A 243,793-nucleotide genomic window follows, 5' to 3' on the forward strand; every position below is an offset into this window, starting at 1 on the left:
CACACCTAGTTAAAAGTTGTCACATTTCTCCCCTAGAAACTTACATAGTGCCTTCTGGTCTATGAAATCTAGCCAGTGGGGTGTGAAAGGAACACCCTGGTCTGTATTAATTTGATTTCACCATGTCCTATGAGCAAAGTATATGATGTCTTTTGTAATAGGGTCTTCCCATCAAATTTGGGTGGACAACCCAAGAGTAGTATAGTAATAGCCTGCGTTGTTTGAGGGAATTTCTGGGACACCTGGCCAATGTATGGCTTCTCGGAAGAACATTAGCCTGTATAGGGTAATTTCAATAAAACTGTTAAGTGTGTGTGTGTGTGTGTGTGTGTGTGTGTGTGTGTGTGTGTGTGTGTGTGTGTGTGTGTATGTTCTAAGCAGCCTTAGTGGCTGACACAGCATCACAGAAAAAGAGGTGGAACTGAAGAGCCAAAGGTAAGAGAGGTCCCAGCATTAGTCTAAACGTGACAGGACAGCAGTACTCATGACAGTTAGCTGACAGTAACCCAACTTGACTGCACAAGACCTGCATAAGATGAAAGCAGTCAGCTTCGCAGGATGGAGATGGGAGGGCCTCATGGGCTTCTGTCTCTAGCTGAGAAGCAGTTAACAGTTGATAACTTCTAAAAGAAGAGATTGGGTTTTCCTTAAGGATGTAGGCCTTGGTAGATTAATCACATTCCAATGGATAAATGAGCCCACACCCATGAGTTTATAAGCAGCACAAATTGGACTCAGAAGTTATAAAAACACACACACAGACAGATAAGACACAGAATTAGCACATGACATTGGAAAGGCTGGGAAAGTGGAGGTGGATCTGAGAGATGCTAGTGGTAAATATGATCCAAATATATTATATGCATGTATGAAAATTCTCAAAAAAACCCAAATCTTTTAAAAGACAAGAGCTGTCGTGCTTATCCCAAACACTCCCAATTCCATTGAAAAAATACAAAATTGCATTATTAGAATTTTATGTTTACTCAGTTATTACAAAATAGTTGATTGAGTTGTGAAAATGATTCCTATTATTCCATAGAGAAATCAGCCTAGGGCAAACATGGGGATAACATGTAGCGCCATCCCAAGTGTCAGGAGGAGAAATGTGTGGTGGAGATTGCAATGGCATCGGAAGAAGGAGCAGCCTGTTTTATAGAAAGTGGCAAAGATGCTCAGAAATGTCAAACCTCTGATTGTTGCAGGAGCTTGCAATGCCTGTATGCGAAAGACCCCACCAAAAAGCCACTCTTTGTAGAAAGATGTAGGAACAATTTTCTCCACACTTTGAGTGGAAGGTAAATTAGAAGGAAGACTATGGAAAGAACCTTCCAGAAATCAGCTACTACGGGATCAGAACAAATGTACAAATAAAGGAGGTTTCTATTCCAGTTGTACCAGTGGACTCTTTCTTGCCTAGTTCTGAACTGAGCTACAGTAGAATGAAATGGAGACAAGGACATTGCCATTGGTTACCTACACAATAAGAAGCAAGAACATTTCATTTTTAGAGGAACATTTACAACTAGCAGTACACAAGAAACAGAGAAGAGACCAGGCCCATGTGCACAAGGAGATAGATACAGAAATATCCATTAAAGCATTGTCTATTATAACTCAAAGCTGGAAACAAACTAAATGTCCATCAACCCGCTGAGTACGCTGCATGAATATTCAATAGAACATGATATGGGAGTCGAAATAAATAAAGTTGAGCCATGTGTCTCAAACTCATAATATTGAGAAGAGGGAAAATACAGTTATAGAATTGAGCTTCATAAAATGTCACTTGAGGAAAATGGCAATATTTTAATTCAAGAGTATTTATGAGATGTTGCCTATCTTTGGAGGGCCAGCGAGGTGTCAGCGAATAGAGAAATGGATGGATGGTCAGGTGACAAAGCTTGTGTTTTCAGTGTTTCTTTCCTTTGAAATAACTGAAGTGAGTTTGGGAAGGTGTAATGGTTTGATTGAACTCGGTAAGCGAGTACTCATGGTGACTTCTGATAGTGCTCTGCGTATTTGAGATATGGTATAAAAGCATAAGAAAACTGCACGTTAGGGGATTGGCAAGAGGACACGGAAGACAGCAACACTTAAAAAAAATGAAGAAGAAGATTTGTGATGCTCAGAGACTGGGTTTAGCAATTATATCTAGTAGAAAGGATCTTTCACAGAGAAAAAGATTGGAAAAATTAAAGTGTCATAATAAATGGCCACAATGTTTTTAGTATGATATTTTAAAGAACATTATGACATAAGGAGACAGTGACTAACCAAAAATATGTCATAAATAGAGTCCTTTTAGTAGAGCAATAAGGCTGGGGAGATACATAAGTTAGCTGTTCTAGGGCAGACTAATCAGAGAGGAAATTTAGACTAGACAGGAAAACATGAGAGAATTATTATTAATATGAGCCTAGTGAACTATGGAAGCCTTGACTTTCTGCACCAAAAAAGAAGGAAGGAGGGAAGGAAGGAAGGAAGGAAGGGAGGGAGGGAGGGAGGGAGGGAGGAAGGAAGGAAGGAAGGGGGAGGAGGTGGAGAGATACAGACAGACAGACAGACAGACAGACAGAAAGACAGACCAACCAACAGAGTTTAGGAAGGTGAGAAACCTCAGGTTCCAGCTCTCCTTAAAGGCGTTTTGCAGCCTGCCTGCATCCCTCCTGTTGGCCTTGGCTGGGCTTCTGTTTTTCCATGCTGTTTTACAAAAAGGCAGAAAAGAACAGTCATAATTCTTTCAGAGGTGGAAGCCCTTGCTCACCATGGCTGCACCTGGCAGGGCAGTTGGACAAGCCCTTGGCAACCACATGTGATGAAACAGCGGGTCAAGCAGAGGACAAATGAGAACGATGTCCAGGCTGGGGATGCAGCTTGGCCCGCTGTGCCTCCAGTCCCATTCCTGTGAAGAACTCAACCTGGACGACTGTGATTCAAGCTCCCGGTGTCTCATGACACAGCAATGTAAATGTAAACCAGCCACTGGCAAGAAGTGAAAATCCAGAGGAGAGAAGGTGTCAACATCAGCCTTCCCACAAGATCCCACCCCACAGCATCCAAACAGACACAGACTCTCACAGACTGGGAGGAGCAGCCTGGAGAGAAAATCTGTTCACTTCCTCATCTTCCAAGGAAATGGGTTCCTCTTCTACCCACTGGATCCTTATTGCTTTTCCCTAAATGGCAAAGGGCAGCCATTTATCTCTTCCCATCAATTCCCTTGTGCATCTCAGGCCCAAGAAAGTTGAGGGACTTGATCAAATGCCACAGGAGTTCACGGCGGCTCTCTTGTTAGACTTCCCATTTACATAGCCCTACCTATAAAAACAACATGGCTCTATTTCTAGCACAAATTGGTACATAACTTATTGTCTCCTTCTTAAGTTAATTTGGCTAATTAAACAAAACAGAATTACAGGTTGTTGTTTGCCTGCCTGGCTCCCCTGTTTATTAAATTGGCAATGAGTCTTTATAGGCTTTATATTCTTGCTCTGGTAAATTGTGTGAAACAGGGGGGAAAAAATCAAAGGAATTTTTCGAGACTATAAATTTTGTATCAAATGTATTTCGAAGATTGTAAACGCCTCCTTTAAAATGGTCAGAATGCTGTAATTGCATTCAGTCTGCGAAGCCCATATGTTATTGCACAAGGAAGAGCAGACTGGCACTGAACGAGACACTGCCTTTAACAGAAGATCCGTCCACACCGAGAGACCTTAAAAGAATAGAAGCTGTTAGGTGCCACTCTGCTCTATCATTTATTTACCAGTCCTTCTCAGTGCTGGCTATACACACAAAGCAGCCAAAGAGCTTTTAAATGTTCTGATGTCGGGGTACCACCTTCAACCAATTAGAGTGGTCTCTCTGGGGGTAGAAACTAGGCGTTGGAAATTTTTTTTAAGTCTCCCTGGTGATTCTAATACACAGTCAAGGCTGAAAATCACTGATTTAGACATTGCTGTCCCAATTAATATTTAAATAGTCAGAGCCTGTTGGCTCCACTAATCCAGCTGCATTACCCCGGCTATATAAAAGATTATTTTTTAAATACCATATGAAAAGGAAGATCAATGAGCTCGTGAAGTACAAGTTACTTTGTAATCCTTCTGATGAACTGTCCATTCTGGTAGCCCCTCTGTTCCAATCTGTTGGCTGGGCCCTTGTAGAACCGAAAGCGTTAATCCCTTTTCAGAGACTCCCAGTGCAAACTCTGATATTGAATAATCCACTAAGTTGTGTGTTTAAGATCTTTGCTTCATTAAGTCACCAGATATTCCTGGCAGCCAGAAGAGTGGCAAGATGTCAACCTGAGCTTTGCTGAGCCAAAAGAATTAGCTTTTACCGTATTTCTAAAGATGAATGTGCTCTTAGAGAATGTCCATTAGCCCCACTGCTCTAATGAATGTATGGCTTGACAGACACAATAATTGGCATAGTTCAGAGAGTAAGCGTATCAATTTGATGAATCGGAATAAGGTCAAGTGAAAGAAGAAACAAGGATTGAGTTTGCACATACTTCTAACTATAGCAACAAGAAAGATGAAACACTGAAAACAAGATTAGGTGGACTTTGATAATCCATCAGGGTGGGCCCCTCTCATCTCATTAACACTAATCAATTGAGAGGCTCCTGCACAATAAAACAGTGACACTCAAGTTCCACTGGTGTCCCAGTGTATCCTAGCAATGCCTTTTCTTCACCAAGTCTGGGAATCTTATCTGGTGTAGCTAATCTCTGGAATTTCTAACTTTATCTCTCCAATGCTGCCCAGAGAGATACCTAGTGAGTGAAATGCTTTAAGAGGTGTAGGATTTCATTTCCCCATGGGTTGACCATCTTTTTTTTTTTTTTCCTCTCTCTCTCTTAAAACACCAGCCCTGACCTTAAATGTACCAGGGCTTTCTCTGTGGGGTCTGGAAACATTCATTGTGTTCAGACATAATTCTGATTGAAATATGTTTTGCTTGCCGTCTCCAGAGGAGCAATAAAGGTAGATTGCAGAGCAAGCCCTTTCTTTCTTCCTTGGGAGGACCTGCTGTGAAACACAAAGGAGAATACAAAAGTAAATCGCCTCACAACTCACAGGAGACTCGCTTGCTCCTGCTGGGTCCTAGGTACTAACAGATTCTCCCCCTTCCTGGCAATAGAGAGTCTAATTTTTAACCAAGCTTGACACGCATCTGAGACAAGACTTTAGTCATGCTTGGGTTCCTCTTCTCAGGAATCTCTTGTTTAATTTTAACTCAGTGACTTGGGAATGTGAAGGAGGAGCTGATCTTAAATCTGAGGGAGATAAAAGGAATCTAAACAGAAACCTAAAACCAAGTCTGCTGCCCTCTTTGGTATGGACCTTCCCATAATGAAGACAAACAAATCAAGCTGGGTTAGAGTGTGATCTCTTTCTCTGATAGAATCACAGACTTGAGGGATGAAAAAGTAGATTGATATTCGGTTAACTGTCTCAGGCCCCTTTTTTTTTTTTCATAAGTTTAAAACAGAATTCTATTAAAAACACAGGCAGGAATGAAGGGGTGGGGAAAGTCTGGGACACAAGATGCCAACAGATAAAAGAGTACAGTCTTGCTTGATATTCTTTAATTTTTTTGAATCAGCATATTAACAAAGAAAATGTTTTAGAAGAGTGCTGTGTGCTCAGAATTATGAAATACTGCAAAGAATTATATACCACTCTACCTCAAGAGACTTAACCTCTGAAAGATCAAGAGGACACCCCCACCCACAAAAAAAATTCACAAATTATCAATGGGCAAAGAACATGATGCTTCACTGTGGAAGACGACACCTACACACAGGCAACTCATTGAACATAGAGAAATAGAGCTGGGGCTTGCATTTAACCTTCATGCGTACCACCTTCACCCCTACATTCTACACACTACCAAAAGAGAAATGTAATCACCAAGCTATCCACAAACCCTTGGATCTACAAGGGCTTCCCACCTGAAAGATATGCTAGAGCAAATGGGATTAACCTTGTGGGACTAACCATCCAATATCTGATTTGATGTAAGGCCCATGCCACGGGATGGAGCTTATATCAAATGCTGCTTGGATGACCAAGAACCAAAGACTAGACAGCTCAGGGAAACTAAACACTACCAGTCTGAAAAGAAGAACAACAACCTGGTGATAAAATGACTCCTAGTGGTATTCTGCCACGTTCATAGATCAGGGCTGCCTTGCTCAGGCAAATCCCTCCCCCTGGGGCCCGGGGAACACCAAGGAAGAGCCATAGAAAAGAGTCTATAAGCCGCAGAGGATAGAAGGCACCAAGCGAACAAGGTTCTACAAATCAGCATGATCAACGCTCATATGAACCCAGAGACTGAGGATATTCACAGGGCCTGAGCAGGTCTCTCTAGATACTATGGCTTTCCAGTTTAGTGTTTTGATGGGATTCCTCAATGTGAGAATAAGTAAGTCTCTCTGACGTTTGTGATTTCTGTTGGGCTCTTTTCCTTCTGTTTGTTTGCCTTGCCCAACTTAAATGTGATAGTTTTTATTTTATATTATATGTAATATAAATAATGTAATATATATGTATCATCCCTTAGAAATCTGGGGTTTTTTTTATTATGAGATACAGAAAGGAAATGAATCCAGATGGGAAGGGGTGGGGGAGGTACTGGGAGGAGTAGAGGGAGGAGAAACCATAATCAGGATATATTATGTGAGAAAAGAATGTATTTTTAATAGAGGAGAAGAGTGTGGGATTTCAGGAAATTTTGAACTTGGAATCTAACACTTTTATTATTATTTCATTAGTTTGCTATGCTACTTTATTATTAATTGAGAGATAATAAGTATACATACTTACAGGCTTGCAATATGATACTTTGGATAGACATTTACAGCATAAAATGAATGACTGACTCCAACTAACATATTAAAGTCTTTAGATTTTAGATTTGTATCTTTATAACTGTGTGTATTCATGTGAATGTGTATACATGTGCATGAATTTGCATGTGTGTGTGCATATGCGTACTGCAAACACTTAAAGTCTACTCTGTGGTCTCAAAATACACAAGGAATTATGATTTGTTAGAATCACCATTCCATGTAACAGTTTACTAAGAATGATTTTTGAGCTAATTAATGCATCGTGCCCTTTTGTCCATGCCTCTCCTACCTCATCTGTCCATCTCCTAGTAATTTCTAATTTGTAAGAGTTCAGGAACAATCCAAACTGCTCCTATTTGGGGACTGATCTTTCGACTCTTGGAGAAAAAAAGTCTTCTGTGAATTTTTTTTCTTCATGTCAGATAAACAAACCCAAGACTGTCCAATATTGTGGCTTTCACAGAATCTTGACCCCACTTACAGTAAGAAATGTATTTAACATCATAACACCAAACATACTACCATCATACGACTGAGGGGAAATTGCAATGAAATTGTTTAAGTTTTCCAATGTGTGTAGTATCCTCTGATACTCTCTACTTGATTCAATTCTATTATATTAAAAAAAAACAGATCACGGCCCACTGAATTGATTTTGTGACTCACTAATGGGTCATTCTGTTATAGTTTGAAAAATATTACCTTGGAATCTAGAACTATACTCTAATAAACTGTGTAAAATGAGTCATGGCTTTAAGGACTGCACACCCCTGAAATAAATTACAACTGGTTTTCCAGAGGGGACTTTGGATTAGTCACCTTTTATTGCTGTGAGAAAATGCTTGACAAAAAACACCTTGCAATGTAAAAGCTTTCTTTCAGATAACAGTTTCTACCAGGGAAGATGTGAGGGAGTGAGAAGCTCATATTATGGTAATGAGAAAGCAGAAAGGGCACGAGGTAGGAAATAAGACTAAGATCTAGCCCCTAAGAACATGCTTCGAATGCCCACTTCCTTCACATAGACCTCACCTCCCAAGTACCCAGCACCTCCAAAAATAGCATACCTACTTGAGGGTAACACTCCTGACACATGAGCCTGAAGGGAAAACATTGAAACTCACGTCCTAACTTTCTGTTCCTGGCTCCCAAAGTTCATAATGCAGATGTATTTCATCTCCCACCAAGAACAGTCAAAGACTAATGGCTCCTGAGTTGCCCAAACACTCAAGTCCAGAATATCCTCAAAGACTCCAGACAGGAAGCACTTAGCTGTGAACCCCAGTAAAATTCAAAACACAAGATACATACTTCCAGGATCCTATGGGCAAAGTACAACATACATATTCCTAATGCAAAATGAAGGAATGGGGGCAAAGAAAGGAAAGATGGGACCAAAGCAAGACCAACGTGGAAGGGGCAAATGTGAAATTCTTCAGTTCCATGTCTGATATCCGTGGCAAGTGATGAGTCCTCCTGTGAGTTCCAAAGGGTTTAGGCAGTCCCACCCCTATGGTCTTGCCAGGGGCAAATCCCATGTCCTTTCTCTTGCTGCCCACAACATTCCTTGAGAGCTATTCCACGTTGCTGGCAGCCTAACTTCCTTACGTCTCCACTGCAGTTTAGAACTCCCTGTCAAGCTTCACTTGTTGCCTGTCATGATCCCAACCTTTCTACAGATTGCCTGGCCTCCCCAGTATTCATTTGAAATCTGTACCGAAGTTCCCCTGTCGCTATAGTCATTGTGATCCACGTGCCTATGAGGTTGGCTTTGTGTGGCTATCTCTAAGGTCTGCTGCCAGCTCAAGTCACAGCTAGACTCTCTTGGACCATGAGACATTTGGACTCAAGGGAATGCTTTCCTGGGCACCTATGCAAGTGAGGTACCAGGGAAGTATTTGTCTCAAGGGAAAGTCTTTCAAAGGAGCTTATTTTCACACCCGTGCATCTGCATGGACGAATATACCACTTCCTGGGGTGCCTACAAGGCATTGTTCTTATTGTCTCATTACAACACACTGAGTTTCTTCTTAACTATGGCAATACCCCAGCAGCCATGTTGTCCTTGATGCCAACTTTAAACACAGTTCTTTTCTGGTAAGTTTCCTTTCTAGCCAAACTGAAAGCTTTTTGTTGTTTTTTGTTTTGCTTTGTTTTGTTGTTTTCTGAGTCAGGGTTGCTCTGTGTAGTCTTAGCATCCTGGAACTCACTCTGTAGACCAGGCTGGACTCGAACTCAGAAATCCACTTGCCTCTGTCTTTAATTCCTAGTACTGATATTAAAGGAGCACACCACTCCCACCCTGTTCTGAAAGTCTTTAAAAACAAAACAAAGCAAAACAAAAACAAAACAAAACAAAAACCCTTTGGTTCTCCCTTTCCTTATGACTGACTCTCATTATGAATCTATCTAAATGTAATAACCAATATTATCCAACAACTTGAATGGTGAACTGCCTTGGTATTTCTTCCAACATTAATTCATCACTTTTAAATTTAATCTCACACAGAATCTCAGGTCATTGATAAAATGCAGACAAGTTCTTTTTCAGAACGCATCATCCTGACCTCTAGTCCAGTTTCCAAGAGATTATGCATTCCCGCTGAGCCTTCATGGATGTAATCCTATTGTTCACATTCCTATGCACAGCCAGATCTGACATTCCACCACAGTGACCAATTCATCTCTGCTTGTGGAATTCTAGTGCTTCTCCAAACCTTTCCAAATTCTACCCACAAGCCAGTTCCAAAGGCTTCAAAACTGTGGCAAAGACAGCTCCTACACCAGTGTTCTGTGTTCATCAGGCATTTCATTACAATGACAAGACACCTGTCAGACACAAGAGAGAAACTTATTTGAGCTCCCAGTTTCAGAGATTTCAATCCACCATGGTAGAAAGGTTATGGAGTAGCAGAGTAGCACACATATATCATGATGAGTTAGAAGCAGAGACAGAAGCAGTGGGCAGGGAACAAGGCACAGCTGCCAAGAATACATCCGTCAGCCTCCAGCAAGACTTCACCTGGTAGTTTCCAGAACTTCCTAAGACAGTACCACCAGCTAAGATCAAAGCCCTCAACACATACAGTAATACAAGCTATAAAACACGAGTGACCTTCTCCAGCACACAAGGGTACGGGTCACGGATAAGGCCTTGATGCGGTCTGCATTTCCCATGTACTTCCAAGTTGTCAATCAGAAGTTTGTTTTGTGAACTTCCCAGCTTCTGAGAACTACTTTCAATGTCTAGTATTAAAACGGAAGCTTTATTAAACAAAATCATCTTCCTGTTGTTTCTTAAGGTCAGGGGAAAGAAACTGCCCGTGGGCATGAACAATGTACTGGCTTCCTTACCAGACATCGCAAACTCACAAGCAGGTTCTTCAGTGCGCTTATTAGAGGAAAGAGAGCTTTAAGATGCCTGGCCTTGTGAATCTAAAGTTGCAGCTGTATCTGATTAAAACTAAAAACTTCGAGGTAGAACGGAAGCATGGAGGGATCTATTTTGATGCTAATAAATAAATAGGATATTTCAATTAAATACATACATGCACAATGAAAAATATCAAATTACTTTGAATTCAAGAATGGCGAAACTCATGGTTTAAATAATGGAAGTACATTAGAGGTATTCTATATAATTACAGCAATAATATATTTTCTCTCACTATTTTTTTTAACTTTAAACAGAGTTTTATTCCACAAAGGTTGCCACACCATTGGACACTTCGTACTTTGTATATAATCATTCCTATCCGCCACAGAAAGGCTGCTTCTGAACTTCTCATGTGGTGACACAGTGCTGCAGTCCTGATGCTAACCGAAAAGTAGAGATGCCTCAGTGATTTAAGTTGAAAGCAGGACACTAGTATATGGCTCTTGCACCCAGCGTCAGGAATGTACAAATGTCTTTATTCAAAAGTACAAAATAAATTATCTTAGGCATGGACAATGACAGCAGTAAACCATTATATATTATATCAAAGGAAAACAGTAACTGACGGTTACAGTGGTCAGGTAGCCGTCTCTTCAGCCATTTTCTTCAGGTGTCATCTCTGAAGTTATCAGTGAGGAACCTGCCTTGAGCTTCCCGCCACAGTTCATTGATAAGGGCAAAGCACTATTCTAGGAGTTAGAACATGCCACCTCCCACAGCCCCTCCCCTCCCATTCCACTCATTGCACCCATTCCAGGGTCCTACTCTTCTTTAGGAATTTCTGTCACAACAGCTCCTGATGTGGTTAGCAAGGAGGCCACCCCAGTAGCATCCAGTGAAGCAGTTCTTACAACCTTTTGTGGATCAATGATTCCCTTTTCCACCACGTTCACAAAATCTCCAAGCATGGCCTCATAACCATCCTCGGAGGAACTCTGAAGAATCAACTATCAAAGATCTTTCAGCACACGCAAAAATCTGTAGCATCTATTGTATGTGGGTTGATTCCTCCTTATTGACCTGGACGTTTGGCTTGTCCTGGAGCGGTTGATACACCCAGGGTCACTCTATTGGAGCAAACTGATTTTCCATCTCTCAGCAAGTATAAAGGAGAGTTCAATTGTTAGCCTTATCCTAGAGGCTACGTTTTCATCCATTTTTTTATATACAAAAGAATAAAATATAATAGGATAAAACAAAAACTATCTCATCAAAGTTAAACAAGACAAAGAAACAGAAGGAAAAGAGCCCAAAAGGTACAAAAATCAGAGACCTACTCATTCTCACACTGAGAAAACCCATTAAAAAAAACACTAAATTGGAAGCCATAGTATAGACACAGAAGACCTGGTACCGGCTCATTCAGGCCCTGTGCCTGCTGCTTCAATCTCTTTGAGTTCATATGAGCTTTATTCATGTTGATTTAGAAGGCTTTGTGTTCTTGGTGTCCTCCATAACCTCTGTCTCTTACACTCTTTCTGCCTCCTCTTCTTCGGGGTGCCCTGAGTTCTGAGGAGAGGGATTTGTGAAGGTGTCCCATTCAGAGCTGAGTGTTTCAAGGTATCTCACTCTGTGTACTGCCTGGCTATGGATGGATCTCTCTGATTGTTCCCATCGCTGCGGGAAGAGCCTTCTCTGATGATAGCTGAATAAGGCACTGAACTATGAACTCTGCAAAGTATCATTAGGAGTCATTTTATTGTTTTTTAATACTAGTATTACTTAGATTTACTTAGCCTAGGTGCCTGGGCTTCGTGGTCACTAAACCATCATGGGGTACAGGTTCCAGTTCATAGGGTAAGCCTTGCATCAAATCAGATATTGGGTGGTTACTCCCACAAGTTCTGTGCCACCATTACCCTAGCATATTTTGCAGGCATGATGACTCTGTAAATCAAAGAGATTGTAGATGGCTTGGTGTTGAGAGAGTGCAGAGTATGTTACTCTACCAAAGAACATAGGGATGAAGGCTCTAAGTAGGCCCTGGCTCAACATCTCCATTTTCAAAGGCTTACGTAGGCGTCTTCAGCAATGGGACTTTTGCTGTCAGTCTGTAAAGAGCAACCTATAGTTTTGGTAATAACCTAGGTTTTATTTCTTTTGTGGATTCCCATGGGGCCCCTTTGGCCAACAAGGCAGCACAAAGAGAATGAATAGATGACCACTGCATCATTGTCAATAACATTGGATTTAAAAATCACCCAGAAGATTTGGGACTTACATCTCTGGTTGTATCTGTGAGGATATTTTCAGAAAGACTTAATGGGGAGTTTGTAAGACCCATTCTGAATATAGGTGACACCATTTCATGGGTTAGAGGTGAGGATGAAATGAAAGAGTTAAAGAGGGGTCCAGTAAAGACTGGTATCCCCTTCTCTGTTTTTTTTTGGAAGAGACATAAACAGCTGTGCTTTGCCATGCTTTCTCAGCCACAAGGGGCTGAATCCTCTGACATGGAAGTTAAAACAAAACGTCGTCTGTTAAGTTATATCTCAGGCATTTGATCACAGTGATACTGAAGTATTTAATACAACAAGAGGCTTTTGGGAAATACTGGAGGTATCCATCCAGCTGTATGACATCAGTGAGTTGTCATAGGATGGGTAGAGAGAAGAGTACTTATTTTCCATCAAGACATGATACAGGAACACACAGAAAGCTGCTAGCTCGTCTTGGGGTGTGATAAGGGTTAAAGGAACATTATGAGGTGAGAGGTCCGGGGTGGATAAACATGTATGAATTTTAAATACTATAGAAGGCCCTTGTAATATTTCAGACAAATCTATCTAAATGCTTTTTAAAAAGACTATTTTAATCACTGCTTGAGTTGTGACTTGCAGGGAGAAGGCAGTAGCAGGGGACCCATCAGAATACTGTTTTGTTAGTCATCAGAAAGTTGATGTTGGCTCAGAAGAGGGTGGTACTGGTGATAGCTTTATTGCCTGGTGATAATAGATGTTGCAGACAGACTGAAGGTAAAATGATGTCACATAAAACGTGATATGTGCAGTGTATCCTTGTGTAAATGCCTCTGGAAACAGGCAGACCACAAACACAGGCAATAGGGAAGATGTCACCTCTCATTCCTACATACAATTTCAGGTTGGAAACATTGAAAAGCAATCCTGTCTTTATAATGAAAAGTTCAGACACCACCATTGTTCTCTGAATCCCTGTTCAAATGGGATTTCATGCATGACATGACCCAGAAAGGATAAAAGGGATGAGCCTCCTTCATGAAAGATACTCAAGTCTATAAATGAATAAATAAACAATAAATAAATAAACAAACAAATAAATCCCCTCACCCATACAAATGTATACATACATATGCACACAACACACACTCATGCGCTCTCTCTTTCTCTCTCTCTCTCTCTCTCTCTCTCTCTCTCTCTCTCTCTCTCTCTCTCTCTCTCTCTCTCTCTTTTCTCCAAACAGGGAACAGCAGCATTAATGTATGGCATCTACAAAGTAGGATGGTATTTTTAAAGCCCCTCAAAACAATCCGGACTTCGAAAAAAGTAAAAGAAAAAAGTAGAAGAATTGAAGTGATTTAAATTAAAATAAACTTTACAGTAAAAAGTGTTTGTGTTTGTCTCATTAAGATAAGTTTTAGTGGTAATATCAAGTTCATAGTAACCACAAAAATGTAAAGAATTAAAATAATCCATTTTCAAAAGTACCTGTGAGCATTGCCTGCCATCCACCTCTAAGGATGTATGCTCTAGAAATATTGTCTATGGTTTTCTTTTGTTGGTCAGTATATGAGGTTACACTTTCTTGTTCTAAATTAAAATTCATTGAGTTAAATTTCTACAGTGATTGGAGAGCTCTACACCATAGGTTACTATAGTGACCATTACTTAGATTAGCTTTTAGCTTCCCTACAAAGTTAAATAAATCATCCCCACTCCCTCTCCTTTCAGACTCAGCTTGGTCTTCTAAAAGCACTCTTCCCTGACATATATTCTTAGTTGCCCCTATTTTGGCTCACTGCCTTTTACCTTCATGATAACGTGAATTAATCAGAATTTTGCCTGTGTGAGTTTCTGTAACATCAGTGTGGTAGTAATAGGTTTCTTTTATTCCAAAAGGAATTTAGTTAGGGATCCTTATGCCACATGTACATAATTTCCTTAAAAGATGCTTTTATAAAAGCATGTCCCCCTCACACTTTTTTTAAAAATAATTTTTAAAAATTTAGGGATGTAGTGCCATGGCTATCTACTCAATGACCAATGTCATCTAGTTCATGGATAGTAGGCTATTATTTTTACACTTGACTATAGTAGTCAAAACACAAATGAAGAGATTTTCTCCTTTTTTAGCCAAGTAATGTAAAAACAAATAAAATCTAAAAATTAAAACATCGACTTTCGATGAGCAACTGATTCCAAAGTTATAGCTCATAAAAGGGAAAATAATATGTCTTTAGAAAAAGAAAAGCTTAAATAGACTCTCTCCCCTCTAGGGGAAGTTAACAAATCCTATCAGAGGAGAGATGATGTGCAGAGAGAAGTTGGTAAGAACCATATACGTGGCCTCCAAGAGTCTAAATATACAGATCCAGGTTTCGGGAAGTCCAAAATGCTCCACTTAATAGAAGAGGTCAGTTGGAAGAGGTGATGGGTTCAGGAGAGTGAGAGAGAAGCAAATTGTGTTAGAGAATTGCAAACCTCAGTTTCTCAATGAATTTAGAAATTATAGTAATCTGCCTAATGATCGCAACACTTCAAACTGTCAATAAAGTCCAATATACAATTGGACTTTTACACAGGGAAATGAGAAGATGAAAGACCTATTTGGGGCACTGAGGCACACACTAGGAGAGCACACTGGGCATAGGGACCCAACAGTGAAGTCAAGGCTACATACAGTCAATGCTACGGATAGAAGCCTGAGAAACAGGGATGGAGATACACAGTGTGAAGTTCACCAGGGCAAAGTCACTTTAGCCCATAGATAAGACGGAAATGAAGAAGGAAGGGAGAGGGAAAGAGAAAAAGAGAAGTCTCACAAAATTAGGGCTTTTGTCCAAAGGATAAAGCTGTCCCCTGTTTAAAAAAATATCAACCTCCTGGCACAACCATATGACTGGTTTAATCATCTAGGCTTTCAAAATTGACCTCACTTTGATGAGGATTATTTAGACTAGTATTATAACTATGTCTTCTAAGCCATTTTCTATATACATTACCCTATATATTACTTGTTTTGTCCAAAGATTCGTTGATCTCATAAACTGTAATTCCCCTCATTTAGTTTTTCTCACTCACTAGAAAAGCGTTCTACTGTGCTTTAAAACTATGTTGAATGGTAAGACACTCTCTTCATTCAGCCTATGGTTGTAATAATACACTGAAATAACCAAAATGTTTAATGTAGAAATATTCCTTCTAAGCCTACACAGAGGGTTGTGGGATGTGAGAGTCATAAAGGTGAATGCAGACTATAGAATAGGGTGTGGAGTATAGAATAAGGTGTTTCCTCCCCACGTGACTTCTTGCTTGCAGCTTTGAATTGGCTGCTCCTTTCCAGGTTCCTGTGCAGTGATCCTTCCAGGAATAACAAGGATGGCTGGGTTACAGTAACTGCCCCACTTCCATGACTCCCTCAGACCCAGGATAAAGTCAGGTAGTTCTTGTGGAGAAAATTTAGCATTCCTTGTCTCCATCTTCCAATGGAAATATGCCCTTTTCTTCCAGAAGCCCTGACTGAAATGATAAAACATCCAAAGCCTGTGCCCAGGACTCCAGCTCCATGTCAGTGACCAGGACATGACCTTGAATGAGATGCTTTGCTTCTTTAACCCTTCTCTTAAAGAGAAAGAACTCACCATCTGCAAAGAGATGCTAAGGAGACAAGTCAGGATGCTTCTTGCAAAAGGGCTAAACACGAAGTCCAGCCTCAGAATTCTCTCAATTAGTGGCATGAATAGCAACCATACAACTGAATTTCTATCATAGCCGCACATTTAAAGAAATGCTCAGGCACTAAGTAGAAAATGCACCAAAATGTTAGTATTGTTTTTAGTAAGGTCAAGTCTGCTGACATTTTTCCCTCCAAGCATTTCATTTCAAATGACCACATTATAGCAGTGATTCTCAAAGTATACCAATCTCTTCCTGTCCTGTCACCCAGGGGACCTGCTCAACATCTGGAAGTATTTAAATTGAGGTTGGGTGGTAGGGAGGATGTGCTTCAGGCACCTGTGTAACTGCATGCTTTTCCCAGATCCTGAATAACAAATCAGAGGGTAATTTTTATTTCTAATGCATGTGGCCTTATGCTAAGCTTGTTCCAAGATTAGCTAATAACTTATTTAACCCATGTAAACAATTCTATGTCTACCACAAGGATAGCTACTCTCCTCAGTTTTATACTTCCAGGTTCCTCAGACTCCAGGGCTAATCGTCCCACCTCTGACTATCTCCCAGAGCTCCTATCTCTCTGCTAGGATTCCCACTCCCATTTCCTGCCTTTTGGGTATAGGCCACCAGCTTTTTATTGACATATGATGCTTCCATACAGTACCTGAGAGGTTGTCCCTCCCATGGTGTGTAAATCCCACAGATGCCTCCAAACATCAGGGAGTGCACAAGACAGTCCTCTGAAAGCAAAGAATTTCTGATTCAAAGTATTGAAAGCGTCAACATTAGAGGATATTTCTAAACATATTTTGGAGGTGACTCAGGAAAATAAGGAATCCAACCAATCTTATACTCTACACACTTTTAAATTCCTAATAAATATTTTCGCTCTTTGTGGGAAGAATACGTTCCTATTATTCCAATACATGCAGGAAGGATTGGTCATAAGCAATCAAATCTCTAAGAATAATATCTGCTTTAAAATGTTGGACAGATAAAGTGTCTTTTCAAGAGTATTTTTTATCCATTAGTTGGGCTTGAGGTTATATGCCCCACCCTGACATTCAAGATATGGAAGCAGGAGATTTTGGAGCTTACGGAGAGCCTAAGCTAAGAAGTAAGTCCCTGTTTCAAAACTCCAAAAAACAAATGTGGATGGTACGTGCCTGCAATGCTAGCACTCGGAAGACAGTCCTGGAGATCACCACAAGTTGAGGGCTAGCCAATTCTACATTCACGTTGCAGGTCAGCCAGGACTTATACTGAGACTATGCCTCAAAACACAAAATAAAATGGAAAAAAATCACAAAATAAACAAAACCCAAAGAAAATCAATCTATCACCCATTACATATTAAAGTGAGTCCATTTTAAACTTATTAAGCCATCACCTATTTTAACGGTAAGCTGGACAAAAGCAACCACACTTAGTCCTAGGAAAAATCCTCATGTCACAGGTGGACCTCGGTTATTCATTCTGTGGTTTTCAGATCCTCCTCCTGTTCAGTGCCTGCTTCTCCTCCCAGTCAGTGATGCATTTTTCACATGCTCCAGGTGCCCAAACCCTTCACCTGTCAATCAAAGCAAGACTATTTTATTGATTTAGGAGTGGTGCTGGATTTGTATGTGGTTTTCAGGGGAGCAGGAAGTTACTTACTTCTTGAAGAGTGGACAGATAGATGTTCCTTTTAGCACTTTCCATGTTATGTCTGTTAGCATCACCACCCACGCAGTGTGAGAGAGAATCCCTAGTCAGTCCTCTCCTTTAGTTTTTATTATTTATTTCCTTCATGCTTACCCCCTACACACACACACACACACACACACACACACACACACACACACACACACACACCTTTCAAAACTCAGAATTCACTGGAAGTAGTTCACAGACAGAAGATTGTGAGACAGTAGCTAGGCTGGGAGACAATCACTTGCAAGTAACAAGACCCTATAGTGGTCAAAAAAATAAATCTGTTTATTTCTGAGGGTTAAGTCCTTCTGAAAGAGTCAAGCTTGCTTGCTTTCCTCTGCCTCTCCTAGGAAGGTATTCTTTGCTAGAAAATCTCCTGCCTCTGTCCTTTTTCCACAGTCAGTGTGCAATACCTTGTGTGCAGTGACTTTAGACAAAGCCAGACCTGTCTGTACTCAAGGTACGATATGTGACTGAAGCATGACTCACCCTGTAACAATATCCTTGTATATTTACTCTTCATGTCATCACAACCAATAACTTTCATGTCGCCTGACTTGATAAAATTAGTTACTAGAGCAAAAATTGATTTTACTTTTTTGAAGTTACATTTTAATTCTAATTTTGGTTTGAAGATCCAAATCTTTAAGTTTGATTTAAATTTACCCTAGCATAGAAATCACCCAAGTGAACAGTTCAATGGACACTATAGAGTACACTATAGAAAGTCAAGAACTTGCATGTTTCTCCAGGTAACTGTTTTCATGGGAGCTGATATTTATTATGCAACTTTAGGGGAAATACAATAAAGCCTTATTATGACTTGCTTTCCTTATACCACTAATCCAATTATGCTGTGACACAAAATTGTATTTCTATGTTGAGATGAAATATACTTTATTTCTTCCTCTATGATATAGAAAGTATATAGAGTTATTTTCCTTGGTAAAAGTGACTTTATGGTGATGAATCACACTTGACTACCTTAAAATTAATTCCTGATATATTGCATTATTTTTAAATATATGGAATAAAAATATGTGGGAAAACTCTAGTTTTCATATTGAGAAAGTCCTATTTCCTATAACTGGGTTAATGTGCAGAGCAAGGGCAGTTCATGTATTATAATTACATCTTTTTCTCTCTAGATTCAGCAGAGGATATGCTAAATTTTAGAAGCTCAAATAGAAAGATTTTTGAATAGGTTTAGAACTGCACAGATGAAATGCAGGAACGAATATATAAAGGAGTAATACTCCAGGTCGTCCTTGGGCTTTGTCTCCTGAGAGTCACTTCCAATGGCACCAGAGAGGGTGTGTATGAAGCAGCACGCTGCACACAACAGCAGGGTGGCTGCCTATGATCATGAAATCTTGGAGATAGTATGCCTCAAAGTACAAAGAATACAGAAAGAATTATACAATGGCCTATATTCTAACAATGAATCTGTGTGGAAAGAGAAGTGTTTTACTGAGTCTATGAGCATGTCAAATACATAGTAAACTAAGGCTCTGCCCTTCTCGGGGTCAGCTAATGTGATTCCAAACCTATTCTGTTCCAAACCCATTCTGTTCAGTTCAACATACATGAATAAGTTATATTTTGTATAAGTGCACTCCCCAATTTGAGAGTTCTCTCAAGGAGATATCTTATTGAATAGCTTTTTCAACTTCACATGTTCTCGTTCTTGAAAGACTAATGGATCCTTCATTAGAGAGATCACAGCTTTTCAGGTGTCATGCTCCAAGACACAGAATGAATTGGCCATTAAGGAGATTCAGTCACGCAGAAAGGACAGGAGAACAACTGGTCTACCCTTCCAATGACTCAGGCAGTGTTGGCAGAACAGCTTTTATTTGCAGCCTGGTTTATAGTTTCGGGACAAGCATTAATTTCTCAGACATAACAAATAGATGAAAGAATTCATCATGTCAGGATCAAGTGTCCATCTTCCAGGAAAACAATTATAAGTTGGTGTTTCCAGTCAGAGCATAGATACGAACTCTGTTTCTTTGGGAGACATACAAATAATATGTGTTTTAAACACAGCTAAAGTAAACTTACTTAGGTAAAGAATTGCTTTCTCATTAAATCAGATGCATTCAAGACAGCACACCTCCATGATTATTATAATACGTTGAAATAGAAATGCGTGTTGTGCTCCCTTAATTGCTTCGTGTGGATTTGTTTACCCTAGGCTGAATCAGCTTTGATTTCCTAACTCATAATGAAAGACACTTTACTTGTGCATTGTGTTCCATTAATCATGCCTTACAATGAAACTCTCAGGAAAGTGTCCATCTGTATTCCTTTAGCTGATACTGTCTACATATTTAAACTCAAGATTTTTCAATGCCTTGGTTAAAAAGGAACAAAAATTAAGAAGGAAACACTGGCAATAATCTTAAAGGCATCCTCTGACCTTTCACCATCATTGTGGGAAGCAAGATTCTGATGGTGGCTGTTCTCTGAGGGAGAAACTGACAATTTGCCAAGCCTGTGTGAGTGCATTCTACTAACTTGATTAATTTTAAGATTTTTCATTCACCTTGTAGGGCGTCAAGGCCAAATGAGCCTTCAAGAAGGTCACAGGAATGTAGGAACATAGGAAATGCCATAATGGGTCAAATTAATGAGCCGTTTAGCCTACTACGCCTTTTCTGAGAGTGGCATCAAGGTACACTCTGTGCATATCATCAACATCAAAATGTTTGAGGCTATAAACTAGAATGTTTCCTACATCAAGTATCTATTTTAAATTTCCATGACTTCTTTCATTAAGGTATAACACTTCTTTACCCAAAAATTCATTTAAGCCTATATAATATTAAATCATGTGCTGGTTTTATATCAAGTTTTAAAAATCTACTACCTCTAATTTTATCTATATTTCCTGTTTCACAGTCAGGGTTTCCTGAAGTAGTCTAGGAACCAACAAACTATTAACAGTGGTTATATATGCCTTTTCCAATTAAGTCCTGGGTATTAGGATTAAATGTTTAAATTCTCAAAGAGGTGATTACATATTGTCCACCTACAACTCCTGGCTTTTTATCATTATGCCATGGATCAATAAGTTCAGCCTCACCGTCTACTCAAATTCTTTCCATTCATTACTGTCAGTTTGCTTAGGATGTTGTAATAAAATACAATAGGCTAAGTAATTTAAACATTATACATTTTGTTTACACAGTTCTAGAAGCTAGAGAGACCAAGATCAAAGAGACAATTCATTTGGCTGCCAGTGTGGCAGGTTCAAATCCTGGTTAGGATATAGATGTCTTTTCATTGTATTCTCACAGGGAAGGGAAAAGGAAGGGAAGAGAGAAGAAACAAAGGGAAGAAAAGAGGAAGGAGGGAGAGGAGGGGGGAAGGGAGAGAGGGAGGGAGGGAGGAGGGGACAAGGAAGGAAGGAAAAGACAGAAAGAGAGATTGGAGAGATAGATAACACATAAGAATGCCACTCTGGTCTCTATTCCTTTTTTGATAAAGATATTAATTCCCCATGGTAGAGACTCCGTACCCATGATGTAAACAAAATTGACTTCCTTATGGTCTTTTCATAAGTACCATCAAATTTGGGGTTAGAGGCACAGCAAATGAAATTAGGAAGGCTATAAACATCTAGTTTCTTTAAAGCCTGTTTCCTTCTTTTTACAGAAAGGAGCAAATGATCAAGGTTGTTCTTCGCAAATAGGTAAATAAGTAAATAGAGATTTTCAAGGCTTAACAACAGAATCAGGGTGTATAGCAAATGTTGGTCTCTGAGCAGGTGTGCCGTGGAGATGTATTTTTGATTGAAAACAATGAAAGCAGGAATTCAAAGTCACACTGAAGGCAAGGATAAGGAAGAAAACTCTGTATTGCCTACTTTCATCTACAACAACAAAATGGCTTTGGTACAAGATCTGGGTTGCATGTTTCCCATGAATGAAAATCCAAGAAAACTAAATGATATCTGACCAGACCAGTTTGAATGGAAGTAATTGATACACAAAAGGAGGAAAGAAGCATGGAATGCTGGAGATATAAAGTCCTCTTGATGATTTCCCATGACTCCGCTAAAGCACCTTGTTTCTTGTCCCATTGCCATAATCATGGCCTTCCCAAAGTCCAGAGGTTTGTTTTTTCCCAAAGTAGGTCTCAACTGTAAGCATGCTGCCACCCGGTAGTCATGGGTCACAGCTGCCTTCCCCTTCCATAGGTACAGAAATGGTCTGGTCCTCATTATATCACAAAAGGTCAGTATCTGAATAGCATCTTCTTTTCAATAAAACTTTGTCTTCTTCTAAACTCATACAGCATAAGCACTTATTTAGTGAGTAATTAAAAAGAAAAAGACAAAACAAATACACCTAAATCCTACCTTCATTTCTCAATCTACTGAGTAATCCAGCAAATTATTTACTTTCGGATTACTGGGGTTAAACAGCATTCACTGCATACTTTATGAGATGTCTTTGATTTCAAGCTTGTTTTAAATAAATAGCTCTATCAGAATAGAATGGCCTTAACTTTCAGCCCTGGGAATAAACAAATAGTTTCAATCAATGATGCTGAGACAACCATTTAACATTTTTCAAGGGGCTAAGAAAAGAAATATTTCATGCCTACAACATTAAGTCAGAAATAGCCTTTGGCACACAGTTAGCTTAGTCTTTTCAAAGGTTGTGGGAAAATATGAAGGAAAAAATATAAGCAAAATTAGCAAGGCTACCATGACAACAGCAACTACTCAGAGGCAGAGTTAAAGTTCTAGAAATCTCAAAGGGAAGGAGAGGAGGGTCCCTAGGACAGTTCATCAAGGAAGAGTTATCAAGCATAAAGAGAATTATTGCTAAATGGACAGATACTGGAACAGATATTTATTGTAATGGATTTCCTGTGGTGTAAAATTTTATCAAAAGGGCACTGTTACTGGGGAGAGAGCATTTGCTTGAAATTATAAGTGTTTTTTGCTGAATTGAACTCAGTGTGGAAATATATGTTCCACATTTTTATTTCTGTGGGTTGTCATTTGTTTGGGCTTAATGGACATGAAGCTGCATGTTTGAGAGTTAGGGGAAAATATGGCCGACAAATCTCTTAACTAAGTTTGCCTACAGGAGCATATGAGGATTCAGCAGCAGATAGCCACTAAGACTCAGAGCTTGGCACTGGTATTTTATTTAAATGGTTAAGTGTTAAATAGTTGGGATTATTTCATTTTATCACAAAATATTTATAGGTGATTGTCATGTATTTATCTTTCAGAGCTACTGAGAACACAAGTAAACAGTAAGAGAGTATGCATCATATCCAAGTTTAGGAGAAAAAACAAGTAATGCTATAAAACATAAATAAGAAAACATTAAGACAGAAGGACCTTCAAAAACAAAGACCTTGAGTCAAGAGGAAGGTATTGCAATTCAAGGCAATATCTGGGATAAAGGAAGTATCAGATCATTGGTTGGATGCAGGGCCAAGCTTCCATTCTCACCTTGAAACATGGAATTTTTATATGCCTAGCAGTATGATATAAAAATCTTCCTTTGGTTGTTGTAGAAATTGTAATAAATGTTGAAGATAAATCTGACAGGACATGATGCTGGCTTGGAAGTAGAACATAAGAGGAAAGGGGGCACCAGCAGACCCCCAGATTGTCAAGTCAAGGCAGTGACTGCCATTTACAAAGATGAGCAAGACAAAAAATAAAGGTGAGAGAAAACTTCCTGAAAGATGCATTAGCCTGAGTGTTAACTCAACACCCACACTATGATCAGGTCCCAGACATATTACCCTATAGGCAACATAAAACGATGTGTCCAGATGAGCTCTCCTGATGGGCCTAGGAAAGAACAGAGTTCAGAGTATAGCCTTGTACCCATTTGATGTTTAAGAAGCCCAGATGTGCTGGAGGAGCCTTACTGGACCCCTGCCTACCCATGGAAACGTTTTGGGGACCCAAAGCTAACCAGCTTAGAACCCTGCCCAACCACCCATCCGTGTTGCATTTGCCCACCATAGCAGCTAGTCAGCCTGGAACAGCCAGCAGAAGAGTTGGTCCGATCCACCACTCCATCTAGGTCTGACTGGGATACAACCTGCAGAGTAAAGTCTTCCCAGGACACAGCCCACAGAGTGGGGTCTGCCTGAGGCACAGCCAGCAGAATAAAGGAGCCTGTTCTCTATTGTCTGGCCCCACAGCTTACCACACCTTCTCAAGAAGTCTTGCTGCCATCGGGATTATTAAGCTAACACCATGTGCTTAAAAGACAACATAAGAATACAATTGACAAGACTGAAGGCAATGTGGCACCATCTGAGACTAGCTATCCTACAACAAACAATGGATTTCCTAATGAAACATGTACAAGAAGAGGTTCTTAAATACAATCTTATAGAAATGATAGAGGCCTTTAAAGAGGACATGAATAAGTCCCTTAAGGAAATACAGGAAAATACATTCAAAAATATAAGCAAATAAATATAAAGAAATATAGGAAAATACAATTAAACAAGTGAAGGACATACATAAAACTGTTTAAGACTGAAAAAGAAAATTGAAGCAATAAAGAAAACACAAACTGAGGAAATCCTGGAGCTGGAAAACCTAGGAGAAAACAGGAACTACAAATGAAAACACCACCAACAGAATACAGGAGATACAAGAGAGAATCTCACTTGCAGAAGATACAATAGAAAAAAATCAATATATTAGTCAAAGAAAATGCAAAATACAAAAAGTCTATAACACAAAAATCCAGGAAATCTGGGACATTTTGAAATGACCAAACCTAAGAATAATGGTCTTCTAAGAAGAAGAACATTCCCAGTTCAAAGGCCCAGAAAACATTTTCAACAAAATCATAGAAGAAAATTTTCCTAACCTAAAGAAAGAGATGCCTATAAAGGTACAAGAAGATTACAGAACACCAAACAGATTGAACCAGAAAAAGAAAATCCTCCCATCACACAATTATCAAAACGGCAGATCTATCAGAATTACACCTGATTTCTCAGGGGAGACTCTAGAAGTTAGAAGATCCTGGACAGATATCTGCAGACTCTAAGAGACCACAGATGTCAGCCCACACTACTATATCCAGCAAAACTTTCAATCAACATAGACAGAGAAATCAAGATATTCCATAGCAAAGCCAAATCAAACAATACCTATCCACTAACCTAGCCCTACAGAGGATAGTAGAAGGAAAATTCCAACCCAACGAGATACCTATACTCATGAAAATACAAGAAATATATACTTTCAACAATTAAAACAAGTAAATGAGAAACACACACTCTCTCTCAACCACACCACCCACATCAAAATAACAGGAAGCAACAATCATTGGTCAGTAACATCTTTCAACATCAATGGACTCAATTCCTCCCGCCCCCCAGAAGACATAGACTAACAGAAAGCAAAATCTATCATTCTGTTGTGTGCAAGAAAACCATCTCAACAACAAAAATAGTCATTATCTCAGTATAGAGTTCTGAATAAAAGGGTTTCCAAGCAAATGAACTCAAGAAACAAGCTGAAATAGCCATTCTAATATGGAACAAAATAGACTTCCTACCAAAAGTTATCAAATGAAATAGGAAAGGACACTTCATAATCATCAGAGGAAAAATCCACCAAAGGAACATCTCAATTCTGATCATCTATGCCCCAAATGCAAGGGCACCCACATTTGTAAAAGGAACATCACTTAAAATCACACATCAAACCCCACACATTTCCGCAATGAGCAGATCATCAAGACAGAAACTAAACAGAGAAGCAATGAAACTAACAGATTTTTAATCAAATGGATTTAACATATATCTATAGAATAGTTCACCCAATCACAAAAGCATATACCTTCCTCTCAGAACCTCACAGAACCTTTTCCCAAATTGACAACATAAGCAGTCACAAAGTAAACCTCTACAGACACAAGAAAATTGAAATAAATCTTATACATCTTATCAAATCCCCATGATTAAAGATGAACTTCAACAACAGAAACAACAAAAAGCCTACATATTCATGGAAACTGAACAACTCTGTACTCAGTGATCATTGGGTCGGGGAAGAAATAAAGGAATTAAAGACTTTCTAGAATTCAATGATAATTAGAGCACAACACTCAAGTTTATGGGACACTATTAAAACAGCGCTGAGAGGAACGTTCATAGCACTAAGTGCCTTGATAAAGAAATTGGAGAGTTCTCCTACTAATGAAATAAAAGTACACCTGATGGCTCTAGAAAAATAAAAGAAACAAATATGCCCAGAAGGAGTGGACGGCAGGAAATAATCAAACTCGGGGCTGAGATTAATCAATTAGAAACAAAGAGAACAGTACAAAGAATCAACACAACCAAGAGCTGATTCTTTGAGAAAAACAAGATAGACAAACTCTTAGCCAAACTAAAAGGCAGAGAGGCAGTACCCAAATTAGCAAAATCAGAAATAAAAAGGGAGACATAACAATGGACACTGAGGAAATTCAAAGAGTCATTAGGTTTACTTCAAAAGCCTGTACACCATAAAATTGGAAAATCTAAATGAAATGGATGATTTTCTAGACAGATACCAATTACCAAAGCTAAGTCGAAATCAAGTAAACCATCCGAATAGCCATGTAACCCCTAAGGAAGTAGAACCAGTCATGAAAAATCTCACAACCAAAAAATAGGTGGTTTTAATGCAGAATTCTACCAGATTAAAAAAAGAAAAAGGTAATACCAACTCTCCTCAAACTATTCCACAAATAGACTTTTGAAAGTCTCTTTCTTTCTTGAGTCTTTGCATAGTTTACATATCAGGGTAACTGTGGCTCTGATAGGATGAACTTGGCAGTGTTCCTTCTGTTTCTATTACTCTTGTTAACTAATGTTCGTTCTTTTTCCCTTTTAGTAAGAACAATCATGTTCCTTTTAAGCCTTACCTGAGAAAAGCAATAACGTAAGACAGAAAGCCTTAATGAAATGAAACTGTGCCCAACATAGCTTCCCTCTCCTCTGCCTCCCCCTCCTCCTGTCCTTTGTCCCCTTGGTGCCAGTGCTCAGAGAAGGTGCTGCATGTAACTTGCAGGAAACACTGCAGGCCTCTCAGATGGTCACACTGTACACTGACTTAAACAGTGGGTGATCAAACATGTCATTTTGTCTTCTCCAGCAAGAGTATTTAAACCCACCTCCATCTCACCCCATCTGTGTGGGATCCCATAGAACTCCATGGGAGGTTCTTGTTGGGAAAGATCAGTTTGAGAAGCAGCCACAGCAGCTGTTCCCATAGCCTCTTCTTCCTGGGAAGAAGTGTACAGTTGGTACAGTCCACCACATGACGTGGTGACAGTCATGTATATTTATAAAACATAGTCATCTTTAGGACAACTGAACAAAAGCCAGAAAAAGAAAGAAAACAAGCAGACTTGAACACTGAAGCAGCCTCAAATATCTCCTTATTTTGATGATATATTTTTGTAAGGAAAGTAAATATTCGTGTGATCGGGAATGTATATAACTAAATAAAATCAAGAAAAATAACAATGTGCATTTTAAAAGAATAATGAAATTATCGGTGCTTGGAATGGGGTTAAGGGAAGTGCTGAAATATAACAAAAAAATGTAGAAAATAATGTAGATTGTCCCACTATAAATGTTCACAAGCGGCTATGTTTTACATAAACAGGATTATTACAGGTGAATGTACAAAGGTCAGAGCCTTCCCTCCGTATCTGCACCATGAGTATGGAAAGAGATCCAGCAGGCATGGTTACTAGTCAGCAGACCCCAAAACTCACACGTTTGATGAGTTGTGTTTTAAAAGTAGGCCTTGTTTTTCAGCTTTCTTTGCAGGTCTATGTGAAGATTGGTAAATCAGTTTTTACTGGGTTTATTAATAAAACTTAATTTGGATGTCCTAATTTCATGGTTTTCTGATTTAGCTGGGTAAACTATCTTTATAACAGATAAGCTATTTATAGAAATTAAAAAAACTTATATTCTAAAATAAAAAAGAAAGAGGATTTCAGACAAATTTCCCTTATGAACATTGATGCAAAAATAGTTCATAATACACTTGCAAACCAAATCCAAGAATATAACAAAGACATCATCTACCATGACCAAGTAGGATTCATTCCAGGGATGCAGGGGTGTTTCAATACATGAAAATCCGACAACCTAATCTACCACATAAACAAACTGAAAGAAAATAAAACCACATGATCACCACACAAGATGCCAAAAAAGCATTTGATAAAATCCAACACCCATTCATGATAAAAAGTTTTGGAGACAGCAGGGATACTGAGGACATACCTAGACGTAACAAAGGCAATACCTAAACGCATCAAGCCAATACCCAGCATCAAATTAAATGGAAAGAAACTTAAAGCATTTCCACTAAAATTAGGAACAAGGCAAGGCTGCCCAGTCTCCCCAAATCTCTTCAACATAGTACTTGAAGTTCTGGCTAGAGCAATAAGAATACAAAGGGAGGGAAATCAAGGGGATACAATTGCAAAAGAAGTCAATGTATCACTATTCACACCCGATATGATATTATACATAAGTGGCCCAAAAAAATTCTACCAGAGAACTCCTACCACTGAAAAACACCTTCAGAAAAGTAGCTGGATACAAAAATTAACTCAAAGAAATCAGTAGTTATCTTCTACACAAGTCATGAACAGGAGAAGAAAAAAGGTAAAGAAACAACAGTTCCCTTCATAATAGCCACAGATAACATAAAATACATTGCTGTAATTGTAACCAAGCAAGTAAAAGACCTATATGACAAGGATTTCAATCCATGAAGAATAAAATTGAGGAAGATAACAGAAGAGGGTTAATCTCTCTAGGTAGGATTAACCTAGTGAAAATGACCATCTTACCAAAAGCCATCTACAAATTCAAAGCAATCCCCATCAAAATTCAACACAATTCTTCACAGATCTTAAAAGAAAAATTCTTAACTTCATATGGATAAATGAAAAATACAAGATAGCCAAAATAATCCTGAACAGTAAAAGAATGTCTGGAAGAATCATTACCCCTGGCCTAAAGTTATACTACCAAGCAATGGTAATAAAACCTGCATGGTATTGGTATAGAAACAGACAGGTGGATCAGTGGGATCTAATCAAAGCCCAGAATAAACCCACACACCTATGAACACTTGATTTTTGACAAAGAAACCAAAACCATACAATGGAACGGAGAGCGCATCTTCAACAAATAATAATGGTTTAACTAGAAGTCGTCATGTAGAAGGATGCAAATAGAATCATATTTATCATCCCACACAAAACTCAAGCCCAAATGGATCAAAGACCTCAACAGAAAATGAAACACATTGAATCTAAAAGAAGAGAAAGTGGGAAACAGCCTTGAACACATTGATACAGGACAAAATTTCATGTACATAAATCCAATGGCTCAGGCACTAAGATTGAGAACTAATAAATGGGACCTCGTGAAACAGAAGAGCTTCTGCAAGGAAAAAGACACTGTCAATAGGACAAAATTGGGAAAAGAACTTCACTAACTCTTCATCTGACAGAGAGTTAATATCCAAAATATGTAAAGAACTCAAGAAGTTAGACTCCAAAAAAAAAAAATCCAGATAATACAATCAAAAGTGGGGAACAGTACTAAATAGAGAATTCTTTGCAAAATTCTTGAATGACTGAGAAGCACGTAAAGAGATGCTCATCATTCTTAGTGATCAGGGAAATGCAAATCAAAATGACCCTGAGATTCCACCTTACACCAATCAGAAAGGCTAAGATCGAAAACTCATGCAACAGCACATACTGGCAAGGATGTGGAAAAAGTTTTCCATTGCTGGTGGGATTGCAAACTAGTACAACCACTCTGGAAATCAATCTGGTGATTTCTCAGGAAAAAAAATGGAAATAGTTCTTCCTGAAGATCCAGCTATACTGTTCCTGGGCATATACCCAAAAGACTCTACCATACCACAAGGACAAAGTGCTTCACTATGTTACAGCAGCTTTATTCATATTAGCCAGAAACTGGAAGCAATCCAGATGTCCCTCAACTAAAGAATGAATACAGAAAATGTGGTACATTTATACAATGGGATACTATTCAGTTATTAAAACCAAGTACATGATAAATTTTTCAGGCAAATGAACTAGAAAATACCATCCTGAGTGAGATAGCCCAGTCTCAAAAGGACATGCATGATATATACTCACTGAAAAGTGGAAATTAGCCAAAAAGTTAAGAATATCCACGATATACTCCATGGACCCAAAGAAGTTAAACAAGAAGGAAGGTCCAAGTAATCTCATTTAGAAGGTAAACAAAATAATCGTGGGAGGCAGAGAAAGGGAGGAACCTGTGTGGGTGAGGGGAGAAGTAGAAAAATGGGGGCAGGGGACCAGGATCAGGCATGAGGAGAGACAGGATTATCTAGGAAGTCCCAGAGACCAGGGATGAAGGAGATTCCCGGGAGTCAATGCAGATGTCCTTAATAGAAATATGGACCTGTAGAGAACATCTCCAGTAGCCAGACAAGACCCCCAGTCGAGGGAGGGGGACACCAACCTCCATATAAAACTTTAACCTAAAATTGGTCCTGTCTAAAAGAAATGCAGGGAAAAAGATGAAGCAGGCTGAAGGACGGCTGGCCTGACTGGTTCATTTTGAGACCCATCCCACGGGCAGGCATCAATCCCTCATACTATTAATTATGACACCATGTTGTACTTGCAGACAGGAGACTAGCATAGCAGCCCTCTGAGAAGCTCTACCTAGCAGCTGACTGAGACAAATACATATGCTCACAGACAAACATAGGATGGAGGTCAGGGACCCCTGTGGAAGAGTTAGGGGAATAATTAAAGGCCTTCAAGAAGATGGCAACCCCACAGGAAGACCAACGATGTCAACTAGTCAGAAACCCTGGACGCTCCCAGAGTCTGAGCCACCAACCAAAGAGCATACACAGGCTGGTCGGAGACCCCCAACTCATGTGTGGCAGAGGGCTGCCTTGTCCAGACTCACTGGAAGAGTTTGGCCTAATCCTACAAAGACAAAGACTTAATGCACCAGTGCGGGAGAATACAGGGTTGGGGGAAGGAGGAACTCTGCCAAGGGCAACTAGGAAAAGAGACATCTGAGATGTAGGGAGGTAGGGAGATAGGTGGGTGGATGGATGGATAGATAGATAGATAGATAGATAGATAGATAGATAGATAGATAATAGATAGATAGATAGATAGATAGATAGATAGATAGATAGATAGATAGATAGATAGATAAAAGTAAGCTCAGATGTAGAAGTATCAACAGGAGTCTGAGAAAAGGACTCAAAAAGAAATTAAGGGCTAGAGGGAATCTAGCACTTATAAAAGGATACAGCCACACAAAGTACTGTAGAAATATCTAAGAAGGACATAAAAAGAAGTGTGCTGGTTTTGGTGGCAAGACTGTCACTGAGGATATGTAAAAGCCAGTTTTCAGGAAGCAACAGGGATGATCATAGACTTGAGGGGAATAGAGGACATGTTTGTGTGGATGAAAAACAGTTGAGTATAGGTCACTCCCTGTTCAGTATGGAAACAGAGTCTCACTGTACAAGCAAACAACAACAACTAAAACAACAACAACGAAAGATTGAGCATCCATTGGAAGAAAATAGAGGCAAGATGTAAAATCCAAAACTGTTAAGATGATTTTAAAAAGATGCAGGGTAGGACAATGTGCCTCCTCCCCTTTTCATGCAGAGACTTTGTCTAACTGGAGCAGGTTTTATGCATGCTGAACAACCACTGTGGATTCATATATGTAACTGTTCCACTCTGTTTGCAAAACACTGTTTTCTCATACTCATGAACCACCAGTGGCTCTTACGAGCTTCCTACCTCATCTCCCATACGGAGCTGTTGATAATTGACAGCTTTGGGAGAGGAAGTGTGGATTTTAATTAAGAGTGTAACCCCTGGTAGGTCAACCATGCTTCTGTGGATGGTCACAGACTGAACAGTATATAGGCAGCACTAATTGGATTAGTTGGGATTTTAAAGTAATAAATGAGGAAACACAGTTGGGTGAGTATGGAAGGAAGGTTGGATCTGGAAAAATACTAGAAGGGGGGGTAAATATAGTCAAAAACAATGCATAAAATTCACAAGGAATTAATAAAAAATTAAGACACAGGATATAATGTGGTGACAATTTTGGACTTTTGATTTCTTTTTAAAAAACATAGAAATATTATAACTGTGTTTGTGTTTTAATCCCAGGTATACGACGTGGGGCTGCTTCAGATTGTCCACAGCAGCTGACTACAATTTGCCTTGTGCTCTAGGAGGGGAATGATTTTGCCAACTGCAGATAGTTTCTGCGATTGTGTGACGCTTGGAATTCTGGGGATTTTTCAGAGGGTATATAAATGCTAGAGCCCCATAGGTTAGTTGGTGGGTTGCTGTTGGTTGCTTTTGGTTACTGTTGGTTACTGTTGGTCATGGTTTGTTAGGTGATTGTGTGCAAAGAAGAAACAGAAGTTGGATACCCTGACAGTGAAGATCAAACTTGCCCCAAAGACCTTGAATCCCCTAATCAGCAAGAGGTGATCTAATGATAACATTGCCCCCTTTCTGACCCCTGACTTTATTCAGGGATCTCTTTCCTTTTTTCTCTACCCTTCTCTCTCTCTCTCTCTCTCTCTCTCTCTCTCTCTCTCTCTCTCTCTCTTTCTCTCTCTCTCATTTAACATTAGGGGATTGAAAGAGTGGAAGAAAATGGGTGGAGAATGGATTGAGAAAGAAGAGTTCAAAAGTAGAAAAAAAATCCAGCTACGATATATAACCATGGCCAGACTTATTTCTGCATCTAGACCTTTCTCTGGGATTGCTTTCCTCTTCCCCTGGCCAGAAACTTGCAGACTTTGTACTACAATTGCAAACTTCTGCAGTGAGCTGAAGTCACACAATGTGATGAGAGTAGCTTGAAGGCTACAGCGTCCATTTAGGAATCAATGTTCCGATTTTATTAAAGGTCTTATGCATAAATTATTGTTTCGTTTAAAAATGCATACAGAGGTCAAAACTTAGATCCAGTAACATTCATAGAAGTGGCCCTCCTAAACTCTGTGTGATTCAGAAATGTTCAAAATCACAGTGAGTACATTCTCTTTAAGTTCCAATCCTCTCCCATGACAAGTGGTTCATTTCTACCAAATCTGTAGTTAGCAGGAAGAGGACCACATCAGCAGGAGCTGAGGAGAATCGGGAGTGTGGGAAGCAGTGGCAGTATCAGTACTTTGTAAGCTGGCTCTGTGTTCTTCAGCTTGGTGGATGCTAACATTTGATATGGTGGTTTCTTCATGAGTCTTTCAGAGACCCACAACAGTTGTCTGGTAGCTTTTTCCTCTGCCCCCACTCCTACCCCTAGATAAATGACTATGCTGTGTCCTAATAGTTCCTCAGTGCCTCCTAAAGCCAACCTCAGCTTCTGTCCCAAATCCTTTCAATCTGTTAGTGATGAACTTGTTAAGTTTAATCAACAGTGATGCCCACCCCGACCCCCAATGGCCTTTTCTCACCTCCTTGATATACCAAGAAGAAACATCCATGCATTCTTTGCCCAACAAGCTACTGGGAATACACTTAGGCCTTAGACAGGATCAATATTGCTGCATTTTGCTTTTCACAACCACTCAGTCTGTGCCTCTTGAGCGTTCCAATAACAGGTTACAGAGCTGAATTCATTAGTTGTCATCATCTCTCAAGTTGGATCCTGAAAAACTCTCATATCTGTGAGATGAGAGGCAGGGGCGAAAGGAAGGACACTCCCCTCCAGCGGCTGCAATGTTCAAAAAGAATCTTCTCCAAATGCTGGTTTTTAAGCTGACCCTCTTCTACCGACAGAATGTGTAGAGCATTCAGAAGTTGTAGTCTCAGCTATTCCAAAATTATTTTAAAAATTCTATGTGTGATTTCTCACCTACTCTGGAATGCAGCATGTTTTTATAATGGAACGCATCTAGCATTGTCCATTTAAGTCTTATTTCAGATTTAACAATCGTGTGTGTGTGTGTGTGTGTGTGTGTGTGTGTGTGTGTGTGTGTGTCCTCATGCGTGCTCACCACAGCAAACTTGTAGATGCCGACAGACAGACAATCTGTGGAGTCCTTCTCCCCTCCACTCTAGGTGTTCCAGGCATGGAACGCAAGTCCTCAGTCATGCCCCTCCCCACTGAGCTGTCCTTTAGATCCTTATTTCACTTTTGTTTTTTTAACATGATGATTTATCCCAACACCATAATTTGATGTAAATGGTCAAGAAGAGGAAACTGATGGCCCAAGATCAGAGTAGCTTCAGAAGGGCCATTTCTAGGATACAACCAAGAAGTGTAATTAAGGGAACTGAGAGATAGAGATAATTATGTATATTTCAAGTACCCAGCTGCTCATAGTTTCTAATGATATTTTTCAAAACTGGAATAAGTAACTTCATCTTATTCTTTTAACTGTAAAACAAAGGCAGATTCTTGTATATAATAAACTCATTATTAGTAATATTTATTGTCTTTATGCCAACACTGTAATGACAGAGTGATTCTAAATTTTTTTAAAGATTTTACAAAAGATTGAATATTTTAACACTTTAAAATAACAATACTATGCTTCCCTTTAATGATGCATATTTTGTTGCCTAGTGTATGCAAGTTCAAAACCAAGCCCTACAAATAGAAAAATAAACAACTGTTTTAAAATGTCACAGATTTACCAAGTTATGACAGAAAAGCAAAATTAGTACAGACTAATAATACCTTATCAAAAATTCCAAACTTTAAAAATGCTCTAAAATGACTAACGTTTCTCAAAAACTGTGCTGACAGAACCTGGCTTGAACATTGGGTGGATATTTGTGGCCTCTGTTCTCCTTATTGGAGGTGGTGAGACATTTGCTGGTAAACTGCTAAATGCCGGTTCCCAGTTCTTGGCCTAGACATTGCTGACAGGATTGTATCATCTAAACACATTCTCGTTCTTTTAAAGTCTAAGGAAAAGAAAATCTGATTTCTTAGAGCTTTTGGCCACCAAGTTTTAGAACTATTTTAAACCTCTCATGAAAACTGAAAGGTAACAACATTTTTGTAACCTAGGATTATTAAGGCATTTGAGGAAATAATGTGTGGAATCTGATATCAAACAGGGACTGCGTTGGTACAGTTGGAGAAAGGCCTTTGCACAACCCTGCCTTCCCTACATCACCAACTGCATGCAAAGACTCTGAGGAGTAACTTAAAGTGGGCTACAGAGCAGTGTCTCTGATGAGAACTGGGTTTTCCGGCCAGCTTCCTTATTTCATCTGGCTTACAACATTAAGTATGTTAATAACCAGAACATTCTTTGAAGTCATTTGACCAAGCCAGTGTCAGATCCCTGGAGTTCATGCAGTACTGCACAGTAAATCTGTTGTAGCAATTTGGAATATGTATTACAAACACAAAGGGAATCTGCACCTAATCTAACTCTAAAATCGTGTCTTAAAATCACTGGAAAGGATTAGATAGTTTACTGTGCATAACCATGGAATTCCTCATGGAATTATAGCTACTGTGGAGATTCCTTGGTTTCACAAATCTCTCTTACTCTGTAAGACGTGCTGCAGCAGACAGAAAAGGCTTCCGAGAGCACTGGTGTTCAAACGTGTGCTGTCAACTATTGTATGGACTCCTGCGATCACGCCCCGGACTCTCACCGAAGGAAACCAGAGTCATGACCACACCGTTGTCTCACTCCTAGGATGTCAGTCTGACTCACATTCAAATTTAAGTGTAAACACAGACAGAGTAAATATTAGGCAATATTTCACAAACTGAGTTTTGGGAAACATTTTTTTTTAAAACAAATCATGAAAAATAACTATCAAAAGAGGTTTCTAAACATCACAGCTGGACACCCCTCTGAAAGCTTGGCTATGTGCAAACAGAGTATGAAAAAAAGATACAAAAAAAAAGACCTGAACAAATAAACAAACAAAAACCTTTTTTTAAAAAATTGCAATTTTCGTTAGACATTGGCTTTCTTTAATTTCTAAATTTTAGTGGGACCTATATCTCGCTGTCCCATGTACAGTGATCAGTGTGACACCTCAAATATTTTAAGTTCCAAGAGCGTTTTCTGACACATGCTGGTAGTCATCCACCCTGAGACGATGCCTCTGGTGGCTATATCCCTACACTGTCCCCAAACAGCAGCTCCTATGGAGATGGCTAATATTGGGGTTACTTCTCAGATGCCTTTTCTGCTCCAATTTCTGACGATCATCATTCCGGAGAATAGAGAAGGAAAGATAAACAGTGCGGGGATCTCTCAGACTCTGATCAGCTGACGAGCGCTAATGATTGACTTATCCTGAGGTACGGAGCATCCTTCGTTTGTCTCCTTCAGTTCACATCCAGTTTTCCTTTGTGAGGCTGTTGTTCGCTGTACATTTTGATTTTACTTTAGATCCTGCACCTTCCCGGGGGTGAGCACAGCATTCTGGCTTGGCTTGGTTTCTTTCAATTCCAAGACTCAGAACAAATGAAAGCAAACATTCGAGAAGCCAATGACTTTTTCTAAACACCCTCTCCCCCAAATCGGTAAGAGCACTCTGGAGTTTATCAAATGAGAGGATATGAAGTCGTTAGGTTGGGTTTCCAACCTCTCAGCTCTGATGGATGCCTCTCAGAAGGATAAAGCACCGCGTGTTGCGGCAACACGGAGTCCGATAGAATGGCATTTGCAAGTACTTTTTTGTTCTGTTTTGTTTTGTTTCTTTTCTGGTCAATGAAACTGGCCATTTTTGCCTTCCTTCCTATTGTTATAATAAAATAAATTGATTTAAGGACATAAAATCTCCACCCCAATTGTACTGAGGGGTTCCCGTGTCCCAGCGTTGCGTGGAGTTGCCCTGGTTTGCACTGGGCACTGTAAAGGACAGTGCCTCTGAGATCAGACCTACTATTGTGGGTTATTTGCCAGACTTCCAAGTGGGAAATGTGTGTTTCAGTCAAGGTCACTAACTCTGACTTTCCCGTCCACTCTACTTTCATAACTGAAAAAAAAATTTTTAAGAAAAATGTAAAAAGGCAGAACCAATAGAAATAACAGGCACTATTATTGAGTGGACAGTCCCAGGTCCCATTAACACAAGGGACAAGAAAACTAGAGCTGGGTTAGACGCTCCCCTCCTGTAAGTGTATCTCAGGTCCCAGATGGAAAGAAAGCAACCTCTCTCACTGTCTCCTTTCTCTCAGACAACAGTGTCACCCCAGCCTATTTAGGAGCGTGTCTAATTCATTTTTCCAGTTAGCAAAGGTTGCCCTGACTCATTTCCTCTTTCCCTCTTGCTATAAGCAGAGACACATCTCTATAGATGTGTCATTTCAGTCATTGTGTCTTGGGACAGAGCTCACTGAGGCCCAGCCCTGATCTGTCAGGAGGATGTCTGCTCTGCCCGGAACTGGCCCTCACACAGTGCTGATGGGGGAGCGTCTTCATGCTCTGGAAGGTTCAACGTTTCTGAAAAGAAAGGGCAGCAGTTAAACCACACCGGTTAAAACTCCTTCCGAAGCTGCTTGATGACATTCATAGAACAGAAGGGTCACCTCATTTATGTCACTCCCAGTCCAATGTACAAAAATTTACTGTCGAAATTAAAAGAATTGGTGAATACAGGCCTTTTTCTTAAGAAAACAATTAAGAGTACACCCTCTGTGTGATGTTAATGCTCATGGTGTTTCCATTAAGAACAGTACTTTCTGGGTGGCGTGTTGGTCACTTGAATGCCAAACCTCTATTCACAAGGAATGGTGCTTTGTGAATTTTATTTATCTACCTATTTACTTTTGTTTCTTTGATGCTGGGAATCAGACTCAGGCCCTCATACATGCTAGATAAACTCTACCACAGAGCTATTCCCCCAGTTGTAGCCCATGGTATCTAAGGGGTTTTTTAAAGTTTTTATTGGTTCTTTGTGACTTTCATATCATGCACCCCAATCCCACTCATCTCCTCTTCCCCTTGTACCTGCCCTCCACCCTTGCAACCTCCCCGTCAACAGGAAGAGAATCTCATTATGGAAGCTCTAGTCCTTCAGAATGTGTCCCACAGAACACACTTCTGCCCACTCTTCTTTGCTTGCACATGTTCGCTGCAATGGCTTGTTGGTCTGATACGAGGCAATTGACACTAAGTGAAAATTATTTAAAATTATTTTTGGCTCACATTCCCTTAAACTAAACCAGGAGCTAGGTTTTGAGGCTACCTAGTAGTTTGAGACTATGCGCTACACAATTGGGGGTCATTCCGATCCCCAGTCTCATTTAATGCAACCATTTGAATATCGGGGTTTCTGCTTCTCATCCCTCCTTCTCCTCTTGACCATCTTCCTTCTCCTCTTGGCCACCCTCCCCCCCTCTTTCCCACTCCCTCTTTTTCCTCCTACTTCTTCTATCCCACGTCTCTCTCTCCCTCTACTTCAAAATCATGTCAGTGGAATACAGATTGACTAATTAAAAAAATGTGAAAGTTTTGGCGAATTATTAAAATCACGTTTAGTTTCACTGTTGTTTCTTTTCGATGTACCTTTGGTTCCGGTGAAGGAAGTTTTATTTTATTAGTTTATTTTCCTGTGGGATGTTGCTGCTGCTGCTGCTGCTGCTGCTGATGATGATGATGATGATGATGATGATGATGATGATGATGATGATGGTGATGGTGATGATGATGATGATGATGATGATGATGATGATGATGACAATGATGTTGTTTGTGGTCCTATATATTCAATACAAGACCTTGGACATGTTAGACAAGCATTCTACCAGTGCTACAGCAAGGGGGAGTTTTACTTGTTCTATTTATTTTAAATTGTGTTTGTGTATGGTTATGTGCATGTGAGTGCAGGAGCCCTTGGAGAGCAGAGGGGTTGGGTCCCCTGAAACTAGAGTCACATGGAATGATAACCCACCCAAAATGAGGCCTAGCAAACAAAATGGGTCCTCTGGAAGAGCCGAGTGCACTCTTAACCACTGTACTATTTGTCCCTCGACCTTTGGTTTAATGAGGCAGTTTCGCCTATGTAGTTTAGGCTGATCTTGTTGATATACCCCTGGGATTATAGGTGTGCATCACTGTGCCCAGAGATAACTTTCTCTCTTCCTTCCCCTCTTTCTTTCTTTCTTTTTACTTTTTCTTTTCATTTCTTTCTTTTTTTTTTTTTCATTTTTTTGAGACAGGATTTCTATGTGTAGTCCTGGATGTCCTAGAACGCTATACATAAGGCTGTCCTGGAACTCAGAGATCCACCTGCCTCTGCCTCCTGAGTCCTGGGATTAAAGCTGTGTAGCAGCTAACTAATACAGACTTTCTTAAAAGTAGTCAAGAGACTTTACAGGGGAGCTGTGGGCCATTTATTAAAACAAGCCAGATATAATGATATTTGTAAGGGGAAAATGTTCTCTTAAATTTGTCACAAGTAAGTGAAATCTCCTCCTGCATACAATGGTTCATTTATAGTTTTATCCACTGAGTTTGCGGTGTTAGGACAAAGACAGCTTGTCATAAATGGAGCTTTACTCTTACTCACTCTGTCAATCACAGTTAAAACACACACACACACACACACACACACACACACACACATCACATCACATCACATCACATCACAGAAACAAAGGAGCAAGTGGTGTCTATGTGTTGTAAACACAGCTTCAAGGAGAAGATTCTAACCAAGCCAATCATCACGCACAAAGGAGACAAAGATCTTAGTGCTTAGGCTCGGGAGAGTGGAGCACATCCTGTCATTTCACGTAGCATCATTTACTGTGGCCAGTGAAAGAGAAAGACAGGGAAACACATTGTTTCTCGGGATTTTTATTCTATACGCTCTCATCTCTGGGTTCACAGTGAACCGGTGAACATAAGCACATCATCACAAGGAAGAGCTTCTGTGCTATCGATACACGGATTTTCCAATTTGCTTTGCTTTGTTCCTGTTTTATAATGTTCATTAATTCTTTGAGAAAGTCTCATATTGTATTCTGACCATGTTCACATTCCTCCCCCGAATCCTCACAGATTCAGTCTGAATCTGTTTAACTGCAGCCCTGTTTAGCCCACCCTAAGACACCGTCTCCTATGGAAACGGGAGAGCTACTACAAGAGACAGCAAAAGTTAGCAAACATTGTACTACCTTCGTTCAAAAGAGCATAAGTAGATTACCACTAAAATCTACATTTAAATAAAAGGCTAGTTCTTCAATTTTAAAATATGAGGCTCAATTACTTTCTATTAAAATGATTTTTAATTATGGAGATGTTTTCAACAGTCCAGAGTTAAAATAATATCTAAAGATAAAAACAACATCCGAATATCCTGAAATGCTTTTAAAGGTGCGCTAACATCTCTGTTACTAAGGGAATTGTGTCTAGAGGGCCATGTGTGTCCTGAAGAAAAAGAAGTGACAATTCCCATCTGTCACCAGCTGAAATGCAGTTTGAAAAGTAATAAATGAGGAAATGAAAATATTATGCTTGTGTTTAAGAGAAGATTAAATACTATTTCGGCTGAAGAGAGTAAATGGTTGACTTTAGATGCTCACATGCATTCTCTAAGGGGGAAATCAACTCTCTGAGGGGCTACCTGACAAAAAGATCCTAGAACTGCCCCTAAGAAATCATGTGGAAGTTAGACTCATTCACTCAAGGTCTCAGAGCGTGTTCACACAAGATGACTGGGTTGTACATCTTTGCCAAATGGCATAGCTTCACAAGCCTCCGAGGAAACTCAATCACAAAGTCACTAATTGCTATCACCTATAAAGCAGTAGCTGTGACAGTGACTTAAAGTGACTGATCCTTCTACAAAGCCTGAGAAACAACACATCTCAGAATACAGAGAATTCTGAACTCAGGCAATATAATTAACAGAGCAATGTGTGAACCCGAGGAAATAATAAGACATAGGGTCACGTAATACTATTTGAAAACTTGAAGGAGAAAAGAATTGAATACAGTGGTGACAAATATTAGCCCTCTGAAACTGTGGAGCCTGTATATGTTTACATATATGTGCTTGAGTGTGCATGTATATGTGCAAGTGTTTGCACGTATTTGAATGTATATGAGTGTGTGCATGCATATGTGACTGTGTGAACATTCATGTGTATGAATGTATGTGAGGGTACACATATGAATGTGTGTGTGCCCACGTATTTGTATGTGTGTGCTCTACACAGCAGTAATGGGCCATTACGTGTCCTCAGTAGAAAAAAACATTTCTGAACTTCACAACACAGATAGTATTAGAGGTGGAGAAACAACGTCACACAGGCTCGAAAACTTTATAGCCAAATCCACAGGTAAGTATAGTGCCCAGGCATTGTAGAACACATTCAGACAGGAGCCCTTTGTAACATGGTCCACAACGACTTGAATAAGTATCGATAAAACAGTGGTTGGCAACCTCTTCAACTTATGTCACTATGAATGCATGAAAACTTCATCTTCTAGAAACATGTCCATCTTCCCTTGAGAAATTCACAAAACCCCTTGTAAAGTGGTTCCTCTTATCATGACAAATTTATTTTAGAAATATTGTGGTGATTTTCCAATTGTGCCATTGCCATTTAACATATCCAACCAATTCCTTATATAATAATAATTAAAAACAAAACAGTTGACTTACTAGGGATTGCTCTAGTTTGCTTCCTGTTGCTCTGATAAAACACCCTGACTAAAAACCAACTTGGGAAGGAAAAAGTTTTTTAGACTTATACTTCTAAGTCACAGACTACAACAAAGGGACGTCGGGATGGAACCCAAGCAGTAACTTGAGAAATAGAGCCATGGAGGAGTGCTGCCTGCTGGCTCCCCACAGATGAGGCTTAGCTAGCTTTCTTAAATAGCCCAGAATATCTGCCTAGGGATGGCACCACCCACAGTGGGCTGGGCCCTCCTACAGCAATCGATAATCAAGACATTATTAATTTTATTAATATTATAGACATAATAATATTTTAATAATCAAGGCATGCCCAAAGATCAGTCTGATAATAACAATTACTCAGCTAAGACTTCTTATATTTCTGGTGACTCTAGGCTGTGTCAGTTTGACAGTTAATGCTAACTAGAAAAGGATGAAGGCATCAAAGACATAATGATTTTAAGTAAAAAGTATGAACTAAAATATCCTATATGGCTTTATGTCAAATCATGCTCATTTTCTTGTTAGTTGAAAACAACGATGACAAATATTTAGCAGTTTCACATTTAATGTATACAGTCTTTATATACTTAGACAGACAAGGAAGTCATGCCTGCCAGGAAGTTGCCATAAACATACACAGTGTGTATATGTGCATATTTATGTTTTTTCCTCACTTATTCCTAACAAACATACATATAAAAAATAAAGCACGCTATCCAGGTATTTCTAGTTACAAATAATTATGAAACAAAACTTACTCAAACAGGCATAAAAATTTATCTCAAAGGTCAAGAAAGCTTTAGTGATTAATTTGATTTCTTATCGTGTCCTTATGAACCTCACCTCTGTATTGCCACATAGTTTCAGAGACCGCTTCTTTGTCTGCTGTTCCATGTAGGAGCAGAGTCTTTCTGGACAACAGAGGAGGGAGGTCTCTACTGGATGTCTTTTCTCAGCAATATGATAGCAAGGACTGGAGAGATGGCTCTGTGGTTAAAAGTACTGACTGCTCTTCCAGGTGGCCTGGGTTCAATCCCAGCACCCACCCGGCCACTCAAAACTGTCTGTAACTCCAGTTCCAGAGGATTTGACACCCTCACACAGACATACATACAAGTAAACCACCAATGCACATGAAATAAAAATAAATAAATTTCTAAAAATGTCCCTCCCAGGACTTTTTTTTAAAAAGCCATTGTTGTCAGTGTACACCTTTAATGCCAGCACTGGAAAGGCAGAGGCAGGTGGATGTTCTGGTTTACAGAGCTAGTTCCAGAACATCCAGGGCTACGCGAAGAAATCATAAAACCAAAACGAGAATAAAAAGTGATAAGATAGAAATCTCTTCCTCTCCTTCTCCTCCCTTCCCCTAACTAGACAGAAACACACACCCATCTGGTCCTTTGACTAGAAAAGAAGGAAGAGGTCTCATGAGTGATTTAAGTGTTTGTACAGTCTCAGGAGTCCACTGCTTTCCCTCTGAACTCATGGTTATCCATTAACAGTGGATCCGATTCCTTCAAACTCAGAGCTTGGCCAACAAAGTAGACAAGGTGACAGAAAATCAAAAATGTCTGCTGTAGACATTCCTTTTCATTTTGTCAGTCTTATTATTAATAGAGTCTAGATTTTTCAAGTTTACGTAACTGCTGAAAGTTATGCTAAACCTCGGGATGAATACCATAATTTCCAGTCACTCAGACAACGTAGGTAATGAAAAGCCTGAGTCACCCAGCATGCCCACCTTTGTTCTCAACTGAAGGTGAACCAGGGAACTCGAGCTCCCTTCTCCTGTATCTCACGCTAGGCAGTGTTTCACAGTGCGTTTAGGGCCATCTTTGTAAAATAGTTGTGCTGTTTTTGTGGGATTTTACCTTTTATATCATTCTATTTGACATGCTGAAATACAATCTCGTGTCTTTAAGTACAAGAAGGCTGTGATGAGGTGCCTGGGGACCATGTGTATATTAACTAAGCCACATCTGAACAGTGCTGTTGACCCCAAGTTCAACCGTAAAGAATCCAGGGTGCGTTCGTCAGGCGCTTTTCAGCAGAAGCACCACACACACAGCATATGTATTCTTCTGTTGACAAAGTACTGTGGTGGGAGGCTCACAGAAACCTGCTTCCTTGAGGAGTAATGGCTTGGTACCCACTAAGACAGCATGCACGAGAACTTTACAGACCATAACTGCAGCAAATGATGAGAGTCAGAGGTGTAATGAAACTGAAATGTGGCTAAGTCGAGTCGCACAGCCGTAAATTGATGCCAGACCACAAATCCAGATTCAATGACCTTGTTTGGGACTCAGGAATTCATTCTGAGAGCAAAGAGAAGACAACGAAACTGCTCTAAGGAAGAAGAAATAGGAACAGACCTGCCTTTCTGGAACATCGTTCAGGGTGACATTTGGAGAATAAGTCGAGATAAAGAAAGAATGAAATTAGCGAGAAGAAGCCAAGAAGGGATTACACTCCAGACAAAAGGCGATGTGGTGTAAAAGAAGCTATGGACCTGGGCTTCAAATTATCTTCCTCTTTGACAACAGGAAACAGAGCTCTGCAAAGATGTAGGTGCTGGCTATCAGGAAAGGGTGTAAGAGGGACACAAAGTGAAAGGGCGGCCAAGTGTAGGATAAGAGTCATGTACAGAGATGAAAAGAGGAAAAGGGGCGCAATTTCAAAACAGTGCCAAGCAACCAGCCAAGTCTGTCCAATTTTCAGATCCTCTTCTGAAAAATCTTGGCAAGGACCTAGTTCACAGCCTCTATTAATATTAGAACATTAAATTTTAATAAGTGGAAAAATGGAATTCATAAGGTTTCTCAGTTGCACCCAGTGGGGAATTGGCCAGTCATTTGTGATTTTGCACATCTCCTGGCTGAAAGAGACTTACAAATACAGATCTGAGCACTGGAATACATCATGTAAATATGTCACTCTCCCTTGAGGACCTTCTGTCCCCCAAGTAATGATTGAATTACAATTGACTTATAAATATGATATTCCCACCTGTGATCAACACCACAGTCTTCTTGATATAGTATCGAAAGTATAAATATATCCTAAGCTCCACACAGACGACTTCAGAGCCGTTTCCCATTTGGACGCAGGTAAGTAAAGTGAGAATTAGGATTCTTAATTATTTTCACTATCGTGTCACATTTCAGTTGGCACATTTCAGGGTTTGAGGTTTCCTCACTTCCCCCATGGAATTGTGTGAGAGAAAGAGGAAGGAGAGGGCAAAAACTGTCTGGCTTAAAGGATCACAAACTACAAAATGGTGGGACACAAAATCTCCAGCAAGGGAAGTCCAGTACATTGTTATTCCTCATTCTGTGTGAGCAGTTCTGATCACCTTAGGATGAGACTATTATAATACACTGCACACTAGCTATAAAACACATGCCAGTACACAGCCACATGCAGTCCTTTCAGTATCCTTCCTTTCACTCATGTTCCGTGTTACAGAAGCACACACATGGGTGACCAGCTACACTGCAATGTTCTCAAGTAAATGGCTCTGTGAAACACTCAAACTTTTAGTAGATTAAAAACAAAATCCTTCGCGATCTCTCTCTCTCTCACACACACACACACACACACACACCACACACACACACACACACACACACACACCCAAGGAAATCAGAAATAAGGGAACAATTTCTGAGTGTATTTCATGTATTGGCATTTGTTGGTGGCACCTGGTGAAGTGTGCCTTCACCTTGATTCCTGAGTTGACACTTCATGATGTCCAGGCTGAGTAATGCAAAACTAGAGAATGTAATTTATTTATTTACTTACTTACTCACTTCTATTTGTTAGGTTGTATTTATCACAATAAAGTTTAGCTATTCTAACACTTAGGGTCCAACTTTACTACTGCTTTTCACATCTGAATCAATGACTACTGTCTGAATTACATGGTTCTGCTTAATCACACAGACTTCATCTTCTTTCTCAAAGTTCTCTTCATTCATCTGGTGGATGGTAGAAGAAACCACAGCCAGGGCCCACTGGTTTCTTATTGACACTGGTCAATTGTCTTCATCTTCCATATATGGGAATAAGTCATATAACCTAACCTAAGGGCAGCAATAGAAGCAGAGACAGTCTTTTGCTGGATAGTCATTAACACCCCAAAAAAGTGTCCCTTCATTGGATGGGTCCCACAAGTGTCTTTCCTCCTTCATTATTTGAATCTCTATTTAGTAACTTTTGCTTTTAAAGAGCTAAAGCTGTTACAGAGAGAGTCAAGTCACTGCACACAATCCATACGCAATTAGCCTTTTCTGTAACAGGACAGAAAAATCTGTTGTGCCTTCTCCACAATGCTAGACTAAATCACTGTATAAATCTCTATATAGAGCAGTGCTGCTATTACAAACACTACTACTAATAGGAATTTAGGGTAAAAGCCTAACAATTTCGCTATTTATGAAGAAGAGCCTTTCTTTCCAATTCCATTCTTCCCTCTTCTTAAATTTCTTAAGTTCATGATAAAAATATATCACCCTGTTTTTAAACAGCTATACAAAAATATTAGGTAGCACTGAAAAAGACCTTCAGACTGTCAGCTAACACTTTAGTGACCATGGTCCAATCTTTCTAATCTAGATTTTCTCATGTCGCAGCGGACAGCTCGTCAACATGCACCTTAGCTTGCCAGGCCTCACTAATCAAAATAACACCATTCACTGGGAATATGACTTTAAGGAGTTGTATGTACTGAGACTGGTGAAACTGATACGTTAGAGATCATGCCCTTGAACTGGAAAGAAAATTAAAATGTACTGAACTACAGCTATAGAATCAAAAAGAAAAGGATAATGCAAAAGAGTGGTGGTCATACTGGTGTTAATGATGTTCTTGCTCTGGAAGGGCAACTTAATTAACATTACAATACTTAGAATATTTTTATTATTTTCTATTCTGCTGGAGGGGGACTCATATGCACCATACACGTGCAGAAGCCTATGGAGGCCCAGAAGAAAGCCTCGGGTCTCAGGAACTGGAGTTACAGACAGTTGTAGCCACCAGAAGTAGGTGTTGGGAACTAAACCTCAGTCCTCTGCAAAAATATCAAGGGCTCTTAACTGCTGAGCCTTGCTCTAACCCTTACTGTTTCTTCTGAAAGGATAGTCATGAGGCAATAAAGTAAGGGAGGTTTGTTGTGAGTTTAATGTCACATCACCTTAAAGTGATACAAACCTCAACTAGAAAACCAAAGCCAAGAAGCCATCTTAAAATAAAGAGAGTCCTCCTGCCTGATCCTCTCCTTCGCCATCATGAACGTCTACCTCACTGGCTCCCAATTACTGTTCACCATGAACTGAACAGAATGCTCTCAGATTTTAAAAAAAAAATGGTATTTATTGATTGTCAAGATAACCCTCTCTCTAACACCTCAATTTGGCATGCATTTGCTTCTAATTTAAATTATATAAAATTTAATTTCATCTTATGGTCTTCGTGTCTCTTTCTGAGATGGCTGGAAATACTCTAGAGGGTGATGATACTGAAGGTGGGGATCCCAGGGTTGGTATTTGCAGAGAAAGAGGCAATTTCCATAATTTTAAAGTAATTTCATTAGCTGGTACGTTTGTGGTTTGTATTTTCAAATCTAAGGAGCATATGTTCCCTCTACTCTGAACGAAACCGTGGCAAATTGCCATCATCAAACACAGGCAGAGCTTGTCTAGCAACAGGAATTAGGAGGATGAACACACGGGTATCTCCTTTGCATATTACTTAAAATAAATGTGAGGCACAGTGTTTTCTTTCCCAAAAGCTATAACCAATGTCCCTGGGATGTTACCAATGGGCCAGCCAGGACCCGACCCTGAAGGCAATAGTTGAAAAGGAAAATTGCACTGTAAAGTAGACACTCCAGTCTCCTGGAGTGGCCTCACTCTGCTGCAGCAGCGTGACCTGGGATTTCCTTCTGTTCTGTGGCTGGTTTGTAGGACCTCAGGATCCAATGGTTGCAATGTTTACTGGGCACTAGATACACTCCATAGGTTCAAATTAACAGCCAAGTTTTACAGATTTCTCAAGAAATGTCTGTCTGTCTCTGTGTGTGTGTGTCTGTGTGTGTGTGTGTGTGTGTGTGTGTGTGTGTGTGTATACATAGCACTGTCAAAATGCAACACATATTGTTGAATCATGTGTTAAAAAATGAGATCCAGAAGTCATGGGGAGGGGATTAAACTGTAATTGTGCAATGGAAATATTGTTTCTTTAAAAACACATTGTTTTCCAAAACAAAATATGTTTTCTATTTAGCATCTTGGTATTAAGATATTTTAAAGGCATGCTTATGTGGAATTCAGGAAACCCAAAGCAGGTTTCACACCTGATCTGAGAGCTCACGGCATCCCTGGAAGATAAGAAAGGTAAAAATCATATTCTTTTTACTATTTTATAAAGAAAGAGTCAGGGAGCAGATAGATTATGTGGCCTCTCCAAAGACCAAAAAAAAAAAAAAAAAAAAAAAAAAAAAAGGCAGACCCAGAAACAAAGCCTATGACGGCCAATTCAGACCTTGAAAGGGTCTGTCACACGAGTATGTGGTCTAGTGTCCTCTTTTGCCTTTTAACATATAGGTAGCCCAGGGGAGGAAAAAAAAAACCCTAATTCATTCTTAAATTTTCTAGGTAATAAACCTAAAATGAATTAAAAGGCGTATCATGCCATGGCCTTGGGAAAAAACATCCTCTCTCATTGCCATTACAGAGAGAGACGAAATCATATCAAAGTAAGCCAGACAGTTAAAAGGGAATAGGAAATAAAAAGGAAGTGGCCAAGCAGAGCTGGTGGCAGCTGTCTGAAAGGGAACATCAGCCGGATCAAATAACAGAGCTTTCTTAGTTGATTCTTGAAAGCATAAACTGAAAAGAAAGAGAGAGAGAGAAAGAGAGAAAGAGAGAGACATGCACACTATTATACAGAATCTAAATACACATCCGTACACGCAGTTTTGTTTGAGAAGGTGTAATGCCGAGCCTCTCACAGGCGGACCAGATTAAGCACCCAAACAGACGTCTTTGAAGTTGTCCTAGACAGGCGTTCCATGGCCTAGTTTGAGCTGAGCGGAGAGCCCCTGTCTCCTCACACCTAGCATGGGGCCTGAAAGCCCCTCCAGTGAAGATGTTTCTGAAGGTTCAGGCTCAAATGTAAATGTGGGACATGGATCGAGTCGTTTTTAATCCTGAGACTTTTCTACTATTACACCAGTTTGTCAAGAAGCCTGGGAATAACGGCAGCATTTTAAAAAGTAAAGAAGAGAATATTAAAGAGGGGTCTGGAGGAATTTGCGTAGCCTCGGAGGGGGAGCCCTACTGTTAGGGAACTCTGAAACGGCTTCAACAAACTAGTTTAAGAACTGTCACTTCACAGTCCTGGAAAGCAGATTCAATGCAGTCGGTGTGGTAATGAGGTCCAGGATCTCAATGGGCTCCGACGCATCTCGGTAAGAGTTTGGTCTGTGTGCACTTGAGAACCTGGCTGTCAGTGCCCCACGCTCCCATCTCTGTGCGCCCCTTGGCCCTCACTTCCACGGTCACGGGCATTTTCCATCTGGACCCTGCCGACCTGATGGACGGTCTGTATCTCATGTCTTTCTTCCCTGTGTGTATCCACCACACATACCCCACATTTCCAACATGGACTCTTACAAATCCGCCATCTTTTCTTGTCTCTGAGAACGCCTGCATAGTTCTTTTTGTATGTTTGCTTGCTTGTTTGCTTCTTTGTGTTGTGTTTGCTTTGTTTCTCTCAGACGGGGCTTCTCTGTGAACTCTGTAGACCAGGCTAGCCTTGAACTCAGAGAGATCCGTCTGCCTCTGCTTTCAGAGGACTGGAATTAAAGAGGTGCACCACGCATTTTTTTTTCCTGCCTGGATAAATACATGGGCAACAGAACAAACATATTTTAAGTTTTTTATACTAATTGTTCCAGCTACAACCCAAGTCATTCTTCCAACACGTTATGTCCACAGTAAATAAAGCATCTCTTTTATATGTTTCAGGGGCACAGTGTACAGACAGTCCTGGGTTAAAGCCCTTGTTGTGGGAGCACGTCAGAAAACTTGATAGAACAACAGTCGACCGGCAGCTCTTCACCTAACCACCGAAACTCAGCGAGCACAGATGGCGCCCAGAGGGCTTCAGAGCAGCATTCCTTAACTCACAGAGCCAAGGGAACAGAGTTCGCCCTTATAAAGAGAACCTGGTGGAGGGAACTCCTGATGCCCCATCCCTAGTGGAGGACAGGAGAGGAGAGAACTTTTCCTTGGGGCGGATGCAGGGGAGAGATCAATGATAGGTTGACAAGATCCCAGTGAGTGTCCCCATACTGAGCAGCACCAACTGGACCCAAGTTAAGAAAACACGACAGAGAGAATGTAGAGTTGAGAGGGAGATGTGACGCTAGGGAGATGTGACCCTAGGGAGAGGTGACACACAGGAGATCAGCGGTAGAGTTGGAAGGAAAGAGATAGGGATAGACATGACCAAGATACAATATCGTGGAATTTTCAAAAATTAACGTCTTCAAAAGCCATACCACAAAGAATGAGAACTATTTCACTTCCAAATAACCAAACGAGCAGGGCTATCGTAATCGCCTGTCCTCCAGAAATTGTAGCTTTAATTCACTAAATGATCATTGGAGGTGAGCGATTCTTGTTTGTTTTTGTTTTTGTTTTTTTTTTATTCATTTATTATATATAAGTACACTGTAGCTGTCTTCAGATACACCAGAAGAGGGCATCAGATCTCTTTACAGATGGTTGTGAGCCACCATGTGGTTGCTGGGAATAGAACTCAGGACCTCTGGAAGAGCAGTCGGGTGCTCTTAACCGCTGAGCCATCTCTCCAGCCCATTTTGTTTTTGTTTTTACTTGAAATTTTTAACATCCGTGAGGGAGCCTGGACTTGTACATTCCGTGGAGTGCTTGGGGTGCAGAGGGAGAGGTCAGTACCGGGATACTGAGAACCGGTTCGTTACAGTTGACTCTGATTCCAGAGGACCGTGGGGTGACAAAGGGCAGCAGTGCAGTGACCAGCCTCATTTCCACTCTGAACCTGACTGCGCACGGTTATTTGAGTGAGGGGGAAATCTGATTTGTTAAGGTCTTGAATATGGAATGGGCAGATCATAAACTGAGCTGAAATAACTCAAACACTGAGATAGAATTGGGTCAGGTAAAGACATCAGAAGATTCATTACTGGTGGTCCCAACGTTTTGAAATACACGCGTAAGCTCTGTCTATTTTATAAGGACCTACGTGTTCTTCTATCAAACGAGCATCTTATCCCCGCCCCATCTGATAGCAGAAGAAACCACTAATGAATCCAGTCAGAGTATCCACAACCTGAAATTTCGGACTTCAAAATCCTCCAGTAGCTATGTGTCTGAGTGGCAGCACGATGTCACAAGTAGAAACTTTCACACCTGACCAATTGTGACAAGTCACAGTCAAAACACAGGGACACTAAAAATATTGTATGAAATCACCACTGGGTTATGTATACAAGGCATACACGAAACAAATAAATTCAGTATTTAGACTTGGCTCTCATTTCCCCTAAGGTATCTTATATTTATGCAAACATTCCAAAATCCAAAAATACCCAAACTTCAAAACTCTTCATGTCTCAGGCACTTAGGATAAGAGATATTCAACCAGTGTGTAAAGAAAACATCTCTCAAATTTTTGTTATAATGCCAGAGAGGGAAGCTATTGGCAGGATGACCTTCACGAGTCGGGAACTCTGAATATCTCTGCTTTTCCTATGGTTTTCTGTATGTACAGACACCATCCAAGCTGGAATTAATAGCCTGGACGTAGGCACATTTAATCAAAACGTCTCCCATGCCTACTCCAGCATTGCAACTTAAGAATTGAAATCCAGTGTCTGCATTTTCAAAATCAAATCTATTCTCTGTGGGGTTTTTTTTTCCCTTTCTTTTTACAAAACATCTTGGCACCTGCACTGCTGAAAATAGAACCAATCCTACTTAAGAAAAAGTAACAGTGAATTGGGGATTTGAACAATGGCAATAAAATGCAGTTAAGTGTAGTAGTGCCAGGTTTTAGCCTAGAGACGGGAGTTTTTATGGTGCATTATAAACTCCCCGATCGGGAGGTTAGGGGAAGATCACTTCTATAACGGTGTGGTTCTAGCAGGCTCGGCTCCGGTGCACCTTTTATTCTCCTGCTGGGAGATCGGTCTTCCGAGGTATGGGAACATCCATCAGCCACTTTTTGGCTGTTGAGGCACTTCATTTGTCCAAGCTTTCTCTTCATCTTATTCCCTTGCTCCTGCCCCTGAGGACCTGGGAGATCTACGGTCCTCTCCGGCCTCCTAACCGCCATAATGGATCACCACCTGAAGCATCATCACACCGCACTTCTTGCCAGGAAATTATTCTCTCCTGCTTCATTCCCCCCGTCCCCCCCCCTTCCTCTTGGTGTTCCTTACTTTCCTATCATTCTTGCTGTGTAGTTGCCTAAACGCAAAGTGATGCAAGTTGGTGGGGAAAAAGACTGGCTTGTTTCTGAAGCTATCTCTTCAACAGCTGGCCTTTCCGTGTTTCTGACAGTAGATATATTGTATATTGAAAGTGAAACTTTTGAGAAAGGGTCAATGTCATCACAATGCATCTGGTTGTGTGGGTGCGTGTCCCTCATGGATGACTGTTCAATTATTTGGATGCTAATATCTATTATTAAACAGTAGAGTCCTCCCAGGTGGGAAGACTCTTTCCTAAAGACAATTTTCCACTTTAAATAAAAAGAAAGGTAAGTTTTATGAGCGACTGAGGAAAACATGAAGTACCAAAAATCTACAAGAAAGGAGGAAAGAATATCCCAAGGCTGGGAAGACGGACAGTGGATAAAATACTTGTCGTGAAAGTATAAGGTCAAGAGTTAGGACATTCAGAATCTATGTAATATCGGAGTGTGATAACCCACCTTTGATCCCAGTGCTTTAGAGCAAGAATCAGGGCTTCCCGGAGCAGAACAGATAACTAGACCCAAATGTATGAGGCCCCTGCTCAGCCTACATACCTCAGTGAATACAGGGAAGAGCATGGTGGGAGATACCTGAGGTCAACCTCTGTCTCCCACGTACCTACATACCTACACACATCCCTGAACGTAAGAGCACACACACACACACACACACACACAGAATCACAAGTATATACACACATGTACACCACACACTAGTGCGTGAAACAAAAGATCAAGACACAACCTCAAATTCATCATGCTGTACTGGTGGCCAAATCTGGCTAGCACTATTTTTATGTGTAAATTAATGACAACCTGTCTGATTTTATACCCCCAAGAATAACTAAACTGAGCTTGTAGAAGTGTAGCTGAATTGGCGGCTGGAAGACCTGGACTCCACACTCAAATACAAGCTGAAGGAAGAACGGCTTTGAGGAAGTCAGTTGAGTGCTTGCGCCTGATTTCCTCATTTGTATTAAGATGAGCGAGGAGCAGGGTCACTGTAGTGACCTAAGGCTAACAGTAGAGAACGAAAGTTAAGCCAGTTTCTCCTCTCCCTAACACCTAGTTCTCTGTACTTTTTCTCAATGATTTTGGTCATAGTGGTGGTGGTGACTGTTTTCAATACACATTCTTCCTTTTTCCCTTTAGCTCTTTTTATTTCTTGTCTGTTAAGCTACTGTCCTGCTCATTTCTCTTCACAACCCATCCATCATAGGGCATGCTCCTTGTTGATTCATCTTCTAAAAAGCCCTAAAGAAGAAATCCTTAGTGCTCAGTATGGCGGCCCTCTTGACTCCCACAGAGGAGTCTCCTTAGGAACAAAAATTAACCTGGCCTACAGATCAGTCCCAGAAAATTAAGAAATACCTGGACTAATTCGTTTTCATTCCGGGCACCTTATCATACTATGAGAGATGCTGCACCCATGAAATCTCAACAATATGGTAGCCTAAGTGAGACATGCATGATGATCACACAAGTGTACATGCCTAAGAGGGCAGGGAAAATTCCACCCCTAGATGAAAACCTATGGACAATAAATGACTGCTGGGAGGCAGAGAACCTGTTTCTCCAGGAACGAGACCCATGATAGGTTATCAAGTCTCAAGGGGTCAGGCCTAAACCTGTGTGCATATTAGCCATACTAAACATTCAGTAGGCTGTCTGCGTGTGTGTGTGTGTGTGTGTGTGTGTGTGTGTCTGTCTGTCTGTATGTATGTGCATGCATGTGTGCATATCTGTGTGTGTCTGTGTGTGTGTCTGTGTGTGTTTGTCTGTGTGTCTGTGTGTGTCTGTGTATCTGTGTGTGTGTCTGTGTCTGTGTGTGTCTGTGTGTGTGTCTGTGTTTGTCTGTGTGTCTGTGTGTGTCTATGTGTATCTGTGTGTGTGTGTCTGTGTCTGTGTGTGTCTGTGTGTGTGTCTGTGTTTGTCTGTGTGTCTGTGTGTGTCTGTGTGTGTCTGTGTGTGTCTGTGTGTGTCTGTGTGTGGGTCTGTGTGTGTGTGTTTGTGTGTGTGTGTAACATTAATAGTTATAGGAGTGGTCATGATTTTAGGAGAGAGTTGGGGAAGAAGTTGAAGGAGAAAGAGAAGAAATGGTATAAATATAGTATGCTAAAGTATGAAATTCTCAAAAAAAAATAACAAAATTAAAATCCCAACTAGACCATGCCACACCTCAAGCCTCGACACTGTTTAGTGCTAGGCAATGGAGAAAATAAGGGAAGAAGCAGTGAGCCAATTCCTACCATTCACATGGGGCTCAGTAACCTCTAGAAGAGGTCTCCTTCTTTGGAAAAGTCTCCTGAAGATCTTCTTTCATTCAAAGATGACCTCACCACCTCCTGCACCAAAATAAAGAGAACAAATGACCTTTGAGGTAGTATTTTGTGATCCTGCCCCCTGAAATAGATGGAGGAAAAGTTACATAAGGTAGCTTAGGGAGAAGAAATTTTTTACTGCCAATCCACTTTTAAGAAATACCTAGACCTCATATGGAACACGTAAGGAACCATCCACTGCAGTGTCCCCAGTTTCTGCTGTTATATAGAGCAAATATATGCTGCCTGTAGTAGAATTATATTGGGACTATTTTGTTTTATATTTTATTTTTGCCTTTTCAAAACAGGGTTTCTCTGTGTAGCCCTGACTGTCCTGGAACTCACTCTGTAGACAAGGCTGATCTTGAACTCAGAGATCCACCTGCATCCCAAATGCTGAGACGGAAGGCGTGGGCCACCATACTCTGCCTGTTGAGAGTATTTTTGGCAGAAAAGGAAGATGGTGTCCATGTGGGGAAGAGTAGCAAAGGGATCCCGGGATCCAAGCATGAGAGAACAAGTGGTATCGGAGTGGCAGGGACCTGTGGATCTTCACTCTCCTCGGCACAGTCAGCCTAGCCACAGCCTGCACACACTGGGTGGCTTCCTGGTCCCTGTGAACCCACCACTGGTTCCAGTGACGCTTTGAAAATTAAACCAAGTGCATTTCCTGAACCCTGAGGGCAAGAACTCTTTCACGTGACTCTGCCTTCTCAATGGCCTTTCCCCAGGGCCTCATTTTTTATCTATATCAGTCTATTGATCTGTTCAAAATTGAATTGATCTCCTGAGTATAACTGTTCAAGCCTGTGACCAGGGAGAACGTTGTCTAGCTATGGCTGGTATCTGCTACTCTGCCAGTTCTTGTGTCTTCCTTGTAGACTACAGGGAAAAAGAACAAGCGACTACAGGTGAGCTGGGTTCTTCTGGATCAGACACCTACAAATCCGGGCATAGGATGTGGACATGCTCCCAGGGCAAAACAGAATCAGGTGACACTTGCTCCCTCTGCAGCTACCAAACACAAGTTAGGCTGAGTGGCTACACTCCTTTCTCTTCTGCTTGCTGCGGCTTTTTGCTGTCATGTCCACACAAACGCAAACACACACAGTTGCTTATCCTAAAAACCTAGTCTTCATGTGCTGTGCAGTGATGAATTACATACTCTATTTCATTTCTCCAAATAGACGTCAGTGTTTTTCCTTATTGTTGCACAGCATAAACACCATAAATTACAGAGAGAGATAGGTAAAATGTAAAGGTCTTTCAAAATACGGCTAGTCACAGAACAAGCATGGTTTGTGTTTTAGTCCATCATCTTGAGAGTTTGTTCTAAATATGTTGCCTTTAGTAAAATAACTGCTTTAATATAAATAATAATATAAAATTATAAAATATAAATAATAAAAGCATGCCTTGTCACTGAAACCATATTATGATAACAATAGGTATACATGCCACCATCTGGCTAAGTCATAGTCCCCTTTATAAATGTACATAAATTATTTAGCGATCCTTGGGCTATGAATAGTTAGCCATACTTTGTCAATATTTCCTATTATGAATAACACTGCAGTGTTTGTCTTTATGTGATCTATGTGTTTATTATACCCTGAAAAGAACTTCCTAAAAGTTAAAGGTTGGTATATAATACCAAATAATGCTACAGAAAAAAATGAAATTTTGACGATGACTAGAAGAATATGAAATAAAGATTAACCCCATATCCTCTTTGCCTTCCTTGATATTGTTAGTTGAGAAATGTCTTCAAACTTTAAATTTATTTGCTCACTAATAAGAATTAGATCAGACAGTCTTTTATGTATTAGTTATTTTTACCTCTTCCGGGTATGTGTTCTCATACTAAAAATATCAATTCATTTATTCTATGTGTTTTGAAATATTTTTTCCTGGTGATTAATTGTCTATTAATTGTCACAAAAAGCTTCCTTCATCTTTACATGCTTCTTGATATTTCTGCCTTTAACATGAAACGTGCTTATAAATGTTATACATTGATCAAACTTATAAAAATATTCTATATTTTCTGCTATTCTTTTCGGTTCCCTTGTAACATTTAGTGTATTGAAATTTAAATAGTCTATGATGTAATTTTCCATCTATTATTAAAATATGCCCACTGGTAAAATGACATAGCTCACATGTATGCAGATCAACTGCAGGAAGTCCTAATCCACAGTGTTAATCTGTGTATACCTCTACAATTTCAACTACTACAGCGTCCTATTATGCTTTAATGCCGGAGAGCATTTCTCTCACTCTTTTCTCTTCTTTTTTTTTCTTTTTTATAGTTTTCTCATACATTTCTTCATCCAAGTCGATTTTTAGAATCATTTACAACTTTTTTTTTTAAAAAATCCAATGGTTTCAGGATAAAAAGAAGCCAGTAAAGTAGAAATCAGATTGAATTGTCTGAAAGAAAAGAGACAGATTTTGACAGAATTGAAAGAACCAAAACCTGCACTTGAGGGCTGATTCCCTGCTAAGGCTGTAAATTTGGCAAGGTTTTAAGCAGCTCTGAACCTCAAATCCTTGTCTGAAAATGGAGCTAATAAAACCCACATGGAGTAGGTATCTCCGTGCCCTTTGTCCAACTACTGCTGGGACGACATCCCTAAATGTGGACAGTTCTTCATCTAAAATTCTTCTAAGAGGCACTGCTCTATGTGGAGAGCTCATGAGACCAGGATCTTAATACTTCTTCCCTTTGCAGTGACCAGGGGAGTCCTAGATTCTGCCAGCCACAGGAAAAGGACAGGCACAGGACAGGTCACATGACTTTGAGTGAGCAGGCAGGAAAACATGGAGAGGGATTCTTCCAGAAGGAAATGGGAAAGCAATCCCTCTTGAAGTTGCTTGAAGTTGAGGGGCATCGTATTTGCATTGTAAAACCTTTAGAACCCTGAACCTCCATATCTTCTCTCAATGCCTGTGATACCTCAGTATTGTGTGACAGTATTCCTGGAGATATGTGAGGAAATATCTACTCACCTCAGATAAGAAATTAAAAAGACTACGGTAAGGAGACCTGGGTTAATCAGGTATTATTTACATAGTGTGGGTTAGTGGTCATAAGAACAGATATGAGTCAAAGAATTGCTACATCAGCAAAAGCCCACACTAGTAAGAATGGCCAATCACAAAAGCTTAAACAATGAGGCTCACATTGTACAACTTGCAGGGAGTTCAACAGGTCAGGGAGCATCTCTTCCTGGTAGCTCAGTTGGGCTTCGTCTTTTCAAAGCAACTCAACAGATCTCTGCTTCTTTCAGGAAGTTCTGCTGTTCTCTGTCTTCCAGAAAACTTAGTTTGTCTATTTTTCAAGAATTTCAGCTGATTTGCTTCTTCTAGGCAGCTTGGTTGGTCTTTTCCTCTCTAGGCAGCTCAGCATATTCGAGAATATTTTTCAGAAGTCCTTACTGCTTGTATAAATTTGGGCAAGGAGAAGCCTAGTACACCTTGTCAGTTTCAGGAACTCCCTAAAGCTTCTAAGTTGATCACCTCCTGAATCTTAGCGAGTCACCCTCTTGACCATCCTGAGACTTAACTATTCCCTCCTAGATGGAATGTTTTATCTCAGTGGAAATTGTTACACAACACTCAGTGGTCCCATAAGGACATCAACAAGCCTTCACTTAACCTAACCAGCCATACATAGTTCATTCTATGGTTGCAGCTATAAAGCTTGCCGTATAATGTGTACAGAGGGCTCCTCGGGGAGAAATGAGATAAAGAATGCATTCTTACACCTCTTTTTTTTTAACATAATTCCTTATTTTCTGCCCTGATCCTTCCACTCAAAAGTTGATGTACATTGGACTGGGCTAAGGAGCTTGCCTTCCTCCAGCTTCTAGTTCCATTCAGCCTATAGAAATCTACCACAGAGTGTGTCATACAGGAAGGAGATGTGTGGGAAAGCATGGTTCCTTTGAAGGGGCACTGTTCACTGACGGGTTTCCATTCAGTTCAAGTTTCTCACAGCCAACATCTCCCTCTGAGTTCCATTTGCCCTGAAGACCTAGAAGACAGGAATAAGAACCTCTCCCACAAACTCTGGAGAAAAACATAATCTGTGTGGCTGTTTCAGCACATGACCTTTGCCTCTTTAATGATCTTATTTTTCTATTGTTCCCAAATTTTCTATCTTTTATGTGCTTTCTGGTTCTTATTGGATCTCAGCAGGTAGGTGGAAACTTTTGTCTGCTGCCTGGCTTATCAGAGAGCTTGAAAACACATTTACAGGTAGAAGATATGGAATATGCTTTTGTTTTCCATATCCCGATGATGTAGTGATACAAGAGAGTCATAAAAGAGATACGAAAGGGAGACAGAAGGATCAGGAGCTCAAATCATCCTGGGCCACATAACATGATCCAGGCCATCTCAGGCTACACAAGACACTGTGTAAGGGTTAATAAACATTGTAAGGGTTAATTTTTTTTATACTTGTAGCCATTTTCCAAACAAATACATCTGGAATGTTCTTTCTGAGACTTGGAGAAGACATTTTAGGAGGATTGTCCTGATACACAAATTTGCACAGTTGAGCATTTCCAGTGAACTCTCACACTAACGTTTCTGGAATCTTTGTTCCTCTCTATTTAGGTATACCCCAGGTGTGACACTCTCTGTCTCTCTGTCTCTCTGTCTCTCTGTCTCTCTGTCTCTGTCTCTCTCTCTCTCTCTCTCTCTCTCTCTCTCTCTCTCTCTCTCACACACACACACACAGAGACAGACAGAGAGAGAGAGAGAGAGAGAGAGAGATTCTAGCACCACTTTCATATGACCACTGTTCCTCTGCTCCATTTAACCCTCAAATTTAATAGACACTGTTCTTAAGGCGCCAAGATCCCTACCCCTGTTCCATTCACCCGTGCTAAAGTCTAGTTTTGAATGGATCACAGCATTCTATCAAACTGTGTGCAAATTGTTGCAGACTCTTTAGAACAGCAAAACTTTCCTTCAAGTGTTCTCTCTACATTCATATTATAAATGATCATTGATGCTTCTCAACTGTCCGGTTTTTGTATCAATATATGAGTGCGAAGTGCAATTAGCTATTAAAATAAAATTGGTAATGAATGCTAATTACTTCCTTCTATGGGCTTGGGGGTAATGTATTCCAAGTCTTCTCTCATTACTTTGAGAAATTGAGAGGTGGCTCTATAGCGATCCTACAGATATTCTGAAAAGTACTTAAAAGCGTCAGACATTAGCTGGAGTTCTGTATAATTGGATCTGCTCTGCACCCCTTGCATATAAGTTTTCTTGATGTGGAGCCCTGAATGCATAAAGAAGAGAGAATGTGCGGAGAGGAGCAGCTTCAATCCGCTCCGCTGTCATTTGGATCTTTTGAGTTCTGAATTCTTTTGGCAGCTCTAATATAACAGAAGAGCTTTTCCTTCGGTGACTATAAAACCCCCATTTGGAATGTTTTTCTCACACTTTTATGTGAACATTGCCAATGGCTACTTTTCTCAAAATTAATTCTCACCCTCAATAATGATTTACAGAAGTTTGCTGACTTGCTGATAGTAAATACGAAGGACTGTAAAATGGATCTTTGGTTTTTCTCTGTGTACTCAAGTGTTCAAAGCTCATACAGGAATGGTTTCATGAGACACTAAAATCAATTTGAAGAAATGGAAAATGGCACGCCTTGTAATATACTCCAGTGGAATACATGGAAAAACAACTGTGTTGTTATTCGAATCATCATAATAAGAGCAAAATCAAATGATTCTGTAAAGACGGAACGATCCTGATAGAGGAAGGTGTTTTTCACTGGAAAATTACTTTGAAAACAGAACAATATTATCCTATGAGACATCTTCCACTCTTGAAGTAAAGTCCTGCCATGAGCCGATCGGTCCCACACAAGTCTCCTGGATTCTACTTACCTCCCTGGTCTGGAAAATGAATGCTAATTTAACTTATCTCAAAGGACTCTCCTAGCAGTATGAACTCTTGTTTGCTTTGTGTTTTCCCAAAACCATCCAGAAAACTTCACCAGGGCAGAATCCTACTAGGTGAAATTTAATCCTTCTTCCTCTTTAGCAGTGTGAACTTGAAAAATGTACTTGACTTGAGGATTTAAGAACTTTGAAGGTAATAATAACAAGGATTATATTTTAAACTCTTCATCAGAAATTGAAGTTTGCACCAATTCATGATTCACTTCTACTACACCTGAGGCATCGCTTGTAGAATGAACAGTGCGGAGGCGTTTCTCACAGGATAGTAACCCTCCCTGCTATGTACAATCTCCAGCAGGGATAGCCTAGAAAAAGCTCATGGGTTTTTTTTTTTTTACATCCTCCTCTGATTCTAGGATATTAAAGATAGATTCTCATCCTCTCCATTGGAGACTATAAAATTCTCATGGTTCTTTACTGACCATAAAGTGGAAGAAGGCATGATTCCAACACCCTCACCAGGGCCCTCTTCTCCTTATTAGAATGTTCTAGAATACTCCAGGCTTATGGATAAGAGAGAGAATGTAACATATGCCCAGACTGCAGTCTGTAACACCCACACTCAGCCATTTGCTCAGGTCTTCAGGATTGCCAGACCATGAATATGGACTTGGATTCTGTTCTATTCTTGTCCACTTATTTCTGACAATCTTGGGAACAAGTGGGTTGAATACATAAAGGTCAGCCAACACCATGATGGGGTGAGAGAGACGAGAGAACCAGACTTTCAGCTCCCAGAACTAACAGGGCTAAATAAAACCCAAAGAGATGGGAAACGGTTTACAATGAATGGTCACCCACTACACACTAATATATAGATGTTTTCTTTTCTTTCTTTTCCCACTACTGCTATAGATAGAATACTTTGAATGAACCCATCAGTTCATTAATTTGCCTTTTCTGGAGCCAAAACATAAAATGTCCATTTATTCATATTCTCTCTCTCTCTCTCTCTCTCTCTCTCTCTCTCTCTCTCTCTCTCTCTCTCTCTCTCTCTCTCCCTCCACCCACTTCCCTTGGTCCCTTGAAAACAGACAATGTTGCCAATGTTGCTGGCAACAGCAACAAAAGAAAGGCAAGGGAAATCCAGTCCAGAATAAATTGATTGTACTGAAACATTTGTAATTAAGCATGATAACCAATTACAGAAATACCTGGGGTAGTTCAGTGATTCACTCTCCCACATCACAGGTCTCCTAATCAATTTGAAATAACCAGACGCCCGCTACAGAAAATAAGCAAGATCACAGCATTTGCTAATGAGTCTCAAAAAACGGATTTCACTGCATGAAAATGTTCATTGTCAGGACAAAGACTGTTTTCACAATCTTGTGGGTCATTTGCATTTGCATTTGATTGGAGAAAAGCCTTTTGTTCTTTTCTCCCTTCTCACATCCCTTACAACACTACTGATTCTTTTTTTCTGATGATTTAGTACTTTTACATCACTGTATTGTATCAAGTGCTAAAAATACACCAAAATAAAACCTTTTGTGCTGAAGTAGCTAGTATCCGCTTCAATTATTACTTAATTTCACTGTGTTGAATGGGTTTCCTGGAATTTAAATGTACAGGTGTATGACACGGAGAGAAATGGCTTGACAGAAGCTGCAGTCGTGGATCCTGGAACGCAGTGTGAAAGCCAGTGCTTCGTGTTCAATGCCATTTCAACATTCCTGAGCCTTGAAGCCCAGCAACAATCTCCACAGAGATGTGAGCTACGGTGGGCAAGCATTTTGAGGTCTACCAGTTGGTGAAAAAAAAAAAAAAAAAGACCAAGTTCTTCCGAAATAAGCAATAGCACATCACAAGCCTGCTGCGTTCCTGCCAGTCTTCATAAAAGGGACATGGGAGAAGAGCCATGTACTTGGACAAGAAGACAGCGTGACACTGTTTTCTGAAAGTCACATTAAGGAAGACATCTGTAGCTTTGTGTTGGCATCACTAGATCGTGTGACACAGTGACTCTCTTACACAAACCATCACAAACCTATTATTACAGTCTCTTAAATTTGTAGCTTAAATATTCTTTCCAAAACTGTATCACAAGAGACTCCATCTGCCCTCCCTTCTAGTGTGCCCCGTCTCTTCTAGTATAGCACACTCAGCTAGCCCTCTCTTCTCTCACCCTCAGCCTGTTCTCTCACTTTCCTTTGCTCTTAGCTGTTCTAGCCCTCTCCATTAAGCTTGCAAAATCATCATGACTGGACCTGTGTTTATCCCTTCACATCCCCCTTGGGACTGAGAAGACAGGCACACCAACATGCACATGGCCAGGCTGTTTGCACAGCACACTTCACCAAGCCTTTCTGCTGTCTCTCTTAACAAAAGAACTGTGGCTTTTCTAAATAAAAGCTTCACTCAGTGGCTTGTGTATTAACCTCCTGAGTGTTCTGTTGTTCTGTTTTTGAATGCAAGAAATTTCTGTAGTACTCAAACTTTACTAAGTGAGTTGGGAAACTACTTTCCAGATCCATTGCAAGAAGAAAGAAAAAAGATCTAGTTTCTTTTTTTTTTTTTTTTTTTTTTTTTTTTTGGCCAATACGAAAACCCATGTCTTTTCTAAGAATTCTTTGCAGATTTCTTGGACCCAAGCCTTAGAATGATTTTGGTTCTTATATAGACAGTGCCTGACTTACGATAGCACAACTGATGATTCTCGCAACTTATGATCGTACAAGTGTGATACGCATTCAATAGCAACCGTATTTCAAACATCAAATTTGAGCCTTTTCCAAGGCTGGTGATATGTGGTAGAGTCCTTATTGAAGATAGTTGGGAACAGAAGTGAGCCCAGCTATACCAGGGTGATCAAGTCAGAGGACAGTCACACTACAGTATTGTGCTGCTAACTAGAATGTTCGGTGGTTGTGTAAATACATTATCAACTTATGAAAAGAGCTTGTATGGACACAGTCTCGGGCTAAGTCAAGGAGTATCTGTAATTACCTAGATTTCCTCTTTTGTTTTGTAAGAATCACTGTGCTCTCGTCCGCATTACTTTCCAGGACAAATCAGTGCACTTGCACACACACAAGCAAAAGGAGTAAACTGAATAACAACAGTTAACTGTAAAAATGCCACCTATTCTTATAATCTGACTACTTTAGCTCTTCTTTGCATCAATTTCTTTCCATCCTTCATATGCCCATACAATTGTCTCTCTGACCATGCTGGGTAGTTTTCCTCCCTTTATTTTGCTCTGCTTTCCAGTTATTTATTTATTTATTTAGTTATTTCTATATATGAGCATATGAATTATATCCCCACACGTGAGTGCACTGACCTGCACATGCGTGTGGAGGCCAGATGCCATTCCATAGCGCTCCAGCTTGTTCCCTTAAGACAAAGTCTCTAACTGAACCTAGAGTCAGGCTGGTGCTACACAAGCCCCCACCCATCTTCTTAGCTCCATCTCCCAAAGCACTGGAGATGCAAGTACATACCAACCATATTCATTTTTTAAGTGAGTTCTTGCCCTTTGTACTCATGTCCTCATGCCTGAATAGTAAACAAACACTCTCATCCTCTAAGTTGCCTCTACCAAATGCTTTATATTCTTAATAGTGCTCCTGATTGTATGTAAAATAATCTTATTTATTTATTTGCATGTCTGTGAATTTACTATAGATAGATAACACATAGGTAGGTAGATAGATAGATAGATAGATAGATAGATAGATAGATAGATAGATAGCACATATGTGAGTAAGTATGTAGGTATACATAAGCATTTATACTCTAGCACATATACAAATGGGTGTCTGTGTGTGTGTGTGTTTTGTGTGTGTGTGTGTGTGTGTTGTGTGTGTGTCATCTTAGAAGGTTATCTCCTCAGTAGAGATAGGGAAGTTAAAAGCAGACAGGACCCCCTCATGCCTTTGAATCTGCTGTCCACACCACAGGCCTATAGCTACAGCAACTAAGGAAGCATTCATTCTCCATCATGAAAGCTTTATGTTCGTGTAGCCTTGTGCTCCAACCTGCAAAGTCCCCTCAGAGACATGCAGCTACTGTCTATGATGTCCCACTGTTCTTTGGAGTTAATGCTCAGCACTTCTCTAGTGATGTGGAAGTCAGTCTTTGCCTTATTGAAGCTTTTCTTCCTCTGGAATAAACCTGGCCTGCTCAATGTTTTCTCCAGGAGCCTACAGCTTAAGTAGGAGACAGCCATTCAAACTTTTTCCCTTAGAGTTAGTCAAAGTCGTTGTCCTTAAAATTTCTCAGATCTAATGTCAGTTTATGTAAGGTTGAGACAGTGTAGTACCAGACCTTTGATGTACTACCTCCTTTCCTTTTGATAATGTGTTCTCTAAAAAAAAAAAAAGTAATAATAAATAATTAAATAAAGAATGTATTTCCTCTAAGCTGTCTCTTAGAAGAGAAAATTATTCTATGCATAAATTTAAATAGAACCTAGACTCTATGTGGACTTTGGGTGGGATTGGCAAATACCAAGGGGGAGACTTTTGCCTTCTTCTTTACATTCCCCAAATAAATTTGAGATTGTGTGGCTGCAGTAACATGGCAGCCTTTGCTGAGGACTGTCTCCACTCAGTTTCCAGGCAGGAAAAAGTTTGGTTTTTGTTTTAAGGTTTTACATTCATCCCTATTAAATTTCATCGTGTTCAAGGCAACTTGTCAAAACGCTTCCAGATTCTGATCCTGCCATCCAATAATTTGTTCTCCATTCCAGCCTCAGGTCATCCACAAATCTAATAAATATATATTCTACACATGCATACACATCATTGATACATGAATTTCACAAGACGTGCCAAAAGCTGCGCTCAGCATCAACTGTGAGAATTACCTTCCAGCTGACACCTTCCTGTTAATCAGCATCCATCAAGCAGACTGTGCAAGGCACCATGGGAGACACTGTAGGGATATAAATTGGCCCATTGTACACCTTCCTAATGGGTAGATTGCAAAGGGTCCCAAGCAAAGATATAGCAAATATATGTGTACATTTCTGATAACATGCCTGACTATGACATCCACTAAGAACTGAAGTAGAAGAACCTTGGAACATTATCATAACAGTACAGGTGAAGAAAATCTGTATTTAAGATAGTAAATTATTCATAGAGAAAGAGGAAGACATTATATCGGTTTATCTTAACCCTATTAAGTTTTCAGATAAGATTAGGATTGACTTTTCTTCAACTCAACTCACAAAGGATAATGCACTTTCTTTGTGTCAAGTGTGTTTCCAGGCAATTGATAACCAAAGGTAAATGTAGATTTCCTCTTCCTGTCTGTCAAAGCCAGATGTACACTTAACATATGTGAAGGGACTCTGGCCAGCTCGAGCATGGCGGGCATGGCTCTGGCAAGTCTGGTCCGTCTCTCCCAATCCATCTGCCTTGATAAAAACCATTGGATTGCATTCCTAAAGCTAGCCACCAAGGTCTATTCCCTTATTTAATTCCTTCTGAGGCTGACCAGCAAGGTCCAGCTATCAAAGTACTGAAGTCCAGTGATCAAAAACACTCTTATGACTACCCTAGCTAACATGTCCAATCAAAATTAAACACCACCTCATCCTAACATGGGGTTTCCCCTTGTACCTTTATAAACTGCCATTTTTCTATGTGCCAAATCTGTCTTCTCTCTATCTAGAGGCAGTCCCTGTCCTCCAGCACAAATACACCTCCTCTCCCTTGTTCTCTTGTTCCTCCTGCCCCCTTCTCTCTCATCCTCTGTCTCCAGTCTTTGTCTCTTATTCCTTAACCTTTGACCCTTGAGGCAAATAAACATCCTTTGTACTAAGAACTTGGGTCTTGGTAGTCCTGAGTCAACACATTTCCTTATAATATACACTGTCAACCATAGTATATGTAGCCTGTGATCCCAATAACGTGTCTGCAGTTGAAAAGCTCTTCCCTTAAAAAGACTACTGAATCAGAAACAGGATAGACCATTATTTGCTTAAAGAAGTTGAGATTTTTTTTCACACTTTGGATACTTTAATCAAGGACAATTTGGAGGAACTATAACATCTGAAATTTGCTCTTAATTTTAGATAAAAATCTGAAGCAGACACATTGATATTGTTTCTTATGATGTGTTAAGGGATCTTTGGCCATAAAATAGAGAATGCTTAAAACCTTTAGAAAATAGTCAGAAGAACTTTTACACACACACACACACACACACACACACACACACACACACACACACACACACTAAAATAAAGCAGTCATTATCATTCTTTGGGGGAATTAAATGTGAAAATGAATAAAGTTGGGCTACAAATAGAAACCTAAATAGCATGAGGCAGTATGCCCTTTCCTGTGCTAAGTGTCCTTCTTGGAATCCCATCCTTTCAAAGATTTGCCCTAGGCTAATTTGTCTGGAGCAAAGTTCACTTAAGATGCTCACAAAAGAACAAAAGATGTGATCACCACCAGGCAGGAAGCTTCTGAATACATCCCCTGTGTCCATAAAGTAAAAGGCTTTGGAATGTCTGTTGAGGCAAATTGTAACTTTCACTTCCTGGGGCTTGCATTCAAAAGACAGAAGGAAAAAAAAAAAAAACAAAGGAAGGTGAGCCATAGAGACTCGAAATAAGGCAGTAACTCAACTTAAAAACTAGCAGGAAAGCATGCCATCCAGTCACCAAGGATTCAGAGACACTTCCTCATTACCCACGCCAGTCCGCCTTTCTCAGCTTGTGACCAGCCCCTTTCATCTGCTTCTGTCTTTATAGAATTAGCGGGCAGAGCTTCTGCAAATATAAGCACTTAATCTAGAATATCAGGGTGTTGGCTACTCTGCCACCTGAATTCGTATCTGAACAAAGCTTAAGGAAACATAATGCTTTTAAGAGTGTTTGACTCTTGTTCTCTAGTTTTGCTGTCATTACTCATCCCAAGGCAGCTCTTGGAAGTTTAGCCTGATTTTTTAATGAAATAATTTGATAAGCATCATTAAGACCAAAAAATGTAATATAATCCAATCAAATAATTCTATAGATAGCTATTAATGTCAAAACATTGCTAAATAGTTTAATACTGTTGGAGGGGGGCAAACACAAGGAACATACATTAATCTCCTAAACTCTTATTGAATTTTTCTGAAGTAATACACAACTATTGTATTTTGAAGAAATATGTACTATTTATCCCCAAACCTATTGTTTCCTCTACATATAAGTAATCAATAATCATTTCCTTTCAACTAGATTCTGTGGGGTTTTTTTTTTTTACAAAATTCACAGTTCATTTTAATAGTATTACCATAGCCATATTTCACTATTGAGTTCTAGTTAAAAAAAAAATTAAAGCATTTACAGCCCTCAATATTCTTTAGGTCTTTACAGACCTTAGTATGCAGAGTACCCACAGGGGCCTACAAAGCCAAAAGTTAAAATTCCTCGATTTAATAACCTATCGTTCATTTGGGAAAATAAGCGTAGACTATTCAGTATGAAAAATAGAATACTGGAATAAAATAATTGCATTATATCATGATCAGGATAATTTTAGTAGATTTCTTAAAGGACTATGTTGACATTCCAAAGTCTAGCCTGGTTCTTCTTAAACTGGATATGTAAGGCTGGACGTGAGTCTTAACTACCGGGAGACCGCCCAAGTGAGACAGAAGAACTGAGTTCAGTGCAAACACAAAAGGTTTATTTTCCAGGCGCGTCGGGGTCAATCCTCAATCGGCCCCTCATAGAGAGTGACTAGAAGGCGACCCCGAATAGCTATAACGAGCAGATTTTATACTTTTTAGGGGTACAGGTTACATCAACAAGGTTACAGTTTAAACTTATTGGCTAAGCATATTGACCTTTGAATCTATTGGCTAGAAAGCATATGGCATGCATTCGAACTCTATCTGGGACCAGAGGTCAGGTGACTGTCAGTCAGTACACTCTGGTTTATCAAGAATGTTCCTGCTCCTCCAGAGAACTGTGAGTGGAGAATGGAACTTGGCCTAGCCTTGACCCAAGGCAGGAAGTTGGTGCTTGGCATAGTCTTGACCTGAGGCAGTAGGTGTATGGCTGACGAAACCCCTCGGGTCCTTCAGATACATCTTCCCCTTTCCTGACTCTAGGTCAGCCTGGTTCCTAGGCTCTCTGGGTGACATATGAGATGATTCAATTCAATTCTAGCTCAGCTGCCTGAGTTCTCTTGTTCTATTGTTATGGCCTTACACCACAAAGACAATGACCATTGTAGGTTAATGATCTTAGACCATAAGAATACTGACCCTACAGGGATTCAGTGGGCTAAGGCTGGGACAATAGCAATGTTCTTTCCTCTTTCCTGCTTACAACTACATTTCTAGAAAAAGGGTTTAAAACTATATAGGAAGACTGAAGTAAAGTTATCACTGTTTGAACAAAAACAAAACAGTACAAGTTCATAAAATTGAGGGAGAACAATCAAGGCACTAGAAAGAAGACATCTTACAACCTGGAAGGTTCAAAAGAAGAATGAGCCTAACACTAGACCCTCCTCTCAAAGGGAAACACCTCCAGTGCAGTGCTCCCCAGCAGCTACAAGCCCCTCAACCTACACAATCTGTTATCACTTGCTAGATGGCTCTGTACACCATTACTTTTTCAAGAAACCCAAGTGTGTGCGTGTGTGTGTGTGTGTGTGTGTGTGTGTGTGTGTGTGTGTGTGTGTGTAGGGTGTGTGTGTGTTGTTGTTGTTGTTGTTGTTGCTGCTGCTGCTGCTGTTAGGTATTGACTCATATTCACACACCGAGGCTCATGAATCCTATAACTTGCCATTTGCAAATGGGAGAACTAGGTGCAGTTCAAAGATCTGCTAGAGAGCCAGCGATGATGAGAGCAGATGAGAGCAGCCAATGAGGCAGATTCTGGTCCAGGCCTAAAGGCCTGAGAACTAGGAACACCATGTGCAGATGAGCAGTCTCTTAACTCACACCGATAATGACTCAATACCCCTCTGCCTCTCTGTTCGGTTCCCACCTTTGGCAAGGGCATGATGAGCCATCACACTGAGGAGCACTGTTTGCTTTACTCAGTTCTCCACATCCTCAGACACAACCCCAAGACAATATTTAACCAGATATGCAGGCATCCTGTTACACGGTCAAGTTGAAGCACATAGTTAGCCACTGAAGCGTAGCCATGGGAAGACTGGTCAGAATCGAAACAGTATAGAAACAAGATGTAGATTTTTCTTGTGTGTATGAGAAAAATGTTCTGGGGTCTGTCATGTTTCTGCATGAGTCATGTGCAGAGGGAAAGACACTTTTTTTCTTTATCATCTTTTAAATGATGTTTCTAGCCGTGGAGAACAACAATAATGTGTCTCTGTACAGCAGATGTTTCATTTGCTATCCAACACACTGTGCTCTAAATACTTATATTCCTACAAAGGCTATGTCGGAGTCCTAACTACCAAGATGATGGCAATAGAGGGTGACATTTTTAGGAGCTAGATGGGTCATGAGAAAGAGTCCTCATGAATAGGGTGATAGCTCTCATAAAAGTAGGCCAAGGAAGGTCATTTGTTCTGCTCTCCATATAAGGGCAGAGTGGATACAGCTGCCTCTGGACAGGTAAATGGACACTAGCCAGACACCAGCTTGATTGTAGCCTCCCAGATGTATAATAATAAATACATTATACACATAATAAATATGATATCATAATATCTGTTTCTGTTTTGTAAGGCATCTAGACCATGAAATTGTATAACTGCAAATGAACTAAAACATGGTATTACAAAGGTAATGTTTCCCTTGGAGAAACTTAGCTATTAAAAACAAGGACTTCATGAAATTCTTAGACAAATAGATAGAACTAGAAAATATCATCCTGAGTGAGGTAACCCAGTCACAAAAGAACACACATGGTATGCACTCACTGATAAGTGGATATTAGCCCAAAAGCTCAGAATATCCAAGATATAATTCACAGACCATATGAAGCTCAAGAAAAAAAAGACCAAAGTGTGGATGCTTCAGTCCTTCTTAGAAGGGGGAACAAAATACTCACCAGAGGTAGAGGGTGGGAGGAACTTGGGAGAAACAGAGGTGGGAGGGGAAAAGGGGGCAGGACCAGGTATGAGAGGTGACTAGATGATATACAGAGGGTCAAGAATTTAAACAGAGGTGTGTAGCAATGGGGGATGGGGAACTGGGGAGTAGCCACCAGCAAGTCCCAGATGCCAAGAAAACAAGAAGCTCCCAAGACACAACAGGGATGACATTAGCTGAAATACCCAATAAAAGTGGGGAGAACCTATAGAGACCATATCCAGAGGTTAGGCAAGATTCCCAGTTGGGGGATGGGGCCACCCACCCTTCTCAAAATTTTAACCCAGAATTGCTCCTGTCTTAAGGAAATACAGGCACAAAGAGTAGAGCAGAGACTGAAGGAAAGGCTGTCTGGAGACTGCCTCACCTGGGGATCCTTCACATATGCAGTCACCAAACCCAGTCACTATTGCTGATGCCAAGAAGTGCTTGCTGACAGGAGCCTGATATAGCTGTCCCCTGAAAGGCTTTGCCAGAGACTTGTGGATTCAGATGCAGATGCTTGCAGCTAACCATGGAACTGAGCACAGTGACTGCAACAGAGGAGTTAGGGAAAGGACTGAAGGAACTGAAGGGGTTTGCAACCCATAGGAAAAACAATATCAACCAACCAGACCCCTCCAGAGTTCCCAGGGACTAAACCACCAACCAAAGAGGTATACATGGAGTGATCCATGGCTCCAGCAGCATATGTGGCAGAAAGTGGTATTATTGGGCATCAATATGAGCAGAAGCCCTTGGTCTTGTGAAGGCTCAATTCCCCAGAGTAGGGGAATGCCAGGATGGTGAGGTGGGAGTGGATGAGTGGGAGAAAGAACATCCTCATAGAAGCAGTGGAAGGGGGGATGGGAGAGGGGAGAACTGGGGAAATGGGAATGGGAGAGGGGGGAACTGGGGAAGGGGATAACATTTGAAATGTAAATATATAAAATATCCAATATTTTAAAAAAGAAAGAGTTGAATAAAACATTAATATAAAAATGCAAAAAAAAAAAAAAGTAGATGAATGTGTTGCTTATCCTGTAGGTTAGGGTTTTTGAGTACTGGGTCCCTCTCCTGCAATGCAAAACATTGTAAGTTCCAGGCAGAGTGTCATTTTATACACATCATGCCGTGGGAATTGTTATTTGGGAAGAGGATATGAGAAAGTTACAATATACTGGCTACAGAATCATAAAGTGTCTCTTATTTCTGATACAGAAGTCTCATATCTTCTTTGAACATCCCTGACATTGAAGGACCCTAACTTGTTACTTCTTAAGTGGGGAACAACAGCAGGCCGTTCACAGTTCTTGGTAAGGGGCAGTTTTCATCCTAGAAGCACTGGTGGAAACAGGTATTAGAGCAGGACAACTCAGTCGGCAGAAAGCTCTATTAAGAAGCTTCTCTAACGTAACTGCCTTATATACATAAATTTGCTTAATCTGTCTAAAACAAACCTAAGAGGTTGTAACTACCACTCTCCTGCTCATTCAATAATTAATGATTCTGAGAAACATAACTTAACTTGCTCAAAGTCTTGTAACTACTGAGTAACAGAGACAGGGTACAGGGGCCTTTTGCTCAGAGCTCCAAGGCTCCTACCTCCCACACTACCAAACCTTACCTTTGTTCACTGACTCATGATGCCTTTGCCAGTCCCCTGGCCTCTGTCGGGCACTGCTCAGGGGCAGGGGGTGGGGAGGGGCTGAAAATCCAAATGTAGGACAAGTACTCACTTGTGATCTCTGGAGCTTATGCTCTGGTGCTAGGTGTTAATGAAAAGAGTGACCAACTCGTTCTCTAACTGTAAATTCAGTACAGTCGTGTGCAGGGGAGGAACACAGTGACAGAGGAAAATGGTAAGGGCTGGAGTCTGCACTGGATCTGGAAGAACTCTTTGGTGAGGTAGCACTGAAATAAACATTTTTAAAATGATATTTAATGATTTAAGATCCTATTCATATACGAGCACTGTTACATCAGTCATAACAACCTGCTTCTTATGAATAAGTATTAGGAAAGTCTATTTAGCAATGTTATTTTCAAAATCATTTCAAAAATTGCCACTGACTACCCATGCCACACAGAAGGAGAAATCGTCCACATTCTAACTTCCTCCTCGTCCTCTTTCTCTCTTTCCTTTGCAATGACAAGCATCCGTGAAGATGTTCATACACTGTCTTTCCTACCGCACAGAGAGCACAGACCAACCACTCACTCACTCACTCCTCCCCTACCCAGTGACACATCCCTTGTTACCGAATGTAAATATTGTATATTATTGTCCCCCAAAGAACAAAAGGGAAGCTTTGCATAAAGCCACCACCCACAAAAGACTTTTGATCTCCTTCCCAGCCACAAAAAAATTGATTTGTAAATATATGAAAACAAGTCCCAAATAATCTTTTATTTTATGATACTCATTTACCGGAGGTTTAAAGGGGGTCTAATGTGCTTGATTCTTTTGTCAAAACATGGAGGAGATGGTGAGTTTTTAATGAATCTTAGTTCAGTGATCCTTAAAACAAAAATATGGGGATGGGGGGATAGTGTTACGTGCTTGTGCTTGCTTCCACATGCGTACCTGTTGTGTGTACAGACACACATATACTTACACATGCTTACAATTGTGCACATTATGTGCAAGTGTGTATTGCTTTGTCTTATACATCATTCTGTGATGATGTAGTGAAAACCAGGCAAAGAATGGTGAATGGAAGTTTTTCTTATTTCTGCTCTATTTATCGTTACAAAAAAATTGTTTCTCATTGTCTTAGCAGACTTGAGAGAACACTGTTGTATTCAGTGCCCGTAACTTTGTTGTAAAGGGAGGTGCTGGGGAGACACCACAAGCATGAGGGTGGTAGTGGTTTACTTAGAAAATGGCTTCGATATAATTACACATATGCATTAGTATAAAATATATATAAAAGATATGAAATTATATGATATATCTAATACATCCATACAGCTGTGTTATATACACATATACAGGCAGTCTCCAACTTACAATGATTCAAGTTATAAGTGTTCAACTTCACCATGGCATATAGGAGCGATGCACACTGGTGAGAATCCATGCATCACAATTTGACTTTTGCTCTCTTCCTGGATTAGCGATATGTGGCTCAGTGCCCTTGCTGCTGAGTGGTGAAAACAAAGCATAAGTACCGGTCAGCCAAAGGATTACCTGCCAGGGCAAATCAAATGCTTTGCAGTGTGCTGTGGTTAACCTATGGTGCCTCATAGGCTGCATGGGTCTAATGCAGTGACACTTGTGACATCTTCCACTTATGATCAGCTTATAAGGACACAGCTCTGTTTAAGCCTGGGAGCATCGGCAGGCCCATACAGCAACACGCTGCAAAGTGACAGGGATATGTTCTGAGAAATGCAGCTAGTTAATTTCACTGCTGCCCCAACACCATTGAGTATACTTAACAAAACAGTCTGACTGGGACTTCACTAGGTGACATACTTTTAGGGGTCCTGTCTCATGTACAGCTCATCATTGATGGAGACGTCACCAGGAAGCACATGACTGTTCAGGTGACAATTGAAGAAGCACACAGTGCAGCTTCCGTTTTTCCGTGGAGTGGCGTAAGATCATTGCCCATACTGGCCAAAAGTTTCTACTGAAAGGCTTAACTGCAAAGAGTGATTTTTTTAAGTAATATACTATGGTTGGGACAATCAATGGGGTTCAGGACATGCTACCCTAATATGGCATCTTAGCATTTGAAAATACATCAGAAACAGCAAGGTCCCCTGGCTGTCTTCTACTCTTTTCCCCCTGAAACAGGGCAGAAGTAGAATCTCAGCGCTGCTTCTAAAGTTAGACTGAGACCCTCATTTTAGAGGTAGGCATCTGTCACATGCACACAGGAAAGCCTTACTACACACTTTCCAGAAGCAGTCTGTACAAACAGGACTAATAGTGTTCCTAACAGCTTCATAGCATCGGGACCACCCTTTGTCCTCTAATCACACTTCTGGGTGACTGACCATAGGAATATAGCTTTTCCTGTTCCTTTGGGTCCTTGATTCCAGAATCTTCTGTGTTATAAAACTTAGGTTAAATAAACCCGCATGCTTATTAACCTGCCTATTATTGCAGGATTCTCTATGGTGATTACTATCACAGTGATACCGAGTAGCTCACTGTCCTAAATCCCTTGTGCTGGTTTGAATATGCTTGCCCCAAGGAGTGGCACTATTTGGAGGTAGGGCATTATTGGAATAGGTGTGTCACTGTGTGTGTGGGCTTTAAGACCCTCATCCTAGCTGCCTGGAAGCCATTCCTCTCCCAGCAGCCTTCAGATGAAGATGTAGAACTCTCAGCTCCTCCTGCACCATGCCTGCCTGGATGCTGCCATGCTCCTGCCTTGATGATGATAGACTGAACCTCTGAACCTGTAAGCCAGCCCCAATGAAATGCTGTCCTTAGAAGAGTTGCCTTTGACTCGGTGTCTATTCACAGCAGTAAAACCCTAACTAAGGCACCTTGCATTCGGTCTTCCATCTTGCTCTACTGCCTTCCAGCCTCTGGATGCTACTGACACATTTCTCTCTCTACACTCAAGCCTTTTTCAGTACGGCACCCAGGTGGAGTCACATAGCACTGTCATGGTTGGTTTTCATGTCAACTTGCCATAAAATTAGAATCATAAATTAGAATCACCACAGTAAGGAAACTCAACTGAAGAATCATCCTGGTTCCCTAACTGATATGGGAAGACCCTCTACAAGTATTGCAGGCACCTTCTGGTAGCAAGTCAGATGAGCGGGGGCGGAGCAGAAGAAAGATGGCTTTCTGCTCATCTGGCCTTCCCTCCGGCCAGCTAGACACTAGGTCCAAGTGGATTTAACCTGTTGATGCTGGTGTTGATTCCTTTGCTTCCATCAACCTGAACAACTCTCCAGTCCTTGGCCTCTCCAGGATGAGACAGTCACTGTCGGTCCCTACCCTGACTACAAGGGTACCAGCCTAAAGAACTAAATAACTACCAGGATCTCAGATATGAGAAAACTGGTTTTACTACTTTAATGAAAGTTGAATAAATTATATGATAATAATATATGACTTATTACATATTAATATAGAATTTATTGTGTTATATATAATTTATTAAATTGACTTCGGTCTGATTCTCTGGAGAATAAAAGCTGTTGGCCTTTCAGACTGACTGCTTTCACACAGCAACATGCACTTCAGATTCCTCTAAGTATTTTCCTGGCTTGATAGCTCAATTCTATCACTAAGTAATATTCACGGTGAGGGCCTACCGAATCCATCCATTCACCTGCTGTAGAACATCACAGCTGCTTACAAATTGTAGACATTATGAATAATGCTTCACAAGAGAGATTGTTAAAAGTCTATCTCTACATCTTCCTTTTAAAGAAGCCTAATTTTCCAGGAAAAAAAAATACCTTACCTAAAAATCTGAACCATCAGAAGGAAAAGAGAAAAACCAGACCATTTATCAGTGACTTTCAGCACACACATTCAAGAAATTGTCTGGGGTCAGTATCTGCCCCCATGTCCATGTGCTAGACTACCTCTAGCTCAAGAACCACTGTTGCCAGGTGAGTTTCTGGTTTCTACCCATGCCCATGTTTTCTCCACACTTGCAGGCCATTGCAAAAACCCAGGTCAAAATGGAGAAAAGAATTGACTATGCTATGCCCAGTCCCAGGTGATGCTTGCGACTGTATCACAATCCGTTCACCTAAGCCTCAGGGAACAGTGGAGAAGAAGAAGGGGAGGAACAGAAGGAGATGGAGCAAGAGGAGGAGGAGGGGGGAGGGGGGAGAAGGAGGAAGACAAGGAGGAGGAAGGGGAGGAGGGAGAGGAAGAGGAGGAGGAGGAAGAAGAGGAGGAGGAGGAGGGAGAGAGAGAGAGAGAGAGAGAGAGAGAGAGAGAGAGAGAGAGAGAGAATTGTTAGAGCCTGAGAACCTGAAAGTCTGTCGCAAAATAGTATCACCTATACAATGACAATACCCATTGCCCTGCCAACATGGATGGGGAAAATCTCACAAGGCCCTAGATAAAGATCAGCAGGACAAGTAATAACATCTTAAAAGAGACTCAGATTTCCTCAGGAATAAACTCCCTGATAGATTACCCAACCCCAAATGGTCAGCTGCACACACATGTTACATGACCTCAGCAGATTGTGTTTATAAATTGTGGAATAAGAATAATTAAAGGATAAGAGACTATGAACTTGAGAAGAAGTGAAGGATTCTGGAGGAAGTTAAAAGGAGGAAGAAATCATAAACATGTAATGTACAAAATTCTCGAAAATTAAAAATGTTTTAATTTTGAAAATGTTGACTAGAAACACACTTATATTTAAATATTATCACATTGCCCCAGGAACTTAATTTTTCTTTTTTGTCCCATGAAATTTATAGTGATGTCCCATAAAATCTAAAGACGTTCTGTATTTATACATGTGTTCATGTTAAATGTATGTAATTTTACTATAAATGCAAAGTTTTCTGTTTGTAAAAACAGAAAGGTATTTTTCTGTACCATCCTCTCGATTTTTTTAGGGAGGTAGTAATTAAATGTACTTGATTTCACACAAATTGCCATTTTTTTCACAGCTTACATCAATCCCTAAAATTGGAATTGAAGCTAACAACTCTATGTAATTAAAGTTTCACTTACACCTATTGATGGCCTCCATTTCTTGTAGCTCAAAGAAGTTCAAACTAAGGTCTCATGATCTATTATTGATAGCTGTCAATAAGATAACATAATTTTATCTTGTAAGTCTGATATTGATTTTTTGACCCGGTATCAGCTGCATTCTAAACAAAAGCTCTAAGTGAAGCTGACAGATCGTGTCCTCCCCAATAAACACAGAAATAAAGCAAGAGAAACATACACAGGGACGTGGCTGGCATACATGGGCTTGCCATTGGACTACAGCAGGCACTGGAATGCCTCTCTGGTTCCAACTGGGTGCCTCATTGAGCAGCTAAAGTCTTCCTCTGTGTTGTGCAAACCCAGGTCACAGGTTAGCCCTGTGGACCACTGAGCATTCTCCAGGCTCCCACAATAACTAGTTGCTGGCCTCTGCTTGCACACGTCATCGTGCTGTTCTGAGCATATATCCCCTGAGCACAGATCTAAATGCCTCCAGAAGCTTTATATCACAGTGCTTCTTCCTCAAAGCCTGGGTAACTTTATTAATAAATCACCTAGAAATCATAATTGTCCCAAGCCCACCCAGTGGTATCCCTTGAATATTATTCCAATAATTCTGTGCTTTTGCCCCCTCTTGATTTCAAGCGAAACCCAGGAATCTGTCACTGTCCTACACCCACAGCTGGTACAGAGGACTTTCCTGCGTAGAGTCTGAAGGATTGATTCTAACCGCATGAACTTATTCCGGACTGTGCCTTTAAAGTTGATTCCTTTTTATTCCTATGTATAAAATTCTTGCAAGCATCCATTGTGGTCATGTCTTTTGAAATAGGCACTGTTTTTTTTTTTTAACTTTAGAATTTTTATTTTCAATCTGTATATTCCATCCACCCTACAAAATTTAATTCTCTCTCTCTCTCTCTCTCTCTCTCTCTCTCTCTCTCTCTCTCTGTGTGTGTGTGTGTGTGTGTGTGTGTGTGTGTGTGTGTGTGTGTTGTCACGTAACAGCCAGTAGACTCTTACAGGACTTAGTTTGCCCCTTTCACAGTATGAGCTCCAGAGACCAAACTCAGGCCTTTAGGCCTGCAAACAAGTTCCTTTGCTTGGTGAGTCACGGTGCTAGTCCTTTGTGAATATTTTTTTGAAGACTGTTTTTTAAATGTGTGTGCGTGTATAGGTACCCACAGAGTGACAGGCAGTTGTGAGTCACTTGATGTGGGTACGGATATTGAACCCTGGACCACTGTGAGAGCAATGAGTACCCCTAACCTCTGAGTCACACCTCAAGCTCTGCCCCTGGGTAGCGTTTTATGCTGCTTGTCTCTTCCTAAAGGAAATATCAAATCTATTACTGTCATGGGAATAATTTCCCTGGTGATGTCTCCTTAGACAATAAATGTGATTTTTAAAAACCTGTCTTGGCACCGGAGGATGTTGTCTCTTACCAGTCTCTACCCTTTTGGGGTACACAGCAAAGTTACCAGAGTTAGAGAAGGACAGTGCAATGTTTCATTTTGTTTTATGGAGCTCAGGAGGTACCAAGGAATTAAAACATTCAATAACATTGAGTAACAGATTGGCGCGTCAAAAGCAATGCTCGGAGAAATGGATTTTCATAATTTCTTCTCTCTGAAGTTTTATTACAAGCTTAGTCTTGGGTAAACACTATGTTCACGCGCCATCGCTAATCCCTTAAATTAAGATTTTACTTAGGATTTTTTTCTCATACACGAACAAAAGTATTTCTCAGAAGAAATGACAACAGAAAACTGTGATATTAACAAAAGAGAAATTCACACACTCTGCCAAGGAAGCATCTCCTATGTGAAAGACACGTTGATGTCATAACTATAGATTAAGCTGCCAGTTGTGCTACAAATATTGTTGAAATATGAAAGCGTGATAAGCAAGTTTGTGTATCGGCGCAAAAACAGGGAGCAAACCCATTCCGGAAACCTACGACTAAGAAGATGTTATTGGGAAACAGAAGGAAGAACCGGAGTGTTTGGAGGAAATGAGTTCCAGTGTTCCATTGCGGTTTCATACTTTGGAAATGAACCCCTTACTCAGGAAATCAGAAGACAGATGCCCATTCTGAATCATAAAAACAGTAAATGGGAAGAAGTTTTGCGTCTTGGTGATTGAATTTTTTTCCCCACATGTCTTCATATTGCTGCTTCTGGGTGGGGAGCAGAAAGTCTGTCCTTGATTCAAATTCTGGTTTACGACATAAATTAAAAACATCATTTACAGAAGAAATTTGAATATATACATACACACATACACATACACACACACACACATATTTAAGAAAAAGGAAAAAGGATATTCTTTGTATCTAAAGCCTTGACGAATTATTAACACACTGAATACTAAAATCCTACAGTTTTTCAGTCCATAATTACTCACAGAATTGGCATCTACTGAGTTATTTTATGGTCAGTACTACGTGTTAACAAGAGAAGGAGTCAAAGCAAACTTCTCTTAAATTAGACATAAGCAACAGGAAGGCAGAAATGGTCCCAGGAGACACTGAATGATCACAATCTCCTCAAACATGCCTCTCAATACGGGGCCTCCTGCACAGTGTCACGGTGCTAGAAGACTCTTGACACTTAGATCTGAACTGTTCTTCAGCAAGCAGCCTGTGAGTAAGTAGTCAGACATTCCTCCCTCAGCCTTATCAGACAAAGAGAAAACTATCCACAGCCCTATCCCTTCCAATGGTGTCATTTTAAAAAGGGAGAGCTTTGCCCTTTGGCTAGTTTCAACTTCCAGCTACTTTTAGCCAACTGTGTTAAGATTTTTCTGAATGTAAGTAAACAGACACACACACAAATATGAAAGGCTTACAGCACACTACACCTTTTCCCATTCCACAATATGGTCCTGATGCCTACGCACATAATTACGCATGACTCCAAGTCCTGGTTTGCTTCTCCGTTGCTATGGTAAACACAAGACCAAAAGCAATTTAGGCAAGGAAAAGAAATGGGAAGGTCATTTCCCCGCCACAGACTATAGCCCAAGCACGGGATGCTTTCAATTTTCTTTCTTTTGTCCCAGTCTGGTAGTCAAAAGAGAGTTCTTTTCATATCTCAATTCCTTTAATTAATGTTTAGACCAAGCAATGCTTTCTGGGTATCAGTCATTTGAAACTTGTTAGCTAACGTATCTATTTGTATTACTTGTTTACTCTAAGAGATTAAAGAATTTAGTGTATTAGAGAAGCTTAAAATATAACAACTACATGTTAACAAGCATGATATGTGATAGGAGTATTTTCACATTAGCTGTTTGTGTTTAACATTGTATCTGTGGTCTTCCACAGAATTTAGAACTGTAATCTGTTCATTCTGCCTATGGGTCTTTCCATATGGGTCCTGTCTGATCTTTCTTAGGAATACCACAGCAAGCTTAAGTAGACTTTCATCAAATATTTTATAAATTTTATATTTAGAATTGTGTGTGTGTGTGAAAAATGTGTGTGTGTAGAATGTTTGCATGGTTGAAAATGTGTGTGTGCATGTGTGTGAAATATGTGCATTGTGAAAAATGTGTGTGTGTGAAAAATAGGTATGTGTATGAAGAATGCATTGTATTTTCATGTATGGATAAAAAGTAGATATGTGTGTGGATTACAAATATCTGTGCATTTTGTGTTGTGAATGAAGACTCTGTGTGTGTGTTTCTGTGTTGTGAATGAAGAGTGTGTGTGTTTTGTGTTGTGAATGAAGACTCTGTGTGTTTGTGTGTGTGTGTGTGTGTGTGTGTGTGTGTGTATGAGTATGCGTACACATGTGTGTCTTGGGAATGTGTTTGAATCCAGGGCCTCTTGTTTCCACAGTAAGTGTTCATATATGCAGCCCTTGATTTAGCCTAGAAGTTTTATCTTTAACTACTTCTAGATATAGTGTGAAGGAATAATCTAATTTCATGTTCTGCTTTTAAAAACCCAATTGTCCAAATACCACAAGGACTTGAAATATGCAACTCAAAAAATGCCAAGTGCCTTATATTGAGATGCACTTTGTCTAGTTAATTACGTAGGTTTCATCCAGCCCATTATTTTTTTATTCCTTTTTTATTTTTTATTGGATATATTTCTTTATTTGCATTTCAAATGTTATTCCCTTTCCCGGTTTCCTATCCATAAGCCCCCTATTCCCTCCCCCTCAAGGGTGTTCCTCCCCCCCATCCACACCCCCTTAAGGCCTCCCCCGCAATATTCCCCTGCACTGGGGATCCAACCTTGGAAGAACCAAGGGCTTCCCCTTGCACTAGTGCCCCAACAAGGCTATTCTCTGCTACATATGCGTTTGGAGCCCTGGGTCAGTCCATGTATAGTCTTCTGGTAGTGGTTTAGTCCCTAGAAGCTCTGGTTGGTTGGCATTATTGTTCTTATGGGGTTGCAAGCTCCTTAAGCTCTTTCAATCCTTCCTCCAAAGGGGGTCCCTTCTTAGTTCAGTGGTTTGTTGCTAGCATTTACATCTGTATTGGACATGCTCTGGTTGTGTCTCTCAGGAGTGATCTATATCCGGTCCCTTTCAGCATGCACTTCTTAGCTTCATCAATCTTTTGATGAAGTTTGGTGGCTGTATATGTATGGGCCACATGTGGGGCAGGCTCTGAATGGTCATTCCTTCAGTCTCTGCTCTAAACTTTGCCTCCATATCCCCTCCTATGGATATTTTTGTTCCCCCTTTTAAGAAGGAATGGAAGCATCCACATTTTGCTCATCCTTCTTGAGTTCCCTGTGGTCTGTGGATTGCACCTTGGGTAATTCGAGCTTTTGGGCTAATATCCACTTATCAGTGAGTGCATACCATCTTTGTTTTTCTGTGATTGAGTTACCTCACTCAGGATGATATTTTCTAGTTCACTCCATTTGCCTATGAATTTCATGAAGTCATTGTTTTTGATAGCTGAGTAGTACTCCATTGTGTAGATGTACCACATTTTTTAATCCATTCCTCTGTTGAAGCACATCTGAGTTCTTTCCAGCTTCTGCCAGCCCATTATTCTTAATACAACAAATCTTCTATCTCTTTCACTATGGATGTGTATACTTACTAATAAATAAATAATAATTAATATTTACAATACCTGTTTTAATATAACCTTTCTGAACATTGGTTAGTATTGAATTATATTTCTCTATTCAGTAAAGAAGAGCATCTTCATATATGAGTTCTGCCCAATTCATTCTGTCAAAATTTTCTCTACATAATCTCTACAAAGAACAAAAATATTTGCTGTAGGTGGAGAGGTGTGGGGGTAGGGGTGAGGGTGTGTGCTTCTGGTTCCCATGTACATTTGTACATAGGTCACAGGACAATATTGAGTTTCCTTCCTGAATAGGGGTGTATGTTTGTGTGTGTGTGTGTGTGTGTGTGTGTATGCATGTGTGTTTGCTTGTGTGTGTATGGCCCTCATGCATGTGTATATGGGTGTGTATATTTGTGTGTATGGTATGTGTGTGTGTCTGTATGTCTGTGCATGTGTGTGTACTTGTGTATATGTGTGCATGTTATGTGCATCCATGTGCATGTGTGTGTATAGCACACATGCATGAGTGTGTGTCCCACATGCATGTGTATATGTGTGTATGTGTGTGTATGTGTGTATATGTGTGCATGTTATGTGCATCCATGTGCATGTGTGTGTATAGCACATATGCATGAGTGTGTATTCCACATGCATGTGTATGTGTGTCTATCTGTGCATGTGTGTGTGTTCATGTGTGTACGTGTCTGTATGTGTGTGCATGCATGTGTGTATGGCCCACATGCATGTGTATATGTGTGTGTATGTGTGTCTATGTTTGCATGTGTGTGTGTTTGTGTGTGTATGTGTCTGTATGTGTATGCATGCATGTGTGTATGGCCCACATGTATGCATGGATGTGTGTGTGTATGTGTATATGTATATGCATATATGTGTACATGCATGTGCATATGTGCAAGTGTGTATGTATGCATGTTATGTGTTTGTGTGGTGTGTGTGTATGTGTTTGTATGTGTGCATGTGTGTGTGTTTGTATGTGTATGGTCCACATGCATGTGTGTATGTGTGGTGTGTGTGTGTGTGTGTGTATGTGCTGTATGTGTGTGCATGTATGCATGTGTTTGTGTGTGTATGTGTATGTGTGTGTGCATGCATGTGCATGTGTGTATAGCCCACATGCATGTGTGTATGTGTATGTTTGTGTGTGTGTGTGCATGTGTGTGTGTGTGTGTGTGGCCTACATGCACGTGTATATAAGTCATAGAACAATCTCGAGTCTCCTTCCCGAGGCACCTTCCACCTTTTGTTTGAGAGAATTTTAGAAATCTGCCTGTTTCTGCCTCCCATCTCACCATTGTTGGGGTTACATGCACAAACCACCACACCAACATTTTATATGGCTTCCTCAGGTTGAACTTGGATACTTATGCTTCCGTAGTAAATTCTTTACCAACTAAGCCACCTTCCCAGCCCAAGGACGAAAGTGTTTTGTTTTTTAAGCTTTCATATAAATCCTAAGAGCATGCACACTGATTAAAGCCACTTTGAAGTTAACTCTTGCACACAGCAGAACATAATTATAACAAACATTGGCACTGGCCCCACAAGTCTTTCAACTCCAGACTTTGCTCTAATGAGGAAATGCCTGTACCCTCTTCAGGACTAGTTTTTTTTTTAATGCTACTCTTACTTTTGTCCCCCAAGGGTGAAAGTGCTATACTAAATTCTATATGAATCAAGAAACGGTCATAGAAGCAATCAAGAGAATTGAAGACTTGACAGTTAAGACGGGCTCGTTTTAACGTGGGTCACTGAGAGAAATAGTTTCCTCCTCTCTGCCTAGTTGATGAGGTGACCTGTACAATAAGCTCAACGAATGAACAACAGTACAAAAAAGACAGAGCATTTTGCCCCGTTTTGTTTGACCTCTTCAACCTTGTTTCTGAGACTATCAGCCAGGGAGACAATTAGTACCAGTTGCATTCTAGTCTTGGGATGTGGACAACTACTCACGAGGAAAGAGACCAATACATCTCATCCAGGCCACTGAGCAATCACTGGATCATAAAGACTTTTAGTCACTGCCAAAGTGAACTCCATTTGAACCACCAGACCTGATCGTGTGAGTCCATCTGTCACTGCCAGGCCAAGCGGTCACCCATGCAGACATTCCGCTACTTGCAGTGGCCCCAGAGATGATTTATATGTTCCATTCCAAACACAGATCTCTGTCTTGGATATGGAGAACACATTACAGAAAAGGGAGGTGTAGATATTTTTTATGTCTCCTACCTCTTCGTTCTAATTTGTCTTATTAAGTGTATCATTAGTTACTGGGTGCAGTTATTAAGCTGAAGTCACAGATAATTTTTATTTCTCTCCTATCTCAATTTTTCTTAGACTTTATACCAGATTTTACTTCACATAAATAGAAGATAGTGGGAGGAAAACGAATTCAGAGCTTAAACAGTAGGTCCTCAGTGTCACCTAAAAGACAAAAGACGGAGGTTTGGCCTATCCGAAGGCTCTAGTTACAAAGACTTCTACAATTGGTCTGTTTTATCTTCTTCAGGCCTAGACAAAAAGATCAGTGAATAGTACCCATCTAATGCAGACAACAGACACCTAAACCTGAAGTCTCAGATGCTATGCAGGCTTGGCAGAGGGGTATAGGCTGGATATTGGCCATGCTTCTAAATAAGAGATGAGATCCAAATGGAATAAATTTTTCAATCCATTCCTGAGATTTATCTGTCAGTGTTTCATCTTCATGGGCACTGGCTTTTATTGGCCAAGCAACACAAATGAAACTAAACTAGGCCTCTGGGCATAGGAAGGAAAATTTGGTGTTCTGTTTTGTTTTGTTTTGTTGTTAGCCAGTAATCTCAGAAAACAATCTCTGTAGTTGGGTATAAATGCTTATCATGAATCTTTATCAGCACCCCCTCAAAATAATTTTATTTTTAAGATGAAAATTAATTTTAAGGGAGGAGACATGGCTCAGAAGTTAAGAGAATTTGCTGTTTTTGCAGAGGAAAAGGAATTCAATTCCCAGCACCCCCATCTGGCAGTTCTTTTTTTAAGAGAGAGAGAGAGAGAGAGAGAGAGAGAGAGTGTGTGTGTGTGTGTGTGTGTGTGTGTGTGTTGTGGCCTCATATTTTTTTCTTTTATTGGATAATTTTCATTTACATTTCAAATGTTATTCCCTTTCCCAGTTTCCCTTCCAGAAACCCACTATCTCCCCCTGCTTCTATGAGGGTGCTCACCCACTCACCCACCACTCCCTCCTACCTCTCCACCCTGATATTTCCCTACACTGGGGCATCTAGCCTTGACAGGACCAGAGGCCTCTCCTCCCATTGATGCCTGACAAGGCCATCCTCGACTACATTATGCAGATGGAGTCATAAGTCCATCCCTGTGTATTCTTGGGATAGTGGTTTAATCCCTGGGTGCTTTGGGGGTCTGTTTGGTCGATATTGTTGTCCTTCTTATGGGGTTGCAAACCCCTTCAGCTCTTTCAGTCTTTCTCTAACTCCTCTACTGGGGACCCTATTCTCAGTTCAATGGTTGGCAGAGCCTCTCAGGAGACAGCTCCATCATCTATGTCAACATGCACTTCTTGCCACCCACAATGTTGTCTGGGTTTGGTAGCTGTTCTAACTCCAGCTTCAGGGAATGCACCACCTCTGGCCACTGGGACACTGCACCCTCATACTTGCACATGCATGCACGCACACACGCACACACCCACACACACACAGAGAGAGAGAGAGAGACAGAGACAGAGACAGAGACAGAGAGACAGAGATTTTGAAGATTTTAGATCGGGAATTACAAGAGACCCCTGTCCTTGGTGAAAGCACCAAGAGAATTCCCACTTGGTTTTCTGACAGCCCTCTATGGATGGATGGATGGATGCTCCAGGAGGAACAAACAAGGACCCTGTGTATCAGATGACAGTGCGTCCTCAAAAAAGCCAAAGGATGCATGAAAAGATGCTGCTTTCAAAGTCTCCTCCTTAGCATGCAGAACTATAACAATTAAAGCACATAAAGGAGCAGAGCAGGGTCTCTCGGCTCCCCCAGCCAGAAGCCCTGTGATGAATCCAGTGTGTAGCCAGAGATGATCACCCGAGACCTCATTTCCTCCGATAGATTCTCTCAGTTCTATAACAAATCACCCATTTATTATGTTTATTTTTTCATTAGCTCATCTCAATGGACTCCTCTGAGATAACTGTTATAACCCAATTCATCTCCCAGGAGAAAAATAAATAAATAGTCAGTCAGCCACAAGAAAGCCTAAATTTGAGATTAGACTCATGAAATCCAACCCAGCCGTGCTGTATTTAAAAAAAAAAGAAGAAGAAGAAAAAATAGGTTCGAAGACACTGCTACAAGTTTCCCTGTGTGAGGAGTGCATTTTTAAAGACGGCACAAATAAACAGCACCGAGGCTCCCAAAGTTTTAAAATACCGCCCGGCACTGCAGCTGTGAAAGGCACGAGCGAGTTAGCAGGAAGCAAGCCTGTGGTTGCATATCAGGACCGCATTACGGTGGGGAGTGAAACATAAGTCTTTCGTAACCATCGCTCAGATCACGAAGCAGCACCTACTGAAAAAAGCCCAGGATTTATATTATAAATAAAATGCAAGGCCTCAGATACAAAGCTTTGAGAGCCTCGGAATCATTTTACCTGTTTAATGGGAAGAATACGCAGGTCGTTTATAGTTTTTACTCTTCCTTCCTCTCCACAGAATATATTGCGAGAGCTTGTGTTCCTGCCCTAAGAGAGGGAGAGATGACCATCCTCTCTGTGCCTCCTCAGACAGTTTTCCCCCTCTGTGGTGTAAGAGTAAATGCATAATGGACTTGAATAGGACACACGTGCGGTTGAGAGGGATGATTTGTAACAGCCAGGCAAAAGAGCAAAACCATGCTGATATGCCAAATTAACTTCGCACCCCACATCAGGTGCCTCGGTTTCAGGATCTAGGTTTTCAAATAAAAATTAAAGAGGTTTGAGAAATTACAACTAACCCCAGGAATTGAAAACAGCATCTGAAAATTAATTTCAGTTATAAAAATAGTGTATAGGGTCAGGACAAGACGCAAATTGTGGATTAAAACAAGCTTTTTGTCAGGCAAGAATAAACTAAAGTGGAACTTATTAGATGTTTATTAACACCAAGGGAAGGTCATGGGACTTCATTATGAAGGTTCATAAGATGGGGGCCAGGACAAGAGGACAAAGTTGGCATGCTCAGAACACACACGAAGGAAGGCTTCGGTCGTCTTCCTTTACAAACCCCAATGATATTGATATTCAGCTATGATGTCCTCAGAACACACTAATGTCTTATTTCTCAGAAGTTCTGAGAAATCTGAAACAATGTTCTCTTGGCCCGTTTTCCCCCAGCACAAACCTGGATTCACTCAGTAAAGGCTGGCTTTATCAAATGCTAATGAAGTGAGCAGAGTCTTGATACACTTGAAGAATCAAGGCGTGTGACATTTCAAGTGTTAAAAGTGGACCAGCAGGAGTTTGAGCCACCTCAGTGCAGGACACAATTTCTTTTCAGCTGTAGAGGACATGACACACTATGTCCAGTGTTAAACAGAGTCTATAAGGACAGCCTACCCTCGAGAAACAGAACAATGTGAGGCACATTTTATTTTTCTTAGCTCTAAAGGGACACTGCTGCTTTAAGACCCAGTGACAGTCCTCAGCGGAACACTTAGGTTTTGTCCAGAATTGTCCTATTGGATGTGGGTCACTCTCTCGGCACTTTTGTTTTCTTTGGCCCAGGGGAGAATTGGGAATTCAAGCCAGTTAGTTGACAATCGATGTTGTGCTATAAAGAAATACTGCTGGTGTTATGTGGCCGCATTGCTGTGGGTCCTGTCAGCTAAGTCCTTCCTGCCTCAGCAAATGTTGCCCTATACCACAGATAGCTGTAGGGAGAGGCTCATGCCGGAAGCCAGCATCCAATGTTTGCTGAGAGAGCTGCTGAATTAACTGCATGCTCAAAAATGTTCCTTCAGACTTTCTGATCTCCTTGCATTGGCTGATCCAAGCACTCCTTAAATCTGCTCTACTGGGTGGACACTGTCATTCTCTCATGTTTATGATGAAAGAAGTTAGGCAAAGAGTCGTTAAGGAATTTTCTGGAGGGAGTGCAGGAGATGGGGAGGGATGACCAAGAGGTATGAGGTTACTGTTAGCAGAGAGAAGTCCATTTTGTTTAGCTCTGTTCCAACCTACAGGATGGCTAGCATAGTAAATAACTGTATGCAATACATTGCACGAAGGTAAAGAGGAGGCTACGTCTGGGGACACAAATTTGTTTATGACGATGGAGATACTGCATGTCACATGTGTTGGAATGTCACGTAGTTGCCTGGTGCCGTGTCAGCATCTACAATTTCTACGCTTTGTGTACTTCTTTAAAAATAAATTAAAGGAGAGGAAACACACACACAAACAATGAGGGGTGGCACATTGAGAGTACAATATAAGCGAGTGTCTACCCACCCATGCTACTTCTGGCATCAGAGATGGCTGTCGCTGCATGACTGGTGCTCCTGACCTCCCTCCTGGCTCTGAGGACCTCTGGTCTCTCAGCTAGCCAGCTGTTCTCATGCCTGCTAGACAGTATCAGAGGTGCTCAAGACTATACCCCTTGTGTCTTAATCTTTCTGTTGCCAAGGATACAGTTCTACAGACTGGGTAATTCTTAAAGTAAGGGACCTCATTCTGGCTCATAGTTCTGAAGGGCTCAGATCAAAGGCCACATCTGGTGACGGCCTTCTTCCTGGCAGAGTCTCAAGGCAGCACAGGTTATCACAAGGTAAGGGACAAAAAAGCTAGATGTGTATGTATTGCTCTGTCTCTCTGTCTCTCTCTCTCTCCCTCTCTTCTTCTTTCCCTCTCTCTCTCCCTTTCTCCCTCCCTAGTATTCATGGGAGTTATTCCCTAATGGTTTTATCTAACTCCAGTCACCTCCCTCATCACTTCATAATGGAGTTTGAACTCCAATTTGAGCTTGTGAGAAAAATAAGCCATATTCAAAACCTAGAACCCAATTCCACTCTCCTCATCTACAGTCCTTTTTCTCACATCATCCCATACCCACGGGTCCATTTTACAACAACCTCCACTAGCAGATTGTTTCTATGCCCCACGGAATCCCCTGTTTAATCTTCCAAGATTTCCTCAGGGACACTTTCATGGGAAGAAAAAAATGAAGGAGAGTCCAGACAAAGAAAGCACTAGGCAGATGTCAAAACTGCAGGAAGGTTTCGTGTGGTAAGGCAAACACAATATTCCGAAACTTCTTAATTGCCTTCATCCAGAGTGGCATAGCTGTATACTAACACATTCCAAGGTCTGCTGGAAAGAGGATGCCAACGTTACACAGAGCAGTGCAAAGAAAATAAGTAACTCGGGATTTTTAACAGCGGAAACAACATAAAAGCAGGTCTGTGTGGGTGCTGAGGGACAAGCATTTATGTGTTTGATGTTGCTGAGGGTATGTCCCTGGTATAGGGTCTATTACCCCCAAAAGAAACTTTCGAAAATTCTAAAAGTGCTTTCTAGACTCATTCATAAAGATTATAAAATTTTTACTGTCCACTGAAGTCGGTGTCAACGTCCACCGAAGGATAAATAAATTCTTCCTAATGATCTCCCAGGCTAATGACGTTGGATGGGCTGCCAGGGGAGGAACTGTACTAGGGGTAGACATAGAGGCTGACACTTTGGGGATATTCACATTTCTCCAGATAGATCTTTGGACTTTACTTTCCTCTTTCCTGTTCCTGGCCGATGCTCCTTGCGGTACGAAGTCGGCCATGGAGCTTTGCTTATTCCTACATTTCTCATCTGAAATGTTAGTCATTGTCTCGTTATTGTCAGTTCCACAGCAAGCACGGATGCTCCGTAAAAGGCAAAGGCGGGAGGGGAGAGGGTTGAAGTCGCTGTGGGGCTTCATGTCATTTCCTTACTAGGTAGGAAACCAGACTCACAACTGCCAAGCATGCCTCCATTGTTTTACGCGTAAGAAGACAAGCAGGTATAAAAAAAAAGTTATCTGTGAAAGATCAGATCCAGTGTGGACTTGATATTCTTCTCTCCTGTTTCAGGCAAACTGAGCAGGATGTCTATATATTTACTTATTTTCTAAGCCAGAGCAAGTTTGACGGTAAAGACTTTACTGATAATTAAGTCAGTGTAGTCAATATGTACTGAAACTATCCCAGAAACGCCGGGTGAGTGGATGGTCTAAAATAAAACAGAGTTTCTAAAATGTTTTCCCATCTAGGATCGAGGTAGAATTACTGTGAACATTCTCCAAACAGAGATAGCCAACTGCCCATTGTCTCACTTGATTTGTACCCCAGGGACAACCCCAGGGACAACCCCAGTGTCCCCTTCCACCTGACTCCAGCTTCCATTCCGTCTCTTATTACCCCTCCTCAGAAGCGTGGTTGCCAGGAAAGGCATAAACCAGCTGAAATTAAACATATTTATCATTTTCCCTGATGAATTCAGGCAACACTGCCAATCACCCTTTGAGTTCTCTGGGCAGGAAACTAAAAGCTGTTTAACTGCACAGGTTACTTTGCAATTGTAGAGTCATTAACTCAGCAAGTGTGTCGTATGGCCAAAAGAGTGACCAACCAATTAATCAGTGACAACAAGCTCTATGAAGGGAAGTTTCTGGGGCACCAAGCTTGAGAGTATTTCTATTCCCCAGAGAGGTAAAAAGTTGGGTGACTTAAAGAACTGAAGCAAGCTAGGTTATTTTTGCCCTCTTTAACCTCCTGCCTAGCCTCCAAAGCACAGAGATGATTACACTTTAAGAAATGAACGTGAGTACATCCTGTATTGATGTCTCACAGTGTCTAGTCACTAGAACAATCTGGCGAATGTATACCCACAGATTACCGGGGTGTTGGGTAGCAGTTTCCTCTGAGATTAAAACCGTCCATCTTGGAGGGAAATTTTTTATGACTTTCTTAAGACAAAAGGGTGTGTGTGTGTGTGTGTGTAATGACAACATTCCAAGCCTAGACATTTACAGGGAAGTGAAATAAAATGGTCGAAGAGGAGGTAAAAACAGACCATCCTACAGGGGCGCTAGTTAAGACAGGAAGTACACAACTCAAAATAGCTTCAAGAAGTCCCTGGCCAGATTCACTAGACACGGCCCTCCCCCAAGACTGTATAGACAGTTAAGGTTACTGAGAGTCACTCTCAGATAAGCCAAGCCACCTAGAGGAAACAAAGAGCAAGGGAACTCAGAAGAAACAAAAACAACTGAGCGACCTGCAAGAGACACTCTGCAGCCCAGTGTACTAGCTGCCTGCAGACTGTACCATATGATTCAGGTTTCCAGTATTTGTGACCTGTCACCCATGCTAGGGTTGGCTTCGGTGATGCAGCTGTTTGAGTTATGCCTGCCCCTATAAGTGATATCTCACTCATATTCCTATAAGCAACCCCAAGAAATCTCATTGGTTCACCAAGTTAGACTTTCGTAGTATTCTTATTTCTGTCTGTCACTGGGTTCCTGTCTAGGGTAAGCAGACATTTGCTCACATCTCCATAGGAATACTGTCACACAACATCAGCATATCATTATTTCACCAATAGGGTTTTTTGTTTTTTAATTTTCAATAGTCCAAAGGAATGGTCCTGCAAAAGTATAGTTTCGGATATTTCAACCACTCGAGTAGTCGTGGGTCATTCTTCCTCAAAGGAAGATGGAAAGCTAAATTAGATATAACCCAGCTGACAATACAATGTCATCAAATCATTGAACCACCGAGAACCAACTACTCCACACACCACACACACACACACAAAGGTATAAATTATCAAAGCATGCCTAGCATAAGATTAAGCTTATTATCAAATCCTTCCCCAGCTTCCTATTGAAATTATGACAGCCTGGGAACCTCTAGTCTGAAAAATCCAAAGTCTAGGGGACACTGCATAAGGGTTACAGTCAAAATGTAAGTAAAAATATTCTGTAAAATTACCTTTAGAGTGTGAGTATAATTGTATCTGAAGCATAAAGCTATTCTAGGTTGAGAGTTAGGTCCTCTTCCCCAAGATCTCTTGTTTGACATATGAGAATATGAAAAAAATCCAAAATCTTTCTGATCACAAACATTTTGGGTGACAGACCCAACTTGCCAGGTTTCTGAAGGGAAGTGGCCATATCTTGCCTTTTCTCTAACTTGAGAGTTATCGCTGAGGAGTCATCATGGTGGTATTGCTGTAACACCTTCCGTACCTGCCTCTTCTGTCTTGACTCTTGTTCCCTTTCCATTCAAGGTCAACAGTCACTTCGGTTGTCATTAAACTTCCATCTAACGTCATGTGTCACCTCTTGTCCTTCTAATTTATTGCCGCAAAACCACAAAGTGGTCAAAAAGTGGATGTCGAAAATAATTAAGAGATGCTTTACTGAGGAGCAGTTGCTTGGATACCAAACCCTTGTTTGTCCTGATTTAGATTCACAATGAAATGACAAGAGTTCACAACGAACCTTCCAAGGAACAGGGGACTTCGAGTCCTTTGCTGTATGCTTCTGCTAGCCCTTCCTGTCAGAGACGAGGGGTTTTTCCCCTTTCTCTTACTCATTTGCCATTTTAGGATTGTCTTCTCTCTTATTGGTTGGCTCGATCTAACATACAGCTGGTTTCCCTCTCATAAAATATACATTTCAAAAATTTCACAGAAGTAAGAAGTCTACACACCAACCAAGAAAACCATTGAGCCATTTTCTTTTCTTTCTTTTTTTTTAAATTTTATTTAATCTTTTTTTTCACACTCCAGATTATATTCGCCTCCTGGTCCACCCTCTGACTGTTTGGAATCCTATACCTCTTCCACTCGCTAGCCTCAACAAGGATGTCCCCACCCTCCAACCACCCGCCCCACCAGACCTTTCCACTCCCTGGGACCTCTAATCTCTTGAGGGTTAGGTGCATCTTCTCTGACTGAACCCAGACCTAGCAGTTCTTGGTTGTATATGTGTTGGGGGCCTCATATCAGCTGGTGTGTGCTGCCTGGTTGGTGAGCCAGTGTCTGAGAGATCTCAGGGGTCCAGGTTAGTTGAGGCTGCTGGTTCTCCTACAGGGTCGCCCTCCTCCTCAGCTTCCTCCAGCTTTTCCCCAATTCAACCAGAGGGGTCGGCAGCTTCTGTACATTGGTTGGGTGTAAATATCTGCATCTCTTTCAGCTGCTTCCAACCAGCCATTTTCAAACTTGGATCCTCTCAAAATAACAACAATGAAACAAAACGAAAACTGGAGATCACACATCATGACCGCTCGTATCGGACTTGGAGAACGAAAGAGGAACGGGCCATCGATGGTGCCGGGGACTGCCATCATACCCCTTGCGATACGAATTTTAGACTACTTATGCTCGAAACAAAGTCATCTCAGTTCCCTAATATCTCACATTGGGCATTCCTGAATTATCCTTCCCTGTGAATTATCGTGAAAATGGCATCAACTGAAAGTCCAGAACACTGACCAAAACAAAATACTGATTGGCACTTCTCCTGGCTGAATTACACAGATCACAGGATTCATCCAGATAAACTTGCCTGTTGCAGTCATTTCTCCCAACCTCCACAGACCTCAATGTCATCAGCAAAACAAAACAGAGCGCAGAAGTAATTACCTGGCTAATTCAAACAGAAATAAATGTCTCTGGTTTGGGCTACATTATTGGAAGAATCCAGGCGGAAGTCTCTGCTACCTGGAGTAGCTAAGCAATTACCTCAAACTTCCACTCCATTCCGAACCCTGTCAGAGCACATCCCCTCGTCAAATTTATAAACAATAGTATCTCTAAGCAAATTACTGAGGTAACATTTAAATCCAGCTGCCAACCCCTCCAAGGAGAAATTCATAGCATTTTATTCTACGGCTAGCTATGCAGAGAAAGCAAATGGCTGAGAGAAACACTAAAATCCCAAGCACAAATTTGCTATAGAATTAATATCACAATTTGTCACTGATAATGAAAGTGTATAAAACAGGTCCTGACAGCATGTTATTTCTGTAGCAGATCATTCTTTATAAAAATCCAAGTGAGGGCTTTTTTTTTTTCCCTTGCAACTGTGGAAATTATTTTCCCTAAATTCATAAAGCAAAATAATATTAATATTGTGGTTAGTAGCCATCTGCTTCATGAGGATTCTGTGCAATCATTAGTCTAAACTGATGGCATGGTGGCAAGCTGCCACGTCCCAAGACGCCAGTCTCTGAAACCCGTTGACATCTTTGAATCAGTCTCCTGTCCAACAGGGTGAACCACAAAATAGGAGATCACATTGGGAAACTGTTTATGGATATTGAACCCCCAAAACTCTATCCTACCCTAGCCTACAGCCAACGCCATGCGTCTGACAGGCAGTCAGATGGAATTGCCAGGCAGCAAAGAATAAACATTTAGGTAGCCCGCCAGGTCCAACAGAGCAACCAGCAACCTGTGTTCCACTCAACCACAGTAGTTTTTCACTACAAAGTCAGGAAAGGATCAAGCTGTGAGGAGTTGGACTTATCACAAAATCTCACTGAAGTCACTGTAACTTTTTAAAGGAGGAGGAAAAAAAAAAAAAGGCCACAGATGCAGCCTCATGCAGAGGGATCCAAAGGAGGTGTGAGCTAAGTAATATTTCTCATGCCGTTCTCAACATAAAACCTTGCACTAACATTTTCTGGATTTAAGCGCCTCAAATCTGATAAGCTATGAACTCTGTTGCCATTTTTAATAGGCTGTTCTAATGATGTTCATTTAGAAATGCAAAAGAGTGCTGCATTTTTAATGTCTAATCAGTCCTCGAGAACGCTATTTGTAATCATGGCCCATATATATATATACATATACATATACATATACATATATATATATATATGCGCAGAATAAGGTACATGCCCAGAAATGACTTAGCAAGATCCACACTATTTCACTCTAGCATATTATCATCACATCATAAGTTCCCTTTGGGGGTACCTAGATGCTCCAGGCAGGGAATTGAAAGACTTGGAAGAAAAAGTAAAGGACAGAAGATCGGGGTCAAAGGTAGACCTGGAGTCCTCGTTCACATCACGGACGTTCCAGTAATCATTTTTGCTTCCCTGAAAACTGTATGGGAAACTTGGCAGGAGAACAGCGTATGATAGGTTTGTGCTCCACACGTACACAGGAGAGAAGTCACACTTCTAAATACCTACCAGTTTTCAGTGAAAAAAAAAGAAGGTGCTTTTTAAAATAAGTTAGGTGATGGGTGCATACATTTGTAAACAAATGCAGAAATAAACATTACAACTTAAACTACTATATTTAAGCGCACAGTGAGACTTAGGTGCCCTCATCCAAACGTTCACAAATTTAAAAAAAAAAAAAAATGGACAGAAAAGAACAAAAGGCAGCGGAGGCCACTCATCGCTTGGGCTAATGTTATTGTGCACGTCATCGGTTATTTAAAATGATACCCAGAAAAAGAGAGTCGCCGGTTTCATTCTGAGCCGCCGTGTACTCTTGTGAGCCGCCATGTGCTCTCTTCTCTGTTCCGTGGTATCTCAGAGACACTGACGGAGACAGAGAAGAGCCGATAGGCTTCGGGTTTCCTCCTCGGTGCTGAAGAAATATTATATTGTAATGAGAAGGAAGGAGAGCAAAAACTGAGAAAAGCTAAACTCCCAGGGTCAGGCAGGAGACGAGAATATTCCACCTCCACCGCTGTGAGGAAGCGACTCCCGAACTGAACAGCTGCGTCTTCTCCTCTCTGGTCAGTGGGGCCAATCTTTTGAGCCCCATTTTATTCTACCACAGGAGAGCCACGCGCTTATTCTTGACCGCAGAAACATCATATTTTACAAAAGGAACAGCAGGACAGAAGAAACTTACCCGCCTTTTTATTGGCCCTGATTTCTCACCTCCACATCAAGCCACAGGGCCCCCTGCCTGCCCAGCTGAAGTTTGGTTCTTACACATATGTAAGAATAGAACTTGTCATCGCAACCATTTCAAAACAATGTGACACCCTGAGCCTCATTAAATTCAAGCTTTACTTAAGATCTGACTTGTCTCTGGCCAATTACTGACTGTGTGACTTTGAAGATGTAATTGAATCTCCCCCGAGGTGCAACTCCTCATCAATAAAATGAGATGCGTGTTGACCTTAGAATGTTGTTGCGGGGATGGAGCAAGGCAGCTTACAACAGGCTGATGATGGCTCTGAGTCTGTAGCAGGTACCTAATAAACAGGCTTTGCTGTCATTCAAAACCTTGAAGTTACAACTTTTGATATTTTAATGTTGCAGGCTACCAGACCTCCTATTTGAAAAGGCCTGGTGAGACTTTCAAAAACAAGAAGTCAATTTGGAGAAACTTTTACCCCCATCTCCAGATTTCTCTGTTTTGACCTCTTGGTTTTGAAAAGTAAGATATTAATACTTCTGGGACTATTCTGTCTAATTCCAGACTGCACTTGATCTTAGCCGACAGGTCAAGACGTGACATCCAGCTTCCTCTTGTGGAATGGGCTCTACATTCAAATGCAGTTGGTTACCCCGAAGACTCTCGTTCTACTCTTGAACCAATAAGCATATTTTCTAGTTCTTTACAGTAGTCCAGAGAATTCTCAGCACACTAATAGTCTTTCTCCTCCTCCACAGCAGCCTCTGGTACTAACCAGAAGTGAGGAACCTTCCCAGTCAGTATGAGCTTCATTTTTCTGGGTCCTGTGAGGAATGTATGTGGTGTCTTCAGCAAAAGGTTTCTACCATCAATTTCTGGTGCTCTTGGTCAACCAAGAGCAATGCCAACAACGTCTGTTGTTTGTGCGGGGTGCCTCTAGGATACTGATGACCAGCAATGTGAATGGAAGTACACCATTTCTGACACTGATTTTTTTTTTTAATTAGGCAATCTATGGCTTCTGAAAGAAGCCTTCTGAATCCCTGATTTATCTCCATTCTTAAAGCACTGTGGTTTGTGATATCTTTTAAAGAATCCTGCTGACCCATATTCTTAGTGGCTTATTGGACTCTCTCCCCCTCAGCAATTCTCTTGGAGACATAAGATTGTGCTTTCCAAAGACTTTACTACTCACAAAGATAATAATAATCACTTTCCTCAAATTCTCAAATTTTACAAAGGTGCCAGGTCATATCAGAGTTTAATGCCGGTTAATAAAAAGCCACTTAAAATATTCACTATCTCATTAAGAAAAATCGGCTTTCCCTGCAGATGTTCTTTGACACAATCATTCTGAATCAGTAATGGGCTCCAACAACCTAAGTGGAAGGAACGTGCCTTTGTCCCCCTAGTGGCCACATGAAAAATAGCAAGCCCAGATAAGATTGAACAAATGACCACTAGGATGAAAACTTATTCCACGGCATTACAGGTAAAGAGATTGGACCAAAACATGAAGGTTTGGACAATATAACACAGTTTATTAGAAAGTCACTACATTCCATTCTCGGCATTATCTGGATAAGTACTAAGAATTGGACATAAGACTTTTATAACTAACTTGGACATAAGACTTTTATAACTAACACTCAAATGTATTTCTATTTTCTTCTTACTTCTAGAGGGATCTTCTTTTTAACAGTTTCTTCTGAATTGAAACATTCCCTCCAGGAAAGGACCAGGAAGACTCATAAGAATCAGAGAGTAAACAAAATTCACATGTCTGGGGAAAGCCGGCCCTCCAAAGATTCATGGTGGGTCCACACCAAACTCGTTTAAGCCGTGAACAGGCTGGTCTGGGAGGCTCTGAGCAGTCCACTTGCCCACAGGAGCTCTCCAGGCTCATTCCACTGGCAGCAAGTCATGCAGTGAACTCCAGGGTTCCAGCTTTGGTGAGCTGTCGCTCGTGCTGTCTTTGAATCATTTCTTCTCCTGTAAGTAAGTTGTCACCACTACTCCTGTAAGTAACTAAAAAAAGATGAACCTTGGTGGCACTCATACTTTGCTCTGTAGTAGGCTTTCTATCTGGGATGATAGGTGTATGTGTCATGCTTCCCCGGGGGGGCGGGAAGAAGTAGATTTCCGAGGAGCATAGAGAGGACCTCAGCTGTGACTCAGAACTCTAATTGAACCCTCCAGGAGGGGTTCCTTTCTGAGGAATCAAGACTGACCCTGAAAGTCAAGAAGTTCTCAAAGGCAGCTCTGGAGAAAAGCAAGTGAAAGTCAACACACCTTTGTAGATGTCAAACACACACAGTCAAAAGGAAGTGGGGTTCAAGACGAGATTCTAATTCAATTTAAAAAGAAATGAGCTGCCTATTGGCTTTTCTCAGTTTTAGGGTGCCCTTAGACGGGAAGCATTGGGAGCAGGTGCTTTATATCAAACATAAAATAAAGATGAATTTTCTTGCTTTGAAAGAAAAAAATCATTGCACTTATTTACTGGCCCCTAAATTTAGCTAAAATATGACTCGGACGTTTTTGTTTTTTTTTTTTTTTTTTGGTCAGCGGAAATTTGCTTTGGAAATAAATCCGTTAGAGCACGGAGACCATTATCCAGATATTTTTGCAGTGAATGATATAGAAGATAGTCATGTAACGTTCAAAATATGTTTACCTTAGAGTCAGAAATCTCAGGCTTCGGCAGGTTATAATTTTCACACCATGGCACATATGCTCCGCGGTAAGCCCTGTGGGCCTGAAAGCAACTGCGGGCGCTCCCTTCGAGGTATGTGCTTTTCTCTCAGCTGCAGCTCTTCCTAGCGTGTGTGACCTCGAGCAAACTGCCTCCCATCCCTCGCTTCCCTGATCTGAAAATGAGGATCTTGTGCAGAGACTGTCAAGAAGACTAAATAAGATCCTCTGCATAAAGAACCGGAGCCTGGTGGGCTGGACAGGCGGCTCTGCAGATGAGAGCACTCACTGCTCTCTTGTAAAGGACCTGAGTTCCGTTCCTAGCACCCACCTTGGTTGACATGCACCGCAACTCCAGTTTCTGGGCATTTGATGATCTCTTCCGGACCTCCCTGTGCGTTTGCATACACATGTGCACATGCAACACACATGTAAATATTAAAAATAAAAAGAGCAGGCTCCTGACTCATCCTATGAATCCACTGCAAGTTATTGAGCTTATTGAAATATTGGAGTGCCCATTCTCTGTGCTTTAAGCCTAAACTGGAATCGAGAATAAACAGCGAGTGAAAGCAGTTCAAGACTGAGAAATGGGAGTCATTCGTCTCCAGTCCCCCTAACTCTAGCAAAATATTGCACTGGATTTGACCCGGGTGATCCTTGTATTCGTATACGGAGAGAAAGGGGGGAGGTTGGATCTTCATTCATTGACATCATGTTTGATATAAATGTGTGAGATCATTCATGACAAGGGGTCATCTAGAATGTGATGAAATGTCTTCAGGGGTAGGACTCATCTCTACTTAAAGTCACTGGCATCTCTCATTATGAACCACTCAGAATCTGAAAGTCCTTCTTCTTCATGTTGAGCTAAAATCAACCAAGCACTTTCATCACTTGACCGGTTCTAAGCTACCAATGGTAAGACTCCATATCGTTATTTTATGTGTCACTGAAAAAAGAAAGGACCAGCCAATGATACTGCGATGCCATGTTTTCTTATCTCGTTAATTACCACAGTTCTCCAAGGACAAGAAGCCTTTTTTTTTTCAGTCTTATTACCATCGTATAAGCATGACTATAAGCCACGAACTATCTCTACTTTCCACCCACCGAATCTACTCCCATTCATCTAAATTTCTCCTCATTCATTCCTACAAACACCAGGCATTTTCTCTAGTGTCAGAAATTTAAAAAAAAAATTATAACTAAAACAAACAAACGCTGTGACTTTAATACTTCAGAGTAAATACAAGTAGCAGAGGAAACGAGTAAGTGAACGGTGAAGCCTAGGCAGAGCATGAGGGGCATCTTCTGTGTGCAGAAGTAAGTTAGAAACCCGGACCAAAAGGGATTCTAAGTAGGGGACCCAGAGAGGTACGAACGGCCAAGGTGAAGGTGGGTCCGCTCCACACAGAGCATTTACACTTACAGATAAAATGCCTTCTCCACCCTCTCATCTTCACCTCTGTCTTCTTTTTGACAGCCGTGATACTCTGTGAAATCTGATGTTCTCACTATCTATAAAATCCCAAAATATTTTTGAACATATGCTATTATATTGTCTTCCCCCACTTCAGCCTGTCATTCTTGCTATCGGGTGTTTCTAAAATTGGGAGGTGGGTTGGTGTGAGAGGAGAATTATTTTTTAAAAAAATGTGGGATTTTGTGTTTATTTTGGTAAGTCTACTTATTTAAAAGAGCACACCAAGTTGGGCAGTGGCGGCACACACTTTTCATGATAGCACTTGGGAGGCAAAGGCGAGTGGATCTCTGAGTTTGAGCCTAGCCTGGTCTACAGAATGTGAAGAAAGCCAGGGGCAGAGCTCCTGCCTAGCACTAGCAAAGGCATGAGTTTTTCCCCAAACACTGCAAACAATATTAAAGTAAGAGGACATACTGTCACGTTAAATTTCTTCCCACTAGTCTGTCCTAAACAGAAGACTATCCTTTCATTATAATAGCACAATTTTGGTTACCGGTCTGCCAAACTTGGGTTGTGCATATAAAAACAGGCAAATACATATTCTACAACAGGGCAGTGAATAAAAAGTAAAAAGAAGAGAAAAGAAGTCAAACAAGAAATATATCCATTTTATCTACCCTGAAACGTTCTTAATATTAAAAATATCTTGTGTAGGTCAATGACATTACTGCTCTACAGCTGTCTCTTTTGTAAGTCTCCTGGCTTACTGTAATCTACCGATAGTAATGAGTCAAATATAATGATCAAGAGGGAACTATCTTAATGCAACGGGATCTAACTTTAGCTACAGTGTTGGAAGCTCTCCCAGGGCTGGGGATCTATAGAAGCACATGCGGTTTGGGTGAATCTGTTTGACCTCCTATTGAGATGTCTATGGCGCTTCCAAAAAAAAAAAAAAGGGAGGGGGAGAATTCCATGGAGAGGTCCTGTCTCTTTTGTTTTGCTGCGATAGTACTTAGAAGTCACTAAAGTCCCCACTCACCCTTTAATCATGTTCCCAGCTTTTAATGACACATGTGAGTGTGTGTGCACTCAAACATAGAAAGCAGATGTGGGAGAGGAATATGTGGGCCTCAATGAACTCTCCCCAGTAGTGTCTACCATAATGATGACATCGCAAGCAAAGCAAACATGCTTTTCCTAACAGTAGCACATTTAGGATACGTTTTATACCAAAGGGGCAGCTCTCCTCTGCAACTACAATTACAGACGGTTGTAAGCTAACACATGCGGCGCTGAGAATCAAACCTGCAAGACCCTGGGAGTACTCAGTGCTCCTCGAAACCACTGCGCCATCTGTTCAGCCCTTGTGGTTATTTGTTGACACATATCCGCATTACAAGGATGACATAGCCTGTTAGTCATCTGAAGACAGACTTAAGAGAAAGTGGATCGTTCTTCATCACAATTAACATCCTGGGCTGAAGAGATCAGTCAGGTCAGCAGGTAAAGTACTTGATGCAGAAGCACAGGGACCTGAGTTCGGATTCTTAGAATCTGAGTAAAAGCTGACTCTTGAGGCATACAAGTAATCTCCATGCTGAGGGGCATAGACAGGCAGATCTGGGGATATCCCTGGCCAGCCAGACTACCCAAACCGTGAGCTTCACGTTCAGTAGGGGCTACTGTCAAAACTAAGTGGAGAGCAATAGAGGAAGATACTAGACATTCACCTCTGGCTACAGACACATAAGGACACACACACACACACACACACACACACACACACACACACACATACACACACACACACTCATCTCTGAAGGAGGTTTGGGTTTTTTCCGTTTGGTTTTTTTTTTTTTTTTTTTTTTTTTTTTTGTTGTTTTTTTTTTTTTTTTTTGTTGTTGTTGTTTGTTTGGGTATTTTGCTGTTGTTTTTTATGAACCGACTAAAATAAGATGGGATGTAATATCAGCTCAGTATATAAAATAATGTTATGCCCTGGCACTGATAAACTACTTCAAGGTCACCAACCTACTAAAGAAAACACAGGGACCGGGAAATGCAAGCTTTTGTATCCAAGGACACTCCCTAAGTGTGCCTATTCACTTGGGTCCTAGAATAGCCAGGATGGCTCTATGAGGGTGCTAGCTACTCCTTTCCCAGCCCCAGCTTCTTAGCCCACCCCTTGGAGGAATCTGACCAATCAAAACTGTTCTCAAGCAATTATATGGGGAGGGGAGACAAAATGGGAAATGGGAAACATGCCAAGTCTTTCCAACTGGCAAACTTCCGTGGGCGGTGCTGTTTGCCTTGTGGACTTATAGGTGGGGGTGGGGTGGGGTGGGGGTGGGGAGCAGGTGTGAAGAGAGGCAAAGCAACTGCAGAAGTGAGGGAGAGAATATCTAAAAGCGAGATACCCATGCCTTCTCAGCACCTGCTTCTAGATCCTTCCAGAAGCCCTGCAGAATCTCACTCTCGTTACAAAAACACTATGCTGATGAGGACTGCCACCTTTGTTCAGCTCCCTCAGACTAGCTTCTATGACTTGCCAAGGGGTTCCGGTGTGCCAGAGATCAACTTACGACAGGACTTAGCACTAAGGAGCAATGCTCAGTTCCCTAGCTCTGAAAGAAGGTGAAATACTCCTGGATATTTTTTATCGATATCATAATTGAACATGAATAGTCATTGTGGTAAATGTCAGTAGGGAGCCTCAGAGAATCACATCAAGTCTTTTAGAATAATATCCTGGGGTTGCAGACACCTTCATGTCACTTACTGCTGCCGCGTGAAACTGCTCTGGAGCGAGCTGATTGTCCACTCTTAATAAAATGAGGTTGTTTAACCACCTTTGATGTGTCGCTTAATGGAGTTTGAAGGGTAATACATTACAAACAATTTAGAGATTTCCTTTGTGAGTTATTAACTGGTTCGATGGATAGAAAATCTACTTCACTATCAGTCTTCATATAGCATAAAATCCGTTAATTTATACATCTGTCTGCTAGAGGCAATCTTACAAAATGTGTTTTTGTTAACATACTCGCACACATTCCTTTATTAATTTATCATCACGCATGTCAGTAAATTATATCTGCATATGTAGTTCGTGGATACCCCAATTGGCATATACACATCTGGGGGTTTCACCTCGTGTTCCTTCCTAGTTTTATTACCTCAGACACAGTCCTTAACCTTCACTGTGCCTCTATCAATCTATTTCCTCTGCCCTTTTTTGGCAAAAAAAAAAAAAAAAAATCATATTGGCAGAAGAATCCCATCAAATGGTCTATAAGAATACTTTGTGAGCTGTAAAGGACTATACAGACACACCAAGGTAATCTTTCAAATCATGCAGTCTATAACCTGAGGAATGAGTGAATGTGAAGCAACTGTCCACTCCCCCATCCCTCCTCCACTGCAGTGCAAATGTCCACATGAAGAGAGCACGTTCAGCCTCCTTTCTGCAAGCTATCTCCTCATCTCAAGGATGCCTTTTCAAATCTTGCCACCATCCCATGTGTAGAACATCTGTGCTAAGACTGCTCCACATACAGTTCTTTGAAGCACCGGCTGCCTGGAAGAAATACTTTGATTTGGGCTTCATTAAAATGCCTGAACTTCTATTAGGGACACAAAGGATGTTCTAGTAAGAGCTCTCTTGGGAAGAAGACCAACCTCTAGCTAGTTAAGTCACTCAGAAGCCAAGTGGCTGGAATGTCATTAGAGCACCATGCCATGGAAATCTTGCTGCGAGCTGGTAACATGCAGAAACAGCTGGCTTGGGTCTGTGAGTGACCCCGGGTGAAACCATTGTGGTAATTAGATTTAATTTTCTTAACCCAACAGTGCTTGACTGAATGCAACGCGTCTGCATCTCCTATGCAGAAAAACCGTGATTCTCCTTTAACAATGCTTTGACGTATTTAAGACTTCGGCAGCTTAGCCCCTTCATGGAAGTCACTTCTTGTCAAGTCTAAGGACACCCATCCAGACAGCTATGTGTGTCAAGGAGTTTAACATAGATGTCATCTTGCTTCAGTAACTCCCCAGAAAGATCTCAAAACATTAAATACGTCTTAAATATCAATATACACCCTAATCTGCTAGTTCAGGGTATCCTGGTATCAGCTCTTTTAGACAGAAGGATCAGCCACGAAGACATTGACGGGCCTGGGGCATTTGGATTTGAACTGCTTCTACACTCTCGGGGCGTATGGCTTCATGCTACAGCACTCTGGGGTTACCCACTCTGCAACAGCGCCAGAGCTCCTGAAGCTACAAGGGGAAAAAAGTGTTCTTGAAATGAGAGAAGCAAAGACAGACATTCATGAATCTGTCTGCTCGCGTCTGTTCATGTTATACAGAACAGCCGTCGGTATTGTTACCTCAGAAGACCGGGGTTATTTTATCCGAGTGCAGGTCGTGCGTTCTGTCTCCCCCAAACTGGCTCACAGCGCCACGCGGCACCGTGTCGTGTCCCCAGGAATCTTAATTGCCTGGGCTATTAGAAAAGAACATCCGACCGTTGCTGGTAATTGAACACGGTGCATTTTGATAGCTTAAAAAGAAAGATCAGATAGAGTCACACAAGTTCTCAGTATGTCTTAAGCCGTCCCCCCTAAAAATATATAAGAAAAAAAGAGGAAGGGAAAGCCTGGGGCTGCGGGAGTGTTCCAGAGAGCGAACTGCTCCGGACTTCAAACACTGGGAGTCATTCTGTCAAGGGGAGGGGGCGGGCGGGGGCAGGCACTGGGCCTCTGTAACAAAGTCCTCCTCTCTTTGCTCCCTCCCACTTCATTCACTTGCAAATCAGTGTGTGCCCACAAGAGCCAGCTCTCTGGAGCCGTAACCTTCCCATCCCGAGAGCTGCAGTTCCAGGCACAGCAGCAAGAAGCACAGAGCCGGCGACCGTGGCGGAGGCAGGAGCATCCTGGGCGAGTGGCAGGGTGTCCCCAGGAGCCGGAAGGCAAACAGAGGTGGGTTCGGTCTCTGTTGCCAATGCGGGAGCTTGTGCGTGCGTTTCCTCTCTTCCTTTCCTTCTCTTTCCTCTTTATACATGTATATTATTTTAATTCCGTAGCGTTGATGGAAGCCAATCAGAGAAAGAGAGCGGTCCTCCGCGCCGGGTGTGTGCGGTGCACGGAGTTGGGAGGGATGCTCAGCCGCGAGCTGGGGTGCGGGCGGGCGCGCGGGTCCGGTTGCATTGGTGGCGCTGCTGCCCCTGCCCAGGACCGGCGCCGCTTCCCGGGGAGCCTGGGCGCCGCTCCTCCGCCGCCTGGTAAGACCGAGCCGCCTAGGGGTCTGCAGGGGGTGGCAGGGAACGGTGCGGACCGGGGAAAGCTGCCTGCCGACGTCCTCTCCGTGGGGCTGCCGGAGGCGGCCAGTGAAGCTCTCGCTTTGCAAAGTTGGCTGGTCAATTACCAAGGGCGCTAGTGAGATTGATTTCCACCTGCCCAACAAGACAAGGGTCCGTGTGGTGACTGCTTGGGCTGAGTTACGGATTTTTTTTTGGCTTTGAGAGTAACGCAGAAATTAATTCAGGTTGTCGGAAAACTCTGGAATGCTCCCAATAAGGAAAACTTACAGAGATGGTTTGGCTGAGAGAAGGAGCTAAAGAAAACTGTTAGCCCGCATGTTCCTAGCAATGCCTTGAGGCTTCTAGGGAGCAGAAATGCTTAGGTTGCAAGGCAAGTCCGACACTGGACTTCGAAAATGGAGCACACTGTCCAGGGAAAAGTCATGTGGAAGACGTAGCTCGCTGGTGCTCTTCCAAGGCGACACACACACACACACACACACACACACACACACACACACACATCTGAGGGAGAATGCCTTCCTCCCTGACAGCAGGACTGGTGCGTCTGATGTGGTGTCAGATGCTAGAGTCCCAAGGCGTTCGTGGGGAATTTAATGAAGGTGGGTTGTTGCAGCGTCCTGTAGTGCTGCAGAACTAGGGTCACTTCCTTGGCGTAGTTATTCGCCTGCCAAGAGTTACGGTCCATCTCGAGATGGGAGATGCTGGCGAGGTCAATGTGGTACTGAGGAATGTCGCCGCTACAATAAAAATCCATATTTTATGGGAAGTTACGTGAGGGTCTTGGTGTGTGCAAGGGACTGGTTGCCTAACTTCACTATTACTGGGAACATTGAGGAACCAAGAAGTTCAATCACGTGGAACATTCACACATTTCTCTCTCACACTCATTTTTTTTCCTATAAAGACACTTTAAAAAAAAATAATAGTCCTACAAGCTCTATCGGTCTGTGTCTCTTCACTTTCATTTTTTGAAGTCACACAGTACGAACCGGAAAAGATATTTCCTTTAACAGTGTGTCTGGGGTGTACTTCTGTGTGTGGAAGGGGATGCTAATTGTGAGCTTTCCCGATGGTTAATTATGGGGTGGGGGGACGGCGTGGGGGTGCAAACTCCTCCCTGTGATTCTAACAGAGTCAGAGATGTGGCTGGTTAATGCACAACTCCTCAGAGAATGAGTAACAGCCATGTGAATGCGGGCCAAAGCTGGCTTATTTTCTTTCTGTTCTTGCTGATAGTTTTACCTGAAAGGGGAAAATCCTCCAGATTCTTTCTGCTTGGGGGGAGAGTGGGGGCAGAGGAGTGTTTGTCCCCCACTCCTCCCAATTTAGCTTGAGCACAGTCCTTTGTGTAAGAGCACTTGCGTGACTCTGTGTTTGGTGTTTTGGAGAATCTGAAAACCAGTTGTGCCCAGGAAGGCAATATGCTAAAGTAGATAGCTTCATGACGTCATGAAGAGGGCAAAGTGCACAGCAGAGGCCATATTTTTAATACAAAGCTCAGAAACTTAAAAGAAATCCAACAGAGAGCAACTGTGTCTCACCCCTCTCCCTTTCCTCTTGCCTGTATTTTTATTAACAAAGTGAAATAAAAGGTGAACCCCTTCTTACCTGGCTTTATGGTTTGTGCCTTACTTTAGAAGCAGAGGAAGTAATCCCTTTCTTCAGAAAGATACAAGGTAACAGTACATTGCTGAGAGAAAAATGCATCGCAATGCCGTGACTCTACTATATTTGTCCACAGTTATCTTTTGCTGCCATTAGGAGGAAGTGACAGGCTGCTGTCTCCAGGGGGACTTCCAGTCTTTCTACTAGTTGGCTTTTACACCAGTTTATCGAAATTACATTTCTCAGTGCTAAATCTGCAAGGACAATACATGGAACAAAAGCATTTTCTATCAGGTGGTCTACTATAAAAAAAAAATCTGTGTCTCCTGTCCTCCACCCACCACTGCTACCAGTTTTGCAAGGAAAAACTTGCCGTGAAGCGTCCTCTTCTCTCAGGAACAAGACTGCCGTGCACAGAATGTCTGAGACACTTGCAAACAGCTGACATTTCTAGAAAGCACATTGGGAGGGATCACATGCCCCTTCTTTACTGCAGCAACAAGTTAGAACAATGACTTCTGAATGTCTAATTAGTGGTAATTGGGTGAGTGCCCCATCCCAGGATCAAAACAGAGATAAACTGTGGCAAGCATCCTCCTCCCTTGGGAAGTCTTGTGTGGGCTTCTTTTATGGTTCTACCTGCTTTGTATTTGCAGGTGACAATATATTATTAAGACTGCGTCTTTCCCGCTGCCTCGCTTTTCCTGTTAGTGTGGAGGGGCCTGTAGTGGACCACTCCAGACCTCTGTCGTGAAGTTCAATTAGAACCCAGATTTTGCCATGATGATAAGGGCCCGTCTGCTTTTTCTTCATGGACAAGTTAGCACTAGCCAAGCAGAACCTTAATATGTGTAGCAGATCAAAGCCATTGGCTGCCATTTCTACAGTTCCTCTCATTTAAGGGACATCTGAGGTATTTTCATAATTTTCTAAGTATGTAGACTGTTGGTTATTCAAAAAAGTCTACATACAGTCCCAAGTCAAAGCCAGTTCATCATGAATCTACCATTATCAAAATTATACAATGTTTTCCTATATATTTTCCTAGAACCTTACTAGGGCTCTACTTCCTACCTGATTTTACCAACTAATCTCTCATTTATCTTAAACTTACCAACTAATAAGAATGAGCTTACAGTTACGACTCCAACCACTAGAGAATTCTTACCACCAAAGAAATGTTTGGAGAGAAGAAATATCAATAACTCTTTCAGGGATCATAAACATGCAGGCCCTGTGTTGAAAATAGAGAAGTCTCACAGTAGCAAGTTCCCATTCAAGTAAGTGTAAGTCCAAAAGCAACTAAGATATACATGGTGCCCTTGTTCTGATCTTATGAATTGTAATTTTTCTCTATGATGCATAACAACACCTTTTGGGTGACCTTTTCTGGAAAAGTATCTATTGCATTTTTTTCTTTTATTTGTGGCTATGTGTGTGCTTGTGTATACATGTGTTGTGAGTGTGTGTCCACACGTGTATCTGTGTGTTACATCTGTGCTATGTGTGTGTGTACAGGTGTACATGCCATGGCACCTGTGTGGAGCTCAGACCACTTGCAGGAAGGAGTAGGTTCTCTACTTTGCCTTGTGTCAAACACGTGTCCTTAGACCTCTCAGAAAGTGCCTTTACCAACCGAGCCATCTCACCGGCCCTAGATAACCTCCATCTTTAAAAGCTCCTCCTGGAAGTTGGAGCAAGATAAGTTCCGGAAGGTGAATCAGCCTTTTCTGCTGCCAATCTTCAGCTCGCAACTTCCAATTTGAAAATCCGTTCTGAAGTTTGAAATGTGTTGCAAATGAGATAACACCCTGCTGAAGCCAGTGGCCTTGTCCTTGCTTAGTCACAACGGACATTCATGGGGTCCATAGGAATTAGGGTCTCATTTGTGAAAGTAACAAGCAAAGAGTCCATTAGAATTGCATTTTTCATCCTGTCAGAGCCTAACCAGCGTCTACTGAGCCTACCTCATTTGCTTCACAGAAAGGTGAGAACGTAGAAAATCAAATGTTCTGTGGCTTCACTTCACTGAATAATGTTTCTTTAATACAAAGACTCAAGAACATTATGGAAATAAGAGAACTGTAGACAAAAAGAAAGTTAAATGTATGCACACAAGGCGAGGGGAAGAACACGCTTATTTGTGAAAATGTTCTACAAAACTAAGGAAAAATCTAGGAATCCAGAAATGTTGAGTTGATCTTGTTTTATTTTATCTTCATATTCCCATTGGTATTTCCATTTTAATTTTAAGATAAATGAGAGATTTTTTTGGCACATTCTTGGGTATCAACAGTAATGGTTTGACCTTGTGCTTATAAAAAAAAATTCATTTGCCTGTAGTTTTAAAATTCCTCTCTAGGGCAATTCTCCAATTTTCAAAGCAGTCATTTAAGAAACCTTGGGTTTTCCCTAACTGAATACAGCCTTTAGAACACCATCAACCACAAAGCAGGAACAACAGAAACATGGGAGAAAGTGCAAGTGATCCTTCGAAAGGGTCCTCCCTTTTCTAGATGGGAAACAGTCACATTGCTTAAGCCAAAACCATTTGGCCCAAGGGAAGCCACTTCAGCCAGTAGTCTAGCTGTTCAAGACTAGACTATTAAGGGAAGTTCCAAGACTTCCAGTAAAAACACCTGGTATATGATAATTATCATCAGAGCATCTTTGTAATGATTAGTGGATGTGTGTGCAGTGGGTCCCTTCTCCCATCCTCATGGATTTCTAGAAATCATTCCACTTTGTTTCTTCAATATCTTGACATGACCCCTGCTGAGTGACAAACTTCTCTAGCAGTCACACCACCTTACTGAGAGGTATGAGGAGAGTTTAATCAAAGTTAGGATGTTACTATTAAAAGTTGATTTGTGGTATTTGGCAGCATAGGTCAAATGCTTCTCCTAGCAGATAGGTAGTGTTTTTGTGGAAGAGAACAATTTTTGAAGATGAAGACCACAATGATAGCATGCTGTGAGGTCTAATTTATCTTCACAGCTCATCACTTGAGAGTGCAGTGTCTTTCTATAATTCCCTAAGTCAGTAGGTCCGACTAAAGATTTTCAATATAACTAATAAGTTACAGAAACGAAAAATGGCAATAAAAAAAAGTTAAGCTGAGTGGATGGCCCAGACAGTGACATACACAGAGATAAATTTTATGTACAAAGCAACCCAAGCATCAGAACAGAACACAACATGCTTTCCACATAGGATCTATTTCTTCTTCATAAGCCTTGTACTTTAAGTACAATGGAGCACTGAGCGTGTTCACGGACACTGCTGGCCTTCACTGTGGAATGCAAACTTGAAAATCAACTAAAAAAAATTACCACCTAAAGGAGATAACCAAGACTTAGTTATAAATTAACCCAGTGAGTATTTTAATGTGGTCAGAAATTCATCGGAATCTTGGAAGTGTTTTCTTAGCACTTTAAAGACTAGCAACTCTGTCCTTCTCTTCTCTTTATTATCCTAAAAGCCAAACAGATGATTCTGTACTCTTTGGAGGCCTGCAGCCCAAGTATAAAATTAGTGATTCAGACAAAACATCTTACTCATCACCCATCGTACGGGGTAAAGTGAATAAAAGACCCACCTACTAAAGTAGCACCCCACAATACCTCCACACATGGTACAGAGACCTTTTACACCTATAGTATTATTATTTATAGAGAGAGAGCTTGGGGTTTAAACACACACATACACATGAGAGAGAGAGGGAGAGAGAGGGGGAGAGGGAGAGAGAGAGACTCAGAATATTTATTTTATGTATCTGAATGTTTTTGCCTGTATGTATGCATGTGTAACACAAACATTCCTGCTGCATACAGAGGTCAAATAAAGGCATTGGAACTTCTGGAACTGGAGTTAGAGATGGTCGTGAGCTGCCGTGGAGTCTGAGCTTGGGTTCTCTGCCACAGCGTTGAGTGCTCTCAACTGTTGAGCCATCTCTTCAGTCATTAAGTTCAGGATTTGTATACATCCAAATAACAGTGCTAATGAATTAAGCTTTAATGGACTTTTCTATAACGTTATGCCATGTCCCAACCATTTTTACTTTGGTTTTGTTTGTTTGGCTACTTGGTCTTTGTGAGACGGGGTGTCACTCTGTAGCCCAGGCTATACTGGAACGCCTAATAAAGCCCAGGATGGCCTCTCATTTACAGCAACCCTGCAAACTCGTCCTATCTCGTAGTAGGATTACAAGCAGGAGCCAGTGTGCCTTGCTAAAGTATCAGTTGAGGTGTCTTTTGGTATTGTATGTTTAAACCTTAAGTCTTATCTACCAGGCTGGTCTACTGCTGAGATGTCTCCCAAGCGTCTGTGCATTGCATCATAAAAACCCCCAGGTAAATCAAGAAGGGACTCTAATACTGTTTTCCTTTTTAAAAAGGCTTTACTCAGCCCTTTTTTAGTTTGATTTCCAGGGAATTTCCCTTTGAGCCAAGCACTTAATGAATGTACTGTTAGCAAATACTTGTGATGTCTTAAAGTTAAAGTGTGACTCTCTCTGAGAAATACTGAACAGCAGAGGGCATGGGAATGGTTTGATTATTTTGACCAGAGCAAGGCAAGATATAAGGCTAAGGAAAATGTTTCTAGGTTACTCAATTTTTAGATTGCATTTGTAACCACTCATTAGAGATTATAAACGGTAGAAAAAAAGAAGCATATGTGGACTATTTGTCTGAACATAATTATCTCCTCCTGCCATCAGAGACAGCATCACTGATGGAGGAAGCACACTGAGAAAGTAGCTAAACTTGCAAACCATTCATTTCACTGATGGGAACCAACTACCCAGCCTCCTAGCACCTAACCACATCAATAACATCCCAAGGCAATGGGGATGCTGACTAGAGCTGAGTAAGAGAAATTCTATCAGGATTGGGATAATCTGTTGGTCAAGAAAGTGCTTGCTGTGTGCCCTTGGGGGCTTCAGTTCAATCTCTGGTGTCCTGTAAACAGCTGTGCGTGGTCTGCACTGCGGTCCCAACATCAGGGAGCAAACACGTAGATCCTGATACCTCACTGGCCAGCCAACCAAGTGTAGTCAGAGAGCTGAGGTCCCAGCATAAGGACACAGCATCTGGAAAAACAAGATGGGTGATGTCTGAGGGATTGACCTCTACCTGCAACATGTACACACCCTAAAACAATGTATTTCAATCTTTCCCTTTGTATTAAGTTCTTTGCTTCTTTTATAACCAGGATTTTGTTATTTTGTAACCATCACGATATAGTATTTTCTCTCAATGACTTAAGAAAAACAAACAAAAAAGCAAAGTCTTCTTTAGCCCAGGCTGGACTTAAAATCCTCATATCTGAGGATTGCCTTGACTCCTTCTCACCTGTCCCTACCTCCCAAGTGATGGGATTACAGAAGGCATGTGCCCCAGCGTCTATCTTGGAACAGATTCCTTTAGAAGTAACATTTCCTACGCATACACATAGTGCACAAATAGCAAAGAAAGAGGAACGTGGTGAGAGTGGGAGGAGGAAGCTCCCTTAACAACATGGCCGTTGTATGTGACTGACATGGAAGGGACACCATTATTCTCTGTTCTCCCGAATTCCACTTTTAAAAAGTCATGTAGTACATCCAGCCTCTGAAACCAGCTGGGTAATTAGATATATAATTAGATGGTGTGAGGCATGAGAAGGAGCTTAAAGGCTTCATCCCATACAGGCCATTTACATCAGAGATAACTGATAACCAGGGAGTGGGAGGGGCTTATCTGCTGATGGACCACATTCATTTTGTTCTTCAGTCTGGCCCTTCATAGCTTGATTTCTAGACACTGGGTATCATTTCTCTTTGCCATTTCTACTTAATTCTGGCATAGAGAGAGAGAGAAACACATCTATTGCTGTTTGTGTTCTGCAGAGGTACAGGCATGACAACTTAATGATAAAAAATAAGATTCTTGTGTTCCTACCTTTTTTCAAACTCCCATTACCAAGAAAAAAATTTTAATATCTCCTTCAGAGTTTGGTTCTGTGTTTCGGTGACTTGCTTGAGACTTGGTTTATTTGAAGCAATGTGATGGCAGTTTTGAATGATCCTTATCCAGATAAATGACTCTTCCAGATATTCAAAATCAAGTGTTCATCTTTCAAAAGTAAATTTACGGCTTATGATCAGATATGAAAAATAATGGCAACCTTTTCCGTATTTCATAAACCTCCATTTATTCTATTTTAAAAACTCATACAGTGGCCTTCCTTTGAAGTTAAAATGTCAGTTCTGTCATGAAAGTGTATGTATGGATAAATTATGCTAGGTTTTGCCTTGGCAAGATTAAAATCTGGCAAGCAACTCAATGTCAACTCTTCCCCCTTTTTAAAAAAATAAAACTGTTAATGTCCCATGAAATCCAAAAGCCTTATGACCAATGGGTTGTATAATGGGTGTCTTCACATTGAAAAATGAAGCCGCATTCACTTCCTTCTTATGCGAATGAGCAAAATATAAAAGCAACTTGTAATTATAGGTGAGACGAGGACGAACTGAACAAAGCCATTCAACTAACAGGTATCCTCCGGTCCTGGAATCGCAGCACACGGAGCTGCAGCTCAGAGCTAGCGGTCTTGCCTAGCATGAACAGAACCCTACGTTCAGTCTCTAGTACTGAAAAACAACCCTATTATTAAAAAACCCTAATATTAATTCTAATATTTGGAACCAAAGTGATCTTTGGCTATATTAACGTGTCCTCTAAAAATATGATTTTCCAAGCTGATGGCTAGGATGTGTCACAAACAATTAATTTTCCCACTTGATTGTATAATGGATTATTCAGCAAGTAATGACAAGTTTTAAATTTATGTCTAATCTGATACGCAAGAGCAAACACAGCTCATCTTAACCAAATGCATAATAAAAGAGATGTCTTGTTTTTTCCACGAAAATAAGCTTCAGATACTCGTGGACAAACAAACAAACAAACAAAAAAATCAATCTCCCAAGTGTTGAGTTGCATTTCAATGTATGCATTTTTTACTTTAAAAACTGATGGCCCTCCAGGGTATAATATAGCTTTCATCCAAGAAAGCAAGTGTATCATGCTTTTAACCACAAGACTGAAAAAGAATTTTATTAATCTATCATCCATCTTGTAAAATGTTTGGAACTGCTCAATTTCACATTCAAATGAAATGTTCTGAGTTCTCCTTAGCAACATGGACTAATTTAACACCGATCAGGGCAGTGTGTGGTCAGACTAAGAAATCATCAATGCAAAAAGACAGAGCTCACCAGGACTGCTATGTCGTTGATGAACCCTAATATGGACCACATCAGGCTACTGTATCTCCTAGCAATTATCCGCAAATTAGACTACTTGCTTAAAAGTACCTAGTTGGGATTTTGCCAGTGTTTCATAAAGAATTGATTCTACAAGGGAGCCTTCTGATACACCAATGCAGCCAGCTTCACTCGATGACTTCACTCTTTTTATCAAAACAAGAGATGTTTGGAGCTGGTCCCAATTAAACCAGCCGAAATGAAGTAGGATCACTTAGTTACTGCCCTCAAGAGAAAGAGACTCTATTCCATCGCCTGCATAAACCAAAATGCCAGCTGTGCAGCAAGCTTCATAGGAGGCCTACTGACCAACCCGTGAGCTGGTTTTGAAAGGAAACAGAAGCTGCCGGACACACCTCCTGGATCTACATTTTAAAGAAATGTATAGGATACGTCTCCATCATGTTTTCCCTCTCCCAGTTCCTCCTAGATCATCCCCACCTCTCTACTCACCCATCCAGCCTTATCCCTAGGTTCTTTCTCTCTTTCTCTTTAGAAAGCAAACCAAAGACAAAAAGCAAGAAGCACACAAGCCAAGAAACTCTTCAAAGACACAAAACCAAAATTCAAAATAAACAAGCAAAAGACCTATAAAACGAAAAATGCCCAAACAAGGCAAAATAAAACAACAACTTCACAAGAACACCATTGAATCTGTTCTGCGTTGACCAGCTTCTCCCAGAGATGAGTCTTGCCCTCAGGTCTGATTAATATACCCAGGACTGTCTCCAAGACAATCCTTGGAGAAAACTGATTTTTCTTTTGCCAGCGGGTATAACATCGCTGATAGTATACTCCAAAATATTTTTAGATGGAGCACTGTAGTTTATAAAACAAATAAACACACACATACACACCCATTTGGAATTGAATTTAAATGGACACATATTTTATGCCCTGAAAAATAATGAAATCATTCTACAGATGGCCACATGAGAGGACTGGGCAGTGTGTAGCATGGGTGCTGAAGGCCAAGATTACCAGTTTCTCTCCCTAAAGAGCATATTCAATGGGCAGTGGCTTTATTTAACATACATAGTTTAGAAATGCATAGGAAAATAAAGTGCTCTTGAGCAACTAAATTTAATGCAATCTAGTGAAAGAGTTTAATGTGATGGACAGGAAGAGAAGACACTGTTGAGAGGCAGAGGGAGATTAACTGAGCCAAAGGTGGATTTGCACCCTGATGCTCTGAGCACTCATAGATCATATGTTTGCTTCCCTATTTGTCACTAAACTAAAAAGAGATTTTTAAGTAGCTTACATTCTCCTTCTTTCTCTATGGAATGATCTTTCCATCGTGGTTGATTAGGAATAACAGTCACAGAAGACAAGGGGCAAAGTTTCCCTGGTTAATAATTACATGTTCTAACATCCATGGCATTATGAGACTGTACTTTAAAACCAGGAGTGAAATGTTAGACTGTGCTAAACTCAACAATTCAGAGAAGAAACCAGGAGGCTCCCCGTGCTAAGGAGATGCTCTGCTTGTCAAATGCTTTCCAATTTAAGTTTCACCTGATTGACAAGTGTTCCTAAGAATGATATTCAGCTGAGAGGTTTGGGAAAATTCATTATTTGACTCTTTCCACAGCCAAAGCCCTTCTGATACAAATAGGAGATGCTTTATGGAAGAGATAAATCTAGGTTAGGGGGATATGAGAAAATGGTTTTAAAATATCACCTCACAGTCATGGGATCAGAATTTTAGGACCAGGGCAGCACTAGGGACAGAGCACATAAGGGCTCAGGAAATTCTTGCTGGGTGAAATTCTCTCACAAGCTACAAGAAAATTCTGATTTGTTTTCTTTAAAGCTCATCGATACTAGTGAAAATGTCATTTTTCTAGCCTGTGCTAATGACTTAATTTTTAATAACAGACTCCTCTTTAAGAGAGTCTATTTCAAAGGGAACTCTGTCAATGATATCTTGAGAGCCTAAGGTTAACAGACTGCCCTGCCTTCAGAACGAAGCCTCCTGACCCTCTCCTTCCTGTTGGCAGACTTCTTATTAAAGTTGGTATTAAGCGTTGTTGCCCGAAGTCTGATTAACAATTTATGCTTTCCTAAGCAGATTATGGGAGTCTGTCATTCTGATTTTTTTAATTCTTAATTTGTGTTTGGAAACAGAACATATTTCTAAGTTTCTGCTTTAATACATAAGTATGTATTTGAGCAGGCAGAATTAATGTAAGCAGTGCCTTCCTAAGGATATTTACCTTTAGAGTTCTAGTGTCCATGGGTAGACTATTGTTTCTCCCTCTAATAACTAATTCAATTGCTTACTTGGTTAGGACATGACTTTTGGCCTCTCATTGAAATGACCCTCTGTATTGCTTCCTAAGAGAAAGATGATTGGAAGGAAAACAAAAACTAGCACTCAGAGAGCATTAACCCTCTCAAGATCAGTCTAGAAATTAAACTCAAGGCTCTGCTGTAAATACTGTCAGGCTTCCTGGCTTACAAGATGGACCTGGGAAGAAAGCGCTTGTTTGCTTTGCTCCAAAGTCCCACTGCGTACTCACAAGGTAAAAGTTATATCCTGTGCTATTTAACTATCTCACCCATTGTGCTTAATATGCAAGAATACATACATATACATACATACATACATACATACATACATACATACATATCTATATATATGCACACATCTGTGTATATGTATTCAAATAATGAATGGGTGTATAATAAAGTAGATAAATGATTAAATGATAGGTGATAGTGATAAACATAGGCAGGTGAATTTAAATGTGTATATCTCAAATACAAAGGTAAAAGCTATACGTGTTGCACACACACACACAGAGAGAGAGAGAGAGAGAGAGAGAGAACTCAAAATAATAAAATTAATAAATAAATATTTATTCCCCCCCCCTTTCTTTTCATCCCTCAGTCAGTTCATTGGTCTGCTCTCTAGTAAGTTAGGCCAACAAATCATAACACAAATCAACATAGTTCAGCTTCACAAAGGCCCTTTTGCTTTAGGCCCAGCTCTTCAGTTTAATTTGAATCCATCTTTTGATCACTTATTGTTGTTCCCAAGGGAAAGTCGGCAAGAGCATTTGGAAGGTTCCGATTCATTGTTCGTTAGTTAACTCTTTCCATAACATTTACCAAGAGCCTCTCTACTCCATTCTGGAAGGACGAGCAGAGGTTAGACCGCCCACACTGGCCATGTTGGGGAAGTGGGTTTTATCCCTCACTCTCGCTATAAGGTCCACAGTATGTGCTTTCAATAGAAAGCCTCACATGGTATGGATTATATTGTCTGCTCTCTTATGTTTACATCCTACAGAAATACACAACCAGCCTTTCGACTTGAGTAGCATTATGATTAGCACTGCTTCTGTTTGTTTTCAAGTTTGTCTTTTGACATCCTGCCCAGCTTCAAAAATAGCATCATCTCTGTCCTCACCACCAAGAACCCAACATGGTTTTAGGTTTTGGATGGTATGTCTCAGAATATTTTCATGGTCTTTCTCAAATCTCTACCATTTCTCCAATTAATGATTTTTCCGTAAAAAGAGAGAAATACATTTCATTAAGAAGTTATTTTACCCAAAAAACCAGGTGAAACTGGAAATGTATGATGATTGCTTTTTCATTTAATTCAATATCTATTTAATAAACATTTTATTCAAAGGGTGGAGGCACCATATGCTTTGACATTAGGTTGGTTTCAGTAGGTATTCCATATTTAATATGACTTAAGAGACTTTTGGAAATTATGTAGGAAATAAATGGATCACTTTGTCCTTTGGAGTCATGTAATGGGGAGATGGTTTTACTGTGTACAAAGGCTGAACCAGTACTAATATGCAGCCCATGCTAGTCTTGAATTCTTCTTCTTCTTCATCGTCATCGTCGTCGTCGTCGTCGTCATCATCATCATCATCATCATCATCATCATCATCCTGCCTTTGCCTCTTGAGAGCTAGGATCCCAACATGGATCACCACACCTGGCTTGAATTAAGTCTTTTAGTCATGAACTAGATACGGCCGGCCATTGCTAAATGTGGAGGTGAGTATGCTGAGTATGAACCCAGCGAATGTTCACCCAGCATGCACTGGTGCCGATGTTCTTAACTGCTGACGCCCTCGTGCCCTCAGTCATCTTCATTTGGTTGGATTTCTCACCGGGGGAAAGGACGTGTGTCTGTTTCTTCTCAGTGCTTTCATCCCCTCCGCACTCCCATTTCTCTCTGCACGTTCTCTTCATTGTCTATCCTTCCTCTCAGTGCAGCTGTCCCGCCCCCTCTTCAGGAGCCTCTGCAAGCCTGTCTGTCTCACCTACTGCATCTTGAGAATAAGGGCACCAAGTCATATTTCTAGCTCTTAAGATCTAGCAGGGCTTTTGACAAACAGCAAGAACTCATTAAATCTTGGTTGAAAGAACAAATGGGAACTGCTCATTATGCAACTTTGGGCTACATTTATACACTTTTACATTATTCATGTTGGATGTTAGCTTCTTTTCTAGTAATCTGATTTCCTTCAGATGGATTGAGAGGCCAGTCCGTGCCTGTCTCCTGAGCTGTCCACAGAAGCAATCCCCTCCTCTCCCTCTCTCCTTATTCCCCTCTCTCCCTTTCTCTAACCATTCATCCCTCCTTCCCTCCCTCTCTCTCTCTGCCCCCAGCTCTCATTCTCTCTCTTCCCCGATATATTATTGGTGCCTTTGACCAAATATCTGAAAAGCAGTTACAGATCCTAACTGAACCATCTGCTAGCAGAATAATTGAACATCTTATCTGAAAGTTATTTCTTTAGTAAGCCTACCCCAAGGTGTAAAGTTGTTGCGTTCTTTATTTCTGTGCTCCTGTGGGAAACTGGCTATATGGTGTTTTTTTCCTCATAGGCACAGATTAGTCTGATAAACCTTGGTTATCTTTTGGTTTATTATCCACCCACAGTCATACATCAAACCAAATCTTCAAAAGCATCTGTGGAAGACTCTTATGTATGTGCTTTATGAGCACGATCATTTTTCCTTCCAATTCCCACCCGGTAAATAATTCTTGAGTTACTGTAGGAGGTCAAATACCAGATCCTACATGGCTTTGCTGTAACCTTGAATGGAGCTGTGCAAAAGACCCCCAGTCAAACTTGACTGATTATGCAGTCCTGTTTTGTTCCTTAAGTGGTAGTCAGTGCAAAGAATAGGATCCTCACGAATGCTGCTGGGCACTGAATACACAGCTCAGCCCTGGCTGCATCGTGGCCTATCAAACGTTTCATAAGGTTATGAAATGAAATGAATGGGATTTGGGTGGTGTTCCTTTATTCATCCGTTAAATGTGCTATCCATCAACCCGAAGGCAAAGGTACACAAGCAATTTTAAACTTACTAAACATTTAAGGAGAGAAATTAATTTTATTTTGTACCTATAGATTTCCTGGACTAAATTAGGTACTATATTTTCTTCAAGCAATTATTTTGGTTGCATATGACAGTTATGGTAAATTGTAACTTTCAAGAAAAAGGCATAGAAACCTTGGTGCACAGACCTTGGGGCAGGCATTCCTGGTGTTGGTTTTGCCAAGGGTACCTTTCTGTTGAGTGGCACTTTCAATCAGTAATATTAGTCATTAGCACAAGGCATCTAAACTGGCTTAGTGAACTCCCCTCCCGTACCTGACTTCCCAATGTCAGATAAATACAGAAATTAAAGAATGTTTGGAAGTGACTAAGTTAGTGGAAGCAAAGAGGAAACCAGTGTGTGACAGTATTCACAGAGACAGCATCAGAAAACAGGGCTAACTTGTGTCCCAGCCCCTTCATGCTCGGTGCTTTCAATCTGTGTATTAAGATGCTGTGGACCCCGAAAAGAGAAAATCTTGTCTCAAATTTAAGAATAAGTGAAATTATGATTTTTACACAAGAAAGTTCTAGTGAAGTCAGCTTCAAGATGAGTGACAGAAGGAAAAACCCAGGGTCACTCTGTCCACATCCTGCTCTGAACAGCATCAAAGTCATCCATCCAGTGATTTCCTTCAGAGTTTAAAATGTTTGCCGCTGGCAGCTGAAGTTATAAGCTTCCTTATTCCTGTCTAGCTGGAGGGAGTGGGGGAAGAGACACATTTCACAATTAAAGATTAAGGGTAATGCCCCTTGGTTCTATTGAACCAACTCAGGTCACGTGCCGACAACTCTCCAACACAGTAATAATTTCTGGGATTTTCTAGGTGCTATTTGGCTTCGGAACTAAAGATTCTACATTTGGAATCAAGTCCTCCATGAGGTGTGCCTGTGTGTGTGTGTGTGTCCGTGTGTCTGTCTGTATCGAAAGAGCACACTTGAATAAAACTAGTATTCTATTAGCAAGGAAGAAGAGGTGAAAAGGGACTGCTGGGTAGCCACGCTAATCAGCCTGCCACAATTCAGAGTCCATGTTGCCGTGCGTGAAATACAAACATTAGGTAAGTGGGGGGTTCAACGGCATAGGTTTGACAAACCACAGCTTCAGAGGTAAAGAGCCAGCCCACCTACCCTTTTCCACGAGTGACAGTCACCAGCAAAATGGCAATTTATAGCAACACCTCCCCACTTGAGTGATCTCTGCTTCTATCTTTTATTTTAGTCGGTGCCTGAAATGGGTTTTTGCTCTGTTTGTTTTGGGAATAGACTGACTAGAAATACATCACTGTCCAAAAAGAAAACATTTTTTTTTCATCTAGGGATTTGAGGCTTAACTAGCTGGAAGGGAAATATAATTTCGGTTTGTTCTCATAGTCTCATCGAGAAAATAACCTAAAGAGATTCAAAGGACACCCAGCCATGTGAGCGCTTTCTCCTCTCGGAGGCTTGCGCTTTCAGCTTGAGTTTCAGCTTTTTCTAGCATGTTCTGTGGGGTTTTCTTAAGCAATGTTCTTGCCTTGAGCTCAGCCCTGACCACTGAAGCTTTGAGAAACTTTAAAAAGGTGTCCTTTAAAAATAGCACCAGCAAACAGTATTTTTTTTCCTCACACTATAAATATCCCAAATCGGTCTCCAGAAAGCTTTTTTTTTTAACCCTTTGGGGCTTTATTTGAAAGACAAATGGGTTGAAATGTAGAAGTTTGTCTGAATCTAAGTCAAAAACCCTGTGAAAATAATCACAAAAGATAAAACAGAAAGGCGCTGAGTCCTGTCCTTTCTGTACTGGGTCATTCCTGGCACTAGTGGAATTCTTGAGTAGCTTTTAGCAAATGTGTTTGTACGGATGTGATGTGTGCCACACAAAAGGGTGTTCGCGAGATGAGCGAAATCGAAAGGGAAATTCTTGCTCTTGTTTGAATTCCTTAGAGCCTCTGCAACTCCTAAGATTCTGCAACACGGTGAGTTTGCCTCTGTGCAAACATGGTCAAAACAGAATGTTTGGGCTTGGGTTTTCAGCAAATTCTATAGCAGAATGAGAAAACTATGTCCATCAACGGTTCCAAAAGATGAGCTGTCCGCAAAATCTGGAGATGGGGAGGGGGCATCTTTGTCATAGTACTTTGTGTGACAAAGCAAGTCCCAGAGGGACTCTATAGGAACAGTAACTACCCTGTAGATAGGTACTCTATATTGTGCGGGATAACTAAGTTAGTGTCAGGAAGGATTTTAGCTTAACCAACGAAGAAAGCAGGAGGATCTGAGTTCAGAGCCTCAGAAACCATGTAAAAACCCTGCAAACCCCATGCCTCGGAAGGAAAGGCAGGGGGATACCAAGGGCTTGCTGACAAGCCAGTCTAGCCAAATTGGCTAACCCAGATTGATGCCTCCCTCTTTCAAGAATAAGGTGGAGGGCTATTGAGGAGAATACGAAATGAACCCTGACCTGCATGTGCACACACATGGACATGCATGCACACACAAACATGCACATGTGTGTGGGTACACACATGCATGTGCTCGTGTGCACACACACACACACACACACACATACACACACGCATGCACACACACACATGCACACAAGAACTTTGGCATCGTACCTAACATCTAAAAAACACCCCTGACCAAAGTTAGCTTTTTATTTGCTACCACTGTTACCATTAGTTTGTTTTTTGTTTTTTTTTCAAATTTCCAATCAACATGGGGCATTTTTAAATCGTCTTTCAGGCTTTTAAAAGTATTCTACTCACTGGAGTGCTCCACCACTTTTTTTTTTTTTAATGCTACAACTGAAGTGTTCAACTCAAGGGCAAGATGCCCACAATTCTGCTCCCTGAAATGTGTTTGGGCTGACACAGCCACGTGCCAAACACAGCTTAAATTCAGAGATTCCTCAGAGCATCTTCTGCCCTGTTCCCTGGAAATCGACTACGCAAGCTGGGCTTCTCATCTGGACTCGCGGAGGCGTGAACCAACCACAGCCAACATGAAGTAAGAACAGGAGCTGCATTCCGTTGTGGAGTTCGTTATCTTGGCCTGTGGTCGTACTCTGGCCTGTTTCTCAGGCAAGCAGTCACGTGATGGTATCTAAAGTGCATGGCACTCACTGTGAGTAGAACACACACATCATACACACAGGCGCATGTGTGCATACGCGCGCGCACACACACAGACGAGAGAGAGAGAAATAGAGAGAGAGAGAGAGACAGAGAGACAGAGACAGAGACAGAGAGAGAGAGAGAGAGACCAGCTTCACTATCAAAAAATGCCCCCAACAAAGTGAAGCAAGTGCTGTCATTCTAGAGATGACTACTATAACCTAGCCCTGTGCCCCCAGATACCCCTACGCTCCCCATAACTCTAATTTTTCCCATAGCCACTCATTCCTTTATGATTCCTTCCTCCTTAACTCTCGTTTTTAGGTGGTACTTGTTGCTTGCTCACTGTGAGGTAATAAAGATGGATTCGGCAATGAGCCTGAGTTCATTTCCTCCCACAAGAGCTTTATTTCTCCAGGAGAAATTCTCAAAAGGAATAAGCATTCCGAATGCATCGCCCTCAAATCAGAAAACACAGGAGATAATGGCTGAAGGGAAAGGACGTTAGAACACAAACAGCGAAACCGCAGAACGAAGGTTGCGATGAGCCGATCAGAAAATCCCCCCCCCCCCGAGAAGCCCAAGTTGCAAACTTCCAAACATGAGGCAGAGTGCGTTTACTGCAAAGGCCCTTCCGGCCTAAAGTTAAATGTGTGGAGATGTATATATCTCCCCAGTACACACTCCAGGGAACTAGCTGTGGATGTCTCTGTCCTACCTGGAGTTCAGTTAGAAAACATGTCCTGCTCAGCTCAGGGCCTGAGGAGGGCTGTGGGAGAGGGGATGGTGTTGGTACCGATAAGGAAAACCAGCAGACTGTTAAAGAAGCAGTTGGGTGTGTGCACCAATAAATAAATAATAAATAAATATTAAATGCTACTTAAGCTGGTTTACACTGGATACGAGTGTAAGACTCTTCAACAGCCTCTACAAGTCTCAGTTGAAAACCATTTAAGAGGTACTTTCTTTTTTCCTGCTGGACTGTCAGTTGGCAGGTGCCTCTGGAAAAGGGGTCTTCTTTCTAAAACATTCCTAAATAATGTCGGTCAAGAAAAAAATACCTTTAAAATGATTTGCTGAATGGCACCTCGCTCTCTGCACCTCGCCCTCCCCAGCCCTATCTGATTTGCCAATTACTTCCTGCAGGAATCTCCCGAATTCCCTGACACCCGTGCTGACATAACATCCCATCCTGGCAGGCAACTGCCAATTCTCATTGAAAAATGATTACTAAACATTTCAGCACCAGCTCCGGGGAAGAGCTCCCTCCTCTGCCCACAGCCCTACCGAAAATGCCATTGTTTCTCTTCCGGCAAGGACCCAGCCTCTCTGCTTCAAATCTCTGCCCGAGTGGCCGTCGTGGGTTCTGGAACAGTACACAGGAGGGATGGGTATTGTTAAAAATCTATGGCCTTGGGGATCCGAAAGATGCATAGAAAAGAATATTTGCCCAAGGGGCAATGGGGGAGGGAAACCTGGCCAGCAGGCTGGGAAAAAGGCAAACACACAGTACAGCCAATTCAGAATGAGGTCATGGGAGCATGTCAAACAACACAGCCATTCTTGTGTTAAACATTTTTTTTTTCAGGATTCAATTCTGCAGGCTGTTCTCATGCATCCTAAGGAGAACAAAATATTATCTACATATTTTTTTAAAGGCATTAATTAAGTTTAGGCCTGACACTAAAGAGCAACGGTCTCTGACCTTAGCCCCAGCCTCCAACTAGAGAATTCGGATAAAGCTAATGGCTGTCGTACAACCAGATCTGTGTCACATATTGAATATAGGTCAAAGGATGACTGCTCCCTGCAGAAAACAAAAATAACCTTTCGAAGACACCGTTTTATATTAGCATAAGCCCATATGCTTAGGCTCAGAAAGACATTATGCTGTATCTAAGAGGAAATCATATCAGGAGAAAAGCACATTCGGAGCCAAGGTATTCCAGCAGTACAAGTGCACTTCAGTAAGCTTTTATTTACTGATTGGAGATAAATCCTGACCTGAAATTAATGAAAAACCGTGAGCACATCCTGATAAAGTTATGGAAACTCATATGAATTTGAATCATTCTTTTGGCCACTATCAAAATGTTTAGCTTCAAAATGTTTTTAAACACTCTAGTCCCTCCAGGAAATCCAATTGAATTGGTCACAGATCTGAATGGTTAGATTTAATTTCTTTTACCCATTTGATACTGTAGTGCTGCCGTTCAGGAGGTCTCTTACCCCATCTGAGACAAACCAGCAAATCTTTCCCACTGTAATTCTCACTGTGTAGTCTCTAGGATGGTGAGAATCATCAACGTTAATATATTTTCAACCATAATTGCAAGCGAAGTCCTCTTATAACCACCTGTCAGCTGCTCACTGAGGCTGTGTATATCCCTTCTCTCATTGTGAAAATGGCTAATGATTTTTAAATCCTTTAAATACTGTATCACATAGCATCAGATCCTCACTGAAATATAATAAACTTGTATGGTTATAAACTCTCCGTTCAACCAGTGTTCCAGTCTGGTTAAAAGTTGAAGCCTTGAAATAACTCGTAACATTTCCGTCATTGTTTGGAGTAGCCGTGCCTTTAAGGATGCAGTGCAGACTGTCGGTTATGTGGTACCATATCTACTCGGGGAAAATGTTAGCTTAGGTACAATTTAGTTCTAGTAGGTAAGATAAATGCTGATTAGATCACATCAGTGCTTCAACAGAGAGGCCCAATCCATTCAACTTCTGACAAAGTTTCATAAATTGAATCTCTGTATGGTATGCAGAAGACTCTTCACTTCTCCCACAGTGGAGGTCTCAGCGTTTGTATGTATAAACTAAAGGGATGTGTGGTAGGCTCAATGGCAACTAAGTTTTGGAATTGGTGACCTCATCTGCACACTCACTAGCAGCTTAGTTTGATGAAGTCATTCAAATCCTTTCTCTTCAGAGCCCTCCATCTTTAAATTATTTTGAGTGTTAAATGAGATTGGGGCTAAAGCCTTCATATAGTTTATGGCTCATGGCTGACCATCAGTATCTCTTAGCCATTTTGATTATTATTCCCAAACTAAATATATGTACAAGCAAAAATGTGATCCTCCCAGAATACAACATACTATATCATGAATACAAAAAGAGAGAAAAAGGGAGGAGAGAGGGGAATAGGAAGAAGAGGAAGAGGAGACAGAGAAACATAGGAAAATTAACTAGCTTGTTCATAAAATCAAATCTGTTCACCTGGCTCGACCCTGGCTAGAGATGTTCTGTAAGGTGACAGAAAGATCTACAAAGTGTATTTCCTGACAGCAGAGGTATGCTGGAAGACACAGATGTTATTTTAAAGCAGGAAGAGGCCTCTGACTTCTTCAAAGCCTATGCCCTCTTATACCATAAGCAGAAGGAGTCTTTACATGTCTTCAAGTTTCACCAGATAGACTCTTGTGCAGTTTAAATTATTCAGTAATTCTCACATTCAGTATGCTTTTAGAACTTCTAATATATCCAACTTAAAAAAAAACTTGAATTTTTAAAAAGTGATAATTTCTGGGCTTAAGGAATTGGCTTGCAATATTATGTTGGCCTTATCAATTAGGATGTGCAAAAAGATCATGTTATACTTCTTTGGGGAAAATTCTAATATAGAGATCCAAAGTCTATGTCAGTAAAGCCGGATCCAGCTACTACTAATCTTTGTATGACCTGCAAGTTAAGAATGTGTTTTACATCTCTGTGTGTGTTTGTGTGTGCACATGCGTGCATGTACATGAGGAGTTGAGAGGACAACTTCAGGTGTTGGTCCTCAAGAGCTGTCTACCTTTCTTCTGAGGAATGGTCACTCACTAACCTGGAACTCGCTAAGTAGAATAGGTTGGCTAATTAGGAAGTTGCTGGAACTTAGTTCTCTCTGCTTCCTCAACACCATGCCCCACCTTTTTAAAAAAATGAATCTTAGACACCTCGATTCCTCTCTTTATACTTGCACAGCAAGCATTTTCCAATGGAGACATCTCTCGCCCCTGCTTCTTACAATTAATGATTGAGAAAAATAATAAAAATATTACTTAATGATATTATTTAATAAATATTACTTAATGAAGCTACATATATTGTCTCACATGCTACATAAAATGCAAACTTTAGTCCTTATAAATAAAGTTATATTGAAACAAAGCATGTATATATTACAAGATGGAACCAATGGCCAACACTGCTTGAGTAACCAAGAACCAGAGTCTACACAGCCCAGAGACCTAGGATAAAACCAATCACTACTGGTCAAAAGAAGTAATTATAAAACGACTCACAATGATATTCTGCTATACGCATAGATATATAATGAGTATATAGATTATATATCCATATGATACTCATAGATTGGTACCTTGTTGAGCCATCTTCATAAGCAGTTCCCCCTGCAGTAGATGGGAAGAGCGGAGACCCACAGCCATACATTATGTAGAGAAGGAGACCCTGGGACATACAAGGTCTAAATAGGATGTCTCCATCAAATCCCTCCCCACAGGGCTCAGGGAACCCTACAGAAGAGAAGGTGGAAAGAGTATAAGAGCCAGAGGGAATGGTGGGCACCAAGAAAACAAGGCTCACTAAATCAACGCATGCAAAGCTCATACGACCTCACAGAAACTAAAGCATCAAGTGCCATTTCTGCATCGGTCTACACCAGGTCCTCTGCATACATATTATGTTGTCCAGTTTAGTACTTTTATTGAGTGTATTAATGAGTGGATCTCTAATCTGCCTGCCTTTTCTTGGGTTGTTTTCCTTCTGTTTTTTTTTTCCTTGCCCAACTTTGAAGTGATAGGTTTTTGTTTGTTTGCTTTATCATATTATATTTTGTTATATTATTATCTCTTAGAAGCCTGTTCCTTTATAATAAGAGACAAAAGTGGAATAAATCCAGATAATAGGGAAGGTGGAGAGCAATTTGGAGGAATAGATGGAAAGGAAACCATAATCAGGATATAGTATGTGAGAAATTAATCTATTTTCAAAAAAGGAAAAATCAATTAAGTAGCTACATCTCAGATTTTACATGAGTTACGGAGCTTAAGGTCTCTTCTGTCTGGCCCACACAAAAGGAGTCTACTGCTGTGTGATAATATAGAAAACGAGAGAGAGAGCAACATCCAACTTAGAATCAGGTTTTATTCAAAAAGTCAGATATTCATAGAACCCAGATTAATCTTGATCTCTGGGCCAGCCCACAGTCTGTTATGATTTATTGTGATGTGGTAATAAGAGCCTGGAACATAAAGTGCTAGACTTTGAGTGTCCCCACTCGTACTATTATACAAGTAGTAGAAATTCTAGAAAGTGGGCCTAGTGGAAGGATGTTGGGCCACTGGGGACACGCTCTTGGAGAGTTTGGAACACTGGTTTCTTCTTCTTTCTTTTTCCTTCCAGTTTCCATGAGGTAAACAGCTTGGTTGTACCATGGGATCCTGGCCATGATGTTCTACTTCACACAGGCCAAGCAACAGGCCAAGCAACAGGCCAAGCAACATGTATGGAGATCTCTGAAACCATGAGCTAAAATAAAGCTTCCATCATGTCATGTTGATTGAACTCAGGCATTTGTCACGGTGATAGAAAGATGGCAGTTGGTGCATATAAGTTAAAGAAGAGAGAAATGAGTATTTCCAAAACTCTTTCTGGGTAGAACAACTATAGACATGTGTGGAACCTTAGGGCCTTTTCCATAAATAATTGTTTGTTCTTTGAGCAGCAGAAAGCATTTTTGTTTACCTCTCAATACTTAGCCAAGACCTTTGCAAGTACATAACTTAAACTTATGAGAAGTAGCATCTTCTTGGTTCTGGGTTATGTCTGAAATGTTTAGTGTGGCCTCAGTTTTCATATCTCATTATGAGAATTTTTCCAGACATTTAGATTCTTTTTTCAACTAGATAGATAGATAGATAGATAGATAGATAGATAGATAGATAGATAGATAGATAAGATCAGATCAAAGGACCTCCCAGTCACAGAGAAGGAATGTAAGAGTCCAAAAGAAGTCAACAATCAGACCCAGCTACTTTCAGCCTTGGTCAGACAAGCTTCTATTTGCAGGGGGCAACAGTTAGTGCAAAGACTCATACATGGTCAGAGTGCTGCAAATAAGTATTAATAAGTGCTCACCCCAAATAGGACATCATATCAGCCCTTCCAAAGTGCAAGGGACAGCACAGAGAGGAGGTAGAAAGAGTGTAACCAACCAGAGCTTCCAGGGACTAAGCCACTACCCGAAGACTATACATGGACTGACCCTGGGCTCCAACCTCATAGGTAGCAATGAATAGCCTAGTAAGAACACCAGTGGAAGGGGAAGTCCTGGGTCCTGCTAAGACTGAACCCCCAGTGAACGTGATTGTTGGGGGGGGGCGGTAATGGGGGGAGAATGGGGAGGGGAAGCCCGTATAGAAGGGGAGGGAGAGGGGTTAGGGGGATGTTGGCCTGGAAACCGGGAAAGGAAATAACAATCGAAATGTAAATAAGAAATACTCAAGTTAATAAAGATAAAAAAAAAAAAGAGTGTAAGAGCCACAAGAGGATGGGACAATGCTGCAAACCACTGTCTTTTGGACAGGACACGGCTGCTGCACCCATGAACTCACGGCATTAAGACTGGGCTCATCTCCATTCTGTTGTGAATGAGGGAAGGGATCACAAGACCGAACCCTTCCCCAAGGAGCTATAAACAACTAATGGTTGTAGGAATGAAGAGAGTCAAATTCTTCAGTGATGTAACCACTGGTAAATTATCCTTCTTCAAGTAAAGTAACCCCTCACCCATGTCCACGCAAGCCACCCCAATTAAAAGCAACGCAACGGGCCACACAAAACATCTAGGATGGAAGTAGGAGGGAGGTTGGGATAGAAGAAGGGACTGGTAGGAAGGGTGGTGGGAAGACGTCATCAGAGTACACTGTGTGTGTGTTTGTGTGTGGGAGATTGTGAAAGAGAGAAAGCTTAAATAAAAAAAAATTTTTTTAAATTCACAAACTAAGAAAAGAATGTAATTTTAACCTTAAAACCTAGAACAGTAGTTTTTAACTATTTTGAACACAAATTATTCTAAAAGATATACTTTACCTTACCATCTAATGGATATGTCTACAGGTATTTATAACTAAAACAAAATTTTAAGCAAAAAAAGAAAAAGAAAAAAACTGCAAAGCTTTCTCCATGTAAAATTCTCTGTTCTGTTCTGTTGTATCCCACGGAATGATCTCTAAGTTTACATCAGAATTGCTGATTTAGTCACAGACAAAGGGGTCCGCACTTTGAAAAACTGGATGCATAATGTTTCAAGATAAACATCTGTGTACTCACAAGTAAGCTGATCGGGCCAGCTATGTCAGAATTATCAATTGAACAAGTTAGAAAGGCCTGTCTCAGTCCTGATACCAGAGGCTGAGGTGCTGAGAGATTCAAAGGGCCCTCCCTAGGAGCTAAGGGATGAAGGCTTTGGAAGAGAGGTAAGAAAGAGGCAGCCAGTCAAGGCCACTCACTCTGCCTAAGGTGTGCACAGGAAGCAAAACCAAGTTCCAGACGTGGTTTGCTCCCATTTAACTAAGTTTCATTAGCCTTGTGATTAACATAAGACTTCGGGTCTACTATCTGGATCTAACTATCACCCTGCACCACCACCAAAAAAAAAAAAAAAGAAGAAGAAGAAGAAGAAGAAGAAGAAGAAGAAGAAGAAGAAGAAGAAGAAGAAGAAGAAGAAGAAGAAGAAGAAGAAGAAGAAAAAGTGAGTTTTCGAGAGTTTAAAGTACTTTAAGCCATACTCAGCTTAAATGAAAAGATGATTTGAGCCTAAGTATAGTTGAAGCTAGGCGCAAGTATTTAGAAATTTATTTAAGTAGAAAAGGCATTTTCTCATTTTCAACAGTTTACGCTTTAGTTCATTTGATAACTAAATTATGAAATAATAGCATTATTACTATAATATATTTGGAATTGAAGAGCATAAATAACCAGGTAAATACCTGCTTGAAATATACCTGCAATATCTCCTTGCAAACCATTACTATTTTAAACTCAATTATAATATATTATCCAATGAAGCAATTAGACACTTTATAAGCAGAGAAATTCACAAGGACAACACAAAGGGACACAATGCTCAATTGTTGTATTTAAAATTATAGCCAGAAGAAAACTGTGCCTGAACGAGGTTTATCTCACGTGTCTCCAAGATTTATAGTTAATTAAAGTAAAACATGGGTATGTAATTCCAACCGCACTGCAATTTCATCCATTTAACAAAGAACTTATGTTAGCAGTATAAATTACAGATGCGAGAAACCCTGGGGATTTTGCAGGTTTTTGGGTTTTCTTTTTAAGAAATTATACCTATGCCCACTTATTCTCATAGAAAATCCCTACGTGTGTTCTTCCCACTCGCAACTGTCTTTCTTAGCATGAGGAGCACACTCAAGTCCTGTGCTATCAGAACCCAAGGAACCCAGTGGAATCTGCTTCCTAGACAACCCTGCTGTCCCTCCCCTCTCTCCTCTCTCCACTTTCAGACTCAGAACCCAGACCCCAGTCGCCTCTTGCCCATGGTCCCACAGACACCTGGTGGGGCTCCCCGTTTCCCAGGCTCTCTATACGGAAAACATCGGTACAGAGATTTATCTAAATCAGAGCACGTTTCTCAGAAGGATCCCTCAACGCCTCAGCAATGCGTTACCCTCCCTTCTACCAGCCCTCCTCTCCTGGTGTTCTCACAGCTGCGCAGCCTATAGCTAATTTTGCATGTCAGGCCAGTGGTACCAAGGTGCCCAGACACCAGACAAACATTATTTTGAATGTCTCCATGAAGGGGAAATTGTAGATGAGATTAATATCTGATGGATTTTGAGCGAAACAGACTACCTTCTGTTTGGAAGGGCCTCTTCCAAAAGATTGAAGAGATTAATATGAATAGAGCAAGCACACACAAACACACACAAACAGAGAGAGAGAGAGAGAGAGAGAGAGAGAGAGAGAGAGAGAGAGAGAGCGCTAGGAAAATGAACCTTATAAAAGTTTCTTAGGACTTGATCCCGCCTGTACTTTAGTTCTTCAGGCTGTCTTAGTGTCTCTCTGTCTGTCTCTGTCTCTCTCTCTCTCTCTCTCTCTCTCTCTCTCTCTCTCTCTCTCTCTCTCTCTCTCTCTCTCTCTCTCTCTCTCTGACACTAACTCACTCTGCAGCCCACTAACTCCTGCCTCAGCCATGAGCATGCTAAATTACTCTTGAATTCCTTCAGATGTATGTGTAAGGCCATTTCTTACAATTCCTCTCTGTCTCTCTATATTCACATGTATAGGTGCATATGTGTATACATTTATAGACTTATTAAATCTATGTACTTACTCCCAAATTAATATAAAATATCTATTCATTCATAATTATTATATCTCTACATATAAAGAGCCACAGAGAAGGAAGAAGGGAGATACTGTGGCAGACACTGTACAGTGGCAGACACTCCAAACCTCCTCTCCAATAACACCTTGGTGCTCGCTGTCACCTGTTTCTTGAGCCTCCTCCCAGGATCCTCAGAAACGCACCCTCCTTCATGTCCAGGCTTACAGTAGCTCCCTGCAGATTCTTCACACCTCCTTCTCACCCTGAGTGACTCCTCTTCAGTGGCTATCCTTTTGTCCTGATGGGTTACAAGATCTAGTCAGTAAAGATCCAAGGTATCTGAAACAATTCCTAATTAATCATTTTAATAAATGAATTAAAATCATTTTTAAATGTGTTTCCTAAAATTTGGGTGAGTTCCTGTGTGCTGTCCATACATAGTCAGCCTACTTGTTCAGTCTAGTATGCTGTTCCCCATCTTGAATCCACACAAGGAAAAGGCAGTTACATGATTTATGAGGATGGTAACGTCCTCTTCATTCCCCTACACAACCATGGTAATGAAGCCTTAACTGGGAAAATCCGGGTCTATACCAAAAAAAAAAAAAAAAAAAGTCTTCCAAAACTCTTTTCCCCCTTAGTTTATTCTAACCAATCTCTGCAGAGATCAAAGCAAGGGTCTTAGTGTTTCCTAGTAAACTATCATGATTTAAAAACTGTTCTTGATATCTTCCCGGAAGGAATCCTCCTCACCAGGGGACCTCCAAAGGGTCTTGTCAGCATGTGGACCTACATTCAAAGAGTCTTCTTACTAACCAGTTTCTCTTTGAATTAACAAGATGATATTGTCTGTATTGCCAAAATCAAAGCAAAATGCTTTTCTTTTTTAATGTGAGAACTCAGGAAGCGTGACTCACTCCAACAGATATGCTAAATCCATCTACAGGGTGTTTGGAATATTTTTACTTCATATGCACATTATATCACACTGCTTGGATTACCCCATCTTCTTGTTGTTGTTGTTGTTGTTGATGTTGTTGTTGATGTTGTTACTATTATTATTATTAAGAGTGAATGTCAATTATTAAAGTGGGAAGGGGTCAAATTTTCAGTGCATCTGCATACCTACTCATCTGTTCATTTATTTCATTTTAAGACGCTATCAACAGACAGAGGACTGAGCTAAGTGGCAGGTACACACTAGGGGACAGAATAAAGAGGAAGATAAAGGGAGAATAAGCCCACAGTCAACAACTGGGTACACTGTATTGGAGCTAAAAGGAATGATATAAAGAGATGGGCCTGAGTGTAAAAAGGAGGATAAGAGGAAGAGTATTCAGGGAAGTCATGAAAGACCTCTGTGAAGGAATATTTTGTCCCACACTGAAGGATGAAAAAAAGGAAGCCAAGAGAAGGAGTGGATTGGAATGCAGGTCGCAGCACTTGTAACGGCTAAAGGAAGGAAAACATATCACTCAGTCCGTAATGCAAAAGGTCATTCCCCCAAATCTGTCCTCCCTAACATCTGGATTTTGCCTTTCCTTCAGCCGTTGGCTTCAATCTCGCTCTTCTGTTTGAATTCCCACTGTATCCTGGGGAGGGATTTTAATAAAAAACACATATTGAGTTTCCTGAGTAGAATTCAGTTTAATAGCTATACCAGTTAGTTGTTCACTGTGCAAGCTCAACCTAGTGGCACATTGTCAACTGCAGCCACTCCACTATTTCCCATCACTGCTTGATGCCAAGCCTCTAGCTCATGGCTAGAACCCTTAAGAAAGAAAAACACTTCCGATTGGATACATGGGATTGATCATCCGTTGCCTCACATCCCTAAGGTACTGGTTTTGAAAGCCAAAGTCAAAGCTATGTTGGCTTTACACTTAAGCCCATGAATTTAAGGCCCTTCAAGGCTGTTTAATTCTGCCCTCAATATATTAGCACTGCCATCTCTATGCCAGAGAATCTTAGCATTGGGTGGGGGAATGGCTCTCCAGATTTTAAGCATTATTCTTCAATGCTGTTCAGTCAGCATTTTATTGAATATACTTCAAAGAAGACTGTCATCGAGGCTTGATGACTCATGGGGAAGGAACTGGAAGGAATCAGAAAATCTGACTTAAAATCCCAGTAGAGCTTAGTGACTGTGAGCTCGGTGCGAAGGCTCGTGTGATTTGCAATTAATTTCTCTCATTCGTCGTTTGCATGTCATAGTGAAATAATGGAATACTGTCTCTCTAATGAAAGGCATGTGTCAACAGAGTTAGACATGTTACCCAGTTAATCACCACAAACGCTGGCTGAAATATAAATGTTGGGTAAGGTGTTAAAGGGAAAGTTGTCAAAGAAAAAGAGTGCTCAGGGTTTGGTTAGGCAAGCTCGGGTTGTGGAAAGTTATCATTGAAGTTTCTGTAATTTCCAATTTGGCCATTGCTGCTCGTGAACTCCTTGGGTAGCCAGCGCCTCCAGTTCCTTGAAGTTCAGTTTCTCATCTATTAAAACACAGAGAGAAATTCGTAGCTGTGCCTCATAATTAAGGATACGGCTGCTGGGATGAAATCACAGCCAAAAGCAACTTGAGGAGGAAAGGGTTTCTTTGACTTCCAGATCCCTAGTCACAGTTCACTGGAGGAAGCCAAGGCAGGAACTCAAACCAGGCAAGAACCTGGAGGTAGAAGCAGAAGGCATGGAGGGGTGCTGCTTACTGGCTTGCTTCATGTGGCATGCTCAGCCTGCCTTCTTACAGAGCCCACGACCACCAACCCAGGGATGGCGCCACCCACAATGGCAGTGATCTCCCTATTAATCACTAATTAAGAAAATACCCTATAAGCTTGCCTGAAGCCCAATCTTATGGAGGCATTTTTCCCAATTGTAGCTCCCTTTTCTTAAATGACTGTAGCTCGTGTCTAGTTAATATAAAACTAGCCAGGGCTCTGTGTTACACAGCTTATGTGAAAAAAAGCTTGGGTAAAAATCTGAGGGATGCTCTCTCCAGCAGTGGACCTTCCTTCCTAGCCTTTCTCTGACTTGCTAGCAATTTCAATAAAACTATACAGCTACCTTTCTTCCATTGTAGTTTTAAGAATAGAAAAGACTTCCCAAACTGGATTGTCTATAAAACTCCTATCACAGAAATAAATCTTAAAGTGACCCAAGGAACATAACACTCTTCAGATGAAAATCTTCACTACCTCTAGGGGAGTATTTCTATTTGGAATATATAGCTCCTAACACATGATATACAGTAACTGGACTCTGACAATCATGCGAACATTCTTCAGTGCCAATTTTTCTTTACTCTAAGAATCTAATCCTGCCATCTTGTAAAAGTGATTGATACAGATATAAAAGTTAGTCCTGCATATAAATCAGAAAGAATGAGTTACACAGAGCTATGCTAAGTCCCTTATTTTTCTATTTGTTACCCACATCAAAGTTTATGCGTTTTTGCCTGGGATAATGCTACAGAAAGTTTTTAATTAAAAAACAAACTTTCCAAAAGGATATATCAGGTTGAGCTTAAGATAGAAGTGTTTTCTTCTGATGATTCATATACCAGCATAAGAAGTCACATACCGGAAGCTAAGATCAATGCTAAGACTTCAGATCACTTTAGCTCGCTTAAACCTCTCAATATTTGGAACATTTACATGTATAGGTAGGCTCGTTATACAGATGGGACTATTGAGATTCAGAGAAAGAAGAAAATATTCAAGTTGGCAAAAGTCATTGCTAATGATCTTATAACCTAAATCACACAGTGAGAGTAGTGCTGCACGTTCTTGATTCATACATTGCAGAGGGGAAAAAAACAAAAACAAAAACAAAAAAACACAACATAAAACCAATCTAATATAAATTGTATTTATTTGTTGTCTTTATTATTTTGTGCATTATCAATAAATGGTTGTTAGCTTGATATTTTCTTGCAAACTCATTTTATGGATGATAGATTTGTCTGCTTTTACAAAACATACCTCCCCCCCTCCTTCCCTACCCACCCTCTCTCTTTCCCACTCCCTCCCCCCAACCCCAGCACACACAAATACAGGGTTTTATATTTAGCCACAGCTTTTCTACCTCTGCTTATAAAATATCTTTCAATGTCTAACAACATTGCCTCCCAGTTTCTTTCCCAGTTGACTCATCGGCAAGCCTGTTGATGCTGCCTTGATCTTTTGAGCAGTCAAGCTTTGCTTAGAAACTCGTTTGAAAATGAGCCAGATTTTAAGGACGTAGTTTGGTGGTGAAAAATAAGCTTCCCTCTTAATGCTCGCTCAATGGGTTTCCATGTGTCTTTCTTTAACTGCTCTGCTCACATCGCTCTAGCTGAGGATTTATTTTCCCCTCAAAGAATTTGTTGTCTCAAAAATTAATTACCTCGCTGCTAATAAAATTAGGGTTTCAGAAAAACTGAGGCTGGGTAATATTATCCCTCCTTCTGGGAAGTGTACCTGTGCTCTCGAATGTGGGATGTAGGATTTCTATAAACCAACTTCTTTGCTTAAAGAGTTTAATAAGATTCTTAGTTTGTTCTTTTTCGGCAATTATTTGTAGAATATGCGGCTCTCCATGTTTTAATTCTTAAAAAACTAATTAGTGAGCTGATGGGATGATTTGTCTTTTGATGTCTGTGAACATGCACTTGGTTGCGGTGCTGGATGCTGCTGTGGTCTCCCTGTGGGCATCGGTGGATGGACTCCATTTTAACTGGGCCCAATGCAATCACTACTACTGTAGGAAGGTGTTGAAAGGAAGAAAAGAGTGGATATTTTGATGGGCCTGTCACTGGAAAAGGCCTAAGTGTCAAATCCCACACAAGAAAGACAAAACGTTTTTACTCAAATAGTTACCCTTTTAAAGGTGCCTTTTAATGGTGGGAGCTGCCCTGCTACACGGGCTAGGCGAGAGCCCTGGGTGATGACTGTGAAGAACATGAGTTGTGTAGTCAGCAATGAGGAAGAGATTAGTATTTGCTCTGCGTACCCAATACCGTGATGGCATTGTCTCCTTCAGCCTTCAAACTCTACAGGCGTGTGTGGTTTTCATCCCCAAGCTCCTCACAAGGAGAACATTTAAATGTTGTTGGATTAAACAAGTGATTTCAAGTCAAATGACAATAGACAAACTCAAAACGTTCGGAGACAAATGGTTAGCCACTGGCCTCTCATTCTCAGTGTCCAAATATTTATGTCTCTGTCTAAGCTTGTGTGTGTGTGTGTGTGTGTGTGTGTGTGTGTGTGTGTGTGTGTGTGTGTGTTGGGGGTTATTCTTACTGTTATTGCTGTTGTTTTGTTTGTATACCAAAGGGAACTTGAACCCAGGGTGTCATGCATGCTGGGCAAATGCAGTACAATTATGTCAGCAGTCCCTCAAAACAATTTAAGTTATACTTTCAAGAGAGTGACTCTCAACAGGGAAGCATTGCCCCTGCCCAGAAAACATTTGACAATATTTGGAGGTATCAGGAGCTGTTACACATGGTGGGTGCTACTGGCATCTAAGTGGGCAGCGGCCAGACATGCTGTGAGATGCCACATAGTGCAAGGGGAAACAGGATCCAGAGGGCAGCAGGGCTGATGGAAGCCCTGCTTACGTGGCTGTCCAATGAAGGGCTTTTCTGGCAAGCATTCCTTTATATGGCTTTATTTCAATTCTAAGTGCTTTGTTTGGTGCATAAATGACTCCAGGCTTTGTGTCTGTCAAAGAGACTGCACAGAAGGAGAAAGTTAATATCATCCCTCAGAGCCTCTGGGAGTGTAGGTCATGCATCCTTTGGCCATGAAACACGACAAGGAGAGTGGTACACGCCATAAGAAAGCACGTGCTGGACTTACACTATCCATCCATGCCACATATGTGAATATTCGCAACATTGTGTGCAGGGGCTGTTTTCCTCAAATTGTGCGTTACCTGAGGTTAAATGACGTTCCTAAAATTGCATAGGTAATAAATACATTTGATTCCGGCACAGACTCTATTCAACCCACCCTAGATATAATTAGTGAGAGGGAAATATGGAGCCCCAGTTCTACCTTAATCCTTTCCTGAACTAAAATTGGGTTTTTCCTGGTGCAAATGAAGCATTTTTCTGCTTAATTTTTTATTTTAAATCAGCATAGATTTAATTGAGTAGCCCATTTAGGAAGAGATGCTTCCAGCCCACAGAAAAACAGACCCCAGGATCTCACAACGGATGTGTATAAGCAATGATGATGTTGAGTTGGGGGGGGGGTGGATGATAGCTTCTAATTTGCTGCTGTCTTTTCTCGGAAGAGGGAAGCCAGGCACAGAGATGTCGTACAGCTCAGCCATGTTCGCACAGCGAGTTAGGGGATGTCTAAGCAGTGAGGAGCAGTTGCTCCTTCCCCCGGTGCCCACCTCCTCCCGGCTGCCTGGAAGAGGAAAGCAGCTACCTCATCCTTCTCTTGAATGAGACGCTTTTACAAATTATGTACAGAAAATTCATTATCTTTGTTATCCTCAGAAATTGTTTAGGACCGAAAAATACGTTGTGAAAAATTAGGCTTTTGAGGAAGAAGGAAGATGAGCCGATGAAATCCCACAATCCTCATTATTATGCAATCAAATCACTCTGTGAAACTAATTAAGGATGTGGAGGTTTTTTATGCCTTTCAGAATCAAATGGAAAGAAACGTGATCTTACGACTTTCATAAGAAACTGGTGAGGCTGTTCACACTGTGCAGTCTAGTGCCTTGGAGGTGCTCCTCAAAACAGCGACCCCTCCCCAGCACAAAGGCCACTCCCAGGGCCAGCTCCCTGGGAGTAGTTGCAACACGCATTTAACAGTGGGTGACTGAGCTTCAGCTCCCAATGCCAAGAAGGAAGAAAGGAGGGAAGAGATGGAAGGAGGCAAAGACTGACTTCCTGAATTCCAAAGCACAGTGCCCCATTCTTTCCACTTTACCTTGCTCTAGTTTCATTCTTCTTGATCCTGACCAGAATCACTGTAGGAGAGGGAAGGATTTATTTGGCTTCCATCACTGAGGTGAAGTGAATGAAAACAGAACTCAAGCAGATTGTTGTATCACATCCACAGTCGGGAACAGAGAGAAATGAATGAATCCTTCCCCCGTCTTATCTAGTCAGGACCATATGCCTAGGGAATGCTGCCACTCACGGTGGGCTGGGTCTTCCTAAATCAATTAACACTCAAGGCAACCCTCCACAGATCAACATGATCTAGATAATTCCTCATTAAGACTCTCAAGTGATTCTAGCTTGTGGCAAGTTGATAATAAGCAACCAGCACATCTCCCTTTATGGAATTTAATTGGAAAAAATATAATAAGATAGAGGGGCATCACATTTTCCAGAACCTTCCTCACTTTCTTCAGCACTCTGTCATCCCACACATTTGGCAGCACTAGGGTTTGCAGAAGTTTCGTAGACATATTAAGCATTCATGATTTGAAAACCTGAATCCACAATACTCCAAAATCCAAAAACCCTTTCAGTTTCAACACACCACAAGTAGGAAATAGCACACTGTAGAACTGTTTCATATACAGAATTAGAATAACTTCCCATCTCCTACCCTTCCCATTGTATACCTTAGCCACCCTACATATGAGCAAGCAAGACTGGAGGGCCTTAGAAAAGACAAAGATCCATTTGTTTGCTTTTTCCCTCTCTAATCCAAGCTTAGTGACTTAAAATAATACAAGTTTATTCTTATAAACATTTATAGATCAGACTCAGAGGGAGTTGGAGGATTAGAGAGAGGGATGGAAATGACAAAAATATAGTACTCGTACATGAAATTCTTAAAAAGGTAAACTAGAACAAAAAAATTGAAACAAAAGTAAGTCTATGTGACTATAATCTACCTGTCATTCTCTTGTCTTTCCCTGCCACTGTAGGCTATCTGCGTCTCTTGGCTTATGCCCCCTTCAAGAACAATAGCATAACATCTCTCGAACCGTGTCAGGCCCCATCCCCTCAGGAGGACCTTGGTGACTAAGGAGATCCTCCATGTGATTCAGGGCGATCTCCCTTGTCTCAGTCTTGTCCTCAGAGTCCCCTGATACGTGGATGCTGCTGCCACAGGTTCTGGAAACTGAGACTGACTTATTGGAGAAATCATTATTCCTTCAACCACAGATCCCAGAGGCCAAGGCTTGGGAGATGAATCAAACCCTGGGGGATAAAATTAAAGGCTGATCCCAGACACAGACACGGGAGATCTGTTCCAGCTCAGCCAGAAACACAATTATATGATTCTTAGGTATTTGTTTTATTTAATCTTCGCGATGTCATTTCTTCTTCTGTAGCCTCGAGAAATATTGCCTCTCTAGAATGCATTAAGAATGGAAGGCCACCTAGCGTAATTCCTAGCATAAATCCTAGCATCTTTCCCATCCTATGCTCCTCCTCGACCTCACGTGATTCGAACTAGAACTGTGCTAGTTGACCAGCTGCCCCATCGCTTGACCTATGCAGCATCCTAAGGCGCATCTGTCTTCCAAAACACGGAATCTGATCAAGCTAGAGGAATTTAGTAAGCAGTGGGATGGGGTGGGGTAGGTACTGGAAGTTGAGTGTTTCATCTCTAAATGCCAGGCATATTTTGTTCCCTTGAGATCCCTTGTGCGGCTCTGCTTGCCACACTGGCTAGATGTTAACTGTCTGGCCAAAACAGGCTGGTGTGTAGGAAATGGAGCGCACACCACCCTCTATCTTTTGTGAAGTTTGCAGATGAGCAAAACAGGATACGGAGCTGTAGAGTGGGGAAAATATTTTCTCTCTGGAGCTGGGAGGCACTTGTAACAAGTTGTGAAAGCAATTTGGCTGTTGCAACTGCGTGGCTGCTGCCAATTTGGAAGCCCTTACAGGTCTCTAGTTCCCCGGATATCATTGGTGAAACCAATAACTGTGGTTAATTTTTTATGCGAGAAGAATTATAACTCTGAAAGAACGTGTGTGAAACACCTGACTCCCACCTAAGGATTTCTTAGTTAAAGAATTTACTAGGGCGAAGCAGTCCTTTTGTCTGCAACCGCAGCAACTGCATAAACGGTTTCCAGGCCTTAAATCTGCAGAAGATAGGAAGAGGCTTCTTTTGTGTTTCTGTTGTGGGTCCTGATTCAGATTATTAAGGAGCAGCGTAATTATGGCCTGAGGCTTTTGCCCTTGGTGACTGATGTATGGGACCCTGCTATCCATTCTTCTGGCTGGTGATTAGCAGGCCAATGAGCTGGATCCTGGCATGACAATTAAGATTGAGTGGTGTCATCTGTTTCATAATTAAATTCTATCTTCCATATCCTTTGAACACTGTATTGGTGTTTAATTGGCTGATCTGTTTCCTCCGCTTTTACTGCTGGCTCCCACAATGATGTCAAAATAATCACAATCCTACACAGCATAAAATACCCCCATGGAAGAACATTTGCTTTCTCTTTGGCACAGAAAGAGCCCCGAAGTCCTAATTTAGAAGCAGGACTTAAAGCAGCCCGGGGCCTTTCTGCTCCTCCAGGTTCTCGGGATGTTGTTTAGAGTCTAAAATTAAAAGATAAACTCGGCGCATACAGAAAAAAATATAATCCCTGTCCAGGTTATAAGTCCTCCGTAGACAGTGGAACTCACTAAGGTATGGTGGGTACTGTATGAACAGATTGTTCACGAGCTTGTCTGGACGGCATCACAATGTTCTACAAAAGAAAAAAAAAAGAAAGACAGCCAAACAGCCTCTATGATTATATTCAACTTGCACGTTAAATGCCATAAAAGAAGTTTCCAATGTGCTTCTTAGCAGAGACTATTGAAAGCATTGGGCTTCCCCCACTGCTACTGACTCACCCTCCTGCGTTATCTTTAAGCCACTGGCAGCCAGGGATATTAGCTCTGTGGTAAAGTACTTGCCTAGAATGGGCACGGTCTTAGGGTCGATCCTAGCCCAGAAAAAAATGAGGATAGAGAGAAGTCACTCCAGGTGTTTAATCCCACAAGGTGAAGTGCCTTATAAAAATGAAAGGAAGAAATGAATTGGGGAAACAAGAAATATATCCTACGTGAGGAAAATGGAATTTTAGAGGTGGACAGACAGCTAGATAAGTTATGCGAGCATGAGAAACCCACAGAAAGCTGAGCATAGTTCCACCAGTCTGTGGTCCCTGCGCTCCGGCAGCATAATGGGAAGAGAGACAGGAGAGTCGCTGACGGTTGAAGGCCAGCTAACCCAATGTACAGGGCAGCAAACAAAAGTCCCTATCCTGAACAAAAGAGGCCAGGACCTACAGTAATGACTGTTCTCTAATCAGATCTCTACCCACCTACTGTACCATGCACTCATGGGAACTCACCCACACCAGGAGGACACACACAAAGCCTGAACAAGAAAAGAAAGAAGAAATAAATGGATTTTTTTCAAAAAGAAAGAAAATCTGATTTGTTCTATTCACTTGCAGACAAACAGCCTCTGTGATTTTGTATAGAATTCTTCATGTTAAGTACTGTTAGCATGCAGTCCCAACTTGTTCCTTAGCAGAACATCACACACACACACACACACACACACACACACACACACACTCACACACACACACACACACACACACAGTTTTTCAAAAGAAGTAGATTTTTTCCTCAAAAAAAAAAGTAAAAAAATAAAATAGCATTTGCAAGATAATCCTGAGTCTGTTCTCAGTAGAACAACACATCCATTCAGCCTAGTCAAAATCAAAATAATGCTGAAGAGAAACTGGAGATCCATACAAAAGACACATACCAGCACAATTTCTCATCAAAGTATGTAAATTGATAAACAAATACTTGAGAGAGATCTCCTGAGCTAGGAGTTGAAGGACAAGAAAGAATCTTGGGCAAAAACCTAGAAGCTGTGTTAAAATGAAGACCTTAAAATTTAAGAGCTGAGTACATGAAGACTACACAGGAAGCCCAGAACGCACATTTTTAATTTCTCTTACTCATGTGATTGTCTTAATTACAGTTCATTCGTTGATGGCGTCTTCATTTATAGAGCTTCCCTCTCCTGGCCCAAAGCCTCTGTCACCTTATTTCATCTCCAGATGATGCAGTCTGCTGTGATTCGGGGGCCAAATGTTAATTAAACTAAAACGCATTCACAAAATTGATATTTTAATCAAATTGACATGTATCTGCATGTTGACTTGGAAACAGAGAAAGAGTGGCCTACGAGCCCCAGGGCTGTGTCCACTTGGCCCTTGGAATCTTCTTCCCTGTTGGAACCTTCCCTAGACGGTTGCTGGAGGAGGAGGATGTAGAATTCCATCGAACAGTTTGAAATGATTCAAGCTTATTTTGGATATTGAGTGGATTTTCTCTTCAGTGGCTTAGATACTGACATAAAGGGACAAAGGATTTTAATGTCCAGTTCTAGAACTTGTTGGAGGAAAAATGTTCACTTCGGAAGGAGCACAACCCACTTGTCCTTGTCCCACCCCCTCCTATGATGACTGCGACTTGTCCTCTGGTGCACTGGGGTCTCTGTGTCTTCTCAGAGTTGCCCTCCAAGTCAAATGCCTTTTTCACATTTTGCGACTTAGTCATTAGCATTTAACTTCTGTTTCTGCTCAGAAGCTCCTTTGCTTGCAACTCTTTAATTAGAAATGGTTAATTTGACTTCTTGTCTTAAGGCAAGGAGAAAATGAGTCTTAAACAGTATTAAGCTCCCATAAATATTTCACTTCATGCTAATTCCCAAGCTTCCAGCTGAGCTGTTTGAAGTTCTCAGAAAAGTGTTGATGTTCCCCTCGATTAGATACATAACTGGAAAACACTAAAATAATGATCAAATTTGTGGCTCCATACTTTTTCTCCAAAATTTCTATTCTGGACATATTGAACTTTTCTTCCATGGTTGCTGTAATTCAAAACAAGCACCTGGTGCCCATCCCGGAGTTGGGCAGCCACTGAACCAGGGTTTTGAAGAAATCTTAGAGTGCCCTCAAGTGGACAGATGTTTAACTCACCCTTAACCTCTAGAAAGGGATATTGGCTGCCCTGTCAATCCAGAACAGAAACATTTAGTTGGCCCAGTCTACAAGCAGAAAAGTTTTCCCTTTGAGTTAGAAATACTCAAAAACATAATAAAAGTTGTTTAACCAAATGAATTTGTGACCAGTGGGGGTAAATCTGATTATAGTGGTTTTTTCCCTGGAAAATAAGTTACAATAAATAATTATAATATATTATATTAATTTACACAAAAAATACATTTGTATAATGTATTTGTTGAATACATTAGAAAAGCAAGCACATTTAATTATTGAGCTATATGCCACAGTGTTTGAGAGTTTTATTTATATTGATTCATTTCACCCTCACAACATAGGTGTTCTGGGGTTCAGAGAAAGTTATGGAGACACAGGCTTAACCACCTTTTCAAACATCAAAGAGCTAGAACAAGAAAAATCAACCATGCATGGCTGTATCTATACAGGGACACCTCATAACACACACACACACACACACACACACACGTATATTACAAGGACCATGTGATAGTATGTATCATAAGGTACATAGCATATTTAGGGTCTAGAGACATGGCTCAATGGTTGAGAGAACTTGCTGCTCTCCTAGAGCCCCCTTCCATTCCCAACACCCACATGGCAGCTCACAGCCAACTATAACTCCAGTCCCAAGGATGGGATTCCCTCGTGTGGCCTCTGGAGACACTGAACTCACATGGTACACAGACACACAGGCAGGCAAACATTCATGCACATAAAGTAAAAATAAATCTCAACAAAATTAAACATGTTTTTTAAGAAAAAAATTATGGCATAAAAACTATGCCATAAAAGAGAAGAAATGTAAGCTGCAGACACTTTAACCACCAAACTTTCCTAATGATTTGCCTTTCTTATTTACTATTACCCATTATGGTTAGGAGTCGTCTTGCCTTGAAGTCCTAACTGGCTACTCTGTTCTTGCTCTATTCAAATCACTGGAAGCTCATTTTCCTGTGCCTCTTTACTTGCTGTTCCCTCCACTCTACACACCTCCACTAATTGTCCACTCATTGATATGGTCCTAGTGTCTTCACAGACACTTTCTTGACCATTTGTTAAATACCACTTCACTTCCTGCTATCCCAGAATGCCTTTACCTGTCCATTCATTTTGCATGGATCTTATCTGATCCAAACAAGCATGGCTTCCTTGTTCTTCATTTTCCTGTGGTCTCCTTGTTACCTTCTTCATTATTCTGACAAAATACTGTGACAAGAACAACTTGAGGAAGTTGCTTGCTTGACTTACAATTTAAGGTGCAGTCCACCATAATCAAGTCAGTGTAGAGTAAGTTTAAAGCAGTTACCCGCATCTCATTCACCCTCAGAAAGTACAAAGAAAGATGAACAATGTACTCAACTCACTTACTCCTTTTTATATAGTCTGTGGTCCCAGTCTAGGGAATGATGCCACCCATGGTGGGAGGGTGTCACGACCTCAGTTAACCTAGTCAAAATAATCCCCACAGGCATGTTCAAAGGTCCATCCAGGTAGTTCTAGAACTGATCATGTTGACAAGTGAGATTAACCCTTATACTCTTCTTTTAAGAGTATAAACCATAGCAGGCAAGAATTAGTATTCTTGGTAAATGATTTGAATTTTTATACTTTTCATTTTGATGGATTTTGGATGAATTGAGATGGTGTTAAGATCCTAAATTACCTCTCTCCCAATACTATTCACTTTAAAGTATATTCTTAAATATTCTATGTCATATTTATATTTCTGGCACACTAATAAACACATTTCAGAGTCTATTTTTATTCACCATAAGTATGTTATTCTTGCCTTAATTACTAGAGTTCAAGGTACACTAATTTTCAAACACATGTTAAAAAATAGTATGCTACTGTTAAAAGATGTTTTGGGAATTTCTATGGATGAGAGTAGAACTCAAAGGTAATCTTCCTATTGATAGTAATGGACTGATTCCTGATTTTAAAGTCTTATCCTCTAAATGTGTCCCTGGTGATGCAAATCTGTCATAGGTTGGACGTAGGAAAGCAGGCCCGGGAGACTGAAAGAAAGTTGCAAATAACTAGATGGTATTTTCCTAAGGTTTGGCATGCAGACTCCTAGAGATCAGGAAGATAGGGGGATATAGATGGGGAGACCCATTCTGACTGCACTCCTGAGTTCTCATAGAGAGTCCCTGACCACTCATATCTGTTAATATAACACACACACACACACACACACACACACACACATACACACACACACACACACACACACTATACTACACTATGTGTAATGTGTGATGCCCTCCTTCTAGTGCATGTAACTAGAGAGAATATAATTCTGTCTTCTAGGATACAGGTCTTTTTTCCAAAGTCTCTGTCATTATAATAATGGTCAGCTCAAATTATGTACAGACGCAGAATTGTGCGTGCCTGTGTGCGTGTATATAGACATCTATGTATATAACTTTGCATATATGTATTTCCTCTTATGTATCGGAACTTCTTTTAAAAGTTATGAACTTGCTCTTTTAGCCTATCTCAAGCACCTTGAATTCTAGTGTCAATTACCCACAAGTGTGCAGTGTGAGGGCATCAGTCTTTTAGTGTCGACAATGGGAGACTAGACCTGTGGTAGGAAGGTTTCTCTGAGGCCATTGTAAGGCACGTCTGACTGCCACAGTCAGGATGCAACTTCCTCCATTTGATTTCCATTCCTCTCCCTCGTCTGTCTCTGGTGTTTTTTCTATTAGGGTTTCATTTTTACGTACAGCAATGTTTTGCCTGCATGTATGCCTCTGTGAGGATATCAGATCCCCGAGCACTGGAGATGCAAGCAGTTGTGAGCTGTTATGTAAGTGCTGGGAATTGAACCCGGGTCCTCTGGAAAAGCAGCCAGTGCTCTTAGCCACTGAGCCATCTTTCCAGCCCCCATATCTCCAGTGTTTTTAATGACAGTGAAAACCTAACCACTCATCTCATTTCTCTGTAACCAGACTAAGTGGAGCAGGGAGGGAGAGCGAAGTTTATGCATGGCTGGCTGCATAAACCCTTATTTTAGGGACATAAGCCCCAAATGAGTAAGTTATTTATAGCAATGAAACCTAAATGGATAATGTCTTCTTTATAAGAAACAAATGAAAGACAAGCTCATCATCGAATGTGTTGCTTAGGATTTTTTTTTTTTAAACTCAAACGAAAGGTCAAAAGCAGAATATATTTCAATGCATGCAAAAAGCAATACTCTTGTCACATTTCAGAATGTGAATCAAGAAATTATGAAATTCAAATGTATTATAAAGTAACTTTTGCGGCTTTTTGTGTTCTGTTGATCAACAGGGAATTAGAGGCATTTGGAGACATTGGTTGGCTTAGTCATATAATTTATGCCTATTGTTTGTACTAACATGACTGACGTGACTGATATTTGCAATTTTATTTGCTTTTAATTGCTAGGAATTTACCCCTTTTGCCATTATATTTTTTGAGTGTGTGAGTGATGAAAAAAAAAAGACATTTGTCAGCTTTTTTGAATAAGAACCAGATGTCTTCCAGTATGTAACAATTTATTACGAAGTATAAGTTTTTATTAATGGATTGCGTGTAAATAGCAATTTTATACTTTGCCAAGTGACTTTCTTACATCCTCTATATTCAGTTGGCTAAATGTAAGTAATTTTGTTTAATCACGGGAAAATTAATGGGGAAATCTGAAGACTTCCCTAAATAACGAGAGTGCTTCCTCCAATTATCCCCATTGTACTTTCCCGTTTACTAATAAGCACCTCAATCAAGGTGTCTTTCACCGAAACCAATCACTCAACTTTATTTCAGTTGTAGCTTCTAATGACCCATTGAAGTATCATAAAATACTCCCCTAATTAGGAAGTGACAGGACCACAATATGAATGTAGGTAACGTGAAGGAAACAGGAGGCGCATTTCTATGTGATCTACCAGCTTCTCAGAGGGAGACAGCCCTCCCCAGGCGAAACCATGTTGCAAACCCTGACTGTCTTCATTACCACATGTTCCATCCTGCCACATATACTATTAGACACTAGCCTGTCTTCCCTGGTACTCCTGTGTCAATCTAGTGGGACTCTAGAAAGGATAAAAAGAAAGGCTCTGCTTGGAGCCATGATTCTCAACCTGTGGGTCGCGACCCCTTCAGAGGTCGCATATCAGCTATCTTGCACATCATATATTTGCGTTACAACCCATAACAGTGGCAACACTATAGTTATGAAATAGCAGCAAAAAAACCTAATTTTATGGTTGGGAGTCACCACATTGTGAGAAACTGTATTAAAAGTCAGTAGCATTAGGAAGGTGGAGAACCACTAGCTTAGAGGGATCGCTACCTCACACCCCCACCTCCATCTTCCCTCTCCCTGTCTTTTGTCCCCTAGCTGAATCTGAGCGTGCTGGCTCTGAACCAACTTTGATCAGCAATTTAAAAAAAAAAAATATTGGCTCCCTTGTGCAGGAACTTAATGTCAATATGTGTGCCCAACATCTGAGCAGAGAGTGGGTCCCCGCACACTGCTTCTCCTCAGAGTATCTTTCATCCCCGTTAGCGCCTTATTTGATGTGATTTGTGATGTTTGGAGAATACTGTGGAATCATGCTGATAAGATGGCAAAGAGCAAAATTTATCTCCTTTCAGTGGGAAATCCACATAGATTTGTACATTTAAGAATACATTGCATTTAGCTGTCTTACATTTTTTAACGTGCAGGGGGTGAAAAACAGCTTTCGGAAGAGAGTGTGTTTAAGAATGAATGAACCCAGTTTGTTTATTTAAAGCTTTGCCATGTTCCAGGGAGGATTTAAGATAGTTGAACAAGACAGGTTAGCATACGGGATGATGTCTAATAAATGGTTAGCCACCAGAGACAAGTTATCTAGAGAGGGATGTACCAGGCACTGAGTACAAGATTCATGCTATCACAAAGCCTGAATGAGCCCTCTGTGGTCCTTAAAGATGCTGAAGTGCCTGAACTCATCTGTGCCCCCAATGGATGGAGATGTCAGAAGATGATGTGGGCCTCATGATCTCCCACCAGCCATGAGCACACTACATTATAAGGCGTGTACTCTGAACCATGTTCTCCACTGCTATGTATTTACTGTCTAGAGCTATCATGCCTTACATTGGCTTATATCCAGGATGGGGTAGATTTAACGCAAGGAGATTCTAGTCCTTTGTGTCTGAACAAGAGGGGGATAATTCCTTCCAAACAGTAATAAATCCGAGAGCCTCTCCATATTTAATCTCCAACCCTCAAGTCAGCATTTTTGATAGGGTAGCTCCTGGGTAATCTTACCTACATGATTAAAAATTGACTTTTCAGTTTTAACGCAGAGAGAAGAGAATCAAGTTGACCTTATCCCCCACAGGATGCCTTTGTGTGTGAAATTGGTTTCCCATTCGCAATTCTTTGTCTCTCTGCCATGTTCTTCCTCTCAAGTTTTCTTCTGGAAGACCAAACGGGAGACACAGCAGGGCAAACTGAGCTTCTCAGCTGAAGATACGAAATCCATTTCTGACCCTTGTACACTCCTGGGACAGCTTCTTGGAACTGTGGAGTCTTGGTTTCTGCATCAGCCAACAGAAATCACAGTGTTCAACCCCAGACAAGACTATGTGATAGCTTAGCATCCAGAGGTCCCCTGACTGTTCTAAAATTGCCAATGCACAGGCTATGCTGAGTGAATGGTAATCCTTTTTCTTTCTTAGACTCATTGAAAATTTGGATAGAGAAGGGTGTGCAATACGAAGTGAAGGCTTCAGTTCTTGTATTTTTGTATTTGGTTATTTGTGGGTAACAAATTAATTTCTTATATTTTCTGAACTTTACCCAAGGTTTTTGTGTTTGTTTGTTTGTTTGTTTGTTTGTTTGTTTGTTTTGGATATAATTATCAGACAATGGCGGTTGGAAAACCTCCAAATGGGAGAAGTTTTTGAAGCTTGAAAGTAGGGCCCAGTGCTGTGTGGCTGAGAACTGATGTGTGCCTATTGCAAAGTCCTCTTTCAAAGACAGGAAGGGCATGTCTGGGAGGGGCCTTCACTCCCCTCACACTCCAAGCCCAAGTTGAGCTCTTTCTGTTCATCTGTCCCCTTAAAAGTACACAGGATGAACTGTCTTTTAAGTTTGTCTTTTCCTTGTCTATATTTCTGTCATTCCAGACAGCTACAGAAAACAAAGTAGTAAGAAATTGGGACTCAATTTTGGACCGTAAAGACTGTGAGAACCATACATTTAAAAGTAAAATTAGATATAAAGAAGAAGTTTTGAAATATTTGCAAATGACCATGAAGTTTCCATTCACCAATGTTAGGCCTCTGGTTTGCAGAATCAAAAGCATGAGTGGTTGAAAGAAACCATCAGACCCATTCCTTCCTCTTTGCTTTGCTAAATTGTATTCCTTCGGCAGTGTTCTTTTCTAATATTTACATTTTATGCGACAAATGAGCTAGGAATGGTGGCCCAGGCCTATAACCAGCACTTCAGGGGCTGATGCAAGAGAACAGTCACGAGTTCAAGACTAGCCTAGGCCACATAGGAAGTACCAGCTTTACTAGAGGGAAGTAGCAAAGTTTAACCTCAAAAGAGGAAGGAGGGAAGGAAGGAAGGAAGGAAGGAAGGAAGGAAGGAGAAGATGGAAGGATTAATGAGCTTTAATATTTATCTGGAAACTTAATTATTTATACTTGTTCAATATAGAATTTTCATGTTGATTTTATGTAAAAAATAAAATAGGAGCTGAGACCTCGGGATGCTTATCAATCACACAGTCCTATCTGGAGTTGATCATCCTGAGTTTCTATTTTATGGCACACTTGCCTGGCAATTACACACAGAGAGAGAGAGAGAGAGAGAGAGAGAGAGAGAGAGAGAGAGAGAGAGAGAGAGAGAGAGAAATAAAAACTTGGGCCAGAACTTAGACATTACTCACATTGATTGGATTTATTTGGAATAAATTAGAATACAGTGTTAATACCTAACACATCTACTTTCCCTATTTCTATAAACTCCTTTATTATAACAGTACTGCCCTCAAGAAATACAATATTGTAGATGTAATTATACATTTTCCAGCAGCCACGTGTTAGAAAGCAAAAGAAACAACCAATATTAATTTTAATAATATGCTTTATTTAACTCAACATATACAAATTCCTTCCACATGTAATCAGCATTTTTACCACTAGGAATTACTAATGAGATATTTTGGTCTTTTTATATGGTGTGCATTTCACAAACATCTTGATCCATGCTGGCAACTGTTCATGTTCTCGATGGACATATAAAGTCGATGGCTGCTGGACCAGCCAGCACAGCTCTGACAATTTGGCCTCTTCTCTATGTTACATGCATACAACCTTTTTCCTGACCTTGTGCTGAACTGCACTGTAGTACAGGCAGTAGACTAAAGGCCAGTCTGCAGTCTGCGCTGTGTATTTACTTCCTATATAGGTGTGAGGGAGGGAAATGACACACTTAAGTAGCCAAATGCCCAAATACAATTTCGACCAGTAGCTAGAACGATGTTCGCTCATCCTTTAGAAAATAATGGGGGCTGTTAGGTCATCTATTTCCGTGTGCCACAGATGTGCAGTTCGGGGAATCACAGCCATTCCTCTGCAGGGCATCACAATGATAGATATATATTGAAATCTGCTAAATGTGGAAATTGGCGAAGAAACAGAATAAGCGTGGACTTTTATAGCTCGAAAGGCCCCTAGAGCAGATCATCCCAGCCACTTATTTTACAGCTGAAGAAACTGAGGCCTGGAGAGCTAAGGAATCTGCCAAGGGCCACAGAACTTTATTAAGATGCAGAAGGGAGGGAAAGTGGATTGCTCACCTCCAAGTTCAGACTCGTTTCACAAGTCACGGGAAGCGGTTTGGTTATTGCCTGCACACTTCAGCTCGTTACCAAACCCACGTCCCGAGTCTGTGCTATTTCAGTAGTCTGTGTCTTCAGTTATGCTCAGAAGCACTTAAAAAATAAAATTTAGCTTGTTAAAGAAAGGGCTTGATATAAAAATATGAAATAATGTAAAAGATCACTCCTGGGCATACATAGGAGAGCATATTTACAAATGAATGGTAGATTAAAAAACCAACTTTAAAATCTCCGTGAACGGAGGGGTCGCCATGCCCGTTACAGAGTCCGTGACTCGCAGGCCCTTCTGTGAGCCTCGTGGGCAGGTGTCTGGTGGGGCAAGCAAGGAAAAGTGAAGAATGTGCTAAGGCAACTGCACAGTGTTCATTTAAAACCTCCTTGCACCGAGGTTATATATTAGAAGCACCACAGAGGAGCCCACAGCTCTTCGTCGCCAGATGAAATGTGCTTCTGCCCCTTCCGCCTTAGCTTTATCAAGGGTGCTCTGTGGCCTGCATCGCGAGTCCAAGGCGGCAAAGGCACATAATTTTAACAGAGACAATCCTTCAAGCGGCCTTTTAGATGGATGAACAGGATCTCACTGTCTCTGCCTTCTTATTCACACCGATTCATTCTCTGTGAACCTGTCTGCAAATTGGAGGAATGAATTGGGCCAGCAGGTCTCAAAGTGTGAGCTGACAAGCACTCACTCCTCCGGGACAACCGAAGGTAAAAAAAAAGAAAGTCCCTGGACTTAGAAGTGTGGAAAGGTCTGCTCTCTGCATCGCTGTTGTGAGAGCTGCCACAGGCTTTAGCATATTGAAGGCTTGGAGAGTGGAGGTTTAAAAAAAAAAAAAAGATTCTTCTTTTAATACAGATGTATCCACTATTGGACCATAATGGTTTCTGCTCCCACGTTTCACAGCCTCTGTTAGCGCGCACGCGCACGCGCCGCGCACGCGCACACAGACCATGGGGTTGACAGTGAGTCCTGTGGGGTGCAAGGGCGTGCTAACCTTGCATATTTATATCTTCAATTGCTCCTCACCAGATGCATGGGCTCCTGCAGCAGGTGAGGGAGCACCCCCCCCTCACGCTCCGAGCACCTTGAACATCACTTAGAGATGGTACTGTAGCAGTGGTCATTTAGATCCTTCCTAGAGACGGGAGCACGGTGATGAATAAGTGACACTGTCACCTTCTATCCCGAGAGCCATGGGTCACCTTATCAGAAACGTCTTCTCTCTTATGAAATGCTCATCCACTCGGCCCACCAACTGCAAGAAGACAGCAGCGCTCATTTCCTGATATGCACTCACGTTTCCCACAGTCGGGAACACCGTGCCAGACCTCATTCCAGTTACTCCCCGTGCTAATGTGGCAACACAGAACACAAAGGACGCAGAGGGGTGTGCGCTAGCAGCTCTCTGCTGTGTGGGACGGAGTTAAGGGGTAAAGCATGTGCTTCCGAGCTATCTCGAATATTTCCTTCATGCCCTATAAATCACATCTGGAGTAAATTCTTTACCTTTCTGGTTGCTTCATTGTTTTGTAGTCTGGCTCTGAGCAGTTGGACATCCCAATTCACCTCTGGTTCAAGTCTCTTTGGCATCCTTGGCCTTTACGAGCTCAAGGGACATGGATGGGGGGAAGGGTTCTCCCTCCCCTCTCTTTTCTGTGGCCTCTATTCCTAAGACTTCACCAGGTCCAGAGAATAGGGAAATGGACAATGACAGTGTCCCTTGTTCTCAGTGTGGTGACTTCTAAGATACCATCACTGGCCAGAGCTGTGAATCCCATTCACATGTGAACAAAGTGTGAGGTTTCAGGCATGCGAGAGCCACCACTCACACAGCTTCCCAGGATGATAATCCCAGCTCTCTCTCCACCCTATCTTTGTGTATCTTTGTGGTCTCTGGCTATTTGAACATTGAATACATGCATAATGACCGTGGCCAGGTGCTCTTCAGAAATATTCCATCCACCCATAGGAAAATCTTACCTTTACAATGTTTACAGTTAGGGATTACTGGCTTTTAGAGAAATTTGAATTAGAGTGGTTCGATCCACCTCAAGTTTATCTTTAAGAAAAATTCAAAACAATCTGCTTTTGGCCAGATGTGAATGAACTTCAGAACCCAACTCTTCTGTCCTATAGCTTTCTCCTTCTCCGTAGCCTTGAGTTAACCTCTGGCCTCTGAGGAAAAGACTGCAAAGGATAGCATGGGAGAGTTGTGAGGAGATGTCTTAGTCACTGTTCTGTTACTGTCGAGAGACACCATAACCAAGGCAACTCTTATAAAAGAAATTATTTAATTAAGGGCTTGCTTATCGTTTCAGAGGCTTAGTCCATTATCATGGTGGGGCCATGACAGTCCTTCTGGTACTGGAACAGTAGCTGAGAGTTACATCCTGATCCACAAGCAGAGAAAGAGGGAAACAGGGCCTAACATGGGCTTTTGAAACCTCGAAGGTGTCAAAAGTGTGTCTCCAAGGGCACACTTCCTCCAACAAGACCACGCCTACTCAAGCAAGGCCACACCCACTCCTAATGATCTTATCAAAGAGCTCCACTCCCTGCTGACTAAGCATATAAACGTATGAGCCAATGGGGGCCATTCTTACCCAAGCCACCACAGGAGATACCGTAAATGCATCCCTTGAAGCTCATTAACAGACAGTTGTCATGTGGCCACACCTAGCTGCAAAGTCCACTGAGAATTTTAGTTTAGCTAAGCATCCAGACGGTGAAGGCAGTGTAGTCCAGTGATATACTGCAGTCACTGTCATGGGGTGGCTCCACTCCACCACCTTATGTGCAGCATGCAGGGTCATCTTAAAGGTTCCCTCACATCTCCCTTACCCATTTCCCAGTCACCCACTTTATTTCCCCCTTGATGATCATAAATGAACGATCAGTCATCCCACAGCCCATGGCAAATTGACTTGCGATGTGTAATAGTTGCACTCTCAACACGTAATTAAATGGGCCTGGCATTATGTCTCCCTATAGAAACCATTTTCCTTTGCCTGAGGAGATAGTTAAGCCAGCAAAGCCCAAATCTGTGGAACTGAAGAATAAAATCACTTACATATAATACCTGGACATAATGATGAGAGGTGACATTATACCCATGAGCCCTACTTATGGGAAAACTGCACCCCATGTTATTCTCTAGATCAAAACATTGTGTAGGACGAGAACACAGCTTCCCAATTCTGTCTCTCAACTACTCTTACACCTCAGTTCACAACAGGTCAGTGCATTTTTGTTCAGGGACCTGTGCTGTAACAGGATGGATGGTAGATAAAAGATAATCACATGCACATTTGGTAGTGACGCTGGCCATCTAAGCTCAAGCATGTGACACTGTCAGAATCAAGGCATGTGTGGAAGGTGCTATGTCTGTGTCCAGGACTGGTGTCTATTCTGGAAGGAAAGAGTTGATAGAAATGACTGCTATCCAAGGTCCTTCCAAGTCGTTCCCAAAGAATGATAGTATCTTTGGGTTTAAGAGCCAGTCTACACCATATTTGAATATGATTCCCTAGTTCATTCTCTGCTTAAATAGATGTCTCCCAATCCCTAATTTGAATACAGAACTGCTTTCTGTGTCTGGCTGATTTTACTTAGTGTGAGGTCTCTGTTTTACCTATTTTTCTTCATATGATGGAATTTCATTCTAAATAATATTTCTCTGTGCATTTGTTTTATTTACCAATTCATGTGTTGGTGGTGGGCATCGGAGCTCACTTTCTAGGAACTATGGTGAGTCTTAAAGCTAGTTAGAACCTTAGTCTTAATATTAGTTAGCACTTGGTCCTTTGCCAAATTTGGAATTTTTTATTGTTTCGGGGTAAGTAGACACTTGGTAGACTTCTTAAGTTCTAGAATTCCCGGGTGAGGAAACTGACTAAAGAAGTCATGGGGTAGCCTCTTTTTGACCACGACTATGGCTTGGGCACTTGTTATGATGCCTTTGGCCTCTCGAGGTCACCCTTTGCCGTCCTGCTGTATGCAGTCTCTAAGACAACTAAGACGCTCATTTCAGCAGCGGGATTTCCATATCCATCATCAGCCTTGCAGGAACAAATCTTCAGCACTTTTCAAGGGTGCTGGTATGAGATACAGATGCAGATATAGATATAAATATATTCCCCAGTGCATCTAGCAGATGTAAAAAAAAAAACTAATGGGGGTAAGTGAACAGTAAAATAATAAAAAGGTAAGTGCACTTACATTTTCTATACAGCAAAGTCTAAGAATTCCTTCTATTGTGAATACCTAGACTCTTGATTCACAGTGGACCACTGCTGTGGATACTTTTCAATCAATCAACGGAGCCAAAGGTTAGGTGGGAAGTATGTTCCATCTAAACTTTTGTTCCCCTCTGCCTGGCGTAAGTGTTCGAATCCTTTGCCGTATATTCCTCGAGTTTGCAATCCATTCGTGTAAGTGGTTTATGCTCCTAGGCCTGACTATACTCATCCCCACAGGGCTGTGGGGTCTGTCCCTAAATATAGACCCAGTGGTGATGAGGGTTGGTGACATGGGGACACAAGGATAACCAGCCCCACCCTTGCAAACTGACTATATCCACTGAGGTAGTGAGACCCTCTTCAACTCAGGTCGAGTGCACCTCACCAGTGAGGGCTGCTTTTGCCAGCAAGTGAATACAATGAGAAATTGGACTGTCAGGTATTCAGGTCATCTGAAACTTCCGTGTCTCCAAATAATTTAGTGAAAAATAGCTCTTGCGGTTCATACCTGCACCCTCCCCTCTCTCGGACTGGCATCTGAGTCTCAGGAGGGACAGATCCAAATAGCAGCACCATGCTGTGCTCAACTGTCCTTCCCTTACAATGGCTGAGGCTTCATTCCTCCTTCAAGCTTGCCCGCTTCCCCCCTGAGGACTAGTCTCTCCTGAGAGGCATCATAGTGTCACAGGCTCAGACAATTTGGGCAGGCCATCCCCAAGAGTCTGCCAGACACATCTAGACCTGCCGGATCCCAGAGGTAAACACAGCTCATGCTCCAACAGGGAGCCATGCTGCCTGAGTCTCTAAAGCAAACCTACACTTCTTCCCACCCTGCTACAGTCCAGGATTATCGCAGGCAACACTGGCTCCCAGTCTCAATTATAGCCACCAAGCCTATAAATGCTAACTTTTAAAGGAAAAGTGCCCGATGTGAATTTCACACACTTTTTAAAGCTCATTTCTTTTTATGACAATTTCAGACCGATTTTGTGCTGACTTGTTTTATGGTCAACTGAAACCCTAAGTGTTGGATCACCAGCACAGAGAAACTAAACACGTCGCTGTGACTTGTTTCCGACACCTGTAGGGCTTTTGTTTTATTACGTAGAGTTAGGCTATTTCTCTGGTTAAATCAGATTTGTGCATGACGAGCTGTAGATTCCACCGAAACTGGCTTAACAGATCTGGTAGCCGATGGTCTCATTGTGGCAGAATTCTTGAATGGAATGAAGGCTCTAAAGCCACCAGGTCAAAAGCTAGAAAGGAGGCACAGTTGGGGATTCTGAAATGAGATTAGTAAGAAAATTCCTTTGGCAGGCTTGGTGTTGCAAGGCTTTCCTCTCCTTTCTAAGAGGGCCGAGTTTAGATGTGATCCCAGCATATACCTGACACAGCCTAACTTTTGAACTGAGATGGTAGTCCGACTATTGAATGAAAAATGACTAACTCTTATGGTCCAGGAATAAATAAATACCACTTCCAGAAAATTGTAACTGACTATGGAAAAATAACTTTGAAATTTTACTTCAATCGTTTTCCTACTGGAGATATATCACCAGCTTTGACTGGGTTATTTCTCGTTCTCCTTTCCTCCCTTCCTCCCCCACTCTCTCTTTGCCGCTCTCCCAGACACTTCAACCAGACATTTTAGATATGAAAGGCAACAAGGCACCGTCCTCTCACTGTGATCCCCTGAAAGCACATGGGGGGTCAGGAAGGCTGCTGGCTGGCAGAGGGAGCTACCAGGCTTTGTTTTAAGTGGAATCGTTATTTAACGCATCAGGATGGCAGAAAGTTTAAAAGTGATACAAACCACCATTGTCCTTTATTATAGACTCTGTGTGTGTGTGTGTGTGTGTGTGTGTGTGTGTGTGTGTGTGTGTGTGTGTGTGTGGTGTGTGTGTGTGTGTGTGTGTGTGTGTGTGTGTGTGTGTGTCAGGGGTGTGTCTGTGTGTCTGTGTATGTCTGTGTGTAGGGGTATGTGGGTGTGTGTCGGTGTGTGTGTCAGGGTGTGTGTGTGTGTGTCAGTGTGTGTGTGTGTGTCAGGGTGTGTGTGTGTGTCTGTGTGTATGTGTGTGTGTGTGTACTCACGAGCACACGCCATTATGTACCTATGGAGATCAGAGGACAGCTGTGTGAAGTTAATTCTCTCCTTCCACCTTTGGGTGGGTTCCAGGGATCAAACTCGGGTCATCAGACTTACTAGCAAGCATTTATACCTGCTGGGCCATCTTCCCATAGCCCTGGATTTTTATTGATGGGAAATGCTGCCTCACCTAAAACCCTGCTCAGTGTATAATCAGCTTACCCAAATCCTGCGTCCATCTTCAGTCTTGCTTAAGCTTAGCCATCCCCACATTCCCCAGCACCCTTAGGATGCGATCTGATCTCTACAAAGCATACACCATTGTTCTGAAGGGAAATTCCCCTGACTGCCATAATGTCTTCTCAGGGGACTGCAAAGTAAGGATGCTGCAAACCAGTGTGCATATGCTTCACTATTTAATATCGGCCTTTTGCCCTTTTCTGAATAAAAATGCGGCCTCTCCATCCCCCGCCTCCATCTGGCCACAGTCCATTTCTCAGCCAGTCAATGTGGAAACACAAAAGATGATGTTTATCTGTAAATGAAAACCTACTCCGACTACAGTTCAGTTTGGGACCAGGTGGGGCAGTCAGATCATTAGGCAATATTTTTTCCACTGAACCTCAAAGGCTTTGGGGGAGCTAGGGGAGTGGACAGACATCTAAGTCTTCTGATATGATGGTGGATTTGAAACAGGGTTTTGTGTAGCCCAGATAAACCAGAAGGTGACATTAGACAGGAGGATGATATTGGATTTCCGATCCTCCTGCTGGGATCACAGACCTCTGTGCTAAAACCCTAGTTAAGAAGGTGCTGGGGAACCAAACCCAGGTTCTTTGCTCTGTTAGAACCACAGTCTAACCACAAAACTATTAGCTCCAACCTGTAGCCTCGGGACTCCTGAACTTTCTGTTGGGGCCCCAGGAGATGCTGAGGATTTGAACCCAGGTCCTTTGATGTGCTGAGTCAGCATTCTCCCCACAGAGCTACAGCAGTTTATGGAGATCTGAGTGGTCTTTTCGAGACCTCTCTATCCCAACATTGAGCCAGAAGCCAGGCAAAGCCACACTTTAAAGGCCAACACTGAACGTGACAAGAGAACGTGACAGGTAGAGATGATCTGAGTAGAAAATCATTTGGTTATTGTACAGAGTATAAGGCAAGATATGCACAGGTGTTTGCAATAAACTTGGATTCTCTGAAAATTTCATATTTTGCATTCTGTTGTTGGACCTCCTGAGTATCTTCACTCAATATAGCCATGCAATTGGATCTGGCTAATATAAAATTCAAAAGCTAGCAAGGTCCAAAAGTCAAAAAAAAAAAAAAAAAAAAAGCCTAGCCTGCTAATAGCTACTGTGTATCAACTCTTCTGCCTACTTTGTCATTGTCATCTACAACACAGCTACTGTGCGTCAATGTTTTGTCTCCTTTACCATTTTGACTCCATATTAATATTCACCACCAGTCAAGTGAAAATCCTGAAACTTCAAAGGGTTAACGATGGGTGCAAAGCCACACAGTAAAAATGCCAACCCGTGTCTGGCTGGTTCCCTAGCACATTCCCTTGACTGGAATGTTCGCCTGCCTCTGTGTGGTGGCATACTGGCTTCTTCTCTTCGCACCGTTGAGGGAGGACCATCATGCATTAGATGGCAGTCAAGGACGCTGCAGCTGGTGTGGTGGTGTTCGCAGGAGCAACTCAGGTCTCGTCAAGTAGCTGAAGTGCCGGCGTGATTTCTTTTCCGTTCTAAGCAGTGGGTAATGCTGGCCATTGCAGGCAGCAATCTGTTGAGCTATAAATAGTGGCATTTCACTGTAGTTTTTAAAAACTCTGACACACAAACCTTTTAATTTTACTTTAAATTAAAACAAACATTTTTGTTAATAAGAGCATTTAAAGACAGCAAATTCAAAGGACTGATATCAAATTGATGAGCAAAGTTTTGCAATGCCCCTGATCTTGTTCTAAGCAACTTGTCGGAATTATACAGAGTGTGGCTTATACTAATTGTGTTATCAAAATAAAAGGTCTCTGTAAACTGCTCTGCAGAATCTACAAAAAAAGGTGGGGGGGTAAACAACAAAGAATTGTGAGACATTGTTTATTTGTTAAAATATTATTCTAGAGATTTTTTTCCCCACATTGTTCACAGTAATGTAGTTTTAAACACTAAAAGCCTATCATATAAATGAAGGTGTCTAAGCCAACATAAGAAATCTGTTTTAAAGGCTTTTATTAAATATGTGTGTTATATTTTTTTTCTTTTAAGCAGTTAAAATATTCACTCTGGCCAAGAAAGCTTTCTTCCTAATGATATTAAAACAAGAAAAAGGATTCATTGGCATGAATATGATATTTAACTGTTCAAATTAAAAGCAGACCTCAAAGCAATCTTTCAAAGTATGTATTTGATATAACTTCTGTGAACTAAAGCCATTAATGACTTTGGGGGGGCATGGAGGAACACCTCCCTGTCCTTTTCCCACTCGTTCCCAACGATTCTATTTCCTGCTAATCATACATATTTTATTTTCAACCTTACTAGGCACCTTAATTTAAAAAAGAAACCCACAGCAGACTACTTAGCTCAACACGATGAAAGTCGCCATTGCTGCTTCATGACAGCATCCTCTCTGCACGGCTCTTTTTCATCTCTCTCCTCTAAGGGCTTGTTTTAGACTATAATTATTCTTGAGACTCCAGGTTAACACTGCCATTAAATCTTGTATAGGTGGATGATAAATTGGAGGCTAACAGGTTGTACTGTCTTTTTCTCGGAATTTGCCTTGTTTGAACTCAACTGCCATGAAACACGAAGAAATATCTCCATTCCAGAACTTTCCCACAGCCATGATGTGCACGCACAATGCTGCCCCATCGACCAGATATGATTAAAAAAAAATCATAGAGCCTGTCCGTCCTGAAAATAATTTCTCTTGGCCCCATGGCAGGTGATTTGTAGAAATTTTCTAAAATAGGGTTGTCATAGTTGAGGAATTTTGTTTGGTGAGCTTAACCATTTCCAAATGATCTTAGTCTTCCTGCTGTCTCCTAATGGAAACCCACTGAATTAGGCCCCCTTAGAGAAAGAATGGATAGTGGCTGTGCCCTAAAAGTAAAAGACATTTTCAACAATTATTTTTTTAAAAAATTGATAATTATGTGAAGTGATATGTATGCTAATTTTCTAGACTTAACCATTCTGCAATGTGTGTATTTATCAGATACATCAAAATACCTAATGTTGTACATCATAAATGCTCTCTCACACAAGCTCGCACACATGCATACACACACACGTGGACACACACACACATGCACACCCGCTTGTTCTGTGATAATCTCATGCATGTATTAAGCACATTCTGTTTACTCCCATCTCTCCATCTCCTCTATCTCTTGCCGTCCCTCTCATTTCCCCCCCACAGGTCTCTTCACCACACTCATGTGGGGTTTTGATTGCTTGTTTTGTGGCACACGAATTAGAACCAAGATCCTCTATGCAACTACAGGTTTGGAACCAACCTTTGGAGGGATCTCCTCTGTGAACACAAATGCAGGCAATGGCTATCCCTCCTGTGAAATCAGCTGCCAGTAGCTCATCAAGGAAGCGTAGGGTCCCACGAGCTTCTCCCTAACCCATTATTGGCTATTGACTTCTTGTGCAGGCACAGACAGCCATAGAGAGCATTTGTGCAATGGCTGTATCCTGCCTTCATATCAATATTTTGCAGTATTTATTTCTGTCCTTTAAGCCTTCCTTTATTTTCCTCTGACTTCTAAGAGGGTCTTACATAATGAACAAAAGGCTAACATTGTAAGGTTTAAGACAAGTGAGAACCCTAATAAGACCTGAGGGTCCTGTGCTTCCCAAGGCTGCCCACTTGGCCAGCAGTCTCTATGGAAGCCATACTTGCCTGAACCAAAGGAGCACTGAAATAGCTGTCTAGCAGGAGAATTCAAGTCAAGTATCACTATATTGAACCCTAAAGAATGACCCACTTCTTTATAGACAGAATCTCAGAGGCGTGGCCATAGGTGGTCAATGGTTCAAGGTCAAGAATACAGATTTAATTTCAATGTCAAAGACCACAACTTGGAGTGGAGTGGAGTCCTGTTGCTTCTAAGGAGAACAGCAACACTGGAGACAGGAACTTTCTCAGCTTTGGACTCCATTATGAACCCAAAGGGAGAGAAAGTGAGTGTTCACCATTGAGTCAAAACTGGCTTTTTATTCAAACATTCACAAAGAATGAGTACCCTGGAATTCTACCAGTGAAGAAATGTCTAAATAAATAGGCCTGCTAGAATCTGGAATTGGAGATGATATTTTTAAAAGATCCTGACATACATCAGAACAGAGGTGAAGCCATGAGTCACTTGGCAAGAGGCCCAACTTGAAAAATCTTCTGCGCTTTAACAAAGAAACCAATGCACCGCTCCAAACAGCTCCTTGCCCTTTATTTCATTTCTCTCCAGGTTTTAGAAGAACCAGCCCCTTATCCCAGTTTTCCTCAGTTCTGCAAACCCCCTTGAATTCTGGGATCCCTATGGCCTCTGCATGAGCCAGGCCCAGTGGACAATGACACTCCAGTCTACTCAGGCTATGCCAAAAAGAGTAATCCCCATCCCTCCTCTGACATTGATGAGTTGGATGTCAACAGCAGCCATCCTAGGAGTAGGGCGACCACACGTTGGCTCCTTTCCTGCTTTTCATACCAAGAATGCAGCTGGAATGAGCACACGTAAGCCCGCCAGTTCTGCCTTCAAAGGACTCTCAGTGTCACAGTGCCCATCCCACAAAAAAAATGCGGGCACAGGACCAACAAAACACTCAACTTAATGACATGGTGAGCAAAGGAGCTCCAAGGTGGGCTAGATGGTCCAAGGGAGACGGGAGAAGGGACTCTTCAGCCTGCATAGCCTCAGACATCTACAGCGACTGCAGGAACTACAGCAGAAGGCCTGTCAGCTGCTTGAGCAATTGTGCCAGCACTTTGCAGAAGCCTCAAGCCTTTCGGGTCAACTGCTGTCAACCGAGTTTCAGAAATATTCAATAGCATCTTTAGGGAGAGCACCCTCCACATCACAAGCCACCAACTTCAGAAGGAGTAAGGCATCATCCTCACACCTCCATCCAGGTCTCCTTTCCCAACATGGCAGGTCAGAGTATAACACAGGGTGATGGACAATGACTGAAACTAAAAGAAACACCTACTACTTGGAAACTCAAAGGGATATTTTGTCCTTGGTTCCCTGGGCAGAGCTGAATGGTTTCCGGGTTCCATCCTGTCCCAGCAGGCATCATAGACGCCAGACCAAGTGAATCAGGAAGAACCAAAGCATTATCATGGCAAATCTCATGTAACCATCACCTACTGGGCGGTCTGGACCACACAGGAACTGGAATTAAGACAAGGCACTGAAAATGTGTGGACAGGGGCACACGTAGGTTTCTATACCTTCTGACAAGTTCAGAAGTTAAATGTGAAGGCAAATAGGTGGGTAGAAAATGGGAGGTGCTGTAGTTCTTGTCCTGTGAGTTCTTACTGAGAAATCGTCCACAATACTGAGGACGCTACTTGTATGGTATTCCCATTGAACGTGAAACAGAGAATTGTAGACAGTAATTCACAAAGTCACTGAGGCAAGTGTATGAACCTTAGATCTTCCGTGGTGTTATCATCCTGGTGTACTGATGACTTAGATACCCATGAAACAGTCCTATTTACCTATAAGTAAATTCTGTGTCATTCTTCTCAAATGCAAGTAAAACCCCAGAACTGATCTTTTCATTTTTGAAAATGAAAGCTTCAGAACTATCAAAAACTCCAAGTCAAATAAAATAAAGATTGTACCTAATTTTCTCGGTCTAAAATAGCTGAAGCTACATTTCTAGATACTTTAGTCATATCCATCACACACACACATACAAAAAAAAAATAATTTTGGGAAAAAGCCTGCATTACAGGTCTTTACTGCCGATCCTCTGCATCTTAATGAATGTCCATGACCCGAAGCACCAGGCACTGCTCTCCAGGCATTATTCGTGGTTGGCTGTGATTCAATTAATTGGAATTTTTTGCTGTGGCTAAAGAAAATGTGAAATGGGAATTTATAACCATGGATACCCGATTTTTATTTACTGTCACCTGACAGAAATTCTACATTAGTGATGGAGCTGTAGCAGATTTTAAGTTAAGAGTGTCAGAAACACTTGACTCTCGGAGACACTTTTAAGGGTATCTATTGGGGGTGGGGGGTGGGGAGCTGAGGTTCTGAGTCATGAAAAAGTGCTCATTTAACAACAACAAAAAAAAACTTTTTTACTGTGTTGTGGGAAAAAAAAAACCTAAAAGCTTCACTGGAGTCCATTAAACAATTACTAATCAAATAATAATACTGGATGCTCCAAGTGGAGCCAAAGCTGGGTTTGACAGTAGCTTACAGGGCTAAATTATATCTTGGCTGAGTTTTCATACTCAGGAAACTCATTTTATAATTGGTAGGTGTGCAAATGCGCTGGCACTCAAGGTTCTTATTTTGTACCAAAAGAAAGTACATTAGGAAAGGCCTGGTTTCCCCTGTCAGCTGAAATTAATAAAAGCATGAAAGTTGGTGGTGGGCTTAGGTCTTGAACCATGTCTTTAGGCATGGCCTAGGGTTTGTTTTTATAAGTGAAATAATCATATAAGAAGGTTTTCTGCTCTTTTATTTTTTTTTTTTTAAGAAGGCTACCTTTTGTGGAACTGTGGCCTTCTGTTCTTTACACCAAGCTCCGGGGGCTTTTCCTAGGCCATGATCTCTAAAGCAGTCCTGAGTAATGTTTATTTGCTACATTTGTGGCAATGTGCTAAGAGTTTACATACTGTGTACCCGGACTGCTGCAGCTGCCTTAACAATGCTGCTATAAACTCAGTGGCTTATAACAGCAGAAATTTATAACTCAGGGGTCTAGAGGCTAGAAATTCAAGAGTGAACCCCAGCAGGATTGTCTGCTAGTAAGGGCTGTCTTGCTGGTTTATATGCTCGCTCTCTCTTGGCCTCCTCCTCACCCAGCGGAAGCAGGTTAGGGAGATATCTGGGATTTCCTTTTATTGGGCACTAACCTCATTCATGAAGGCTCTGCCCTCATGACTTAACTACCTCCCAGATCCTCACCTCAAACACCGTCACACTGGGGATTACGCATGAACTTTGCAGAGTCATAAGACATTTAGACGATAGCACTGTTTGTCTATAATGCCACAGAGGCTTAGCAGAAGCTCGCACTCCTGTCTCAACTGGAACAGAATTTCAAGTCGGTGCTGTTTAGTAAATCCATGTGGGATCTGACCAAACTGGTGGGTTGTAGAAGTGCAGAAATTGGTTTCAGCAACATGAGAACAAACTTTATCAAACCTGATACAGAAAGCCACTCCAGAAATGCTTGTGGACAAAACTGGCATTAGACTAGTTTATACTGAAAGAACCATCGTGGTCTTGGGTCTTGACAAAATGACTTGCTGTTTAGAGACAGGAACGCTGGTTGTGAGTAGGTAAATCTTTCTAAGAATGACAGGGAGAATTAACGTGTGCCTTTCTCTGAAATGGTCAAAAATTAGTTCAGAAGAGGTTGGGGATTTAGCTCAGTGGTAGCAAGCGCAAGGCCCTGGGTTCGGTCCCCAGCTCCAGAAAAAAAAAAAAAGAAAAAAAAAAGTTAGTTCAGAGTACTTTTTCTCCTGACTTTATATAAAGCTACTAAGATATGTCCAAGCCCAGAAAGATTGGTACCCCTGAGTGTTTTAATAGCACCTCAACTCCTGCTGTACTAATCTTTCTAATGGCTTAGAGATAAGCAATGTGGGAGATCCGTATAAAGCCAAAAGCAGGTAACAGATTAAAACAAAAATAGGGGCTAACAAGATGACTCACACACCAAAGGTGCTTGATGCCAAGTCTGCAGATCTGAGTTCGATCCCTGGAACCCACATAATAAAAGGAGAGAATGAACTCACTAACATTGTCCTCTGGCCTCTACCCACAATATGCCCACACTCCAGCATTTAATTTGTTTTTTCTTTTTTTTTTAATTTTTATTATATATTTCTTTACTTACATTTCAAAGGTTATTCCCCTTCCCGGTTTCCTGTCCATATGCCCCCATTCCTTCCCCTCCCCCCCTCATCCCCCCCCCACAGGTATTCCCACTATAAATCCCCCTTATTGCCCTCCCCCATATTCCCTGGCACTGGGGGAAGCCAACCTTAGCAAGACCAAGGGCTTCCCCTTCCACTGGTGCCCCAACAAGGCTATTCTCTGCTACATACACAGTTGGAACCCCAGGTCAGTCCGTGTATAGTCTTTCGGTAGTGGTTTAGTCCCTGGAAGCTCTGGTTGGTTGGCATTGTTGTTCTTATGGGGTTGCAAGCTCCTTCAGCTCTTTCAATACTTCCTCTAATTCCCCCCAAGGGGGTCCTATTATCAGTTCAGTGGTTTGCTGCTAGCATTGACCTCTGTATTGGACATGCCCTGGATGTGTCTCTTAGGAGAGATCTATATCCAGTCCCTTTTCGCATGCATTTTTTAGCTTCCTCAATCTTATCTAGTTTTGGTGGTTGTAGATATACAGGCCACATGTGGGACAGGCTCTGAATGACCATTCCTTGAGTCACTGCTCTAAACTTTGCTTGCATATCCCCTCCTATGAATATTTTCCCCCTTTTAAGAAGGAGTGGGAGCATCTGCATTTTGGTCATCCTTCTTCTTGAGCTTCCTGTGGTCTTAGATTGCATCTTGGGTAATTTGAGCTTTTTGGCTAATATCCACTTATCAATGAGTGTATACCAAGTGTGTATTTCTGTGATTGAGTAACCTCACTCAGGATGATATTTTCTAGTTCATTCCATTTGCCTATGAATTTCATGAAGACATTGTTTTTGATAGCTCAGTAGTACTCCATTGTGTAGATGTACCACATTTTTTTAATCCATTCCTTCGTTGAAGGGCATCTGGGTTCTTTCCAGCTTCTGGCGATTATAAATAAGGCTGCAATGAACATAGTGGAGCACGTGTCTTTGTTGTATGTTGGAGCATCTTTTGGGTATATGCCCAAGAGAGGTATAGCTGGGTCCTCAGGTAGTTCAATGTCCAATTTTCTGAAGAACCTCCAGACTGATTTCCAGAATGGTTGTACCAGTCTGCAATCTCACCAACAATGGAGGAGTGTTCCTCTTTCTCCACATCCTTGCCAGGATCTGCTGTCTCCTGAGTTTTTGATCTTAGCCATTCTGACTGGTGTGAGGTGGACTCTCAGGGTTGTTTTGATTTGCATTTCCATGATGACTAAGGATGTTGGTAGTTTCTTTAGGTGCTTTTTGGCCATTTGTTAATCCTCAGCTGAGAATGTTTGGTTTAGCTCTGTACCCCATTTTTTAATAGGGTGACCTGGCTCTCTGGAGTCTGACTTGTTGAGTTCCTTGTGTATTTTGAATATTAGCCCTCTATGAGATGTAGGATTGGTAAAGATCTTTTCCCAATCTGTTGGTTGCCGTTTTGTCCTAACCACAGTGTCCTTTGCCTTACAAAAGCTTTGCAGTTTTATGAGATCCCATTTGTCAATTCTTGATCTTAGAGCATAAGCCATTGGTGTTTTGTTCAGGAAATTTTCTCCATTGCCCATGTGTTGGAGACTCTTCCCCACTTTTTCTTCTATTAGTTTGAGTGTATCTGGTTTGATGTGGAGGTCCTTGATCCACTTGGACTTAAGCTTTGTACAGGGTGATAAGAATGGATCGATCTGCATTTTTCTACATGCTGACCTCCAGTTGAACCAGCACCATTTGTTGAAAATGCTATCTTTTTTCCATTGGATGGTTTTGGCTCCTTTGTCAAAAATCAAGTGACCATAGGTGTGTGGGTTCATTTCTGGGTCTTCAGTTCTGTTCCACAGATCTACCTGCCTGTCTCTGTACCAATACCATACAGTTTTAATGACTATTGCTCTGTAATACTGCTTGAAGTCAGGGATGGTGATTTCCCCCCAGAAGTTCTTTTATTGTTGAGTATAGTTTACACTATCCTGGGTTTTTTGTTATTCCAAATGAATTTTGCAAATTGCTCTTTCTATCTCTATAAAGAATTGAGTAGGAATTTTGATGGGGATTGCATTGAATCTGTAGATTGCTTTTGGCAAAATGACCATCTTTACTATATTAAGCTTGCCAATCCATAAGCATGGAAGATCTTTCCATCTTCTGAGATCTTCCTCAATTTCTTTCTTCAGAGACTTGAAGTTCTTGTCATACAGATCTTTTGCTTGCTTGGTTAAAGTCACACCAAGATATTTTATATTATTTGGGACTATTGTGAAGGGTTTCATTTCCTTAATTTCTTTCTCAGCCTCTTTATCCTTTGAGTAGAGGAAGGTTACTGATTTGTTTGAGTTAATTTTGTACCCCAACACTTTGCTGAAGTTGTTTATCAGGTTAAGTAGTTCTCTGGTGGAACTTTTGGGGTCGCTTAAGTACACTATCATATCATCTGCAAATAGTGATATTTTGATTTCTTCCCTTCCAATTCGTATCCCTTTGACCTCCTTTCAATGTCTGATTGCTCTGGCTAGGACTTTGAGTACTATTTTGGATAAGTAAGGAGAGAGTGGTCAGCCTTGTCTAGTCCCTGATTTCAGTAGGATTGCTTCAAGTTTCTCTCCATTTAGTTTGATGTTAGCTACTGGTTTGCTGTTTATTGCTTTTACTATGTTCAGATATGGGCCTTGAATTCCTGATCTTTCCAGGACTTTTATCGTGAAATGGTGTTCAATTTTGTCAAATGCTTTCTCAGCATCTAATGGAATGACCATGTGGTTCTTATCTTTGAGTTTGTTTATATAGTGGATTACATTGATGGATTTTTGTATATTAAACAATCCCTGCATCCCTGGGATGAAGCCTACTTGATCATGATGGATGATCATTTTGATGTGTTCTTGGATTCAGTTTGCAAGAATTTTATTGAGTATTTTTGCCTCAATATTCATAAGAGAAATTGGGCTGAAGTTCTCTTTCTTTGTTGGATCTTTGTATGGTTTTGTTATTAGAGTAATTGTGGCTTCATAGAAGGAATTTGGTAATGCTCCGTCTGTTTCAATTTTGCGGGATAGTTTGGACAGTATTGGTATGAGGTCTTCTATGAAGGTCCGATAGAATTCTGCATTGAACCCATCTGGACCTGGGCTTTTTTTGGTTGGGAGACTTTTAATAACTGCTTCTATTTCATTAGGAGTTACGGGGTTGTTTAGATGGTTTATTTGTGCCTGATTTAACTTGGTACCTGGTCTAGAAAATTGTCCATTTCCTCCAGATTTTCCAGTTTTGTTGAATATAGGTTTTTGTAGTAGGAGCTGATGATTTTTTTGAATTTCCTCTGATTCTGTAGTTATGTCTCCCTTCTCATTTCTGATTTTGTTAATATGGACACACTCTCTGTGACCTCTAATAAACCTGGCTAAGGGTTTATCTACTTGTTGATTTTCTCAAAGAACCAGCTCCTGGTTTTGTTGATTCTTTGTATAGTCCTTTTCATTTCTACTTGGTTGTTTTCAGCTCTGAGTTTGATCATTTCCTGCCTTCTACTCATCTTTGATTTATTTATTTCTTATTGTTCTAGAGCTTTAAGGGGTGCTGTCAAGCTGCTGACTTATGCTTTCTCCTGTTTCTTTCTACAGGCACTCATATGTACCTTAGTACCGCTTTCATTGTGTTCTATAAGTTTGGGAATGTTGTATCTTCATTTTCATTAAGTTCTAAGAAGTCTTTAATTTCTTTATTTATTTCTTCCTTGACTAAGTTGTCATTGAGTAGAGCATTGGTCAATTTCCATGTGTACGTGGGCTTTCTGTCATTATTGTTGTTATTGAAGACTAGTCTTAGTGCATGGTGATCTGATAAGATGCATGGGATTATTTCTATCTTCCTGTATCTGTTGAGGTCTGTTTTGTGACCAATTATATGGTCAATTTTGGAGAAGGTTCCATGAGGTGCTGAGAAGAAAGTATATCCTTTTGTTCTAGGAGTGAATGTTCTATAAATATCTGTTAAAACCAATTGGTTCATAACTTCTGTTAGTTTCTCTATGTCTCTGTTTAATTTCTGTTTCCATGATCTATCCATTGATGAGAGTGGGGTGTTGAAATCTCCAACCATTATTGTGTGAGATGCAATGTATGCTTTGAGCTTTAGTGAGGTTTCTTTTATGAGTGTATGTGCCCTTGCATTTGGAGCAAAGATATTTAGGATTGAGAGTTCATGTTGGTGGATTTTTCCTTTGATGAATATAAAGTGTCCTTCCTTATCTTTTTTTAACAACTCTTGGTTGAAAGTCAATTTTATTTGATATTAGAATGGCAGCTCCAGCTTGTTTCTTTGGGCCATTTGCTTGGAAAATTGTTTTCCAGTCATTTGCTCTGAAGTATTGTCTCTCTTTGTCTCTGAGGTGTGTTTCCTGAATGCAGCAACATGCTGGGTCCTCTTTATGTATCTGGTCTGTTAGTCTATGTCTTTTTATTGGGGAATTGAGTCTGTTGATGTTGAGAGATAATAAGGAATAGTGATTGTCGCTTCCTGTTATTTTCGTTGTTAGAGGTGGAATTATGTTTGTTTGACTCTCTTTTGGTTTCATTGCAAGGAAATTATATTCTTGCTTTCTGTACAGTGTAGTTTCTCTCCTTCTGTTGGACTTTTCCATCTATTATTCTTTGTAGGGCTGGATTTGTAGAAAGATGTTGTGTAAATTTGGTTTTGTCATGGAATATCTTGGTTTCTCCATCTATGTTAATTGAAAGTTTTGCAGGATACAGTAACTTGGGCTGGCATTTGTGTTCTCTTAGGGTCTGTATGACATCTGTCCAGGATCTTCTGGCTTTCACAGTCTCTGGTGAGAAGTCTGGTATAATTCTGATAGGTCTACCTTTATATGTTACTTAACCTTTTTCCCTTACTGCCTTTCATATTCTTTCTTTGTTTTGTGCATGTGGTGTTTTGACTATTATGTGAGGGGAGGAGTTACTTTTCTGGTCCAATCTATTTGGAGTTCTGTATGCTTCTTGTATGTTTATGGGCATCTCTTTCTTTATGTTAGGGAAGTTTTCTTCTATAATTTTGTTGAATATATTTACTGGCCCCTTAAGTTGGGAGTCTTCACTTTCTTCTATACCTATTATCCTTAGGTTTGATCTTCTCATTGTGTCCTGAATTTCCTGTATGTTTTGGACCAGGACCATTTTGCGTTTTACATTATCTTTGACAGTTGTGTCAATGTTTTCTATGGTATCTTCTGCCCCTTGTATTCTGTTGGTGATGCTTATATCTACGGCTTCTTGTGTCTTCCTTTGGTTTTCTATATTCAGGGTTGTCTCCCTTTGTGCTTTCTTTATTGTTTCTATTTCCATTTTCAACTCTTTCACCTGTTTGGTTGTGTTTTCCTGTAATTCTTTCAGTGATTTTTGTGTTTCCTCTCTAAGGGCTTCTACTTGTTTATTTGTGCTTTCTTGCATTTCTCTAGGGGCATTCTTTATGTCTTTCTTAAAGTCCTCCATCATTATCAAAAAATGTGATTTTAAATCTAAATCTTGCTTTTCTGGTGTGTTTGGATATCCAGTATTTTCTTTGGTGGGAGAACTGGGCTCTGATGATGCCAAGTAGTCTTGGTTTCTGTTGCTTAGGTTCCTGTGCTTGCCTCTAGCCATTGGGTTGTCTCCGGTGTTTGCTCGTCTTCTTGTTTCTGGGAGTGACTTGACCCTGCTGTAGGCCTCTGTGTCAGCTCCTGGAGAACTCTTTTCCTGTTTTCTTTCAGCCTTTCCTGAGAACAGGTGCTCTGCTCTCAGCTGTGGCTGTGCTCCTGGAGACTGTCTTCCAGCTCTAGGCACGGGCAGAAATCAAAGAGTCCTGCCCCTGATTGCTCCTGTAGGTCCTTGCACCCCGCGGGCACAGTTGGCACTATGCGATTCCCTCTTGGGTCTGGACTGTGGGCAGAGGGTATTCTCCTCTGACTTCTCAGGAGGATCCACACTTCTGAGGGTCCAGCTCTCTCACCCATGGGATTTGGGTGCAGGGAGCTGTTTGGCAGGATTAGTTTGGTCCTTGTCACAGACCAAAACTGCAGGTACTGGCAGCTGTCTGTTCCTATATCCCTCTGTCACAAGGCACTGTGCAGTTTCCCCTTGGACCAGGGATATGGGCCAAGGTGTGCAGAGGTGGCAGTCTGTCCTGTGGCCTCTGAATGTCTGCACTCCTGGGTAGTCTGCTCTCTTCCCCACGGGATTTGGGTGCGGGGAACCCATTTAATTTATTTTTAAATAAAGAATTGAAATTAGAAATTTAAAACTCAGTTTTACCCAAACTTTTCTTTCTCTACATATGTGGCCTTTTTTATTTAAAACTCTTTTTCTATAGTTTTAAAGATTTAAAAAGTCATATTCTTGACCTATTTGTGGAAGGAAAGAACTGAACGTTCTGATAGGATACCACTAAGATGAAGGGACAAGTGCTTAGCTGGACAACCATGGAGCAGACAGCAGCACTGAGCAATTGCTCAAAACAAGGGCTTCCAGTGGGGACGTGCTCTCCAATGGCCTGTGCAGGGTTCTGGCGTCCTGTTGTTTGTAATTACACATGTGAACTGTGATAGACAGTTGTTAAAACTCCGGTGACAACTGCAGCAAACCTTGACAAAAGATAAATGTGATTTTTCTCTCCCTCTCTCTCTTCCCCTTGCTTCTCTTTCACTTATTTAAGCATGTATTAATTAACTCGTTCTGGCAACTGTTTAGTAAACATTGAACAGGGGCATTTCTTTAGTGGTATAATTAAAATTCTCTTTTAAAATGTTTTTGTGTGATATTTTATGCACAATTTGACTCAAGTAAACAGGGGTTCTAATTAAAGTTTTCAAATGAAGGCAATCAAATTTGATTCTGCACCCAGTATCCCATTCAAGCACATTGTCTTGCTGTCTAGGGTAAGTTTAATTTGATGGTCAGCTAACATCTCCAATTAGTTAAAATGTCTTCACCTTCATAGTCCCCTTCATTTTTTTAACCCCAGGGAGCTCTTTGAATGCTGTACTGCCCCTTTAAATTGTCATACATTATATATTATAATAAATCTCTTCCAAATTATTACACCAAGATATTCTAAGAAGCATCTAATTTGGGGTATGAGTCCTCTGCAAATAATGTTACATAAAACACACTGAAGGCACAAAGCTATCCAGACAGCAGTGACACTTTGACTGTTTCCTCCCTACACCTCTAAAAATACTGTTTTCCTCTTGGGTTGAGAATAGCCTCAGTAGCTTTATAGTATTAACAGACGAGTGTTTGAACCACATCATCTAGATGATTGTGTGTGTGTGTGTGTGTGTGTGTGTGTGTGTGTGTGTGTGTGTGTTAAGGTGGGGCAAGATGGAAAAGAATTTATTTCGTCTAGAAAGCATTGATTGACCTGAAGCAAAAGGTATTTTTAGGGAATCTTTAAGCTCTCTCCATCTTTAAATTATTCATATTTTTTTCCTTTTAGTGATGTTGTGAACAACTCCGAAGGGCAAACCTGTAAATTCAAGAATTATCAATAAATAAGTGATTTACCCGCTCTTGGGATTGGGTTTCTAATGATGTTTTTAATTAGCGGGGGTTAGGGGTCAGAATCTTGCCTACCCATCACTTTCTTCATCCCTTTGTTGAACTGGCCAGGCAAAGGAAGCTCATCTGCTCAGGCCCTGAACTGTGCAATCAGAACTTGCAATCCAGAGGTACAAACCATTTCTTCCTTCAGTTTTTTTAAAGGCAAAATAAAGGGTAACCTAGGCTCCTTGGGAGCCAGCCCAATTCTAGAGTTAACCTAGAAATCCTACTTGACTTTTACACTAAGCCATCTTTTTCCACATTTTTTAAGTAAAGAGTGTATCTTTTATTTCATCAACTACTCCTTCATTTCTTCATTCCTTTGAGATTTAAAAGAGAACAAGGGATGTTTTAATCGGCACCTCCACTGAAACTCCAACTTTACTATTCTTGAGGCTCAACGTGTCCAGCCACTTCACAACGTCATATGCCTTTTAAGTATTGGTGAAGGGACACATGTGGGTAATCTGGGTCTAATATGCTTCTCCTAGTGTTAATGTAGCCCCCTTATTCCATACTTGAGAAACAAAAGCCTACAGACACACAGAAGCTTACACAAGAACTATCTTGTAGATACCACTATAACATCTTGTGCAGTCATCCTAACATTCTGTGCATTGATGCTTTCTCGTGCCAAATATTCAGGAGATCGTGAACCTTCCCTGGACTGTTTAAGGTCATCGTTGTGTGTATCCAAGTGTTGTGTTTGCACCATAGTGATGCCTTCAAGCCCTCCAAAATCCCCATATGCTCATGCTTAGTCCTTAGTCAGATCAGATTAACTCATGAAGCTGGTTCTACATGCATGACGGCTTACGTTCTGCACACAGGCTTGTTTTATTTGGTGTTACTATATTCCAGGCTCAGCGCTCAGCACTGGATCATAAGTCTTTGTGGCCTCCCATGGCCAGGCCCTGATTCTCTCCTTCATCTCCTCTGCCTGCCCTTGTGACTACTCTCTGAGCTTCGGTTGCTCCCTCCCTTGAATGTGAATAACCCAGACAACAGTACACTCGCCTCATCTTTCAACATGGTGGGGGTTTAGAAAGCTCATGATGAATTTGTACAAATTTTGTCTGCAATGAGAGTAAATGAAAATCTAGGCGCTGCTTCCATAAGCAAGATACACATAGGATGGTAGATGTCTTGGTTAAGAAGAAATCTGTAGATGACGGCCAGTCATTCACTGTGTGCCCCGAGCACAGAGTCCAGATCCTCTAAACCTGTGTTTCTCAACTATCAAACAAGAGGGCATCCCAGAAAATGGCTACAGAACTTAAATTTATCCTATTACCTGGTGCAGAGCAAATATTTGTTTGCTGTTCTTATTTAGCTAATATTCTTTACGATGATTATTTTTGCCCCTTGGAGACCCAAGATGGTGCTATTTTTGAGGGGAGTCATGAAGAATCAACTCTAAGGTCACAGCTATTTTAAGCCTGGCCTGTGACTCCCTCATGAGGGGTCAAGGTAAGGCCACTCTCACCTGATGGCTCTCTTAGGGTGTAGCTTCATTATGTGCTCACCGAATGATCTTAACAAGCTGCTCTACCTCTCTGAGCTTCTACTCCTACTAGCTATTCACAGGATGATCATGATGTACTTGACATGGTCCAGAAGCAAGATATACTAATTGATAGCCAGAATAGTGTGGATAAGCTAGATGACTCTGATAAAAAATAAAATAATCAGTAAAAGATTTGACATAAGAACTGATGAATTACATCACCAAAAATAATTAATAACAACTGCACTCCTATTATGCTTTGTGCAAGTTTAAGCCTTGAATGCACCATGCCCAGTCATGTGACCCTCTTTGTAACTTAATAAGGGTAGACCTGTTTTAAATTTCTCATACAGACAAAAATACCCTGTCCCCTGCCTACCCATAGCTACAGCAGATTCTCCCAAGTAGCCCTTTCATTAAGTACTGAAAAAAAGTACAAACTCATTGAAATCTGGAGGCTACTTATGCTAACTGGTTAGTGAGTTTTGACATCTCCCAGTTGCATTTAAGCTGCATTGTCTTAAGTGGCAACATGTCCAAAAATATATAAAATAATGTCACTGCCGGAGAAACCAAACATATAAACAGAATAATATGAAACCAAGTCTTTCATACATTTCTGTAGCCTATGCATATGGTCTGCTACAGAAACGTTTAAAATTCACACCATGAACAGCTAATTAAAATACTTTTCTCTTTCTCTCTCTTTGCATGAGTAAATCTTTGTAGAGAAAGACAGGGCTCACATGCCTGAAGGCCCCTAGGAGCCAGGCAAGATACATGAGGGAATGTTGCAAGTGGATCCATGAAAAGAAGGTGACAAGTGACAGTTGGGTGTAAGCTGTCACAAGGGGATACAATAAGGAACAGGGCAGAGTGTGGCAGGGCAGGAAGTGCTGTACAGGGCAGATCTACAATGACATAAATAAAAGTGAGAAGCGCTGAGGTTCACATTTAGTCCAGAAATGGGGATCTGTTCATTTTTGAAGGTTAACATGATTTAAAACTTTCCTTTATTTCTTAAACTGGTTAAATCTATTTGACAATTTCCCACACATATAGTATATTCTGTTTACTCTCCTCTCCCATCCACCTATCCCAACCATCTCCCTCCTCTCCACAGGTCCTCTCCTCATGCCTTTTCATTTTGTTTCATTGTCCCCACTGATGTTAGCCAGGACCAGATGGGTGCCCACAGGTTTGCAGTCATCCACTGGAGTCTGGTGGGCTACCTTTAAGTATATAAATTAAGGCAATGGCTATTCCATAATCCATCATTTGTGGATAGTTCATTAGAGGCCCACATCAATCCATGATTGGCTGTTCACAGACCTAATCTCTGCAGGCCCAGAGCAAACAATTTTAGCTGCTGTGAGATCCTTTTTTCAAGAGCTTGGTAATGTCGTAAAGATGCATTTCACAGTCCAGCTTCCTTCAGGCTCACGCATGTGTTCTGTTTTCTCTACCATGGTATCACCTGACCCATAGACAGGGAGAGATAAATGTCCTGCTTAGGGATAAGCACTCATCTATTATTTATTCTAAACATCTTGAGCAGCCATGAGCATCTACATTCACCACTGTTCACTGCAGAGAGATGCTTCTCTCGTTAGGGATGAGAGTAGATTTGACTATGGGTATAAACAGTCTTTTGATTGCAATTCAGTACAATCTCAATGTTGCTAAACAACAGTAATGAATTCAACCCTAGGAATTACGACCTCTCTAGCCAGAGGTTTTTAACTGGGTGTACAGTACCAGGTTTATATTCTCTCCTATTGAGCAGGCCTCAAATCCAATCTGAGAGCAGTTGGTGACACCCATAATACTCATGCCCTATTACATCAGTGGGCATATCTTGTCCTATGAGTTAGCTTTATGGTCTGTGTTTATAACTATGATACCATTGATGTTTCATTTTTAAAGGACAAAATTGAAATACTTGAAGCAGTATATGTCCCAAAGATGGCATACATGAACTCTCTGCTAAGTCATTCTCTCTGACTTCGAAGTCATGGTAGGCATATGAGCATAAAAGCCAAACCACACATATTCAATTGTTTAATTTCATCTTCACAGGCATCTGAGAGGTAGTTACTAGAATAAAGAAAACTGGGGTCCCCTATTTGTCCAACTATTGTTGGGCAGACAGGGATTTCAACTCAGATATATGGCATGCAGAGTCTGGTTTTACCCACATTGCAATGATGTCTCTGACAGTAACATCATGTAGGCAGATGCCTACATGATGCGGAACAAAAAGTGGTCTTTAATTCACATGTGTTTGTGAATCTCAAACCAAATCCTACTTCAGCCCCAACTCCACATAAAACCCCGTTTTATGTGCTGTACAGCATTTGATTTTCATCTTCATTAACCTAATGTGTGGGATATGATTTTAGAATGAGAGGAATATTGCTGAAATGGCTTCATCTGGAAAAGCATTCGTTTGCAAACAGCTTGGCGTGTTATTCACAAATATAAACATTTACGAAAAAAAATCGGGCATCATTTGATGGCTGCTGCCATGATGATTCATTGGCACAGGAGAAGTGCTACATGGCGAGAGGTGCCAGAACGGCTTGACACATTTCAGTGGAGTTCATTACACACATGAAATGGAACCAATTTTACTCAACAGTGACTTTGACATTTACAGAAAAATGGAATGGGGGTTTAGAAATGAAGACTTCAAGTGAAATCCCTACCAAATATTTTGTGATGGTGCTACCCTCCTGTCACCATTTCCAGAAGATCCCCCATGTCCAACAGATGCATTTTTAGCCACATCCCATAGCAACCTATTCACCAAAGTTTGTTCAGTGATTAAAAAATAATCTCAACAGACTTAATTGGCTATTAACTTCTTTTTTAATGTGTCTCCTTAGCATCAGTTTACTTCATCCCCTCATATTTTCTGCTTCTTTAACTGGCTAGATTTTAATGCATTATATGACATCCCCATTACCCTCAGAGTAGGCCTGGAGAACATGATCAGAGGAAGCAGAAGGAATATATGAGCTAGCATATGAAGAAGTGTTGAGCAAGATGGAGTCTTCTAGGTGTGGCAAAGCAGCTATGCTCCTGCAGCTCCTTCAGCTGTGGTATACAAGACCCACACAAGCCTGGCCCTGTCCCCACCTCATTGTGAACAGCAGAGGGCCCATGAGGTGCCTCCCCAACCTGAAGGACTATTGACAGTTAAGGGTTGTTAGAGGAAGCCTTATCTCTTATTCAGTGGTGTTGACCACTAATAGTTGCCCTTGCTCCGATAAATAACCTTCCACCCACACCCAAGCAAGAAACTCTCAATGCAACTGAGTGTATCACACAGAAAGAACTTTAAAAGGAGATGGGTTTCAATGGGAAAGGCAGAGGGATGGGCCAAGAATGAGGGAGAAAAACAACTAAAATTCATTATATTAATGTATGACACTGCCTAACAATTTTTAAAAAGAACATCGTACTCATGGTTGGAGTGCAATGGGGTCATGAATAAAGCTAAGTAGTTATAAACTACTAGCTGTCTTCTACTTCATTCATTATAAAATGGAAAAGGAAAGGTACTAAAGATTAATACAAGCTATATTTATGGGTTACATGACTTAGCATAGAGGACACTTACAGTAATGTTTTCTGTGGGTAGCCTCATGTAAAATAGTATGCTATTATATAGATATATATTCAACATCCTTTATCTAAAGAAATAATTTCATAATAAATTTTAAATTCTTTTACTATGGTCAGTAGTTGAAGCATATCAACAACAACATTGCTTTATGGAATGTTTGTATTGCTTTCAATACCAAGCTAAAGACCCCACATATGAAACAATGGGTTTGTAAACGAGGTAGAATTAGTACCATTGTATGATTAGAATTAATCAAGAATACTAGGTCAAATGTATGCTGAACTTTAAAGCATTAGTGTAATTATATCTTTCAATATATCTAATACTATTTGTCTGCAAATAGTGTAATGGAATCAGCATCAAAACCAGATAATACAGTTGAGTCATTCAAACTGTTAGCAAACATAAGTCACCAGAGAAGCAATTCCAATCAATGGAGGCATTTTCTAATTAGCATATTAATGATTTGTGAGTGAAAGGTGATTCCAAAGTGCTCTAGGGAACTTGAAGACCTTGTAATTCTTCTTCTTGTTCCACATAACCAATGAAACATTTTTCTATTATTAAAGTTTGACAGTTTAAGGGAAAGGCTTTGTTAATCAATGGGAGACATCAACTCTGCTTCTGGATTAATCATTACATGTTGGAAATTGGTAGAACCTGAACTGATGTGTCCAACATTCTAAATGGCAAAGTGTGAGTAAATCCTGGACTTGACAAAGAATTCTTATGAAGATTAAAGTTTATACCATCTTCTATGCAAACACGGTCTCCACATATGCAATTACTCAAGTTTTGGGGGTGGGGGACTTGCCCCTCTATACATAAACACCTTAATTAGATTATTGCATATCACTAAAGTGAAGGCTTCTATAAGACTCAAACTGTTTGTCTGGATTAAGCACTTTTACAAACCATCTTCCAGAGCTTACGATAATCGCCTTTAAGAAAAATCAAGTTTGCTCCCAAAAGAAAGAGAGTCAGAGTCTTCCTAAACTGCCATTAGACTGTAATTAGTTCAATTTGAGTTTGTATAGAGTTGTTTGTGAGTCTAACAGTTAGACACATAGCTGATTTGCTCTTGGTGCCAATAGGCAGAAAAGGAGGGACACACAAGGGAGGCCTCTCCCTCTCCCTCTCTCTGTCTTCTGCCTCTTGGGCACCATGCCTGCTATTTTTAAACCCAGTATGTGTGCATGGCCTCAGCTCTTTGTCCTACCACTTGGGAAGCCCACGGTGTGAGCCGCACATCCATTAGTGCTCCCCACATGCACCTCTCCCAGCTCCAGTGCTCAGGAATGCCCAGCCTTCCACATTCCTCAAAGCTCTGATGACTTTCAGCACCTCCTCAGTCCCTGACCTCCAACACCTTGAACCCTGGGGAAGTGGTTGCTGTTGTTACTGTTGTTGAACCTTACAGACCCATGCTTGGAGTGTGTTGATTTTTTTTTCCCCACTCTGTAATGTTGAATTAAGCAAAATCTAAAATATAAATAATATCCATTCTTGCTACATGAAATTCTTCTCTAACACTACATGCGAATCCTCTCAGCGTGCTAATTGCCAGGACCATTTGTACAAAGCCAAAACTACTAAATTGACGCAGGCATTGTTATTTTTTTTTACACCTGAATACAGTAAAGATTTATTCTCAATCTCACCATTGTAAAATGGAAGAAAAACACACAGGTTCTGTGAGTGCTTTGCTCTTTAAGTGAGCTTTGCTTTTTTGTCTGTGTTCCTGTCCTTGGTGTGTGCAGTGGTCACAGGGATAAGGGTTTGCTTTCTCTGTAACTGTCAGAGCTTAGTTGAATGCCAGGAAAAGGTGACCAATTAGCAGATGAATCTACCCTGATTCTAAAGTCTTTCTATTCTTGAAAGAATTTTGACTTGGTTAGAGGTGTATTCCGGACCATCTTCAGACCCTCCTTGTGTGCCATATTTGGATCTGTGATTGCACCTCAAATACTAATAACAAGAATACTGATATCTAGTACTTATTTAGCCAGACACTTTTAAGTGTCAGGCACTGCTTTAGGTTCTGTGCATGGAATGCAAACTCATTTACTCCTCAAACTGCCCCTCTCTGAGATAGATTCTAAAATAACTCTGCCAACAAAAGAAAAATCCGAGGTCAAATGGAATTAGGTAGCTCTTCCAAATTCATAGAGATAACAGAGAAATGCACCCTTCTAAAACATTAGCATCAAATATGAGCAGATCGATGTCGTCCTGTTTTACAGACTGAGGTTTTTTTCATTAGGTCTCAGCCTGTCAGACTGATATAGGAACTGGGTTGTAGCAAAACTAATGTTACAGTGAACACTGGAAACTCTGCTTAAATTTGCATCGTTTTAAAAGCTCATTACCAACTAAGAAAAAAAATGAAATACTTGACATTTTGGTATCTGTGGTATTAAAAAAGAACTAATATTTAATATTCAAGTGGCAACAGCTTGTAGAGTTTGCATACAACGCCCACAGGGATCGATTTTTCTTTAAAATGGCCTTTAGGAGTCAGGCTTTTCAGCAGCTGACACCGCCATTCTCTGCATCCCTCTCTCCTGCCAGCACCATGGGGCACACACGGAGCAGAGCAGCAGACGTGTAATTCTTCACTGCAGGATTTGTCTTTGCAAATAATGGTGAATGTGGGAAATTAGGGAAAATGTCATTTTCACTGAATCAACCTCAGTGTAATCTCTATTTCTAAAAATGAGTAAGTGTCGCCGGAGAGCTTTCTCCACAGGCACGCTCAGGCCCCTCACTGCTCTAACCCACAAGAGAAGGAAGAATCATCCCACACCAGGGCTGGGCCCGAGGACCCACGCATGTGCTGTTGCCTAGCGTTTTCCTAACCTGACTAATAAGTAACGGTGCAAGCTCAGTCACCTGTGGAGCTTCCCGCCTCCCCAGCCTGCTGTCAGGAAGGTGCAGAAGAATGGAATAAAGGTTTGAAAGTCCTGAATATGATGGAATATTTCACTTCCACCCTAGAGAATGTTTTCAGTACCGTGTTAAATGTCTATAATTACTCACTGCTGGGATTGAAGGAAACAAAAGTTAAGATCCTTGTCGACTGTATGTTTGCGTGATAGAATGGTAAGGATCGAGTAGATCCCTCTCTTACAATTGAGAGAAGGAAAAATACTGAACAGAGCACCTAAGGCGCGCTTATCCCTGTGGTTTAAGGAAGACATTCCCATCCGGTTCACATGGTGTTCTCATCCCAAAGCTCTTGTGCTTATGGGTGCAATACTCAAGAAAATATTCAAGTGGCATGATAAATATGTCATTTATTAGATCCACTGTATTCTTTTTTTCTGGGAAACTTAGACCAGATGTGGTGGGACTGGACTATAATGCCAGTGTTCCTGGAATGTGAGGCGAGGGAAAGTGTAGCTTGGTAATATGGCATGCAAGGCCTTACTTATGTAAGCCATGGAATCAAACAGGCCATCTGTACCAAGAGTCTGGCCCTGGGATTTTTTTTAAAAAATAGATTGGCTTCTTGAAAATTAATATTCGCCATAAAAATAATTACATTGTTTAATGGCTGACTTTTCTGAAAATCACACAGTCAGCAGTTCCCACTGTGATACTGGGGGTTGCTTAATTCATTCATGAAAATCAGAAACTATTTGACCAATCTGATTGCTGATAGCACACATGAATTCTAAAGATACAATTCAAGGATTTCCTGGGGAAATTGAAATACTGTTTATTTAACTCTTGCATGTTTATTCCACATGATCTGGGAGATGATCTATCCCTTCAGTTTCTGATGAGTGGGTTCACTAAATATATCACAAACAGAAGTAAATTGATATGTAGAAAGTACCTGACAGGTAGTTTCAACAGAAAGGGATAGAAATGTCATCAAATGAGGAACTTACAACCTCGGCTGCAGTTCTCAACTGAGCTTTCTTTCAATAGATGAGCTTCTCCTGGCTGAACTTCCAACTTCCTGTTTCCACAGTAGGCACTTTCCTGGCATGGGGCAGACAGACGATAGTCCCCTCGGGTAGAAAGGGCTCACCTCTTAGCTACTCTCTAGGACACAATGCTTTTGCTCTCGGCCTGCTTTCTGGTATTTTTCCTCCCTGTCAGAGTTCAGGAGACAACCCATCCCTAGACAAGGGATCTTGGGTGACATTCTGAGCCTGGTGACTTTCTAGAGCCAGTTTCTCAGTGAACTGAAACAGTGCATGGCAAGGGACCAACATGAAGTACATTGCAAGGTTCTTAAAAAATATAAATTCTGTGTAAATAGTTCTCATGGGGTAGGGGGTGATAAAGTTTGCAAAGTTTGGATTAAACACAAGCCTACTACCACCACGCTATATATAATATATATATAAATATATATAAATATATATAAATATATATAAATATATATATATAAATATATATATATATAAATATATATATATATGACTTCAAAAACTTCCCTCTGCAAATCTGCATTTTGAAGAGAAGGCGTATGGTGTTTTCCAACCTTATTTGACCTAGCTGATCCATCATAGCACATCTCCTCAGCCAAGAGTCTGCAGAATAAGTTCTGCCTCGCCTCATGCCTGGCACATCCCAGGTGCTCAGAATATTCCAGTGAAATTTCAAAATGATCCACTTGCGATTGCATTTAAATTGTCTGCGGTATTCTTTGCCTTGGACTTGTTCATGGAGATAAATATGCAAATGGAATCAGAAACACAAACTCGTTTCCTCTAACCAGATCTCGGCCCACATATTCCAAAGCAAACGAGTAGTGAAATTATCCATCGTGGCGCGTTGAACTCTGGCAAAGCTATTACTTAACGTCGGATTTGCAAGAGATACAAAGGGGGAAAACAGAAAGAGCAGTTCCTGCCGGGCATGTGCCTCCTTGTTCCGCACATCCCCTTCCGTGTACCTAAAAGACTGTTGTCCTGGTTTCAAAATTGATAGCCAACGTTTCTTGTTGCTATTTTGCCATTCAACTTTCTGCATTCTTGCTCCTGCCTATTTGCTCTAACGCTGAATTTTAAGCATCTCTAAAGTGCTTGGTATGTTATTATTCTTTCCAGATACCCTCTGAAAGCCAAGCAAAGAACATTAAGGAAGAAAGGAGGAATGAGCCTGGGTCTGGTGCGGTGAAAAGAGACGCATTAAGGAAAGGGGAACTCACTACCCAGACGCTCGACTGCCTGCCTTGCCATCAGCATGAGAACTTACCGGTACTTCCTGCTGCTCTTTTGGGTCGGCCAGCCCTACCCAACTTTCTCAAACCCGTTATCTAAAAGGACTAGTGGCTTCCCAGCAAAGAGGAGGGCCCTGGAGCTCTCTGCGAACAGCAGGAATGAGCTGAGCCGTTCTAAAAGGAGTTGGATGTGGAATCAGTTCTTCCTCCTGGAGGAATACACGGGATCCGATTATCAGTACGTCGGCAAGGTAGGACTCCTTTGGGTGTTTTGACAGTCTAGGCTTAAAAGCCTGAAGAAGTTACTGCTAAGAAATAGACAGGGAGAGTGTGAACTATTCCCCAGTACAGTATGAATTGTTGCTTATCTGGTAAGACTCTTTTTCTCCTCGCTTGAGTAGTCTCGGGATGAAAGTGTAGCAAGAAGCTGAGAAATGTTTGCAGTGTAACAGAGAGAGAAGGCTCCGGTGGAAAACGAACCGCCCACAACTATCCACGGAGGATTATCATAAATCCTTTAATTTTTTTTTTACTTTAGCTGGAAAAATGGGGTCCAGCTAGTCTGTAAAGTGGTGTCTATTAAAAAATAGAAATAGAACAATTGTGCTGTGAGGAGAGCAAGTCCTTTTCTCATTTTGAAAGCAAACATTCCGAGCTTGAGTCACATTAACTATTTCTTAGCCTTGCTTCTTCTGGCACCCTTGGCTCTCAGAGCAAACAGCGCCTTTTCTGGGCAAAGCTCAGCCCCGGGGGTTAAATGTAGTAGTTACTGCTGCGAGTGGTAGTGGGGTTAGTCTTATCCCAGATAATTGGCAGGGACCAAGCATTTTAAAGTCTTAGGATTTAACTGTAGCGAGGTTGATGAAAGATTCATGTTACACGAAGGTGCTATTTCTAGATAACATCTGACCATTTTATTGACTGGAAAGTAGAGTGAGGTGTTCATCCTTCACCTGTCATGATGAATGTCGCCTAATTGTATCATCAGCTATCTTGCTGAAGAAAAAACTGACCAGGGCAATAATGTAGAAGACAAACCAGGGGTGCCAGTTTATAGCGTGGAAGATTCTGCATTTCATTAAGTGGTGTGGATAAGAAAAATAATTGTCGCGCATCTCTTAAACTGAGAATGAACATAAAAGAAATATAGATGATAAAATGCCTTTTCCTATGATTGATTTTAAAATACCTTCATCGGGATATCAGGCAAATAGCATAAATTTTGCAGATTCCGAAGGCACATGTTCACATTTCAATCTGTGATCAAATATCCCTGAGTAACTCTGTGCAAACATTCTCCTTAAGTATTTACCACCATAAATGAAGGAGGCTTAGGTTGAGATAGTCAGGCAACGTTCCAGGAAGGTGAATTATTAATGTGGAATAAAGTAAAAGAGGAAACATCCAGAGACCTGGGGACAGTGACACTGATGCCCAAGGATCTTGTAACCAACTTGCTTTGCAACTCACACCTGGCGGGACCCCTAGGACACAGGCGTCCCTTGCTTGTTCTTCACTTCCTCTGTGCAACTTGATGGCACCGTGTTAATGGAGTAATGGTTTTTTTCCTTTTCATCTTTAAAGCACTTTTACAATGCAAATAGCATTATTACCATAGAAGATTAAGCTTTTTTAAAAGGCTCTTTGTCAAAATGATTGAAATCCCCTCCCCCGCTTCTTTTCTCCTTCCAAATTGTGATACCGTTTTATTTCTATAATACCACAGACAGATTCCTGACACCCAGGATAGTAGCAGCAGCAGTGGGCCTAAATGCACAACCATCAGTTTAACACTTAAGATTCTGCTAGGGGAAATAGCCGTGGGGAGAAGTTGGAAATTATGGATGTACAGATCCAAAACCTGCTCACTGAACCACCAGTTTCCACGACCCTGATGTGGTAATGAACCTTCCAGGCTTCCGTTTCTCCAGGTGGGAAGTGCAGCCTCATCCTCCTGTTGGAGTTACAGGGGAGCATCAGTGAGACAGGCACCCAGTGGTCAATCCGCTTGAAATCTATAAACCTGTTGAAAAACTCATTGCGCATGTTCCACCAAGTCTATGGGCGACGAAGTAAAGTGGAATATTGAGTCTTAGAACCCTGCAGAAGCAAAACACGGTCATCCGCAAATCTCAGTGGCTAAAATATATGGCAATAAATAGCGGAGTGGATCCACAGCCACGGCTTTACCCACACTGATTGGCTCTGGGGAGTCTGTTGGCAACGCTGTAGTTCCCTTCTTCACCCTCACAGTCCTCTGCTTTTTCCTGTTGCCCTCCTCCTTGAAGGCATAATGCATGAGGAATATTAGCGGGAGAAACAAGATCAAAAGCGAGAACTGAAGTTGTCCTCACCCTGCCCGTGCCACTCTAGGGGACATGAGCGTCGTTCTCACACTGTCGAGATGGCTGTTTCCCAAATCCATCTCTGCAGAAATATGATACCAACAGACAACCGTCTATTATTATTCTAATTAAAAGCAGAAGAAAATAAGAAAAAGAAAGTGGAAATGCTGGGTGGGAGCCGAGGGGTAGGTAGAGTGCTTGCCTAACTGGTCTAGGCCCCAGGTTCAGTCTTGTCCACCTTTAGAGAGAGAGAGAGAGAGAGAGAGAGAGAGAGAGAGAGAGAGAGAGAGAGAGAGAGAGAGAGAAGGGAGCTTCACTGTGAGGACACATGTGAAACTTTTAACTTCAACTCGCTTGGAAGAAAAGACAACTAATGAGACTTCAGGGTAACCGTGTCTGGAAACCTTGGAAGGAAAACACTAGACTAAAGGTTCCAGAGTTCTCTAGAGTCACAGGCCTGTTTCTCAGGCTGGAAAGAAATACCTAATGGTCTCATGTAGTAAATAGTTAGACTAAAATAGCTCCATAATTTCTCTTCTGAGAGCTCAATAACCCTTTGAAATGATAATACATGTAAAGTAACAAAAAACGGTATTTTTATTTCAATCCTAATCACCATCTTTTCTAGGGCTTTGAACACGTTTCAAACAGTTTGGACCCCATTCCCTAGCTTCCCTGTCCACCCTGAAGTCTACACTGTAGATGCTTCCCAGGCGTGAAGGGGAAATCCAGGCACTGAGTATGACATCATCAAAAGGAACATAGCGCCACCTTCTGTAAAATCTGTGAACTGCCCTGAGCTAGCAATGGCAAATTGATGGGCAGAAAAGTCAGGTGTTGCTGTGAGGCCATGACATTCTACCACCTCTCCTGCTAAGTTGCCTGAAGCACCCAGACTACCTCTGTGCAAGCTCTGGGAGCCACGGACTATAATTAGCTTGGTGGATCCACACAGAGACTGTAAGATAACCTTTAGTAATGTGGTCAGTACTCCAAATAGTAACTACTCAGAGCCTAGCACAGTTTCACCTAAAATTAAAGAGAGGGGTACAATCTATGCATGGAAGGACAGAAGCGCTCACAAAGCAAAGTCATGGGATTGAATGAACAAACAGTACTTAAAGTCTAAGGAAAACACTTAACAGATAGACAAGACCTCTGCTTGTATTTGTGCTGGTCTGTTCAAAGCGAGTCAAAGGGAGAGTAGGGAGAGGAAGGAAAATGTAAGGGTGAAAGGGGAGGGTGAAGGGGGCAGGGGTCACTCAAGGTCACAAGAGCCTGCAAGGAAAGAGAGCAGGGCTGGGGCATCCATGAAAGGAGCCATATGATCGGAACTAGGACATGACGGGGCAGCAGTGGCCCCTTTGTTCTTGTCCTCGTGTCCGTTAAGCTCTTCCACTGTGTTGTGTCCCGGAAGAGATTAACATAGACACAAGAAGGAGGCAGAGCTGGGATGCACTTATGGGAAAGCCTAAAATCACAGCAGCAGATAGAGCTAGCATGGTGGGAAGGAGTGGTCCTAGGTGCTACAACAGTGTGAGCGTCAGATAGAAACATAGATAGGGGTACAAGTAAGACTGTTGATGGGGGGGAGCAATTTTGAGGTGTCTCAGCAAAGTAACCTTGCTGCGAAGGCACACTCTTGGTTCTCAACCTTCCTAATGCTACAACCCCTGCAAAAGGGTCATTTGACCCCCCAAAAGGTGGCGGCCCACAGCTTGAGAACCACTTCTCTACTCCTCCTTACTGAATCTGAATCTCTAGTTCAAAGGGATCCACAGGTGAGCAGTTTGAGGACTGCTATGTTTAAAGACACCTTGCCTGGGTCTCACCTCTCTGGAGATCCGGATTTAGTTGGTTTTTAATTAAGTACTAATGATTCTGACAGTGTTGTCAATTTCCAGAACCCCAGCCTTAGAGGATACAACTGTCAGTCATGATAGCAAAACCATCAGTGATAAAGTGACATCCATAAAGGATTATGGAAAAGTAAGGAAGTGGGGGGCAGCCAGGTTTTAAAGTTCTACAGATCACCCTACCCCAGAGACAGTGATGGTGTCTGGACCCCATCTTCAAGGCAGAGCGAGTGCTGGTAGTCAGTGCAGAGGGACAATCACCCAGCCCTCTAAGATAATTGCCTGCAGACACGAAAAGGGCAGAAGTCACAAATCCAAGAGTCCAAACTTCAGAGATCCGACAACCGAGAGAGCAAGAGTGGCACTTGTGACCCAGAAAACACGAAGCGCATGTTTTCTGTTAGCGGATGGAGAGTGATCGCCTTTATCTAACATTCCTTTGCATGATATCTGGCTTATGTAAAATTAATAGGAAATGGGAAAGAAAGTGTTTCTATCTTCCTTCCCAGACACCCCCACACCCAGTCGACCAGCTTCACAGAATATAGCATTTCCCTGTCCGTAGCTGGTATCCATTTTTGACCGTTTCATACCAGAAGGGACTACAGAGCCATAGAGAGAGGTCAGATTTTAAAAATGGAGGCACTCCCTAGTCAAAGATGAAGGTTGTGGGGTGTTTAGCTTAGCTTAGTTTTGTTTCGTTTCGTTTTCACCTCAGAATTTGGCCCACCTTCCTACGAGAGCCTCATACATCATTTTACACCACACATGACAAATCTCATCCACTGGATCTTCTGGGCTATTCTTTAACCCCCTCCCTCCACACAAGAGATGGACTGCCAGACGTATCTGAAGTACAGTTCCTTTCAGTGGCCGGGAGGGCTACGTCTATGGGATTTAGTGTGCTGTACTTTAGTAGGAGTATTTTCTGCTACCTTTTGGGAAATTCATGACAGTTTTCTTGGTGGAGGGAGGGGATGATCAGCTGAGTATTTCAGTATCATGAAATTTTAGGTTCTATTTGAGGCCTTAATGGTCCTGATGGAGCTGTCTCTTGAGTCTTTAAAATTAATGTCTACCCAATTCTAGGAGCCATTCTTCTCCTGGTAATTAGACAGCACTGCTTTAACAACTCATAAAAATAAACGCCCTCAGCCATATACACCTTTAAAATTAAGGATGAGCAATTATTTATTCCTATAATTATATGGTCCGTGTTTAGTCAACACCAAGCAATACTTTACCGATAGTTTAGGATGCCCATATCTGTCATTCCTGTGTTGATGCCGCTTTCAGAGAGAGCATAAGCCAAAGAGGAAACCTCCTGGCACTAACTCAGTGGGTAATTCACAGCATCGCCCAGCCGCGTGTCACCTCAAATAGCAGCAGCGTCAGATCCGAGTGAAGCCAGAGCTGGCGTTTTCAGAAGGGCACTCTGGCTCAGACTCTCTGCCCAGCACTTCAAGTGTGTTACTCCACTGGGCCCTGAAGTGGTCAGTGTCCACCAGAACGCACGCCCAAGTGTGCCAATGGAACGGTATGGAGAGCTGCTGGGGTCTCTAAGTATGGCTTGGGTTGTGGCATCTCTAACCTCACAAGGAAATTGATGTAGCTCACGGGAAAGTGAGTTAGCAATCACAAACAGGTTCTGATTAGATGGCTATCACCATGTGCCTTCCTCTTCCACTCACAGCTACAAGTTGAAGCATCACAAGGTCCTCATCAGAGCCACACAGAATCTCTAGTGGTCTTTCCTTGGTTTCCCCATCCCCCAGAAATATAAGACAAATAAACTTCTCTTCTTTATAAGCTTCCCAGTTTTAGGCATTCTGTTACAGCATCTGAAGGCAGACTAAGACTGGTGTATACAATAACACTGGTGTATTGGTATTACTCATTGTCGTCGTTGTCATTGTTGTTGTTGTTGTTGTTGTTGTTTACAAGTCAGCCAAGGCTCAAGGAAGTCAAACGTTCAGCTCAGGGTCTCACACTGCTAGGACCCTAGCGGTCAGAATCCACTGCTGGACCACCAGAGTATTACATTATCCCTCCCTTCCTGAATGCTCACCATTCCAAAGACCTATTTTGAAATCTAAATAAAAAGAGTAAAAATAGCCACGAATAAGGAGGAGGAGGAGGAGATGGAGGAGAAGGAAGAGGAGGAGGAGGAAGAGGAAGAGGAAGAGGAGGAGGAAGAGGGAGAGGAGGAGGAGGAGGAAAAGTAGGAAGAGGAGGAGAAGGAGGAAGAGGAGGAGGAAGAGGAGGAGGAGGAAGAGGAGGAGGAAGAGGAGGAGGAAGAGGAGGAGAAGGAAAAGTAGGAAGAGGAGGAGAAGGAGGAAGAGGAGGAGGAGGAAGAGGAGGAGAAGGAGGAAGAAGAGGAAGAGGAAGAGGAGGAGGAGAAAGAACAAGCCTTGGCATACAGTCGTTTCTTAGCGCCCTGAGAACTAACTGTGTAAAATCCAAGTACGGAGAGAAAGGGCTGTAGTAAAGACTACTTTTGAAGTGCTATGCAAATAAAAGCGCACATCCGTCTTTCTTGATGGTCGTTTCCGGAACACACCAGTGATATTTAAAACGGTTACAGCATGTGAGCATTTACAGTTAGACACAATTAGTGATCTTTCTGGTCACCGTGATTTTTTTCAAGGTCTTTTCTTTCCCTTGATAACCTCTAAACTTCTGTTCTGGTTCAGTAACCTGTGACAATCTTCCCTCTCTGACTCGGGGCAAGTGCCTTGGGCACATCTTTCTTCTCCATCATTTAAATTTAATGCTCAGCCATTTAACATTTTTATATCTCGACTCGGTGTATTTAAGGTAGAGTGGCTGCACACACTCTCTCATTGATTACTCTTCAGGAACTTTCATGGGGTCGCGTCCCAGCTGCCAATATTGTCAGTCATTGTTTCCACCGTCTAGCAACTGATTTCACATTAGTAATAAAATTTTTTTTAAAGCTTCCATCTGCTATTTGACTCTGAGAAGCTCCCCTGCGCGGCAGCAGTCCTCTGACTTTTAAACTCTCCTCTGTGCTTGGCAGCCCAAGTACAGAGCAGAAAAGTTTCAATATGTGACCTTGACCGTGAACCCAAAAGCGGCTGTTCAGCCGTGCAGGCTGCAGAATGAGTCGAGCAATGCATAGAAAGCAGACGGAGCCACGATCCTCACTCCTCCACCTTCCATTCCGACCATGATGTGGAATCCTAGAGCTTCCTGTATGAATTCAATCTGCTGTTCAGAATGAGGGGATCAAGGAGAATAGAGGAGAGTTAAGAGCTCAGATCCTTCTGCGGTAGCTATTTTACCTTTGTGGTCTGTAAGCTAAGCAGCTGGAGGTCAGTGGAGGTCACAGACGCCCCTGCCCCACCCCCAGTCCCCCCCGGGGGGGCTCATAATACAAACCCTCTGCTCTCTATTTGTATTCGTCGCCTTAATGTGGGATTGTTATTACAACATGAAAATTTGTGGCTTGCATCGGTTCATTTTCTGCCACACTGTGGGCCCTCCACACTAGATGGGAATATTAGTATGCAGAACGCCAACAGCTTGGCTTACGTTTCTTTTCAAATCAGAATTCCTAATTATGATTTTGAGTTTCATTTCAAAAATGAAATAATGAATTCCTAGTGTAATCAGTTGTCAGTATACTCTTAAACAACTGTTGTGGTAACACTGGTTTTCTTCATTTCCCCTGACATGAAGAGCCAATGGTGTGCGTACTCCAGTCAGAAATGTAAATTGAGAGAGCCTTCAGTTCTCTAGTGAAAAGTATATTCTAATTGCCCTTTGCCAAAAAAAAAAAAAACAAAACAAAACAAAACAAAACAAAACAACAACAACAACAACAACAACAACAAAAAACAGGTTTAGGCGAGAGAAGCTATGCTTACATTTCATGTGCCACCATAACTTTAAAGAGGATGACTTTTGTTTAAGTGTATATTGCTGGTAGCAAACTTCATCTTCCTTTAGATTTCATGTTGTGACAAACCAAAGTGAAGTGTAGTATAATCGCTTGAGCATAGTAAAGGTTTCGGAGTTACTTAAAAACTTCATCAAGAACCAAAGAAGAGGTTTAAAATGGAATGCCAATGCCATCATAAGAGAAGAAGAGGGTTTTTTCTTTAGTTGCCACTATTTTGTTTAATTATTTTTATTTCATTTTGCGTATGGGTGTTTTGCCAGCATGTATGTCGGGACACCACTTGCATGCAGTACCGCTGATGGCCAAAAGGGGGCATCGGATTTTTTTTTCTTAAGTTGAAGTTACAGATGGTTGTGAGCCGCCATGTGGGTGGTGGGAATTGAACCCAGGTCCTCTGCAAAAGCAGCCAGTAGCCTTACCTGCTGGGCTATCTCTCCAGCCCCTTAAGTACCACTATTGATAAGTAAGGAAAAGTAACAGGTTTTTTCAAAAGCAGGTGTAGGAAATCAAATTGGAAATCATATCCTGGAATAAGGAAGAAAAAGCCACACAACAAAGCCCTTTTCAGGAAATATACAGGTTCTTTCAATCAGAGAGAGAGAGAGAGAGAGAGAGAGAGAGAGAGAGAGAGAGAGAGACTGAAAATATATGTAGAGAGACCATTTAAGAAGATTAAACCACGTGTATGTGTGAAGTGTATCAATAAGTATTATGGATGAGTTTGTGTCTTTCAAAAAACTTGAAAGCATTATTGGGACTGTGGCAAAAAAAAAAGTCATTTTAGATGCAGGATTTAATGCTGACCAAAAGAAATGCTGATGAGAGGTAAGGAAGCAGTTGGAAAAGATAACTGTGCTGCAGCTTTTTAAAAATAAGGTTAAGGTGAGAACTGTTTCAGCTCATCCAACGTCATTCCATTTCAGCCATTCAGCAGTGTGTGTGAATGCCGCGTCTCACTGCGGTTGAGCCCAGCTGCCTCCCTGATTGTGTGTACAATGCACACCGTGGTATTTAACCTCTTTCTGGTCCCTTATTCTCTCAAATGTTAAATGATAGGACTAACAAAATAATTGAGGTAAGGATTAAATAAATTCGACACAGAAAGACTTGGGAAGGACTGGGCACATCCTGCTAATAAGAGCTTAGGGGAGATCACTAAGCCTGCCGTCCAGAAACAGGCTAAATGAGAGCAAAGAGAAACAAAGGTGGTGGCGCCCAGGGTTGTCCTGGGAGGTCAAATACCGTGGGCGAGAAGCAGGAAGCAGACAGAGCAGCAAGGCAAGGCCCGTGCAACTTGACAACAGCAACCCCAGCATCCTAAGCCCATAAGTCGGCATGAAGTTTTGGGAAATGCTTTCCCAGAGGAGACTTAAATATACATCTATGCTGACCTTAGAGGGCACCGACGACAAGCCACAATGTGATTCCACCTAAGTGTTGCTGAGGGAAATGACGAGTTTACCGAGCTTACCTTCAAAGGCTGGATGAGGTCTTGCTGACAGGACAGGAAGTGACCCCAAAGCACCACAGTAGAGTCTGACCTTAGCATGGAGTTCACAGTGCTACCAACGCTCTAGAGCCTGACCCTTAAGAATACTTATAGTTTGATTCAAAAGCCATCAGTTTACATTGTCATTCTGAGTTTCCACTATTTCAGTTGTCATGAAATGTTAAGACACGTCCAGGCCTTCCTTCTTGTTAGTATAAATGTTTAAGACATCCAACCCCTAGTAAAAATGATTCCCACACTTGAAGCATCATAATGTAGATTGAGTTTTTATATATTATAATCTACTTATTACTGAGTCAGGGTTTTATTGTGAAAACTTGATGTTGATTTAATCTTTTAATTATCTGAATGTTTCACTTCTTAAGAGCAAAATAATTGATGCCTTGTGTAAGATGAACTTTGACCCTAAATTTATGGAGTAGCGTTCCCTGCTCAGTCACAGGGCTGTTCTCTCAATTTTATCTCCGATATTGAATTTATTCTTTTGAAACTTATATCTTTATAAACTCTGCAAAACCTCAGACTGAACGGCTTATTAATTTTTCTGTTCCCAGTGGTGTGTAGCACAGATCTGTGTATTGGAGAGAGCCAAATATTGGTTGAATTAAACCATGATGTCCCCAAAAGATAAAAATCCACCACGTTCTCTCGAGAATGCCTCCCATGGGTTTAGTGCTTCTCTTACATGTACGGATTCTTTTGATGCATTGTGATTCAAATTTTAAATTTTTGTTAAAAGAAAAACTGCCTCCCAACTTTTCCAATTTTAATGAAATAATATTAACTAAAGAAAGGTGTAGAGAGGGGCCGAGGTGACCAAGCAGGGCTAGAACACTTGCTATGGAAGGAGTGTATGTCTCTAACGGCAGTGTTCCTGCAGCTATGAAGGGCAGAGACAGGGCCCTCAGGTCACTCAGTAACAAACAAGAAACTCTGCTTCAAGCACAGTCAGATGAGGATGCCCTCTGACCTCCACATACATGCTACAACACACACAGACACACACACACACACACACACACACACACACACACACACACACACACACGCTTTTAGGAAAGTCTTTCTATGGAAACTGCCCCTGTGTATTTCACATCAAAGCAGTCCACATATGTTATGGTACCGTAGGAGAAAACTCGAGCTCCCTCTGAGAGAACTAGGAGAACAGCAGAGTCAGACGCGAATATACAAAACAAATAAAAAGAATATACAACCAGTGATGTTGCATCATTAAAGTCTTTCTTTAAGACTGACCAACAAAAAAATCAGACAATATTTAGAGCCTTAGTAGAAGAAAGTTCAAAACAAAACCAAAAGAAGTCTGAGTGTTCTTTAAAATTCCTAAGAAGCATGTTGGGAGATAGCTTAGTCAGTAACGTGCTTGCCTTACAAGCATGAGGGCCTGAAAATTGATCCCCTAGAGCCTATAACAAAAAAGAAAAAGTAAGAAAAATAAGCAAAGCTTGGTGGTACGTGCTTGTAATCGTGGCTCTGGAAGCAGGTCCTTAGGGTTTACTGGGCAGCCAGTTTCATGAGAGACTACCTCAGAAGAAAAATAAGACAGGGCCGGAGAGATGGCTCAGCGAGCGGGTAAGAGACCTCGCTGCACAGGCATAAGGACCTCCATTCAGATTCCAGCACCCATGTGAAAGTCAGGCACAGCCATGTGTCTGGAACCCCAGGATTGGAAGAGGTCAGAGACTAGAGGATCTCTGGGGCTCTGCCCAGCCAGCTAGAGCCAGGTTCACTGAGAGATGTGTCTCAAGGGAATAAGACAAAGTAGAGAGTGAAGGAACAAGACCCTAGTCTCCATCCTCTGAGAACATGCGTGCTTACACACAAACACACACACACATACACACACACACACACACACACACACACACACACACACACACAAGTACAAAGGTGAATAAATGACACTCAAGGATATGCTATGACTTCCGCATGCATAAACACACCCACATACATACACATGCCTGCAAACACGTACTCACAGAGACTCCTAAGAAGCTACATTGTGCAGACAGTTCAAGAGACGTTCCCAGAGAACACATGCTAGAACGGAGAATATTGATGGCGATATTTCACCCAAAGTGCCAGCTATGGAGAGCAATGTGCTAGTGCAGGAACAGAAAATGTCTACATGAGTGACACCAACTACATCTTGTAAGTAATATATTTAGAGTTCTCACAGAAAAAAAAATAATTGTTTCTAGACAGCCACATCTTAAATCATTCCTCTACTTGGGAATACAATTACAATAAGGAACAGTAAGGAAGACAGGCAAAGAAAACTCCAGCCTTAAAATACAGCGATGTAAAGCATCAACATACTTCATGTATTATAAGATGTAAGGATCTGGCTTGTTTCCTTTCTTAATAAAGTGCCTCACGTAGGACTGGTTTGGTTTGGTTTGGTGTGGTTTTGGCAGCCGTGACAATGGTTGATGGTGGTGGCTGTGGTAGTGGTGGTAGATGTGGTGGTGGTTGTGGTGGTGGTAGTGGTGGAAGCCGGACTGGTAATGGTAGCCAGGAGAGGGACAAAGGTGAGAACCAATAAATTATATATCCTGTAGAAAGTTAACTTCCCCTCTAAAAACCAGATAAAATACAGCATTCTAATCTAGCCTGTATCTTGCATTTTCTAGTTACTCCCCCAACCATGTACTGTATAAAGGGGTTGGGGATAGCTGTTCACATTGCATTAAAGCTATGATCTTGGCAATGGCGATGGCCTATCCACTGCCCCTTACAGGAAAGAAAATTAAATGATGCCAGCACATGTGAGTGGCAGCATTTTATTCACACTTAGCCTTGCCAGGGGTCGAACTATTACCTGCTTGAAGTGTGAAACGGTCATGTGACAGCCATAGTTTTGACCTCAGTGCAAACCATCAAATTACACCTAAAGAAGTGCCAAGTGCTAGATGAGAAGTAGAAAAGAGATTTCAACGAACGAAACATCATCTCCTGACAGGGTAGGAGGCATCTGGATTATTTTTGAGCACAGCTTTCTTTCAGAAAAATATTGTAGCAAGAATGAGGACCACAGAAGATAGTTCTTCTCGTGGTAAGAGTCTCAGACGTTTGCGAGACACTCTCATGTGTATGAGCATCCCTCAAGTGCCCATGTCAACACGCAGTTAGTTGAGAACGATTCAGCCCTCTCCCGTGTGAGGAGATAGAGTCTTGGTAAGCTGTGGGTTTCACTAACACTGGGCCAGAGTCCACCTCTTATCACAGAGTCATATAGATTTTCTTTGCTTATTGAACATGGTTGAGAAGATGGCAGTGTAGTGAAAATAATCGTAGGTGTGTGGTGAGCTAAACAAGACCACAAATGCTGAGAAGTTGGAGATCAATAAGAAAAGCATCCAGGCTCAGGGCACCAGAAAGACAGGACACCTGACAGCATGGCCATCAGCTACCATTGCTCTCCACCGATCTGTCACAGTTAGTCCCTGAAAGGGACAGGACTTACGTGCTTCCTTCCTTCCTTCCTTCCTTCCTTCCTTCCTCCCTCCCTTTCCTTCTTTTCATTATTTGTTCTTCTCTCCTATATCACATCCCATCAGCAGTTTCCCCTCCCTCCTTCCAGCATCCACTCTTCCTCCTTGCCTCGGAAAGGTAAGGGCTCCCAGGGAGATCAACCAAACATGGCATATCAAGTTGCAGTAAGGCTAGGCTCCTCTCCTGGTATTAAGACTGGACAAGGCAACCCAGTAGGAAGAAAAGAGTCCTGAAATGAGGCAAAAGAATCAGTGACAGCCCCCTTCCTCTATTAGGATTTCCTCAAGAAGACCAAGCTACAAACCATAATATTTAAACAGGGGGTCTAGGTTAGACCCATGTAGGAACCCTGATTGTCAGGTCAGGCTCTGTGAACCCCTATGAGCCCAAATTAGTTGATTCTGTGGGTTTTCTTGTGGTGTCCTTGACCCCTCTGGCTCCTTCCTCTCCTTCTTCAGCAAGATTTCCTGGGCTTTGCCTAATTTTTGGCTGTGGGTTTCTACATCTGTTTCCATTGGTTGCTGGATGAAGTCTCTTTGATGACTGTTATGCTAGGCTTCTGTCTGTCAGTATAGCAGAGTATCATTAGGAATCATTTCATAGACTTGGTTGGTCAGTTGGTGGTTGATTAGTTGGTTTTGTTTATGCTGGTCATGTTAGGTTCAATCCTAGATCTCCGGGTTATCCAGCCTCTGGATCCTGGCCCTGCAGGAAGTGTCAGGGGTGGGCTCCCTCACACGGCATGCAGAGATCAATCACTAGTTAACCATTCTCAGTACGTCTTGCAGGCAGGACAAATTGAATGTTGAAGGTTTTGTGGCTTGGTTGATATCCCAATCTCTCCAGCTCCTTATGGGGGTGGGGCTTCCTAATCATTTACCAACTCATACCTTGTTCCAAGGCAAGAAAACCTAGGAGAGAGCTCAGAATCTTTTCTTCCTAGAACTGCACCCCCATTACCTCCTTGACTGCACGAGCAAGTTGTGAGATTCAATTTAAAGAGCATTTACAGAGCACATTCAGGATGCTCGAGAGCTATGAATTTGAGGAAGAAATGATCCCTCCCTCTGGCAAACTACTGCTTTTATAAAGATGGGGCTTTAACGTTTTAGGTACTAAGTCAGGGCTGGCAAAGAAGAATACAATACCCAGCTTATTTTGTGCCTTTCAAGAACAATACATTTTCAGGAAAATCCATTAGTTTCAAATATCTGTATTTTATCTATTTATATTTTCCTATAAGGCACGTGTGCCCGAGAGAAGGAAAAATAGAGGGCAGGGGCAGGTGTGTGTGTGTGTGTGTGTGTGTGTGTGTGTGTGTGTGTGTGTGTGTGTGTGTGTGTCTCAGATTTGGCAAATGGCTGAAGAGATTACACTTTGAAGCCAAAAGATAGGATTATAGCTGGTGAGGTGCAGTGCCTTCCTAAATCAATTTTTGACTGGGTATCTGGCTCTCAGCATGATTTACCACTGGCTTTTGAAAATGAAAATGTTAGACTGAGCAGAAGCTGAGACTAATGTTGCAGTCTGCCAAGACAAGGAAAGACCTTGACTTCAGAAGCCAAGCAAAAAGCAATAAACAATGCCTTTTTGGGGAAATAACTTCATGTGGTTAATAAACCAAGCAGGCATTTGTTTAATTGATAAATCCCAAGTGAACAATAACATCTATTACAGTCTGTATCATTTGTGCCAATAAAATTTACAAATCCCTTAGCCTGGGGCCTAATATATGAAATGAATCCAGAATGTTCCAAGTCATCGTGGGTGCTGCTTTGGCAATGTGGTCTAATGAAAACGCACGTAGACTTTGGAGCCAGCCGTGTATGACCTGATAACATTCCTGGCACTCTCTGTAACTTTGAGTAAATCACTTAACTCCTATGTCCTCAGTTACCAATTCTAGACAAAAAGGAGAAATAGAGGGAAAAATGAAGGTTATCCCCTAGAAGCGCTACAGGAATTAAATGATGTATCACCCAAAGGCCCCTGCCATGCTTGATACATGGCAAGTGTTCAGTGAGAGCAAGGGACTTCTAGCCCTTCCCACTGGGATTCTCAAAGGGCTATGTTCCCATTAGTTCCTCGTGAATTCCAAAAATAGGGAATTCTTTTCTTTGTTTTTATTGCTGCTGTTACAAATTATAATGTAAATTTCTCGACTTCGAGCCATGCAATGGTGTCACCTTGCAGTCGTGGAGTTCAGAAGTCTGAAGTGGGTTTCAGTAGACTAAAGGAATGATGGCTGAAGGTCGTTCTTCCAGAGCTAGGTGTGGTAGCTCATGTCTGTAATCTCAGCACTCGATAGGCGGAAGCAGTAGGATTACCATGAGTTAGAGGCCAGCTTGGGCTACATAGTGTGCCCTCAGTCAAGCTAGGATATAGATTTTCTAGAAAGACCTTCTGGAGGGTTCAGAAGAGACTGTTACCCTGCCACTTCTGGACCTTGAATTTCTTCGTTTCCAGCTCCCTCCTCCTTCAAAGTCAGCAGCATGTCTACCGTCAAATTCTCCCACCCTCCACCTCTCCACCATTGTAGAGTTTCCTGGCCTGACTCCAGCTTTCTGCTCCTTCCTCCCCAGGGCTCTTCTCTACCCTGTGCCTGACTTGGTAATCTAAGATGACAACCCCTACCTCCCGCCTCCCCATCCTCACACCCTGTGTGAAGATCCTCATCTTAATCACCTACACAAAGTGCTTTTGCTACGCAGAGCAGCATGTGATGGGTCCTGGGAATTAGGACAAGGAAGGCCAATATCCTGCCTACCACAACCGTTATAACACGAAAGTTTTGTTCATTTAAAATTGCTTGGTACTTTTGACATTAAATTCACGGTATTGGGTGTAAAAGATAAATGTCAAGGGAATTAATAAATTTCTCCTGCCTTTACTTAAAATTCTTTTGCTTTTAGCACTTTGTCAGAAATTCTCTTCCACATAACACAAGACCTGTTTGGGTGGTTATTAAATCTAACAGAAGATGGAATATTGAATTGGGTGGGGTCATGCAGACTCTCAGCCAATGTAAGGCTCTTACCGGGTTTTATAACTGTGTTGAAATTCACAGTACACAATAAGAAGAAATTTGGAAAGATAGAGAGATAGGTAAATAGATAGATCCATAAATGACAATAGATGGTTAGATTGATGGAAGGGTAAATGAACGGATAGGATGATATCTCAATAGATGAAAGATAGGTAGAAGATAAATAGTCAGGTAAGACAGAAAAGATAGAATAGGTAAGTAGATAGATGGATAGATAGCTATAGATGATAGATATAAATGATAGATAGATAGATAGATAGATAGATAGATAGATAGATAGATAGATAGATAGATAGATATCTCAGTTTTGGTGGAACATCTGCTTAGACATCTCCAGACACTTTTGGTTCTCATAACTTGAGAAGGTGCTACTGGATGTCAGAGATGAGAACCAGGGATACAGCTGCTAAGCATCCTTTATGGACAGGTCAACACCCCAAACTTTTGTATACAGAGCAAAGTGACAATAGTATTGTTGGTTTGAGAAACAAGAAATTCAGTTCTTGCAACTCAGCATTTAAAATATTGTTTGGCTCACCAGTGTCCTCAATGAACATCAATACAACTGAATTTTAATATCCACAAGAAAAAAAGCCAGCAACCTCCCCTCCCCCAAGAGAACCAGTATGGTATGAACTTGGTATCATTTTCCCAAATTGCAGCCAGAACAAGTGCTAAAAATGAGTCATATCAAACAATGCTTCAAAGGTGAGAGATCCACTGTTATGGATGCTAATTAAATTATATAGGAAACACATTTTTTTCAGGTCAGGAAGGGAACATGATTTAACAGAACAAAGGAACATAGGAAGTGCAGGCAGCTCCATCCTAAACTCTATCAGAAAAAAAAAATATGTGTCAGAATGTTCTAGATTCTCTCAATTGTTTTACAGTTCAAGAGGTGAACCCAAGAGCTGAAGACAGCTCAGATAAGAGTGCATGCCATCCTTCCAGAGGATCTGAGTTTGGACACCCACGTGGAGTAGATCCCAAAGGCTTGTAACTCCAGCTCCAGGGGATTAGACTCCCTTTTCTGTCCCTTAAACAGCACCAGGCACATACATGATGCACAAACATGCATGCCAGCAAAACATTCACAGACATAAAACAAAAAAAATAAATGTTCTTAAAAGAAAAGGGAGAATTTTAAAAGAACTAGAAGAAATCTGACAGCCAGGAATTTACCCAAAAGAGTAGTCTAAGGAGACTGCACTATTGAATCAGACAGACGCTGTTGTATCGCACCAAATTTTTGACCCCATGCTCAACCTATATTGAGTTCCTAATATTCAATGAGACTAGGGCTTGAGGGATAAGCTATAAAAAAATAATAAAGACGCCACATCTTCCCTTGTACGACTGAGTGCAGGATGAGAAAGTATGTGACCCTGAAATACAGGAGAAGGAGTGTTGCTATTTTTGCTGACTTTATGGGTTTTATTACCCGAGGCGCATATGCAAAGCCTCCGCTGATTTCTCCCACACTCAGCCTTAAAACCATGCCATGCTCTCACATGCGAGTGAAGTCATTTCCCTCCCCTCTGTAACCTAAGAAGCCATCCCAAGAGTTTACGAAGTCTCTCGTTCCACCCTACCTATTTATAGGTTCTGTACTACCTTGTCATTTCCAACTAATAATAGTGGAACTCAGGTGTCCTGTTTCTGCTTTTATTCCCTGTCTTTTGCCTCTGAGTCAGTGTTCCTAGGCCTAAATTGCAAGCTTATAAAAAGACATGTATAAGATTTTTATGTATTGCCTGATGTAACCCTCTAGGCCGATAAATGTTTTAAAATGGTCTTGGTTGACAACATTAAATTAGTTTATGATGGAGCAATATCTCTGTGAATTGAAGCACTTTTTTATTCCCTTTTACAACAGGGTGATACTTGAAAAAAGTTCACCAAGTGGGGCTGCTTCTTTGCCACTGACAGGAGACCCCTGAACAACACCAAATCTATTCAACACGATCAGTGATCTCAATGCATTTGTAACTGCTCTGCTAGTGTCAAAAAGTCTAAGCAAATTAGTCTTATTGCTTTCTTATATTTGGTATTTTATTGAGGTCTAATTGATTATTGAAGGAAACAGATCCAAGGCAGCAACTTGGATTGCTCAGACCAGACTATGTGTCTGGTATGTGGTGGTAATTGCCATATTATCTGGTAATTTCCAGAATGTGTGCATATTCTTCATATAAGGAGTTTAAGAAAGAAATCAGACAGGGCACTAAGATTTAATGACTGTCAGCCATGTGCCAGAGACATTGTTCATCATCAATATCTAATCTAAGGTGACCTTTGCAACATTCACTCAATGTTTACAACCATTACTTATTAAAGATGTCTCAGGTGCCAGTATGCTGGGTCCTGTGCCTACTGAACTGAAGGAACCAGAGCAATTCCACTTCGTCTTCCATGATGCTGTGGTCTAGTTAAGAACACAGCTACACAGTCAGAGAAAGGATCGAAGGAGCTGAAGGGGTTTGCAACCATATAAGAACAACCATACCAACCAAACAAAGCTCCCAAGGACTAAACCACCATCCAAAGAGTACACATGGACAGACCCATGGCTCCAACTGCATATGTAGCAGAGGATGGCCTTGTTGGGCACCAATGGGAGGAGAAGCCCTTGGTCCTGCTAAGGCTCAATATCCCACTGTAAGGGAATGTCAGGATGGGGAGGCAGGAGGGGAGTGGTTTGAGAGGGGGAAAACCCTTATAGAAGAAGAGGGAGGGGATGGGATAGGGGGCTTATGGACAGGAAACCGGAAAAAAGAATAACATTTAAAATGTAAATAAAAACATATCCATTTTTTAAAAAACATAGCTATAAAATGAGTCATTAGAAAAAGAATATGCTGATACTTCAGTGGGAAATAAGTTGAGGGCACATGAGGACTAGCAACACGAGGAAGGAGGGCATCCCTGGAAGCGTGAGATGAAGCAGGCTTGGTGTATGAGTTAGGTTAGCCAGTTAAAGATTCTAAGTGGGATTTATGCTGAGGAGACTACTACCTGGAGAAAGACTTAGCTATGGAAGAGACGAATATGCTCTCAAAAACTGCATGACATTAGAGTGTGATGAGAGTAAAGCCTTGTTCAGAAAGGACCATGGCAAAGGGAGCTACTGAGAAAAGCAAACGCTGCCAGGGCAAAGGGTTTTGTCCTAAGGAAGGATTTAAATAGAATAATGGCTTCTTCTGTGTCAATGTGATCATAAGGTTGGTCTAGTGACAGGAAAATAGAAAGAAGAAAGCAAGCATGTGTGTGCTTGGAGGGCCAAAATATATCAAAGAGCAATGGTGAAATTAAGTGAGTCAAGATATATATAAGAGATAGAAAGAAAGCAGCAGAATTATCCTGTGTTCCAGGATGGCCCTAGTGTTCCAGGATGGCCCTTACAGATATCGTACACACAAGAGGAAGAAAGTGTAGGGTTGGTGAGGAAGTCAGTTGGGATATACTAGTTATAAGTGGGCTAAGAGACTTGCCTGGCATCCTTGAAATCAGTTCTTCCTTGAAATGCATCTCAAGGAAATCGTTAGACACCCTGAGCATTGATGGCATTGGCATATAGGTAGATGCATGCAGAGAGAGAGAGAGAGAGAGAGAGAGAGAGAGAGAGAGAGAGAGAGAGAGAGAGAGAATGCTCTCACTTAGAGATAGTCCATGAAATATGGAAGGGAAGGACCTGACCTGAGACACAAGACTGAAGCCTACAGTATCTAAGGGGCAGGTAAGGGAAGAATCACTGACCAAGCATGATTATGAAGACTGTGTTGCAGGGGACAGATGGGATCTGGCATGGTGGCTTAATTAATTTTCTAACTAATAGGAAGTCAAAGTCCAAACCCAGATCTTTCCATTTTTCAAAATCCACCTTCAGAGTTCTTCCTATTTACAAACACAGTAAGTAGGAGCTTGGAGAAGCTTCCTCTAAGCTAGGCCCTCCTCCATTGAACATTTGCACTCACTGTTTTAGTAATTTTCAGTGCAACCTAACTTGTAAATGAAAATTATTATTATTCCCACCACAAATGAAGAAATGATCTTCAAGAAGTTGAGTACGGTCCCCAAGGTCACAAGACGAGTACACAGCGTGACTTTGTACCCACCTCTCCCATTTGTGCAGGTCCATCCTTGCAACCACTGTGATTTACTGGTTAAGACAACAGTTCAGACTTCAGCAGCCAGCAGCGTTATTCAGAGGGCTTCGATTCTCCATTATAAAATGTACAGCATCTACTCAAGTACAGAGAAGAAGTGACAGACTTTACGAAATACTTCAACCAAAATGTAGCTGTCCTTGCCTAATTTTATAAATACTTTCCAAGGGGGTTTAGAGTTAAATACAGGATTGTGCTATTAAGAAATTTTCTCTGTATATATTTGTTTAATTTCTGATTTTAAGTCTTCGTGTACACCCTCCCTCCATTTTACCTGAATGAATACCAATCTGTGTACGTAAATCCTGCACCAGGTTTGTTTCAGTCTTATACACACAACACATAAGACCCCTCATTTAGATTCTGTATATATAACTTAACAAGTGGCGTCCAGGGCAACTTTAATCAAGTTGAACTAGTCCACATTGTTAACATGTCACATTGATCATGATCAGAAACTTTTCTTGGTCAGGATACACAATGAAGATGTAATAAACAAGACTAGAGAGATCTCAGCGCCTCCAGCTATGCTACTCTTGCAGAGGCACTGGGTTTCCCTCCCAGCACCCACAGTGGACAGCTCAGAACTGCATATAACCCCAATCCCAAGAGATCTGATGCCCTCTTCTGGCCTCCTTGGGCACCAGCACACACTCAAACATCAACACACACACACACAAACACACAAAAACACACACATATGTCATTAAAAATAAAAACAATAAATAAATATTTTTTTTAAAAAATGGATTCTTTCGAATCTGAGTTCCAGATTCTAGAGACAGGTAGGCAGAAAATGTATGCCTCTAGGTAGGCTCCAGGTCATCCCTGCCCACTTTGAGAACCAGTGAGACATTATAGCAGCACAGAATAAAAAAACAAAAACAAAAAAACAGATGTGTAATGGCTGCAGTTAAGATGCCTTCTACTATGATAATATTAGAGACTGGTCAGATAAGCGATGGCTCTGTAGTCCAGGATCCCATCCCTCTGTATTCTGCTGCCCCCTCCAGGGCTCATCATCCCTCAGAAAACCCGGCTCAGCCTGAGAGAAAAGTTCTATAACGAGCCAGTTCCTATTAAGCAGTGGGCATTGAAGAATTACACACACATACATTCCACTATGAAAAGGCAATCAGGAGCTAAGGAGTCATGTGTCCCCCAGAACATCTAACTATGAAAGAGTCAGAGGAAAGGACTATGGTTCAGATACTGTCTCCCAAAGGCTTAGGTACTAAAGCCCTCATGGCTACCATGTGCTTGTAGCCCATGTACATCCCAGGGTAGCCAGGAAAGGGCCCAAAATGTTTGGAAATGGCATCACACCACACACAAAAGATGGCACACTTTGTTACAGGCCTGTGGTAGAGCCTCTATGAGAAGGGGGTGTAGTTTGAGTAACTCAGATTGTTGGTGGCTTGCCTCCATTTGGAAGGTCTATGACTGACAGCTCCTTCCCCTCACCCTGTGTGCTTCCTGACAGCTAGAAGGGGGACAACTTCCTCTTCCTACATGCCACAGATCCAAAGCAATAGAGTCAAGAAAACATGACCTCTTCGAAACCTTGAACCAAAATAAACCCTCCATCTTTATAAGCTTATCTCAGGTAGTTTGTTACAGAAATGCAAAGTTAGCAGCCGCTTGAAGAACAATTAGCACCCTGCCACAATTATGCAAGTCTCAAATTTTGTCATCTGTGAAATAATTATCAGATGTAAATGAGCTAAGTCATGCAAAATCATTAACATTCACGTAGTAAAATGTACGGCATGAAATTTTTAGCGTATTTTTATTTATCCAATCCTATAGCCACTAAAGCAGAAACAATTTTTAAGTCTTGCCATCCAGCAGGGTTCAATTTCTTCAGAAGCTACCCATCGAGCTTCTCTGGCCTTCACTCTATTGTGAGAACTTACTTACATTATATATAGATACATGCCTTGATTGCTTCCCTATTGCTATGATGAGATGCCATGACCAAGGCAGCTTACGAAGAGAAGGCATCTAACTGGGGCCTTGCTTACAGTATCGGAGGGTGAGTTCACGACCATCACACTGGGCAGCAAGTGGGAAGGTGTGGTACTAGAGGAAAGGCTCAGAGCTTATATCTGGTCCACTGTCACTAGGCCCAGAGACAGTGAGACTGGGCCTGACATGGACATTTGAAACCCTAAACTTGATGCTCCAGTGACAGCATCCTCCAACAAATTCGCACCTCCTAATCCTTCCAAAACGGTTCCACCAACTAGGGACTCAGCATGCAAATATACAAGTCTATGGGGACTATTCTCATTCAAACCGCCACAACACATGATCGAGAGAGACGTATACATATATACAAATACGAATAGTAAAATCGAATAAGCCTTGATTTGGGCAGATGTTGAGGATAAGACTCATTTCCTAGTTCAAAACAATACTCATCCCTTCTCAGCCTTTTGGCTAAGATCAAATGGGAAATGAGGTGTAATTTGCTGTGAGAACCAAGGTGACGCTCTCTCTCTCCCCATTAGCTACTTTTTTCTACCCCAATTCCAGGGGCAGCACCTATTTTCTATAGCTGGTCTCTAATTTGCCTAGGACAAATCAGGCGAGAAACTCTTCCTTTCCTGAAAGACCCCACTATATTCTCCCTATGTTCTATAAACACATCAACCATAACTCAATGCATGGTTTCCACCAACTATTACATCCTTCCTTCCAGAAAGTCCCTTCAGGGTTTTGAAGGCACCTATGTGGGTCATGTAAGACATCTTGGGCTTAGAGTCTAAGATTAGGTCTGGACACTGACTCGGAGATCCACTAAATGACGCACAGGAATGGACCTAACATGCAGCATTGGTTAGCTTCAGAGATTACTAAAAATCTATACAATTAATGTTATGCCCTTGAATTTAATTCAAAATTAAGCTGCAAGTTGGTACATGTGGCAGATAAAAGGATGTTGTGTTCCCAGGGACAGCTCCTCAGGCAACGATGTTGCCACTGCCTGGTGACACTCTCCATGGGGCCATGCAACAAACAGAGATCCCTGTATTTATTTTCCAAGACACTACACTTGTCGTTCTAAAAAAAAAAATAGAAAAAGAAAAGTAAGCAGAGAAATGGAATCACAGCGCCTTCTGGCTACGGCAGTGAGAAACCCTGCCCGCCACAGGTGAGAGGAGACTTCTGGGGGACATGGCTAATTCTTACTTGATGGTGAACTGTTAAAAGTGAACCGGATTATTAAACCTAATGGAACAGGCGCATTAAACTGAAATTAGTAAAAAAAATATGCCGCGGGCAACCTACAACCTTTTATTTGTTGCTGTTCAACTCCTGTCTCTTCCAGTGGCCTTGATGAATGACATCACAAAAGAAAAAAAAATCCAATTAAAATCTAAGTGCTCAATAAACCCCTAATGTCTGCTTGTTGCCACTGCTTTCTCGGGCACCGGAGGCTTCTGTTTTCTTTCTTTCCCAAGAATAGAGAAGAGCTGGCCCCAGGGGTGTTCAGTGGATGGGAGGAGAGTGGGGTGAGATGAGGGGCTGGTGGGGGTTTCTGCTGCGTGCACTTGGCTTGTCAGACCCAGAAAGCTTGTGCTGGGGGTGAGAGGAGGGAGGAGGTTAAATTGTTTTATGATCACCACACGCCCGAGTGGAGATGCATTTTTCCACCGGTTTTCAAATATTGATAAATCAGAGCTGTGATCTGCAACACGGTCCCTGCTCGCACTTCCTGGCATCCCCCCCCCACCTCTCTATCGCCTCAGGTGTTTGTAGTATAATTCATGGAAATGGCCGCTTGTGACAGCTAAAAATAAGTTTCTGATTACTTTTACCTGCATAAATCTTGTGACCGGATGTGGTATTCGCCGACTAAGTGTGCAACAATTACGCATCGCAAGATGATGAAAGAAGCAGCCGAGGAGAGTCTATAATCTAGTGGGATAAAAAAATATCATAAATCACATGTAAAGACAGCAGTTGCCACCGGGCAGAAGAACACTGGCTTTTCATAACCGATTTTACCTCAGAGATAGGAAGTGTTTACAAAAATTGGGTTTCCAGGGTCCTCGAAGTTCTCAAAGTCAGGAAAAGTGTGGAGTCACGCTCATGATGAATTCACAGCTAATGTTAGCAGAATCTCCCATTTAGATGGCGTTTTCTAATTTATAAAACACATACCGTGCTTTTATTGCGTGTTTATGTGGCAATTAATGAGGTATTTGTATATGGCTTCTAATTAGTTCTTTACAGCCGATGGTCCTGCAGCTCTTATTAACCTCATCTTGCGGATAAGGGTCCTGGCTTGGGAGGTTAATTGGCTCTGCTGTGGTCTTACACCTGATGAGGGACAGAGTGAACGTGACCTGTACTTAAGACTCAAATGTACACCCCGCGTGCTTCACCCAGCTGCTAACCACAGCTGCTGGCCACGGCTGCCCAGGAACACGCATCCGAAGGGCAAGAGCGGTGCTTACTTAACTCATGAGTTAATGAAATGGCTCTTTTAAGACTGTTCTTCAGTCATTAGAATCTGTCAACGGAGAGTTAACGTTTCCCTAGTGGCTCTTTCTCTGTCGTGGTGGTTTCAGTATTTCCTTGGCGTATCGCGTTACACAAATCATAGAGTGTTCTTGTTTTACATTTCTCATTGCATTTGTCTCACTTCTAACCAGTTTCCTCCCTGTTCACATTTATCTTCCATTATTTCTGCCAAATTGCTTTCAAAGCTACTAATTGTACGAATAATATTCTCCTTCTCAAATTCCGTGATTAACTCGGTGTAGCTGTGTGGCCCTGGACCCAGTCTTTCCTCCTCTAGAAAGGAGGACATTGCACCAAGTACTCTACAGGGCTCCTTCCTACTGCCAGGTTCTCCTCGCCATTGGCACACTTGAGCCAGGTGTGATTGTGAAACATGACATAAATTGGAACTTTGGGCCTCCCATTTCTACAGTGATGGGTAAAAGATACTCAGGATCACAAAAGAGGCTTTCTGGGAAGGCTGTCACGGGTCAGAGCCAAAATACTGCATTGAGCACTAAAACTTCAGATAGCCACGTTAAACAAAGCCATGCCACACAAAGTCTGAAATGCAGACCCCTGGAGCTTTTCATCCGTTAGTAGGGGATCCCAAGAGAGAGGCAGATTAAGTATCTCCCAAATATACAGGACCACAGAGCCCTTTCCCCTCTGTCCTTTGTGTCGTAGATATTCCACAGAACTCACCTTCAGGAAACTGGTTAGCCCATCATCTCGGATCTCTTTGCTGTGACTGTCCCTCTGCAGGTGGTCTAGAGCTTCTCAACCTGTGGGTCACAGTCAGGTTGAAGTTCAAACAACCCTTTCACAGGGGACACCTAAAACCATCAGAAAATACAGATGTTTATATTACTATACATAACAGTAGAAAAATACAGTTATTAAGTAGTAATGAAATAATTTTGTGGTTGGGCGGGTCACCATAACTCAAGGAACTATATATTAAAGGGTCACAGCATTAGGACGGTTGAAAACCACTGGTCTGGAAGCCACCCGGAACATCTTATGCATTGTGAATCAAAGCCCATGGGTGCTTATCTATTGTGGTTACAGTTGTCACCCAGCTCTTCTGTTTGAAAGACTGTACGGATGCTCTGCTGTAACTGACTTGTCTGTGATCACTGATGCCTGTGACTCAAGCTGCTAGATGGTCCTCCTCCTCCTTAACAACAACAAGCCGCCTTTTGGAAATCTGTGAATAGAGTTAGATTGCTGGAGAGCCAAACTCTTGCTAGATAGGGGGGAAAGAATGTAGGAACTCAACCCTGAAAGGGAATCTTTGGGTTAGGAAACAGAAACTACTTTTCCAACTTAGGGTCATCACCTTTCACTCTTAATTCTATGCTCTTCTCTGGACCATTCCACTGACCTCCGTCAGCGATTGATGGATCACTGGTTTCAGTGGGTCTCCATCACCTACTGCTTGATTACGTTCAGGGACCAGTGGGCGGGGACAGCCAGGTCTCATAAGGCTGTGCACATCAGAAGAGCCTTGCCTATTCCCTACTAAAGTCTGAATGCCGGAGGCCGTTGTTGCAAGGAACGGACAGGCTTGCCAGTGAGGTGGTCTCTGGGCACTCTTGCTAGCAGCTCTCTGAACTAAACAGTCAATCGAACACATAACGCTTCTTCCCAGAAAAGGGATCGTAGTCTCCATCACGCAAGGTGATCACCTAGATTCTTTAACTCACCCAAAGGCAGACTAAACTCAGATGCCTCTCATGCAAATTCCAAAGTCCTTTCAAGCAGTAGAACTTGGAGAATGTTTGTGTATGCACAGCGAGCAGTGCTTGCAGAATCTGACATCCGCTGTGAAATGATGCATCCGGTCAAACTTGCATGTTCTGGGGCATTTCAATTTTCTTCTATCTTTAGTTTTCTGTTATTCAAAATAAGAAAGACTGTGAAATTTTCTATTTCATTCTAGAAAATTCTATGGTAAAGAAACGCGTTTGTTGAGTGGTGTTCTCTGTTGAAGGGTTATGTGAGTAGTTTAGAAAAGCCAGCTATTGAATGTGGAATAATGAAGTTAACTTAGGCTGCATGGTGAAGACAAAGCAGTTCAGGATCACGTGCTTGACTTTTACTCTCTTTAATTTTTTTTCCCCTACACTAGTTACATTCAGACCAGGATAGAGGAGATGGATCACTTAAATATATCCTTTCAGGAGATGGAGCAGGAGATCTCTTCATTATCAATGAAAACACAGGCGACATACAAGCCACCAAGAGGCTGGACAGGGAAGAGAAACCCGTTTACATCCTTCGAGCCCAAGCTATCAACAGAAGGACAGGGAGACCCGTCGAGCCTGAGTCTGAATTCATCATCAAGATCCATGACATCAATGACAATGAGCCAATATTCACCAAGGATGTTTACACAGCCACAGTCCCCGAGATGGCTGATGTTGGTGAGTGAGAGGCAAGGTCAGCAGAGCGGGGTCTCCACTCCCACCAGGGGAAGAACCTTGAGCCAAATGTAATGAACTGAAAGAATGTAGAAGCCAAATCGCAAAACTACCACATGTCCTTTTCATAAGTACACGCCATTGTCTAATGTCCCCCTAGTCTTATCTTGTGACTCCTGTAAGAAAACACTATTTCCTCTCATGATAAGGGTATGGAAGCATGGGAAGCCGCTGGGATGAGCAAGACAGCCTCATCTGCTTTCTCTCCCATTGTTCCTTGGACTGAAAGACAGCAGCCTCCTCTATTGCTCTCAGGCAACATCACTATTAGTCTGGGGAATCTTCCCAGTTGAAAATAAAAGTCTGCATTTATAGCCCAGCCTCAAAAATGTTGACAGGGCCAGAATGATGACTCAGCAGGTAAAGGCACTTACCTCAAAGCCTGATGACCTGAGTTCAATACCAAACCCACATAAAAGTGTGAGAGAACTGATCCCATAAACATGCCCTCTGACCTCTGACCTCCAACCTCCACAGCCTTTCTGTGGCACGAACACGTGCGCGCGGACGGACACACACACACACACACACACACACACACACACACAAGACATTTGTTTAATAGACAAAACAACAAAAAGAAAGTACTGGCAGTCGCATCAAATAACTGAATTTGAGAGAAAGACTCTAAGGCAGCTTTCTGTTTTGATCCACAAACAATACCCAGATGGTAGAGGCGTCTGTGAGATTTAACACAGGGGATTAATATTTTATGCACAAGTTCACTAGCAATTTTGACTTTAATTTGTGTGGATTAAAATTTGTTTAAGCTAGAAGAAGAGGTAAACAGGGTTTAAAGGCAGGAGTAAGTTCTGCTGATACCCCTCTTAGAAGCTCTAAAACATTTCACGGAAGACAGCTACTCCCTCCAAACTCCTAAAGTGAAAGGTTTTTGTTTTCTCTGCCAACTTCAAAAAGGCTAAAGTTACAGAATAACTTTTCTGTGGTTGCATCCATTAGATATGAGGGATATTAGAGTTTGGTGCTCCAAGATTTGGAAAATACTCAATCTGGGGAAGTGACTGTGACCCCAACCCCCACCCCCAGCCAACCCCCACCCCAACCTCAACTCCAACCCAACCCCAACTCTGACCCCAACCCCCACCCCAGGAAGAAATTGTCACATTATTTGAGTTACTTTGTTCTGTTAGAAAAATCTGAAGCCATCATCAGCACAAAGAAGGGGTTTGGGATTATTTTATCCCCCATGGGCTGGAGGATATTTTTCTTGTAGGTAAGGGTTTTTTTTGTTTTGTTTTTGCTTTTTTAAGGAAGAATTAAAGAAAGATGGTTACCTTTGTTTGTCACGGGCACCACCCAGAGCAACTGCATTGAGATCTGCAGGCCCATGCCCTTGCACTGCTCTTGGGAACTCTCACTCAGTTTTGAAGCCAGGGAAGAATTAAATATACATTACAAATATTTGGAGAAAAGCCCCAAATCCATGTCTAGAGAATGTGCACACATGCAAAGTAATATTGATATCCATCATTATTGCAATTATGTCATTATTGGCATAGACAAAGGAGTCTTGGAAAAACTGTATATGAAGGTGATGGGACAACAGCGAAGGGATAGAGAGAACTTCTATCCTAAGTACCTAATTTGAAACTGTCTCCACTAATAGCCAGCGGTGTAGCCCTGGGCAAATTATTTGATTTATCTGATCCTGATTTCTTTGATCCTCCAATTCTGCGTCTACAAAAATAAATAATAAATGTCTACTCTGAAGGATAATCATGAGGATTAAATGAGAAAACAGGCACAGAGCCCTTCCTGCGGTAGCTGCCTAGAACACCAGAAAATCACATTCCAAAGGCAAGCAGAACTTCTATTAATGCAAATAAGGACTTGGGTGTTTGTTAACTTCCATTAAGTCTCCCTCGGAAATCACAGGACGCTCTCACCCTGGCCACTTAACCTGCCAAATTGCAAGGGTGGGGACTATGTCTCAAGTCCCAGCATGATACAATGAGAGTCAGCACATCCAACCCTCTCACAGTGCGATTTGTTTAATAAAGGAAATGGTTAGATATTACAAAGGCAATTTTTAAATTCTCTTATTCTCTGCATGGAACTTTCCTGCCCTTTGCAAAGATCAGACAGCCACTGCTTATCAGATAGGAATACCAAAAGGCAGCCATAGTGTGCCCTTAACCAGTGGGTTCTTTGGAAATTCTCACCCATATAACCAACGTGCGAACACACACATGAAATTTACATGGCCTTTAGGGAGGGTAGTGATATTTCTAAAGTTCTTAGGTAAGGGTCCCCAAAGTAAGAATACCAGCCTAATACACTATAGCTTCCTTTGCACATTCAATTTTAATAATTTGAAATTAATCTATCAGATGTTTATAGTGAAATATTACAATCAACTAATTTTTTTTGCTTTGTTTTTTGTGTTTTGAAATGTGCAGCCAAGGCTAACTTTGAACTCAAATTGTAGCATAGGTTGACCCTGAACTTCTGATCCACTGACCTCCACCATCATGAAGGCTGAGATTAAAGGTGCATGTCATACACCTGGTCTATTTGAAGCTGGACGGTTGAACCTGGAACTTCTACATGCACTCTACCTAACTAACTAACTAACTCTTTACATGGTCTAAGCTACCATTTTAAAGGTTCAAAATCTTTCAATCTCTTGGAATGATCAGATATTTGAAGAGCCCATATTAGAAGACCTGACTTGAACTAGTTTAAGCAATGAAACTATTTGCTGGTCATGATATTTAAAGCAGAGTGAGCTTTGTACAAATTTGACCTGGATCATAGCTTCCTGGTGGGTTTCTGTCCTATTCCTTTGTCCCTGGGCTGCCATATATAACATCACAACAGCTGCTACATTTGTGGCAAAGTGTATAGGATTTCTAGCAAAATCTCCAGCAGCCGCCCTAGACAGCACCTAACAGAAGTCCTGTGGACCATGTAATTCAAGAGGCTGATTGCCTCTGGGAACCTACCTTCATGCTAGGTAACTTGAAAGGGCCCTTGCAGCAAGAGTCCAGTCACATCCCAGGCCATCACAGAAGATAGGGCTCACCTCCACCCAAGGCTGCTCTTCTCTTTAACCTAGTCCATACAGCATCCATTGATGTTACTCTCATCCCTTTCAATTCAAGGATTTGAATATATGTGGCTTCCTAGCAACATATATTGTACTGTGGTTCTCCCCTCCTTTGTCATGGAAGCTGGTATTCTAGTTAGACTTTATATCGCTGTGATAAAAGACTGTGACTTTCGGGTTACTGTCTGTCATCAAAGGAAACCAAGATGGGAACCCGGAGGCAGGGACTGGAGCAGAGACCATGGAGGAGTGAGGCTCATTGGCTTGCCCTCCATGGCTTGCTCAGCTTGCTCTCTTAGACAAATGCAGAATCTCTTGCCCAGGGGTGGCACAGTCCATGGTGGCTGTGCCTTTCCATATCAACCACCAATGAAGAATATTCCCTGTAGACATACCTCGGGCCAATCCAACAGAGGCAATTAAATTAAGGTTCCCACTTCCCTGGTAATTCTAGGTTGTGTGAAGTTGACAAAACACTAACCAGCATAACACGCTATCTCAGTGCGTGAAGACATTTGCTTCCAAGACTGACGACCTAAATTTGATCTTTAGAAATCATATGATGGAAAGAAAGAAATGATGTCTACATGTTGCCCTCTAGCATCCATGCACAGTGGCAAGGGTGAGCCAACAAACACACTCACACACACACACACACACACACACACACACACACACACACACACACACACGAATGCAATTGAATAATGAACCTTTGTTGTTTTCATTGCACCTTTGTTATTACAGGAACGTTTGTAGTCCAAGTCACAGCAACTGATGCCGATGACCCGACATACGGGAACAGTGCTAAAGTTGTGTACAGCATCCTGCAGGGACAGCCCTACTTTTCAGTGGAGTCGGAAACAGGTGAGAATCCTTTCTTCGTCTCCTCGTCTACGTTCTGTAATTTTAACTGACGAGCTCAGCTGAGCTAGCGTATTGTTTAATAAAAATAATCGCCATGACTGGATTCTCCTCATTCCTCTGCCCAACTCTAATGATTTGTTTGTAAGCGTGACATCCAGATCATTTTTAAAATAAATATGACAATGAGTCTTTCACACCATGCATATAGGAGAGAATCATTCCTTTCTCTTTTGTTCCATCCAGTTTGGCATGAAGGTGAGAAAGAATGACCCTTTCTGAGAGCGACCAAACCTATTCACGGACATCCTGAGTCCTTTCTTCTCTTTTTCTAATCACTTGATGGCACCAAAGCTCTCTTCTGTTCTGAAGCTAGGTACAGCCATGGGACACATTTGCACAAATAAAATGTAGCAGTGAGACAAGTCACCTCTAAGCGGAGTTGTGCACAATCTGTCACACTCTCTTCCCCTGGACACGGTGATCATGGAAACCCTTGTTGACATCTCAGCCCAGATGCCAGAGTCTTACTCTGAACAGAGACCCCTGCTTGCCTGCTTAGAACAGGAGCAAGAATTGAACCATAGCTCTGTCACACCATTGAGATTTTGTACTACTCTTTCTGATGTCATGGTCTACCCTATCCTGTCCAATGCATCCCGGTCCAACAAATCAGCTTGCCTTATGGAATCTTATTTACATCATCTTATTTAAAAAAAAAATTTTTGGCCCTGCGAAGTCTAACTGGAATGCTGGGCTCGTTGCTGCCTGTCACAGAGGCCAATGAGAAGAGACAGGAACTGAATCTTTAAAACTGCTTTATTCAGAGAGCTGGCAATCTGAGAAGACAGTTGATTAACATCCAAAAAAAATAAAAAAGTCATCCATCCCATCTCTAACCCACAGATTGCAGGGCAGAGAAGGCGCATGACAAAGGCATACTGTCATTCTGGGGCTCAGTCCTGCTCTGGTCAGGTGGCCAGACTATGTTTCTGGGAGCTGTGATGTCTATGTTTCTCTCATTATTATCTTTTGCTGTCTTCTCTCATTTTGTGGATATTTGGGGTTCAGGCATTTTTTTTTGAAATGCTTAGTCAAGTTAGTTGGTATCAACCTTGTTCCCCAGGGCCATCTGGGCTGAGAGGGGGTTAACTCAGAACAAACCAACCCTTGGCAGTGTGTGCTCGCTAAGCTATAAATAGCACATAGGTGCTGAGGCCTCTCCACAATATGGAGCACGAGTGTGTCATCTCACGCGGAACACAAAAGCACCTCTGTCAAAAGAACCACGATATCTGGTGGTTTATTTTCCAGTACAAAGTATTTGTATCCTATGGTAGATTCTATACATATTTTGAATCAGGTTCCTTTCATATTTTTTTTCGAACATCCTTTATTTTAAGTCAGAGATTTTCTGGGTTACTACATCCAGCTACAATTTATGTGTTAAAAGGTGAATGAACCTGGAAAGAATCCCAAGGCGAGAGAAAATGGAGGGTTGAAAACAATGAGAAAGAAAAATTAGAATTATTCTACTTACAGGACAAAAGGCTAAGGTGATTTCCTGTGTTTAAAGAGAGAACAACTATTATTTGGAGAAGAGAAAGCTGCTGCTGCTCCTTGAAGCCAAGACTATGGGAATAAAATTGACCTGTTGTCTGAGGCACTCTTGTTAAAAAGGGAAGAAAAGATATTTTCAGCTTCATTAGTGGTTAAGCTTGAGAGTGTGAGAGCGGAGAGGGCTACAGAGCCTACTCTGGTGATTTTTTAAAAAGAAAGTTAATTTAAGCATAAACACTCTACAGAGATTAGGCAAACTTTGAGAAATTCTTTCAAGTCATTATCAAACTGCCTAACGGTAGAGATAGCTTTAACCTATCTTTAAAATGTTGGTTTCTGTAGGGATTGGCTGAATTGATGTTCTCATTCTCTGTAAGAAAACCCAGACTCTCAGGGACCACACAAGATCATAACTGGGAGGGACCTAAGGCCATTTTCCTTAGCACATAGTTTTGTGGTTTATAAAACCCACAGAACATTCATCACAGTGCATACTCCTGAGGAGTAATTAGCCAAGTTGATAATGTGAAACTCTGGTGTCAGCTCAGGCGTACGGGCTTCTGATCTGCTCAGGGTACACATGCGGTTCGTCCTCTTTGCCACATGCCAGTTACACTTTACAATGTCATCCTGTGACACCTACATCGCATTCCTCGCAGTCTCTCTTGCTTGGGCTTCGACTTGTACTTGTTTTCATTCTCCCTGTAATACAGGCTTTTTAATGAGTATCTCTCCCCCTGTGTGATTGTAATTTCCTTCAGTAGAAAGGCTGCGTATAATCATCTTTATATCACGGTGACATCTGCATAGTGCTTTGCATATTGTGGATGACAGTCTACATTTGTTTGCATAAATAAATGATTCCATAAAATACTGTTAATGCCTCTCCTTCCACTCCTGAATTTCAATTTCACCTCCGTAGGTATCATCAAGACAGCGTTGCTCAACATGGATCGAGAAAACAGAGAGCAGTACCAAGTGGTGATTCAGGCCAAGGACATGGGCGGCCAGATGGGAGGACTGTCGGGGACCACGACCGTGAACATCACACTGACAGATGTCAATGACAATCCTCCTCGCTTCCCCCAGAGTAGGGACATTTGATTGAACGGCTTTCTCCAATATGCTTTTGTAAAATTTTAACTCTAAGAACATTTCCATTGTTGGCACTGCTGTCAAGAATCAGTGGACTTAGGAGGAACTGGCACTTTTATTAAAATTATTTAAATGAGTTGAAAACACCACTTATGCTCAGGAAGTGTGAACGCTTCCGCTCTGCCGTTGGTAATTAGCGGAGTGATTTCTGATCTGGCCACCGTTATAAAAGCAACATCGTTGCTTTCTCTTTCCTTATTCATTTGCTTGGGCAAAGCGTATGTGTACAAGCATGCTGCTATTTGTCGGGGACGTGGACTATATGCTTCTGTGAACTTAATCAGGCATGTAATCTCTGTTGAAAGCTCACAAGGCTTTGCAAGGAAAGGATTTATCAGTTTCCTGTTCCTAAAACTATAGCTACAGAAGTTGCTATGTACCTACTCCATAAAGGGTTTTCTAGATTGTGGTTAATTTAGATACTGAATAGCATCTCAGAACCATTAACTTTCATGATCAGGTGAGAAGGGAAAAGCAACATCCATGAATACCTCCTTCTTCTCAAGCATCATGCTGGACATCCCAAGCGGGAAGTGGCTGTGATGCAATTTTTCCTTCAAAAATAGATGTCTTCGTGACCATGTTCCCCTAAAAGGTTATCTGAATCATTAAGTAGAAAATGTAGCTGGGATGGTGACTCACACGTATAATCTCAGCACGTGGGCAGCTGTGGCTGCTTCCAGACTCTGGCTCTATAAAGAGTTCCAGGTCAGCCTAACAAGACACCATTTTTCAAAAGGAGGGAACTTATGTGATATCTTAGCAATTGGCTAAGAGTACTTGATGCTCTCCCGGAGAATCCAGGTTTAGTTGAATCTTCACAACTACCTGTAAGTTCAGCACCAAGGGATACAACACCCTCTTGTGGCCCATCGCCATCTGCACACACATAGCAGCATACAGACACTCGGCGTATACACATGCAGACAAATAAAAATAATAATAAATAATAAGTCTTTCAAAAGAAGTAGAAGGAAGGGAGGGGAATAGAGAAGGGGAGAGGGGAGGAGAAAGAAGGAATGGAGGTCAGGAGGAAGAAGAAAACCCATTTACCCTATCTACTGAGGCATCCTTTAAGAGATAACCAGCTAATCTCCCTTACATGGGAGATCCAAATGATCAACAGGAAATGGTTTCATCTTTTTATTCTCCAAGTATATAATCAGCTGGCTACAAAAGCAGAATAGCTAACAGTTTATGACAGAGGCAGAAGGAAAGGTTTCTGCCCTAAAACTCCTCCACAAAGTCCTAAAGTGAAAACAGGTTGCCTGTGCTTTGCCCTGGAAAGGATAACACAAGGGTATTTGGTGCTTGGCCCCATGAGGCTTTGTCCTTTTCTTTCCTAACATAGCTTGTTTCCTGCTATAAGATCATGGGCCAAAGTAAAGGGGAAGAGAAGGCAAAACAACTAGATAACTACTTGATCTATTTTGTTATTTTACCAACCAGGAGCCCAACACTCAGGGAATTTGCTCCACTAAAGACCTACACATCAATGGTTCCATAGTCCAGGGCCTTCTTTTTGTTGCTTTTCCAAAATCATGTGTGAATAATTGGCAAATTATAACAGATCGCACACACACACACACACACACACACACACACACACACACACACACACACACACCCTCTAAGTGTATAACCTATAAGAATGTCAAATCTAAGCTGAAACACATCTTTGCCTTTAAACTAATTATGCAACTTGAGGATATTAAAAACAAGCATCATCTACAAAGTATTAGAATTAAATATATAAGTATGCAGACAAGGGGGTGGTGAACACCTATAATCACAGAACTCTGGAGGCAGAGGCAAGCCAATTTCCGTGAGTTCCAGGCCAGCCTCATCTACATAGTGAGAATGTCTCAAAAACGAAATTATATGTGCCAAAATGTATGTGTGTATATGGATGTCTGTTAAAAGTCTGTGTGACAGAAAATGCTACACTGAAATTAATAGTGAGTTAGCCAAAGGGGAAAGTAGAGGACTCCGTCCGTTGCCATCTCCCTACCTCTGCATCTAGCCCAGTTCTGATTATGAATGAAAACATGACTAGCTGGGTAGTTTTTCAAATTGCTGTAATTTGCTTCCCCCTTTGGCTGGTGTTAGCAAGGTCAAGAGAAAGCCCCCATTAAGAACACATGGCAATCGACTGCAAGTTTATCCAGGTTAAGTTTTCTGCTCTTTGTGCTATTTTACCTTCCTGGGGCTTTGGAAACTCTCCTCTCCCATTCAGTCTCGAAATGACACCATGAATTTGGAAGCTTGTTTACAGAACAAGAAGAAAACAGTCCATTTGCAAGGAGACAGGCCATGAAATAAAAGGAGGATCTCATTATCATGATAGTAAAGACATAAGGAGATTAGGGTACCATTCATTACTTTGAAGAAAGCCTAGGTCTGTCTCCATCCACAGTGAGATCATAAAGCTGGCTCCCTTCAGCCACTGCTGGGCTTTCTGGGGCTCCACTTGCTGTCAACCACGTTCCAGAAATATTATTTAAAATACATTTATTGTCATGTATTGTTATACTTGCTCTCTTTTCTTAGTAAGAAATAAGATATTGCTGATAGTCTATTTTTATGCTCATTTTATGTGTAAAATTTTTATCAAAGATATGTATGTATTAAAAATCAACACAGGAAAAAGTAGAGTAACCTGAACTAAACCCTGTAGTTAGTATTTAGACCTAGTTTCAGTTAGGATCTTGGAATTCGCCCCTTCTGGGTAAGAGTGGACTGCTTATTCTGGTAGAGTATCTCCTAGTCTCTGCCTCACTCGTCTCTTTGGTGATTGACAGGTACCTATCAGTTTAAGACCCCCGAGTCTTCTCCACCGGGAACTCCAATTGGCAGGATCAAAGCCAGTGATGCTGATGTGGGAGAAAATGCAGAGATCGAGTACAGTATCACAGACGGTGAGGGACATGATATGTTTGACGTCATCACCGACCAGGAAACCCAGGAAGGGATTATAACTGTCAAAAAGGTAATGCTGTTGATGTGGATATTGGATACAACTCCTGGGACTGGGGAGATGGTACCATGGGCAAGCATGAAGAGCTGAGTGAGTCTAGGTCCCCAGCACCCACATGAAGTCTGTGCATGGTGGCACTTGCTGATGACTCAGGTGATGGAGGAGAAGTAGATAAAGGCGGAGTTTGGAGGCTCCCTGGCTAGTTGGTCAAGCAGAAATAAGGTTCACAGTGTCAAGAGACATGATGTTGATTTCTGTCCTCCACACACAAAAGAAGAATACACGAGTACACTTGCAAACATGCATGCACGCACACACACACATACACACAAGCAAGCACATATAGATAAAGAGAGAAGGGGGAATGTAAACACAGCTCTTTATTAGGTTTATCCAACTCTAAATACTATTGTTTACATGGGAAAAGAAGACTATTTGTGCCTGTACAACTTACAGAGATATCGAACAAGATAAAATTCTTAATGTCTTACCATGAAGTACTCTCCTCTGGCTCTCAAGTTACCAAGGACAATGACCACCTTCTATAAACATTTATTTGGATTCTTCTTTCACTCGCTTTTTATAAGCCTTTTCACAGGCAAAAGTATTTTTATATATTTATTACATCTATACTTTCAATAAATTTCTACTAAAAACTCTACATGGATAACAGAAACAAATGAGATATATAAAAATGATGGCATAAACGACATAAATAATAAAATACAGAATGAGACACATTACTGTGGCTACTGGCCTTGCTACAGGGCTTCCAATACATGATCTCTGCTGTCCTAGAACCTATAAGCCAGGGGTGAACATCACCAAAGAGCGAAGAAGCCAATAAATGAGTGCGCACCTGCAAATTGTGAGCCGTGCTTGGAAGGAAAGCCTAGTACTAGCAGGGAGTGAGGTGACAGGAATTAGAGAGGGTACACGGAGACTACACACTTAGACAAATGAGGGATTTTCTGGAACATAAGGACAACAAGTGTCCGGTCCAGAACTCCCCCTCTCCACCAGCACACTTGTGTGCTATTTCACTTCTCAAAACTGTCTGGCACCGCAGACCAAAGTGCAGTCATGGTTAAAAACCAACAAATTGTGAGCTTCAGGGCTAAAAGTATTGACTTAGGTTAATTTTCATTGATTTCTCTTTTGTCATGTATTTTAGAATGCCTCCTTCCTCCTTTAGCCCACTTAGGCTTACTGGTATACCTAAGCATGATAGATGTAAATAACAAGAAAAATTTCCCTCTTACGAACATGTCTGAATCTCTGGAAACACAATAAAACATGCTTAAGTGACACTTCAGACCGATGCTTTAGATCCTGATATGATTAGGAAGCCCATTAGTGCACATTAACCTTTTTAATTTTCTTGGTGCTTTATCAGATTCAAACTGAAATTTTGCCTAGCTGACTAAATCGCATTCACAGACGACTTGATTAATAGTGCTTCCAGTGAGCCTTGTCATGATATCATCTGAAACTACAAGTCAGCAATATGCACTTGGGTTCACCGTGTCTCCGATGCAAAATCTTTTCCTAAAGGTCTTTAACAAAGGGGATCATTGCCTTCTTTGGCAAGTAATTAGCCCAGTGCCCTTGTGGGGATGTCAGGGAAAGATTTTTACTAACTCCTGCAAAAACTATTTTGTCTGAATGGGCAAGAGAGACTCACAGATCTAATCTGTAGGTCACAATTCTGACTACACTCAGACTTGCCTGAAGATGTTTCAAACTATACATGACCAGGTCTACCAGAGAAGCTTTAGTAGGCAAGAGTGGATTCACAGGCATTGGCAAGTTCTAAACACTGAACAGATAAAGCCAGAAGTGAGAATCCCTGGCAACGTCTACTACGCGTTGCCAGCCTGCCTCTAGCAACCCGCTCTGTTCAAACACAAAGTATTTTAAAGGAGAAGGGAAAGCTGAGAAAGATCCCTGCATCCCATTCCATTCCTGCCCCATACTCCTGGCAACTGAAAACCCACTTTTCAGTGGTGGTAGACATTCAGGCCATATTTCTATCATGGTCAAAAATTGGTTCTTCACAACCTATGTAATAGCTTTCCTCTTAATGAACTATGGTAATGTAGGGGTTAGAGGGGTAAATCTCCTCTTTGCTGCCTCTGCTCACCATTGCATTGGTATGTGATGATTTCCCTAAGCAGACTGTTCACATCCATTTGTTAGAGATTTGCACTAAAACGGTTTGCCTTGCCTCTCTGTTGTGTCTCGCCTCCCTTTCTTCTGAAGCTCTTGGATTTTGAAAAGAAGAGAGTGTACACCCTCAAGGTGGAAGCCTCCAATCCCCACGTCGAACCCCGATTTCTCTACCTGGGTCCGTTCAAAGACTCGGCCACAGTGAGAATCGTGGTAGATGACGTAGATGAACCTCCTGTCTTCAGCAAACTGGCCTACATACTACAGATACGAGAGGATGCTCAGATAAACACAACCGTAGGCTCTGTCGCAGCTCAGGACCCTGACGCTGCCAGGAATCCCGTCAAGTAAGTGCACCTCAGCGCCATCTCTTTCATAAGTTAAGTCAATTTTTTTATATCCAAATACCCACCGGCTCCTTAGAAAGGAGAAATCTTTTTTTTCCCAGTTAGACAGTTCTATGTTGCTGAAAAACTATTCCAAATAGCACCTTTAACTGCCCTTGCTCACCCCATAAATACTATTTTAGCAACAGCATGAACCTCAAGCGCACAAAAGTTGAAAGCAAACAAACAGTTGGATGAGAGGTCCAGGAGCTCGCTGTTTAAGTGAGGTGATACTCGGTGGAGTGGCTGATTGGCCCAGGCCTCTTCGTAAGGTTTAAGATGGTTTACCATAAAGAGTGGAAGACAGAAATAAACCAGTCTCTGAGCTTGATAGCCAGCTTGCTTTTCAAGTGCTGGAGGACCTATCATGTGACACTTAGAGGCAGAATTATGCTCCATTTTCGATGACTAATTTTCCTCTTGCATATGTAAATAAAAACAAGAAGTGTTTCGTGATATGTCTGGGAAATGCCGGGGAAATTAATAGGGTAGGATCCAAATTAATGCTATGTAAACAAGCTTCGTCTTCCCTGTGCCGTGCTGACTCCTTAGTTATAAATCATGTGGCAAGGAAGCCTCATTGCTCTTGGAGGCCACTGACAACTTGGGGATTCTAGAATCGCATGCAAATCCCGGAATCAGCCAACTGCCAACCTTCAGCTCAGTAGAATAAATGAAAACGGTGCTAAATCAGAATTCTATCATGTAAATCATTCTCCTTAGATAAAGTACACAGGGGGAAAAAAATAAAATCTGTAGAGAATCTTGCCAGTGAGTCCACAGACATACTCTGATCAGGGTACCTGCCAGACACCAAGCACATTCTATGCATAAGGGAACGCACCAGACAATTAGACTAAGTCTGTAACACAGAGAGCTTACAGAGAAAAATAAACAAAGGGTAGATATGCAGTAGGTCAGGTGAAAAATTCGAAAAGTCATATTAACGGGGATCCTGTTTAAGATGGTGTGACTGGGCTTAGCCTTCTTAGGAGGAAATCTTTGCAGTAAAGATTTGAAAAACTGGAGGGATGGGCTACGTAGAATCCTGGGGGGAGACCTGCAGAAGAGGTAAAGGAAGGAGAGGCAGTGGCTGAGAGGTCTGCACATTGAGGAGAAAGGAGAGGAGTGGAGATAGGGAAAAGGAGGGAGGTGGAGAGAGAAGGGGAGGAATGATATAAGAGATAGTGGAAGAAAGAGGTAGGCAAGGTCAACTGAGAGGCAGCAGGGAGATTTGCCACCACGGTCCTACTGGGCTTCACAGTTCACAGCAAAGCCTGAATTTTATCTAACTGTGGTGAGAAGCCATCTGGAAGTCTTGAACAGAAGAGGCTACCTAATCCCACACTTCACTCTTAAATGGCCATTCTGTATGTTGTGTGAAGAATATTACTAGAAATAAAAGAACATGTAGCTCTAAGTGCATGTGCTCTAACATCCAGTCCCTTTTTTCTGGTCAAATCTCATGATACCTTTGCATCTAAAATGCACGATGTCTGCTCCACTCTCAGGGCAGACAGAACCATGTCTCATCTATCTACTGGAAGATCTTTGACACATTGAAGAGGGACACGAGCCACCAGTGCAGCCACATGTCAGCTCCATGGATCCAGTATTTCCCCCATGTGATTTAATATGCTTAGTCGGGGAAGTGAAGAATGGCTTTCATTTCCATAGCACATGCCCCATAGGTACTTTCACAACTACTCTCTGACTTGGAGCTCATTCTGATTACATGGAGTGGAAGAGGGGCCTTAGCAAGTCAGTGACAAGTTCCAGTTAAAAGTGTTAATGCTAGAAGTTAACCAATATAAGCTTACGTTAACTCTCTGATAGTTCAACATGCTTTTAACTTGAAGGGAAATGTCTTCTGGAAATTTAGGCTAAATACTTTTATACTGGTTTTTAAACCAGTTGCCAGTTTTACTCACTGTTCTCTGTTATGAACGGAAGTACTTAGCTTGTCAAGCTGGGTTGGCTGTTGTTTTCATGCTAAAGACTTTCACTCCCAGTCTTCCCTCAGTACATGTAGATTTGATATATAAATATAGATTTAAGTCTAGGAACACACATAGATTACATTGATGTCTCAGTGCATACTCCAGTGATTTCCCTGATAGGAAAAAATTATTCTTATATTAAGAAACTATGTCTATACATAGTCTGGAGTTAGTCTAGACACACATTTTTGAATAACTGTAAGACTATGTTAGGTGAACAAATAATTCTACAAATGTAGTCACCATCTTTAACTCTTTTATCACCAAACAATGTCCTACTTTTAACTTTATCACAATGTCTTTGGATACATACAAGAAAAAACATGTCACTATCAGTATCTGCCATGTACAATGTCTAAGTGAGGACTAAAAAGGTAGCTTAGTAGTTGCTGCTCTGACAAAGGACACTCGATTGGTTCCTGGTGCTCGTATCAGGTGGTTTATAACTGCCTAACACTCCAACTCCTAGGGATCTGATGTCCCCTTCTGACCTCCTTAGGTACGAAGGCTGATGTGCGTCTACACACACAGAGACACTCACTCGTCCACATGAATAAAAATAAAGTGAATCTTATTATTAATCTACAGGCAAATATGGCCTCTGTTCCACCACACAAGTTGCCCTCACTTGAAGACAATACAAGACAAATCATTCAATCACAAAATGCAGTGATGTCTCAGAGGAGAAGGTCAAATCAGTCACTACCGCCATGCAGAGGCTGGCTGCCTTACTTCCTGTTGACAATGATCACAGTTGATGTTTCTGGACAGTTAATATCGCTGATATAAACTGAAATTACTTTAGAGGAAAGAAAATAACAAAAAGAAAATACAGCTTTATCTATAATCATCTTTCCTAAACAATATAGGCATTTATAGGGTTTCCATTCATTTTTAATTCCAATTAGGGAAGACAATAAAAATTTCAGTATTTCCTAACTAGTTAATATTCTCTCTTTAAAATTTTAAGCTGTCTTCAACTCAAAGTTTCTCACTGCTTCCCGTATATTTCAAGGCTTGATAGAGAAACATGATTATTTGTAAAACTTAAAACTATATCAGGAGGCAGAGACAAAGAACGAACAATGGCCATTGTATCTGATTGTGGCAGCTTGTGAGAGCAGGAAGCAGGACTTCCTAGGCTTGGCATTTTTCATGAGGGAAAAACATGTTCGTAGATAACTATAAGGTTTCTCATAGCCGATGAGTACAGTAATTTCCTTTTTCAGAAGTAGCAATGTGTTATGAATATATGTCATCTGTCTTCTAAAGTGAAAAAAAAAAAGATGGTCAAGTTAAGCTCAGTGTTCTCGCCTAAGTGTTTTAATGACTGTTGGCAGAAATGTCAAAACTAGTAGATAGCTTTCTAAATACGTCTGAGCACTTCTGAGGATGAAAGGTCCATGTTCAGTACCCGGAGGCTACAATGAAGGACCAGTGACGTCATGGACATTGCGACGTCATTTATTCTTTTCTAAGATGAGTTCGACTGGCAAGCAATAAGTGAATCCCTGTTTCATTTAGACAACTGCTAAACAACAAGTATCAACATAAAAATATTGCTCTACCTGATGACTTACATTTTAAGTTAAAATCGTTCATTGATATAGAATATTGAGCACTGTGCATTATTGCAAATGACTTATATCTTATCGTAGAGCCTTCGTAACTCTAAATACACCAGGTACTTGGATGATTTATTTAAATGGTGTTTCAACTAAGCCAATTTTTAAGCCAACATTTTTTTGATCATTACGTGCTTCATTGTTTTGCCCCCTTTCCAGGTCCCCCTCCCCATCTCTCCTTCCCTTTGCCTCTAAGCCGGTGCTCCCCCACCCCATGGATATCCCCCTTCCCTAGAGCATCAAGTCTCTACAGGGTTAGGTACATCCTCTCCACTGAGGCCAGACAGGGCAGCCCTCTGCTACATATGTGCTGGGTCCTCGGGCCAGCCCATGGATGTTCTTTGGTTGGTGGCTTAGTCTCTGGGAGCTCCCAGGTTAAGCCATCATTTTAAACTCCCTTCCATGACATAAGTTTTGAAAATGCAGTGGACATGGGAGGTTTTTTTTTTTTTTCATGACAAACCTTAACATATCAAGTCTCCTCAGAATTTTCTCAGCAACTTTGCACTCATAAACATACATACATACTTGTTCCCTTTACATGGCTATCCTAAAAATCAGTTACAAAATTAAATAAATTTAAAATTAGGTTAAAGCTAGTAAAAAAAAAAAAAGCACAGTTTATTTAAAAAAGATAAGATTTCTCCATTTCCTTCATCTGCTGTCAGTATTGGGGTTGCTGTTCATCTTTGGTTTCTACGATACCATTCTGGGCCCTCCGTGACTCTCCACACGCTCTCTGTACATAGTCTCTATCACTTACTCTGCCCTAGCACCGTTCTTGCCTTGTTGAACAACTCCTGCTCCTATTGGGTATTTAGGGACGCCGTCCTCAGCGCTCCCATTCCCAAGCTCACTGAATAAAAACTCAGTTGTCCGTGCAGCTCTCTGCTTCATTAGACCTCTGGACCTGCTGTCCCTCAGGCCCACAATCCCTACCTTCCGAAATCGGGCCTCGCATCTTTCCCCAAGCCCTGTTTTCCACTCCTCTTCCAACATCTTGGGAGAGTACCAGCCAACATTCCTCCTCAATTCAACCAGTCATCTTTCGGTCAACATGGTTTAGATTATGATGCTGTCCTGCATGGAGCCCATGGAGAGATTCCCATGGCACTTAGAATAGACCCCAATTCTTTCCTACAGCAACACATACTTCTGCTTAGACTCTGCATTCTTCTCTAATCCTATCCCCTACCTCCCTCTCCTACCTTACCACCCTTGCCCACACTAGGCATCTTTTGTTTTCCAAAAACAGATGATTCTTAAAATATAATGGATGATATAAAAAGTAACCGTCCCTATATAAGCATGTGTATTAACATTCTGACGATCTAAAAACTTCCTTTCCTTTTCACTTATTCCTCTTTCTTATACCCTGACTAGTTTCTCCTCCTGCCTCTCCCCTAGTTCTTTCCACCCACTTCCCCTTTCTTCTCATCCATCCCCCAATCCTGCTTTACCTCCCCTCAGAAAAGAATGGACCTTCCAGGGACATCAACCAAATACAGCATAAAAGGCTATAATAAGACCAGGCACATATTGGCATATCAAGGCTGAACAAGGCAACCCAGTAGAGAGAAAACAGTTCCAAAGGGCAAGCATAAGAATTAGACACAGCCTCCACTCCCAACTGTTAGGAATACCAGAAGAACACCAAGTTATAGAACCATTCCACATATGCAGAGGACTTAGCGGACCTAGGTCAGACCCACACAAGCTCCCTGATCTCCGTGAGACTACTTGAGTCCCAGTCAGATGAGTCTGTGTGCTGTGTTCCCAAGGAGTCCTTGATCCCTCTGGCTTCCCCAATTCTTCCTCCCTCTCCTCCGCAGGACTCCTGGAGCTCTGCCCAATGTTTAGCTGAGGGACTGTGCATCGGCTCACATCAGTTGCTGGATGAAGTCTCTCTCTGGTCTCTCTGATGACAATTATGCTAGACTCCTGTCCCAGCATGTTCTGAAAGCATATGGGCTGGGTTTGTGTCCCAGTCCCTCCATTTGAGGCCTCATCCAGGTACAGGAGGTGGCTGGTTCAGGCTCTGTGTCTCCCATTATGAATCTCGGCTAGTGTAACCCTCATAGATTCCATGGAGTCTCCATTGCACTAGGATTCTACCTTGCTCCCAAAATGCCCCCCAATTGCAATCATCTCCCCCAGTATTCTCTCCCTCTCTCCCCAAAACCTGATCCCTCCTGTTCTCAACCCCACCTACTCCTAGTCTAAAAATTTAATTAAAAATAGAATATATCCTAGGAAATTATGCATGAAATGGTCTATGAAATTAGGATTGGAGTTTGAACCCCAGAGCCTACATAAAGGACAGGTTGACATAGCTGCCTGATTAGAATTCCAAGACTCTAAAGGCAAAAACTGGGGATCCCTGCAGCAAGCTGGCTAGCCGGAGCAGTAGTCTCTGGGTTCAAGTGAGAGACCCTATCTTAGTGAATAAAGAGGAAAGTAATTGAGAAAAACTCAACATCAACCTCTGAAGTGTGAACACATAAACATGTACACCTACACATTCACACACATACACATATACACACCACACACCACACCACACACACACAAACACACACACACCATACACACGCCTACACATCATATAAACACACCACACCACACACACATCCCTACACACCACACACTCACACACACCACGCCATCAACACACCTACACACCACACACACACCACACCACACACACACACACCTACACACCACACACTCACACACACACCACACCACACACATACACCATACATACACATATATACACACACCATATATGAAGCCATAAGAAATTAAATAATTACTATACAAACTTGATCTAAATTACATATTAAAATAAACCTGGTCTAATTGCACATTAAAGAGAAATTAGTAGAATCATACAACTTGCCTGGTGAGTGTACTATTCAAGCTGATTGTAAAGATATAATTTATCAAAATATTTTGCTTAAGTTACAGTTGCAGATGCTTAAAAGCACTACACATAGAAAGAATTAATAGATGAGATATCCTTGGAGTGGTTTTATGTTGTGAAAAGAGCAAGTCAAGGAAAGTCAAAATTCTACTCTGCGTTTTCAGGTACTCGGTGGATAGACACACAGATATGGACAGGATATTCAACATTGATTCTGGAAATGGCTCCATTTTTACATCAAAACTTCTCGACCGGGAAACGCTGTTGTGGCATAACATCACAGTGATAGCAACGGAGATTAGTAAGTCCACCCTCACCAGTGCTGTCCCCACTGATGGAATGAGTGGGCAGGGGACGGCTTGTTCAAGCATAGCCAAAGCTATTCATCTCAGATCCACCGCCCTGCTTGGGTGTCGGTTGAGTGAAAGCGCAACAATGTTTCTTCTAAATGTGTGTTGATTGACTAGAGAAACTGGAGAAAAAAAAAACAGAAGTTCTGCAATTTGGAGATTAAAAATCCATCTCTCCAGGCTGGTGAGATGGCCCAGCAGGAAAGTGTCGATCCCCAAGGTCCACATAAAAGCTGGGCAGATATGGTGGCTGCCTGTTATCCCAGCATTCAGGAGGCAGAGATGGGGGCAAGTTGGCTATCTAGACTAGGAAAGCATTCAGCAATCAGTAAGGTGGATAGTGATAAAGAAAGACATCCAACATAAATTTGGGGTACACACACACACACACACACACACACACACACACACACAAGAATATATTGAGCTGCATGGTGGCGTGGTGATGATGAATGCCTTTAATCCCAGCACTCAGGAGGCAGAAGCAGGTGGATCTCTCTGAGTTCAAGGACTTCCAGGTCTACAAAGAGAAACCCTGGATAGATAGATGGTCGATAGATAGATAGATAGATAGATAGATAGATAGATAGATAGATAGATAGATAACATTATATAGAAATCTTTCAAGTGAAATAGAGTAAGTACATGGCAGATATGGTTTCCCAAAGATTGTAAGCTCGAAAGTCACAAAAACACCTGAAAAAAAAAGTGAATTCTCAAATATTGTGTGAGGAAGCAAGGGAATAGGTAGAGCCATAGATCTTCAAAATGTAGGCATTGGGGCTGGAGAGATGACTCAGTGGTTAGGAGCACTGACTGCTCCTCCAGAGGTCCTGAGTTCAAATCCCAGCAACCACATGGTGGCCCACAATCATCTGTAATGAGATCTGATGTATCTTCTGGTGTGTCTGAAGACAGCTACAGTGTACTCATATACACTAAATAATATAAAAACAAAACAAAACAAAAAAAAACAAAAACAAAAATGTAGGCATTGGCCAAGACATTTTAGATATTCTTTCTAACCTTCTATAGATAGATTTCCATTTCACAATCTTTACAAATTAAGAGCTACAAATCATCACGTTCCTATAGTTTATCAAGTCGAATAATATAAAGTACCAAATAATCAATAAAATGTTTGGAATGAATTTTATAGCACTCCACATGAAATCTAACCCAGAGAAAAATAATGGCAAAAAATAAATTTCAAATGTCATTATTTTACTCAATGGAAGTTAATGTGAACCGTGAGGACTGTTAAACAGAAGCACGTAAAAAATGAATAATCTTTAAAATAATATTTTAGTGTTTAGAATAGGCTTCCAGAGGATATAGCTCTTTCAGATTTTGTTTTTAATTTCTGAAGTTCTAAACACTTCTAGCTCAGCCGACATCTGCTGTGAGAGATTCCATATCAAATGGTTTGTTACAGTTCCGTTTTGTCAACATAACTCACAAACGTGGAGTCTGTGAAGGAGAGAGAGTAGAATAATAAACGCCAATGTGAACTAAGGAGGTGCTGGCACCATTAGACATTTGTGAGATAGGAATTTGGATTTTAGAGCTTGTGCCAAGGGACTGGCAGGGACACCAACAACAGTACACTCAAAGCTTTAAAAGTACAAAATAATTGTCCACTGAAAATGACAATTTTTCAAGACGTGAAATTTAGGTTTTTTTTACAAAAGTGGTCATTTTATGGTTATTTTAGGTTTATGCCCAAAGTTTCCCATTTTTAGTATTTTAATGTTTTTCTAATATATTTGAAACTATGCGTGGTTGAGACGTATCACAATTTCTGCGCAGCCGCTTTCACTCTGGGAGGATAGTGTGAGAAAAGTAGATGCTAGAGATCTTAAGAATACTGTTGTCAGAACTTGTTAACCACCTTCAGTAAGTGAAAAGCTGAGCTCTTGTAGAAAATCAGCTCTCACTTACTCCAAAGCCTTTTGACTCACAGTTTCGTTTCCTTGAGAATCTAGAAGTTTCTACCTGACTTACTCCTTCTCTTCGGTCACATCTGTACCTGGTGCCTCTGAGACGCCACTCAACATAGCGGCTCCGTCTCTCTCCATCCCTTTTCTCTGCTTCATTTCCCCCTCCGGTGCAGCGTATGTTCCTGTTTATCGCCACATTAGAAAGACAACCCAGAACTCACTATATTTGTTTAGCTCCTTTTCTGGCCCAGCACCCCAAATAATTACCAGCTCATATTAGGTGTCAGATGTTTCAGTAAGGTTTTATTAAATGAACATTCAAATAGATGTGGGTTAAGGGGATGAGAGAGGAAGCGTAAGCACCTAACTTCTGCCCCTCACACCGGAAGTCCGTCCTGCTCCTCAGCCCGGAAGTCCATGCTGCCCCTCAGACTGGAAGTCCGTCCTTCAGCAGACCAGGGGATTAGCATGGAAGGATGAGAATGAAAGAGTAGGTGGCTGCTGTTGTCTAAGGAGAAATGGTGACAGACACAAAAATGCCTGTTTCTTTCTTTTCGGTGTGCATCAGATAATCCAAAGCAAAGCAGCCGCGTGCCTCTATATATTAAAGTTCTCGACGTCAATGACAATGCCCCAGAATTTGCTGAGTTCTATGAAACTTTTGTCTGTGAAAAAGCAAAGGCGGATCAGGTGAGTTGTATTTTAAAAAGCACCTTCAGCTTGGAAGTCAGATTAATTTAGATCTCATAATTGAGATGATACACACAGTGGAGGGCCCCTCTTGAATTATCTATGAAGTAGATGCCAAGGATATTAATACCATAAATAATAACCAAGACGAATGTTTAACTTGCATAAGAGAACAAATAGTTTTTAAGAACTGGAAGTTCATCAGTCTCTGGCGCTGACGCGGATTCCAAATCAGTCTTAAGTTTTCATTAAAATAGATTAGTCATAGTGTTGCTGGAATAAAATCTTTATTGGTGACAGATAGCTTAATTTGCATATGTACTTGAAAATAATAACTAGAACATATTATCCAATTGCCTATAATTCACAGTTTTACTTATTTACATTGCCCATCTGTAGAGTAATACAAATTCATGAATGTTTTACTGCTTAGCCCATTTGCCACCCACCTGAGGTAGGTCTTTGCAGCCTGTGACAGAAATTATGCTGCACTTCCTCAAAACAGAAATGCACTATGAGAGTGCAGAGGGAGAGCCGAACGCTCAAGTTATTGTAGGTTTTTGACATTAATTTTCTTTATAATTTTTTTCCTAAGTTGCTAACCTAGGAGCATAAGAAGATAGTGCTTTAGCGTAGGCTGCCCAGGATACATCCCCTTCCTTACGTTGCAACACTGTCAATAACCATTGAGACATTTTGGAGTTCTGTATTACTCTCCAGCAGAACTTCTCAGGCAGGGTGATTTTTGCCGCCCCCCCCCGTGGGAATTTCTGGCAAGGTCTGGAGATCATTCAGATTGCCACAACCTAGGAAGAGGCTCTGGTGTATAGTGAAGTGAGGTCCAGGTGAATACCACACTGTTTGCAGAGTGGATCCCACAGCAAAGAAGTAGTCCTTTGAATGGAATGCATCAATGGATGGTTTTGGTTTTGGTTTTAAAGAGCTGTTGTTTTCATTAAATTACAAACTGTAAAATTAAGCAATTTCCTAATAAACTGTAAGGAACACTTGTGGGTCGTAAACCTTTATGACAACCTTCTGGCTTCTTTTTCAGCTGATTCAGACCCTGCACGCTGTTGACAAGGATGATCCTTACAGTGGACACCAATTCTCCTTCTCTTTGGCCCCAGAAGCAGCCAGTGGCTCTAATTTTACCATACAAGACAACAAAGGTGAGTGAGCCCCTCACCTTCCCTTTATTCAAGTCCCTATAGGACTGGATCTCAGTCTCCATCCATCTGTCTCCATCGCAGCCTGTTTGACGAATGACGTAACATCCACGCACTTACCATTTTGCTTTCTGCTTCCAGACAACACTGCAGGGATCCTAACTCGGAAAAATGGCTATAACAGACACGAGATGAGCACTTATCTCCTGCCGGTGGTCATTTCAGACAACGACTACCCAGTCCAAAGCAGCACTGGGACAGTGACTGTCCGGGTCTGTGCATGTGACCACCATGGGAACATGCAGTCCTGCCACGCCGAGGCCCTCATCCACCCCACAGGGCTGAGCACAGGGGCTCTGGTGGCCATCCTTCTGTGCATCGTGATCCTACTAGGTAAACTGCTTCTCCCTGCATCCTATCTCCCCTTGGTGAGGGGCACACACTGTTACTGTGACACTCTAGATTTTTCCGCCTCCCCCAGTAAGGCATACAGCCTGATCTAGGTGAGTAGAGTTATATGCTGAGAATCTGTGTTATTCAAACATGAACTCTTTTTTATTTTGCTTTAAAAGAATTAATGGCTTTGAAGAATGAACAGCTGTGATATGTGCCCATGTCTTTGCTTGCCCAGGGTGTCACTTCCCCCAAAGAATATGTTGCCTATCACACTGAAATGCATCACAGGGGAATTGGAAAGCAATACCGATATATACCCTGTTTGTTCTGTTTGTTGTCAATATTTAACTTGGCAAATACTGGTAGATTGTGAAGAGTGCAAGTCATCCAGCCTGGAGCATCTGACAGAAGCCCCTTCTACAAGGTAATTTTTAAGATCAACAGAAAACTGGAAAAGGATGGTGGAGACTTTTCCTTCTCACACACAGGAAGAAATAAAAGTACGGCATTTTTCTTTAACAAAACAAACTTATTTGAGCTGCACAATGGACTAACTACCCACTTAGTGTTGCTTTCTGGTTACCACATATACAATGTCTATAATTTTCAGATTGTTAATCAATAACTCCCATCATTAGGAGGCAAATCTGGATCCCAAAGAAACAAAAGTAAAAACCAAGACCAGTTAGGCCCTGGATATGAAGTCTTTGCCCAAAGAGCTCATGTGTTGGCGATAGCGTCTCCAGTTGGTGGTGCAACTGCGAGGGAGCTGGATCAGGAATTGATAACATCATTAAATGATCGATGTGCTGATGAGTTCAGAGTTGAATGGGCTGTTAGGATGTGGGGCCCAGTTGAAGAAATGATGACACCTGGCATACCTTTGAAATGTATATCTGGTCCCTGGACCCTTTTGATCATTCTGTCCCTTACCCATCATGAGATGAGCTGCCTCTTCTGCCACATGTTGCTGCCACAATGACTCTTTGCCTCATCAGAGTCTCAAAAGTAGATCAAGTGACCATGGACCAAACCCTCCGAATCCCTACGGCAAGATCTGTCTTTCTTCCATTAAGTTGTTTCTCAAATGTTTAAGAATTTTCTCAAAGAAGTAAAAACCAACACAAGGTCTAACGAAGACACATGATTGTTTTTATTTCCAATCAAAAGAAAACTGAGTTCAAAAAGCTTAACAAGCCTTTGACTGTTACTCAAGTAAGAAATCAAACCTCAGCTAATGAATCCTTTCCAAAACTGAGAGTAAGGGGCTGGAGAGATGGCTCAGCTTTAAGAGCACTGGCTGTTCTTCAGAGGACCCGGATTGGATTCCCAACATCTATATGCCAGATCTCACAGTCATCTTTAATGGTAGTTCCAGGGGGTCCAGGCGTACATGTGGTGCATGGACATGCATGGAGACAACACACCTATGGACATAAAAAACACAATTAAATTTTTAAAAATAAAAAAATGGTTTGGTTTTACAATCTTGCCTATACAGTTTAAAACAAAAGATCCACGTTCTACACACACCTGTAATCAATCACAGCACTGAAAAGGTGGAAAAATAAAGATGAGAACTGGAAAGTCATCCTTAGCTCCATGGTAAGTTTGTACCAGTCTAAGATTCATGCGACCCCGCTCTACAAAGCAAGCAAGAAAGCATTAACAGGAGGGAGCCTCTTCCAAGAGTGAATAACACTTGAGTAACAGTGGAGAAGCATAGACAGGGGCCTGCATTTCTACAGGAAAGACGTTTCTCATTGCTCAACAGTGCTGTCACCTACAACAAAGACTGGAAACCTGACTTCAGAGCCGCAGTCCTCTTCTCAAGATCTGAGCACAGCATTTTATACTTGGAAGGCCTACAGCACGGACAGTGTACAAAGGCATGTCAGTGTCCTAATTCTGTGCATCTGTAAGACCTGGAGGACTTTACCGTTGCTCTTGGTGGAAAGGGGGTGTCCAAATGACCTCGGGTAAGGGTGGGGGCTGAGCTGGTAGAAGGACGAGCGACCTTTACCTACTAACCCTTGGCCTTACCATCTCTGGTTTGCCTGTCCTCCTATGTTTACATGTTAGTTGTTTTTTATGGTTAACATGCAAAGCAGTGTATCTCACACATGAAACTGATCTTCATACACATGTGTCCTCCTACTTGGTTCCCACCCTCTCTCTTCCCTGCTCCCTATCCCTTTCCTGACTGGCCCCCTTCTGCTTTCTTTCATATATTCACTTCATCCCCTACTCTCCTCCCCCCTCATTAGACCCTTTCTACTTTTGTAACCTATAATCCTACACATATTTAAACATGCGCACAGATATAAATACATACACATTGTATATATACAAACACGTAATGTTAATCTAGGTTCTTCATGTAGAATACAGGATTTGTTCTGAATTTGACTTATTTCAAGTAATGTAATGATCTCTAGTTCTGTCAATTTTCCCCAAAATGCCATGGTTTCATTTTTGTTTGTAGCTGCATGAAATTCCATTGTGTCTGTATCACATTTTCTTTATCCATCTACTCAGACATCTGGGCTAGCTCTATCTCCTGAAAATTGTGTGTAGAGAAGCCATGATCACAGATGTGTAAGCATCTCCGTGGCACGTTGACTTCAGGCATCGGTCCATTTTCTCTTCTCTACCCTCTTCTTACTCCCTAACTCATCTTCCCCTTTCACTTCTTTTCCTGCAATAAACTCACTGTCTCTTCATTATTCTTAATTGGCTTCAGTACCTTCCACACCTTGGGAACTCTGTGCATTTTTTTAAGAAGAAAATGAGTTTTAGCTTAACTAGGCTCCTACCATAGACTAGATGCTGTGCAAGATGCTTTACAAATGTTTTTTCTTGCTCCTCAGAACTACCTGGGGTGTATGTGTCTGCATCTTCAACATGACAGCTGAGGCAGCGAGATATGAAGTAAGGCATGTGACCAAGGCACACATGGAAGAGGTGATAGCACTCAGTGCTATACCCAGGCTTTCATTCCAGGCTGATGTGGTCCTCCCATCCCAATCCCTAGGTTCTCTGTGAGCGCCTGGAGTACAGTGCGAGTTCCAGGCTCAAAGAGACATTAGACTTAGACTGGGATCATTGGAGAGACTAAAGGCAAGAGGTTCCCAGAGAAGGGAAGCCACACTGGCTCAGGAGGAAATCTCATACAAAAATCTGTAGTTCTGGGATAGGGCACTTGCCCACCGCAAAGAAGTCCCTGGGGGAAGAGCATGGCATCTAGTATTTTACTAAAGAAAACAGTAAAAACATCCAAACAGAAGTTACAGAGTGTACAGGGAAGGAGTTGGAGGGGACAGAGATTTGGGGTGGATTTGACTTAACACATTATATACATGTAGGAATATTAAATATTTTAAGCATCCCAACAATTACATCGATCTATATAGCAATTTAGAGTTTTGCAAATTTTTACATCTAACCCATTCCTCTTGATAGCCCCAGACATTATATTATTGCTTCCCTTTTACAGAGAAAAATATGGGCTCTGAGAGGTCAGATTAGTTCTATAACGGAATTGGAGCATGAATTTGACCACATTTTTCCCCTCCCTTCCCCCACCCCTAAAATCCTGCTGCTGTCCTCCTGCCTCAGGAGGCCCGGGGAGAGAAGAGACAGATGAATCCTAAATGTTCTGTCCCAGCCCAGTCTCCCATGTATAAAAGTCAGTTTTCAAGTTGTCAGGTGTACACTAAGCTAACAGAAGATGTAGACAGTCACCTTCACCATAGAATTAAACTGTGGATGAGCATTGGGCACCTGTGGCTTTTGATTATTCCCTCTCTCACTTCTCACTGTGGCTACAATTTCAGACGAACATAGAACTGAGATTTTAAAATCTGAGTACTTTAATCTGGAATATGATGGAGTGATAAATGCTTGTTTTCTCACCTTTAAAGATGGAAAGAATTCATGTACATTGCCGTTGAATGGCTTAAAGGCAGATGGCTGGCAAATCCATACCACTTAACCCTGGAAAGCATCATGAAAGGAAGATTAGACCTAAGCCCTGAAGGTCTCCAACCCCCACCAAGGTGGAGCTGAAAGCTTACCAAAACCACTAGGGTCCCTTGCAACAAAGCTCTTTCCGTATTCTTTCCTTGGCTCCTTCTGGCCCAGCCTCGGTCCCCAAACACTACAAGCACAGACCTACCTAGGGGCTGCATCTGTTTCCCCTTTGCCAGGGAGCACCTTGGACAGCTCCTGTCGCTGCTGAAATGGTACAACCGTGCACAGCCCATGGAACAGGGAAGCTCGCCCCAACCTCCTTGCCCTCTCCGCCTTTTCATATTCACATTTCACTTAGCAGCCTCTAATAATTCCCTGACTTGCTCTACGTGTTGTTTATTTTCTGTCTCCATCCAATGGTCCCCACACATCTGTCCATGCTCCGAAGCAGGGCTTTCCATCCCTGTGTCTTACTGGTGGTACCTAGAACTGCGCCTTACACAAAGCAGACACTCCATAAAGAATGAATGGATACCCTGGGTGGATGAGTCGGTAGAGGCGCCGGGACAGTCTCTGACAAGAACAGGGAGTATGGACTATTACACGGACACACACTTGAGAATGGGAAAACTGTATTTCCTTAGGAAAGAGACAGTCATCCTAATATGCTTCCAGTGTGGCAGGTAAGAGTGGAACCTTTTTAGTCTGGTGGACCTGGATTTGAATTCCCGCTGCATGTGACATCTTTGGACCTCAGCATCCTCGTCAGTAAACCGGGGTCTTAACCATGGTTAGTAGTCATAGGACTATCACAGTGACTAAATGCGGCCAAGTAGGAAATGCACTTAGCACAACGACTGGTCTGGAGAACTCTCTAGGCAGCCAAGTAGTAATACTGTTAGTAGAAAGGATGATATATATTTTTTTTTCAAGTGAGCGTGTAAATCTATTCCCTGGGAGCAAGATGTAATCGCCTCCTAAACATAGTTGCAAGAATTCAGTTTTCAGGGCATAAAAACTGAACTGGACCAGTAATGGGGGAAACGGTAATGAGACACTGCTAGTGTGTCCTGTAGTAAATGCCACCGGACAGACACGGACTAGAAATGCATTTCCCGTGTTGGATTCCGTACCACCTTCTCTTTAAGCTGTTGCTGTTTTTATTTTCTATCCATAGGTCCATTTGTAGGTAGATGTGTGTCTCTCTACAGGCAGACAGCTTTGCTCTACCAACCAGCCGTGAAGAAAGATCAGGAGCCGTTTAAACATCATTCTTGCTTTGCCTCTAATTTGAGCTAGAAGAAAAAAAAAAAAAACCCAGTATGTCTGTAAAACAGGCATTATGGCCAATGAACATGTGGGATAGAAGTCTTTGAAAGTGCCATCTCAAATAAATATGCTTATTTAACTCAAACGCTAATCATAGGGAAAGTGTGTCACTATCTGCCCTATTTAATTGACTGAGCTTGAGGCCCAGACTAGCTTTTGGAATCTGGGTCTTTCTGGGTTTTATCTGTACTAATATTTTTTGGTATGTGGGAAGGTATGCAAACATTCACCTCTCTGCTTGGGATTTTAAACTAATTTTGTACTTTTCTCAGGGGGCTGGGGGTGCAGGAAGGCATGGTGCAATAGCTATTTTAGATGTGGAGTTACGTGAAGCCTTCAACACACCTCCGAGGTGCCAGCCTTTTCTTTATACCAGCTTTAGAGCGTCTTAGCTGCTTGGCATAATTTGCACTTTTATCGCAGTACTTTCTCTGCGGCTCCCATTTTTTTATTATTATTTTTTCCTACCTTGAAAGTAGTTGACATTTTCAAAGGGGGAAGAAGAAGGAAATTCTGACAAAATATGATAGTATTTTATCCCCTGGTTAAAAGTATAGCCTTCTTTAAAATACTATATTAGAAGGTCCTGATCTGATTATGGATGGAGACAAAGGCCTCCTTAACTCTGGGGAAAAGTTGAGCCTGCATTTTCAAGTGTACTTTTAAAGCTGCAGGTTGGAGCAGTGTTTCTTCCCCGACGTTAATTGGGTGGCAAATTAACTTTCCTTCCCTTCTGTTTTGCTTTCCGCTTCCAGTGACAGTGGTGCTGTTCGCAGCTCTGAGGCGGCAGCGAAAGAAAGAGCCTTTGATCATTTCCAAAGAGGACATCAGAGACAACATTGTCAGTTACAACGACGAAGGTGGCGGAGAGGAAGACACCCAGGCCTTTGATATCGGAACCCTGAGGAACCCTGAAGCCATGGAGGACAGCAAATCGCGCAGGGACATTGTGCCTGAAGCTCTTTTTCTACCACGGCGGACTCCAACAGCTCGTGACAACACGGATGTCAGAGATTTCATTAGCCAAAGGTTAAAGGAAAATGACACGGACCCAACAGCCCCTCCCTACGACTCCTTGGCCACCTATGCCTACGAAGGCACTGGCTCGGTGGCCGACTCCCTGAGCTCACTAGAATCAGTGACCACAGATGGAGACCAAGATTATGACTATTTGAGTGACTGGGGCCCTCGGTTCAAAAAGCTGGCAGATATGTACGGAGGGATGGACAGTGACAAAGACTCCTAATCTGTTGCCTTTTCATTTTCCAATATGACACTGGAATATGTGACGTGGCTATTCCTTTCTATTTATCCACTATTCCGTGAGGGGTTCTCCGTTGTACCCGTTCCAAAAGTCAATGGCTGCAGTCCGTGTGGATCCAATGTTAGAGACTTTTTTCTAGTACACTTTTATGAGCTTCTAAGAGGCAAATTTTTATTTTTTAGTTCATGCAGTTAACCAAGTTAGCCCAGCAGGCACGCTGCGGGAGGAGAGGAAGGAACGGCGTTTTTCCCTTGTTCCCCTTAGAGCAGGTTGGCCACGCCCCTTACTGCTGGCCTAGACTCTACTTTGGTTCATGGCCTCCATTCCGCTGAATGCTCCAACTGTACATTTCACATGCTAATGGAAGAAGGGATCATACTTTGATGATTAAAAATATAGTTTTAGTATTTAAAAGGGGGGGAGGGAACAATTGGTAAATTGTTCCTGGTCTATCAGTTGTCAAGGAGATAATTAGCTATGAAGGGGTTCGTAAGGGTGTGCGTTTGTCAAGGAATATAAAGTGGGGCATCCTGTCTGTGCTGGAAGAGGTGTTTCTGGCATCAACAAATACCCGTAATGCCGAATCCTTCCATGTTCTAAGATGGTTTAGAAGCAAATCAAGTGCTATCATATTCAAAGACAGTAACGAAAGACAGGGCTGTGTTCCCTGACGAGATTTTGTTGCATGTGATAAACAGATGGTTCACCATCATGCCAAACAAAGGAAAAAAGAGAAATAGCTTTACAAAAAAAAATTAACAAAGGACATATTTAGGGAATTTCAAGGTTTTGTACTACCAACAGTATCCCGGGTCCCTTCATTCTTTCAACTATCAGTAAACTAATGAGAAGTAGGTCTAATCATATAAGCGTCCTTGAGAGAATTTCCTGAGGCAAATGTTAACTCTTTGTCTGTAGTTGTTGTTACTATTATCCTACTATACCTGAGTGTAGCAGTGTGAAGTACAATAATTCATATTCTTCAAATACTTCTTATATAATTAACTTGACTTAGTACGGCTTAGTAGATTGAATATCCCACCCTAGAGTTCAAGGGGAAGGTTAGAGCCAGCCACATTTGAACCTAACCCCTGCCCTTTGCCTTCGGAGACATCTGCATCCCTACCCTGAAGCAAGGGAGAGAAATGAATGGCACTGAGATGTTGGTGAATGCCGGCATTCCATGCTCCTAAAATGCTCACAGAAGAAGAGCGTGGATTCCCTTCAGCAAGAACACTTAAGACTCATGTTACAGTGACAGCTGATTTCCAAAAGTAGCCATGTTTTCCCACTGCGTTTACGTTGGCTTCGGTAGCAACACTGCCATCTTTGTCTTTGAACTGATGATAAAGTAATGGTCTCAACTCTGACAGAAAAGTAATATAAAATCCATCCAATCCATTCTTGCTCTAATTATGCAATTAGGCCCTCTTAGTCAGTTATTATCCAGGGGACCCAACTGAACCCAGTTAATCCTCTGGCAGGTTCAAATCATTTATTTCATATGGCCGTTCTAATGACTCTCCTCATTAGAATCTCACATTGTGCAGTCGTCAGAAATTTCCAAAGTACTGTAATGAAAACATCCTCATTTGCAAACCTTAAAAAAAGGCTCTGTACATACATATATAATATATACATAAGAATGTGCTGACTTCTCTTAGTAGTCATAGGAGTTTATTTTCAATTAATGTTAATTTTATAGAGATAATCTTAGTATCATTTCCATTTCAGGGTAATGTTTTACCAACATATTTTCTGTTTAGAAATGCACCGTTGTTTAGTTGATTTTTAAATAGGTATGTTACCCAGAAGTAAAGGTGGCACCTGGGGAACAAGAGAAATGTGGAAGTCAGAATACGTTAAAAAAAAAATTTTACAACCACATTGCCCTTTGTATTTCCTGAATTGTTTCCTGCTTATGATGGGATGCCCTGAGCAGCAATGAGTATTTCATGCTTAGGCTATTCCAGCCTTTAGGTTTCGTTTTTCTAATTCTTCATGTGCATGCACGCGCGCGCGCGCACACACACACACACACACACACACACACACACTCACTTAGACACACACAGGAATGCGAACAAATGCTAAAGAGGGCTTCACTGAAATGGGCCAGTATGTATC

At 41.4% G+C, this 243,793-nt stretch overlaps 1 protein-coding gene across 1 annotated transcript; it reads left to right on the forward strand.

Moving 5' to 3' along the window:
• Positions 1-104,611: 104,611 nt before the first annotated feature.
• On the forward strand, positions 104,612-243,553 carry Cdh6 (cadherin 6). Its single transcript, XM_032898755.1, has 13 exons — positions 104,612-104,719; positions 105,002-105,164; positions 184,350-184,713; positions 211,473-211,767; positions 215,642-215,761; positions 218,241-218,408; positions 221,275-221,462; positions 223,713-223,966; positions 230,721-230,857; positions 233,415-233,536; positions 234,591-234,708; positions 234,847-235,098; positions 241,158-243,553. Exons 3-13 carry the CDS (start codon positions 184,486-184,488, stop codon positions 241,646-241,648), a joined length of 2,373 nt encoding a protein of 790 aa, XP_032754646.1. The 5' UTR covers positions 104,612-104,719; positions 105,002-105,164; positions 184,350-184,485; the 3' UTR covers positions 241,649-243,553.
• The last annotated feature ends 240 nt before the right edge of the window (positions 243,554-243,793 follow it).

This window comes from Rattus rattus, chromosome 3 (assembly GCF_011064425.1).
Source record: "Rattus rattus isolate New Zealand chromosome 3, Rrattus_CSIRO_v1, whole genome shotgun sequence".
NCBI classification, from domain to species: Eukaryota; Metazoa; Chordata; class Mammalia; order Rodentia; family Muridae; genus Rattus; species Rattus rattus.

What these genes read in the sequence shown, in the direction of transcription:
- Cdh6 (XM_032898755.1), top strand. Translation starts at nt 184,486, where the DNA reads ATGAGAACTTACCGGTACTTCCTGCTGCTCTTTTGGGTCGGCCAGCCC. An exon ending in TTCAGTGGAGTCGGAAACAG is followed by an intron (nt 215,762 to 218,240) that starts GTGAGAATCCTT and finishes TCACCTCCGTAG; the next exon opens with GTATCATCAAGACAGCGTTG. An exon ending in AAAAAGCAAAGGCGGATCAG is followed by an intron (nt 233,537 to 234,590) that starts GTGAGTTGTATT and finishes CTTCTTTTTCAG; the next exon opens with CTGATTCAGACCCTGCACGC.